Here is a 288,358-nt window from a genome sequence, read left to right as displayed (position 1 = left end):
TATGGAAATTTAGCATCAATTAACTATCACTTGGCGTGTTTCACATGCCAAATTGAGTGAGAGGCTCGCTAATGTCAATGGCAATCTGGAAGTCCTTTTAATAGTGTTAATAGCTGAGAACAGCCAATTGTCCCCAGCACAAGCTGCAGGGGGAGAAGAGACCCTTGGCGGACGATCCAGCAGTAATTTGAAGGCTGGGAGAGCGTAAACAAGAGTGAGAGAATGTCCTGAGGGAGTTCTCTGTATATATCCATTGGCCACCTGAATTTAGACTGACAGATACACTGAAACCTATGTCTGGGACTGCCACACCCATCCCACCAGTGTTTTCACTCCATTTCACTCCATCACTCCAGTTAATTTGAAGTTTAAGATGATTGCGCCAGTGATGTGTGTTACTCATGTTTAGCTTAGCTTTTTAATCTGGAGCCATCTAGGTAAAATCAAGCAGAGGTTGGTTCCATGTTTAAAAATGCATGAAAGCTGGTGGGATGGGTGTGGATAAGCCCCAGACATAGCTTTCATTGTACCTGTCAGTCTAAAAACAGGTGATCAATGGATATTGAAGGTGATCTCCTCCTAGCCCCACCCACCAGTGTCAAAACTGTGCCACAACTCAGTCAAAAATCAAGCAGAAGCAACAGAGAGAGTCCAAAAGCTGGATCCACAAAAACAAAACTGAAAGCATCACAATCTCCAGGTTCATGTACAAATAGTACATACATAATTAAAGATTGTACCTTCTTTTCTCATTTAGGTGGGTCTTACATTGTACAGTGTACATTGAAATCACACAAACAAACTGACCAGTTATAAGTACGTATAACTGTGTATGTATGTATGTATGTATTTGTGGATATTTGAGTATGTGCAACTTTTAAATTTTTATCTGTTTTATGTACTTTATACTCAAAAGCTAGTTAATGTTTGTAAGTTATTAGTACGCAGTTGTGACGCACACGGTATTTACAGAATGAAATGCGAGTGGCTGAATTTTAATTCCAGCTGAAATATTTAGGACTCATGCTGCATCTGTTTTTGCTTCATATTTTCTATTCGTTTTAGAATTGATCAGATGTCAGATATTCAAAAGGTTCAGAGACAATCTGGCTTTTTCAAGATACTTCTAACATCTGTTTGAGTGTGTTTCTACATAATGCATCGCCCAATCCAGAGGGACTCTCCTCCCCTCTCTTTTCTCCGGCTCGTTCGAGCTGTCAGACATGCGAGAATGAATCAGTGCGGGTTTATTTGAAGACAGAGGAAAGTATGCGAGAATAGCCACTTAGCTGCACTATTTGCATATATTGCTTTGTGTGCCTGTCCATCTGCTTGAGTGGCTGTGTCCCGTTGTTTATTCGCCGCTTTGGCTTTCCGGTGTCACCGCGCTCTCGTTGTTTTTCCTCGCCATCCGTTGGAATTCTGCAATGTAAATATAATGGATACCCGCAATTTGAAAAGCACATTCTCCGAGCCATTTTGTGTCATGTCGTGCTCATGTAAGCCTATTTAAAAACAACCTTCACACGCTCCCCCTTCTGATAATGCAGTGGCTAATGACGAACGGCTAAATGCTTGTATGAATCATCTGCAGTGGGTGCATATTACAGCATTACCTTCCTCCATCTTACCGACTCTGGGGTGTAATTATGTCAATCACAGGGCCGCTAACGAACATGAGGCTCATCTCTGTGTGGCTCACCCCACTGCTGATGATGCCTGTTTTCAAAGCACATCCATTTGCCTGTTTTGTATACTCAGTGGGAGCAGGAATATGGGCTCATTAGCATGTTTATGATGAGAGAGGCTGCCTTGCCGGGGGGGAGGAGGGGATCAAATGTGAGATGCATTAGCAGATGGCACACTGAAGCAATGAGTGATGGAAGCATAGGAATTTGTGCTGGATATTGTGGCAACAGCAGCGCAACAGAGTTCCATGTGAAAACATGATATATTCAAATGTTTATGTTTAATTGCTTTATGAGAAAATAAATTATAAAGTATGTCATATAACATCTTTAGACATTCAACTCTGTTGTAAACAACAGTAATTTAGCAAAACTGTTATGATTTTGTATAAAATAAAAAGAATACAAACAAAAACAAAATAAATAATATAACATAAAAATGATGTAATGTAGTTCTACCACAATACTAAATTGCAACATATTTAGTACAGGCATATAAACAATAATGCAGTTATACACACAATTATACAATACTGCATACGGCTATAATCATGATGTAGCTGTTTATTATTTCTAAAATCTTAATAATATTATAATGTACAATACAATCCATAATCAGAGCTGTAATTCTGTGAAAGTGCAGTCCTTTTGTTACAATTACAAATCCTACTGTATATTTTCACAATCATCAGACTCTTCAGAACAACTTATGCACTACTTTTAAAAATCACAGCTCGTACTGCCAGAACACAAGCCTGCAGATCCAGCATGTTTACACAAGCAGCTCACATTCTGAAGGGTGCAAACAATCTTATTTAGTTAAAGGAGCTTTAGATAGAATAGAGTTCTGCAAGTTACGACTATAAACTGTCAAAACATACATATGCCACAATTTGGTGATCTGCAAAACATTAAAGTGAGACGTAAACTGGAAGCTAAATGTGTGAATAATGAAATGGCACATATTTTAGCCATTAAGTCAAGTTACAGATTTTGAAATCTGGAGCTGTATCACAGAAAGATCCTAGCTTTAGTCCAAAATTAAGATGAAGGGACAGTGCCATAAAAAAAAACATTTGCTCCCCTACAGATTTCTTTTGTTTTTGCTTTTTATTATACTTACATTTTTCAGATTAACAAACACATTTTACACAATTCTAACCTGAGTAAATATAAAAAGCAGTTTTTAAATGATAATTTCGTTTATTAAGGGAAAACATATACAGTGGTGTAAAAAAGTGTTTGCCCTTTCATGATTTCTTATTTTTATGCATGTTTTTTATTCTTAAACGTTTCAGATCATCAAACAAACTTAATATTAGACAAAGACAACACAAGTACACTCAAAATGCAGTTTTCAAATGAAGGTTTTTTTATTACCAAGGGCAAAAAACCTCTACATGGTCCTCTGTGAAAATAACTGAGTGGGCCACTCTTAGCAGCAATAACTGCAATCAAGTGTTTGCAGTAACTTTCACAGCGCTTTGGAGGAATTTGGGCTCCACTCATCTTTACAGAATTGTTGTAATTCAACCACATTGGAGGGTTTTTGAGCATAGACCGCCTTTTTAAGATCATGCCACAGCAGCTTAGTAGGTTTCAGATCAGGACTAGACCACTCCAAAGTCTTAGGTTTGGATTCTTTTCTCCCTTAATAATGTAAACCCTCATTTAAAAACTAAACTGCATTTTGTGTTTACTTGTGTTGTCTTTGACTAATATTTCTATTTGTTTGATGATCTTAAACATTTAAGAGTAAGTATGCAAAGGGTGCATTTTAACCAATCCTGTGTGAAAAATTATTTGCCACCAAAACCTAACAACTTGGTTGTGCCCCCCTTGGTGCCAATTTTTGGCTCACTCTTCCGTGCAGAATTGTTTAAATCCAGCCACAATGAAGGAGTGTTGAGCACAAACAGCCTATTTAATGTCATGCCACAGGATCTCAAATAGATTTTAACTAGGCCACTCTAAAACTTTTACTTTGTTTACTTTTTGAGCTATTCAGAGGTGGACTTGCTGGTGTGCTTCAGATCATTGTCCTGCTGCAGAACCCGATCATTAATATTAATAATCATTAATGTAATTAAGACTAAAGTATTAACAAACCAAAAAAAAACATATAAACCTAGTAAGCAAGACAAAGGCAACAATGGCAAGAAAATCCTCACTGGAGCGTATCCTCCCTGGCTGCAGGAAGGAACTGTGGGAGGAACTCATTCTCCTATGGTTAAAATTGCTTTTAAATTATTGGTAAAAAAAAATAAGATCTGCCCACTAAGCAAGGAGATCTATAACAGGGCTTCTTAACGCGGGGTCATGACCTGTAAGGTCCTACAGGGTCGGAAGAGTAATGCTATTAGAGATTTCCTACAAAAAATGTGCAGTGAGCGCTGCCACTATGATCTGAGGGTCTCCGGTTCGAGTCCCGGATAATGCTGCTTGACTTTAGGACCCGGATCCTCAGAGAGCACAGCTCTCTCCCCCTTGCAGATGTCTGTTAGCTGAGGTATCAGAGCTGGGATGCTGCGCTTTTCTCTGAGCACACTGGCTACTCTGTGATACTGCATCAGTGGCAGTGGTAGTGACATAGAGTCGTAATGAGTGGGTTAGGTGAATGGCCTTCTAACGTGGGGAGAAAAAGGGATAGAATTAGAAATAAAAATGTAAAAGAAAATTTGTAGAGAGTCATTTTTGATCATTAACCAGCATTTCTTTGTGTCAGATTCATTCAGCGTTCTACTTGATTCTTCCACTAAACGTGTTTCAGTTTCCCACATGCGTCATGGGACTGCAACTCCAAGGTTAGCTTAAAATAGTACATTTTTAGAATGTAGAACTGGAAGCAGAGATATGAAAGATAAACCATTTTCTGACTCTTTCTGACTTTAAAGCAGAATACAAATTATTAGTATATGAAAAATTGCTTTAACAATCCAAAAGTTGATAAAAAGCACTCACACACACACACACACACACACACACACAGGACGTGTGCCTTACTCACTAGATAGTGCACTCCTACATCATTGTTGGTTTCAGAATGAACACAGCTTCTCAGGGGAACAACAGAGTTTATGCAATGCTGTCACTCAGCAGTGAGCTCTCTGTGGTTAGAGTTGTGTCAGGAAAATTGGGAAAAGTCAGTGGGCAAGAGTCAGATACCCAGTTTGTTTATAATCTTCCACAACTTTAAAAGTCGTGTAGTTTACCCAAGGCTTTAGCCAACTACTCATGTGTGTGAGTAGCACATTGACACATTTACGGCAGTGTCAATGAACTCAAGGAAGTTTCATTACTGCTGGTATTGTGTTAGTTGCTGATAGGACACAGTATTACAGGGTGTTAAATAGGCATTGAAACCTGTGAAGGCACAATGCTCCATCTCGAGAGATATACTGCTCCTCTCATAAACTGTCATGGTGCCTCACTTGTTTTAGGACGGTTGGATAACTCTGTTGCAATGTTAGGAACATTAGCCCACACAGGTCCATGTAAGCTGATGTAACAGATCCGACTGTTAGCGTTAAACTGGCTGGTGGCGTTGCATTAGCAGCAGTTAGACACTCTAGGGTTGTTAGCCGGCTTCCTGACGTTCCTCAGAGGAAGCACAGTTTTCACTCTCCCAGTGTTTGTGACATTGTGTAATAACGGAAGATCTACTATTATAACTCACTCTCACTGTTCTGCAGGTTCTCCTCGACATTAACACTCACAGGTGAGAGATGGAACAGGAGAGAATGTGTTTACAGTTTTGCTGTACTTTTGGAAAAACACAAAAACACATCATTTTCACAAGTGAAGAAGTGCTGTGACAATTTCAGAGATGAAAAATAAAAAGCAGCATATTATGGCTGATAACACTAGAAAACAGCTGCCTGTCACAGCTCCCTAAAAATGGATACCTTCTGCTGTCAGTAGCAGTACTCACAGTATACTGAAAAAAATAGCGCTTCTGCAGTCTTTAGGTTCATGTGACAAATTATTTTTATTTGCCAACACCTGGCACATTTCAGGCATTCAGATTAAAAGTGCAAGTAATTTTCAGTGAAGAAACAGACACTTAAAACATAAGTTTAAGACACTGCTGGGATCATCCATTAGTACAGTGTCAATGTTTTATCTGCACTTATATTCTTAAGTGGTCATGTAAACAGCATACATTGTCATACGGCATAAAATATATGGACAAACATTTGATAATGCCATAATTGAAACAGGATCAAATTTTTGGATTATTAAATGCATGTGAGTTCACTTGCATGTAGCGAAATGATTTATACAGTAATTGGATGATATTTAGAATTTTCGAATAAAATATTCTAAAGAATAGAATAAAAGCAGCCATTAAAGTCATTAGACTTTATCCAGAAAGAGATTCTCTTCTCAGTTCAGTCCTGACTAAGCAGATAAACAGTTAGGATGTGTGTTTGTACACAGGCCCAGATTTACAGTTCATACACAATTATCATTTCAGCATTGCCTCCACACATGAATCCTTCAGACAGGAAATTATTTCCATATCCTGTTTGGTTACTTTGAAACAAATAAAAGCTTGACTGTAACATCAAATATTTAGCAGTGTTTACAACCTAAATGCCACATGATCTCTTCTTTAATGCTGGTGTTTATTTGATGTTACAGTCAATTAGACTAACAAATGCACTGCATTCTGAGATGCTTTTCGAAGGTGTCACAGAAAATTGTGGTAAAAGCCTAAAAATTGTCATTTACAATGTATATTAAATTGAGTTTGGGTCCCTTTTCATTGATGATGCTTGTATACGGGCTGTGCTCCAGAATGCACTAGGATTCTATACAGTGCACTGTCTGTTTCACACTAATGTGGAGATAGTAGCCTAGCAACAACATAGTAGGAGTTGCAAATGTAACATAGCACCTTTTTCTTCACTCTGCGTTCCTCTGTCTCCCACTTCCTACTCTTACTCTACAGCATGTGTCATCTCTCTCTCCCTCTCTCCCGTTCTCTCTCTCTCTCTCTCTCTCTCTCTCTCTCTCTCTCTCTCAGCACCCAAGGTTCAAATATTTCTGTCCCTCATCTTGTTTTGGCATGTCACCTCCTTACTCCTCACACTCTGCATCTGCCTTCCAGCAAGCCCTTCTGCCCTCAGCGGCCCTATCTGAGCGCATCCACAAAAGCCTCCTCCAGGGCCCCACATTACCTTTAATCTAGCACTTGGCCTAAGGATAAAGTCCAGGTCAGAGAATCAATCACGTTTTGCCCTCTCATTCTTTTTCCATCTTTCTGAATTTCTTGCCATTGGCTCGGGTGTACCTTCAGGCCACACTGCCCCCAACCCCCACAGCACATCCCCGCAGCCTCTCTCATGCCTGAGGTTAGCTTATTTTTAAAATCTCCCAGGCTCTGATTCTAAAGAGCTCAATCAATGTTTTAAACACTACTTTTTAGCAATAAGCCTAATTACCTGCAATTTTAGGATGTTTTACCTTGCACCAAAGGGATGGCATTTGCTTACTAATGTAATTGACCGGTATTAAGCCAAATAATATGCTGCTTCATAATGGCTGAATGATAATGAAACCCTAAAAGAAAATAACAATGATTGGTGAAAAGAATGTTCTGTTTTTGCCAAGTCAGTAGATTAAAAACTCTTTTTTCTAAGACTGTCCATTGGTGTCACTCTACACAGAACAATGATTAATCACTGTCAGTAAAAAAGTCTCGCTTACATTGAGTGCTCACAGCATCTGTTCTGCTTGTTCACAGCCTATCCTATGCTTGTAAAAAATCAAATGGTCCACATGCTGTTGTTAGACTGGCTTTGCTTCATTTACTGACCAGAATGAGTCATTTAACTCCTTACTGCCCAGTCTGTTATACAACATGCTATAGTCTCTATATATGTACTATATATAAATAAGAGACCATGATAAGTTTCTTTCATTTTAACAAATTGAAAACCTTTGGAGTAAAATCAAGAGGAAGATTGATGATCACAAGCCATAAAACCAAGCTGAACTGCTTGAATTTTTGCACCAGGAAGGGGCATAAAGTTATCCAAAAGCAGTGTGGGAGACTGGTGGAGGAGAACATGCCAAGGTGCATGAAAACTGTGATAAAAAAACAGGGTTATTACACCAAATATTAAATAATTAACTCTTTCTTTGTTTTATTTGCATTATTTGAGGTCTGAAAGCTCTGCATCGTTTTTGTTATTTCAGCCATTTATGATTTTTGCAAATAAATGCTTTAAATGACAATAATTTTATTTGGAAATTAGAAGAAATGTTGTCTGTAGTTTATAGAATAAATGTTCATTTTACTCAAACATATACCTATAAATAGCATAATCAGAAACTGATTCAGATACTGAAGTGGTCTCTTAATTTTTTTCTCTAGAGCTGTATATACACATGCACACAACATGACATCCAAAAACTGTATAGTTAGATAGATTCATTTCTATAACCCTGGTCAGATTCAGTGCATGCAAACAATAAATATCATTCTATTTTACTTATATTGCCATGCTTATAGTATGATTTATTTAAAAATCCCTGTTAAAAATGTGATCTAGTCTAACTCTAAACTTAACCTAAAGCTTGCAAAAATCATGCTGCATGATGTTAATCACTTCCTTACTTTATTATTATTGTAAAAGTAGTGTAAAAAATTTGTCTTTATTGCAGAAAGTTAGATCTGAATCAGTGAAACGTTGGATTGGGAGGAGGAGGGGCTTCATGCATGTTCCATCCAAATAATTTGTTATTTTATAACTCCAGTGTTTTTCCTGTTTTTCTGTTTGCACGCTTTGCTGTGAAGAGCAATAACTGCAATTAGACACATTCATATTGAAATTCTGTCAGTAATTAAATAACCTTTTGGCATAATTTGACTATTTTGGCTGCATTTAATATGATTACATAACTAGGTGGCCAATCGTGTTATGTTAATGTGCAGTGGATGTGCCATCGCAGTGTTTATTTGTTGACGTAGTGAAGATGTGTGGCTTCACGTGTGGCTGAATGCCGAGCGTGCTTGCTTCGGGCTGTGGGACTTATGTTGAAAAACATTGCTGCAGATGTCCCCCACTGGCTGATGTGATGAGGCCTAAAAGCGTTCCACCAAACTACCAGTGTGCTGTCCTCTCACACATGAGCTGGCGCTTCAGAGGAGGTCAGGCATTACAGATCCGCTGCAGATTCCTTGGAGGCAAACAGTGAGTGAACTCGCTCTTGGGAACCCCTGGAGCAAAAAAGAGATAGAGAGACAGGGGAAAAAAATGGACTTGGTTCTTCACATTTACCACAGAGCTTCATGGTTCTCTGAGCTGCTGTGAGGGTGAGGCATGAGGCTCCGTGGCCCTGTGGCCGAAAGCATGGATGGGCATTCGGCAGCACTGGCCTTTTAGAGGGAGGCAAATGAAAAAAAACACAGACATGATAGGAGAACTTTGCCATGAGCAATTAGAAGGCTGTGAGTCAGAGCACACTATTTATAAAAGCTCTCTGCCATGCATATAAATCACCTCGTATGTGTGTGTGTGCTTATGGCAGGCAGACCAAGTTTTTTTCACATTTAACACTCCTAGCTCTGTGCAGACTCTGTCAGTCAGAGAGATGGACATCATGGCCACTCATTAAAGCAGGGATTTCTCTCTCACTTCACAGATCTGGTGGCTGCCTAATGCCCTCACGCTCACTAAGCTGTCTTGTCGTATTTCTCCTCACTCAACACCAGGACATTTTTAGCCACAACACATGCTTTCCAAGATGTAGTTGAAGGTGCCAACTAAGTGTCTGTCTTTAAAGTGTAATCACTTTTCCATTAGTGTTACATTAACTGTATAAAAAGTATTAGCTTTTATTTTCTTTCTCAAGCCCTCCATAGCCACTGTCTTGACTGAGTGCTCTGTTTAACATCGTGATTTGAATATATCTGCCTGAAAATTAATTCCATATCACTGTTGTGCTCATCCAGAGTGAAGCAGGTTTGTTGTAGATAAAAATAAAATCTCGATAAAAAAGGCAATATACAATGATGCTGACTATTTATCATTCTAGAAGATCATTTCATTTCATTTTGTAGCTGCAAGGAGAAAGCTAAAACATGCAGCCAATCTGAACCCTTCACTGTCTGTTTTAGCACTGGTTTTACTGTCAGAGAGAATAAATGAATAGTATAGGTGCACTTTCATTATGTCTGCACCGTGCCTCTGCCTCAGGGGCAGAATTTTCCTCTAGTTTCGACCTCGTCACACTCACCGTTTCCACAAGCAAACGTTCTTGTGTGAATATACTTTATCTCTACCAATCCTGTTTTTATATATGTATAGTATATTGTAATCTTTTTTTTTTTACGTAATTTGGATATTTTAGTTAATACTCCAAATCCTATGATGAATGGGTCAATAGAAATGCTCCAAAATTACTTTCTTTACATTGAGGTGAAATGGACTTGAAAATCTGATAATTAAAGAAAATTAGATTTTTTCAGCAATCCATTCTAAGCCCTCTTTACAAGCACGTTGTACTACACACATTACACACGACTGTATGGGACCCCCCAACCACTCTACACACACTCTCAACACACAGAGACTGGAACTGTCTCTATACCATTCAGCAATATTTGCTGCTAAATCTTATTCTACTATATACTATATTCTCTACCGAAGTTGTTGCTGTGATCATGTATGTTCTACAGTTTATATATCTAAGTATGTTACATAAATCTGCACCATATCCTCACCACACACAGTTTGTTTGTACCATACCTGTTCCATTAATTACACTGTCCTGTCTGTTAAATTGTCTCATGTCTGTTGTATATATTGTATTTATTGTAGTGTTCTAGTTCTATGTTGCACATTTTTTGCACTTTTGTACTGGTTGTTTCATGTTGCTCCATGGTTCAGGAGGAAGGTAATTTCGTTGCACTGTGTACCTGTACTCAGATGTAATGACAATAAAAGCTTCATGACTTCACTTGACTTTATTTTATGAACAGGTTTCTGTCTTCCTGTTGATGTGTGAACTGATGAAAAATGAAAGAAAACAGAGTAAGTGTAAAATGCAGCTCTTTATTGAAATTATTTTGAATTTTTTTGCCCTTAGACTAATCTAAGAATCTAAGAAATCAGAATGTGCTGTTTATATAAACACTTCAATTAGACAACTGCAGAAATCTGGTTATGATAACATTATTGAGTGCAAATTAAAGCAATCAAACCCAGCTTAATCCTACACTACTAATGATGTTCTGTCAGATTTGACCAGTGATTTAATTCTAGTCTGGTATTGATTAATGTAATAAAGATAATGATCCACCATTTAAAATAGCCTGAGTGTAAAAACACAGAGGTTGTTTTAATGAAGTGTTCCGTTGGTGTATATATAAACTGTATGAGAAAAAAAGGTCCCATTCTTTACATACACACTTCTTTCCATTCTAGAGCATACTTGCTGTTTATGTGCTTAATTTAATGACCAATGCATAAAACGTGGCATGTACAAAAGTAATGGAGTCAATATGCTTCTTTTTTCCAGTATGTATGATTCTGTAAGATGAAGAGAAATTGTGCTCTATAATGTGCAGAAATGGTTACTGTAAATGATTTAATGTGTCATTTGACCAGGGGTGCCAGAACTTTTGCATGCCACTGTATAAAAAAATCATGCATAAGTGTGTGTGTGTGTGTGTGTGTGTGTGTGTGTGTGTCCTTAACATTTGCGACCAGGAGGGAAATGTGATTTGCCTATAAGTAAGTTCTGTGATGTGCAAATGAGTTGTGTGTGACATGCGAGCAGGCATTGCAGTGATAAAGATTAATGGAAGACGGGTAGCAGAAAAGTGCCTGGCTGGTCATTTGTGGCCATGTTCCTCTGGCCTGAATGTAATCCAGCACAGCACAGCCCACACAGCCCCTCTGCCTTATCTACTGCATGGCTGCCATGAAGCAGCTGCACGCTGTAGCTCAGAGAGAGGGAAATAAGGTGCCAGCTCAGCAATACATCAAACACCCAAAGGCATGCGGCCCAGCTTCAAGGAAGCTCTAACAGCCAGGTAAAGGAGGACTCATAACTTCCTATTTGTGGATGGAATATTCTGGGCTTTATTGTAGCTAGGAAATTAATTAAAATGTGACTTTTTTTCATTGCAATTCCTATTAGAATATTTCTAATTACATTTACTTTAATGTTTATATTTTCATCAGTTTACACATGTTAATTCCCACCCACAAGAAGCACTAGGGTGCAGTTTCTTAAACAGGTATTTATCCTAGTATTGGACCGTACAGCATTTTCAATGCAAATGAAAGGACTGTATAGTCTAGGACTAGGCTTAATCCCTGTCCAGGAAACTGACCCTGAAATAAACAAAAGTACTGGGACAACTACTTATTCATTATTTCTCCAAATCTATCATTGAGCTTCACCTGCTACTGGTTGTTGCTCGTATTAATTTAAAGCTCTTACAATTGCCTACAAGGTGATGCCAGAGCAGCTCCCTCCTGCCTGCACTCACTCCTATAGGCTTATGTTCCCTCCCGGCCGCTGCGCTTCTCCGGTGAACGTCCTCTAACTTTCCTGAACATTCACACAAAGCCATCCTGACTGTTCTCATACAGAGTTCTCACAATAGTGGAATAACCTACGTTTCACTACCAGATCAAAAGCGTCCATCGCTACCTTTAAGAAACTCATGAAAACAAAGCTCTTCAAAGAGCACTTACTCTCCTAACACCTCTAACAAACTAACTACTTCTACTTTTTCCCCTCTTTTTCTCCTCTATCCCACTATTTCCCTCTGACCTCCTTTGGGCCTTGTCTAAAAAAGTCGCTTTGGATAAAAGCGTCTGCCAAATGTAATGCAATGTAATGTATTTAAGAGTGTTGATTATGGCATTGTTGGAATAACTGTCTGCATGGCTGCATCTTGGGGAAAACTTTCTACAGCATTTTGGAGCAGTGCTCTGAAGATTTGATTGCAATACACCAGTAAGTTCAGACTGTTGATGATGTGTTTAGAATTTTAAGGTGCATTTATGTGAGGAAGTCTACTGGTCCAGAAGCATTTAAATTTGCTTTGGCATGTGATCTTCTTGCATTCTATAGATAAGTACGCTTTATAATACACATTATTTTTCAAATATTAAATATATCATTCATTACACCAATCTTTAAGAAATCATGTCCTAAAGAGACTCCCTATAATATGTTTTTATTTGTCTGATTGTTTGTCTGTATTGTATTGTAAAATATCCTAATTTTCAGAAGAATGAAGTCTAGCACTGTAACATCATTGGAGTAGGGGAGAAATCTAACTGTCCAGTTCTGTGATGTTAGCAATGATGGTACTATATGGGGAGATTATTCTATCTTCTCAGAGAGAGTGAGAGAGAGAAAGAGAAGCAAACATGACCTGATCATTAATATCTCACTGAAGCTTTAAAGACCCTCTAAAAATTAGGCTTCTTCATTGTTGTTTGATGAATATAAATATATGTAAAGCTTGTTAACACACCACAAATGTCACATTTATCCATTGAGAAAACATTCCTCAATGATTAAACCTGTCCCTTTCCTCGTCCAATATGCTACAATATGCAAATGAGAGGATTACGCCATGTTGACAGGAAACTTTTAGATACAGAACATGACTGCGCTAACATAGATAATGTTTGGCATGTTTGCACAGGCAAGTAGCATTGAGTTAACACAGATTAGCTAAATAATGAGGCGCATTTATTGATGCGAAAGTCCTCTCTTGCCTAATGAGCGTAGAGTTAGAGATGCTTATGTACCATTTTAGCATTTTAGGGACGTTTCAAGTGTAGTTAATAAATTGATCCATGAGGGCCTGGGCTTGAGGGGTTAACTAGTTGAAAATCAATAAACCGATACAATTTGTATTTGTGTCTGAATGAAAAATGGACAGTCAAGAGTATACAAACATAAATGATCTTAAATCAAATATAATCAATCAGAAAGTGACATGTGGAGATTGAAGTCAGGACCTATCCCATTTCTCATGACCTGCACTTCACAGATCATCTTTAAAAGTGCTGAATTAGTGAATGGTGGGATACTGCTTCTTAGAATAGAGCCAGGTAGATGGTGGACTCTGCTCATTTATTTCTCTCCTGGCCCTCAGCACCATGTTATTGTGGGAAAAGCTTTTCATTGGAGGTTGCTGGTGGGTGACTGGTGCGGATCGATTTAGTGCCTCGGTCAAAAAGGACAAGAGGCCGTTTTTTTTTTTTTCTAGGCCAAACAGATACAACTATTTCCCTGTACCACCATCTCTGTTTTTGATTAATTACCTTTTTATTTACTCTCTCTCCTTGTGACTACACTAATTTGCTGGCCTCTGTTGTTTGCAGTAATTTGATTTTGAAGCATATGTTGACCATGACTCAACAGAGAGCAGACAAGGAGTTATTGAAAGACAAAAGGCTCATCTAGCCCATTTACTATACCTCGCAGCAATTAAGGCTTGCTGAATACATCATCAGTGACCTCCCACCTCAGTCAGCGCAATTTACTGACCGAGTACATAATCAGTTTTCGTGGTAAATGCAAATCTTAACAAAGTTTTTTTATGAAAATAATAGGAAAGTACAAGGAAACTTGACATTATTTCTTATGCTAAAATGTTTCCCCTGATTTTCTTTAAGAGAACTTCCATGCAATGCTATGTTTCCATTCCAAATACGGTTCCCCATCTTTATCTATACCTAAAACACTTACTGACAAATAAATTATTAATACACATCCAAAATTTCTTCAAAACTCAACATGCAGTTAGTCTCAGGTAGATACTGTATGTAAATTATTACAAGTGATTACAGTCTGATTAGACACTGTGCCTTGCCACATTAGGATGTAAAAATGCTTCCCCCAATGCCCTACAACAAGACTCTCAGAGGTGTTCCTCTTAGTGAGAGATTGTTGATTGTTAGACATGCCTCTGTGACACACTCAAAGACATCGCCAGTCAGCTACCAATGTCTTTGTTTGCAGTGGTGTCGTGAATGAGAAACCTGGACTGATGTGGACTTGAACTGTATAGTCTTATAAACAAATCCGGGTTCGGTTTGGGACCCAAAGCATGGTTTGGAATGGTTGTCTCAAAGTGCATGAAAAACGACACACTGCCCTTTACTGCTGGTGTGATATTCTCCTATTCTCGATGATAGTCATTGCATAGAACACTCGTTTATCTCTAGTACTGCTAAAAGGGACTCTAACAGCCCAGCTATATGTGTGGGAAATTCTGTGACCATGTTTTGCCTCTAATGGTATCACTCACTTATAAACATTACATTCAGACATACAAAGTTTCCAACAACCCCTTTTTGGGTTTGTGTAACCAAATGTATTGTATTGTGCCCATAAAATTAAAGGGGGCTAAGTAAGTCCAGAGTCCATCTTTCTTTTAGCTGGGTAACAGTATATTACTCGCTTGTGGGATATTTGAGACCGAATGCTCGGGACAGAAAAAAATCCATATGTTCACAGTTGTGCTTATGGAAATACTGTAACGAGTAGCAACTAGGTTTATTTTTAACCCACATATCCTCCCACAATCGTTGGTAGGGAATATTGAAAACGGATTTGTCGAGCTGACAATGCGTAAGTAGAGGAACAGATTTTCTTCCCTTTAGCCTCAGAAGTGTTTGTAGATATTTCATTAGCTCAGAATGCTGTTTCTCCTGCTTGAGCATCAGCAGTACAGAACGCAGAGATGAAAGAATGGGCTAATATGTTGAGAAACAGCCAGGAATGCATTTTAGAAGCACGTTTCTCTAATCATGTTCCTAGTACATGAAACATGTTTTTAAAAATCCTATAAACCTGCTCCACCTTCCTAATGAAAATCATTGACGTTTGTGCCAAGAAAGTGAAAATATGTACAGAAACATTTCAATTAGCCCTGAAGTGGTATGTTCTCTCTCTTCAGTGAAAATGCGACAAGATGAATTATTGGTTTGATGCCATGTCAGCTTGTCCACGTTGTCCGACTGACCTTGTAGCTGTAGTCTGATCCTTCTTCGTTCTGCCTCCATAGGAAGTTGGAGCATAGAGTACATCATTGATTTTTCAGCCTTTGCAGTGAAAATCCCTCTGATGAATCATAATTGCATAACTGAGGGAGCTGGACTCCTCCCTGGCTTATTTAAGCCTGCTGCTTGACACATTTGCGTTGACAATTGATTTAGTCACGCAATAATCTCCCTCACTCTATTCCTTCCTTTATATACTCTCTGTCTTTCTGCCACCCCGCTGCTTTTCTATTTTAATGATTTAAGGGCACACTGCTAGCCCTGACCGCATTTGATTGCCTGGAATAAACAGCAAGCAGAGTGTTTTGCTCTATTTATGAAAATAAATCCATATTTGTCAAGTTGTAAACCATAATCCTGTTAAACATTTCACCACACTTACTGTCTGCTTCCTGTTTATAACTGTCTCAGTCCTAGTAGAAGTGAGGAGCCTTGCAGATCAGGAGGTGAGGAGGGAGACTAGGATTGCAAATGCTACTTTAATATTATCAGCAGTGTTAAAAAACTCACTTCTTTCTTTAACCCTCTACTGCACACATGTTGATGGTACATGATAAAAAATATTTCATATCATTTCTAGGTTCACTTCGACACATTTTATTGATAAAAGCTTTTTTATTTTTTTTATCACCCCCCCATTCAATCTTTCTTTTTTGTTGCTTAAGGGCAACATTGTGCAACAATGGTACAAAATTGAAGAGAAAATTATGAATTCACTTATCATAGAGCAGTGCTCAAAGAGCAGTATAAGAGCACAACAACTTTAAACAAAAAATAACATTTCATTAAGTAAAAAGGAAAACATACCGGATGTGATATAGACATATGTTTGTATTAAGTAGTGTTTCTTTTAATATCATGTCATATGAGGGCAAATCACATATTGTATAACAAGAAACACTACAAGTTTTTGTGCTTTTATATTGCTCTCTGAGCACTGTTATATCATGTACTTTAGCTTGGTAAGAATGTGTTCTGGGTGAGGCCAAATGTTGTGTCTTTTGTGGGCTGACCACTGTTGTCGCTGAAATGGAGAATTTTTTTTTGATGGTCTCCCACCATGCAAGTGGCATCAGGTTAGTAACATATGAAATGCAGTTACCTTGGCTTCAATAGATGCTGGTGGCTGGTAGGACAAATAGTGACATGTAGAGCACTGAGTCAATGAACTGTTCAAGTTCTTCTGCAGTAAATTTAAGCAGTTTTGGTACAATTGCACTGGATGTTATAAAGTTTTGACACCTTAACAATAAGCTCAAAGAGATCATCAGAGAAACGACTTTTGAAGCGTTGAGTCAGGAGTCAGAATTTCATCAGCTGATGGAGAGATGTGTAACCAGTCAGGGTTTACTGGAGAGGCAGTGGTGTGACACATTTTTCATCAAGGTGTCTGGGAAAACCTACTGTCTTCCTCAAAAAGACTATCATCTACACCTTTGTCTTCATCTTCATCCCCAATAGTATCTTATCAAAAATAGGTTTCCAGTTCCAACAAAAACACAACAAAGATATTTTCAGCATGATATCTGACCCACAATTTTGTATTTTGTATAATCTATGAAATTAAAACTCTATTAATTTACTTCTGTTAAAACCTTGTTCTCCATTTCACGCATCCTCATTGTCATACTGCAGTCTATCTTACTATCCTCACTGTCAGATGGAAGTTGTCTAACATGCTGATTTTGCTCATTTTTTTCTATAGAACAATCTTGTGTCCATTTTCCTGGCAAAATGTGTTAAAATATGTACAGTTGTACATATATACATATATACAAATATGTACAAATTTACATACATGTAATAACATCCAAACGCATTGTTAGCTAAACCTGCCTGAAAAATGCCCATTATTGCACAACGTTGCCCTGAGGCAACGAAAAGATAAACTTAATTTCTGTACATGAAAAATAAAAATAACTTCATAAAACCTGACAAATTGCTTGTTGACATCTTAATACACATGCATATTTTTTTTATTTAGAGTTAATTTAATTTTAAAAAGATTACTAAAGCACATAATCTTACGTTCTTCTCACACCATGTGCTCCTGTGACCATGGTTCAAAAAAGGAAGTCCCGCCTTCAAATGGTGCTTGATAGTGACTCCCACACCTTATTGGTTTGATCTTTAAGATTATTTTGACCATTCTAATTGATTGCAATCATTTAAAGAAACATGTACTAGAAAATGGGCTTAAACAAACTTTCTGTTGCCTAAGGGCAACGCTGTGCTGTAGAGGGTTAATGGCCTTTTTTTGCTTATTAAATAGTTTAGTTTAGTTCGTTTAGCTCAATGACTGTAGAAATGCATGCATAATGGATAGCACTAGGTCTAGTTCTTATGCTGACTGGTAGCAGTATGATGTAAAACTCTGCACATCCACATATTTTTCAATAAAAAAACAGCCTTTTCCATCTTTTTTTGTCCAAACTGAAAACTGTTTTACCATCTCCATTGGCTAATTCCAATTAATGTTCCATCGATTGAACGCTGTTCTGAATAGTTAGTGTAATGTTAGTGTAAAATGTCCAGTGTCATCTAAATTGTAGTTACCATGCCAGCTAACATTAGCATAGTTACACAAGCTGGGCTAGGTAGTATTTTGACTCTGTCTTTGTCTGTGCTCTTGTCAACCCAAATTTATCAGAGCCCCATTTTTATAATTTTTTTTTTCTTTTATTCATTACTGATTCATGCTTTCCCAAACTGGATCATTATAGCTTTGGTTCATTTCATTGGCAAACAGAGCTTAGTTCTGGCATTGTACTTTGATGAAAATGTAAAACATTTCATAGTAAAACAAATGACATACACTTTTAATATTGAAATGTTGCTTAATTAACTGGACAACCTGTGTATCCAGTTAAAAATCTGCTTGTCTCTTAGTATTTTATGCTGTGTTATAAAATGAATGAAGGTTGTCTAACACATGCTTGTTCTGTAAGAGGGTCTGGTGCGGGTCTACCAAATGAGTAGGCGAGTCTAGCTCTGCTTTTATGTTACTGCCCACACTCTGACTGCAAATTTGACAACAAGGCATAGTTTTGGCTTCATATCTATAGATTGTAAGATGAACTCTGCAGTCATTTAGTTAGCTCATTTTCAATGGGTACAGACTAGTGATAGTAACAGCTGAACTCGCTGCCTTCTGGGTGGATTTTCTTTTACAGCAGTAACCTTTGCAAGGAGGAGATAGAGGCATTGATAGTTAAAAATATATGACTCTTTTATTTCCCAAACCTCAAAAAAATAAAGCACTAAAACATTTCAAGGATAACATTTTTGTAATACTGGAAGGCCTCAGTCAATTCTGTCAGAGCTGCACTGAAAACAGCATTCTTTTAAAGCAACTCTTTCAAGGTTGAAAAAGCTTTGAGGGATACTGGCAAAAATCTCATTTAACCTGATGAGGAACTGTAGAGAAAATAGTTTTTGTCGAGTTCGCTTTCAAACGAGATTTTTGTTAGCAGTATGCAAATTCATCATGAAGTTCTAAGAATACCCACACCTGTATAAGTTATGAGGTGTTATCTTGTGAGTGAGGCTGAACACTGGGCAAGCTGGTGGCAGAAGGATGAGACACCCCATTTCTAAAGTTGTTTAGGGATTTGACATATCTTGATCCACAGTGTCACACATGTACTGGGAATGCGTTGTAGAAGGCAAGATCAGTTCAATGTTATTTAGCTTCCCTGCGACATAGCAATTTCAGTTAATGTGACATGTCAGTTTATATTGCATTTATGTAAATATTCATGCTGTTAGAACAGATACTGTTTTTGTTGTAATTGAGTATTATGAATTCAGTATTAGCTTGGTATATTTTTTTTTTTTGATGTTTCTTACTTGAAAGCTTTAGATTAGCTACAACAACACTGTCCTGCATTATAGCATAATGTTTTAGCTGAATCTACCATAGTAAATATAAACTCCAATCCACTCAATTCTTTTCAGTTAAGTCTTCCCTATCATATGATGCCACTAAGCCAACCTACCACACAGCAAAACAAGGCTAATTATGTTTTTTGGAGTATTAGAAAACTGTGACATCACTGGTCACTTTGGAATAAAAAAAAAAACTGTGAAGATCTGCAGCTGTAGAAGTCAGTTCATCTTGGCAATTCTGTAGTGTTGGCAACCATAAAACCTTGCTGCATGTCTGCTATATTTTGACCTGAGTGGAGGTGAAAGTCTTATCACTTTCCACGATTCCAGAACAGCGCTGGCTCTGTATCTGAGTAGTTGACATTCACTTTCCACCTCTATCATGTCGCTCTCCAAGCTCGCACTGATCTGCCCAGAATTGGCAACACACTATGAACTGTCACAAGTTTAGGGCAGCAGAGATCTTTTTCTTTTCTCTTTGCTGCCCCGCCCTTCACAACCACATGACGTAAATTGGCTGTAATGTGATTTGGTGGCTGAAATGATTTTTTTTTGGGCAGCGGGGATGGAAAATAAAATAAAGCGTGTAATTGCATAGTCATCCCCCCTCTCTTATCTCTGGCCTCCCTCTTTCTGAGCAAAGAAAAAGAGCTCCCCTGATTGACGGACACAGAATAGCTCCTATTTTGAGGCAATCCACTGATAAGGACTAGCAGTGTTTCTGCCAAATGAAAACATGGTGGTGATTTAATGAAATTCCACACGAGTAGGCTTCCGCTATCTCCTCCTCATCACTGCACTCTCCAAGTTGAATTCACAGCATAGCAGAGAGAATTGGCAAATCAAAGACAACTAACTGAAGCAAGTTCAACAGCTCTGGAGGTATGCCGGTATGTAATTCGACTGCTCAAAGTGTGCCCTGCAGTGAAAACCTCTTGAGGTTTCAAGAAAAAGCTGCAAAACCAAAAAGATCCTTCAATTCTCTGTATCCAGACGATCCGACGCAAGTTATCAGCAGCAGCAGCCACTGGCAGATGCATCCATGTTTTCCATTAAGGTTTCCTTCTTCACTCGGGGTGGAATCAGACTGTAGTGATAAAATTGGCCTTGACAGAAACAGGATGGTCATTTCAACAAATTTTCCGTCATCTTGGTTCTTCTTTAGCTAGTCAGGATCCAACAAATTCTAAGGTTGAGTATGGAGGCCTCGGGGTGAGCGCTGCAATTCTGCTTTTTCTGAAGTGATGATCTGAGGAGCTTCTGCACATGGGCGTGGTAGTGGGGGGAAAAGTGGACCTGACTACCCAGGGCCCGAGTAGGGAGAGGGGCCCATGAAAATCCTGATTTTTTTTTCGCTCACTTTCCTTTGTTTACTGGCATGGATAGGGGCCCATTAACATAGAAGGGTGTACAGGGCCCAGAATTTGCTGCTACGCCCCTGCTTCTGCATACAATAACTGGTCACCTAGTACCAATTTAATCTAATTTAACAGCTTAGCGATGAGTGCAGTACATTTTGTGGCCATATGTTTCCTCTCATGGCAGGGTTTTAGCTGGCATTTTTCAGCAGGATAATTACCCATACATAGCAAGAGTTGAGGAACTTCTCTGCCAGATTACAACACTTCAGTTGACTCCCCACTCTCCAGATTTATCACCAATCAGTCATTTATGAGACCACCTGGAACACCAGCTTTAGCAAGGTCAAACAGGTCCAGTAGGATCTAAAGGTCCAGCTGTAAAATCTGTAGGACAATGTGCTGCAGGAAGCCAAATGGATGTGTGCATCTTTGCACAACCTTATCTCATCTGATGTCCAGACTAGAGGTGGCCCAACATGGCACTAGAGCCTCTTTCATTGTATAGTTTTCCCCAATAAATGTATGCTTTTGCTCTAACATTGTAAGCACTTACATATAGCATCATTACATTCACACACACAAAGTTTCATTCCATTGTGTTTTATATTTTGTCAATAAGTGCATATCTATGTATGAGTATTGGTTGTGATAACTGCAAATGCCGTGTTATTCCAAGACAGGATGAAGGGTCATTACTGACTCAGTGTCCTTTTGACTGTGAGGAGGGAATGACAGTCTGGCTCATATGTAGGAAGATGCACAGATGATAGACACTACTTCCTATTGACTGTTTGATTGAAGGCAGGATCAAAGGCACTGGAGAAAAGCCATCTGCGTCTGTCAAAAACCCTGTGATGTTTGTGGATATTTCGATTCCCATAAAGGAGATATCGCACCTGCATTCTGACAAGTCCACCTGGGCCTTGCACATATAGCTGTAGTCACCGGAGTCTAAATAAACGCTTTAATTTAATCTACATTGGAGTCTCAGCAGCTTGTGCATTCTATCAAAATGCCTCACCCTCTTGAATATAAATAGGGCTTTTAACTCACGCTCAAAAAACAAATATATCGCTTTGGGTGTTATCTTCATGCTGCGGTAGATATCAATTAGGCGAACCAGGCATGTAATTGATTTTCACCCTGTTAACTTTGCAGCGGTAACCTTTGACGCTGTGCCACTAGTGCCCTAGCCTGGGCTGTTTTTAGGCCTGGCCTGTCTCCTCGCATGTCTGAAGTCACCATAACTTCCCCCTCTTGCCTGGAGGAGCAGGATACGTGTATTTTATGAGTCTGCTCTATGGAGTCAGAGTAGAGGCCAGGGGGTACACTCTTCATGCCTGGCTAAAGCATGAGAGATTTGGTGAGGTGAGTGGTCATAAGGCATGGGTCAGTAGAGCTAGTTCAAGATGCATATGTGGAGGTGAGATAAGAGCTGGAGTTTTCCAGAGCCGCGGGCGGGTGAGGAGGTGAAGAGCAGCCCCAGCAGGGGTCACTCAGCCCAGCCCAGAGACATCACGCATAATGCAGACACAGATATGCCAACTACTGACATTTACAATGGGTCGCCGCTGTGTTATTTCACGCCATGTTATTTCACACGGGCACTTCTCACCTAAACTGACTGAAAATATAACAATATAACACAGATTTATTTTAATCAATTTAAGAAGTGCTCACACAATTTCAAATTTTCAAAAGCTTAAAAATTGGCAATTATATTAGGGGAATGACCATCAGCTGTAGCTGCAGCAGAATATTATGTACCTGATTATCATGCACTAAAGGACAGTGAATTAGAATGTAAAATAACCCATCATTATAAAGCTTTAGAGGCCAGAGCTGTTTCTAAACATTAGAGCTCTATGTGAATTTGTCCTGACCCATATCCATCATATTTTTATATATATTATTTATAATGAGTATTTAAAAATGTTCATTTGTAAAATGTTTCACTAACTCTTGGGATAAACAAAATGCTAATCCAGGATCAGTTAATGTTTACTGAGTTCTATTACACAGCTGAGATGATCTTAGATCAGCACTTTTAGAGAGGCTTGATAAATTATGCCCAATGATTGTATAAAACATTCTACAATCCATTCTACAGAAATTAATAAAATTGACTGTCCTGTTGATTCAAACTGCTACCAGAATGTGTTTAAAGGCAGCATTAGACTTGCTTACTTATTAGATAGAACTGCCCAAGTGTATCTCAGACTGCCATTACTGAGCATATAGTGCAGAAGTAAAGTGTATGATGGAAGAGTAACCTTTTACTGATAATAATTGTTTTTTTATTTGTATCGTTAATCTTTTCTCTTATAACTAAAACTGAATGTTAACTTGCAACAGCATAAATTGTAAAAATCAGTACACAAATGAATTAATTTTTATTTGATTTACAGCTATGAGCAAGAATAGCCTTGTTGAGTCAATCATAGAATAATTAAAATGATTCACAGAAAAAGAGCAATTTCTGAATTGAGACATACATGCTTTAAAATGCCCCCTGTGTTGTCATTATTCTATATAGAGTCGTGCCCATACACAAAATACCCTAAAGAATAGTAAAGCAACACATTTATGAGGTTTATTGCACTTGTGTTGAACATGTACAGAATGTAATGAACCAGTTGCACGTTTGCTGTATTCCTAGCACCAAAGCCCTCATTGCAGTAAAGAACAGGTCATGTATAAGGTCATCCCGGAGGCTAAAGTTTGCTAGGACTGGGAATGCTATATCTAAAGGCCTGGCAAGGGCAGTATTTCAGCTTGGTTGGTTTTAATGTGTTTTTTCAGCCTTTGGGAAGCTGTTTATCAACTCTATTTTCCCCACGCTGCTCTAAAAAAATGCAGAAAATTAGATTTTTCTCAAGTTCACACAGCGCTGCTTCCTGGCGTGCTCTACCGCAGCACGTGTAAAAGGGATTCAGAGATAAGTGTGTTGCTCTTCTCCACTGATAAGTGTGACAGTCTCTCATGGCCTTATCTGATGGAATCACATCTCTGTAAGAGAAGAGAGGCGAGACACATAAAAACATAAACATATCTTATCTGTGGGGGTTCTGTAAAAAACAGTGTTTCTTTATTAACCTGAATACATACCTGATATGGGGGGATTGTGTGAAACGTAGAGAAGGTGTATGAATGGATAGAAAAGATAGGCAAGATAAATATGCCCCCCCCCCCCACATTTGTTCTCTTTCCCTCCACCTTAATTTGCTGTCATTATAACCTATTGGGAGTTAGCTCTTGGCAATAAAGAGAGAGAGAGAAGGGAGACAATTTCACTGTCAGCCCCCCGGCACAATAATTTGATTTGTGGCTGTGGCAGGTTGGAGTGTGCAGACTGACTCAGCCGTGCTCTGTGTTTCAAGGTTACAGTGGGAGGACTGCTTCATCTCCTGCAGAGAAGCTTCCATCTTCCCCCTCTCCACCTCTCCTCCCCACACACATGCTTGGCGTTACATCCCTACAAAAGGACCATCCTACGTGATCTTATTACCGCTCCACCTCAACCCTTCACAGCATGCACATACATGCTGCACCAACCAGGCTGCACTGGGCCCTGAGCCGGTGCCCCTTTGCCCTTCATATCTTACCACGAAATATTCACTGCAGATGTTCCAGGCTGTCAGATGTTATATATTATGATGATGTGTACAATGTAGACAATATGGTAGCTGAAATACTATGTTCCCAGTGTAGCTATATATAAGCTGGCAATACATTGTTTGCTATGTTATTGCATAACATTCTTTATAGAAGAAAACAAATAAAGCTTTCTGTGGCAGAACAATATTGGCTATATAGATCTTTTTAACTGTCTACAGTAATGTGAAAAAAAAAAGATTAGGACACCCCATGAAAACCTTTGTTTATACTAAAAAGCAAGATTGTTTTTTAAAAATCATTTGTAAAATGTAATTGTTAGAAGAAAAAAATGTGAACAATTAAAAATCAGTCTGGAAAATTATTTACATGTGTGTGTATGGGTTTTATCTGTAGTTAAATATGTATTAAATATGGTATATTGAATAAAATAATAAAAAAAAACATTAATAGTCGTTTTCTAAATTGACATCTGCCAATACATGCAGGCTATTTTTGGAGCCTTCCAAACCCTTGGTTATGTATATAAAATGTATACATTTTAAACATTTAATGTATACATTTATAATTTCTGTAAATTGAATTAGCAGAGGCACAATGCAACAGGCCCCCTTTTCTGCCCCAAGTTCCCTTACATGTTTGTGCCTTAATTGCTAAAAGATGATTTCACTGTTCAGCTTCATTAGACTGTTCTATATGTTTGACCAATAGTCTACCAAGAAGAATCTTAATAGGACAGGAGTTAAATAAAAATATATTATGCCATTTGGAGGTATTTATTTTGGTCCACTCATCATGATATTTTAAAACACTTACTAGATTTACCTTATCCCAAAGAGTACAGAAAAGTTCAAAAATGGAGATAAAAGTTTGTTTGCATGGCAGTGACAATATCTTGGGATATGAAATCTTCTGATGTTCTAATGTTGTTCGTTGTATTAGTCAGTCAAGAGAATATGTAAGTAAAAAAAAAAAGCTTTGTTTGCACAAAATCCAGAAATAATGAGGTTGGAAAGGGTCAAGAGAGGCGTAACATTCAGAATCGACTACATGGTGCTATTTTTGAACTCGCACTGGTCCAAAATTGCACAACTGCCTCCTGGCATTCAATTACTAACTGGAAACAACTGACTGAATGATTTTAAATATAGCAAATAATGACAATCAACCCATCCCTAACCTTATCATAGCTACTAAACTCATTATCATTTTCCACATCATATAATTCTGAGTTAGTAAAATATCTAGCATAAAATAATTGCACCAAGTGATTTTTTTATAGATTTATAGATGTTCCTGATGTTGTATAATTATAAGTAAAAAGTGTTAAAGGAGAAAAATATTTTGACAATAAAAATAAAATAAAAAGGCTAACTAAAAAAAAATATTCCCTCAAAATAAAACGTTCCCTCAATTCAAATTTAACTGAAGGATTAGATTGTTAAATATGTTTAATACAAATATAAAGGTTCATTCAATCAAGGGAAAGATTTAGGTCCAATAAATTTAATGTTTCTTATTTTGGTTATTTTAGTGGATTTGTATGTACTCACATTAAAAATACCTGATTTGTTTTTTATTTATTTATTTGTGCTTATTTTTTTCTCTGTTTTTCACTTTTTCACCCAGAATTACTGTTAAATAAGTGAGTGAAATAAGCTTCTGATTTATTTCAGTTAATTTATCTCTCAGGTCATCTCACACACACACACACACACACAGACACACACACTCACACCTGCGCGAGCACTGGCTCAGTGTCCGCGTGCACTTTAAGATTTAAAGTGGACAAAAAGGAGAGCTGGAGGAGCCAGATTTAAGGTAAATAGTTAAGGGTTTTTGTGTTGTAGTGTAGGTATTTGCATAATTTAGATATAGGTGTAAAAGAAAAACGACGGTGAGTTTTGTATAATTGCAGGCAACGCCGTGTTTGTGGTAGTTTATTTACTCAACTAATGAGCTGTTTAGTTAGTTGGTTAACGTTAACGTTAGTTTACTAGGTTAACTAGCTCCAACGTTGACGCTTTAAGTAGCCTAAACTGACCAGGGGTGAAAACGTATCGCTAAAAACACAATTTTGGACTTTTACTACAGTTACTGTTTAACTTTTAAAGGAAAAACAGTATTTATTAACTACTTGTAGGCCTCAAGTCGAAATTGTCCAATTCCACCTTAAACGGCGCGGCGTTTACGGCCATTTAAGGTGGAATAAAATATCCTATTTCTAAATAGACGCTGGTAAGCGACCAATATCAGAACAAAAGTACTGGTACAGAACTTATAATTATTAAATACAGGTTTTAATTCAGTCATGTGTACAGAAGTAATATAACTAGTTACGTTATCTAGTGTCTAAAGTGTTGTTTTAATCAGTTTGTGTCAAGCGTTTCCCTGTTAAATGCTGTTTAGTTAATTTAACCACATTGAAGTGCGACCTGCTATCTATACTGATATGTCCAGAAAAAAACAAAACAAATACCCAGTGGGGGTAAAAAGCTTTGTGTTTACTTATTTTTCTGCTTCCAAACGTATATGTATACACTTACTGCTGTAAACAAAGTAACTTATAATCAATAGATAAGTGCTATGTTTATCCAGTGTGAATTATCAGTAGCATATATTTGTATTTTTTCCCCTGTCGATGAGAGTAAACAGTTAAAAAATAAACTTCAGTGTTTTGTGTTGCTAAATACTAACTAATACATAACAGATTACTAGAATACTAGCATTATTTATTTATCATCTCCACTGGTAAATATGGTGGCGTTCGTGTGCACTCATAAGCACATGGGTTAAAATTATATTTTTTATAGGATTGAAAGCAGCATAAGCTTTAGTTGTGTCACGACCCTTTAACTGCTACATGCATTTTTGTTGTGCAGCATGAATGATTCCCATTTTGTCCTGAGCTGACTTAGGTGGTTACTATGGTATTCCAGGTGTTTTTTATGACAATGCTTACTGGTTGCTATTCCGAGTAGTTGCTTTGATGATGCTAAGTGCTTGCTAAATGGGTTTTACATGGTATCAAGACGATTGCAGTAGCAATGCTATATGGTGGTTGCTATGGTGTCTTAGGTGGCTGCTTTGCGATGTGCAGCCATAATAATGATTTTATTTTAGATTTATAGCCCTGTTTTTTTTGAGTATTTTAAAGAAGTTGGTAGTAGTAGTATGAGTAGTAGTAATAGTAGTAGTAGAAGGGGTGAGTGGGGAAAAGTAAAGATATTGGGCTGATATGAAGTTATTATCCCAGTCTTACCTTAGCATCTAGCATGTCAGCCCGATATGGCATAGAAAAACACTGCTGGATGAACACCCAGGGCATTTAAAACAGACGCCCCACCCTAGAGAACTCCATTTTTAGGTAGGGGTAAATAAACACAAACAGTAATCACAGTACTATATTATTTGGATATATTAACTTGGGTTACTTTGAACAGCTATTAAGTGGATGGAGAAAAGTTTCAGGTGGGATTTGTGACAAAAGGGTGGCAGCAAAAATCAAAGAAAATATTACAAGATAGTGGTGAGACCAGCTATGTTGTATGGTTTGGAGACTGTGGCATTGACAAAAAAGACAGGAGAAAAAAATGGAAGTGGCAGAGATGAAGATGTTAAGGTTCTCCTTGGGAGTTACAAGGATGGATAAGATTAGGAATAACATTATCAGAGACACGGCACAGGTTAACCAACTGGGAGGTAAAGTTAGAGAGGTCAGACTGAGATGGTTTGGACATGTCCAGAGGAGGGACAGTGGGTATATTGGTAGAAAAATTTTAGACATGCAGCTGCCAGGAAAAAGACAGAAGAAGACCAAAGAGGAGAAAGATGGATGCAGTTAAAGAGGACATGGAGGTAGCTGGTGTGAGGACAGAGGAAATAGAAGACAGAGGAAGATGACTCGCTATGGCAATTCCTGAAAAGGGAAAATCCGGAAGAAAAAGACTTTGAACAGCTATTCTCTATAATCTAAACGTGTATATTTCTTTTACCTTTTACAGGTTCCCTTAAGAAGAGTGAGCCCCTTTCCCTCCTCAATCGTGACTCTTCCTGGTGGGGTAAAAACGGGCACAACCCCACCCTTTTTAAAGAAAGGAACAAGAGGTAAGTTTACACAAATACACTCCCACTCACTTATGTACCATGGGTTATGGTGATAAGGTCAACTATCTTTACCACACCACATCACATCACAGAACTGGACTTGAAAAAAAAAGAAAGAGCCAAAGAGTTACAGGAAGATAATTGTTCATTAACTTGCCATATGTTTTTTATGTTACTTTTGTAAATTAATAGTGGTTACAGTCTATTATTGTATAAGGATCTCTAAAATATTGAAGCAGTACATTTTACATGGCAGATTTAGTGGCAGATTTGCCTATTTCTTTCAGTTTTAAATAACATTGATGCAAATTCTTCTCAAAGGTAGAATAGTTTACCAAGAAGTGTCTGACCCAACTGTGTGTATGTGTATGTGTGTGTTTGGGGTGGCTTCCCTCTTAATAATAGCTATGATTCTGTTCCTTTGTTTGACATTAATATACCCACTCTTCATACAAAACATTGTGGTAGATAATGTGTGTATCATGTTAAAATACACTGCACTCTAATGTAGGCAGGAGGTCTTATATTGAAACCGGATAGTCAGAGCTAGAACATGTGCCTGGGCCACCCAGTCTGTGCACTGTACAGATATAGCAGTGCTGAGAAGCACATTGATATTAATCGGAGCCTTCCTCTGAGTCATCTCACTGAGGCCATCGGACTGATGCTCAGCATTCGTAGGCTCTACTATTATGTGAAATGTCAAGGTGTAGGAGGGTTTGACGAATGCACAATGCTATGCAGACATATATACATGGAAATCACCTTATATTCAATGTGCTTTACTAAGACTCTGCACATCGAAGCCGGAACACTTACAAACAGGTGGCTGTTCAGGGCCAGTACTGACGACAAAGGTGACATCACCTGACCTAGCTCACAGCCGGCTGTACAGAATTCCCACTACAGGAAATATCAACTTGTTTAGCATGAAATGTTTTGTGTTTATTTAATACAAAGAAATAATGTCCAGCACGATTTAGTGTCTGCGACCCAAGCTGTGTCCTTTTGCTCATGCTTTTGCTAAACAAAGTGGCATACGTGGCTCACATGATGCTTTTCCTAGCTGTTTTGTGATGTCCTTAATAATTACTTAGCCTTCTTTTCTCCCTATGTAATATAATACAGGAAATTGACAAATCCTGCACCTAACAGCTGGGGTTATGCATAGGGCTCAGCCAGGATCTACTACTCACTCAACTAACAACAATAGCAAAACCACCACAATCTGATACTGGCTCGACAAGAATCCAGAAGCACAGCCTAACACTATGTTCATGGTCCATTGCCTCAACTGCCAAGTAACAGACCTACCAAAAAATAACCTATGAACAAACAGAATCCCTCCTTAATCTAAGCTCACTTCCTTTAACTATGGCAACAACACATTTACCTATGCACAATCACACACAATAAATCACATTATAAGTTGCGTGAGCAGAACACAGCAACCACTACCATCTGATACTGGCTCGACAAGAATCCAGAAGCATAGCGAACTATGTTCATGGTCCGTGCCTCAACTGCCAAGTACTCAGACGTCTACAAAAACTCATGAGACAAATTATTACAAGAGCAGGACCACACCAATCCCCTTCATCCAAACTCTAACACAAACTTCAGTGCAAGCTCTTCTCAGGGGTCATCAGGCAGGCACCTTCCTTCGTCAGTGTTTCACTGAATTAGGCCCAAGTCTAAGTACGTTTTAAGTTTTAAGAAATGATTGAATGCATTCAATTTCTTGCAATACAGGAAAGAGCAGGGCACAAATTAACAACAAGTAACGACTAATGGCTGATCAGTGACAAGTCCATTATGATATACTAATATCATACAAACCATAAATGCTTCAGTTAGTATCATTCATTTGCTTTTTGTGGCCAACATATTAAAATAAATAATAACTGTTAAAGTCTCTTTCACTAATCATTATTATTTGGATGCAGACCTAGTAATGTAGTACATGGACAGTTTTTTGGTTTAAATGCAGTTAATTGCGCTTCTATCAATTTACTACACCTTTCAAATGATCATGACTCCTCCATCTGTTAAGATGAACCCTATCAGTTAACACTGCCTGGATACAGGAAACAAAGTTACATAGAGGTTTTATAAAAATGTCCTGTTTGCTTGAGTAAAAAAAAAAACCTGAATAGTGGTTGAAGGTTCTTTGTAGTCTGAAGGCCTGTAGGAACATAACAATTATATAACGATGATTTTTAAAGAATTATGTAAGTTATATGTGACAGTAGCTCAGTGGTAAACTACTTCCTTAAATCTCAAATTTAAATCCCTTCATGGCACTAGGATTAAATAGGAGAGAGCTGCAGGGATGAATGTCCCTGACCATCCAGTGCAATTTCTTTTCACATCCCTGAAGAAGACAGTTCACCAAATTGTGATGAAAATGTCACTTGACATGACGGTGGCCAATTTTGGGTTAGGATTTAGGAACCCCTTTAGATTTAGGTATAATCATTCATTTTTTAACTATATTAGACATGTGTACATGTATGACAAAGCCAAATGCTTCTGGCAGTTGTTCTGCTATTATGCAATAGCTGAACAGTCAGCTCTTAATGTTTTGAAGTTTAATTTGGCAGGGAGGTCATTGAGATGTCTAGATAACTGGGTCAGAGAATTTCCTTAAAAGCAGTCTGTGGGGTGTTACCAGTATGCTGTGGTTAGAAGGGGTGGGCAATATGGCCCTAAAATAATGTCCTGATATTTTTCAAAGTGTTTCTGCAATAACAATAGCTAAATTACTGAATATTTCAGTAATTTCAATAATATATTACTGCAACACAATGGATGTTAATATTTTATTTAGTTTAACAGTTTTAAACAATAAACACTTTTTAGTTTGAATCAGTTACATTTCTAAAATGTAATTTAAGTTCTGTATTTTTATGGTTACTTAGCTATTGTTTTGATAATTATTTTAATAATTTATTGTTATCTTTTATTAAAGCAATGGTATTATCAAAATCATGCTAACATCAATATACTTAAAGCAACAGTGCAGTATATAGTGAGATATAGTGAGACAAATAAGGTAGTATAAACTGCTATTCCAGTACTGACAAAAAGGGTTAGGTTTGGAAAAAGTGTTTGAGTTTTCTCGTTTGCTAGCTAATCTGTTACTCGTTTGTGCTGAAGTTAATATTAATTTGCACATGAAGAAGCTTAACACAGTTAATGTTCATTGCCCCTTTGTTTAATTAAATTAATAGTACCGTGTGTTAAATGCAACAACCGCTGTATTAATTATGTAGGTTTGAAAGGTCAGGGTTATGTGTTCGATTCATTAAAATATAATTTGTTACAAATAATTTCTCCGTTTGTCAGTTTTTTACATTTTTGTTTAGTTTTTATCTGTGGATGAAAAGTTTAATGGATTTTGTCAGTTTTCAATTGTTGTTTTCAAATATTACTGTTTTTGTTTTTGTTGAGGAAAGAAGTCAGTAAATATTTGTCTTTATAGACGAAATTAACACTGGTACCAAAACCAATACCTAGAAAGGATAATCACTAACAAGTGACAGGGACATGGGTGCCCACTGGCTATTGTTGTAATCAATATAGCTCCCAAATTGCAGCTTATGTGACTTCAGTAAGCTGCTGCATTTTAGTTCCTTGGTGCCAGAGCCATAGAACCTGATCCTTGTGTAAATCAGACACATTCATGTTTAAAATGAACATATAATTGTCATTGACATTTTGTGCCTTGGAGCAAAGCAGACCCTATGAAAATATATATTTGTTCTAAATAATGTCATTTATTTTGTTCGGTCTCACACAAAAGCAGTGGGGTGTTTGCTAATATTCCTATAGTTTAAATCATTTAAACCTTTTCTGAGTTAAATTTGGACTTCAAATTTAATGTAATTAATTTAACGGATTAGTAAAACTTTTTGCAAGTTCTCATTTGAACCAAAGACTTTTACGTTTTATAATTTATCTGTGTACTTGTGAGAGGGTTTTTGTAAGACTGATAGACCATGTCTAGGCTGAAGTTGCTGGTGCAGCAATTGCACTGCTTCTTATTCTGATTACTGTACTGGTGCCAGAATGCAACTGCCCTGCCATTTAAAGTGGAACAGATTCAAAATTCCAATTGGCAGAGGAGAAGCCAGTTTTAGCTTCAGTATTTATTGGCCAGTTTGTGTGAAGGGTTTGGTATTAATATTGTGTAAATACATCATAGTCATTTTCACTACTTTGTCTCCAAATAGAGCTATGTAATGTATTTTTGATAAAAAGAAAACCAGACTTTTCACCAAGCTATCCCTTTAAACACAGGGCCCATCATTATTGCTTTTTTTCTAGTGTTCTCGCCTTTTCTAGTGTTCTTAAAGTGTCCTCTTCCATCTTTCCTCCTTCACTTATTAATCTCTCTTGCTGCTCACTCCACTTATCGTTTTCCCCTCCTTTAGTACTTCTAGTGCCTCACTCTTCTGTCCATTCATGACAGCCTTCTTTTGTGTCAGGTTAACCCCATAACCATTATTGTATGTAACGGGGGTACTTGGACATACTATATGGACTCTAAATGTAGTGGAATGCCCAGCCCTATAGGTTGCACAGTAACCGTACAAGCTCCAATGAGAGGATCTACAATCTACTCTTAAGAGAGTGATTAGTTTGTCATAACCATTGGTTAGAAGCTGCAGCAGATAGAAAGAAAGGCTTTTTCCTCCTCCGTGTTTTAGAATTGCCAGACTGGATTGTTCTATGCGGCCTGAGTGAAAGCTGAATGCAGCTAGGGCTCAGGTGAAGGTTGATGCTGCTGGGCTGAGGGCAGCTGGACTGAGGTGGCTGGTTAAACGGCTAAGTGCGGCAGTGGGAGGCTCAGATGAAGTGGTTGAGAGAGAGAGAGATCGTCTGCTGGCAAGGCCACTAATGTGAGTCATTTAGTGCCAGTCTGCTCCTCGTCTTCACTTCTTTTCAGGGAAAATGACTGCATTTGGGATTAGATTGCACCAAGAGGCAAAAAGGGACACAATGAAAAACAATGCCATTTTTGGGTGTATAAAAGTGGAAAATTAATTTTGCACCCCATGCAAATAGAATTAGGGCTAATTCCATAACTTGATGTGAAAGAGGTGCTTAAAGTAATCATTTAATAATGTTTCTGAAAGTGTAAACGGAGGTCAGGGCGATGTGCTTGTCTGATCAGAGTGAAAATCAATTACTTTTTCATTCTCCCTCTAAACGTATCAAACTGAATAGTGTGAACCAGTGCAGAACTCTTATTTATCCAAGGACATGTCCTTTTGTCCCTATTGCAGCGTGTGTATGTGTGTGAGTGCATGTGTGTTCCTTTGTGCTAAACTGATTTATTTATTTTTTTATTTTTTTTATGCAGTTCAGTAATTCAACATATCATCGCTTTTGGAATAAAACTATTTTGTCAAAATCATGCCATTACAGGAAAAAGAGAAAATGTTTGAGTGCAAGTTAATGGAGAAAGTTTTTTTCCATTGTAATTTTGGACCATTTTCATCAGCCATTTGTCATGCAGTCTTCACACAAGCTAAAGGGCAGTTGGAACTTTAAAACGGTGTCAAACATTTCCAAAATGGAGGTAGAAGCTTTTGTTCTGACAATTCTGATCTGCAGCTGATTTTGTAGAGTTAAAGAAGACACAGGGGATGGTTATAGCTGGCAGATACATAAACCTTTAGATTGTGTTTGAGCAGCTAGGTCAAAACCATATTGAGCAGTAAGTAAAACATTAGTGATAGTCTATACAAAAGCAGCCGAGGGTAGATACCAAACAAGCAATTTAAAAAATCAACTAGGGCAAAAGAGCAAGTGATGGGCTGATCCAGATTTTATCAGCCAATCTGATTCCTATACACGTTATTCTGATACATGTGCTTTTTTCTAAATAATACTCTTTTATTTATTTAACATTTTTTAAACTATGTAATCATTCTTATTGGTGGTGTTGTGCTGAAGATTACATCAGGATGCTGAAACGGATCACAGCCTAAATATGGAAAAACATGCTAATACACCAGGTGTAATAAATAACAGGGCAAAATATTATTATTTCTACAGCCTGTAGCCTTCAAGTTGGGGGTGGGAAATTAATTAAATAAATATAATGAATCAGTTTTCTGTTTTAATTTTTGGAATGGGATAACCTAGATTTTACTTATAGAAGCTGCCAGAGGGAAAAAAAAAACTTGTGGCAGTAATTTTTCATATTTTACTCTCTCCTTAACTGAAATACAAGGATGTTATGTTTGCACCATGTTTAACAAAAAAAATGCTTGTAAGGTTAAAGAGGGCTTCTTACTGTTCTTAAAACAAAAGAAAAACAAACTAAACAAAACTGTTGTAGCTGTTTGTTTACAAATAAAAACAACTGAAGTTACGAAAAATTCTACATATTAATTTAAAATCGCTCATGTATTCGAAAAACATCAAGATTTTTATTTTTTGACAGTATCGCTTAGCCATACTTAAAGTATTTAAAACAAGCAATGCTGTTCCCGAACTTACTCAACCACGCACATCATGAGGCATCCAGCCATTAAATGGGTGAACATGGTGATCAGAACAAGAGGACCAATAATCTCAAGTTCATCATTGATATATAACCATAAAGGATAATTAAGACATTAACTTCATTGTATAAACAGTTCATGGTGTTTTGACCGCTGAACTGACCTGTGCTCTAGCTTAGTTGGTGGAACTCTCTGTAGGTAATCTGGCCGGTCAGATAACCAGAGCTTCTAAAGGGCTGCAGTACACAGAGCCGAATTACTACCAAACAAACTAATGTTTGGCTTTCACTGTCACGGTAACATTTAAAGTTCTGACTGAGCCTGGAGGTCTGTCTCTATACTAAGATGAAGTTTGTGCGTCTTCCAGTTAAACCGTAACAGCGTGCTGGCTTTGACCACATTGGAACTCAATGTCTTGCTTTTTTTGCAGTTTTGACACTAAAATATTCAAAACAAACAGCATTTTCTTGAAACAACCACACAGGTTTGTGTACTGAGACTGGTGCAGCTGTGGGTTTGCAGTAAACTGTGTTTACAGAATCTGGATGGTTGATATGGCATATGTTAGCATTATGGCCCATCTCAAGCTGTGAAATGGACTCTGTATTGGTAAATAGTGTCCAATATCTAATACGTTAATATTGGACTCCTAATGGCAGGTCAAAAGCAAAAAAAAACAGTATCAGGCTAATGTAAGGATTGTATTGCAGGCAGTGGCAAGATAATTGTTGGTGTGTGGATGTTGTGTAATCCTCTCCCTGAATGTCCTATTCTATTCGTAATATGTTTCTACATGGACTAGACTGTCTGTTTCAATGGGTGCAACTTGAAGTAGCTGAATGCATTATTTAGAAAGTGTCTAAAACGCTTGGACATGTAGTGTCCTGTTCATTAACCCTTCGCTGTTTAAAACAGAATTATTTTTTTTCCCCAGTGAACTGGTTGTTGTAATGTCTAATTATTGTAGTGTCTTATATTATTGTTGTTATCTTATTTTGGTGATATGGGCTTTCAGTGAGAAATTATCTCTATGTTCAATTTTAATGGATACTGCAAAATGGCTGATTTACTGAAAAAAAAAAATATATATATATGGTGCTGTGCTGTTTTGGGCAGTTTTGGTAAATTTTCTATCAGTTGTTTCTTAAGCACATGAATTAAAATTGAATATCAAGATTGAGATTTTATTTTTTTATAATAATACCCAACCCTACCTAGAACTGTAAAATGCTATGCAATTAAATAAAGGCTGTACAAAATAAGAATTTTGTACAGCAAAATATGCTAGACATTTAATGGTATAGTAGGCCTACACAATTAGCGATCTCTTGGAGCAAATAGCTGCTGCAACGATTCATAGCAGAAGACGATGTCACCGTGATTTACTATTAGCGGAGGAGTATCAATCACTACTAAGGTTTCATTTTCAAAGCTGTGACAAGCTTCTGAATTAGTCAGCCAAGAGCGCGCGCATGTGTGTGTGTGTCATCATACTAGGGTCATCTTCTCTGATTAGTCCAGTTTTCGGCTTTGCCCAACACCTGGTCATCTAATGGTTAGACGGGGACCTGGAGAGGTGTACAAGCCCCAGTGTCTTGCACCACTGTGAAATTTCGTGGAAGATCGGTGATGATCTGGGGATGCTTCAGCAAGGCTGGATTTGTCTAGGTTAATCTCTGCGAAGGACATATGAATCAAGCCACATACAACATTATCCTGGAAGAAAACTGCTTTGATTTCCCCAAATCTGACTGATGGAAAGCATGCCAAAAATGCATAAAAGCTGTGATTAAAATCATGGTTATTCCAATATATATAGATTTCTAAAAGCTCTGCATCTTTTTCGTTATTTTAACCATTTTTCATTTTCTGCAAATAAATGCTAAAATTTTGTTTGGAATTTCAAAGACATGTTGTCAGTGGCTTATAGAATAAAAGAACAATGTTCATTTTACTCAAACATAAACCTATAAAGAGTAAAATCAGACAAAAAAAAAATATTTTGCAGTGATATCTTAAATTTTTCCCTTACAGATTTCTTTTGTTTATGCTTTTTTGTTATACTGTTATTTTCCCAATTATCAATTAAACTTTAATATGAGACAAAGATAACCTAAGTAAATATAAAAAAAGCACTTTTTAAATAATTTTATTTACTATTCTAACCTTTATTTACTATTCTAACCTATCTAGCCCTGTGTAAAAAAATATATTTTTATTTTTAACTGCCAGAGTTCATCTTTATGTGGAGGAATTTTTGCCACATTGGAGGGTTTTCAAACATGAAGGGCCTGTTTAAGATTATGCCACAGCATCTTAATCAGATTTTGACTAGGCCAGTCCAAAACCTTTATTTTGTTTATTTTAAGCCATTCTGAGGTGGACTTGTTTGTCTGCTTTGGATCATTATCCTGCTACAGATACATGGCAGTGATCCATGAATTCTCTATTTGTGATTATTAGATCTCACTTGGTTCGCTGGAGTCCCAAAGCCTTAGAAATAACTTTAACCTTTTCCAGCCTTGCAGAACTTAATAACTTTTTCTCATCTGTTTTTTTACTAAGAGTTTCTTTCCCTTAATAAATGTAAATCATCATTTAAGTGCTTTTTATATTTACTCAGGTTATATGTGTTTTGATTTTAATTTTTTTATTTAACAATCTAAAAAAAACAAACAAACAAAAACAAATGAACAAAAAAAAAAAGTTTTTTTTTTTTCACGCAACTGTATATATGTTGGCGGATTAAAATACAAAGTGAATGTTTCTGGATCCACCTCTTGTGCTGAATGTGATATGATGATAAGAAGGCCAGTTTATTTTTTGTTTCACTATACAAACAATAAAATGTAAATGTTTTACCATTTAAGGAGCTGGGCCAACAAAATAAACAGTACTAATAAAAATGGACTAAATAGTTAGATGTTTAATATACCACAATCTACAGTACATAGTATCTTTAAAAGATTCAGAGAATCTGGAGAAATCTGTGTCTAGCGGTCAGTATTGGATGCTGGTGATCTTTGGGCCCTTAGGTGGCATTGCATTAACACAGGCATGATTCTGTACTGGAAATCGCTACATGGGCTCACTTTGAGAAACAAATTGAATTAATCTGACCATAAAACATTTTTCCATTTTGCTCCATGTGTGCATGCAAAAAAATTACATTATTTTTTAGAATTGATGCAGTATTTCAAACCTAATATTATGATCATCTGGCCTAAAGTGTATTAATATTTTATTACAACGTTAATGCATAGTGACTTAGTACTGAAAGGCATGTTTTTAAAGTTGTACCTGCTAGGCAGTGGGAGATTCATTGCAAGTTAATTTTCGTATAGACGCTGAAGCAGAATAATTCACCCTTGAAAGTGTTCACAATAAGTGAAGTCAATCAGATCCACATGAGCAGGAAAGCTGCATCGACTGAGCTCTGTGTTAAATCCAATGAGCGTCTGAAGGATATAGCATCTTCCTCAGGGATTTGGTGAAAGCGGGCTTTTACATTTTGGGGAAAGGGACTGGAATTGATTTAGTCACTTGTTCTGCGGCATTGACCAGCACCCCGCTGGCATTTTACTGAAGCTTGATCAATTCTAGCATACGTAAGGAAGTGCCTGAAACACAGATAGTTTATATTCTCCCTTTAAGGAAAGCAAGAGCTGTCACAGTGACGAGATGAGTGCAGAGAACAAAGGAATGAAAGTTTGCACAATCACGCTAGAAAACATTAGAAAACAAACACACACAGGCACACACACACAGTGCACTTTGCAAACCGTTACCCCCCTCTCCCCCACCAAGAGCTAGTAATCGGTTTACTGAAGCTGCATAAATCTGTCAACATCAAACACTGTTTCTTTAACCACTTGGGTGACAATCTTTTTGTTTTTAACCACAGGACTCATGCAGTTACATTACATTACATTACATTACATTACATTTGGCAGACGCTTTTGTCCAAAGCGACTTACAATATTGAAGTGCAAATAATAGAAGAGGTTAAGTACAAAAATAATAGAAGTTAAAAATAAAGCATCTATAGATAGGGCATTAAGGAGGTCAGAGGGAAATAATGGGATAGAGGAGTAGAGAAGAGGAAGAAGGAGATGAGGTTAGAATTAGTTAGTTTGTTAGAGGTGTTAGGAGAGTAAGTGCTCTTTGAAGAGCTCTGTCTTCAGGAGTTTCTTAAAGATAGCGAGAGATTCTCCTGATCTGGTAGTGGAAGGTAGTTTGTTCCACCATTGGGGAACTCTGTATGAGAACAGTCTGGATTGCTTTGTGTGAGTGTTTGGCAAAGCGAGGCGACGTTCATTGGAGGAGCGCAGCGGCCGGGAGGTAGCGTAAGCCTTCAGGAGCGAGTGCAGGTAGGAAGGAGCCTGTACTGTCATCACCTTGTAGGCGATTGTAAGCACTTTGAATTTGATGCGAGCAGCAACCGGTAGCCAGTGGAGCTCAATGAGCAGCGGAGTGACATGTGCCCGTTTTGGTTGGTTGAAGACCAAACGTGCTGCTGCATTCTGAACCAGCACACACAGTTACACACTCAGATGAGCAGCACTACACTAATGAAATGCTCTAAATCCAAAACACAGTTGTCTGAAGCTTATTTATTTTTTGTAATAGTATGGCTCCAGGGGAAAAAAATTGTTTAGATACACTCCCTTCCCTTTCCTAGCAGAAATATGTGCTCCAAAACAACCAATATTGTCCTATAATAGGGAAGCGGGAGTGCATTTTATTTGCTGTCCATTTACTAGCCACTCCACTCTCACATATAGCATGCTGTTTTTGTTTGCCAGATAATAGCAGCTGGAGTACAAGTTCTTATCATCTGATTGTATTGGATGATTTTTACCGTCAAGGTGTCAAACATGATGTACGCATCCTGGATTTTTACTACGTTGGACAATAAATTGAGATCTGTTTATTAAGTGCATCTTTCTGAAAAATAATGTACAGGTACAATTCTTGACTTTACTACCACCACAACCACCAGAGCAGACCGTAGCTGCTTTACTTGGTAGACCATTCTCAGCAGAGGAATGAAAACACTGTTTTAATAGCATTGAGAGGGTTAAGAATGGTCTTTCAATTGTAAATTAAAAACACATGGAAAAGATCAGCTAAAGCAGCACATGATGCTCTACTACTATATTCTAAGCTCTTTATGAGAGACTAGCTAATACGATTTTTCCAAGAATATTGATTCAAAGTAAAAAGTTAGTATTAATATTATTTTTATTACATTTGTTTTGGGAATGCAGCTATTTTAACTAGTGAGCCGATCCACATTTTCTCAGGTACAATCCAATTATGATACAAAACTGCTGATATTCATACACATTCTGATACAAGTGCTCTTATCTAAATAAAACTTATTGCTGGTATTGTGCCAAATGTTACATTATGATGCTGAATGCATGTCTTATTAGAAAAGCTAAAAAAATACACTATGCTTTCAACCCTTGGCGCACTGGCATTACTCACATTACAACTAGCTGTTTTGTTATTAAACGTTTCCACACAAAAAATATTTTATTCAAAACAGCTGCTAATGTTAATTAGAGACCGGTTCAGCGGCAGGTTTATGGTCTGATGTAGAACTGCTAATGGTAAGACAGGTTTATGATCCAGCTGTGGACTGGGGTTTGGTCCGATAAGCAGGTTGGCGTTGTTCATCTGATATCTAAAACTTTAATAACGTTAATATTGCACCCAATACCTATATTTGATTACACCTCTGTGTACACAGTCATCAAAGTTAATGCTAGCATACCATTGTCAAACATATAACTGGGAACAATTTATTTTAAGACTGAGTACAACTGTACTATCTCACAGTCAAGGTTTCAAAATTAACCACTTCCACAGATTTTGTATGTAAATTAACAATTCCAAATCGATATTGCATTTTTAAAAATCTATACAGAATTAAAAGGTTATTAATTTTTAGGTTAGAATCTGCAGTGTAAAACTAATTTAAAGAAAATCCTGAAAACATTTATATCATCATTCCTTATAAACTAGAGCAAGCAAATCTGGAATAGGTTAATGATAATCTCTTGCAGAGACCTACCCTCTGGAGAGCAGAATGCCATTATGCTAACTAAACTAATGACTAGGAATGTCCCTGATCCGATCACATGTTCGTAAATCGTAATCGAGTGGAAAAAATCTGGATCACTGATTTATCAAAAATGTAATGTTATCCTCTTTAATAGGGCATAATATTTTGAGATGGTATGACAAAAAAAGGATTCAGTTCAATCCTGCATGACAGTCTTCTAATAAATACAACCAATCAGTACAGCAAATGAAATCTGACATGACATGGTTATGTCATTCTTATATGGATTTAATGTAGGAGGGTTCATGTAAATGCGTTGTGTGTGATATATATTGAACATGAAACATTTATTCAGTGTCAAAAGTAACGCTGCAAAAACAATAGATTTAGCCCTGAAATAATGTTTTGTCACATTCAGCGACCTGATTAAGAGTCTTATTACTGGTAGAATGTGCATTCATTTAGTATGTTTCCCTTTTCCCTTTAGTTGTCATGCTTAACCCCACAAGCCACTCACACAAAGTAAACACACAAAAGGAAAACTGGAAATAGTTTTCTGTTATTTTATTATATTTTTTATTGCATTATTGACTGAAAGGTCACATAAATGTTGGGAAGTGATGTTAGAAGGTGTAACATTCTTTAGAGTATGTGGCAGCCAGTGTAGCCTGAAATATTCTACGCTGTCACATTGCCTTCTGTCACTTGGAGTGTGATTGGATTGGACTTTTCAGTGTTTTTTGGCACAGAAATATAAAATGCTTAGTGTGGTGTGAAAATGTGGTTTGTTGTAGGAGGAATCTGTAGTTTGTCGCTGCCGGAACCAAACCTTGTATCTTCAATGTTATTTTTTGGAATCCACAGTTTCCATTTACCAGTCAACATTCCAAAATGAAGAGCAAAATACATTTATAGGCAATAAAAAGGGCAATTTAAAAAAAATAATAATTTTACATTAAAAAATGTTTTGGTTCTGACAGTGATGATTTGAAAAAATACATGTTTTTGTCATTTTATGAAACAACCCTCCCATGGTCATATGAGTGTGTAATATAGGATGATATATATATATATTTTTTTTTTTTATCATCGTTAGTGTGTTTTTGTGAGTATGGGAGTTGATTTGATTGTTGGTAATCGAGGCAGAAGTGTGACGCGCACAGGTGAAGGCCACTCCTGCGGCTATAGCACAGGCCTGCAGGGATGCATGTGTGAAACGCCACTTTGAATCACATTCTAATCACCACAGCAGCAGCACGTCCACTCACTGCAATGCCTGCAGAAGAAAACAAGTCGACATCTGGAGAGGGAGGAGAGGTATTGAGAAAATAAGAGAGCAAGAAAATGAGAGAAAAACAAGGGATTGTTAGGGTTGTTTTTATCCTGGAATATAGGATGTGTGTTTATTTTTGTGTTTGTGTGTGTTTGTGTGTGTTTGTGTTTGTGTGTTTGTGTGTTTGTGTGTGTGTGTGTGTGTGTGTGTGTGTGTGTGTGTGTGTGTTTTTGTGTGTGTGTGTGTGTGTGTGTGTGTGTGTGTGTGTGTGTGTGTGTGTGTGTGTGTGTGTGTGTGTGTGTGTGTGTGTGTGTGTGTTTTAGTGTGCATGTGCGCCTATGTACTCTGTGTACTTGTCGCCATTGAGATTTCTCCTCTGTGTCTGTGCCAAACAGAATGAGTCTGGACTCCCAAATGTCCACAACATTGCAGCATGGTCTGGCCATATAGCTCAAATATTGACCTACTAAACCACAGCAGTCCAGACATGTACAATCTACTATGTCGAGAACAACACTAGGGCTATCTTGATTTGCTTAATTAAACTGTGTTATTTGTGATCTTTCTTTTGGGAAGACACATTTATGTGTGTAGCAATAGGAACAAAATTGGTATTGCTATGTATTTCTTAATTTCGATCGATACGATATAATTTTGATAACGATAAAAATACTTTGAAGGCCTCAGAAAAACTTCTAAGAATCTCTGCAATAGAAATCTGTACCTACTACTGTCTGAAAATTTTATTTAAGTCTTTAAAACCTCCTCTCACAAAGAGCTATATACTACTTTAGAAATAAAAATGGTTAAAAGAAATCAACCCTCACTTTTATTTGCATATAGCAAAATAAAAACATGACATCCCTGTCAAACATAAACCTACTATATATATATATATATATATATATATATATATATATATATATATATATACACACACATATATATATATATATATATATATATATATATATATATATATATATATATATATATATACACACATATATACACATATATACACATATTACCAACATAAATAACTTTTAATTATAACAGAGACAGAGCTTCTTATTCTTTTGTAAACAAATTTAACAGATTAAAACTACAGTTCTTCAGCCAGGATAAAGAAAACAAGAAGTCTTCATATACACATAAAAGGAACATGATATCCCCATCAAATAAGCAAACCTATAGGCTTTATTAACTATGAATAACTCAATTACAACATAAGCATCAAAAGTGCTTCAGCCAGAATAAGAAAAATATTATATGTAGTGGAATTGCTTGAGGCGGTGGAACAGATTATATGTATTACCGTTGCTAGTTGGCTCCATTCTGCATTCTACAGCAAGCTGAAGTCTGAAGTTTGTCCGACCTTCGAAAGCCGAACCACTTCCACACCACTGTCCTCCCTCCCTTAACTATCTCTTCTGCTTAATCACTTGTGGAAGCTTGTGTATTGCTGTCAGGGGCACTCATTTTGCATCTAAAATGTCACTGGAGCCGAGCTGAGCCTAGCCGAGCGAAGCCTAGTCTAGCCGAACAGGCTGTGTGCCTGTGTGATTACGTCATCACTCAACACTGGTGTAGCCCGTCTCTGCTTGCTTTAGTGCAGCAAACTGATGTCAGTTAAAAAAAAAAAAAACACCTGTAAGTGACAGATTCTGTAAATAATACGTATCGAAATACCGCAAAAATTATATTGCGATAAATTCACGATTTCTAATTATTGTCTATGTAATAAAAAATAACATTATGTAAGTACTCTAATTATATTGTTTTACTGTGTAATCGTACGATGATCTGTGAGCATGTGTAACAGTATGTGTATTTCTACCAAACTGTCACAGATCAGGGGTCAAGGTTTGGTGCACACAGTTGCATGAAAATTACAGATTATGTGCTATTGGAGTAAATTAGGTAATTTCACAAGCCTGTATACCTTAAGATATGAACAGTTGGATGAGCCTAGTACAGTGGGAACTGGAGTGATTCAGAAGTATTGCTATGACAACTGTAATTTCCAGGTTTAGTCAATATAGTGTTAGACTTTTGGTCTGTCACGTATTTGTCATGCTGGTTGTTGCTGTGGTAGGAAACAACTGAGGCCTGTTTTTTCTAAGAGCAGTTCATGTTAGCATGTTGCAACAATGGCCGTGATGGGCAGCAGTAGTCTGGATCACTTTACCTATCTTATCTGTTTTGGATAACGCACACAGGCCACAGAGTGTGAACGTCAACTATTGAATGTTTACTAGCTAAGGTTTTGTAGCTCACACCTTACCTGTTCAGGAGGATATTAGCCAGTTTGGCATCAGTGTTGTCCTTCTGGGCTTGAAGATGTTTCAGTCTATCAAATGCATTGCTAATATTTACTAGTTTTTTTTAGATCTCTGTAAATGGAGATATTTTAGAACGAGGCTAGGTTAGGTAGCATCTAATTTTCTTCTGCTGATCCAGTTCACATGTTGGTGTTTAAGTGTGTAGCATGCTATGTTTGCCAGGTATGATGTGTTCCATACACGGCAACCTGGGAAATGGGCATGGAGACATTGATTTGATTTGTTGGTATAAAAAGATGTGTCCAATGAAACAAACATGCATAACTTGCATAAAAAATAGCAGCAAAAACAAATTATTTAAATATAACAGAATGAACATACTAGCTGAAGCGTTGCTCTTAAGAGATGCCAGTGCTTAAACCTAGCATGTTTTCTTAATATCCAAGCACTCGTGCGGATAATTTTGAGTTATATAATATATATAACTCTATAATATATATGCATATTGGTTCTTTTATTTTACAAGCCAAAGTAACATGTTTTAGCTGTGCAACTGCTATTACCATTGGCAGTCAGCTCATGAGATCCTGCACAGTGTGAGTAAAATGATGCATTGAGTGAAGGCATGCGAGACATGCTATTGATCCACACACTTTTGAGAGTTTGGAGGTTGTTTGTGGACTATGCAGCAAAATCTGTAACAGATTTTAAATGAATGTTTCAATTCTGGAATAGTTAATGATGATTTTTACCTTTTGGGGTTTTGTTTTTGCTCCTAGCGATGCACTGTTTCCATTTTTCATTTTCATTTCTCAAACTCATTTAGAGATCTGGGCTGAAGATTAATTGCAGATTACTCGACTACTAATGTAATCAATAATGACAGCCCTAAATAACACACTGCAGGAGTGGATCAACAACATCGCTTCATCACAACCTCAATAAAACATCAACGGTTTAGCTGAGAGTTGACAGAAGCAGACACTGGAGCATATTTCTCATTTCAGCAAGCCTGTCGGTGCATGGCTGCGGTGTCAGTATTGCTGCCTGCCCTTCGTCAGACACGGCTGCTTCTCCAGGCTGGGTCGGAGTGCTGTTTTGCATGCAGAGAGATGTGTGTGAATGTGTATATGTGTGCTGCTGACACACTCCTGTGTGGCATCGTCTCTTGCCTCTGCCAAATCACTTCAGAAACGAGAGAGGGAGAGAGAGAGAGTGCAACAGAACCCTCTGTTTGATTTAGCTTTGATAGAGCAGGATCGTTGTATCTCCCCGTGCTTGTGTTTACTTAGTGTGTGTGTGTGGGTGTGGGTGCGTGTGTGTGAGAACGAAAGAGAGAGTTGGAGAAGAGAGATTCTTTCCCTCAGTGTGTTCTTTCACCTCAGAGGTTCTCTCCTGCTTCCTGGAATCCAATGCCGGATCTCATTCCAGGAACAGTGGGCAGACTCCATATCATCATTGTTTATTGTTGACCACACCTGGTGACCCAGCTGTTACTGGAGTAAATGTTTGAAGCTGGTAGAATAAGATCAGGACCCAGCAGGTAATATTTTGCATACTGTTTCCGCCAGAATCCTCCACCACGCCTCTGCGACAAGCTGATTGGCACAGGTGGGACATAGAAATTTATGCATTCAGAAGCCTATTAGTTATCAAAATGGTCTATTTACTTGAGGCTCTAGTCCAGGTTGGGGTCCTGTGCAGAGGAGGGAAAAGCAATAATGGGAACACTCCAACTTAGAGTGCTTCATTAAGGCAGTAACATCACTGATGGCCTTTCTATCAAGAAATTACTCGTCTTTTGTGGCTGTAATATTAAAGTGCATTATGGTTAGTATTAGAGTGCAGTTATATACTGATGTTCATAAAGGATCAATTTAGCCCTAATAAAGAACAATTTACCTGAGGAAGGACAGAGTAGTGTGCGCTGCATATTTGAAAGGGGGGCAGTAAAGGTCTGACTATGCTTCTTGCAGAGAGCGTGTTCGCTTGGGTTCCGCGAACAGCATGACGTAATTGTGAAGAAAAGGAGCCATCTTAGAACTTTGCATTAGGTAGTTGAGTCAAAGCCAGTGATTAGATGGTGATGAAAATATGCTTGCCATAAAAAATAAATACTACATAAAAGACAAACCAGAAACAATAGTTGCAATAATCTTCTTTGGGAAATATACAAATTGCACCTCTCTGCTATGGGTGTGCCATATTGTAGTTTACACAGTAATATCAGCAACATTATGAATATCGTTATTGCAAAAATACACTGGAATATAGTGATATTTTTAAGGACCACATTGGGCAGTCAGGGTCCACCTTTTTTTACTGTTTACAGTAAATTAAGTCACATTTCCCATTAATATATACTAGAGACAGAGTGTAACCTATCTGTGCAATATCATTTATTATTGTACTTCAATCCTGGTTACATGGAGTGCATTATTAGTATTATGCCATTTTTGGATTGACTTCTCTTTCAGTCTGGTGAAAATCTCAATTGGGTATGCAAAATCATATTGCATGCAATAATATTGGCAAATAAACTTTAATATTTTGTTTGTTGCAGTACTTTTTTCTTGTTTTTATTTATTGTATGTAATATTGTTAATGCAAGCAAATACCATTAAATATCTCAGTATTATTTTAGGGCTACAGTGAGTCCAAGAAGTATTTGATCCCTTGCTGATTTTCTTTGTTTGCCCACTAATAAAGACACTATCCTTCTGCACTTTTAATGGTAGATATATTCTAACATGGAGAGACAGAATATCAAGACAAAAATCCAGAATATAATTTTAAAGAATATATTTTAATTAATTTGTATTTCAATGAGGAAAATAAGTATTTGATCCCTCTTGCCAAACACACTCAATACTTAGTGGCAAAGCCTTTGTTTGCAAGCACAGCAGTGAGACGTTTGTTGTAGTTAACCACAAGTTTAGCACACACACCAGGGGGAATTTTGGCCCACTCTTCTTTGCAGATCCTCTCTAAATCATGAAGGTTGGTGGGCTGTCGCTTGGCAACTCTGACCTTCAGCTCCCTCCATAGATTTTCGATCGGATTGAGGTCTGGCGACTGGCTGGGCCACTCCATGACCTTAATGTGATTTTTCTTGAGCCAATCCTTTGTTGCCTTTGCTGTATGTTTAGGGTCGTTATCATGTTGGAAGACCCAACCACGGCCCATTTTCAGATCACTGGCAGAGGGGAGGAGGTTGTCCCTCAGGATTGTGCGGTACATGGCTCCATCCATCTTCCCAGTGATGCGGTGAAGTAGCCCTGTACCCTTGGCAGAGAAACACCCCCAAAACATTATGCTTCCACCTCCATGCTTGACGGTGGGCACAGTGTTCTTGGGGTCATAGGCAGCATTTTTCTTCCTCCACACATGGCGGGTGGAGTTGAGGCCAAAAAGTTCAATTTTGGTCTCGTCTGACCACAAAACCTTCTCCCAATAACTTGGTTCATCTTTCAAATGATCATTGGCATACTTGAGGCGCGCCTCCACATGTGCTCTCTTCAGCAGGGGTACCTTTCGGGCACTGCAGGATGTGAATCCATTGTTGCGCAAAGTGTTGCCAATTGTTTCCTTGCAAACTGTGGTCCCAGCTGCCTTCAGGTCATTTGCTAACTCCTGCCGAGTGGTTGCAGGACGATTTCTGACCGTTCTCAGCATCATTGCCACCCCACGAGGCGAAATCTTCTTTGGAGCACTGGGCCGAGGTCTGTTGATTGTCATGTTATACTCTTTAAACTTTCTGATAATTGCACCAATAGTTGTTACTTTCACATCCAACACCTTACTAATCTTTTTGTAGCCCATTCCAGCTTTGTGAAGGTCAACAATTCTGACTCTGAGGTCCTGTGACAGCTCTTTGGTTTTACCGATGTTGGAGACTTGAAATCTGTGTGATCTGTCTGATTCTGTGGACAGGTGTTTTTCACACAAGTAATTAGTGAGAACAGGTGGCTTCAGGTCAGGTAACAAGTTGATTGGGAGTGTCTAACTGGTCTGTAAAAGCCAGAACTGCTAATGAATACTAAGGGATCAAATACTTATTTCACTCCATGAAATACAAATCAATTAATATATATTCCTTAGATTTATTTCCTGGATTTTCTTTTTAATATTCTGTCTCTCCATGTAAGAATACATCTACCATTAAAATTATAGAATGATCATGTCTTTATCAGTGGGCCAACGAAGAAAATCAGCAAGGGATCAAATACTTCTTGGACTCACTGTATATAGTCCATCTCTACTCTAGACCATTTTAGCAAACCTGCTGAAATACTGTGAAGGGTTTGAGGTTGCCTTGTCCTGAAATAACTGTTATGTACTAGTATTAATATGGTAGTAAAATGATGGTATTTTGTGTGGTATGTGTTTGGTGATTTAGATGTAAAACGTTATTCAGCCACGTCAGTTATATTTTCTCAATAGCACCAATATCATTTCAGTCACTGGTATCATTAGGTGGCTAGCTTGTCTGTATAATTTTCATTTAAAGCAAACACAATATTTCCATCAAAAAGTGATCTTATTTAACATATTAACATAGTCTGAATTTTAATAACCCATAGAACAAACAAGATACATGGATAAAGTGCTAAATAATTTATGCAATTTAAGTATAATACACAACTGCATGCACTTTTGCTGTTGCATGTTTTTTTTATTATATCAGCAGACCTGATTAAATGTAATGAAGGACTGATTAGATAAATTAGGTACTAGAGACTTATTAGAAATTCTGAGTTTCATTAAGAAGAACTTTCAGTTAAGTGGGTCCACATATTATAAATTTGGTCAAACTAATGACTCAAATCTTACTTTACTTGTTGTTGATTTGTCATTAGCTTCATTTAACTGGATGAATATGAATTTAGTGGCAACCTTGCATACAATTCTTGGGAATTTCGTACCGTAGAAAATATGCTAAGGCCTAAAAAGTCCAGACATGTAAAGCTGTTGTTGGTGGTGCTGAAACGATTTCCTCCAGCATCTCATGAATACATTTCTTCCTTCCTGATGCTCTTAAGGAGTTGTATTATACCATTGCTTGCACATATCTGTCTCTGTTATCACAAAATAATGGTGTGTGTGTGTTTGTGTGTGTGTGTGTGTGTGTTTTTGTGTGTGTGTGTGTGTGTTTTTGTGTGTGTGTGTGTGTGTGTGTGTGTGGTCTGCCTCTAGTTGCCAATACAGTGTTTGTAAGGAAAGGAAGTCTCAAAACCCCGGAAATGATACACAATTGTTACTGTATCATTCCATTTATGTGCATTGGAATAGGAGCCGTCACATTTTGCTCCATTTCCTTTAGTCTCCTGCCACAGCAGCTTGCCTGCCACTCCGATGAATGTGACTGCTCTCTTTGAGAACATTAAAGACATTAAGCATTGTCATTACATGCGTGAAATTCACTTGCAGATATTGGGCTTTTCCAGGTATGGAAATGTGAGCTAGTTTAAGAGACTCGGGCAGTTGCTGTTGGCCTGGGATATGATTTTAGCTGCAGCGGGCCTGTTGCAGCCTGCCTTGTTAAAGCAGAAAGCACAAAAAGGTCAGGACACTTTTCCCCTTGTACACATGGCCTCAGTGTGGAACATTTGCATTTCATAAAGCTTGCATCTGAACCTCTATTCATTATACATTTCACAGATAGCATTGCCAGGGTGTGAGCAGCATCATCAGCCTTCTCTAAAATCTCCTAAATTCTGCTACTGGACTCTTATTTATTTATTTATTTATTTATCTGCTTATTCATTTAAAAAAATATTTTCTTCTTAAATCAGAAGGCCAAACATAAGCTATGCCAGGCACTGTTGGAAAGAAAACCATTTCATGAAAGCTTTGAAATTTTCAAACATGCTTTTCCAGTCGCTTTCTTTCCCATGGAGATAGAGCAAAGGTTACAATCCTTCTTACATCTGGGATCTATCAAACATGAAACAAAATTTCAATACCTGAGCTTTTGACATGGCACAATAATAAAAAGCAACTGCAAAGGGCTCAAAGTCAAACACTAAAATTTACAAGAGCTGAAGGTAAGAGTGTCAGAGATAAATCAAAGCGCTCACCCAGAGAATATGGCCAGCAAATGAAAATCAGCATCAAAATAGACCAGCCGAGATGGAGAGAGAGAGAGACAGACAAATAAACTCTTACCACTTGAGAAATTGAGATTGAGCCTTTCACTTTAAGTTGGTTTTACAGGTCAGTGAACATGTTCCCAAGGGATAGACCACCGCTGGATATCTGTGCCTGTGGAGCCGTGTGTCAGCTGTGCATCAATAACTCAGTGGGATTGGAGCTTTGTTTATGGCTGCATACCTGGAGGTTGATCAAATAGGGAGCAGTTCTGCTGTTAAGAGATCCACTGCACTTGCCTTATACAGAACTGCACAGATTCCCCAAAGTTTTAGGCCAACCTGTGTTATGATGAAAATTTCAAGGCCTGCAATACTCCGATAAAGTGCCACTAGGTAAAAACTCATACATTGCCAATAAAGGTATGTTTAAGATGAAAAACTGTTTTCTATCCTTAATCTGACGAAAAAAAAAAAGTGTTTTAGCAAAACATAAATTCATTAATTAGTAAGTTAGGATGAACCTTCTATACCTGCTTAACTTTAAACTGTACATGATACTACACCAAAATGGTAGTAGACATACTGGATTATGGTAAATCTGGATGGATACGTCACATTTGATCATTGCTGGAGCAGATTATTTTATTTAGTGGTAAATAAGAATGATACAAACTGAAGCAAAACTGTTTTATTTAAAACCTGCCAAGCACAGTAGGGGTCCAGTGCTTTCAGGAGTGTAGATATACCCCATCCAAAGAGTCAAATGAGCTGCAAATCTGCCTGTGCATGCAATTATGTATTTGTCAGTGAGTACCACATAACACTGATGATGATGGTTAAGTCGTGTTGAATGTAGTACACTAATGCCAAATGTACTGCTGTATTTAGTACTCTAATGCCAAATGTAATGCCATATAAAATAGATGAGGTTTAGGTTTCAGTGTTTCCTGGGTTTTTTTTAGCTTCCATAAATAGAGCTGCTTTAGTGCTGAGTTTATTACATAAATACATACAGTGACATGAAGAGCATTTATTTTGACAAAATGTGAATTTTGGAAGGTACAAACTGTCTCAGCTTTTTATTTTCTCAAAACACACTGGAAATGTTTTGCTTGTACAATATCTTGTGTAAATAACTCTCAAGTAGCTCTCATGATTGATGCAGATTGAATGCAGAATGTGGTAATAATGCAGCACTAACAGTGCTTCACATCACTGACTGTGAATAGACAATTCACTAAAACAGTTTTTAGGATAGTCTAATGTTTCAGAATCATAAAGGTAAACAATATTGTTGTTTTATAAGGTCATGTTTTGGCACTTACATAATTATAATATAGTAGTACAGTAATAATTACACATTACGTTGATTGCAGTTAGATTTTCTTTTCCACATTCTCTTTTACCAAGTTTTGACATTTGTGTTTGGAACTGAAGGCTTAGTTCTAACAGTCTCAACTTAACCCTGTTAAATACTTGCATGTTTTTTTTTTTTTGCCTTTTTGTTAACAGCTCAATTAGTAGCTAACTAACCTTCTGGGTCTCATCTAAAACTGGTGTGCATTTCACTGTGAGGAAGGTTAAGCTTTTTATTTATTTGTTTTTTTAATATTAATTGTCTGTTTTCACATGAACAGGGTTTTTGTTACAAAGAGATGTTTAGTGATGACTTTCAAAGACAGGATGTTGCTTCTTAAGCAGGTATTTCTGGCAAGAGGCAGCAGCACCTATGTCAATCGCAATGAAGGTGATCTGGAATTGCCTTTTAAAAATGTTCAACTCATTAACACTGGAACATAAGCACCGATCAAGCATAACATTGTGACCACCTACACAGTTTTTACACAGGAGATTCTTAGCATATAGGGGCACTTTTTTGTATTTATATAATTACAGACTCTAGTCCTTCTGTTTTTCTGCAAAAATTAATTTCCTTCGACCCTGTTATGGAATGGTCTGGACTAGGGCTGGGCTATATAGCCTTAAAGTAATATTACAATATTTAAAAGTATTTTTCTAATTACGATATTCTTGGCTATATTAAACATTTCTTTTTTCCAATTAATTTCAAGGAAATACTACTGCTACAAAATAAATATTAAAGTTTCATAAACAGTAGCTTAGAAAGACTCTGATTTTGTATAAAACAATAAGTCTAGCTGTTAAAGTAACAAAAATCTTCCAAAGCAATTACGTGCAGCATATTTTTTGCATGCATTAAAATAACAAACAAAAAAGTAGATATAATGAGTGGCAAAACAAGTACAAACAGACTGCTTTCAATAATTTTTTTCATCAACATTTTTGTGATCTTATTGAGTACAATATGACATGGCAAACCCCCTTGTCTGGACCCTGCTTTGGGCACTGCTGTGTCTGATCCACTCATACCATTGAACCACACACTTAACTCATCACCATTATTTCAGTGTCACTGTACTGTTGAGAGTAACTAACTAGCCAAATTATAGCTGCTCTTTGGTGATCCTGTGGCATCTAGATCATTACAGAACTGTGAAATATAGGTATTAAAGTATACAGAGCTACAGTCTGTAATTACAGAACTACAAAGTTTTGATCAGTGATCAGCTGTTAAAATGTAGGTGTAATGGTGTAGAAACAAGGAAGTGTTCATAATGTTATGCCTACTTGGTGTATAAGTGAATAAAATATCATCAGCCTCCTCATCTCTTCTTCTCTTTCATTGCCTTTGAAAAACCAACAACAATTTCTTGTTGCCATGGAGTCACACACACATTAATTTCATTGTTTACTTATTTTATTTAGTCACCACATGTCTAATTTTCCTGGTATTGTGGGATTAATTATTCAGTTTTTAATTACATTTCATGTTTTATATCTTTTCACTTTTAACAGAACAAGCCTTAAACCACTGGAGAACCTGTGCCACACAATGCAGCGCTGGATTCCCTTTCTTAGTGCGATGCTGGTAGGTGGCATTATTGTTTTCCCTTAGGCTAAAATAAAAAATCGTGAGTTCTACTGTTTTATTTATTTCTTTTTTTCTTTCTTTTTTTTAATACTGTTGTTACTTTTTGCTCAGGGAAAACATTAAACAAATCTCTGATTTTTACCTCACAAAAACAATCAGCTGTAAAAATTGTTGCACAAAATATAATCCACTACTCGCAGTAAATTAATGAATCATCTTACATCCAGCTGTCACAGAAGGCCTTTAAACCACAACATTATTGTTTTTGCTTTCCAAACAGAAGCATTAACAGTGCAAGAGCACTTAACTCTCTGTGATCATTTACTTTTCCTTTCAATGTTTATTTTTACTGCAGGTTAAAATGAAAAATATATAATTTGTCTACAGTGCCTATAAAAAGTTTCACTCCTTTTTGCTTTTATAATTGAATCATAGAATGGAATAATAGAAAAGTAAAATCACTGGATCGAATATTAGAAATACAAAACAGTGTAATTAGATGTGATAGTCACTGGTCAACTACAAAGTAAGATTCATCGTAATTTGCTTCTATGCTGGGCTTCGTATCTAGGAAGGAATGAGTATTTTTTGTTGTTTTACTGAGAGGTAAATGTTCGTAATGTTTTTTTTTTGTTTGTTTAATTCATGGGCATTGGCACTGTCTATTATTTCTATATTATTTGTTAATTGATTAGTATTCGATTCCTTAGTATTAATATTCCCCTTTTTTAGTCCACTTTTATGTTTATCGTGGCCGCCAAAAAGCCACCTTAGATATTGGACCAGTTTAAGCTTCTGACAGGGCAATTTTTAGACTTTGAGCAGGATTTTTTTTGCTGGACCTGGCAACTGCCTGAAATTCGCAGTAACTTGCTGTCTGCTTTCTCTCCATCATTCCAAAGACAACAGGAAGCACTATATGTGTGATTTAAATGCTGAGAATATATTTCAACATATAATGAGCTGATCCAGAGTGAGTATGGGTGTTGTCTTGTCCCTTATTTGGTATGTTTACGTTTTTGGAGACTGTGTGTGTGAGTGTAGTCTGCTCCATCACACATTAAGGACACGTCAACACATTTTTACAGTCGACATTGTTGATAATTGATAAATGGTTTAGCACTAGGAGGAACATGGAGGAGAACTTAAATACTGAGTCAACTGGACAAGTCGAGTAGCTTATACTTTACAAAGAATCCATAAGAGAAGAAATTTTCCAGCTGTGCACATTGAGTTTGTTCTTGACGTGTGCATGAGTTTTCTTCTGCTTTGGAGATCTGGAACATTATTTCAGTTATGTTTATTTTCATTTAATATATTAATAGAATAATTAGATTTAAAAATATGTACAATAAAATTATTTATGTTAATTTAATTCATTTCTTTTTATATATTTTAAATTATATATTTGTTTCCTTATCTCAATAAGTGCCTTCTTGAGATGTATCATATGTATTTTTTTCATGTACTGAAAAAGAATATGGTAGTAAATACTTTAACGAAAGCATATTAATATTTTAGCATTCATATTTTCCCGAAGTATTCTGCCCAGCTGCGTGTTATCGTGCCAGTGACATTGAACAGAATTGAAGTGGATTAAAACTACATAGATCTGAAAAGACAGTAATGCATGTTGTTGTTGCTCTGCAGCCCTGCAGACAGGATGGGGAAATGCTGTCTAACTTAAGCAACATTTTAATGAGTCCCATAATAAATAGAAGATGAAAAAGCCTGCCCCCCGCTGGCAGACAATGGCAAGTGCCTGCTGATGCTGTGTAGCAGATTGTGTGCCCCTGTCCCCGGCGTCCTTCTTTTTTCTGGACATCTCTGCTTCACACAGTTCATGCCAGCACCAGCTGGGCCTCTCACACTCTCCAAAGTCCCGCAGTCTGAGCGGACCTGCCTCTGTTTGTTTCTCCGAGTGGGCCCGAGTGCTTGTGCGGTCTTCAAATGTGTACATTTTTTTGTGTGTCTGTGTTTATTTTGGAACATGGGACACTCAGTGGGAACAGCCAGAAGGCTTTTCAAATCTGAGCCAGGGTTTCAACCTGCTCCAGGGTGTGGGTTCTCGTTTTGCCTGCTGCGTAATGCCGTCTCCTGTCTCCCACTCTCTCTTGCTCTCTCTCTCTCTCTCTCTCTCTCTCTCTCACTCTCTCACTGTCTTTCTGTCTGTCTGTCTACCTCTCTCCCCCTCCCTCTCTCTCTCTGACTGTCTTCATCTTTCTTGATGAGAGGAGCTGCACTTTCTCTCTGTGTTTCATAATTCAGTAGCCCGGGTTAGCCTTAGTGACGGGCCTGTGGTAGTGCTGCTGTGGCAACCTGCCACTCAGAGCCACCATGCTGCCATGTTAACTGCTCCTCGTCTCACGTCGTACATTAGAGCTCCTCGGAGGAATGCGCTGGCTCTGTGTGACATCTTTGACTGAGAGGGCTCTTTGAATCCACGCTCTTTGATTAAGAGATTTACAAGGAAAAGTGGCACAGTGAACTCATGGGAGAGAGAAAGAGAGAGAGAGAGAGACAGAGAGAGAGAGAGAGATAGAGAGAGAGAGAGAGAGAGAGAGAGAGAGAGAGAGAGAGAGAGAGAGAGAGAGAGAGAGAGAGAGAGAGACAGAGAGAGAGAGAGACAGAGACAGAGACAGAGACAGAGACAGAGACAGAGACAGAGACAGAGAGAGAGAGAGAGAGAGATAGAGAAAAAGAAAAACTCCAATGTGAGGGTCCCTGAAAATGAAAGATGTCCTTAAACATCCTTTCCAGCCTGCCTACAAACAAATAAGGCAATCTTGGGCAACTGTTCTACTGAAATGCCACTAATGAAAAGCAATCATCATATATATGACAAAACGAGGCTCCCCTGTGCTCCTGGCTTGTTCTGGTGTTTTTCATTGTTATTCTGCCTGTGCTAGCTCCATTTACATTACACAGACGAGGAGAAAACACTGTTTCTTCAGGATTGTTTTAACTGTTTTACAGAGGATAAGGACAAAGATAATAATAGGACACTATAGGCCAGTTACACCAACTGATTATAGGTTAGGGCCTACAGTCTATCTTAAACCAAATGTTTAAAATAGTTAAAACTAGCAGTGGCATGATTGTGATTGCATCATACAGGCTGCACAGAGTTGTGTCTTATCTAGGGCTTGGCTTGTTATGATTAACTATTTTTGTGGACAGTAAATTGTCCCAGAAAGCATTGCAATGAATATCAGCATTCTAAAACTGATTTGTAACAGTGATATTTTCATAAAATTATAAAAGCAATGCTTTTTGCCTTTACAAAGAGCAATACACTTTTAATTTATTATAGTTTAGTAAATGTATGTCTTTTTGACAGTTTATATTTCCTGCAAAAAAATTACAGTGAGTTTTTTTTTTTCTATGTGTATGGAGGTGCCATGGGCAATATTGAATCTGAGCAAAATTATTGAGGTCATGTCCATAAACTGTACAAACTAGTACTGTGACTGTAGAGCCAATCATTGTTGCATCTATTAAGGTTTTTAACTCTTTGTGGCCAATCAGGTACATTCTGCACCATTTTTTCTTTTCTTTTTTCGATTGTCCAACCTATTTACTAGGGGTGTCACGATTTCGATATTTTTATCGAAATCAATCGAAATTATGTCATGGTCTCGAGCCTCGAAGTCAAAAAGAGGATCGACGATCCCTCCTTCTAAGGCCGCCGTCGCGAATATTGTGACTGCTCTAGAGTTGCACGGTGTACCGAAGGTTCGATTCTTTTTCGATACTACGTCATCACAAACGATTCGGTTCTTTAGCGTTCGATGCTTTCGATACTGTATATAGCCCAGTCACTAGCTTCAAATGAGTCAAATTAGTAGGCGCGATTTGATTCAGTTCATAAGAAAACTGATTCACACCGCAGCAGTCGGTGTGGCAGGATTCAGATAAACTTAGTGTTCTGAACAAATGAATCGATTCACGCGCAAGCCAGCAGAGCAGCAGCAAGTGTAGAATGGCGACGGCTAAAATAACAGATGTCTCTCGTCCGCGACTTGTGGACAAAACGGGCGTGAGGAGTGAAGTGTGGGAAAATAGTCTGAGATGTAGGCATCTGTTTTTTATTTATATTTTTATTTGTAAATAAAATAACGAAAATAACGAAAACTGAAAGTGAAACTAAACTACTTTATTTATTAGCGCTGTTTTCACTCCCGCAGTTGTACAGCGGGGGGTGTTGTGCCGATTCTGTCCGCGAAGCGGGAGTCGGATTCAGTAGCGGATTCGGCACAAGCGCGGCGGCACCTCGTGGCGGTTAAGCGCTCGCGCTAGCCGCAAAATACGACAGAAAACACTGAGGGAGCTGCAGACTTATGTGTGGGACTAGAATATGAGCACGAGGAGATAAAAGAGAACCTTTACCTGTGAGTAGCTCACATCAGAACACGCAAATCTCTTTCTCTCTCACTCTCGCTGTGTCTCTTTCTCTGTGTCTCTCTCTGCCTCTGTCTCTCGCCTCCGCGTTTGACCTGCAGCACTGTGTTTAGCTGTTCTTAAAAATCATTTTAATTAAATAATAGTTCTATGCTTCTATGTTACAGTGTTATTTAACATAATTCTGATCATATTTCGCTCATGCATTTAGCAGACAAGCACCCTGATCTCTACAAAGAGCTGAGAAGTCGACAGGTTTGTGGAGTTAGTCAAGATACACACTGTCTGTAGCTTTACTAAGATTTACTAGCGACTGCCAATAAATCACGTTAACACGGAGAGGAGTGTGCAGGAGTTTTGTTTTGGACCCGTGGTTTTCTCTATTTCTCCATTATCCCATTGGCTGTGAAACATGAACTTAAGATGTTCACGTTTTCACGTTTCCATCGCAAATCTGTGGTCAGGCACGTAGCCTGCTTGATCGTTACACTGAACATGGGCTTATTAAAAACGGTAAACGGTTGATTAATAAAACGGAGCAGTGAGTGTTAAAATGAACATAACATTGTAATGTTCTTCTGTCTCTTTATTTTCCTTATTCAGAACTTAACTTCTGCCCGCCCGTCAGGTTCACATAGTCAGGCTACCATTACCTCTGGTTTTAGTTTTAGTTTTTAGGAAGTGTTTAGATAATTATGTTATAGTTAAGGTTATAATAACGAAACTTGTTTTTTGTTCAGATGTTTCATTTTAGAATAAAAACGTTTGCACCGATTGTTCAGTGTTCAATCCAGTTCAGTCAAAAATAAACATTTTATGTTCAGATATTTTTATCGTTTTTTTTTTTTCTTCCAAGTATCGTTTTGGTATCGAGAATCGTGATACTACAGTTGGTATCGGTATCGAAGTCAAAATTTTGGTATCGTGACAACCCTAGACTGCTCAAAGAGCAGCTCTTTCTCCAGAGAATGTGGACATTCTCATTTTCTTAAAGAAAAACCTGAAAATATAAAAATTGTTTTGTCTATCCTTAAATATGTTAATAGTTTTGGTACCTTAAGGAGCATCTTTCTCTCAGATAAAGTTAATGATATATCTTTGTTAAAGAAAAAAATTGTCATTCTCAGGGACCGAGTCTTATTGTTCATGTTTAACTGTTATATTAGGATGGAGTTCAGTTTGTTAAGGCTCTAATTGTTCTATTATTTTGTACATGACTGTTCCTGTATTTTTTTATTATTTATTTTATGTTGCACATTGCTGTTTTAATAGTGCACACTGCTGCTACCAAAAAAAGCCACTAGATGGCATTACATATGTCTTAATTAAATTATTTAAATTTGACCATTAGTGCCTAATGTGGTGTATTACAGATCACTTGTATCACTTCTCGTCACTTATTTTAAGCCCACCTTTTGAAATAAGATATTGTAAATTTGATGAATCAAACCAATGATTGACCATAGACTAATCTAAAACTCTGCTGTAAAAAAAAAAGAAAATCGTCAATCGAATCGTGACCCTAAAATCGGAAATAAAATTGAACCGAGGATTTAGAGAATCGTGACATCCCTACTATTTACTAGTTCTCCCCTTATCACTCTCTAATGCTCCCACCACGTGTCTCTTCTGATAGGTCATTACCTCTATTTGAACTGCCCCCCAGTTTTTTTTTATTTTTGTTGAACTTTACAGATGTCCTTCTGGATAAACAATTAACAGCAAAAGAATAAGATCACAGGGCCACTGTGTAGTTTTGGTGGATGTTGTTTCCAATTAATCATTATTCTTCTTATTCATTTATGCATATGATGTTATGTTTTTTACACTATGACCATTTTATTAAAAGTTGATTTAAGCTTGTGTCTTAAAACATATTTAATTACCAGGTTTTTTCTTATACACGACTCCTGCTTGTAGAGATTGTAAGAGCTCTGTTTCTATCTGTGTTGTGCTTTAAATCTGTTGTTATTAAGTTTGTGATCTCAAACATTTTTTTTTGATGATTGATGTTATACTTTTTGTAGGTGTAAAGGTGGGTTATATGATCATATTTTATCAGATCATGATGAATTTTCCTATCAGATGGACAATGTACTTATTCAAACATATTAAATATCTTAGTTCTTAAATAACAATGATGCAGCTAAAATTTTGTTTATTGCGATAAATCTTTTCTATGAAAATGTTTCAAACGTTGTGATATAGTATTTTATCATATCGCCTAGCTCTAGGTTGGTGTATGGTTAATTTACTTGTTGAATGATATCTTAAGGAAAATGTTCAGATACTTAGAAATGCTCTGAAACTAGTTTGCTTGTTGCAACCAATTAAATTTGAGTAGCACGTAAACTCATCATAGTGGTGCTTACTTTTTAACTAGGCTATAATCAGCCTCCGTTCAGCTTGTGCAACTACTGATTTCTTTTTGCACTAGGGAGGGAAATAGATCTCATGGGTGGTACAAAATATAGAGGAAATTCCCAATTGATGTCAGTTGTTTGAGGTGTGCTGTTTGAAACAGGCCTACTATTGGATAATGGTGGCTGTTATGTAAGCTGAGGTTTTTGCATTTTAGATATGAACGAGAATTACATAATGGCAGTGAAAATGTGCCACCGTTGTTCACACCTACAGCCCACTTTACACTTCCCTCATGTGCTTCGGCTTACCTGGCATACTTTCTTACATACGCCCAATGGGTTCCCCGTCTATTAACGGCAGAAATCACTAGGAGGTGTCACCCTGTGTCCTAATTACCCTTTAAAGCTCGAGGCTGTTCTTGCAGATCCTGCCTCTGTGGGTCAGAATTCAGCAGTCACCTCCCCAGTTTCCTAGTTTGCGCTATTGGAGTAGTGTGTATGTGCGTGTGTGGTGAGGTGTCGTAATTTAAACACCTTCTTCTGAAATCAGTTTTTAAGAGTCTGCATGTGTGCTGCATTCTCAGCAGGACATCACCTTTCCCACTTTGCCACTTTTTTTTTTTTTTGGCCTACCCGTCTCTGTCTGGGTGATGGCAGAAGGGCTGTTTGTGTGTGTGTGTCTGTGGCTAATAGCTTGCTTTGGTTAACTCTGCATATGCTTTGAGCTGCTGCCTCAATTAATACTGCAGACCTAATTCTCTTTCTCCTTCACTTTCTCTGTCTTTCACCATCGCTTTTGCTTGTAGTATATAGACCAAATTAGTTGAAGAGATGGTATTTATCTTTCTCTTTTGGTGTCACTCTCTGTTAAGCCACGCCTGGCCCATATGCATGCAGACACTCATACACACTGGACAGACACTGTTTGTTGTCCAGCAGACAGACGAGGCTGAAGAAACAGGAGAGGGGCTGCTCAGGAAGTATTAAGGCAGCATCACTCACAGTCCACCCACCGGAACACACACACGCACATGCGCGCACACACACACACACACACACACACACACACACACACACACACACACACACACACTGCAGCCTCTAAGAAAAGCAGCCGCATCAGTTTTCAGAGCAGGGCTCCCTCCTCCTCCTCCCATCGTTCCCCTCTCTCTCCCCCTCTCTCTCCCTTACTCTATCACTGTATTACCGCCAGTGTGTGTCTCTCAGTGTGGGAATGTAGCATATAGACTTGATGGCTGCACTTCTTTTTCCTTTCCAGCACTAATGCACTGAAGGACCTTGCACTGACAGTTGGACACGCGTTGTGGTTAGAAGGGGGGCGTTTAAGGGCACAGATAGGAGGGGGAAAAACAGGATCAAACGGATTTAACCCTGCTGATTCCCGCGCATCTTTGTGCTGTCCGCTGCTCGGGCTGCTTTCTCTCGGGGTGGGAGATTACGGCTGACTGTGTCTGTGTGTGTGCGCATGTGTGTATGCTGGAGCGCCGCTGGAAAGAGAGAGAGAGAGGAAGCGAAAAGAGACCGCAGCTACGGCTGTGTCTAGGGAAAGCAAGGGGCAAGCTGCAAGCTGCTGCTGCTACCTGAGCTGCTTTTGCCCACTGCACATACACACAGACACGCACACACACACACTCGCGCAGAGGCAGGGGCTGCGCCAGCCACCACGGTTACTGCGTTAGTGCAGTTGCGAGAGGAGAGGAGCTGCAGCAGGGAGTGTTCTCTGCGCACACATGGATTTTACGGCACGATTCTTCTACCGGCTCCGACTGCCAGCCTTGTGTTTCATGGATTGTTATTTTTTTCCATTCCCGGCGTTTTCTTCTTCTTGGAGCATCTTGGGAATTATCTTCATCTCTCCGGACGCTGAACTAGATAGAGGCACGTCCCTTGATTTCCCCCACCCTCTCCTCCACTTCCCTTCCTTTCCTTTACTTACCTCTGCTGTCTGAGTGTGGGTTTGTGCAAGAGTGCGTGTTTGTGCACATGATTATTCTTATCTTGTGCTTGCTATTGCATTGTATTGTGATTATTGCATAGGGTCTGTATTAATCAGTTCACATATGGGCTAATGCTGAGTGTTATAATGGTTTTTCAGAGTTTGCATGTTTCTTCGTGGTTGTGAACGACTGTGCGTATGTGTGTGTGTGAGCAAGTGTATGTGTGTGCGTGAATGTTAATGAGATGCCCAGCCCTGCTTCCCTCCCCGGCCCCCTCCCCTGCCCGCTCTGCCGCCGCTGCTGCTCCTTAGCCGGGCCCTGAACTCCGATAGCATGAGCGAGAGAACGGCACTAGGGGCCACCATGGAGACCATGACCCTGGAGGAGCCTGGGGGTGAACAAGCCTCTCCCCGGGTCCCGGGGCCCCTCCGCTGTGGCCCCTGTGCAGTGTGGCCCCGCCAGCAACAGACGTGGCTGTGTGTGGTGCCCTTGCTGATGGGCTTTGTGGGCCTGGGTCTCAGCCTGATGCTACTCAAGTGGATTGTGGTGGGCTCAGTCCAGGACTACGTCCCCACCGACCTGGTGGACGCCAAAGGCATTGGGCAGGACCCCATCTTCCTCTCAAAACCCAGCGCCTTGCCAAAGGGCCCAGATGTCCCCTCGGCATCCACAGCAGCTCCAGCCAATACAATGGGCCCTGGCTCTGCTGCAGATGGGACCGGTGCAGTGCAGAGGACTCAAGCTGGACCTCCTTCTAACCACTCAATCGTCGTCAGCAGCAGCAGCAGCAGCAGCAGTGGAGGGAGGGCAGCCGGGGCAGTTGGAGGAGGATCAGGGAACAGAGTCCCTCACCTCCATAACAGGGTAGGCACAAGAGCCAATGGCACTGCCTCCACTCGCCCTGCAGCACCTGGAGGCAAGGAAGTGACCCCACGCAGCACAACGGTCAGAAAGCCTGGCGGCGCAGCCGGAGGCCGAAATGCTCAGCCGTCCTCCAGAGCAGGCCCACCAAGCCCGACCTCAGTCAACACAACTACAGCTACTTCTGCCACTAGTACTACTGCAAAAAGCACAACTTCTACTCGAATGGCCCTACCCACCACCTCTACCCCTACCGCTCCAGCCAGGCCCACTCAGCGCTTGAACCATGGACGCTCTTCTAAGGGCCCATCCACCAAGCCCACACGTCCTCACCACCGCTTCAGAACCCGTAAGTGGAATCTTCTACCACTTATATGTAATTGCGTGCATACGTTTTTGCGTATGTATCTCCAAGCAGCCTGCATTTGCATGGAACTGTGATTTCCCTCCCCCAACTTATTCCACTGTCTTGCTTTCACTTACATAATATGATTGATCTAATTGTTATACGAGTGTGTTTGTTTTGCTGTGCAGTCAGCCACACAGTAGCTGTGTTATTCCTCAGCTTGCTTATGTAAATTTCCCTGAAAAGGAAGCCTTAGTATGTAAAACAGTGGATATACTCACATAGGCACTGCCTTCTCTGCTCAGCCTTACAAAAGAGCCAGTCAAGCAGGCTTAATGGCACTGGTGCTGGTGTGCTCATTAGCTGTGCATGGTAATGAGAGCACACATTAGTCCTCTTTTTCATCTTTAGCTGTTTACTCGGATGTGGATTAGCTTGATAGAGATCTTCCGTACCAGATTGGATACCTTTTTCATATCAGTCTTTTGGAATAATGTGCTGTAATATTTGTTCTGGTTTCCCTAGCTGTCTTTTTTTGCATTTGAGTCGGTGTGATCTGTTTCAGTGCTGATCAGGCATACAGCGGTGGAGATACTTGCCCTTATCCAGAACAACAAGAGGGAGAAAGCAGACTTGGAGAGACGGGGCACTGCTCCCTCCTGTCAGTAGGGATCAGGTTCAGGGAAGAGATCCCATTTAGATAAGTGCATATATGACTACTGCACCATGGATGGCAGGTAGACTTGGAGGCGTTGCCCTCAAACTAGTCTGAGAGCTTTCACAATAGGAAAATGAGGGCGGGAATAAAGGCGCCAACTTTTGTGAGGTCTTTTTCATTATAGATATAAAAAAAGAGAACAATATTTATGTTGCTTAGCGTGAGTCTCTGTAGATCTGCCTGTGCCCAAAATCTGTCTCTTATACATTCATTCATGTATTCTGAGAGCACCACCTCTTCTCTTTTATCGAAATAAAATGTAACTGACACCAGGGTGAAAATAAAAGCACTTGGTGTGTTCTGCAAAGGGCAGGGAGGCAGAAAAAAATCTCCCTCGAAATGTTAATGACACCAGTATGAGCTGTAGCCAGAGGATGAGGCACACAGTGGGGAATTAGCACTAGTCTGTGTGCTAATTAAATCTACTTCTCTAATCAGATCCAGAAGGTTGTTTATTTAGAAAGCAAGGTGCTAAAAACAGACAATCAATTGTGTGTGTCACTAGCAATTAACCAACTTTTGAATCTGAATGTCATGCAGCACCACAGTCTTTGAACAGCCTCTAATAACAAAGGAATTGTGTTATTTCACAGTGCCATTGTTGCCCTGGTGCATTTCTTTTTGATTATTTCCTCCAAGCAAGACGGTATAGGGTTTAGGACTGCTGCACGTCTATGCCATTAACTCCTCACAATGTGGTTTATGAGGGGAATCAATCCAAGGCCTTGCTGTCTGTGCCTCAGGGTCCATCTCAGCAAACAATATTGAATATTGGCCTTTTTTACATTTATGAAATGTGAATATGTATGCTGTGTCAAATACCCCTGACAGTAGTACAAGCTCAGCTAAATTACATAATCAAGCTTGTGTACAGATAAAACCTGGGGGGATTGAGCCCCTGCTCTTTTACCCTCAGACTGTACAAGTACCTCTTGACCAGTATGTATTATAATTGTGTTTTATACAGCCATTGTTCAAGATGTGTCACAGCGAGGTCAGACTCAGATCAGCCTCCTCTCTAGAGTAGAGCTCGTAGGTCGACTCAGGCTTCACAAGCTTCCTTGTTCCTGGGTGCCCCCACTGGTGCTGTTCTGATTGCGTGGGGATATGTCTCGTCGTGGTAGTTTTAATCCTAGAGGGATGCATACGTCATCATATTGCATGACATGTAAGGATAAAACTCTTAAAGACAACGTCACATTCCATGACGTGGGTATTTTAAACAAAAAAGAAAAAAAATTGTAAGGTGTAGCTAATACTTGTATGCTAGACCAAGTTTTTTTGTACCCAAAACAATCATGATAATCATGAAAACATGTAAAGGCAGCTAAATCCACACACTATCATCACTACACGATGTCCCATTGTGATAAGTGATCCACAGTGGCCAATATGTTGCTGTAACTAAGCTGAATAATTACTGGGAAAGCTGTGGTTTTCCTGGTTGTGTAATTAACTGTTACTTTATGATGTTTTGAATATACACTGTGTGAGTTCTCACGGCCCAAGGCTCCAGATGATCTTTTTTCTCCAAACTACTTGTTTTCTAATCCGCTTCTTTCTGGTCAGGGTCCCTTAGTGAATTCCAGCATGGTACCATGTGAGGATGACAACTGTCCAGTTGTGAAATGTCCTCACTACTAAATATTCCACAGTCAAATGTGATATTATAACATGGTGAAAGAGACTGGGAATAAAATCAACTCACTCTCTCAACATAAAATAACAGCAATTTCAGTGGATGTTGAGGTGCATAGTGAGCAAAGGTCACCAATTATTACAGACCTCCAAACTTCCTTAGCTGAGGAACAGCACAGGGTAGAGAGCTGGATGGGATAGGTTTCAATGGCCGAGTAGCTCCATTTAAGCCTTACATCACCAAATGCAATGAAGGCAAGCAGATTCTTTTGTCAATATAGTGGTTGTATATACACATATATATGTATGTCTTAACATTATTGTTGAAATTATATGTGAATTTTATTTATTAACCAAAAGTAATCATTTTATTTTAAATGTGTGATTTGTTAGTGACAAGTATTGGTACGAGAAATGCAATTGCACAGTTATACCATATTTTTAATAAAAACTGAAATTACAGCCTGCTTCTTATATCTGTTGTACAAAGCAGCTATTTTCTTTTAGGTGTACATTCACAGATATACACTATTTTATATAGCAGGGCCTAATGGGTAAATCAAGTAGCAAAATTCTGAACTTTCTTCTTAAATCCTGTTGTTAAAATCTCTGTCAGTTTTTAACATGCACATGATGCAACACTCAACTGACACCATTTTGTGAAAGATGTTTTATTGAACTACTGCACAACATGTAGCCTGCACCTCTCTCCTGGTTCTTAATAAGCTACACTCAAAGTAACATTCAGTATTAAACAACATACTTAAACACACTGACGTAGTATAGCAGTTGACTTTAAATTTACCAAATGTAGTTAACTTTTGTTCATGTTTACTTGCCGGCACAATGTTATCCATGTCTGCTCGTTTTAAAGATAACAGCTCAGTCATTAACCAGTGAGTGCAGCAGTTATTCCTTTTAACTGTTTAAGTAGAGCATTACTTTTGGATGACCACAATTGACTGACATTTAGATGCACCAAATATGGCTTTCCACACTAGCGAAGCAAAATATGGTTGATTTGCCTCTGCTTGAGCCATAACCAGCAACTGATTGTCTCTTTTTGTTGAAGGTGGAGACTTCATACGTGAACAGACACCATGATGAGTGTTATAAGAACTCTCATTTATATGTCAGCCAGTTACCAGTCTCCTTATTTATTGGTGACAATGTACAGTAACACTGTTGGATATCCTAATATTTCTCTCTCCATTTTTTCTCTCTCATTTGTGTTCACTTTGGAACTCTGCCTCATTCTGCCCCTAGCCTGGTTGTGTTAAGTGAGCACAGTCTATAACATGAAGAGCTTGCTGTGTTGCTGATAATTCAGTCTTTTTGTATACTTATTGTGAACTCTAATTCTAGAAATCTGCATGCAATACTGTTGTCCTGAAAGTGCCCAAAAGAACTCTTATCTCATTGTGTTATATTTTTATAGATAATGGGGCAGCATCAGTCTGGATTCCTGTTGGATGAAAGCCCATGTTTTTAAACAAATCAACATTTGGTTTCTGCCATTGCTGTGGCTGCCGTAAGCATTTGGGCTTAGGGAAAACTGAACTCTTGACAGGACGTTCCACTGACCGCTTTTGTGCCCCGCTGCTGTTGCAGCTGGTTTGCTTGTCTGTTGATCTTAAAATATCCTGGCCTGCTGTCATCTGTCGACTCTCATAATATAAATGCAGCATTATGGTAAAACTCAATAGTTAACAGTGTAAATTCCATTCCATGTTCTTGGCATGGGGAAAAGATCTTACTACACATTTATTTTATTTTATTTCGTTTTTTTTTTTTAACAAGATTAGACTCTCTCTGCTGATTAGAGTGTTTGCAGTATGCTAAAAATTAAATTAACTTTATATGTCTAATTTATGCACCCACCCCCCCAATCTGCTGCCCTCCAAATTGTCTTTGCACTCTGCCTAATGACACGTGCAAAATAAGAAATTAATAATACACTCTAAACAGCAGTAAATATGAAAAATGTACTTGCAGGGATAGCATGGCTAGGTTAACTAGGTTATATTACACCACATATCTACTACATATCATTTGAAACATCCCTGTGCTGCAGATTTGCCCTCATGTTGGAAGCACCCAGGGGCAAGGGCTAATGCATAGAGCAGGAGAGGGCCATGAATCAAGGCTGGGAGGAAGAGCGAGCATTGCTTAGGGTTTAGTCCCTATAGACCTCATGGCTGTCCTCTCATTTAGTTATGTGTTGGCAGCATTCTCAGTCACATCCCCTGGCCTGATGGAGAGAGAAGAGTGGCTGTTAGAGAGCTGAGGTTTTTATGACTCCAGCTTAATGTGTTTGCTAGGCTGGGAGTCACCCCCCAGGGCCACTGATAGTGTGAGCACACACTCCACATGGCCTTTGCATCATATGATGGGTGTTACTATTCGAACTTTGCAATTTTTTACACTGGCCCTCGGTGGCAACAAATGGAGGCAATCGGGTGGTTTGTAAAATAGACTTCAATTGCGTTCTGCAATATTGTGGAAGGTAATCTATCACCATGTAATGTAACCTATTCCAGTCCAGCCAGAGCCTTCCTACAGAGTGTCTTCTGGGCAAGCGCATGATGATGAAAAGGGCTGCAGTGGCCACACACAACCATCTTGTCTATGGTTAAGTGATCTCATGTTTAGGCAGGATTTGTATGATAATGCATCGGGAGAGGCTGTGCTTGTATACAAGCGAAGCTAAATTGGTTCAGAGAGACACTAACAACATTTTAATGTCACTCAGACATATCCCACCGCAGCTCCTGCACATCTGTATTAATCTCAGTTTTGTTCTGGAACAAGACAAGCAGCCCGTCTATTAGAAATCAAACTGAAACCCAAGAACTTCTTTCCCTTTCTCTTCTCTTTTATTTCCACATATTTATTTTTTTTATTTCAATAGCTTCCTTGACTTAATGTCTGTTTTCTGGTCTATTGTTTTTCTCTCAATATAGTTTTTCCTGTTTCTGCATTTGCTTTTCATTCACTCTCTAATTCTTTATATTCCTCTTCTTTGATTTCTATTTTACTCTTCTCTCTTTCTCTCTCAGGTTATTTTCTCTCTCATATTTCTTTTCACGTTTTTCTCTTCATCTTTTTTTGCTTCTTCCTCACAGTACTTTTCTTATTTACATCCTTATTTTCTCACTCTTTGTTCCTTTTGTTTCTTCATTCACTCTCATTCTTTTCCTTCCTCTTTTTTATTTTTCCTTTACTGCTCTCCATTTCTCCCTAATCCCTCCCTCTTACTCTTGTTCGTTCTTCTCTCGTTTCCTCTTTCTCATTTTTCCTTACTTTTTTACATCTCTCTCTGCCTCTCTCTCTCTCTCTCAATGCCTGTTCTACTTTGTGTGTGTGTGTGTGTGTGTGTGTGTGTGTGTGTGTGTGTGTGTGTGAATATCTCCCTGTATGCTGTCTCTGTGTCTGTTTGGTGGTGGACTTGCTCTGGGCACAGCCTCATTGCTTCCTGTATGAGGAGGCGGAAGGCGGCTGGCGCTGTGAATTCTGAAGAGCAAAAGAGGGAAAGAGACACTGTGGGTCTGTGATTGTATGAGAGAGAGAGAGAATGTGAGAGATAAAGAGAGGGATTGTGGGTCTGTGGCTCTAAATGCAGTTGGCTGGGTGCCTGTTTGGGAGGGGGGAGGTATAGGATCATCCCAACTGACACATCATTGTGATTCCACGCACAGCTTCTATGGCAGAGTCAGAAGGCAGCGTGCTAGAGTGGGTTTTGTCAGGTATGAAAGCGCAGTGTTTGCGGAGGAAGAAACACTGGAAAAGGGGAGGGAGCGAACACAGAGGGCTGGAGCTTCTGCAAAATAAACAGCCAGAAAATCGCTGCTGAGCGGATCAGACAGAAGGCTTTTTGGATGGAGGGAGTAAAAAGCATATACGATGCTGTGATGTCATCTCCCTCTTTTTTTTTGACTTGCTAACCTGCAGTCTGCACACACACTCACACACACAAAAAGCTTCCACTGTCTCTCTCATCAGTCAGCTCCAGCGACTCCAGCAGGGACAGTGTACCAAGCGCACGAGCATGGGGATTAAAGACGAAAAAACAGAAATCCATTTAGCGTCGTCCCGGGGGAGGTCATCTGGGCTTTAGCCCGGCCGAATTACAGCGTTCCTCCAGCTGCCATCACCACTGCTGCCACACTGCTCTCCCCAGATACCAGCAACAGGACAGTCACATGACCCTCATCTACCAATCACAAATTAAGCAACAGGGAAAGCCAGAGACAGACTCTGAATGAATATCGTCTTGTTTTAACCTCTGAACCCGCAAGAACCTGCAATGAATTATTCACTTATATTAGTTTACTCATGAAAATCTAGATGACAGGAATTGTTTAAAACACTACAAGTTTCCTGAAGAAGCTTTTATCCAGTGTTTGTTTCTGTAATTTAAAGTTTAATTTCAAAGGACATTTGTAGTTTTGCACATAAATTCTATTTAAAACCTTGAAATAATTAAAAACACATTTATTTATCTATTAAAGACAGATAAGTTAATCAGGAAATGTTCATGTCTGATAATAACAAGTTGGTAGTTTTTCCCTACTTTTTTAAATATTTAAACCATTGATTATTGCCAAGTGTTGGATGGATCTTTATTCAGCTTTTAAGAAGTGTTTTTCCTGTAATTTTATATTATTTTAAAGGACAAAAGTTCAACATTAAAATTGTAAACATATAAGAAAATGTCATTTTTAGAAAATAAACTTTTATAGTTACTGTTTATTAAACAACAAAATGCAAGCGGAAATTGATGGCCAGTTGTGTCCCATGTGGTTGCTAAGGTGTGTCAGGTGGTTGCTTAGAAGTTGCTAAGTAATTGTTCTGATTGGTTAAATGCTACTATTTAATGTATTTGGATGATATGCTCACAGAAGGAATCTTAATAGCTCACTAATCTCACTAACCTCACTAAACAATCTGGATAATGTACTCATTGTAGTGTCAGTCATTCATTTCTAATGGCTTGCCCTTGTTTACTATTATGTTTTACAAGAAAACACAAAGGTCTATAAAAGAGTTAAGGGGTCAGCTGGCATTGTGATAATATCACAAAGGTGACTGTGAATCAAAATGTATGTACCTTCACTCTCACATTGGAGATTTGATGACATTTGGCTGTGCATATTATGTCCATTTTCTTTTACCATCACTGCCTTGTCCATGTCCCGAACTCTGCACAGTGATTCCTTTCAGGACTGGCCTTGTTTATCGGTGACATTTGAGTGTGCTGTATGCCTGACCCTCTGCTGTCTAGTGGGAGACGGCTAGATTGATGTGGCCTGGTGTTTGGCTGCAGTAAGTGGCACTGAAGGCCACCTTAGGCTTCTTTAATGCCACTGTGTGATTTATGTGGCCAAAAATTCCATGAAATGCAAAGAGTTTAGGAAACAGGGATGGGGTTGGTGGCGGTGATGTGACAGAGGTTAAAATATTAATGCACAGGAAGAGAAACATGTAAAATGTGTGTGGCAGCAGACATGAATCATTGATAAAACCTCTTTTTAAAGAGAGATAGGGATTCCCCAGTCAGATGCACACTGGGAGCTTGACTCTACAGAGCAGATTGCACACAACATGCTCTTAAAATGTTTTAGAAATTAAAACATCTCATTGGTTGTTTTGTAATCATGTGTGTTTTAAAAGCAGGAATGCTATTAACTTTTGTCTTTTAACCCTGATGAAGGTCTGAGCGCCAAAACGCGTTGGTTATTTTTGTATTGTCAATAAATCTGAAATTCTCCAGTCAACAAGTGCTGCTGGTTTTTTTTTTTTTTTACTATTTTTGATCAATGATTTTATTACCAGGCACCTTGTTGCACAGTGAAGTTGCACCAGATCCATCTGCTTCTAGAAATTAAAACATAAAAAACTTTACCAAGATGGCACAAGACATATAGTGTGATAAAATTATTTTGTGCAGCTTTAAATGCTGTGTTAACAGAGATGTGCTAAGGCTGAACTAACTGAGTTTTGGTTGATTTTACTTGCTGGACTGGCTCTGTATAAAAAGAAATACATGTTTAATTCTGGTTGTTACATTTTAACCTGATGTAATGTTTTTTTATCATCAACATCTTCACATCAACATTACATTTTTAAACAAAATATATTTTTAAGTTTTTTTTCTATACTATTACTCAAATCAGTCCCCTTTTAGCTTTATTTATTCATTTATTTATATGAAAAATATTTGGCTTTCTATTGTAGACCTAGCTAAATATGTATTTATTTATTTATTTATTTTGATTGTAAACATTTAATTATGTATGAATAATAAGACATGTATTGCACTGATAATTTAATAAAAAAATGTTCTGACAACAGAAATCATATATAATCATATATAATCATGTTCCGTTTGTAAATTGACCATGTCAACCCCACTTTTAGTTCCAAAAGTTGTAGATAGACGCTCCATTGTTATCATAGAAAATAATATAATATAGACTCATGGCCAATAATGGGTAAGAAAAGGAGCACCACTATCACCAGATATCCAGATTGGGGTTTCTAAATAATACATGTTCAGGTCTAATGAGTTTTGTCTGCTTTTTCTGGTCTGGATTTATGTAACAGGAAATTCTATCAATCCTGACTGTAATGCCATAACCTTAAGACTTTCTCTGTTGTTCACTACATTTGAGAATAAGTTCAGCTTGTACACTTACCTTACCCCACTCATAATAATTGCCTACTTAAGGCTGGATTGATGTATCTGTCGTGGGCTGAAACTGGAGCCATGATGTAGAACAGTCTCAGTGTTACAGCTTTGACAGGCTTGCATGGCTGCTCTGGTGGGTTTGAATATGATCAGTGAGAGCACTCCCATTTGTCTACATTATGGGCATGTAATGCACAGAAGGCCAGATGACTGGCCATTCATGGGGCTGTGGAGCTCCTGTTGATTAGGCTTCTGATTGGCTCCCGCCCCTTCCATTCAGAAGGCTCCTAATGCAGCTCACGTCTTCCTCTGTTACAAGCTGTAGCATGGCCTTATTGCACATGGCTGCGGCAGCATCGGGGGGGATTACAGTTCATCATATGTGATCTCAGCTACTTAGATCCCCTCTATCGAATTCCGCACCCACGGGACCCTTAGGTTCCGGTATCGTTTTACCCAACAACGGAAGGGATGGAAGGTTAGATGGATGGAAGTGAAATTTGCAGATTCTCTGTGAGCTGCCGCCATGTTGTAGGCTGGTGTAATGAGAGAGAGAGAGAGAGAGAAAGAATGTGTGTAGATGAGATGTGTGCAGGCCCATCACTGACAGCACTCTCCTGCTCCAGTCAGTGGAAGCACTCAGCAGGCCTACAGGGAGTCTAGGTGCTGTCAGGCAGCTGCGTTCGGCCTGAGCTATGGCCGCTTGCGTTGGAGCCCTGCCATGCCGCCTGGATTGGAGGAAAAGCACCGGGCTGTTGTCGAGAAGACACACTCCCCTCCTGCGCTCATGTTCTCACTGCTGCAGAGGGCTGAAGGCTCTGACTTCCTAAAGCTTCTGCCTGTTATCCTGTGAAAAGCTGCAAAAGACTGTGCTGTCTCTACAGATCAGAAGAATACTGCCTCAGAGTGCCTAATCCTGTATAATTCACTGCTCTGCACTGGAGTGTTAAGATCCTTTAGCACTGCTTTAAGAATATTTTGGATCTAAATTTAAACTGTGTGAATTTTACATTAAGATAACAGAAGAGAATTTCAAAGATTTTCTAAGTTAATCTTTGCATATTTAAAAAAGGATTTAAAAATGTTGCTGGTTTTATCTTACTATAGTACCTGCTGCTGTTTTAGCTTGAAGGCCTGACAGTGAGAGAGAATTTTTTTAAATATTTCTCATCCTGTTATTTCAGTAAAGTCTTTGTTGTTTTAGCATGAATGGCAATAATTAATACATTTCATGCCACTGATATAAGGAAAAATAAAAACGTAACATAATGACATTGAAGGTTTTACTATATTGTACATAAAACATGTTAATGTTTTCTAACAAATATTAAAACATGTAGCTTGGCCTGATTGACTAATTCCCCCCCCCCCCCCCCCCCCCTCAAAAAAAATCTATTAATGGCCGTGGCGCTGTGGTTTTAAATTTACTCCACATATCCAATGACATCAGTGGTACGTATTTATTTCATATTTATTGACAATGTCCAAAGCCAGATCAACACCAAAAGCTCTTAGAGCTTCCAGTACAGCTCGGCTCGACCCTCATCACTTAACCCACAGAAAAGAAACATCCCGACTCTTCTCTGTCCTAGGACCATGGTGTGGTGGCTCAAACTTCCACTGGCTGTCAGAACAGCAGTCACCAAACACAGTCTTCAAATAGCAACTTTTTTTGTTTGTTTGTTTTTTAAAGAGTTTCTTACTAACCTAAAAAAAATGTCCTAGGGTTGTAAACATTCTCAAAGCTTGGCTGTCTCTTAATCTTAGTATAGTCTAGCTAAGGATATTTTTGAAGTAAACAATGAATCACTTTTGTGTCGCTCTGAAGTCACTCTGAAAATGGCATCTGTCAGTTACCCTAAATGTAAATTTAAAGTCACTTTATCTCTTCAGTCTCTTTAAGAAACATGTATTTTAATCCATGTAGGTATTGAATGGTACAAAAATGAGACAGTTTGGTTTAGACTGGGGTTTGGAGCTCAGTGTTTGGTTCAAAATGGGTACAATTGAAAACAGAGCAAACTATTTTAAAATATTTCTGTGTAATGTTTTACATCATGGTTTAAACCCCACTGTTCGTTATAAATTTGGTATAATGAAAAAAAGCTACATTTGTTTTTCACAATGGAACTACAATGACGAGTACCATACAATACAAAACAATACATGCAAATCTACTTCAGTGCCACAATATTGTGAGATTCTGGCATACTGTTGGAACTTTGGTAATGCTTTCCTTACTGTATGCAAGTGTTCATGTACTGTCCTCCTAAAAACATGCTACCACATGTGTAGTCTGTAGTCTATATTGTGCAATATTAGGCCTTTATCTTTCGTGATTAACACTTTCTAGTCTTTGTTACTGAATCCTTTGAACTCTGACACATACAGTATTCCACTTGGTTTGTTTATAATTAATATTCGAAGTTTGTGTATCTGTTTATCTATTTTTGCACAGTGAGTTCAGCATGAGCTGAGAATGCATGTAGATGTGTACGCGCATACATGAATTGTGGGACTGATGTAACTATGTGAATGTGTCTAGAGCAGCAGGTATACAATGAAATGAGAATTTAGGGCCAATGCTGATATCTGATATTGTGTGAATCTGCCAGTATACACATTTATAACTATAAAACAAAAGATTTGTTTGTAAAGTTATACTGGTATGTGTAGTCTGCCTGTAACAATACATTTATTTAGTTAACTGATCTTAACATAGACTGGTCACAGTTTCAAACCATCTGTTTTAAATTAACAGGCTAAATACAACGGGAGATCTAGTAGAACTATAAAAAAGAAATATAAATTAGCTTATATTAAAGTTTTAAATATTAAAGTAGCATGGCCAGTGTCAGCTAATTGTGGTAGTGCAGGCAGCATCGCTGGGTCCTTTTCCAGCATGCAATAAATACGTTAGCAAATATCGGTTTGAAACATTGGCCAAATCAGTCTATATTTATGATTTAGAAAAAGCTATTTTCAGCTGATGCCAATATAATTCCGATATCCTTGAACATCCCTAGCTTTAGGGATTTGTTTTGCGGTCTGTGTACAATATGGAGTGTGTATACATACGTGTCAGGGTGAGCGAGAGGTCCAGACTTCTTCTTATTCCAGAAGTGTCTGGCTCACTGTGTAATCCCTGTGTGTAAAGCCTAATCCAGAAGGATGATGTAAACTCACCCCTGGAGAAAGAGAACCCAGTGGACATTAGAGTATATCCCCTCCTCCAGGGTGTGCTCTTTCTCCAATTTCACATTCTTCCATGACACTCTCATTTTCTCTCTCCCTCACACTCTCCTTTATCATCTCACTCTCCTCTTAAAATACAACTGTAATCTAGGCACACTTTTTTCCACAGCTCTTTTCTCTGTGCCTTTGTGTAATGAGGAGGGAGGAAGTGAGTTCTAGAGATGGGGAGAACATAGACTTAGACTTGGCGGAGAGCATGTGCAGCTTCTCAGTGTGTCAGACAAGTCTGTGAATTATATATCAAATGTTCTGCCGAGGAGCTTGCCTCAACATCTTTCTCTTTCCATTTGATGCGGGGCATTAAATCATTGATAGTACATCCTGAACAATAGCACTCGGCTCATGAAACACCTGTCACAGGCAGGCCGAGAGGAACACACAGGCACAGTCAGAGAGAGGGTTTGATCTACTTAGTACGCAAAAATATTAACAAAAATACTGAAATATTACTGTAAAACAATGCCAGAGTGCACACGTACCCATATTACTTACCCTGAGTCACCCACTTACTGCAGCATACAGTAGAGCTGTTCAGAGAATGCACTTTAAATAATGTTGTGTAATTTTGGTAGTTAATAGTAGAAGTGGGTCGTTCTGTATTTTTTCAGGCTCATGCCACTCTTCTTTCAGTAAGATTAGCCGATTGCCAATTCAGATTAAGGATGGGGCTGGATGCCACAATAATCTTTCCAGGCAAACTTAGTTTGGGCTAGGGTTGCAGCGGTAACCGGTTTCACGGTATACCGTGGTATTAAAATGCACGGTTATCATACCGTGTGTGTTTGCTTATTACCGGTAAAACGCAAGCCAGCGGTGAAACTCACCCGCGCATGCGCAACTCTGCTCCGCTTCAGCTACTCAGCACACAGCGGTGAGAACGGCAGAAAGTGCTAGACTAGAGCTTCATTAACAATTATTATTGTTAATGAAAACGAACCAAATAACGAAAACTGAAAGTGAAACTTAACCAACTTATTTATAAGCGCTGTTTTCACTCCCGCAGTTCTACAGCGGGAGGTGTTGTGCTGATTCTGTCCGCGAAGCGGGAGTCGGATTGAGCAGGGAGTCGGATTCGGCACAACAGCGGCAGCACGGCTGCACCTCGCGGTCCGCGGTGTTAGTTGTAAGCGCTCGCGCTAGCCGCAAAATACGACAGAAAACACTGAGAAACTGCAGAATTATGTATTGGACTAAAATGAGCACGAGGAGATAAAAGAGAATCTTTACCTGTGAGTAGCTCATATCAGAACACGCAAATCTCTCTCTCTCTCTGTGTCTCTCTCTCTCGCACGTGAACTTCTCCGCACTGTGTTTAGCTGTTCTTAAAAATCATTTTAATTAAATAATAGTTCTATGCTTCTATGTTAGTGTTAATTAACATAATTCTGATCATATTTCGCTCATTCAAACAGCCTGAAAACAGACTTGTAATCTTGTAATCAACAAGCTTGTAATCAATGTGGCCGTAAAGTCACAGCTAAAGGAGGAAATACATAAAACCTGTTCTCCCATCTTCGAGAACACCACCCCGCTGTGCAGCGGAAAGTATGTGTTCAGTTTATAATTTTAATCTGAACATAAATAAAAACCTCTTTGTAGTCGTGCACAACCCATGCGGTAAGCGCCCCCAAAAGCGCTGAGTTATCCGAAATTTGGGCACGCAGGTACAGGCGTGAAGTGCGTGCTACGATGGATTCACGTGTCCGTGTAAAGGTCCTGGCCGGACTGGACGTGAAAGACGCCATTCATTTACATGCGTTCATTTTCAAATTCTGACGTGCCTGTTTTTCATAAGTTGAAGGTTTTAAGGTATGAAAGCCTTAAAATAGAAATCTCTATTGTGAGGATCATGTCAGAAATAAATCCCCTCTTTCTGCAGTATCTGGTTATATACCAACTTTTTTATATATATACACTCTTAATGCCCTTAAGAGTAGTGGAAAAACATGGTTTCCTTCACCTGATGGTGTAGTTTCTACAATAAATCGTTAATTGAACAAAAAACCTTTGTTGTAATTTCTTTAAGGGTCAGTTTAATAATATATGTAACAAACTGTGATACCGTGATAACCGTGATACCGCGGTATTTTCCAAGACGGTTATCATACCGTGAAAATCTCATACCGTTGCAACCCTAGTTTGGGCTATGTGTAATGTTCTGTATATTGTGTTTTCAAAATGTAGTTAGCAGTGTTTGCTAGCTTCGCCGTGTCTGATGCTCACTGTACGGGGCTGAGTGACATACTCTTGAGTAGGGGTGTGCCATATCGTATCGTACGCAATAATATCGACTACGTTTTTGAATATCGTTGTCTTATCGCTGTTTTTAGCAAAAAATTCACACTCTTCTCATTTCCCAATATATATCTACTAGAGACAGATTATATCTGTCCAGTCATTTATTTTACTTTAATCCTTGATATGTGGAGATATTTTGAGTGCATTATTAGTATCGGGACAATCTGGATCATTGACTTCTGTTACAAATCTAATAAAATTCTATTATTTTTTAATATATCAGTTAGGGCTGTGCCATATTATATCATATGCAAAAATAACATTTTAAATTTTATTTTGTTGCAGTAGTGTATTCTTGAAGAAGAAAAAACAAAAAAAAAACAGTGTATATTGCCAAGAGTATCGTTATTGTGAAAATACAATGCAGTCACCAACCCCTACTCATGAGTGATGTTAAAAGAAAAACTAATTTTGGTGGACAATGTGACCAAAAACTTTTATCGCAATATCTATTTTAATTTCAGTCGATACAATGTAATTTTAATATTGGTATGAACAGTATAAGCGCCAACATTTGTTGTGTCCATTTGTTTATTGTTTGTGTAGATAATCACACTTTAAGGCTGTGGAAGCCTAAAGTGTTTTGCTGTTTCTGCTTTTCTTAAATTTAGGCAACTATAACAGTGGAATCTAAAGACCGAGCAGAACACTGCTATCTAGCGGGCAGGGTTTAAAAACACAACATATCTAACCTCTGTCTGACAACGTTCTTTTTATCTTAAACCAAATATTTAAAATTGATACTGTGTTTTTTGAAAATTGGACCTCTCACTGACAGAATTGTATTAACCTGAAAAAAAAATTATTGATATTGGGAAGATCTAAGTTTAAGTCCCCAGTAAGCAAACCAAAGGCAACCAAGTGCTCTCAGAGCAAGATGACGAACCCTTTAGAAGAATCAAGACTTAAAACAGGAACAGTTTGTCCGAGACTAGTGAAATTAAAGAATGAAAAAACTGAGGAAATGACTAATGGATAATGAATAATGAACAAAAAAATGAGATTTATCATTACACAGAAGTGTTCCAGGTAATCCGTGAAGAAAAAAAAAAGAAAAGAAAGAATAATACAGAAATCTGAATGACCAGTAAATCTGTGACTGCTGTGAGAATATGTTAGTATTAAAATGTATTGTTTCCAGTGTAAGGTAGGTGAACAGTGTTGAGGAATGAATTGTTCCAGATAGAGTAATTGTTCTTGTAAGTAGTCCATGCAAGAATCAGCCTCATCACTAGGATGAAAAGGGGCATGCAGGAGAGGCTTTCTGGCACTTAGTGATGAGTGAGAAATAATTAATATCGCATTACAACATTCCTCTGTTATTACTTGTGATAACAGCAACTTCTGAGTGCTGATTTTGACTTCTTAATCACACAGACAAACATCCATAATTGTTACAGTTGTTTACCACACACTTTTGATTCTGCAGTATATGGACTCAATGAATGATTGCAGCCATTATTGTTCGTTCAGAGTGCTAGTCCAGTGCTTTACACTGGCCTGTATTCAGAGGGAATATTTGTCTTGGTTGTTATGAAACTGGAATGTTTGGGCACAATGGTCTGGCATTGAGTCTCTCCAGCAATGCTCAGTTCACTCAGTTCATGTAATAACCCTTCCTGGACACTGCTGCAAAATCTGTTATTGCACACTATTTCTCTTTATGGCCTCTAAGCCAGATGTCATTACTTAAGTATTTCAGGCAGGTAGATTTATTGAGTTACTACGAGTTTCCCGTGGTGTTTTTGTGTCTGTGTCCGGATCCCAAGGTTTTAACCATGTCCCATGAAAGCTAAAGAAAACTGCACTTTCCTGTGGAAAATCTGTGTGATCTTGTGCGCTGATTCTTGGTGAGATTTTTGCCAGTCACTTGTCTGTTCTGACTATTTTAGCCAGATACCGACGGTCACAATTATCACCTACTGCACTAATTTATGTATTCCTGGTATAAACATGACACGGTGCATAGACATGGGTTAAATGTATCTTTTGTATGTATCTATGTATCTAGAGTTTCTAGATCTAATATGTATCTGATTTATGAGCAACATAATGTGAATGGGTAGTTGGGAATCATGTTATTTTGCCACATGTAATCAGTGCGCTTGCTAAAGGAAGCCAGTATACTCTTGTCTTGGCAGTATTTTTTTTCCAATGCCTCCAAGTAGTTATATCTAGTCACAAAAGACCAGGCCTGATCTCGCAAACTGAAGATCAAATTACTATTTCGGAAATGGTCCTTTACAAATTAACCCACAATAGAGGTTAATTAGAGCTGGGCGATATGGGAAAAAATCTTATCACGATATAGTTTTCCATATCAGTCGATATCGATATGTATCACGATATAAATCAAATCACTTTGTGTCACACTTAAAGGTTTGTTTTTATTAGTGAGAGAATAAGGGAGTGATGGAAGTTTTATCACAATATTTTTTTCTGTATCTCCATAATTATTAGGGCTGGCCCGAATAGCATTTTTTGAGCTCCGGATATTTGGCAGTAATTGGTAGCGAATATTCCAATATTAGTTTTTAAAAAAAACAAATTAATCATGAACGCGAGCCAGAACCCGAGCTTGAACGTCAGCCTGACTCAGGCGCTGCATGAACTCGGGCTTTTTTCCAATTTTTTCCAATTTTCCATGACTGAAAAAAAAACTTGGGCTATAAGCTCAATATTAAATATTTCGTTTGTTTAGAAATTATTTTATATTCTTAAACCATGTTAAATTATATTAGATTAGTAGGGCTGGCCCGAATAGCGTTTTTTGAGCTCAGAATATTGGGCACTGATTGGCAGCCAATATTGGAATATTTGTTTTTAAAAAGACGGATTAAAAACTGATTAAAGTAAAACAAAAATTGCAACTCGGCCCCTTTAATTCACCACAAAGTTTTCCAAGACCCAGCCGGAAAAAAAAAGATTTCCCACCTTTTCCTCAGCTGGGTCGGGCTCAAAAAATGATTTGTGATAGGCTGTTTTTTGGTTTGTTTGTTTAAGCACTTTTGTACTGCTGCAGTGCAATATTTAGATTTTATATTCTGAAATTCGTTAGGTTTTATTTCTTTTAGCATTTTGAACTTTTTTTCCAATTTCAAATTTATTTTTTTCTGTTCGTTATGTTCTATCAGTCCTTGCGTTTTTTGTAGTTGAAGTTGAATTTAATATTGAAGTTCAATATTTCTAATTTATATTTTGAAATTCGTTAGATTATATTTATTATTGTATTTTGAGCTCACTTTAGTTGGTTATTTTCCAAATTCATATCTATTTTTCTGTTATTATTAAATGTTATTAGCTTATTAGCTTAGCTTGTCATTTAGCATACAGAACTTCTCACGGATTTTTAATGAATGTTGATTTATTAATTTAAAAGCTGTACCTTATTAAAAGTATTTTAAGCCAGACAGACACTGTGTGATTTTTTAATGAGTTTATCTGCACTTTTAAATGGTTTGTCCTGTAGGAAACGCACACGATTTGTATGCTGACACTGTTGTCTGACTGAGGAGCTGCTTTCCGTCAAATGCAGCCTGTAGGCAGGAAAAAATCCAGCCAGAACCGACCATATCATGAGCCAGTTTTAAAGCCAGTAATTTAGTAGAGCATTAAACTACAAATCTGAGATGTACCTGCTGTACTTCTTAATCTCTGCCCCCAAAACGGTCCATTAACTTGCTTGACAGACGCGTCAAATCCCCCGCGAGCACGCGCGGCGCACAGCGCACCGATTAATTCATGCGTTGAGCTTTAAACGCGCAGCTGAGCTGTAATTGGGGAAATATCACAAAAATCACAGTGTGATTTGTTACATTAAAAAAAAGACCATTTTCTTCCGCCTAATCTGAGAGGAAAGCGGTGTTCTCGACCGGCCCGAGTTCATGCAGCGCCTGAGTCAGGCTGGCGTTCAAGCTCGGGTTCGGGCTCGCGTTCAGGCAGATAATCTAAATGATAAATGATTTTGTGTTTTTGCACTTGGGCCATAAGCTCAATATTAAAAAGTTCGTTTGTTTAGAAATTATTTTATATCCTTAAACCATGTTAAATTATATTAGATTAGAGGAAAGTCATTTAGACATCATTCTTAAGGTGTTTTTGTCCTGTTACCGCTCCGCAAAAAAACCTCTTCCTTTAATCCGCGCCCCACATACACATTTTTGCAGCACCTGCCCCGAGGTCCTAATATAAATTGAATTAATTACATTTAGTGCTTAAAATTTACTTAAAATTTATTTAAAACGTGCTGAACAGTGCGGCCGTTTATTCCCAAAGTACAAACACTATGGTTGTTTGCGTGTGTCGGGCCATACTCCACTATTCTTTAGGGTTTTTTGTTGCATGCATGAGAATAACTATTACAATTTTCTTAACCATTTATTAATTTGCTCCAGCGTCTTCTGGATTGATTACACGTTGTGTTTTCGTTGTTTGCCGCGCCACTTAGACGGAAATGGAAATGAATGTTTATCGAATTCTATTGCACAGGCTTATCATCGTCATCGAGGGAAAAATTATCGCGAAACAAATCGATATCGTTATATCGCCCAGCACTAAGGTTAATTGGTATAAGACAAGGGTGTCCAATCCTGGTCCTGGTTATCTACACCATCGAGTTTGGATCCAAATTGAATTGATAGTGCCTGATTCAGGTCAGGAAGGTCTTCAGGAGTCAAATGGGTTGAATCTGACCTCTCCAGGATGGTGGGTCTCCAGGATCATGATTAATTGCAAAATATTTTTAGAGATCCAAAAGTGGATATTTTGTGAATAATCAAGGAAAAGAAACATTTTTTCCCATCTTTATTTTGCTTGCACAAATTTAACCACCAACCAAACACTCATTTATGTGCACTAACGTGGCTCACCTTCTCTTTATTATAGTTCAAACACCTCCCCTCCTCATCCAGCAGTGAAAATGCACCAGACTTCCCCGTCTATCCACAAAGGCCTCTGATGCCATGCGGTGCACACACACCCTCTAACGATAGACATCTTTTGCTTTGATCCCAGCGTGCTCTGCGCCTCTGTAGGGATATGATAAGATGTGCTTGAGCATGCACTATGAAGTTATGGTGAGACTGGCTGCCGCTCTCAGCTATAACTGTTTTAAATGTGTGCACGTGTGTGAGTGTGTATCTCATTTTCCAGCTCTTATTAAGCCATCTGGATGGGAGGATTGTTGGTGTGTCCTTTGTGTCCCTCTCCATGCTTGTGCCAAGCCAACCAGCCAGTGGAGTGAGTGAGCTCGGGGTGGAATAATGAAGATTAAGTAGAGATAGAGGAATGGAGATTTGAGGGTCACAGAGAGATGGATGGATTTCCCCTCCTCGTCTGTACTCTACCATCTCCGAGCTGGATCTATTTTGATTAAAACAGGCTCGCTCTATTTCCTCTCCCAGAGCCTCGTCTGCTTCTTCCAGGTGAGGCAGAGGGAACGAGGCAGACAGAGATGTATTTGGTGTGGAGCTGGAGTGTTCTGGGCGTCTGGCGTGCAGTCATTTCTCTCACAGTCAGAGTGCAGAGAGTAAAGGAACTGGTGTGACAGTGGATATGGCGATGGATGATTTTGTATTGCAGAACTGCTCAGCTTGGTTTATAAAGTTCGAAGCCTCAGTAGAAGCCGTGGAATGGCCTAAAGCGAGCTGGCTTATTACAGTGCAGAGGGTTACTCAAAATGAGGCAACAGGAGCAAATCTCCAACTCGCTGTGTGGTCAGGCTCAAGTGGTGCGAGTTGAGAACGTGTTTGGTGAGATTGATGAGCTGGTTTCACTACTCTGGTTGTGTGTACATGTGCATGTATTTGACTCTGGTGTATATAATCCCCGAACAGCTACTTATTTTTGCAATTATCTGATCCGCCAATCATATGGCAGCAGTGCAGTGAATTAAGTTATTCAGCTACAGGTCAACAGCCCTTAGGTAATATTCCCATTAAACATTAGATGTACTAGTTTGAGATTTTCAGCACAACAGTCTCTATAATTTAGTCAGAATAGTGTAATAAAGAAAAAACATCAAGTGAGCGGAAGCCTTACAGATGAAAACAAAAGCATCAACCAAACCAAGATAACTTGCATTATTTTAATAACCTCATAGTCTGTTCTAGAGCACATGTGGAATTATATAAGTAATATATGTTAAATAAATAAAATACATTTAAAGAGTTCGTAGGTTTTGGAGATTTAGTCTTTGAGGAAGAAAATGGGGTTAGCCCTATCTGTACAGATTGCAGAGGGTGTTGGAGGTATGTGCGAAGCAGATGTTAGCTTCTTATTAGTTCTGTTCCACCTTAAATAGTGTTGTGGTATTAGAAGTGTACTTGCACGAGTTCCATTGTTGACAAGACCAGTTGAGTTTCTGACCAGTATACAGTACAAGATTGTTAAGAGTGGGGTAAAAAAAAATTCTGTGCTACTTACATGTTTCTCAACTGTTCACACTGACTGATGAAAAATGATCAGACTAGAACTGAACAGGCACAGACACAGCCAGACTGAGAATCTAAAATAATTGCATAGTGTAACCCAACATGTGTTGTGGTGTGTTTAAAGTTGTTGTGTTCTGGTGCGGTTCCTGTTTTTGGATGGATTTACCTGATCGTTGCAACGTTTCATTCATTCATTCAGTCAGTGGACTATTCACTTAAAAAAGCTCAGTAAAAGCATGGTAAAGACATTGTGAATGTCTTTAGAGGTTTAGGAGTAAGAGAATTACATGGCATGCAGAAAGTCATGGGACACTAGAAACTAGGACTTTTGCCATGTCCCATGGAACCTAAAGAATGCTAAAGAGCTAAAGAGCACACAGTCTTTAAATTACAATATGCTTTTTTTATTGTACAGAAGAATGATCTTTTCAGAAAACTGGACCCACATACCAAAATGCTAAAAACATACTGATTAGGGTCCTGCCCTCCTTTTCAGGTGGAAATTTAAAATGAAATCAGTTCTAAAGCTTTTTTTGTATAGCTTTTGTCTAAAGTTTCTTAACTGGTATAGCTAACCATGCTAAAATGCCTAAGATTTGTCATAAAACACTGGTAAAATAACTATCAAACCAGTTGTTGTACAGTCTTTACATAACCGTGTTTTGGAAATAGTTTTGAAACAGTATACACTTACCTAAATGTACCTGGAATGACTTCAGCTTGGATGTGATGTAATTCTCAGCCTTCACATCCAAGGTAAATGGAGTGCAGCACTGTTCTTTGTCTGCCTCTGTGTATATAACACAATACTGCTTTTACACAGTCTCAGGTAAAAAATTCCCCTCATGATTTGTTTTACTAATTGCCTAAGGGTTTTCTAGGTGCATGGTTAGATTGTGGTACCTCTGTTAACACTAAACTTGGTATCCCTCCAGGTTATACCCTGCAGGCAACCCCTTCAAAGGCTGGGGTAAAATTGGTTTCCACTTGAGTCTTTTGAAATCCACAACAGCTGGGGTGTGTATGCAAAAGAATGCATGCATATGTGTAAGTATTTGTGTGTGTGTAGAAGGGCAATGTCTGCTGGTCCAGATGGGGGCAGCTGTGGCTACGGTGGCCTAGATAAGCGGGTTACCGCTGCAGCCCTCGAGGCCCGTTCCAGTGTGCATTGTTTTGGGTGAGGGCTTTGGGCTCATGGGGGTCAGCTCTCATTACACATCCAAGGCTGATTCCATTAATCAGCTCGTGTGCATTTACAGTACACAAGGGGGACAGAAGCATATCTGCTGTTTATTAATCAGACAAACAGCAGCGTGCCGGCAAACAGCAGAGAGTCTGTGATTAACAAACAGATCATTGTTCATCCCTGTACCCCCCGCACTCAATCACTGCACTAATGGGCGGTGGGGCTGCCCCAGAGAGGTCCTCGTCCTCTACGGAAATGCTGGCGGCAGAAGGCAGGTAAGGCTTTAGCTTTTTGTCCTCTGTCAGGACTGTGTGGGCGCCAGAGGGAGAGGCAGATTAATGCAGGGGGCTTGAATATTTTATACGCAAACGTATTAAAGTCCTCTCACTGCCTCACTCTCTCTTTCAGTGTCTGGCCCTCCTCCCACACCACCCCTACACCCCTCTCCTCCACCTCACGTCCTCTCGTTCTGTCTCCCTGGCTATCTCTCAGAAGGGATGGGGTGGTGGGGGTGACACTGGCTGTGGCTGAAGCTGGAAGCTAGATGAGCCAGTGCCCCCCCTCCTTTGTACTCCCAGCTTGAGTGTCTGTCTGTACATCACCCCCTCTCTCTTGTCACGACATTCTTTCTAGGTCTTCCTCCTCCTTTGTTCCTGTTCTTTTGTTTTTCGCACACTTTTTAATGTGGATGTCTTGTCACAACATTCGTTCTCCACAAGCACCCTTTTTTCCTTCTCTCTGGCTGATCTGCAGCCGTTTGGAGAATCCCTGACAGGATATTTATCTGTTTTTGTTTCCATTTCAGTTCTATCTGTTCTCTCATGTCATTTATTTCAGGAGCTTAAGTCCCGGTAACACTCTGGGCATGTGTGGAGTTTTGTGATATATGATACATGTGCATCAGGCCTGACAGCTTGTAAATCTACTTTAAGAGGATTAGTCTTGACAGCACCCTCCACATGCCTGTCTTTGTGTGGTCTGCACATCTGTGGAGGACGGTCACACAAAACATGTATGAAGCTATGGAGCGATCTGTGTGTTTCGTCTTCTCTTCCTCGCCCCCTGCTGGTGTGGAGGAGCCTTTGAGCCGTGCAAACCAAAAAGGGTCTTTTAAGTCTACTCAACTCAAAATCTTAAGTTAAATTGTGATTTAACATGTATGATTTTGGGGATTTGATGATTTACTGGACATGGCAGTGTTGGTAAGGAGAAAAAAACTTAAACCTCCAAATGTCCAGATGGTCACATATATTATCATATTTAAGAACATAATCATTATTATAATTTTTTTTTAAACAGAATGGGATAAATTACTTTATGCACATACTCCTGTACAATCAACAACTTCAGAACTGCAATAAGAGCAACCATAGTAAGATTCCACCTTCATTCCGCTAACATGTACAATTTAAACAGAGGTCTAAGAAACTTACTGAAACCATAATGCTTTTGTTACTGTCATGTAATGTGCATTCTTTTTTCTCACTCATCTCTAACTACACTAATGAGTCCATTTTATTGACGTCTGTGGTGACTATGACATAACTAGAGCTGTTAGGTACATTAGTGTAATTAGTAACAATTTGGCCTTGCAGTGAAAGAGTGTCAAAAGTGAATGTGTTTGAAAATTGGCAAAATTCAGTGAAAGCTAATGTAAAAAGAATTAATTCCCAAACACTTCATAGCTCTACTATTGGTCCATTCCTCATGCAGTTCCTTACAATACAAATTATAATGGTCAGCTACTGTATTCAATAGATATAGTTAAAAAAATGTTAATGAGTATGCTTTTCTTACTATATTAAACAGCTGATTTTAGCAAGTAATTTTGAGAAAAGCATTATTAACTGCAACATATCTTACTAATACTAAAGATTAGCAGATATTGCCTTGGTCAGTTGTTGTAAGTGCCTTCTCTTAATCATATCTAAGCCCCTGCAGAGACACGGAAACTCCATAGCCAAAGCACTCGATGCCCATGCGTTAACTAATCTGTAGTGTGGATCAGAAAATTGTGAGCATGTGAGCTTTGAATTTGTGACTTTTTTTTTGTTTAGACTGCATTCTTACTTTAGTTTAGAGAACTGTTTGAAAGTTTTTTTACAGTGAGCTGCTTTGCCTGTCAGTTGTCAGATCAGTCAGAGAGGTGAACAGAATCAAAGAGAAGTACAGATCAAAAGGTGCGATTTCTAGGAGCACTTCCTGTAAGTAGGGCTGTAGATAGCTTGTGTGAGCACACCTCGGCTTTGACCCACACTTTGCTCACAGTGTGGAGCAATGCAATGGTCTGCAGGCTTCTCGGCTCAGAGATCAAAGTAATAGCCACACTCTAACATGTCCCATTAAATCTCCCAGCACATTTGGCGGGACAGTCATTGCCCACGCTGGAGATGAGTTTAAGTCTGGCCGTGCACACATTTGCTCTGTGCCTAAGATGGCAGTGGAAGAGCTATTCCTCAGTAGTGTTTTTCTCATTGCTGGCCCTTATTCATTATGCATACTGTTTAAAATGTCACTCTCCATTTACTGCTGGTCCTAAAGCCCTGAGGCTTTGTGCTGAGTAGAGTGGATCCGCTCACTTTCTTTGTCTGTGCAGTCCTTCTCTCTCACACGAATCCCCCCCACCCTTAACCGAAGGAGAACTCCCAGCTCTCCTCCTCTTCTCCTCCTCATGCACTCCTTCTCCACTCACTGTCTGCAGTTCCCTCTCTGCCCATGTGTCTCCCTTTCTTTTCTTCTCCCTCCTGACTGGCTCGCCGTCTGTCTCAGTGTCACTCTTATCCCTCAGCCCATCTTGTTTGAATAGCAGTACACAGCAATTTGTCTCGTCTGATTGCCATCCCTCTCATCCCTAAATTCCCCCTCTCTCATTCTCATTCCCCTCCTCTCCCACATATATATACACACACACATACACAAACACTTGAGGATGGCTCAGGATGGTTGCAAATAGTCTGATAGATAGAGCTGAACCACCCGAGCAAAATCTGCTGGCTGTAGCTCAACAGCAGCAGCAGCCGCACAAGCACTAGTACTGCCGTAATGAACCCTCTGTTTTGGCATGGCTTCTAATAGCACAGAGAGCACGCATGAAGGTAAAGCTCAGCTTTCGGAACATAATGAAAACAATAATTAAACAATTTTACATCATTACATTTTATATCATTGCTTAGTGGAATAGTGGATAATGAGGATCACTTCACTAAAAAAGAGAGAGTGAGAGAGAGAGGCAGCGATGAGTAGCTTAGATGATCTACGTAAATGTGCAGCAAGAGCCAAGAGAATTACTTTAGCAGATAACAGGCTTCTCTGCTGCAGAATCCTGTCAAAAAAAAGCACACAACACAAACAAGCACAATCTGATGCCAGTGCCAAGGCCCTGTTTTCTATTTGTCCCATTCAAAGGCTGCCACTGCATTTGAAAACTATAAAAAGGCCTTAACATGTCGTAAATGGTCTTAAAAATACCAGTTAATGTCATTTTGGTTTTATTTTTGCCCAATGCATTTTGCAATGTCCAAATTTAGCGTATTGATTTAATTGGCAGATTAAACTGATTGGAACCCACAATAGAATGTATGGCTCACAGAGGCTTTTTTTTTTTTAGGTCTTTCATTGTTTGCTTTTAGCTAGCAACTAACATTTTGTTGGCATGGGTCAAGTGTACATGTGATGAAAATAATTTAACCCAAGTTTTGCAGTGCATTGCTTTGTCAGAAAATGCAGAAATCACAAACCTGATTCAACATCTATAAAATTAATATTTGTGTGCTTTTCGCAATTTTGTTATTACAAAAGTTATTTTAAGTCTAAAAACAAGTCTAAAACAACACATTTACATCCCTAAATAAAATATAAATGCATTTTTTACATTTACTTTGACTTTTAGTTCAGAGTAAACTGTATTATGTACATATTATCAAAAGTCCTGTGTGCAAGGTACAAGGCTGACAGTTAGCATTTGATGCTGGTGATCTTCCGGCCCTCAGGCCGCATTGGAAATTACTGCATGTGCTCAGGAACACACAATTCACTGTACAATTCATAAATTCTTGTTAAAGCTATGCCATGTAAAGAAGAATCCAGAGGTCGGCACCAGGCCAAAGCATTTTCATTTTATTTGCATTTTCTATACAGTCAGAACATATTCTGTTATTTCTCCATAGCTTCCTGTGCAATGTTATTTATTGTTTTTTTTTTTGTTTCTTTTTTTAAGTATTAACTGACCTGCTCTCACTAACCACTGTATGTAAACATTAAGCCCGTCAGCTTCGGCAGGCAAAGAGGAAAAGCTTTTCCTTGCCAATGGCTGTAAACACAAGGAGAGCTGTCTAATGACAACGGTGCTGAAACAATGGAACACTGGAGTGCTTTGGCAGACGTGAAGCTGTCCGGTGCTGAAATCTGAGGATTAGAGCGGAACAGAATGGAGGCAGCAGCCGCTGCGTTTGTGTGTGCCTGTATGTGTCTGCCGGAAAAAAAGAGGGAGGGAGCGGGAAAGAGAAAGAGAGGAAGGCAGAGAAAGACAGGCGGGAGCAGAAGAAGGGTCAATTGAAGTTGCATTGTTTCACATGGTAGAGCACTGCTTTTGAGGCCAATTAGGGAGTAATTCTGTAGGCTGTATAGGCGATTTCTCCTGCCTGGGCTCTGTGATAGCAGCACTGAGCAGGCAGTCCAGTGTGAACAGTTTTGATAACCACCCTACCATTCTATCAGAATGAGACGGAGCCAGAGGATTGATGCCAAGTGCTCTGTTTCTCTCATTCTCTCCTCGCCCCCCCCCCCCCCCCCCCCCCCATTCTCTATCAGACACATACTCAAACAATAGTGCCACTGCTTCCAATCTATTCACCTCTGATTGTGTGCAAGCGTTGGTGTTCATGTGCACATAAACCCTGCATAATACCACGTGACCCTTTGCTCTTGAGATTTTTGTCTGGCACATAATCAAGTGCGTGCCCTGAAACACATACAGAGCAGTGCCGTGGACAGAATGCAACAATTCTCTCTTTTTTTTTTTTTTTTTTTGCATATGAAATGTAAAATATCTTGAATGACTGATAAGGAAAGGTTGATGCATTCCTAAAGAACAGAAAAAGTCACCCTTACCCAGCTACTGATTCCAAACTGAACACAATATATTCTTGTGAAATGTTTCCAAAAGTGATTCTCTAGACATCTATTCAGCTTACTAACATCATTACATGTAAATAATATGAAAATGTGCAGTCTGTGATCTTTCAGGAGACTGGATTTGCTTTGGGAAGTATGGGAGATGATTTGTGTTGAGTAGTACTCTGTTGAGAGGGTGGAGTTGTGGGTAGTGGTCACGATTCAAGAAAATGAAACAAACTGTCGTATTAGACAGAGGCAACATATAAAACCAGAGGTGTCTCTGTTATGAAAGCAGAATATGTGATTAGATTTCACACCTCAGCGGATCCGTAACAGTGCTGTGTACTCTAGACGTCTGAACTCCAGGATTTTCCACTAATAAAGGCCACAGGATTCTGCATGCGGTCTGCTGATAGGGACATGTCTTTGCATAATGCACAACTTTTGCTGCACATATTACTTTTCTATATGAAATGAGGAGCCAGACACCTTTTTTAATGTGAAAAATTATTTGCTTTATCTGCAAAGGTGTACGAGCAAGCACTTGGTCTTCACAGCAGTGTCCAATCTAATGAGGCAGAAACGGAAGCTTTGATGCTGTATTTGGTTGGTCGCTAAGGCTTTGATGCGTAGTTGATTGACAGCTGAGGTGAAGGCCAGGAAAACATTATTATTGGATAAGGTTAGTACGTGCTTCTTGCCTGAAGCAGAGCTCTTGATAGGAATCAAGTGTTCCTGACCACAGACCTTATCTAAACGCTCAATCACAGTGTCACAGGTCACCATGACTAACTTCAAAGCTTTAAAGGCTCCCTGTAGGCTCACAGTGGTTGCAGGACTTTAATGTAGAAGGTGGACCTAGGCTGGGGACTCTTGTAGACATGTGGCAAGGAACTCCATTTTTCAGAGAATAGAAGAGTACTGACTCTTCTTTAGAGCCTCTCTAGGATGCAGAGAACTAGAGTTGTTCCACAAAGCTAATGGCTTTCCATGAATCTTTAAACACTCGAAAGGATCTGAGTTGTAATAAGTGCGTGACATCATTCCTGGCTTCATGGGGGTCAGCTTTTTCCTTTAGTCAGGTCTAATACTTCCTGAGTGAAGCTGTTCTGATGCTGTGCTCTGAAGCACTGAAGTCTGAATGTGGGAAGTTAAAGGGTAAGTTGAAGTAAATGTTAGTGCCTTAACAGGAGAAAGGTTATGTTTTTAGGTGCAGAAGCTTTAAACTGATTCAGAGGAGTAGTTTGACATTTTCTTTATCAAGAAGCATGTATTCCTCCACAATAAAATGTTTTTTCATAAGTGCATGCAGTTAAAATAAGATGCATTGTAAAATGTGCTCCTATACGCTGCCACGGTGTATTAAATAAGAAATTGCTTATAGACACTGCAGTAAACTGTTAACGTACAACCTTAATTTTGAAACTGCATAGAAAATATGATTAAAAAATTATAGACCAAAATGATGATGTGATTGTACTGTAAGTGTGATTTGGTACAAATGCAGAATCCATGAAAGCCTTCATTTTTTAGGAAAGAAGTTTAGCAGAATAACTCAATTAGTCAAGGGTTAAAGCCACCTGCATTTAACTAAGCATATGATCTGGGGTTGCTGCAGTTGATCGGGTCTAGGTTCAGCAACAGTATGTGCTGAAAGAATGAGGTCAGGTGACTACCTGAATATATACTGAATATAGACCAGGTTATTCCATTAATGGATTTTCTTCCCTGATGACACGGGCATATTCCAAGATGACAATGCCAGGATTCATTGGGCTGGAATAGTGAAAGAGTGATTGAGGGAGCATGAGATCATCATTTTCACACATGGATTGTTCACCACAGAGTCCAGACCTTAACCCCATTGAGAATCTTTGGGATGTGCTGGATGGAGAAGGCTTTGTGCAGGGGTCAGACTTTACCATCATCAATGCTGCAAGACCTTGGTGAAACATTATTGCAACACTGAATTGAAAAAAATCTTATGACATTGCAGAAGCTTATGGAAACAATGCCACAGTGAATACAATGACATATTAGTGTGTGACATTTTTTTGGCCAGGCAGTGTATTAACCAGTTTAAAAAGTGTGAGGAATTGCAGTGTGTTAAGGGGAAGGGCACAAGTTAACACCAGTAATGTCACATCGCAATGCCACATGGGCAAGGAAGTACTTTGGCAAACCTTTGTTACGTTACATAAAATTACAATCACAAATCCCACTTAAACCTTTTCTGTTCAAAGAAGAAGCCTTATGATTTTGAAACTCTGTACAGTTGCACATCTTAAGGCATGTTTGCAGGAAGATTGTAATAAAATAAAGCCTGAAACCCTTCCTTGCTTGGTATTCTTGGTGCCATTCGTTAGTGTGTGAAAGAATGGCAACATTGCTAAGAGGTAAATGGTTAACGGTGGTTTAAATGCAGGACTGGATGTACTCAAACAAATAAAATGTAGTTGACCAAAAAAAAGTACTTTCAAAAATATTTTGGGACCATACTGTCTGAACTTTTTTCAGATTGGTAGTTAATGATTTATGTGTTGCTGTGCCTTATTATTACCTTCTCTCTTAGATGCTTATTCTCAGGTTGATTAATTTAATACAGCCAGAACATTTAATACCATTAATATTAATATTGAGGTAAGATATTTGAGGTGCATAGCAGACTAAATATTTTAGTACATACATTAAAATCCTTGTTCATTAGTCACACATTATCCCAGGACGTGGTTGTGGTTGTAGTTATACGAGACCTTTTAAATCCCATACTAGAAAATGTCTTGGAGGGGTCAGACAGCTTTTTGAAGGAAGTATATTAGACTCCTTCTTTTAAGCAAAATAGGTTGCGCTCTACACCCAGTGTATAGCAGAATGAGCAAAAAACAGACTCAGACTGTTCAGAGACAGTTTTACTGCAAGAAAAAATGAGAGAATAGGTAAATCAGCAAATATTTGCAATGGTGTCTGTGTTCATTATTCTGTGTGTACGTGTGTGTGTTTGTGTACGCGTATCTGTGTATTTAGTGGTTGCTGTGCTGCTGAGTAGTGATACATTACCTTGCTGTGTTATCAGTCCTCCACCTAAAGCTGTCAGTGACAGGTGAAGGCTCCCGCTGCCGTTTCTGCTGTAGAAGCAAAGTAAGCAAAGGCCTTAAAGGGGCAGTGCCTGTACACCACATCAGCAAGCAGGAGCTTACAGTAAATGGTGAAAAAAAAAGGAAAATGCTTTAAGATTGCTGCTGCTGCTTCTTATTTATAATCTCTAATGCCAGACTGTTGGAGTGTTATTTGTGTGAAACGGGTAGAACTCTTAGTTGAGTAGTAGTACAGCACTGTGGTAAAGTGAGGTAGAAAAGACTTCTGGAGACAGCTCATTGTAGTGGGGGCTGATGTCTAAGGTGGGGCACAGCTTTTAAAGTAACAACTTTAAAAGCACCAGTTAGAAGTCTGTGAGGGAGTGGGGTGGCATCGCACTTTTCTCAGAATGCTGAGAAACCCATGCTCTTTTGATCAGCTAAGAGTGAATGATATTCTCTTCACTTGCAGCAAATGCAAAACAAATGATTTCAATTTGAGTGGTGAGATTGGGTGCCCTTGTTGGCTGTAAATTGAAGCTCTCCTTCTGAGAGTCCCTGGCTAGTTCCTTGCTCGGTAAACAAACATGGCCAACCGTTTCATCTAATCCTGGATTAGACCCATCTGCCCAGTCTGATTGTGTGGGGGTGGGCGGGAGTGGATGGGAGGGCACTAGCTACTAAAATTGCTTCACAATGAGAAGGTGCATTGTAGTAGACTGGTCAACCTGAGAGCTGAGTGAAAACTGGCAATGAAGATGGGCTGCATTTTAAATCTGGCCGCAGTGTAATCCAAACCAAATACGTATACTAATATCCAAATGCGAAAGTGTGGAGTGTTCATTTTACTGAAAGGTGTGCAGTGCTGTAAATGACCAGAGGGAATTACCTCAGGGGACTTTAGGTGGAACAAAAGAAAAAAAGAATGAGAAGAGAGACAGAGAGAATGGGAATAGTCACTGATGCTGTGTCGCTGCAATGAAGGAGGTGCTAATGATAATCGGTGTGCTATTAATACAGCATGTGCTTGTGGTGGTTATGAGCCCATTGCAGCCACTGCAGTAAAGGCAGCTTAAGCTCCTGGGCTGCAGTCGGAGACAGAAGAGAACAGAGCCTTTTGATATGGACCAATAACACACACACACACACACACACACACACACACACACACAGGTGCCTTAAAGATATATTTGCCTTGAAGTAGTGCTGGGCAGTATGACCAAAAATATATATCACAGTGTTTTTCAAGATTCTAGTGTAATAAATAAATATTTTAAAATAAAAAAATAAATTTAAAATAAATATATATTTTTTGCATGACTGGGCTTAAATATAGGTTTATGACTTACTCTAGTGTTAAGAATACATAAAAAAATAATAATTGGGTTTTACTAAATATTGGGTTTACTATCCCACAAAATAACACAATATATAAAGGAATCAGACATCATTAGCAGAAAAACAGCTGAGTAATGTAAACAATAGATCTTAAAAAGAGATACAGCAACAACTTTAACAAGGTTTCCTTTACAAATAGTTCCATAAACTCTATAAATTGACCTAAAGTACTCAGTGTTTGAGAATTTAAAATAACTTTCTCAAAAGCTATATTGCACAAGTAAGATGTAAGTTTACTATCAATTTACAATGTTATTCTTGAAGCCATTAAAGACATTAAAGTATTTAATTAGCTGTTTATCAGTTTATCACACCTTCCTTGATTCTCCAGTTAACAAATAGATTCAGTTAAGTGTGCATTCATATTATGCTTCAAGCTACAGTGTTATTATATTTAAAAGCGCTTTAGTTACTCATATTGTAAGGAGTTATGTTCTTATGTTTCTCCAGGCAGGACAGAGCATTTGACTCCGCAGAGCTGATCATTACTTTAGTGTGTTAGCTTGTAATGCTAACTGGCTATCATTAGCTAGTAAGCTCTGCTAGTGTGCTTGAAAAATGCATACAGGTTCTAATTTTTCCTCCGGTATAGCAGTAAACCTGTTCACCCCCAGCACTTCCTTGAAGATACAGTTGTTATATCATGGCCAGCCATATTGCCTGACTTTAGAAAGCTCAATTGGGCATTGGGAGTCAAGCTGAGTGGGTAGAGTAACTAAGTTAAGGAGAAAAACTGGATTTAAAAAAAGTGCAATGGATTATTATTATTATTATTATTATTATTATTATTATTATTATTATTATTATTATTGATGATGATATTAATAATATTACTGTTTGGAACCTCTGTAACTCCGGCCATGTTGCTTTGTATATGAAGCTCAATAAATATTGCCCATATCAGTCACTTATCCTTAACCTTTATCTTCTTGCCCAATAGCATTGAAATTTCAACACCACTATATTTAGCTTCTTGTGTGTTGTATAGCCATACACATATATAGCTATATGAAACACACACACACACACACACACACACACACACAGTTGCACTCACATTCACAGCCCCATTTACATACACATGTACAAACCCAGTGCCAGAAATGATGAATGCCACAAATGCCACGACCATTATGATTCCCATCACATTATCACATCTAGCATCGTCTCTGCTGCTGCGACTGAACCGTTCAAATAGTGCAGCCATAGCAAAGCTCACTAAATCAAAGTCATTCGTTCCTATGACTGATAATACCTGCTATTGTGCAGCAGTAATGTGTGAGCATAATGGGTGCTTTGCGCCGGTTGATTGCAGCATGACTCTGTGCTGCAGTGGCCCGGTGCAGGGGAAGGTCCGGCAGATCATCCTACAAATCACATCACTCATGGCTCATTTCCATCCTGGAGTGGCCAGAGCCCAGAGAGCGTGGGGAGCAAACACGCTAATTTATCCTCTCTACCCCAGGGAAAGAGTACACATTATCTTAACGCTGGGTCACCCTTGATTTCACAGCATCGTCACGGCACGGTGGCAATTCCCAAACCCAGACACAATTACGGTCTTTGATCTAGTGTTGGAGAGCTTTTGAGATAGAAACTACATAATTGTCCCGAACCCCAAAGCTGCAATTCATTTGCAGACGTGGGGGAATAAACGGTACGATTCAGGCAGTCGGCAGTGTGTGTTTTGATCTCTTGATTTACTAGTTAATATCTCTCTCAGTCAGTTCTGTCAAATACGACTGTTTTCTCTTAACACATGTCGTTTCGCTGCTCCCTGCTGGGGGATCTCAGTTCTCCTGACAACAAAACAGTGTTGTGGAAACAAGAATTTCTTAAAAAAAAAAAAAAAATGTCATTGTGCTGACTGTTTGACGACGCAAACACTTCAAGCTGATTTCCCATATGCGTGTACTGTACATATGCAATGTGTAGCGCTGTAAATGTTTGAGTTTTAATGAGCTTTAGTTGTAATGAGTAGTTATGAATAGAACGTGTGCTTTATGATGGTCTAATTGCTCTGTACCCTCCACTAATTGTAATTATTTCTTAAGTCTATGTTTATGCAGTATGTACTGTACTTCACAGGCACCTGCTGAGAGAGAGTCCTTTGGTGACAGTGTGGAGAACAGCCATCAGGGGAATAATTAATGCCAGAGAGATGGGTGGGGGTGTAGTGGAGAAGTGGGGTGGTGGGAAAATGAGTAGTAGCAGGAGGCATATTTGGTGGCTCTCATTAATCAGTCATATTAAAAGCCTTTACCTCACAATATTCTATTCATGAGAAGGACTCTGACAGTAACAGCTATATTTAGATGACAGGTTTACTCTACTGCAGCCTACTGCATTTTTGACTGTAGAGGAAGGTTGTAGAGTCTGTAAAACTGAAACACTCATCAGCAGTGATAATGTTATTTAATATGTAACCTTTGATGTCCTTTTTATAAGCAAATTGAGACTACACACTTAAAAATTTGTCATTTTTGAGACTCTTTTTCAGCTGTGCACTTTTTATATACATTTACAATAACATTCATGGCACTTACCAGATGCTTTCACCCAGAGTGACTCTTAAAAGTGCCTAAGCTAGTGTAAATAGTATATAATACTGTGAATAATTTGGGTGGTTATCTTAAAGGTCTCATTCCGTCGTTTTGTCATTCATTTTTAAATGTCTAGTTGTGGTCTCTGGAATAAATAAATGCCCTGTTGGTTGGTTTTTGTGAGAAAAAAAGTGCTCCGTTGATCCGGTATAATGCTGCTTTAGTCTGGTGGAGGAGTGGGTGGGAAAAATGATAGGATTTCAGCTCTTGCTCATTAATATTTGTACATACAAACATATTGTCTCTGATTGGCTAACAGCACTGCGAGGTAATGAGACAGACACAGTTAGGAATGTTTTAAAAATAAAGATATTTTTACAATAATATCAATGTTTTGCAATTTGCCCTGCTAAGTGCAGTTCAGCCTAGTCTTAAAGCCTCTGTAAAATGTGAAATCCACCAAAGATCCCATGTAAACATTTAGTTACACACAGAGGTGTGTAGTCCAGGTCCAGAAAGTAAAAAGCCACCTTGGGGTTTTGTTGGCTGAGCTGCAGCAGTGGCATTTTTACTTTTAATTAGTGTAAACAGAACTGTTCTAAACATACAACCACCTATGTCAATTGTACTTTGCTGGTAGTGTTCCATAGAAAAATTCTAATTATTTGTTCCTAAGTCCTTTATTACTGGGCAAAGCATAAATCTCTGATGTGTTATTTGCACAAATAACACAGGAACGGACTTCTGGACTTCCATGTTGGCCCTAGCGCTCTCAGCTGCTATCTGACGAGACAGTGTCGCTGCCTGGTTTCAGCTCTGCCTGCGGGCGGTCGCAAGCCAAGGTGGGTGAGGCCATGAATACTTAATCACAGGTTGACATAGACACGGCTGCTTTTCCTGATCGACTCAGTTTTCTGAATATTTCCTTTATTAGCTACTGCAGACATTGGAGGTTGAGAAACAGTTTCATGTGCAGCATCATATACAACTTAGAGGGACCTATTGTATTTCACAAGGAACAAGAAAATAGATTTTAGCTCAAGGATACATTTAAGGTCTATTCACACAATGTGTGATTTATTTATTTATTAATTTTTTTTCCAGATGGAAAAAATATGGAAAAAACGTGTGTGTTTCAGTGTAGTTCTCATCAATTGTTGTGTGTTTGTTCTGTAAACAGTGTTAGAAATACTGTAGCGCTTTCCACTCTTTCATTTTCTTTGCTTGCTGTCTGCTCTTGTTCTCTCTAATTTCCTTTTTCTGTACGAGTAACTGTTTGCAAAGGAACCTATAGTTTTCGGGGGTTTTTGAAGTAGCCCTGATTGCTCAGCCTTTTTATTGCAGCTGTACAACACACTAAATGGAGCAGATTTTAAATGAAGGTGGGCCGTTACCAGTAAGATGTTGACCTCTTCTGCTTGTGCTGTAAACAGCAAGCTTACCAACCAGTGGGTGGTCTCTTCAATTATAACTCTGCAGAAGCTAATTTGTTCATATTACAAACAGATACACGTCAGTTACACGTATGAATTTAAACCATTATAATAGCAAAATCTACTCTGAACAAAAAACACATTGATAACCCTTTACTAAAGTAGGTTTAAATTCATATTCAGTGTTATTCTGTAAGCTTAACACTTATTATACATGGCTTCTTTGACCCAAAACTGACAGGTTTCTTTGCCCAGCTGTGCAGTAATCTAGACACTTGGTAGAGGACACTGGATACTAAGGGTTTTTTTCTTTTTTCCTTTTTTTTAAACCAGTGATGACCTGCCCTTTCTCCTTTTCTCCAAGAATCCATAACGGCTGTCACACAGAGGCCAAAGGGGCATTTCAGATCAGCCCTGTTGCCATTTCTGCCACACAAAGATCTTCTATAATGACATTTCCTGGTGACAAGTCATCGACATTTTGGTTTTTCTCACTTTGACAAGAGTCTTTACAAAGAGCTACTACGCATTGCTTCCTCAGAGGAGATGAAAGAAGACTCCATAATGAACCTATAGACCCACAGCCAGTAAATTTCCTTCATGCTTCAACCCTTATTTGATTTTCATGGATTTCTCTTGTCATATAAACGAGTGAGAAAATATTATCAATCTCCCATTTCGATGACATCTGTACCAAATGCTGTTAGTACACAGACCAACTGAGTGAAGGCTGTTACAGAGATGACAAAAGTCAGAGTTTTTTTTTAATCTCTTTTATCTTTATCAGTGCAGTGTAATTTTGAGTCTCTAGGACTTTATTCAGTGCGTTACTGAAACATCAGATTTCACATTGAGTAGAGAATTTTTTCTAGTAGAGTAATATAAACAATAAAGGATGACAACAAAGAGCAATAGTTTTGGATCCTGCATAGTCAGGACGCTTCATTCACAGTCTAACTAATTATAAGCAGAGACTGACCTGATGTAGAGCAGTCAGTCATAGCAGAAGTCATCTACCCTTCATCAGGTTTTAACCCTTTCACAGGTAGGATCTGTAATAGTCTGCTCACTATAAATTATTTTTCTGTAACATTTGCACCATTTAAGGAGTATTGAATAATTTTTGCAATGCATTCTGTTATAGGAAGCGTAATTGACCCTTCCAAAAAAAAAAAAAATCCAATTTTGGGGCAAAACAGCTGTTCACTTTAAGTTATTTAAGTGCCTTAATAAGTGAAGAACTATATTTTCAAATAAAACACGTTAGTTTTTTTACATTTAAAAAAGCTTATGTGTGAATGAAAACAGATTTCTCTCAATAGAGAAACAACACTGAGTTTGAGTCACTCCTTCAGATCAATGCAACACAGAACATTGTGCTGCATTTTTACACCCCTACTGATGACACAGTATGCTTGGCACATGATGAAAGCTGTCTAAGAGCACTAGTTTTCAGCAGCATGGCCATGCTAGGTAAGCTGAGGGCAGTCTGTGATTTAGAGTGAATCTTGTGATTTTCTCTTTTGCTCAAAAAAAGCACTGTCCCTGGTGGAGATACATGGATAAACTGTGATGCAACACATGCACACACACAGACTGTTTTCTGGCTGTTGCTTCTGCTGGTGGTGGTGGTGCTGGTTGTCCTCCATAAACTCTGATGGAATAAAAGCTGTTAGAGTGAACCCAGACTCGTGTGCACTACTTTAAGTGCGGGGTTGCACAGCAGGATTGCAGATAAGAGGGGTTTTGGGGGAAAAAAAACCCTACAGAATGCATATTTCATTAAGGATAAACCCACCTCTGTTAACAATGAAACAAGTTAGCGAACAGAATTATTCATAGAGCCACTTTGCCCCTGCTGACTGGGCCATGCCTGCGATTGACCCGGCTTGTGTGGGAGGTTCGTAGGGTTACGATAGACCCTGAAGTGCTTTTCCATGTACAGTCTCTCAGGTGTGAGAACCAGTATTGCTGCTGAAGGGCGACCTTCCACACCTAAGGGTAGAGAGAGAGATGGGGTGAGGGAGATAAAGAAGACATGGACGTTCCTCCTGCAGCTGAGGCGGCTTCTCGAGGGATTGACCTCACTTCAGCAAGCAGCCTCCATGCTCAGACTGGTGAGTTTGCGTGTGTTGGAGCAGAATGACTCACAGCGTTCCTCAGGAAAGGCTGCAGTCTTCCCTCCCATGCTCTCCTATCATTCCTTTCTTCACCAGGCTGATTGTGGCTAGAGAGCTGGAGAGGAGCAGTGAAAGTACATCAACCTCAAACACTCTCGCACACACCTCTTCAAAGCCAAAAAGCCCCAAACGTCAACACAAATCACAGGATGCGGCAGTGGAAATGTATTAAAGGGGCTTTTTTTTTCCAAGGGTGAAGTTAATGCTACATCTGCAATTCATGACATTCTGAGGGAAGAAATTATATTTGACGTCCTCAAAAAAGCAAGAGAGGTCGAAGCGCGTGAGTCAAGCGAATTTATTCATTTAGCCTGGAGTGAACCCGTCTATCATCATCTGCATAGCTAATCACAATACGCTACTTATGTTAAATACACTAATAAATCCCATTTTACACTGTCTATTTTGAAATGTTAAAACCAAGATTGGCAATGTTAATATAAAGAGCATTTACATTTGACGTCAGCAATAAAACTAAATGTTAGACATGTTACATATGAACAGACACGTTCAAATGTATGTTTATTTAATACGTTTAGCTGCTTTAAGTTGCATCTGTTACGGACACACTCTGACACAGCTTGTCTAGTAAACTTACTTGACAATGTTGTTCATTTCTGGATTTTGAACTCTTTAATCACCAGTCTTTTGTAATTTGAAAAGTGGACGTGTTGGATATATATATTTAAGTGCCTCTGTTTTAAAGTTTTCACTTCTGACGCTTTTTAATTTGTTTTCCTCATTAAATGCAAGTTTTCTTCTTTTTTACTGAAGTATATTTTAGTAATTGTTGTAAAATATATAAAATGCATATTTAAATTTTTCATTTGGGGGTTTTCACATTCAAATTAAAAGAAGGGTTTGAGTTTCAGCTCCTTAACCTTTACCACCCTCTTTTAAGCGACAAAAAAACATGGCCGTTGGCCAATAAATAAATATGTATATGCTTGTTCTATTGTTTTAATATTCAAAAAACATTCTCATAACATTTGGCCAGTGTTTATTCTCACTCACAAGATAACACCTTACAAATTGTATGGAATGTAAGTATACCCAAAGCATTCCCTGAGGTAACACTAAATTTTGAATTTGCATACCGCTTCCCATGAGTTTTTGCACGCCAGTGAAATGTAAAAGGTGTATTTGTCTTAAGTGTTTGTGTAAGATTTTATTAGGACATTTTTGATCATGCTTTAATATTCACTGCATGGTAAAATGGCTTAATTACATCCAGCTGCAACCTGAACATGGGGGTGGAAAAGTGTATTAGGGATGGTCTGTGTTTGTGAAATAGTGTAAAAACGATGATATTTTGGGCCTTTGTGTTGGTTTGGCACCCAGTTAGAAGAGAACAGCTAAGTACATAATAATGCAGCCATCTACAGTAAGTTATCCTAATTAAAAACCTTTCATTTCATGGCTGGAAACACATTTCATCTCATAGAGACAGCCAATTAAAAGCTTTTTAGGCTGCCAGAATAGTTGCCTGTGAGAATACTGGGTTTTACTAGCCAAATCCTCTCGTCAATCCTATCAGTGCTGTAACCTGCTCTGTGGAACATCATGTTTAGAGGGGAACAGACTGGGGCACGGGCTTCCGAAGTAACATTACATCAGAGGCACTGTGGTGCCCTCCACGCACACTCAATCCCACTCTCTCTGCTCTGGCAGGGGGATCTCAGTGGAAGCTCTGGTGTTCGTGCTGGAGGTGAGTGTAAAGCCATTAGAAAGGTTACATAATGGCAAAGTTTTAGAGTGGGATGGATTCTCTGTGGGAAATGTGTTCTCTGCTTACTCAATAGTCCTCAGGCAAACCAAAGAGGTAATCCGTATGACAGGCCAGTCGTCTATTTTAAGTGTGTGTGTGTGGACAAATGGACAAGTAGAAAGCATTATCCCTGATAGTACATTGATGGATGTAGTAGTAGGCCATGTCCTAGAAATACGTTCCATTTTTATTTTAAAGGGCTCATGTCATCGGGAGTGCAATTGCAGCTTAGTGCAAATATGTTATGACCCCTGAAGCTTGTGTAGGGTATTGTGGTGAGGTTTTCAGTTTTGCAATGTGAGGTCAGTGTAAGTGTTTAGATGATCCAGTGATGTTATGATCCAGTGATGGCAAGTTAACTGTCAAGGTAAGTTGGCTGTGATGGTTAATTAGTAGTGTATTGTCATCAGCGTTACCTTTTAATTCAAGTCAGATGTTAGCTAGGTGCTGGTTTGATGGAACTGTATTATGATAAGTACCACATCGATGACAAATGGATTTTTTTTTTTGTATATAATATTTTATAGTTGGCTGATACTTTTTTGTGTATATCACTGCGTTAGCCATTTCCTACTTTCTCTTTATTGAAGTATTGGTATTATATGTAGCTATTTGTAGCAGATACTTCCTATCTGCTATTAAAATTGATACAATAGGGTATGATATGGTGGATTTGAAAAAAGCTCTTCTGTGGCTGAAAAAAAAACTGCTATGCACTGTGTTTATGTATATGCATGTAACTTGCATTGACGTATGTATGAATATTTCTTACTATGAAAGGTTCAGTTAAGCTCTGCTCTCATCAAATGATAGTCTTTCAGCCTACATCAGTGTTTTGCAGTTTAAAAAGAATTATCATTGCATAGGGTGCTTTCACACCCACATTGTTTGGACCTTCAGACTTGAAACACTTCTTTGGGTGGTTCAGACTTTTAGGCCAATTAAAGGCTATCATCCCCATTAAACTACTGAAGAAGAACATTTTGGTGTTCAACTCAACTCAAGGCAAGGCAAGTTTATTTAAATAGCACCTTTCATACACAACGGTCATTTAAATTGCTTTACAAATTAGAAAACACAAAGAGAAGTCTAATTAAAAAATCTAAAATAAGAATAAAGCATAAATAATTCAAACAATAAAACAAAGAAGTAAAAATAAAAACATGTAAAAGAACAACAATGAATTGGAAATAAAAATAAAATAAGAATAAAGGATGAATAAAACATGATGCAAAAGTGCCATTACAGAATAAAAGTGGTCGGAGCTGCAGTGTTTTAAGATGAGCCTAAGGCCTGATCATACATTAAGTTTTTCAGTCTGTATTTAAATGTGTTTAACTTACGTGTTTGTGTGTGCAGTGCTATGGATGCAATTGTTAATGCTCCGAATACAGTGATCTGCTGTAACTGGGATTAACCCTTATTTATAAACAGATATTAAAATCTAATCACTTGCTCTCATTCTGCTCAGTGATCTGCATGAACAGCAGGTGAGTTGCTAGTGATACAGGTGATACTAGTAGCTGGCCAGAATTTAGCACAACACCGGGAATTGCAGCTACCTATGTCCGATGCCCACCACCCTACGAGCCGATCACTGTCAAGCAAGGGTAGATGCAGGCTAGAAGGAAAAAAAATACAAAAATGCAGTTTCTCTAAAAGTGAAAAAGACATTTACAGCTAGAGCACCTAGGTTGAGCTACATTTATGAGAGGAGGAATTATATGGTGTTTGCTGCTGGGTGTAGTATTTGTAAATAAGCAGTTGTTGTGGTTTAAGTATCTGTGAGGGTAGTTATGGCTTTATATTATATTATGTCCCTGAGGACTATGAAGCAGCTGAGTCCAAATTCCTACCTACTCCATAAAGCACAGTGCAGCTCTTCAATATGGAGTGTAGTAACTAGAAACAGCCCTAAGAGACACACACACCCATACCCACACTCTTTCTCTCTCTCTCTCACTCTCTCTCTTCCTCCTTCTCTCTCTCTCTTTCTCTCTCTCTTAACTCTCTTTAGTTAGTTAAATATTCTTACTCACACATACCCAGTTTGGTCCTGTTCAATCCTGGGGCCTGGCATGGTGGCATGTCCTCATGCACCCATATTCAGGCTCATCTTTAATGAATCGCCTCGCTCAGGTACACGTGTCCTGCTGTATGTTCTTCAGTGGAAGAGCAATTACTGTCAGCGTAAAGAGCAGAGACTCCCTCACTCCCTGTCTGCAGCATGTGATCTATAATTTAATATCTTAGAGAAAGAGAGAGAGACATAGGAAAATAGAGAAAGGTTGGTAGAGGTAAGTAGATATGGTATTCAAAAATAAACAAATTATAACCTCATCTTAAATAAACTGCAGTGGCATAGTGGCATCCAGAATAAATCAAATATCAGCAATGAAACTTGGTGGGTGTCTTTTGGCATTGAGACATGTCAATGTTTTAAGTCTCATGCTTTGCTGTGTATGTATTGTAAGCAAGAAGGGGCCTCATCGCTGTATCTGACTGACTCTATAAGTTTGTTTGGTTTTACAAGATGCTAGGGTCCTTTGCAAGTAAAGTATGTCCTGGAAACTTGTGGATCGATGAAAGGATATGCTTTTAATTACACACAAACCTCACCCAAAAATTTAAGGACTGTTGTGGAGTGACTTGGCAGCCAGTCATCTTCAGTTATCTTCCCCCTTTTATCAAGATGAACAATTTGATGAACCTTACCACACCCATCTGCCTGAGCTGCATGGGATAGATTATCATAGGACACCGTTAGGATCATCTTCGACTCCATGCAAAGACATTTTGTATTTTGCTTCGTTCGGAGAGACACTATGTTCTGTATTTGTAGCTCAATAAATATTGTAAATTGTAATCTGACAATTGCAACTATCTTTTTTGGGATCACTTCAGAACTAGCTATGTAGAGTCCAAAACCTCTACCCCAAACCGTCACTCTTCATTTAGAATTTAGTTTAGAGATGATCAAGCAGCTGCTATTTTATGAGTTGAGAGGCTCATTCAAGCATGCTTCCCCACTTTTCCAGGCTGTTTTCCTCACATGAGACCAAAGAATGAAAATTTGACGACCTGAATTTTTGCTTCAAAGCTAAATCCAGCGCCTCTGATGTTGTTTTTTCACTTATTTTTTCATGCATGTTCGTAAAACTCCTAGAAATGAGGGTCCTCTGAGCCTGCACTTTCCTCTTTCTGGCGCTTGCTAGACGAACTGCATGTACTTCACTTTCTCAAGCTGCTCAAATATGAAGTCAATATGAAATAATCAGAAAGTGTCACTGGGTGTGTGTTCTGTGCATTGGTTTTAATGGCTCTTGTCCTAAGCGAGGAAGAGGAGACTTTGTCCATGCTTGCAAAAAGGTTGAGCAAGGACATGGGAAGCCCCCAGGGGCTGGGGCAATCTCTTGCTCAAAGCTTTGAAGTAAATCTGCCTTCTAATTTTTATATTTGTCCGTGCAAAACTGAATGGTATGCTCTGCGCTGAGCCCTGGCCTGGCTGCGGCGAGGACACGCTGGCCCACGCTCTTGATGCTTTCTCTTCATTACACGCTGATGGAGTGGCTCTGTGGAAGCCCACCTGGCTGAGGGAGAACACAGCTGGGCACATCTACCTCCCAACACAAGGAGGGGCAGGATGGAGCCCCTGTGAACAGAGAGAGGGTGGTAGGAGGACCAGGCATGGTTGAGTAGATCAGATGGGCTCCTGCCCACCCCATTAGCTGGGTAGTGATGAATGCATCATTAAATAAGGTACCTAATAGAACACAGTGGCATGAATAAAATTCCATATTGCAATTACACTGATATGTCAGAAGTCATGGAACATAAATTAGAATTGTGTTTCTGGAATTTTTCCATGTTACATGGAAGCTAAAAACTCTGCACTGGCATGTGGAATATGTGTGTGTAGACTCCTGCATTAATTGTGGTGTGTTTTTGATTGACACTGTGGATTAAGGAATGATTAATGAAATGTTTCATTAAGCTTTTACCCTCTATCAAGCCTGGGGGAGGTGGACCATGCTTAATGCACCTCCTCATTCAATACAAGACAATATAAGGGGCTAAACAAAATTATTTACACTTGTTTCATCATATAAAATCCTGAATTCTAAATGGTACAATATTTGCTGATTTAACCCAATAACACACACTGTGTTATAAGAAACTTTTTAAGTTAAATTCCATTTTAGTTCATTTCTATCAATTTCTGATTATTTGTGAGTCTTTCTATCTTAATTGATGCTTTCAGTAGGTTAGTTCCCTTTTTGCAATGCTGCACAAACTGTATCTTTGTTTAAATATTTATGACCCAACTATACATGTGTTTGAATGATTTATTCATAAGCCTGTTTAAACTAGAAAAATTAAATCATGCTAATATCATAGGCAGCAAGGATTGGTCAAGTAGCTTCATGTGGCATTGCCAAAAAGGTTTGTCAAAAATATGATTTATACACCCCCAAAAAAACCTTAGTTTGAGGATGTAATTAGTTACACGTGTTTAAATGCAATAATAATCACTCACGTTCAGTGTGCCTTTAATCTGGAGCATTTGAGTTAGGTCAGGATGTTCACAGCACATAATAAAATATTTAGTTACTGGTTGGAGGGCTCATTTGCATATGGCAGTTTTCTGCTATGTCAGCACTGGAAAGGCCAATATCATGATAATTAATAAAGTAGATATTGTACAGTGTAACTAGTTAACCCCGTATAGCAGGTTCCATAAATTATTTATGTTCACAAAGGCCATTATGCCTGACTGAGCATGGCTGTACGTGCATTAGTAATGATGACTAATTCACCACAAGTGAGTCAGTGTCCATCCCACACACCCGCATATACACACGTATGCATGTGTGCCAACAGCAAACATATATCATGTTTATACTCACCCGCCTTCATTTGCGGGGAAAGGTTGGCTACACCAGCTAAGCGCAGGTGGTTTGAGAGAGAATGAGGCGATAGTGTGCGACAGTGGCTTGCTTCTGCTTGGGTAAGCAGATTCTTTCAGTATAACTGTGATCTTCTACAGAGCCTGAGGATGAGGTCAACCGCACTGGTGCTACCACAGAGATAACAAATATCTGTCCATGTGAGTCACCTGTGTTCACTTACTGCTGCATTGACTCTTAAAAGATGTGCTCAACCTGCTATGTGACAGCAGACAGTGAGACATTCTGCACCTGCTTTTCATATGACAGTACAGGAACCAGCGGCAGACTTCAAAACAGTCCACTAGGCTCAGTTACACTCACATGTGCAGTATAGAGCGGTAAAGGAACTGTGTAAAATACAGTAGAACACTGTATTCTTAAAAATAAAAGCTACAAATGGTTTCTTAAATGATTGGTAACATTAAGAACTGTGTATTGGCTGTGACAAATGGATCATTTCAGTGTCTGAATTGTAAAGTGGAATTGATTTGATATTTTGTGGACACTGTAATCTCCTACAAGGCAGTTAAATGCATCTATAGTAAACCTTAAATCTTGCCTCGCTTTTTAAGATGAATTTCAAAATGCAGTCACTACACTAAGCAACAGACACTATTCACAGGATTATGTGAATTTCCCCATGTACTTTGTTAATATGAGGCTTATGTTTATATTTAAGAACTTTAATTCAGAAATGAGCTTATAGTAAATATGTAAGCTGGTTATGAAGTGTTACCTCAGGGTGTCAGTTCATTCGATCGAGGCCTAATTGTGGGTGTCAGGTGAATGGGACATTTAATTTCTGAAGTTGTACAGGCAAATAACGTTCCTCGATTCAGTAACATTTCTGCAATACACATTGTCATGTGTAGTACTAAAGTCTGGCTACAATTGTTTATGAATATACAAGTGACTTTGGCAGAAATTACATCCAGAATCAATGCAGGAGGCCTTACACATGTTCTGCAGGTCAGGGCTGCATTCTTTAGCTTCTATGACACATGACGGCAAAAGTCATGGAAAATTATCCTCTTTCTTTTCCCATAACTTTTGGTATGTCAGTAAATAGCACAAGAGTAATTAAAGTATAGGTCACTATCTTTAAAAAAGTGCAAAGTAATCTTATTAATTAAATTGAGAAATTGAGAATATCACTGTATATATATATATATATATATACACACACACACACTTATCTGTGAAGTAAGTGTTTATTAGCCCAGTAAAACACTAGCATTACAATGATTACAAACAGCAATTTTATGAAAAACAGTGCTTTTACAGCGCTGTTTTCCCTAAAACATCTCCTAATCTCTCCTCATCTGAGTTTATCTGAGTAAATTTGGTGAATCTGGTGATCTGCTGACAGAATTGAACATATACACACGCTGGCTTGCATGCACTTGAGTAGCTCAAGTTGTGCATATATTCTAATTTTCTTTAAAAATATTACATTTCATCACAGTGCAAACATCAGAGACCACCCTACGTTTATTTAATTTCCAGTGAAAACGTCCATTAAGTAGGAGTTATTAATTTTTCAGGAGATGTTTCTCAGTAAGATTGGATATACTTAGAAATCTGTTTGAATAAGGACAGGAAAAGTCAAAGAGTTTTCCCATTTCTGGATCAAAGGCAAAACAGTATGTTATCAGATTTCATTTCAGGTTCTATTAGATTTCAAACATATTTGACATAAGATAAAATATTTATGAAGTTAAAAGACACACACGTTATAGCTCACTGTTTTCACTGTAGAAGTGTATTTCTAATGTACACTACAGTTAGGGTTGCTGGTGCTTCAAACTCTTTCTAATATATAAAAATGTAACCTAATCTCTCTGTTAGACACATTCAGTGATGTGCTCTCTGACATCAGAGAACAGTGAACACATGAAAGCCTGCCGAGACCAAACAGTACAATATAACTGACTACAATAGCAGACTGCCCCCAAGCTTAGTACATGACATCAATAGGTACATGCATTCAGACACAATACAAGTGCTGTACGCTGCAGATGCCAACACACAAATACACACACTGACCTACATGTTTACAGTACAAACTAAAGCTCATGAATGTTTGAAATGAATTTCAAAGATTACACTACAAGACAGCAAATACAAGCTCTAGTGTGCCTTATTTTATTACATTTAGCTTGGAAGCTTTCCCCTCATGTTGTGTTGATGTAGCATAGTGGGTAACAGCACTGCACTTTCCCAGTGGCAGACTAGGATTTAATCCTTCAACAGAATAACACACTGTCCATTATACACCACTACGTGTACCTTGTGCCTGACTTCTAATGCAGTAGTCACCTACTTTTTGTAACGTCATTTAAATGTATATAAATGCATATATTTATTTTCAGTTTAACACATATTAGAAATAGCAATATAATTTTCATAGCCGTGTTAATTGTCTGATTAATAAACCAGGTTAAAATAAAAACAAACTTGTTTAGAGTAGTGTTTTTATTAACCTTTTAATAGTTATCTAATTGTATACATGGTAGTTGATTATTCTAAATACTGTATTCACACCTGCCCAAACAAATCGCATCAAGGACGAAAAAAATTCAGAATAGCTCTGACTGGTGTTTTCCACATATGCATGCATGTATGTGAGAAGGCATTTATGTTTATCATGCATGGCACATACATTGTGTTGTTCAAATCTGTGCATGTGCTTTGGCTTCTCAGTTATCATTTTTAAAGGTGACAGTATTGCGTAAATCAAGTAGCCGCAACTGTCTGAGATTTCTGTTTAAATCGATTATACATTTTACATACTGTAAAACTTAAGAGCACAAGCAAAATCAAAAACATTTATTTTTTAGGAGAGTTTGTTAGTTATTTGACTCCCTGATTATATGAATTCTTTTTCCACCAAACATCTCAGAATTTAAGCATTTTAACACAAAAAAACATAAAAAATTATAGCGAATCTGAAATCTGCTCTCATAGTGAAACCGTGCTCCCAGTTAGAAGCTGGGACTCTGCCACCTGATAAATTGTTAAGCTAGCTTGAGGGGAGTAAATTTGTGAGTAGACTCATTACCTGCTGTGTAAAGTAGCCTGGAGCAGGAACTGTAAACATTGCTCACACGTGCTCATGTCCTTGCATGCAAAGATGAGAAAAGGATAATATATACTAATGACTATTTTTTTATTTTATGAAACTATGATAAATTATACTTTACCTGCTGGTTTTTCCATAAGTGTGGAGTGGAGTGTATATATTTTTTTATATGCAAAGCATATCTATATGTGTGTATTCATATTCCAGAGAGCAAGAGACAGAGGGAGCAGAGAGAGAGAAAGGGAGAGACATTTTTTTTTATCTTTTGGGTCCCTTAGTGTCTGTAGCTCTGTCAGAGCATTTCAAATGACAGTATCATTAATTAGTGTTCAAGGTTTCATTACTTTATTCATGAGAATCAATCTTTATTCTACCCTTACATAATGGTTATTAGTGACAGAACATTCTGGCGAGTTCCATCTGTTGGAGGTTTAGTTCTTTCTTTCTTCTCTCTTTTTTTTTTTCTAGCTGTGCAGCCAGCAAGCTTCAGCTCATTAAGGCACGGCTAGCCAATCAAGCATAAACTCCAGATTTCCCACGCAATCAATTTGTTTTGTCCTTTATCAAAGAAAGGCCTTTAAAGGCCTCAGCTTTGTGGCACCTTTACCTGAGACTGGCAGGGATCAGTCTTAGAGGTGGCACAAATGTCACACAGATCTAGCAGTTTCCTATCTGGGCAGATTGTGTCAGATTGACAGTGAGAGGAATCATACTCACTTTGTCAAAGAGCAGCTACCACCCATAATGGCCACCTTCATATCAGAAAAAGTGGGGGAGGGGGGGAGATGAGAACTAGTGGCCCTGATAAAGAGGCCATATGTGTGTGTGTGTGTGTGGGGGGGGGGGGGGGGGGCGCGGATAATGGTTGCAGGATCACAGTGTGTTATTTTCCTGCGAGTGCTGTAGTTCTGGAGAATGACTGTGTTTGCACCCAGTACAGATAATAAGCTCCATTGGTGGGAGGTTGGCGAGAGCTCAAAGGCTCTGAGTTCACACGGAGATAGCAACAAGAGATCTGCTCGGTGGAGCTGACCCGCGGGTCAAGGCTATTAAATTATACAGCTGTGCTGCGAATTAGGCTACCATCACCGCGCTGTCTCACACAATAGTAATTAGCCCGAGCTGATTAGATCTGTATTAAAAAGCAATAAGCATAAGCACGGACGTTCGAAAAAGCCGTCTTTGTACTTTATTAAAGTGTGAGAGGTGATTCTGTGATGCGCGTCCAATCAAACACGCTCCCACATGACAAGGTCATAACTTTAGACACAAAGACTCTCTTACTCTAAGACGTATGGTACACACAGAAATGCACTCCCACACAATGACCTTCCTCTTTATCGATGCAGCACCACTCACACACACATACAATGCATTCAACTGCATGCTTTCACTGCTTTATTTATTTGGCCGTTTCAGCCCCTGGTGTAAAACAGCCCTCACACGTGCTGGATATTTGATTTAAGCCGACACTGGCCAACCACGACACTCTTATTAGATTGGGGCTTGGCTATCTCTACATACAGCTGATCTCCTGGCAGTGCGGAGACTGAAATTCAGATCCACTGCTTTGGTATTCTAAGTAGGCCCATTCCAGAGGCAACTAATTCAGCTGACAAATGAGACAGCATTAGATTTTCATGGCTTTTGGGTAATGGCATGCAGGGCCCCAGCTTTTGAAGAGGCCCGGGTCCAATCTCGGAGTGTGGCTGAATGTTATTTTTGTGAATACTTATATGTATAATTGAGCAGCGTTAATATTTCACCGTTTCTCTGAATATTCTCTAGTGGAGGCTGCCCTGTCTATGACTGCCTCCCTAAATAAAAAAAATAAAAAAATTCCCATTTTTTAAAAAGCAAGGCGTCTCATTGGTGGACAGTGATTTGATGGCACATTCCTTCTTCTCCAGACAAGGCCAGCCATGTGGTGTCAGGCACTGTTGCCATGCAGAGGCTGTTTGTCGTCAGGCAGCAGCATGCAGAGGCACCGGCACATGCTAAATGGTATGACAGCAGAGGAAATTAAGTCTCATTTTACCCAAATGATATCCCCCCCTATTAATCACACCAGTCATTTCCCAAAGTGCGGCAAGAATTTCAGATGATTACAGCATTTCTGTGCAAACAAAGACATGAAAGGGAAATAGGTCTGATTGCAGCATCAGATTGCATTAGATAATGATGGTGTTATTAGATAATGGTGACTATGATAAAGGTTTGGAGTAGCGATCAACAGTGATGGAATGTAGATGTCCAGAAATATTAGCATTCATTCCTTTTATGGAACTGCTGTTACATGACACGCATCATAAGAAAATAATACATAATGTGTTATTATTATGTCATCCTTTTTTTTATGTTCAACAGACACCTGGCAACAGAAATAAGCATTTAATCTTTATGAATATGAGTGTATGAGCACAGGAAGTGGAGACATCGTGTCAAACTAATGTGTTGATGGCTTACTGCATATAAAAACCTTGTGTTTCTTCGTAATGCTGATTCATAGCTTAATTGGCATCATGTGGTGTTTCTCTCTCTCTTTCTCTCTGTCTATCTTTCATACACACACTTGCTGTTGAGCACAGCTCTGAAAAAGGGGTCATGATATAATTAATTTCATCCTAATTTGTAAAACGTCTTTTCTATCAAACCTTGAGGTAGTTGTATTTGGCTGCTACAGAATCATGAGGACTCCAAAGGCCCATTTAACCTAATGAGAAGTTGAATTTGCTTTGTTTAGAGCTGCTGCATCACATTTAATGTTTCAGTTTTAAACCATACATCACCAAGCTGCATTATATTGTGGTAGCTAAATCATGGTCATTCTGACACTAAATTTGTGCAAGTTCACACTTGTGGTTTGTGTTGTTTAAGTGCCTACTAACAAGATGTGTTTATGAAATTGTTTTATGTTTATCTTATATTTCTTTGAATGTTAAAGTTCAGCTCTTCCTCTAGGATTTTGGTATCTATTTATCACATTTATCACACTCCCTGCAGATAAATGTGAAAAGGTTCTAAAATGAGGAAAAATTACATACAAGGAAAAACACAGTGAAACTGTACAAACATTTAAACTATATATTTAGATCAGTTTATGCTACCATTCACATACTGCTTATATATTGCCAGACTTCAGCACTATATTTGCCTTAAAATTAAATTTCAATGTGGGTTTTTTGTTGTTGTTTTTTTAAAGCTCTTTGACACTCATAGGAAAAAGTTACATTCATATTAGGTTGGGCCACTCTGTAACACTATTATCAGTAATATAAAAGAAGTGCATCTGCCTCTAAACATAAACATAACATAGCATAGCTCTGTGTGTTAGAGCACTGTTTACATAGTTTACTAACTCTACACAAACTTGCTGTTATCCATCGGAAATATACAAGCTGTACAGGGCTAGGACAGTAGTGCTAGGGTAATAGTGTTCACTGACCTCAATAACACACTTGTTGCTGAATGCAGTAAAATCTTAAGAGCAATGCCCTGATTTTTTATTTTTTTTTTGGATATAGTTTGACAATTTTTGATTTCATTTTATGTGTCCTTACTCAAGATTATTTAACTGAACTGAGTTTTATATAGTTATATATGTAGCCACGCTCTGACTAGTCAAGGCACAGCGCATTTTGCCTCAATCTTGGTCAAACAGCAATATAACATTTTAGTAAATATGGTGGTTATAGTGTGTTTTATACCATTGCTTTGCTCTTTGAACTACATTTGATCTTGATTGATCGATGTTAATTATTATAATGGTATGGGGTGGGGTCCATTTTGCTTGGCCCTGGAAACAGTTACAAAAGCATGATAAGCATGTTTTTTTTATGCACTTAATTTGGAAGAAAAGATGAAAGAGCAGGTTTCTTACAATGTTTCAATGTATTTTAGAATACATCTGCTGAAGAAACCAAGGGTCTGACCTGAAATGTTTGCTAAGGACCTCAGTAACATCTTGTATTCTGCCGTGAAATGTTCTTCTTTGCTGGGGTTTTGTTCCCCAACAGGATTGCAGATTAATATTTTACTTCTCCAGCTGTTACAGACTGGTGTTCTAACCCTGATGTCACTTTAGCTGGTTTGTCCTTGAATTCCTGGATATCCTTAACAGGCTTCCCTAGACAAGGTCAGCACAGAGACAAAGAAGGGGTCTGACTCCCCTGACTGGCTTTCTCAACGTCCTCTCTGACTTTGTCATCAAGTTTCAGCAGTTACCTGCTGCACTCCCCACTGAAAATGCAAATGAATAGGAATGCATTATTAGAAACAGATATTGCATTTTAAACCAATATAAATATGGATATACATATCTAATGTGTTATTTTTGTATTGTTATTTGTAACTGCACAAAAAACACTGCATACTAAATGTAAAAATGGGTTTTGCATAATCCTTAAAAAAATGATGAAATGGTATAATAAAAGTTTTTAGAGAGATTTTTATGATACTAATACACAATCAGCACCCTTGCAGTCATAAAGGTGACTCAAGCAAATAGAGAGTGCAGACACCTTGAGTTGCACAGCATCCACCTCGCAAACGTCCTGGCCACAATCATATATTGCATAGCAATTAGGTAGCAGCACCCTGCCAACCATTTAATAAGAACCTAGGAACATACCTAAGAATGACTTGGGACAAATTGGCATCATCATTGCAACTACTTTATAAGCCATTAGAAACAGCCATGTTACATCAGTCTTGGAATTGCTTCCACCGTGCCATGACATTGATTTGTATTTTTTTAATACATTGATAGACACCAACTGCTGGTTCTGAGCAAATTAAACTCAGATTCTGATATATACTTAAATATTTTGAGCAATAAACCAATGCTGATAAAAAAGGGAAATTGTGCTACGCTCCATGCATCCAAGGCTATTATAGAGACAAAGGAAGAACCTCACCACCAGTTAGGCCAGCCAGTTAGCTATTTTGTCAGTAAGATGTGTGGCTCGGTTGCACACTCTTTACTGCATTTTTCATGCACATAATTTACACAGTTCCTAGGAGGTTTTGAAGCCCATTATGCCTTTGTCCCTAATGTTATGAGTAATTCTTCTCTGCTTTAGCGCTTCAGGCATCATTATTCCTCTGCCTTGTTTGTACAATTTGTATTTAGCACACGTGATGTGGACATATGCGGATAGAGCTGCGCTGGTAGTAGCGGATCTGCTTGCTTCACCGGACCAGTTAAAAGTTTTAATTTTGGAACTCATTCATGCTCGCTCTACTGGGAGTCAGTCCACCTCATGGTCATTATTCCGATATGTCTCTATTGAGGACATCTGCACAGCTGCTAGTTGGGCTTCTTCTCACACATTTGTGAGCTCATGCTGTCTGGATGGAACTGGACAGTCTCTGGCGCGTGAAGTGCCACAGTTCGGGAACGGAGGCTGCGAGCCGTTACTCATAGTCCGGCGCTTTCTGGCATGATGGCATAGCAGTTTACTGCTGACACATGCCAAGGCCTTTTTTTTTACATTGCCATCTGTTTTTCAGAGTTGCACTTGACCAAGTTATGAGTGAATGAGAATGAATGAACAGTTCCACATGGTAGGGGCTTACTCAGAGGAAGATGGATAGATAGCACAGCACAGGTGAGTTCTGCCACAAATTAAATAGTTTTTTTTTCAGTGTTTGTCTCGACTGTTTCTATTGCATGTCAGACCTTACCAACTTGCTCTGGTACTGAAATATTATAACTGACTGAAGGAAATCTGTGGTTTCTGGTTTGTAACTGGCTGTTTTCAATCTGAAAGATACAAGCTATACTGGGCTAGGGTAGGTATGTTAGCTGAGGTAATTTGACATTTACATTTGTTTGTTTCCCAAAAGACTGACTGCCTTTCTGTAAATTTCACAAGTCACAAGTGATCTACTGTGGCTCTTGTCTCAATATGGCTTTAATTGATTTAATACAGTCATAAAGTGCCTACCTTGATGCTGTAGTGCTGGTTCCAGTGTGCGTTCCTCCGTTCTAAGCAATAATTTTAAAATTAGGAACAATGTTTAGATTCCTCATATTCTTCTGAACATTTATTTTGTTAACTTGAATTTCTTGCAATTATATGTAAACTGTACTGTGGAATGTCACCCTCTTATCACGGTCATGTCACTGTCATGCAAAAACTTTGTGTCTTCAAAATGACTTTTTTAGTAGAAAAAAAAAATCAAACTTTTAATGGACATCAGAGTACTGTAAAAAGATGTAAATAATATTTAAAAAAAAATACCTGCAGCACACTTACTTAAGTGCTGGAATAGCAGACTTCCACTCCTGCCCGCATTATCAATACAATAAACAGGAATTTCTCCAGAGCAATTTATTGTTGGGCAGTCAGGGCTGGGGACACAGCAGTTACCTGGCTTGTAACAGGAGATTTTTCATTTTGCCAAGGACAGAACTCTCAGCACGGTCTGTCATGCTTGTTTTGTTCTGGGTTCTTGGTTGCATTCTATGTGACTTCAGTAAGAGATGAAGGTAATTATATGTGTCATTACTTTGAATAGATGTGAGAGGGTAATTACTGTGTCCTTTTCGCCCAAATTGAGAGGGAGAGTAGTTGGTTGGATGTTGGGGAGCATTTTTCTTATACTTGAGTGAGCAGAGTTAAAACCATATATTTGTGAGGTGTAACTGTGGGAGGATAATTGTGTGCTTGCATCATGTGAGGGAGGCTAGAACAAAATTCGCAATTGATTGCAACATATCTTGCTCTTTATATTCTACATTGAGTGAAGTGTGTGTATGTGTTAATGAACTGTTCCTTTCCGTGCATGGTGAAGAGGCTTTTTCCACTTCTATAGCTCCTATACTGAGTTAATCTTGGGCTAAATTGTGGGACTGCTGCTTCTTAAAATGAACATGACAGACAATAGTTCTAATTCACATTCATAAAGACACCCCACACACTTCAGCAAGATAATGAGAAGGACTGACAGTAATGGTGTGTCGAGCTGTAACAAGAGGTCCTTCTTCCTGTCCTTCTCTCTCCCTTCCTCTCCTTTACTTCCTCCCACTCTTCATCTTCGAGCTCATTCTTTCCGTCTGGGAGAGCTGCACTCCAGCGTAATTCTCTCCAGCGACAGGCCCGGCTCTTCTCGCCGGCCTCCAGATTGAGCCGTGACAGGTTATGAAAAGCGGCCTGTTGAAAGATGTCAGTTTGAATGCAAGGCGGTGTGGTCCTATGAATAGAAGCAGGGGGACACATGCTTTGTAGCTTTGCTCCCACATGCCACACCTCTCTGTGTTTCTCCGAAGCTTTTGGTGGAACATCTTGGTCCACCATGTCCTTTCTTTTTTGCAAGCTAAAGTTTAGTCACCGGTAGCAAAGAGTTGTCTGCTCTGCTGACAGCAGTAAGCCTTTTTTGGGTTAGTTGAGTGAACTTCACTCACTGTAGTCTCTGTAGCCCCATGCAGATCTTAAGTTTTAAGCTTTCAGTTAAAATACCCAGATAGCATGAGAAATCGTCCCGAGCTCGACTGATGTATGGCAGCATCAGCTGAGACACTGCATGCTGAGTTGGGCCGAATGTAGTTTATATATGGTTGGTAACCAGAGAGGGACAATTCAGTAACCAAGGTGTTGTCAAAAGTGATGTGGGAAGTTTCCCATATTATACTCAGCTGCCACAGTTTTGGCACATGTAGCTAAAACAGAGCTTGTGAATAGCTTTGTGTGTATCTGGCATATCACAAAGCCCACACTGTGTTTACCAATTGTCACCAAGCAACCACTTTATGACCGTGTTGGTGTGTGTTTCTTTAGTGCTACTTACAGCTTAACTCCTGCCACTATGAGTCAAAACACGTGTACAACATATCTGGCTTGAGGGACAGCAAATATATAGCTGCTTTTAAACAAATTCTACAGACGTTTTCTGTTATCTTTCGTTATTTTCTGTTATTTTTCCTTAATAAAAAGAACATTTTAATTTTTTTTATTTAATTTGCTGAAATGTTTCTCTTTCTTTTTATGTTTTGATCCCTGCAGCACTTTGGTGCAGTTCACCCTGGTGTTGTTGTTTCTGGTCTGGACAGTCCTGAAGCACTTTTGCGCCAAACTTGAAAAGCTATTTTCATTACCTTTTTATAAAAAATGTCATCATCTCAGATTTTGACTCGATAAATATGGGAAATTTACTTAAAACACCCCACCCAAAGCCCACCACAAAGCACCAAAATACTGTGCAAAACTTCATATATGTTGCACATACTGTACACATACTAAAGTTTCCATTTGAACATTTGCAGATATACACTTCACACACAAATACACTTCAAAATTGTGCACAGTAAATATTAGTTACTATTAGTGATATTTTTTGTACACAGACTTACTTACTAGTAGTATAACATAGCGGATACACATTCTGCTGTTTAACAGATGCACTTTTTGTACTTTGAACTTAATTATTATTTTTTTTCAATTCACTATTATTTAACTGAAATTTGCTTTTATATTTTTATATTTGAAAAACATCACAGCACAATGCCACCACGCTCTCTCGCCTCTTCTATGGCTGCAATGCCTGTGAGTTCTCTAATACAACTCCTGGTAAAATGAGCGGTATAATACACTGATCTTTAAAAGGTGTATGCTAGCATTTGTTTCTCATCACCAGATACTATTTTAAAAAAGTAAAAATATATTAATTCATTACTAGTTTTGTCCAGTACTCTAAAATGCTGCTCGCTGCTGGAGACGCTGGAGCTGCTGGAGACGCACGGTCACAGGGGAGCATTGTGCCTCTGCCTTTGTTAAAAATGTTATAAAGTTATAATAAATAACATAAAATCAAGTGTAGTTCAAACAGCAAAGTAGTGGTATAAAACACACCATCTTTACTGAAATGTTTTGTTGGTTGACCAAGACCAAAATGCGCTGCACCTCGACTCTTTCGCAGCATGCAGAACTGAGCTTAGACAGAGCGCCGCTACAAACATACCCATATAAAACTCACTTCAATTAAATAAACTTAAGATGAGTAAGGACATGTAAAGTTAATCAAATATTGTCAAACATAAAGGATAGGTTTATCTGTTCTAGTGTTAAAGACAATAAAGGATACTGCTGAACATGTTCCAGTCTGGTTATATGCTACTGTCAGAAACTAGTGGGAGGGCACCCCTTGAGGGGGATTCTAATAAGTGTTGTAATTTCCTGCATTGACTGTCACAGAATTTAAATGGCCTCTCACACAGTTTGTTGTTGCATTCAATTCTTAACCAATCATTGTCTGGGGGTCCCAGGTCAGCTTGGGGCCCCAAGCAATTGCCTGGTTAGCCTGTCCTGTTGCAGTGGGCCTGCAGGCCAGTGTTCAGCCTCACTGTAATATCTCTAATACAAGTGCAGGGGTTCCCAAGCTGTTCCATGAGTTAATACTTTATGATCAGTTTACATGCTGCTTTTTTATAACTTTTGCCATTTTGTCATAGTATTGTGTTATTTGAAAAATAATTCTTTATTATTTACTCGTAAAACAGCTGATTTATGGTGAAATTTGAGATTCCATGATGCATTGAATAGCTTCCTAAAGAGTCTTAATGAAATCATCAGGAGGCCAGAGATTTAGCCCCTCTGTTGTATGCATGGGAGAGGGAGATACAGTTGAAGAAGAGAGAAAAAGGGGATGGTGGGCAGTGAGAGCGAGAGAATGAGTGATAGAACGAGCTCCGGGGATCAAAGATTAAGCCTGTGGCCTTGGAGCGAAGGCCAGGGTAAGCCCTGCCAGCTGCCACAAATACAGGCACAGAGGGAGGAAACCATTTTCACGACAGCAAGAGGCAGGGCCAGATGCTCCATTTCCCCTGCGTTTGTCAGAGGAGTAGCTATGCCACTGTGAAAAATAGTCCCACGTGGGGGTCCAGGCAAGGTCCAGTTCAGCCTCCTGGGGGGAAAAAAATCCTTCTCCTTTGCGGAATGTAGCAAGACCCAGATATACCCTTTCATCTCATTCAGGAAGGGGACGCGGGGCCAGATGTGTGGGGGCATTGCTTAGCAATGACGCAGAGATGTAGTAATCTGGTTAAGCGTCTCAGCACCGTGCTCCATCCTGCATGACATCATTCAGCACACGATGACGCTGGCCGCCGAAACGCTTAGCTGGTTGACGGGAGGAGGGTGGAGAGACAGATCAGCACTCATCCAGAGGATTAACATGGTTTGTGTGCGAGGAGACATGTTTTAGTCACATTTGCGGCGCTTTATGTCAGCCTGCGTGGCTGCCTGCCCTCTGCTGATGGCACGCTCAACACTATGCGTTCTCTCACCTTCTCACCTGTGCTAAATTAAGGCTGCTACTCAGACTGCATGTTTATTAATGACTCCTCCTGTTCCCTTTGGAATCCTTGTCTCTCCCTCTCTTGGGTTTATGCTTTCTTTCATCTGTCCCAGTTTGCTCTGAAGGAGTGTTTAGAGACGCTGTTATTTGGGACTGTACTCTTTCCACTGACAAAATGCCTTCTTCACTATGTAGTTTATCCTTCTTCTTATCATGGATAATATTCTCTTGACGTCATCTTTCACTGTCTATGTTGTGCTTAGAATGATTAAAATGCTAGACAATAGTCTTGATCTGCCCTTAATGATGATGTTGATGCATTGGTTGGAGACTTGCCAGTCAGTCAAATCTTCAATCTTGCCAGTGCAAATCTTTAACACATTAGAGGATAAGGTTCAAGTTAAGAGCTTCAAGTTCCAATTACAGTTTGTCTTATTTAATGTAGAATCACATCTGAATTTGTTTTAAGAAGTGTGTACAGTTAGCATTCTACTCCAAGCATATTCAGTTGTCCAATAACATTGTGTTAGCAGGTGTGATTTACGTGTTTTTTCTGCATCCAGAAGTGCATCCCCAAAAGTTACCGTTTTTTCCTATTGATCCTCCTCCTCTTCATAACCCTGAAACGTCTTGTTGCTTTTCCAAATACCGAAGGAAACAAAAGGAGCCACTCAAAATCCTCCTCCAAGTGGCTTCCAGCAGAGAGTGCATCCTACCCAGGAGTGACATCACTGTGTCCACGCCCACAGAGCACACAAACACTTATTTGTTTATGAATACATTTTTTGTAAATCTTGTACTTACTGAATTGAGATTAGCTCAGTTAATCAGTAGTCATCATTCCATGAATAGATCAGCTGTCCCATTTCCCAATTAAAACTCCTTCTCTCCACTTCTATTTCATTGTTGCCAAGTTCATGCGCACCTTTTCAGGGTTATTTGGTCACATTACAGACAGGCACAGCTAACTAACACTTACACCTACACTTACAATACGAAAATATCATTAATTTTTGGCTAAAAATAATATAATATGCAACATTGCAAGTACATAAGTAACTGTAAACACAGTTGGGTATTTTACACTGAGTCTGTTAATTTGGTCTTATTTAACTTTAATTGCATTTCAATTTGAGTGTCTTTTAATGTGTGTTTAAAGCAAGCAAAGCATATATCTTGACCTAAGATACCGTTTCTCTCTACAGGCAGCTTGTTTATGTGGAATCTGATTGAAACCGAAAGGTTCCTTCAGCTTCAATCATATACTTACCTATCCGATCCTTAAACTAACATTACCTGTCAGACATCCCATCAGATGTTCTTGCAGAACTCGAGACTACATGCAGGCTTTTACATCCTGTCACTGTCACACAAAAAACACATCTCTACAAATTCACAGTTTACAGGAAAGAGGAAAAGCATACAGAAACATTGGCATGTAAAATCCCAGAGTTTACATTCAGAATTGTTCAATCTTTAATAAACTGCAGTCTTATTTATTAAATTATGGAGTTGTCCACAATAATGGCACCACCTATTGCTTAATTGGAGTTAGACACTGATGTCCTACAAAGAATTGTGTTTAACAAATCTACTAAGTTTCATTGGAATCAAGTCCAATCTTTATCTATATCCATGTGAACTAAGCTCCACCACAGGATGACTAATTTACAGTGATGTAATACATACACACAACAATATGTTTAGTGAATCTTGATCAGGGGGTTCTGCTGAACATTGTGATATCTATATTGTTGGGATATATAAAAGAAATAAAAATCAAAAATAGTACAAAATTTGTGATGAGTCTGGGCAGAGCTAAAAACATAAAATGACTATGTAATGCAGAAAACTTGCCAGAACAAGATACAAAAAGAATTTTCATTCCAGATGGCACAGCTGCTGAAATGCAAAACCTTGTTTTATAGCGCCACCAACAAGCCAGTTGTTTTTTGTGGTACAGTGACAATAAATATCTGTATTTGTCCTCTTTTATTTTGTGTCTGAGCTCAATCATTTCACTACTCCATCACTACCTAGTGGCAACCTGCTGAATCTCAGCGAACCTTGTAAAGCAAACAAAATAGTATTGGGAGGGGAAAAATATTAGGACCTTACCCATTATTTGTGCCTCTCAGAAGAAAGAATTTGTATTTATTTGTATTCTGGGACACTGGTTCTGCTGTGATGTAGAATTAGCTGTATGATAAGCTAGTGATTTAGCAGAAGTAGTGCACAATAAGAATTTGGTGAGCTACAGAAGTGGTGTCAGCGGTGTAGCTGCACAGATTTGTAGGAAGCTGTTCCGCTTTCTGAGGTGTGATCACACAAGCAAACATTGGTCTGCTGAGTTCTGCTGAGTTTAGTACCAGCTTGCTCGCTGCTGTTTGCTTGTCTGACTCCCGACCCGAGGTGGGGATCCACACCTCTCCTTCTGGCTGTGGCGAAAAGGGGGCGTACAGGGTGGCTTCGCACATTTCACATACACCTAAAAACAAGGCTTTCTGACTCATGTGGTTTCTGAAAACAGAACTCCTGCAACCTAATTTTGCCATCGTGGTACAACTGCACCACCGCCGCTCAATTATAGACTTTAAGCGGAGCAGCGTCATTTTAGAACTGATTGTGCAAGTGAAGTGATGCACCTTAGAGACCGGGGACAAATGCTCCATTATGGAGGCTGGCTGGTTTGTTTCCCCCTTGGTTCATTTGTTTGGCAGACGAGTTTATTCAGCGCTACTGGTCTAATTACTCTCTTGTTAAGGCTGAATGCAGCGGGCGGCTGCATCCCTCGCAGCTGAATGCAGACTGCCTTTTGTCTGGGTCTTTCTGACGCGCTTTCCAGGAAGTGCCTCGCAGACAGAGGTTCATATCTGCACACTTGTGGCCTGTGTGCGTGCTTGTGTTTTCCTCTTTCTGTCTCTGTCGGTCTGTATGTATGTATGTATCTATTTGTTTAGTGAGAACAGACAAGCTGTGAAAGTGCTTTTGGCCTGACTGAAGATAAAGCGCACTTGAAAAGTGGGTGTATGTGTGTGTGGGTGAAAGAGATACTTTTCAGGGGCATTTGAAAACTGGTTGTACTAGAGGGCTTACAGTAAAGGGGGGAACAGCCTGTCCTCCTTGCTGGTCAGTTGAAAGGGCAGGACGGTCAGTAATAAAAAGAGAAAGCTGCATTCTTTCGACTGGATGCACTAAACCAGGTGAAGTCATCCAAGTAACTGCTCTTCTTTGTGCCAAAGTACTTGACTGAAACCTTCTTATTCGCTTTGGCCAAGAAGCACTCCTTTCCCCCGTTCTCACTCTACATTGACTTTTTCTTACAGCTTACAGCTCCTTATTCTGACTGTCCTTTCACACGTTTCATGTAATGCTGCAATACTGTGATTGCATGCGTGCACACACATCAATGAAATCATTTACTGTAGAGAAAAGCACCATGTGGCAATTATGTTTTTTCACATCATCAGGTTGTACTAGCTGTATCACAAGTTGTTGTTAAAACCAATATACTCCTTTGATTTAAACATGAAATACATTTTTTTTGGTGTTAGAACACAATAACAATCACTTACTTAACTGGTGCCATTTATTTAGTAGTCTAATATGTAATTTTGATTAAGTAGAAGCCTGCGCATCTTAAGCTAGAAGCAATCGCATAGACCACAAAGACAGTTATTCTTTCTGGGGTGTGTGACATGATGTGTGCATGATGCCCATACTGCAAATCCCCTTTCAGTCCAATTGACAATAATAATTGAGGAAGTGTCTGAAAGCCATGTTAACCTTTCCAAGTAAACTTGTTGATGCATCGTTGTGCAGGGCTTCTGTAATGTTCTGTGCATTGTCTTTTCAGAACCAACCACATTTAAAATGCTGTTACGTCTGTTTATCCTTATCCAACGAACACTTCAAGAAATGACTTTTGTAAAGTCGTTCACTGACAAATCTGTACATTCCATACTTTAACAGATGATATTGTCACAAGATAATCAGTGTTATTTACTCCACCTGTCAGTTATTTCAATGTTATGGCTGATAGCATTAGTCTATGCTGTTCACATATTTGTGCCTGCCTGTCCATGTTCACCTATTGTTTGCACTTTATTGCAAGCAGATGGCTAATTGGAAACTGAAGGTATCATCATGTCTGAAAAGATGAATACTGGGGCATTATGGCATATGTAGTAGTATGTTATGAATTTGCAATCATAATGTTTGTTGTGAAGTTCAGCTCAACAGTCAAGGTTAAAACAGTTTAGCTTTATAGCTTCCTTGATGACCTGTGCAAATAGAGTAGCACATGGTTTATTAACGCACCTGATACACACTAACACACAGTGACACACTTACTGACACATCTGACATACACTGTGGGATACACACTCACACACCCACATAAATGCACAAAGCACAAGGAAAAATGTGTGTGTGTGTTTGTGTGTGTGTGTGAGATAAAAATCCTCTCCTGCTTCCTTTCATGTGTAGCCCTGGTGCAGGTTGTGGCACGCTGTTCCTGCTTAGTTTTCAGAAGAACACCAAATCCCTGCAGTCTGTCACCACGTCTCAATCTCACCATCTCTCCTCTCCAAATAGCTTTCTAAGCACTTTCTTTTTTCATTTTTGCTGGGAGCAAGGTAAAAACCCTCATATTATTTCCTGCCGGCTTTATTTCATATCACATCCCGGTTTACTTGCCGATGCCGGGCATTGTGTCAGCGATGTTATCTTCCCGACAATAGTCTAAGGTCATCTGAACCGTCTCTGGTTCTGCCGCGTGGCACTCTCCCTGCAGTTACTGGACCCCCTGGCCCATGGACGTCTCATTGAAATGCACAGAGTCGAGCGCTGCTGTGCTCGCCTGTATCGCTGATAAATTTTCCCTCTGACGCTCGCTGCAATCTGCCATCGATCTCGGTGTCAATCCACAGTATCTATCAGCCTTAGGGCACGATGTGCCTTCATCCTCCCCCCATCACTCACACATGGGGCGCATTACTATCTATCTCCACAACCAGCCAACCAGAGACTTTTATTTTTCCCATTATGTGTTCAGTGGAAATGGGATATTTAAGTTTGTTTTACCCAGCCAAGGCCCTCTTATAGTCTTTAACAGTAACTTGCTGTATTTATGAAATAATACAAAAAAATATTAGTTATAAAAGTAAATTATGTACAATTAAGATACTGTAATATAGCAGAGAAAATACTAAAATGCAGACTATTTAGTGCATGCATTTAAAATGTGAACATAGTTATACAAACAATACCCTTAAAGCTTCACATACTGCTCATAAGTAATATAACCACTAGTATCATAAGATTTATTTTTTACAAATATTTTTGGATGTATAGTTTTTGTTTAACTATACATTCAAACAAATCCAATACAAATCAAAACTTTTGTTTTTTTTATGTATATTAAAGAAACCATGTCTTGCAGTTTTTTTTCTTATCTGTACAGATACGTAACGTAAACGTACATTACCTGTATGACTTCATTCAAATGTAAATTGCCCTGGACAACAGCATTAGTCAGAAGGCTTTTTTGTAAATGTACCACATGATCCTAAGAATAAATTAAATCAGAAACTATAAGCTTTAAAGTGCTTTTTTTGTAGATTTATTTTAGTGTATTTTTAATATCAGTATATGTAATTGATCTCTGTTCTGATTGGCTTCCATTATTATGCATGAATAGTTGGGGCTGTAAGCTGAGCCTGTGCATAGAATGCACACAGTGTGTTGGTTGTTTCACCAAAAAAAAAAAACTTTAAACAGAATTATTTCTATGAACAAACTGAACTGTATAAGAGTGAGATTGTGTTTTGACACTGTATGATGTATAAATACTTCATCTAAAGCAATACATAGTTATAAGGACTTATAAGGAGAAATTATGTAAAATGTTAATGTTAAATTATTGCCCACACAAACCATATACATGGACATTTTGGATGAAAACATTGGGAACTTGTAGTGGCAACTGAGACAGGATGTGGGTTGGAGAAAACAGGATGTGAAGCATATTTTGTATCGCTGACAACCGAGGGAAAGTGTCATAGTAATCAATGACCCAAAACACTCAAGCAAGCATACACTCCCACTCAGCCTTCTTTCATTTCACACTGTCTGTGCGCCTCTGTCACTCACAAACACCCGAAGTGCCCGAATGTTATAGAAAACTCAAACACACACACACACACACACACACACAGACCCAGACCCTGCCTGAGTGGCACTTTTGCCTCCAGAACAATGCCAGCATGTCTCGCAGACAGTAATATTCTCCAAAGAGGCTCTCTCATGGCTTTTCTATTCGGTCATTGAACTTGAGCAAAAAAGAAATTGCTTTGAGAGCGAAACACCCAAGGGGGGAGAGTGGGCGGGGGACTGTGCCAAACGAGCCACAACACTGGCAACATATAATGAGATATATAATGGAAAATATATGGGTGGCATCCTTCACATTTTGTGTTCTGCAGAGAGAAGAGAGAAAGGTTTGTGAAATTGCTTGTCATATAATGCATTCTGTCTTAGGAAGAGTCTGACATTCTTTTTTGAAATTCAAAGTGCTGAATGAAGTGTGAGCTGTGTGACACACTGACGGTCCGCTAGCACTGACGTGAGAGCAAACGGAAACAACGGAGTAGTCCAAGTGAGCTGCTGCGCAAACAACAAACACTCTAAATATGACATTTGTGTCGAGAGTCTCTTAAACGTGTTTGGCAGCAGGTGAAGCGGCAATGACAAGTCCGGTTCAAACAGGCCACTTCACCCCGCTGGATGATTTCGCTGCTAGGGAGCTCATGCTAGTAGGTGAATGATATGGGTTGTCCTGAGTGAGAGTGTGTTTGTGTGCTTGCACTCCAGCATTGCTGTTGACTGGGGCTGCAGATTATGGATAGAACTTCATTTTGGGATTTACATTGTTAGTGATACTGTTGTAGATATGATAGAGACTTTTTAAATGACAAACTTGTTAACCTCTTATGCTCCCTGCCTTTTATTACACCCTAAGGATTACAATTCAGGTACCACAGGTAGGGTTGTGTATTGCCAATTAGCTGACAGTACAGTACAGCAGTTATGAGACTTTATCCATAATATACATAAAACCTGAGTAAAAAAAAAGTGTTTTTTCCAATAAGAACAATAGGGTCAGAAATCAAATCACAACACTTTTTTCTAGTTGTCAGAGTTTAAATACAGCACAAAATGAACACTTGAACACAGCAGTTTTTAAAGCCCCCACACACAAAATAACAGCTTATTTTACGCTTTTTTTTCCACATTTTTACTATTGTTTATGAAAACAAATCCATTTACAGACACTCACTAAGGAAATTATTAGATCTGTACACCTACGCATTCATTCAATTATCTGACCAGCAAATCACGTGGCAGCAGTGAAGTGCAAAACATCATGCAGATATGGACCAACAGCTTCATTTATTTTTCATGTTAACCATCAAAATAAGGAGGGGGGATGTGCTCTCAATGATTTTGAGCATAGTATGATTGTTTATGCCAGATGGGCTGCTTTTAGTATTTCTATAACTGCTGATCTCCAGGGAATTTTAGCAAAACTGTCCCTAGAGTTTTCTCAAAATGTTGTGATAAAATAAAACATGCAGTGAATGAAATTAGTAAGAAAACAAACAACTTATTTAGAGGCTGTCTCCGTAAAATGACCAGACTGATTTCATCTAACATGAATCTACACTTTTATCTCATATAACCACTCTGTACAGGTGTGGTGAGCAGAAAAGCAGCTCAGAATGCACAACACATCCAAGAGTTCTGGATTATCAATGATAACCACCCCAGCTTAACAAGACAAGCTGTGTGCAACTTGAAGTAGCTGCTTTCACTCATCAGAAGTTGTATTCTCAAATTTGGACCTTTTGGACTAGAGGTGGGCATCACAGAGCACCTCATGATAAGATATTATCATAATATATTGCCCATGATTACAATAGTATCACAATACTGTGATTCTATGATGCTCCATATTTCACGAGACAATTCTCTACAATACTTAAGGGATCTGTGTTAATGAAGAAGATAAAATACTGCTAAATAAGGAAATTGCCAGGAATTATGTATTTGTTGTCAGTTTCAGTTCAACCAATATTCTTTCCCTATTCATTTAATTAGCGCCAACCAACTGCATTAATGAAACAGTAACTGAAGTAAGTCAGTTGTAATTTGCTGTAGGAGACCTTTAGATTGCATTAGAACATTTAAAAAATAATTTGAGAACTTACATCACGTGTTAAATCGTTTCTGCTCTACTATCAACCAGTCAATAAAATATAAGGCACTGTTAGCATGAAGTCTAATCTGTAAACTACCTATGGAACCATCCGCAACTTTTCTCAATGTTTAATTTTTCATAACACAGTCACTCACTGTTGAGTTTAGAAACTCTCTCTCCCTCTCTCTCTAGCACTCTCACTCACTCACTCTCTCTCTCTCTCTCTCTCTCTTTCACACACACACACACACACACACACACACACACACACACACACACACACACACTCACTCCCTCTCTCTCTCTTTTACACTCGCACAGAGCTGATGGCACATTTTCTCTTTCCTTAACTCAGCACATTTACCAATTCAAGTTTAAAAAGCATCAAAACTAGCCTGAGATATTATAATACAGTAAAAAAGGCTCTAGTCTGCCAGGCACAGCAAACTCAAAACTCCAAAATTATTACAGGACAAATACTAGCATTTAACAGAACTGAATCATGATTTTAATCATGATTAATCACATTATACTGAGGTGAGTAATACAGTTTATTTTGAACAAGTGACACCACTAATATAAAAATAATTCGATTTTGCTAGATTTTTGTTAGATTTAACATTGATTCTTTTTTTCACATTTAAAAATCAATTTTTAAAAGCTGAAGACAATATGGTAGGACACACAGTTTACACATACATGCAATGTTTGATATTTGCACAGGTGATTTCAATATTTTTGTTTTAATTAAAATAAAAAAAATAGGTAAAATAAAAATTACTTTAAATATAGTTTTTCATAAACGATTAATATACTTTAAGAAGTGCAGAGTAATACAATGTAAGACTACAAACAGATTTTTGAATAATAATAATATACTTTATTGTTATCGACAAAATGATCAATGTGTCGAAGACTACACTATGGATTGTAAAGAAATTACCTGAACACTGGAACACGGGTGTGAGCACTGACTGTGCCAAATGAGTCTTAACACTGACAACAAGTAATGAGATATATAATGGAAAATATATGGATGGAGTCCTTCCTATTTATATTCTGTGGAAGGCAGGGGAAGAGGTTTGTAAGATTGCTTGACAACACATAACAAAATATTTAATGAGTTTTTAGAGGCTGTTTTGTATAAAGCTGCCCTGTATGATGTAAATACTGCAAAAGCCAATATGGTGATAACAGTTAATAAACAGTATATTGTGCAGCCCTACTAAAAGAGCTGTGTGTTTGTGTGTCTGAGTGTTTACTCTTTGACATGCTACTTTCCCATTCGTATCTTCAGGGTACACGTGTTTGAAGCTTCAGTTGGCAGCACTGTAAATGTATTTTAATGTTTCTGAGTTGTGTGTGTGTGTATCTGGGATGTAAGTTTGTGACTCTTGACATGAGTTCTAGTGGATGTCAAGTAGTCAAATGGCCAGATGTAGCTTAAAGCACTCTGAGCCCTCAACACACTCTGCACCCTGCATCCCTCCGTTTCTTCCTCTAACTGCACCATTAACCCCTGCACTCAACCACTTTTCATCCCAGATCTTCCTTCTGCTCTGATTCCTGGAATGAGTCTGTTCCAAGAAACTTTAAACTAACTTTCTAATATAGTTTCATTTAACTAAGGCTTATATTAAAGGGACAGTAACTTTAAATTTAGGCATACCATTAATTGACTCTATACAACAAATAAATATACAAAGACAATTTTATAATATCATGTATCTATCTATAGTATCCCAATACTATTCTAACCAGATGCTGCCTTTCGGTACTCTGCTGCTAACCCCAGATAGCACTGCAGGAGCAGCGTTGGCATTAGTCGCTACAGTGCTAGCTCTTTTGCTGTTCAGAGGTGAGTTTTTCAGACTGCAGCCTGCACGTTTACCATGTTAAAACAAGCTACGTGGGACGAACCACTAGCCAATATCACCCTAGCTTACTATAACACTCAGGTGTCCTCGGTATAGCTCTGTCGAGTGGCATTAGCCGGTAACTACTAGCAGTTAAACGCTAATGCTAATACTCCAGTCTTAGAGGAAATCTGTAAATCTAAGCTTTCTCTAAATGAGAACAAGTGCTTTACTCACCCAAATAAACAGTTTTCAGAAGAGAAATCTGTGTAGATTTACATCCAGCACTTGTTTGACTTGTCTGACTCAAGCATTACAGTTTTGTTTACTCAAATTATCTTATCAGCTTTACAAGCTTTACCCAGTGGAAAACTTGGTGACACTCCTGTTCCTACTACTAGTTACTATTGTCGCATAAAATGTGCCTAATAACCCAATGCGCCTTATGTATAAAAAAAAATGTCTAGAAAATAGACCTTTATTGATAGTGTTAACAATTTTTACATTTTCCCTAACATTCATTTAATTTAAGAAATTTGATCTTATGCCCTTTAAATGCATTCTTTAACAGAAAAGTTTCTAAATTTAAAAGATTATACTGATAACCTTAACACATTCTTATAACCCACACAAATGGACTATGAGCCAGTTTTCTGTTCATGCATTATATTTATTTATTTTACATTTCTTTTTAGTTTTTTTTTTTTTTTTTTGTAGGGAAATTTGCATGCTAATGCTGTTGCACCGCAAGGGTCTGCTTTTTTTCAAAGGCAGAAATGAAAAAGCCAAAGCCTAAATCTGTCTTTATTATTCGCATTATGCCAAACTCATTTCGTCACCGCTAGGATCTTTCTCATGATCATTACATAAATCATCTCATAAAGCATCTAGCCCAGGGTGCTCTTCATCACTGGCTTCAGACCAGACTCTTCACTCATGAATGCTCCTCGTCTCAGCAAGGCAGAGAAACAAAGCACACCTGCGTGAAAGCTCACCACTGCTCTTCTCCATGGCAACAGCTCCCTGCTATCCAAGGCCCGAAAATCATATTCATTATGATAATAAATCTAAATAATTCAACCACATTGGAATGGCTTTTCGCAGTATTATCTTGTTAGAGGAAATGCTGCCTTTCTCCAGCGTGTGATCATGTGTTGTAATTCGGCACTGTATAATCATCAGTATCACATGGCGTCTATTTACATAAGCTAACAATAAAGCTAGAGCGAGATAAGGTGTAGAAGCTGACGGCCATCAGATGGCCCTAAATCTCTGTTCATTGTGTATACGTCTCTGATGCCGTTAACTCCTGCAGCTACGCCCGTGCCTCCATCATCCAGCTCCATCAGCAACAGTAGCTCCAGGACAGACAGGACAGTAGGGGCGCTAATAATCCTTTCTGTCAAGAGAGATAGTGAAGCTTTGTCTAAGGCAAATTGATGCGACTGTAAAGGCTATGCCATTCATGTCAGTGTCAGAGTTTACATTAGGTGAGATAATAGTGCGAATACAGCTGAGGCCTGGGTCTCAATGGTGAGCTCGTCTGCTCACATACAGATATGGTCACACAAAGAGCGACTTCATCCAGAACGCTGGCTGGACTGCAGCTCTCCACGACCCACCATTCACCGCAGAGCCGAGCCAGTGCGGCACCTCATGCTGACAGAGATTTAGCTTAGAAAATCTTTGTTTGCTTTGCGTTGCCTTCGCTCTTTACCAGGGTCTCAATAACACTTACTCACAGGCTGCCACAAAGCCTGGTCCCTACCAGTCTTCATAAAGGGTTCTGCTCAATTGCAGTTTATTTCAAATGGATTAGACAGTCATGAATGTTTATGGTTTATTATGAGTGATAATACATAGTTTTATGATGCATCAGGAATGGATTTTATTAGATACTTGTTAAATCCCGCAACGTCTGCGTCTAGTTTTTTCATCACTGGTTGTCGTTGACGAGGGGTTTCATAGCACGTTACTGCAACATTAATTTTATCAACCAAAAAAATGAATGAGAATGATTCTGAGATGTTATGAAGCATCCCTCGTAAAGCCGCTCGCTTCTGTCTGCAGTCGCCCATCCAGCACCCATAGTCAATAAATGCAAATGCTGTTTTGTAACCAGATATGGCCCGAGGTGGTATATATGTGTGAATGAAAAGACAAACATGGCATGCTGGGGTATTGGTGGTGTGAAAAGCAGCTCCCAGATGCTAATTGGAAATCCAGCCCAAGCCAGCAGAGCTGTGATTAATGATGATTATTTCTGTATTCAGCAGAATCCCCTGATCGAGCTGGAGTTTCACACGAGTAACCCCAAGCACTGGAGAGAGAGTGCCAGGTTGCCAAATCTGACTATAAGCCATCACCAATCATTGCCATATGTGTGTATGTGTGTGTGTGTGTGTGTGTATACATAAGTTTTTTTTTATTATTGGTTTGGGAAATTTGTTTTTGTAGCAATTCATACTGGCAGTTTGAGGTGTAGTTGTAAATGCAAGTTCATTTTTAACCCCATGTTTGCTTTAAGTATGGTTTTTCTCAAAAAAAGCACACAAACAGTTTATAGATGTTGTGTCAATATATTGTGCGATCAGTCAATAATTTAATTATTGCGAGAGGCCTAGTTTCATCAGTGAGTAGACGTAGAGTAGAAGTGTTTCTAATAAAGTGCTTGGTGAGTGTATATTTATCCCTCCATATATCTGATACTCAGATTGGCTTGGCTTGTTTCTAACCCTGAGAGACCTGAGGGAGGAGGAATAGGGGGTAGCTGTGGGGGGGATAGACCCGATTAGCCTCTTCCACTACCCCTCTCTTGCTCACAGCCTGTCACCTTCCATTTTCAAGCCTAGTGTACAGAGCACAAGGGCAGGCAGAGGTGGCACAGGAAATAGATTGAGAGCCTCTCACCTTCCAACTCTGGCTCCGGCGGCTTGGTGAGATTCATTTTCACTTTTGTTCCTAAGCCCCCCTCCTCCCCCATTGTAACACACCCTGCTCTCTCTCGCTCTCTGCACGCCTTAACCCACAACAGACTTCCCCTCTGAACACCATGTTTTAACCTCAGGACAGGAGTAGGCCACTTAACTAGAAATGCTTACAAGACCAGAGGTTTCCTGCATGTGAATAAATTGTCAGGTTCCCACCTACAGTCTGTAGGCTAGGAGATGAAGCTCAGAATGGCTTGGCCCTGCTAGTTTATCTTCATATTTTCATTCTGCGTTGACTTCTTTAATATTTATTATGGATGCGGGTGCTACCAAACTTGACCGGGGCAGCATTGGTTTCTGCATCCAGTCTAAGAGAGACACAGAAAATAGATTTTTTGTCTGTGGGCCAGACGTTGCAAGAAGAGCTTTTTTACATTCCAGGGAACCAAACTAATGGATACTAAAATAATACAGTGGTCTGACTGCGGTACTTTCCACTCCTCTTCACTTTTCATTTTCTTCTCCGTATTCTGTATTCTGCACCATTTTCTAGTATTACTATGCTCTGACACGGTTTAGCTCTACAAAAAGAGGCTGGCTGGCTGCTAGCTCTGCTTCATCAAGGCTGGCTCATGCTCGTCTTGTTTCCATCTCGAACCAAAACCAGCTCCCAGAGGTGAGGCCTCTCAATATCCTGTGTATCGCCTCAGGCTGGGCTAGACTGGCCCATGGCATGGTCAGGCTTCTGAACAGATGCACACATAAGCCTATGTGATAAACCGAAGTCCAGGATGTGGCTCCTTCACAGCTGTCCTCAAATCTGCCCAGTGTCTTCATCTGCTTTGGCAAATGTTTAAGTGTTGTGAGAGTGGATAATGCATGGATTAGAGCTTTAATCTGAATTTTTGATTCAGAAATTGAACGTGGTCTGAAACCGTTCTGTTAGAGAGCGACCCAGCCCGACTTACTGCAAGTTTTACGTCAAAACCCATCTGTAGGCTAGGCTTTAATGTGTGTAGACTACTGCTATGAAAAATTGTTAATATTGTTATATACAGTATAAGATATAAAAGCTACAGAGGTTTTCATTGTGTGATTTAATTCCAAAAAGTATGCTTCATTTGTGTGAAAATGGTTTGTCTGTTTAATCCAACAAAAAATATATAATCTTTATAAGCATCATACAAAATGTGTGTACTATATTGTACATGTTTTTTTTTTCAAAAATTTATATCAAAATATAAGTTAATAACATGGACAAACCCTGCCACACATACACCCCTTTAATGCTGAGAGAGCTAATATGTTTGCAGAAAGAATTATATGTAAATAATATTCATTTGGAACCTTCAGCTATATTCATTTATGCTTAGTGTTAAGTACAGATACTGATATAGACAGAATGTTCTGTCTGTACTTTTTAAAACTTTTAATTTAACCAGACAAATCTTTAACAGCAAGAGCAGGTACTTTCCAATGCAGTTCTTAAACTTTGAGATCAGGATAAAAGCCTTTAATTTCTGAAATGTATTCCTCTTCGCATCTTTCGCAGTAAAATGAACAGAACCCAATTTTTGTTTTTTTAAGGATAAGGATAAGCAACACTGTTTATACCACACTGCAATAAGCAACACTGTCTGGCAGATACCTATACATTTGCACCTGTAAACTATTCCGAAATAGCTTTCTTTATGGACAAGACAGATCGTTTTTTATACAACTCACAGCTGTTAATACCACTGCTTATGTTTTTTGTAATAAGCAGTTTTTCATTTACTGTTGCTGTTTGTTGTTGTCAAACATTCAACTTCTTTGAATTGCCTCTAGTGGTGGATATATGGCTTAACATCCATGTCAACATAAAGGACTAATGTAAGTATGTGGAAGATTACTGTGTTAATTTATATAAGTAAATAGAGTAATGTAAATCAATCTTGACTGTAGATAATGATATTTTTGGTAAAAAAAAAAAAACACCTTTTTCTATGCTTTAAAATGTATTTATTATTTTAATTACTATTACTCTTTGTTCTCAAAGTAAAACAAAAATGTTTCAGGTAAAACAAAACTCCACATCCTTGAATGTTTCCTTGGTTACAAGATCATTGATGAAGAAAAATAACCAATAACTTACTTTTTGACAGTTTAAAATGGTAACTGGGTATGAGTATATTAATTAGTACATTTGTATTATTATAATCGTTTAATTCTTATCTGTTTTTTTTTTTCACTGATTTTCTCATACTCTAATTTCTAATGCTTGTTACCTTGGTGACATGGATACCCATACATGGATGATGAACTAAAATCAGTAGCTTGCTTGCTTGTGGAAATGAAAGATCAGTTGAATAACAAGCATTTGTCTACCACTGGCTTCAGGGATATCTACACCAGGTTCTGCCAACAGCAGGAGTGACTTCAGAGCTGCAGATTAAAGATTGTGTAAGGCAGTGTTTCTTAATCCTCCTCCTAGGGGGAGGTTTCAGCTATCCCCTACTTTACCGTACCTGATCCAGCTCATAAACTGAGCTCATGTGTTTAAAGTGAAAGTGCTATGAGAAACCTTAATATCAAATTGGAGCCTGAGAATAGGATATTTTAGTCTGACCTGAAGTGATTGGTATTATTTTGGATACACGCTCTGGATAGTTTTAGTACAGGTAATTCTAAGCTTGTCACAAAAAACTTTTAAAACAACATTAAACTTTAAATTAATAATAGCTTAATTTTCATATGTTGCATATTTTTCATTTTTTAGAAACACAAAATAGCCTCAAATAATGCATATTCACCTTTTTTTTATTATTTACTCTGGGTGTATGAAGGCACTGATACTAATGCATTTGTCTTAGCATGACTAAAGCTTACTGATTTTTCACTTAATCTGGTAAGACCGTTGTAACAGCAAGTGAGAAAAAAAACAGCCCTGCAAGGGTGATTATAGGTTTCCACTGAATAATGTGTCTGGATAGGTCATGAGCAGCCGGCTCACATGTAGTCTTGAGTCTAATTGACAGTCTGTCTGGCTGAGCAATCACGGTCCTCCAATTTATTAAAGTGGTTAGGAAGTCACTTGTGCCCTACGGAGACTGATAGTCATTTTTCACCTACTGGTCTGCTACCAGCAACAGCAGCACACTCTTCTTTCCCTCTTGTTCTCTCTCTCTCTCTCTCATTCTCTCTCTTTCTCTCTCTCATTCTCTCTCTGTCAGACAAGGGTACTTTTTGATTCTGCTTTACTCCCTGACCTCTCCCCCAACCTTATTCATTCACCCTCATCTCCATTCTTTCGTTCTCTACATTTTCTCTCACTGTCTCATACTCTTACTCCTGCTCCTTCACTCAGTCGTGTATACATACACACACTGGTCTCTTCCTCGCACCGTATCTTATCACAGCCCACACAATGAAATGTTCTATCAGCTATATTTTTCCCAAGCCCCAAAAATAGCTCCTCTGCAGTAAGTGCAGTTTTCTCGTTTTTCTTGGAACGACTGTGTACCAAACATCACGTAAACTGATTGGTTGAGACAGGCTCTTGTAGCAGGCTGGAAGTGCTTGGCTTGATTGGCGCATAGCCAGGGGCAATAAACACACTCTGCTGTGACATTAAAGCCCAGAGTACTCTCATATCAGGGCTTGAATATCAGCTGTCATGCAACTAAGTACACAGCGACAAAGGAAACATCTCATACAACAGGTAAAATAAATAAGTAAATAAATAAAATAAAACCCTTCCAGACAAAACTTCCTGATCCAGTCTGAGCTGAGTTGCAGATCGGATGGTTGTAATGGGTACTGACCCTCCGACAAAGTGGAAAAAACGCTGTCATAGCAGAAGTTTATGTGTTGTATCTGCTTATTTTTGAAGCTGTGCATGCTGTCAGCACATTGTCAGATGCCTGTCATGAAATCCATCGCTCATCAGAGGACGTGTGTATTACAGAGAGAAAGAGGGCGAGAGAGAGAGAGAGAAAGTTGGGATGTGAATGCCTTGGTAATGGCTGTGTTTGGCAGGTGTGTGAGGATTGCTGCCGGATGCTAATAATTTTGCACCCCCTGCCGAGTCTTAAGAAAGCACTCTAAAATGCACCTTCGGGTCTAGAGTCTAATGACACAATAACACATTCTCGCAGCGGTAGCATGCATACACTCCCACGGATATGTCTGTTTATTTAAAGCATGCTATAAAAGACACCTACTCTATAGGTTTCCATACTCCAGCGGGACAATACAGTGCTTAACTGTCGTCATTAAATCCGCATTAGTGTTAGCAATAGAGTTAGCATATGCAAGTTTCGTAGCAAAAGGATAATAGATTACCTAAGATTTAAACATGCCAGTGAAAATGTGATTGCATGTTTGAATCCCAATAAGCAGCTACTAAAGCTAATTTCAACATTTGTGAAAGCATAGTTGGGAGAGGAATGTTCAGCGGGGGCCAATTCTAGGTTAATGAAATTTTCATGCCTAGACCACTGATGCATAGAGTTTCCCTGATGGATGAAGAGCACATTTGATGAGCAGTTATGGGAGAGAAAGAAAGGAAATGAGCTCTGTCTTTGTGTATATGAATGTGTGTGTGCTGTGTGTGTGTGTGTGTGTGTGTGTGTGTGTGTTAGGAAGATGAATGTTAAGATAGAGGCCCTCTTATTTCCTGTCAGTTCTTTTTTATGTTTGCAGTGAGTTTTGTTCAGAACTCAAGGTGAACTTGAGTATATGGTATTGTGTTGTGTTGAAGTTCTCAGAAGGAGCTGGTAACTTCAGCTCTTAACCCTTAAAAGTTTTTTTTTTTCTCTACACTTTTCTTTTAGTCTTCATTCAGTCTGGTGTCCTAACACTGTGGCAAGGTCACATGTAAATTAAGATTTTCCATTAAGGCAAAAATATTGTCAACAAACAGGAGAAATACCTGTCAGGGAAACTGCTCCTGTAACTCTTTAACTTAATGACTTTATTTGATAAAATGCTAGCTAAAAGATTTGCATTAAATGCAATATTGCATAGCCTGACAGTAGTTGACCACTGCACCCACTTATTAGTGATAGGTGAAAGCATAAGTGGTAAAGAGTTATTAGCTTTTTTTCTTTCAAAAATCTAAAGCACCTCTGGGGGTTAAGCATGTTTTCAGCTTGTGTCACAAATGTCACACATGTGCTGAGAGGTTGATATGAACCTCAAGTAGAGATGGAATTATTGCAGGTAACTTCTTATTTATTTATTAATTATTGCAAGTTCCTTCTCTCATCTCTCTACCTTTCAGTGAGTGACCCATTCACTTGTTTTGTATCTCGTTTTTATTCTTCATCTCTCACTGTTCTCACCTTTGGAATTGAAACAGCCCTGAAAGTGTTCTTACTTTAAGCATCTCACTTTAACTCATTGAGAATTGAATAAGGATGATGTACTGGCGTGTGTGGGAACATTTTGCTACTTAAATAACTATAGAGTTAATGAATGCACCTGCTTGTCCAGTTCAGCGTCTGCCTCTTATTTGTAATTCATAGATTCAAGTGTCCTTCTGTGTTATGTGTGAAACTGACCAATGAAAAATCATCCTCCCAATTAAACATGTTTTTTTCAGTAAGGTGTCAGCCTTTTATAGCTTTGTAATCTTATAATAAGATGCAACCAGAATGGCAGACTGTACAGATTTTGGAAATGTTTTAACTGTATTTCTGCATTTTATTACAAATATTTTAATAGAATTATATGAAAATATTTATTCTGATGCACTGGCATTTCTGTTTTATTTAAACACTGTTTTACTGTTAAAATAGGAAACCGGTATCTCCAAATCGCAGCGTGAACCACACCAGGACAATTGTTAACTATTACACCCCTATTATATACTTTATATTTGCTTCTTTTGTAATGGGAGGTAAAAATTAATACCCAAAACTCTGCAGATCACACTACTTTATTATTTATTATATATATACTTTATACTTTATTATTATTGATTTCTTTTTTGTATTCAGAGCTGCTTAACAAAACAGGACAAAACTGCCTTAAGCTGTTTTTAAGTAAGACAGTATTAGCTGTTTAATTTCCTGAACTTTTCCCACAGGTTTAGATAGCCTTAAGTGTTTCAAGGGAGATACAGGAGGCTTAATATTTTGTGACTTCATATTTAAAAGCTGGGAAAGGAATCATATTTAAACATTTTAAAGCAGCACTATATTTTAGTTCATAAGCAGAAAATGACATATTTTGCAACTTAAAAAAGTCTTCTTAGGCTTAAAACTAATAATAAAAAGATGTCTGTCTGGAATCTTCTTTTGGTCTAGGACAAAAGAAATGTGGAGGTCAGAAGGATATGAATCTTCACCTACGTGTCCTCGTGGAGCTGTGTTTCATTTTCAGCATGGCTGCTGGGGGAGGAGGGCTTCAGTGGGCTTTTTTAGATGTGATTCAGGAGCTACCCAGGCTGGCATTATAGCAGGCCATTTCTTCCGCTCGAAAGGAATTTACGACTTGGGGACAAAGATGAGCGCACACTGCATTGTCCTGAAAATCCGGTGAGGATTTGGTGTGTTTTCAATACAAAGCCTCAAATCCAGACCGGTGGTATGGGCAGTAATCCAGCCCAGTAAGCAGTGCTGCTGCCTGCCTCGTTCCAGACCATTCCCACTGAGCTAGGGCCAGCAGCACACAGGCACACACAAGACCCATTCCCTCCAGCTTGTTGATACATAAACTGTGTGAAAGAAATATGCTCTAATTATAGTGGTGTTAGCATTGCAAACATATGGTGGTGTTCAAAAATATTGTGTGCTAATTTAAACTTTGTCAAGACATATTTTTTTCCTGAACTGATTCCACCTTATTCTTACTTAGACAGAACGTCTGACGAAGCGCCGACCAACAATTTATGTTGTTAACTATGGCGCTATGTTCACACTTGATGTAAGCTAAGTTAACTAATTTAAACACAGACTGAAGAGTTATAAAGTTACCATATTATGTATTTTAAGTTTTTTAAGTTTTTATAAGTTGCAGCATTACTATATTGGATTTGTTAATTTTTTATTATTGGAGTTGCCTGTTGCCATATTTCTAACCTGCTTAGCTTTCTTTACTGAGGGTATAAAATATCAATTTACAGCCAATATAAAGGACAAACCAGCTGAAGAGAGTCTGCTACAGCAAACAATAATGTTCAGCTGGCAATTCTTCACCTGATGTTATGGGTGAGGTGTTCAGCAGTAATAGCCTTATCTTTTTCAAGCCGCATTCCTATATCCTCTAAAGCTCTGCACTTTCTTGAGAGTTTTATACTTATAACGTTTAGCTACCATACTTTCAGCTCCGCTCGGTGGGAGTGACAGGCGGTAACTGCACATTTTTCTAGGATGCTTCAAAGACATGCTGTAAAGATTTTAAGGCCAGGCAAATGTAAAGTGAATAATCTGATGATAATTGACTTTTTTTTTTCTTCAAGTTGGTTCAACTTAGTTTAGTCCTATATTGTTAGTTCTGCAATTCAGTTAGGTCAACAGTTGACAGTGCTTAAATGTTTTCATTTTGTATGTATGTTGTTGTTTCCCCTCCAACTCCATCAATCACATGGGGGTTGCCTGTGTGTTTTTATTAAGCATATCTTGGAGTTAGCTTGTCATTTCTAAAATCAAAAAATAAAGGAGTATTGTTTTGCTTATTTCTTGGTCTCGCTTTGCTGATACCTGTGTATAAGCCAGGCAGATTCAACCAGTTTCTTTTTTCTTTTAGGCTGAGTTGTATGCGGATACAGATATGTGCATGCGCCCCAGCAGAATGTGTAGTCTCCTTCCGATCTGGGGTCTGTCTCTGCCTCGGCACATTAGTATTACCCACACTCCAGTCTCAGATCTGTCCGGTCCAGACCCCGAAGGTGAAGTGTGACTGGGAGCACATGTGCAGCTATTGTCTGCTTCTCTGTAGTCCAGAGTCAGTCTTCTATGACTGCAGGCATGTGTCTGTCAGTGCAACTGTGACTTTGTCCCTGTTCTGGGGTTAGTGCTTTCGGCCCTGTCAATGCTGAAGTGGCTGCCTGTGAGAGCCCCTGTCACAGGCCATAGCTGCTCTGTCATACCTTTGGGCCGAGTTTGGCGCAAATAATGTAAGGCTAAGTGCTGACCTAACAACACACACACAGACAACAGTGTGTGCACAGTGGTATGAACAACAAACAGAGCGTTATCCGGCTCTCTCCTGTGCTGCAAATCTGTCTGAGTGAAGGTCTGCTTTTCTAGCTGTGAGATGGGAATAAAACTTCAGGCCACACACATAAACACACAAACATAAAAACACAGCACAGACACTGTTGCTTGTACAGTCTTCAGTTTGTAGCATCATTTGGAACAGATTGCTGCATTGACTCACTGGAAAAAGGGCAAAGAGTAATGGAAGAGGGGAGCTGTCCATAGAAGAGGTGCTGAAATGTGTTTAAATGAGGCAGAGGAAGAAGAATGTGCTCGTGTGTGGGTATGTGTTTGTATATTCGTACATGTTCAGGACAAAATGTTCTCACTTTGTAGAAAAGCAGAAATTGAACTAAATGACTTTAAATATGAATGTGAAATATGAAATTTAAATGTTAAGCTTTTAAACTAGTTTTCTAGAGGTTTAGATCAGGGTTATTCTTAGGGTTATGCCAGATTTGTATTCATTTGCGTATATTTAGATTGCAAACGGTGATTGTGCAAAACTGGACAGTAGTGAAGCTGTGCTTTTATTACTAAATAAATCCACTAATACATCACCAGGCTCTGTAAACTTGGTAAGATGATTAATTTGTGTTTTAAAAAATGAATGTGTTTACAGATAATTTCATGCAGTCATGTGTTAATATTAAACACGCTAATAGATGCTCTAAACAACACTAGTTATGACATTTCCATGTTACTGTCATTGCACTGTTTTTTTAAGTTATATATATTTTACTATTAAAAGTATTTAAAAATCTGACCAGATGTCATAAGAAATCAATTCTTAGTGATGGTATTTATGCTAAGAACTCCATTAAATCTTCAAACTCTCTGAAAAACTTAATGTATCCAAGATTGCAGTAAAACAAATTCTAAATGTAAGAGATATATATTTAAGTAATAATATAAATTATATAAGGCAAATAAAATGTGCATCTAATGCGTATAAATGTCCTTGTATGTATCAGGCAGCAGGAAAGTAGCATTTAATTATATTTTCCAAAGTTTTAATATTGCATATGTGTGCACTGCAGTGGTATTGCTGGAATGAAATATTGTGCAGCATATATATGTTTTATGGCGAATGTATGTCCTGACAGTGTACAAAAAAACAAAACATATGTGTACGTGTGAGAGAGAGAGATAAGAAAAGAAAGATAGACAGATAAACAGGCTAAAGAATGATTTTGTGTCTGGAGCTGGATGTAGGAATTTTTTCAGAGTGGGGAATGATCGTCACTGAGGTTAACCAAACTCCCAGTGGATGTAATTAAACACATATTCCCCCCCGCCAGCCCCAAAGGCTAGACTAATCATAAGAGTAATGATGATGAGGAGGAGGAGAGCAAGCGCCTCCAGTTCAGTGTTTGTGTTTAGAGCTTACACCCAATCAACAGCTCACTGATGAGCGCAGCCTGCAGAGACTACACAATAAAAACCAATCAGTACTAGAACAGAACTGTGTGGTATGTGCTTATGAGGGTAAATATGTCTATGTAAGCATGCTTTAAGAGGGTGAGCTGTAGTGGGATTATATATATATATATATATATATATACACACACACACACACACACACACACACACAAAATCCCACTACAGCTCACCCTCTTGAAGTATAATAATATAAAAATGAGGCTAATATAATCTTACATTTTTATGAAATTAATTCAGTTAATTTTATTGATAATGACATTTAAAATAACATTTTAATGTAAAAAAAATGTTTTTTTAAATTATTTAACCTTTTTTTTTATACTTCCATTAAAGAAGCTCAGTATTATTTGTAGTGCAAAAACAGTTCAGTTCAAGCTAGGTTACATCAGGTGTGCTCCAGCCGTTGTTGGATGTTTACAATATCATTCATTGCCTCAGGGGCTGAGGACAAAACCTGAACTGAATCTGCAGTCTTCTATCCAGCGGATACAGTATCAGCTAGATATGTTTGGTCCCTTTTTAGTGCATTCCTGTTTGTTACATTTATTCGTTACGTTTGTTACATTTATTATTTATTGTTACATTTATTTGATAGAGCTGCTCTGGAATTCTAGGCCGATATTAAATATTAAACATGTAAATATCTGGTGTGTATATATATATATATATATATATATATACATATGTGTGTGTATACCAAATTATAACAAAATATACCAAAATATACTCTTGTGCATAGTCATGGGATAGCAGTAAGTTAAGTGAGCATTAAGGATGGCTCAGGGGATGGCTTTGGAATACCCACAATTGTATATGTTGTGCGGCGTTACTCTTGTGAGTGTAAGTGAACACTGGCCGGCATGCTCATGGCAAGGCGTTGTGAGATTTCAGTATTTGAGTGATGCCTGTCAGTGAGACATTCCACTTCCGAAGTTTTGTAAGCATTTACCATTTTCCAAGCTGCAGTCTGTTTTTTTTTAAACACATCTCTTTTACAAATATTGTTCTTAATGGGAACAAAAATATTCCTCTGAGACATTGCTTAAAGAACGTTTTGTAGCACCTTTTATTTATACTATATATGTATGACGTTTAAAATATCAGTAAAAGATGAATATGTTGTGACATACCAGAGGTAATCAATAGATGGATTCTAGATTACTTTGGTTCTGATCTGAAATTTTCTGAAAGACTTTTATTGGGGACCGTGTATAAAAGATGCAAAAATATGCACATTTAAGCACAGCTTAAATCACCCTATGGAGCCACAGCAGCACCACAGACCACTCAGTAATCAACAGTTACAGCATTGTCTAGATCTGACTATTGTTTTGCACATGCACTCTAAGTACAGACATGAATGGACACCAAACCTAATAAATGCATTTACCTACATTAAGTTTTACCCACTGCTCCTTAATCTAGTAGAAAGACTTCCCTGGACAGTAGAGAACGTTACTCCAACAATAACAGCAAGATAAACTAATTTTTAATACTCTTGTCTTCCCAAAACTTTTGTCCATATGAATGTTTAGAATTTTTGGAGCACTATACTTTGGTCATCAGCCTTATTGTATACATTGTGGGATGCATGGGATTTATGTTGTTGATTTGTCCTGTATGGATCTTCAGTCCAGTAGAAATGTGATAAGTGGCCCTTTAAGGTATATATTTGACTGCCCCTGATATACATATAGAGTACACCTATGTATATACACCCTTATACACTGTGTAAATGTGGGTGTATATGTATGTGTGTGTAAGTCTACCCGTGCTTCTTTATCATACCTATCTCATTAGTAGGAAAGCATCATGTACATTGCGGAGTGCTGACTGAAACTCAATGGGGATTTCTTCTCATGACTATCCCCTGTCAGAATAAACACGCATGCCAAGCAAACGCATTTCCGCAGTGTCCCTACAGATGGCTCATTCCTCCTCTCCCTGTCTGTCTGTTGGCTTCTCCTTCCATCCATCCACCCACCCACCCACCCATCCTCTGGAGGCCTGCCGCCTCATGACTGTTAGAGGAACTAGGCTGAAGAGCACTTCCATTTACTGAGAGAGAGAGAGAGAGAGAGAGAAAGAGAGAGTGAGGAGAGGCTCCTTCATGCCTCATTGGTTCTGTTTTCACTCACTAATTTCCCTCCTCTGTTGGCTGTCCCACGTGCGTCTGGGCTGTGTTATTTCCCCTGACGCCTGTCACTCGCCGCCACTGCTGTGCCAGTGTGTGTGGCTTTAGCACAATGCCATCTCATACTCACACTCGTACTCTCATACGCGCCACGGTGCACCATCGCCATTAAACATGCCCATGCCTCAGACACATAGGCAATTCCAATTTTCAAAAGCTATATCCAACATTTTCTTTCCTGAGGTTCACATATAGCATTTCTGTGGGTTTATGTACCAGAAACAATCATAATATTCCGTTTTATAGTGCAATTTCTCAGCTTTTCCTTGTCCTTTAGAATTAAATACGCTGCTGCTATCATCATGCCTAAAAGAAAACTTGCCTATAAGAACAGATCTCCATTTACCGTTCATCACTTTTGGACATAATGAGTCTCCTACCAACAGTTGTTGGTAAATTAAATTGGAATAATGGTCACAACTCATTGGATTTTATGATGTGCAACAATTTAACAATAATACATGAGGCCGACTTGAAGTGAAATCACTGTAGCACATGTCCAATATGAAATGGCCACAGAGTACAATTTGCTTCAATACACCAATTATTTACAACCACACAAAAAAATATTTCCCAAATGAATGTGCAGAATTAAATATTGACATGCACTTAGTAATGATAAGTGATGAGTGCAGAAAATAAGATTTTGTTATTAATACCATTAACATGTTTACATGCTCTTGAGTAATCAGATAATAGGAAAATGGGTTTATGTGAGTCAGCCAATAATCTGATTTGAGATCAGTGATGTGTCTCATGTTTTGTTACGTTACATCACAGCATGTTAGGGTAAGATGTGGAGTGGAATCTGGATCAGTAATATATACATTATATTAAGTTATTGTATTAAGGATTGTATTTGGGATTGGAGACGTTTAAAGTTATATTTCACTATGTTACAGTGAGTCTCATTATGTTATGTTACATAACAGTGGTTTCATGAAAAGATATGGAATAGAATTTAAGAAAGTGTCTCGTTACATTAGGTTGAGCTACAATGAGTTGATGGTCCATCACAAGGTGCAGACTTGAATATAGTTTGGTAAGCGGATCGGGCAGTCAGGTCTGATAGATGAGGGACATCAACATCAGACCCAAATAATATATAAAATTGGGATTAAAACCATTGTTTATAATGTGCAGTAAGTTAGTGCATCTAAATATAAGAAATGACAGATATGTGCTGGTAAAAGTGGTTTGATGGGTTATTGTGTGTGTAGTTTTTATTATAAGCTAATTATAATAAACTAATTTGTGTTCCAATTTAACTTCAAACTAATTGTCTCTAATGTAGAGTCCACTAGGCTCAGAAAGTCAATATCCTCTAACTGCACTAACAGCATTCTTATCCGAGTTTGATTTCATCGAACCAAACCTGCCAAGTGAACTAGTCAATCTTTATATTGACCTAAGAAACAGTAGAGAGTAGTGAGGAAAATTTTGTATTCCTCCCTGAAACAGCTTGCCTTTTTATCTATGGAGAAAAGCAACCATGTGCTGAAGTGTGACCTGTAAGGTCCCATGAGAGCGCAGTAGTGAATAGCTAAACCCGCTGGGACGGATATGGTGAGTGTGTTTAACCAGTGAGGACAGAGCCGGGCCAAAGAGAGTGGATTATTGGATCTTCCACAGAGCCAGGAGTTCACACACACATGCGACCTGGAGCGAGAGCAAGGTTAGCATAGTTTATGGAATGAAAATGTCCGGCTGTGCTTGGATGAAGCTGTGAAGATATTTGGGCTGGGTATTAAATTGGACAGGAAAGCCCAGCTCAGGTTGAGCCTGTTGACAGGTTAATTATATGAACTGGCTGCAGCAGAGCGTAACCTATCAGATAGAGGCAGGAATTAAAGCAGGAGCAGGAGGAGATACTGCAGCCAGTTCTGCTGGAAAAAAAGAATGGCTGCAGTAAAGCCTGCTCACACACTCCTCTGTCGCTGTGTGTGCGTGCGTTTGCGTGGGAGGGTAGGTGCCTGGAGAAACACAGAGACAGAAAGAATGTGTGAAAAATAGTGTGTGTGTGTGTGACAGAGAAACAAGGAGGGATGGGTGACAAAAAGAAGAGAGGAAGGGCAAGAAGAAGGGAAATGAGAAGACAGAAATGGAAAGAAAGGGAAGACCGAAAGAAAGAAAAAAGGGTGACAAGGACTCAAGTAGAAAGGAGAAAGAAAGACAGTTTGCGAAGGAAGAGAAGAGGAGGAGAAAAACTTGAGAAATTAGGACAGGGAAAAAAAGGAAAGCGAGATGAAGAGAGAACGAAGAGAAGACGGAGAGAAAGAAAAGAGGTGTAGAGAGATAAAGAGACCGTAGGGGAAACAAAAAAGAGGGAGTAAGGGAGGAAAGAAGGGAGTGAAATAAAAGGAGGGGAAGGTAAATAAAGAGAAAAAGTGATGGAAGGACTAGACAGAAATAGAGAAAAGGTAGAAAATTATAGTTCTAGCAAGAGAAAGAAGATGAGAGAGCAGTACAGAGGGAGACGGTAAAATGAAGGGAGGAAGTGAAAGCGATGGACACAAAAAAGAAAATAGGTGAAAGGTGAAGACAGAGTGAATGAAATGACATGACAAAGAAGAAGAGGGAAGGGGGAAAGCAATGGCATTGAGAGTAAGGGAGAGGGATAAAGAGAGAAGGATGAGCAGAGAGAGCAGAGGAAGGAAAAGAAAATGAAGAGAGAAGGGAGGAAAGGACAAAGAAATTAAAATATTTAGGGACAAGAAATAAAAGGAATGACAGAAAAGAGTGAGAGAGAAAGAACAAAGAGCAAAAGAGAGAGGGGAAAAGAGGATAGGACTGAAAGGAAAGAAAAGTGGAAATAGGAGGCAGAATAGAGTGGGTGGGAAAGAAAGAGAGAAGACAGAAGCAAAAGAAGGGTGTGGTGGGAGAGAATAAGACAACCAGTAGGACACAAAGGGGAAAAGACTGGGGGCTTGAGGAGAGATTAAAGGAAAAAGAGATGGAGGGAAATTAGATAGCGAGGAAGTGGTGGAAGGAAAAGAGGGAAGCGTGCAAAGCGAAAAAGTGTAAAGAAAAAGAGAAGGTGCAGCAATAGAAGATACAGAAAGAACTATAGAGAAAGAAATGGTGCGTAAGACAGAGAGGACAAAAGGGAGGAGGGATGTAGGGAGTGACAAAAAAGGGAGTGCAATGTGAGGGAACGAAAAACTGAGAGAGGTATAGAGGGAGGGAAGTGATCGCGACAGAGGGAAATAAAGGGACAGGGAGAGAAATGGAGGGAAATAAAGAGAGAGAGAGCGGCTGTGTGAGGAGTCAAATGAAAAAAGGAGAATGAGAGTGGATTTTGCTGCTTCTATGATTATCACCTCTCATCTGCTGATAAATGAGGGACGAGCATCAAATTGCACTCTGAAGAAATAACATCCCACTGTTTTAACCCACACAGAACGAGCCCAGTGATTCAAACCCTGCACCACTAAAGCTTCCATAAAAACCGAAGCCATGACTCAATCCAGCGCTGGATATTTACTGGGAGTTCTAGGGGATGTTCCACTCTGTTCCTACAGGCAAACCAGCGTAATGGAAAGGTTAGGCCTGGCTGCACACTAAACCAACTGGGTTTAGCTTTACGAGGAGAGAGAAAGCAGGCGAGATGCCTTAAGCTTAACCATATGAAGAAAAACAATTGAGACAGTAAAGCATTTACCACTTTATGTTGCTATTAGTTCTCACAACATTTAAAAGATGTTTTGGCACAGAGGATGACAAGCAATTAAGTGTTTCAGGTGTTTTGTCCCATTCTTCCTGCAAACTCCTTTTAAGGTGTCGTTATGGCATTTTTTGATTTCAACATTCTCCACAAATTCTCTATTGGGGACAGGCCAGGACTTCAGGCTGGCCCTCCTCTTCCACAGTCATGCCTTTGTTAATGTGTGCAGCATGTGGTTTTGAACCATCTTGTTGAAAACTGGATGGACGTACCTGTAAAAGATGTGCTTCTAAACAAAGGCAGCATGAGCGTGGACGTTCCACTCTTTTTCTACAGGCAAACCAGCGTAATGAAAAGGTAAAGTCTGGCTGCACACTAAACCAACAAGGTTTACATTTTTTACGAGGAGTGGAAGCAGCAGAGATGCCTTAAGCTCCACCATATGACTGTTGCCATGGATTCCGAAAGCATTAGGCTCGTCCCCAACTCTCGGCTTCGACTTATTCCACGGACAGAGAATAGCAATCACTGACGACGGCAGATGGAACAGGGTGTAAGAGGTGTAATTGTAAAACAGATTTCAGTGTGAGAAGCATTTGTTCCATCCACACACTCATCCTTCCGCTGATGCTCATTGTTGTTAGTCTCCCGTCAAGGTACAGGCTTCAGCGAGTGAAAACCTGTTATTCCTGGCAGGCCTCATTTTAATAACCTTACTCCCACTCGTGTATGAGTTCAGAGCACATGATTTCCATCTAATTTTGTTCCTTTTGCATTTTGTTCTTTCATATTATTTGAAAGAATGCAAACAGATTCATGGATTGTGTAGGGAGAACCATATCAGTTCAGTGTTCAGTTAGTGTAAATAGTGTTTAATACTTAATAACTACAGTATTCTACAGAGTAGGACACACACTACCCTGACACTGATGTATTTTTGTCACCACTATGGTTACAATGTAGCCACAAATAATACGTGCTGAGTGGTGGTCCAGTGTCACTGATGGATGAAGTTGTGGGGGATGATATATATTGTGCCGCAATAGATGAGCCACAGTCAGGCCTATTTATAATGTTGTTGTTGTTCTTGTTTAACACTTTACATACTCAGGTCCAGGCTTCCATTGTGCACAAACATCATTGGAAATAGGACAGGAATAATATTGTACATGGTATTGGACAGGAATAATACATGTGCAAGAGCTACTTCTTCCTTAAATTAATGTATAGGTGTACAGTTCCGCTGTTCCTTTTTAACCCCAACTTTTCTATGAATGTTTTTATTCATATATAAATAAAATATATAAAGCTCTGGAAAAAAATAAGATACCCCTTAATAATGTTTTTCCATGATTTTACCTAAATGAAAACCTCTGGAAGAGAAAGATCAAAAACATCAAACCAAACTGAATTTTTGCACAAGGAGTGGCATAAAGTTATCCAAAAGCAGTGTGTAGGACTGGTGGAGGAGAACATGCCAAGAAGCATAAAAACTGGAAAAAAACAGAGTTCTTCCACCAAAGATTGATTTCTCAACTCTAAATGACAATATTTTATTTAGAATTTGGAAGAAATGTTGTACATAGTTTATATAATAAAACAACAATGTTTATTTTACTCAAACATATGTATGTATATATGTATATGTAGTATTCTATGTTTCTAAAATAATCACCTCCACCAAAAGTTAAATATGCCTATTCAAAAATGAGCAATGGTTTAAGTGGGTGGTTTATCACACAGTGATGTATTTGATTCAAAAGACAGAAAACTGTTAACATTTTAGCAGCCTCATATTGTAGCTAGCTTCATGGCCTTTTTTTTATTATTTTGCTGACTAAATTGCAGACTAAAAAAACTAAATAATTCGACAATATTTATAGCCTAAAGCCTTTATTAATAAGAACTAAACTTTATATAATAGTGAAAATCTCATCACTCACCAATTGGGGACAAGCCTATTAAAAACAGAGCATATAGTAGATGTACCTGAGAGCTGATATATATTTTCTTTTTTTTTCTTTGTTTATTAATCCATTTATCTTCCCCCTCCTGGTCAGGGTTGTGGTAAGTCCAGTGCCTACCAGAATTTACTAGGCACAAAGCAGGAATACCCTCTGAACTGGCCACAAATTAACACCTAAATGATGATTTAGCTTGTCAGGTGTTTTTTGGATGTTTGGAGGAAATCCACAGTGAACAAAACGTGCAATAATCAGCCTTAAAAACTAATTGGTATCAGTCAAATACTTTTTGCCATTGCTAGCCTAGTTTTTTTTGGCAGTTGTTTGATTATTGCTTTGAAAAGGGAAACAGAAATTCTCTCAGAAAGCTCTATATAAATATATTTATACTTTTATGTAAACATGTTTGTTTATATTTATGCTTCCTACGTTTCAGAATTGTCTGCGACTCTCTCCTGACAGATCTTTAATATCACATAAGAGTGGATTTTATTTTGTGCTCTCCTGGAGTGAGTGAGGGATCACCATGACTACGACATCAAGCGTATAGCTTCTCCCTCAGTGAAAACAAGCGACAGACAGAGCTTCAAAGACTAATTTGAGTTCTTGCCAGGTAAAAAGTAAAAGTTTGCTGCTGCTGGAATCCCACTGAGGTGTAAACACATGACTGCTCAGTGTTGTTACATTCCTGCTATTCAACTGAGATTCACAGAAAGAACAAAAAACATGGAGTGAAGGAAATGAAGAGCATTTAATAAGAGATGAGTGGAGCAGGAATCGCTTGAGGTCGCCAGGTTATTCCTCATCCTCATCTGCATCATTAACACTGAAAGGTGGGGTTCTGCTCCAGGTACCTGACATCTAGCAGAAGATTCATGAACGCTATGAACTGAAGCATGAACACAAACACGCTCTCACACACATCTGTTTACGTCATCCAACAGCCCAGCAAGCCTGAAAGCTTGTTTTGCAGAAGAGGATAGACAGCGTTGTGGAAATTACAATATGCCTCAGAGCAGAACATACCTGATTAAAGTTTTTTTTCTTCTTCTTTTCCAGTCACTTACACACATTTCATTACAGAAAACCAGAGTTCCAAAGCGCTAAACAACATCCCTAAAACTGTTTATATTTTTGCGTATTTACTGATTTGATTATTTATACAAATTGAACCATTGTGTTTTGGAAACTGCCTTGAATCGTTCCATCACTTTGCAGTGTTAAAAACATAAATAACCATGCTTTTTAAATGGGCTGTAGGAAGGAAAACTGCATTTTCCCTGTATTTGATTATTTGAGAGTTTGGACAAGCAGACAGAATTATGTGTTGCTACATAAACTTAGTGAGCAAAGAAATTAAAATGTGTATATGTGCATAGCTGAAAGCTAACACTAGCTTGCCAGCTTTTACTATGTCTTCTGTTTAATGTCCGCTTCCACAAAAAGCAAACTGGCAAAACAAACCTCAAAATACAGGAAACCACACATTATAAAGTAAACTAAAAAGTGCCCCAGACTCATTGTTCATGTTGGGCTTACATGGGTGGAACATAGTTTAGGTGGATCCAGGTGGGCATGCATTTCTTCTAGCTACTACCTATGACACATTAGGGCCCTATGATTTCTGCAATGCATAAAACACTGACAGAATTGAGGAATAAAACCAGAACTCATATATAAACATGGAAAATGTAAGCTAATGTTTATTTGTGATGGTGTTTTGTAATGTACAGACATCATAAATATATAAAACAGCAGACCAGACCATATCTAGCCAGCACAGTAACATCATTCTAATTTGAAAAATCGTCAAGAAATTAATCTCAGAAAACAGTTTACATCCAAGCACCCTCCAATCCTTACTGCTGAGACCGGCTGTTAGCTAGCATTGAGGTGCAAACTGCGTTCCGCAAAATAAAAGAAAAGATGTTTACAAAACTCAGCGACTGTATTGACTAAAATAATAAATCTATTTTTTAGTTTAGTAAGTAAACTTTTTAAAATATGGTCAAATATTTGAAATCTGTTAATATTGGAATCTAATTTTAAGCATATTAAGCATGGCTGGTATATTTTACTATTACAGAGCAAACATATTTTAGCTATTAATGTTAAACAATCTTGTGTAGTTACTTTAAAACATATTTTTAAAGGCAGTACAGCTATAAAAAAAATATGTAATTGTGCAGCATGAAATACTTTGGTGATGAAGGCGATTGAATGCAATTAATTTAACTGAGATCATGTATTTATGTAGATTATTTAGATTTAGTTTTAGTGCATAGTTTCATTTATTTTATTTCCATTTCCACATGTGTACTTTTTATTCGATTTTGCTGGTCCACAATCTGCCCAACGGCAATTTGCCAGGGTCTAATTGTTTGATCAACATGCTCTCACAGTTTGAGAAGTTATTTAAAATTCAGTGTGTGACCTTTATAATGTCTTGGGCTCATTCCAGAACTTACACTGTTGTATAATACATGGCAATAAGATGTGGACTGATGGTTTACCTAACACTCTCTGAGGCCCTGCTTATCACACAGAGGTGCTAAAATGCCATAACACAGGCTGAGCAAAAAGCAGAGGTACATAGCAACCAGTTACATTTAGACTGTGTCGTGTAGTGTGGGGAAATCGCTTGGGTTGGTGCGTCCTTTCAAAACGGCAACATTTTTAGTACTTGAGTATATTTGTAAGGGAAGGATTCGACTTTTCCCGATGAGATGTCAGTGAGTGGTGAATGGTCCATTATCACTTCCTTTTCTATGGGCTGTGTGGGCTGGTGTTGTCTGACCTCCTTGTGGAGTCTGGCACTATGCTGCGTATTTTACCTGTCCATATCAGTGTCTGAGATGAATTTCTTGTTTCTCATTCTACTTACGTCTTGTCTGCTAGACTTTTGTATTGTAAAGCCAGACAGAATGCATCACTGTAGTATATCTATAAATCAAAAGAGTGCAGTTGATTCAAGGTGTCTCTAGTGGCAGCCATCCACCAAAGCTTAGCCTGCACCTCCTAGGTGGTTGCCAGTTCAATCTCCTGAACTGATATGAAGTGCCCTAATCTTCCCTAATCACTACTAAAATGTGTGTTCACTAGCATGGATGGGTTAAATCATTTAAATTCCAGTGTACAGTGTGTTTTACAGTAATGTCTTAATGTCTTAAATCTGTTCAAGTGAAGAACAGCATTACTTCTCCTAAAGATGAAAATAAATGCTAAAATAATAAATACAGTTCATGTTTAGCTTACTTTTTTAACAGCAGTCCAAATTAAGTGTGAGTTTAATTTAATTATTTGCACTGCTATTTTCAGTGTATAAACAGTTTCTGTTGTTGTTTCTGTAAAACAGTTAATTTATGTTTGTCAGAAAAGCTTAAGCTTAGTGTAAGTCTGTGAAGTTAATATAGGTAGTGTGTGCTTGTTGTCCATTTGTTATTGTGAAATAAATTAGATTAGATACCCTGCAACACATCATGCAGTCGAAGCCACTAAAAACAGTAGAGTACACAATGACTGTAGCTGATAAAATGTCCTGCCTACATGCCAAATGACACCAGAGGGGATTACAACACTGCTAAAACCATTATTAGAACACAGTGCAGGTACAACATTTGACATAAAGGCTTACTGGCTTGGCCACTAACCAGAGTTCTCATGTGTCTGTGGTCTATATAATTATACCCCTTAACAAATGGAGGATACCACAATATCATCATTACTGTTATGGAATGTTCCAGTGGGTGTACCTAGGATATATGTCACCTTTATACCTAATACCTAATGGTAGTGGTGGGGTCAGGCTAACATTAAGCCTATAATAGATGTTTGTGTTGTTCCTGGCTTTCTGACTCACCCTGTGATCTGCTATGTGAGTATATTTTACAGTGTGTCCTCAAACTTAGAGCTATGAATGTATTTTTTTGCCTAAAAAGCCTGGAAGCCTACTGCACCAGCTCATTCGCTCCTGACTTATTTATTGGGTCTATAGCTCTTCTTCGAAATGGTCTAAAATTACACTGTCCCACAATCCTTACTGCCATAGCTGTAATATCGGAAGAGTTGCCATAGTGCTGTATTTACTTTGGGAGAGCCCCACTGTCAATAAGCTGTGTTGAAATATTGTGAGCGTGATGACTAATGCCATGTGTTTTCGCAGGATGGCTGCCCCCAACATCCTCCTTTTGAATGATTGCTCTCTGCTGTGGAATTGTGCTGTGCTGCAATATGTTTGGGTTGTGTCTCTATATAGAAGTTGAGAAGATTATAGTGAACGAGTTGCAATGTTCTGACATAATATAATATTTATTAGCATTATTATTTTAAGTTATTTATTGCTTTCATATTGTTTTTTTATATCTCCCACCTAAACAGTACTAGAATTTGTCCATGCAAACAAACAAGTGACTCTAGCAGAAATCACATCCACATTCAATACAGAAGGCTGCATATCATATGTATATTCCACAGGTCATTCCTACATTTTCTTAACGTCCATGACACATGACAAAAGTCATGAAGCACAATGAGATCTTGTCCCATGACATTTGGTATGTCAGTGTAATAGAAAACATAATAGAACTGTAGAGTTTTACATTAACTGCCTGATCAAAGTTTGTAGAGAGTGTATTTTTACACTTTTTTCAGAGCTTGCAAATTACTCAGCTTAATCACTGAAGAGGCTAAAAGTGCTTAGACACCCACTGACAGTCCAGCATGAATTGGGAAAAGAAGAGTTTACACTTTCCCGTTGTTTTTAGGTGAGACCTTCCGTGTGTCACGTTGGACAGTGTAGCCTGTTCAGCCAGCTGCCTTGCCTAGCTAGCTCGAGTGCCACCTACTACTGTACATGAATCAGTTCAGCCTTCCTAGCCAAATCAGCCCCAATGCAGTGAGTCACCAGTGCCTCAGCATGCACTAATCTGGCATTTCCATTCATGCCTGCTTTTGGCCACGGCCTATCAACTTCATTCAAACTTCACAATACTCTAGACACAGAGCCAAAGCTAAGAGAAATGTAGCATAAATGTATTCCTAAATGCTGGATATCCAAGCAATAAATAAAAAAAGCTTTGACTGAACATGTGACGTATAATCCACTCATCATATAAATGAATATTCCACCACTGTCAGTACAAAACCTTTTTATTTCAGAAACAATGATTTAACAGAGGAAATAATAGTTCTGTTGCTTATATAGGTTGATGTAATCTTATTGTACATGTAGATGTTTTGGGTTTAAACGCTTTTTTAGCATAGTTTTCCCAAAATGTGAATAAATTAATTTAAATTGTTTACAAGTCATGTTGGACCACTTGTGTTGGTCCATGTTTCATAAAATCTTCACCCTAATTAAACACCCTAAAAAAACATTAAGTTACAGAGTTCGACGTGTAACAGTGTAACATATTTATTTTTACAAAGTATTATTCAGTTCACTTTAGAATCCTCCATATTTTGCTCCATGCAGAACACTTGTCTTTACATCTCTAGAGATCTTTAAAGTACTTTGTGGTCTATCACTTTAAAAAAGGTTTTTAACTTTCTAATTTGTCTGCACAGAAAGGTTAAAATGTACTCTCAGCATTTCAGAGAATAGAAATAAAATTAAATTTGGTGCCGGGGCTGAGATCTATAACAGAAAATAACTTTTTCACTCAAAATCTAGAATGTTAAACATAGTTCCTTGTTGTACTAAATAATCCTTGTTGAACTAAATAAACTGTTTTAATGTGCACAGATCACATTTTTTCAGGGCTTTGTGGACAAATTTGGTCACTTTCATGTGTTCCTAAGTTTAATACGTTTGCCTGTGCACATGTGCTTAGTGCTGTCATCCTCGACCTGCTTTGTATACTTCTGCTCAAGTTTTATTTGGAAAGCTACTTTTACTTGGGTATGATTTTAAGCCACTCTGCCAATGTAAAAGAACTATCCACATATTTAAAACATTTAATGATTGATATAATAATTACATTTGCATACTAGACCAGTGGGTATACCTATGATATATGTTTAATTCTCCCAATGGTTCTGATCTTTCATTTCAGCTCCATGTGGGAGACACATGCTCCTCATTATGTCTCTGCAGATTTTTAAAGTGAGTAGCTTGTGTTTTCAATAGTGTTAAAATACATCAATAAAAACACTAATTTGCAAGGTTTTGACATAGAACTAACTATCAGCATTATAGTATGAATCAGAAAAGCCTGATTACTTCTTGTTGTGTTTTCATTTAGTAACAACTCATGTTTTTTGCTAAATGTTGTTCAGTTCTCCTTAGGCTCCTCAATATTCAGCACCATGTGGGACACAGATACTCCACTTAAATCTCTGGAGATCTTTAAAGTACTTTAAATTCCAGTGTAGTGTCTAGAAACGAGTTTGTAATTTTGTCATTTGAGTGCACTGAAGGGTTAGAATTTACTCAGAAGTGGACTCTCCCATTTCAGAGAAAAGATAATCAAAAGCATCCTTCAACATAATGTTTTTTATATGTATATATATACATATTTTTACACAAATGTGTAATACATCATTCCTTACTGTGAATTGAAGAGGTTTAGCCAACATTCTCAAGGTGCAGTGTAGCTCAATAGATTCAGATTAAAGTGGCTTGCATTCACCCTTGTGCTTTAAGCACAGCTCTTTCATATCTCTCATTCCAGGCTACTCAGAGATTTTGCTTTCTACTACAAGCAGAAACCACCTAAACACAAAGTTTACTGAATTCTGTCCCCTTCCTTCAGTCTTCTCCTGAACAATCACATTGCATGTTTTAAACTGCCGAATTGTACCATATTGCATTAAGGATAAGTCACCCTGGTAGTATTCCAGCTTTCTATATCTGTATATTCATACTGTATTTTTTAGCTGATATGAGTTTCTACTAATTCTGGCTTGTATGGTGTGATTTTGTGTATAAATACCTTTCTATAAGGGTGGAAGCCTTAACGCTTGTGATCTTAAATCCTTTAGATGGCACTGCATCAATAATCTCCTTTAATTAACAGTTGATAGAAGTATGTATTCAGTGGATTACTCTGGGAAATTTTTATCAAGCACTACAATACAGAGTTACATTCGCTCACATTTCTCAGTGTAAATGTGTCGTTACTGCTGTGGTGAGTTGTGTAATATAGTATGATGCAGTTTCTCAAAGCTTTGGATGTTGAGAATGTCGTTTGTCAAGTATTATTTTGATCTGTGAGACTGCATTGAAATGGTGCTTTTTGGATGACAGTTCTTGTCTTGTGAGCCGAATAGATATGAAAGGAGTGTCAAATAGGGAATGACTGGGTGCAGGAGAAGAGCTCGGCTGTTAGCTGACTTTTGGAAATGGTGTGTCTGAATGTTTGTGCACCACTAGAGTGTAAACATTTAGGGGAGAACAATATGTACAACATGCCATTATGCTCTGGAAAACACCTCATTGGACGGAAAAAAGCAGGCCGTTGGTTTACAACAAGGTTTTTGTTAGCTGAGGCCAAAAGCTCTCCATCTGCCTAGCTGAGAAACTCTCTCAACTGATCGCGCTGCCTCTAAAAATGCCAGAAACAGCTTCTTTTCCATAAGTGTGCCCTTAGAGACGTGCAAAAAATGTGCAAAGTGCTGTTGGCCGATGCGGAAAAATTTACATAACAACGCGAGGTGTGCTTCACAAGCAGTACATACGAATGTAATTTGCTCTCCAGCTGAATTAATTACGGTGTAAATTTATGTGGAATGAGTCACTTATGAAGAGATAGCTCCTGCAAATAAATACTTTCAATTCGAGATTAAATCAAGCCAACAAGAAAGAGATGTAAAATATCTCTTTCATTTCCAGCTGCAAAAGTGGGATTTCATAAGCATTATTAAATCTGTGTTTGGAGACTATTCTCTACTGTGTGTGAGTGTGTGATTGTGGTGTGTGAGAGAGAATATAAATGTATGTGCAGCAGTACATATGCACACAGCAGCCTTTCCCTCATAACACCCCCCCCACCTACCCCCATCCTCTAGACTACAGCTGGACTTGACTCATAAATCACAGGGCTGTTGGGTAATGAAAATATCAGGCAAGGTGGAGAGAGAGAGAGAGAGAAGCAAAAGAGAGGAACAGTAAGAGACTGTATGTGAGAGAGGAAAGGGGGAAAAGTGTGAAAGAGGAGGGGAGAGAGTGAGAAAGTATGTGTTTGTTGAGGATGGGAGGGTGTAGATGTACCTATTTGTGTGAGACATGCAGTGAGTGATAATTGTGTATGACCAGGAAAACAGGAAAATAAGAGCGTGGCTGGTGAATGCAGGAGAAAAAGAAAGGAAGAGAGAGTTGTAGAGAGAGACGGACACCCTTTACACCTGGTCACTTAATGTGACTTGTATCTGGATTTTATCCTGGCAAGATTTTGACTACATGCAATTACATTGGTAGCCAAACGTATTAGGTTAGTGTGTCCATACAAACTTCTGCTAGCATACCACATGAGAAGGAGTTTTAGCTGTACTAGCGTAAGTGTCTGTTGTTAAATGTGTCTTGGAAAGATAAGTGTTTACACTTCTATTATGTGGCTCAAATACATTTCAAGAACATCTCCTGAAGTGGTTTGAGTGATCAGATTTGTGTCTGTGGTAAATTTGTATTGCAATCCTGATACTCAAGATGCATGAATTGAAAAGAGATAAAACATATTAATTTAGTAGATAATTGTATATTTCTGTGTATGAATAAAGGGAAATACTGTTCTATTAGAAATACATTCTGCTTTGTTTAGATGTAAATTATAATGTTGTGACTTGCATTGCGCACTACATAGGGAATAATGAATCATTAAGGATTTAACAACTGTTTTTTCTTTCTTCTTCATGTTGATGTTGCCCTTTATGAGGTACTATCAACCCATGCAGGACTAGCATTATCCTGCATATTCCAACATTTCTGTCCCTGTGTAGATGAAAAAATATTTTGAAAGGAAAGGGAACAGGTATGTGTGGATGTATCCTCAGTGGTACATGTTTGTGGGGGATTGGGGGTGGATGCAAAAGGGAGGGACAGAGTGTTATTATAGAACATGGGAAAGGAAAAAAAGAGCCTGAGAGTATGATAAATAAAGACGGATATTTATCAAGGGAAGCAGGAGAAAAAAGAAAGAGAATGACGGAAAGAAAAAAGAGAGATTGAGTGCTAAAAAGAGAGAGGGAGTTCTGCAGTAAGGTCAGCAGTCCCCTGCATTCTTTCTCTTCTCTCTTGGTAATTTAGAGCTCCCTCACTCTTTCTTTCCCTCTTTCCTGCTAAGATGAGTGGCACTGGTCTGCATGCTAAGCAGGCATGACCCCGACGCTCTGCGGGTGCCCGGGTTAAACACGATCACACACATTCAGCTCCAGCGTCACGCAGAGGCGCCAGGACCCAGGGGCGAGCAACAGTCACTGCGGGAGGGGCCTAGCGTGACCCCTCTCTTGTTCCGAGTGTGTCAGGATGATTGGATCTGCTGTGCTTGTGAGGGGGGGATAGCTTGTAATCCGTTTGCTGGAGTCCCAAGACCTCCTGCCCCTTATGTTTGTTTGAATAAATTTGTTGGGCAAAGCTGAGCGCTGCGGCGAGTATTAACGAGCAGATTAGATGCGGCGAACATCCAAATATTTCTCCTGTCTCGGGAAGCACAACATCACACGGCATTTCATAAACACAGCATTTGCATGTTCACGCAAAGAGGTTGGGTCGGATGAATGTTATTAAAGGCTGATATTGTATGTTGTTTTGGGTTTGTTTTTATATACCCTGTGGTCTGTTTTACACTTGTGCACATTTATGTAGTACGTATGTTTTATTTATTTATTTATTTTTTGTCTTAAAGAGCAAGACACTACTTCCTGTCCTTTGACTTTTGGCATGTCCATGCATGTTTGGCATAGTGATTAGTTGGGCAAATATTATTTTGGCAAGGATTTTCATGCTGTCTGGGTGTTGTTCCAGAATAATTGTCCTCAGGAAAGCCAGCAGCCCACTTTTGCAAATAGCGTCTGCGATAATCTATTGATCTGGTCTGAATAAAGGAAAAGTGAAGGTCGAACCTCATGCTCCTTTTTTCTGCCCTCTGCATTTCGAAGCAACTCTCTATGATCAAAAACTCCCAATGACTCTCCCACACAAACAAGCCCTGCTGACCAGCTCACACACACCAGACCAAATTACACACAAACATCTGGAGCGCACAGGAGGTCAGCATGGTCAGTCTTGTGCCAGGCCTCTGGCATGTGTGTCAGTGGGTCCTAATGGGTGCCCTCGGCGTGCCCAGCCTTGAGCCATATGCTGGGAGCTGTGCCAGGGGACAGAGTTAGAGATAGAGACGAAGAGGCTGTGACTGGCATACAAATGCCCAGGGATGACCATACGCTCAGGGATACTACAGCCAGCCTGTCAGCCATCGCTACCAGCTAGCATTAGTAGCATTTGTAATAGGCACACAACAACCACAAATACACATGCGCGCACACACTGTGCTCCTTTTCGGCCCACTACTGATTCACTATTCCCCTGTCATCTTCAGTGAGAGCTACAAGAAGGGAAAAAAAACATCATTTGATTTGTCTGAGCATTTGAAGAAAAATGGAAAGACTCCAGGAATGAAAATAAATAACCATATCTGCTCTCTAAACTTGGGACACGCTGGCCTGTTATCTTTTCTTCTCGAGTTTCTCACGCTCCCTCCAGCTTGCTTTTCTTTTACTGGCAGAGGAGTGTCGCCGGTTTCCAGAGCCCATGCTGAGAGGCCTACCTTCCACCAGCAGTGAGGAGAGCCAGAGCCAGAAGCCAAAGCCTGCATAATGCATAAAGTGCAGCTGCGTCATTTACAAATAATGGATTTAGGTGCAGTATATCTCTCTGCAGAGCGAGAAGATGTAGGCCGTTATGTTTGTTTATATAGAGTAGAGCATACATTACTCATCTGATATGCAATTTCCTGTGTTTCATCTCCTGTTCAGACCTAGAGTGAATGAGAGAGAGAGAGAGAGAGACTCTGAGTTGACTGTTCAAAACGAGTCGTGATTAATTTAGGTGCTGGAAAAAAGGCATCAGAAAGCATAGGCTCTTCTTGAAAGATGAATCTGAATTTAAAATCATTTTACATCTTTTATTGCTCTTGTGAATTAATAATAGAACATATTTACCAGTTTGCATTTGTAGCATGCCAAGAAAACAGAAGAAAAACTGGGTGAATAAAACGACAAAATAAACATTTGTCCAAGCACATCGCTCTGCTTTGTGCATGCAGATCTACACAATGTGAGTGCTTTGTGTTCAGGCAATCTGTACCCCTTCTTCTGTTCGAGCTTTCACTCATTCACTCTCTCTCTATCTTGCGCACTCTCTCTCTCTCTCTCTCCCTGGCTCATTCTCTGTGTTTATGCTGGCTCTGCACATCCTCCCCTGTCTCAGCCTGTGGATAAATATTTCATTGGGTTAAATATAGCCGTGCTCTCACTGAGACTCAGCCGGGCCTTCTGTCCGGGACAGGCAGTAAGAGGGGAGGGAATGAGGAGCAGGGAGAAAGAGCAGAAAGAGGAGGAGGAGAGCAAGCGAGCAAGCAACCAGGAAGGAAGGGAAAGAGCTAAAGGAGAGCCCTCTGCCCTCATAAGCTCTACCACTGCGCTCAATCTTAGACAAGGTTACTCTGGTCAAACCCCTACTGTGCTGCATGGGCGAGAGAGCGAGAGTGTGTAGGCCTGTCTGTGGAAATATGAGCCTGTGCATCATCTGGAGCTGTCGTGATTACTCTCTTAGCCTCGATTACATGATTAACCCTTAGACTCTGTACCTCTACTAACTGCATAAGTGACATATTAGTTTCATAGCAACTACCCAATCGTCATAATTAACCTGCTTGCTGGAAAATGTGGATATATGCTTTGAGGTTGCACAGTTCTTGCAGTCTTATTCACAGTAGGCTTAGCAGTTAGGACACAGTATACAATGACTTTTTTTTAAAACTAAGATTCGGAAATAATCGTAGAATTTAATCAAATGTATACTGAATTATTTTGGCTCTATAACTGATCTGAGTGTTTTAACATTAAGTATCAGCTAATATCCAATATGATAAATCTTTGTGTTTAACTTGTTTTGAGTCATTGCAACACCCTGAGAGTTACAGCCAGCTTAGAGTAAAACTATTATAAAAAAAACCTAGTTAGTGTTATCTTCTCTGTGACAGGAACAATTTTAATTAGAGCAATTTTAATTCAGAGAGTATACATCAATGAAGAGAAATGAACAGCAGAATAAATAGAGCACAAACTAAGACAGATGATATTAATTTTATCTGATTGTAAAAGCTAGGACTAGACATTTCTATTTAATAAATTATTTAAATAAATAATTAAATATTTTAAAACATTTTATGACCGTACATTTATTTAAATCCTTAAGATGTCTCAAAGACCAGTTTATTCAGTTGTTAAAAGTGTATTGATTAAAATACACTCTCCCCATAAATCAACAGTGTTTAGTTGGCAGTTTTGATGTTGAGAAATCATATTTTGCACTCTTTCTCTTGTCTCTGTTGCAGTGAAAAACAGATTCCAATGGAAACAAGGTGCATCTTAAAAAATTAATATCAGTGAAAAGATTCTTTATTTTAGTAATTCAGCTTTTATGGAGATGGAATTTCATTTTCCAGCAGGACTTGGCACACTGCAAAAGTACCAGTTGTTCTTATATAATATTTTAAGTGTCTAAGATACTGATTTTTTGGTTTTAATTAGCTGTAAGCCATAATCATCAACAATAAAAGAAATAAACACTTGATATTTATTTTTTTTATGATGCACCTTATGTATTTACACTTTTTTTGCCACATTAGTTTGATTTATTCATTAATTATTTGTAAAGCTTTCTTGCTTTGGTTTTGTTTTATTTAATTATTTGATCTTGACCTGTCAGTGCTAATACTGATTGTTTGTGCTTGTAATAATAAAACAATTGTTAGTATAAATGAGCTGGGACAGCTAAACCCTCCCTCTCTTCTTAAGAATAAACATTTAAAAGTCTAGAAGCTGATCATCTTCACTTTACCTGGACACCGGCACCACACACACTACAAGAATAATAAACTGTTGCCTAAAGCTGGTTTTCAGTTGGTTATAATTGTGCATACTGTATCACATCACTTATAGTTTAAAAGCTTCTGTGTATAGGTTTTCCACCAATGTGATAAAACCTAACCATTTTTTTATGCAAATAAAGATTAAGGATATTTATGACCATTAAAAATACAGCCAAATCTTTTCAATTATGTATGTATCAAATCAAAACATAGCATGTCCAAAATGGCAGTTTTACAAAACAGTTATAAATGAAAGTCAGTGTAGAAAGATTTTTTAATAAGGGATTTGTCTTTGGGTCCATTCATCATGACATTCTGGCACAATGAAAAAGAGCACTGAAGCTCTCAAATCAAGAGGAAAACGATATTTATTATAAAACATTACACAGTATTTCTGTACAAAATCTGGATCTGATAGTAGATAAATAGCAATTTCCTGGGGTTTCTGTAGACTGTGCGTGATGCACATATTTTTCATAAACCGGATTATAGAAGGCCACATTTATAGGATCTTATAAAACAAGATGGCCTTCGGTGACGGAACATAAAAAAAAGGTTACCAAACCAAGCCTGATTCTGTGTGATAAGATCATTATATTATTATATATCAGCGATGACCTGTAATAATTCACCATCTCAGTTACAGGCGCAATTAAGAATATGAAGTATATTTGAGAGTTTATGCATGTCAGGGAAAGTGTGTGTATGTGTGTGAGAATGTTAGCGAGCGTAGTTTAGTGTAAATGTTCTGGTAGCACAGTGATATGAATTAGTTTGATGTTTGGAAAGAGTAGGCGGCTCTGCAGTTTAAGCAGATCAGATGATAAGAAACTGGCCAAATCTGCTGTCCACCAGGAGACTGGGGAAGGCTAAAAGGTTCAGGCTTGGTTGGCTGTTGCAGAGAAGCCTCATAAACAGAGAATAGCGTGTAATTTGAAACTCTACTGGAGCACATTTTACTGGCTTTATTTGTGCTTCAGAAAATCAGAACACTGCGAGCATATCAGTACACAGTGAGGATAATGTGCTATGAAACATCAATTAATGTCTTTATTGGGCACATTTACAGGATTTTATTGTGCACATTTCTCTGATATTAGCACAGTAGATCTGTTCAAGCAAACACAGTGCATTTAAAAAAAAAAAAAAAAAAAAGCTTACAGCCCATTTTAGTGACCTAAGTATCTTACTTTCATTTTTTCTTCAAAAGCAGGGCACAGTCATTAACTATACATTTGCATTCAACCTATCCATATTTGATACATTAAGAGCCATTTACAGCTATTGTCACGTGCTCTTCAGATAATGAAGGTAATGGCTTTTAGAGACTGCAGCATGTTGTCAGGGACTCAGATATCCAGCCTGACAAGCTTTTAAAGCTTGTTCTTTGAGCTAATCTTTAAAACAAAATGTTACTCTCAGCCAAGCCAGACAAGGGCTCTTTCCTAGGCATTAAGACTGCATTCAGATATTCATTTAGGTCACTTATCTTATGTGCTATTAAACAAGACCTAGACAGATATATGCAATTAAGCTGACTTTTGTGGCATCAAGAATAATAAGAACAATACTTTAGGCACATGCGCTGAGCAGGCTGTGGTGTGTGTGGTACATTTTAAACTTTATAATAAAGCTTGCATATCAAATACAAATTTGGTGGCTTTTATTATGGTGGCCATGTTCCAGATATAATCTAAAACATGGGCCCCTCATCCGTTATTAGCTGGGATATTCAATATCTTTTCCCTTTTTGTTTAGTTTCCAATTTTTTCTAAAATAAGAGGGTGTCCTGTGACATTTGACTCACCCTGTATGTTTATTCCTGCAGTGCAAAAAACGTTGAGTTGCTAATGCATTTATCATTTAATAATATTGCTGTTCCCTCTCACAACACTTATACAACATTTTGACACCAATAATAGCAAGTAATATGTTTTGGGTATTATTTTGGATCAGATATTCTCCATGGACATCCAAGGCAGTACATTGCTTTAAGATCTTAAAGTATCATCTCTTTGCATTAATGCTGCCATTATAGGAGTGTATTAACACACATTTGTTGAGTCTGGAGTCAAGTTGAGTCTGACAGAGTATTTTGTGTGCAAGGTAAAATAAGGTAAGAAAATATATATATATATATATATATATATATATATATATATATATATATATATATATATATATACAGTGTTGTCCTCCCTAGATAATGTAACTGGATTGATAGCTTAATTAGGTTCTAAGATCTTGAGAGCTTCATTGCCTTTATTTGGGATAACCTTTTCAAATCTATATTTAACTTTGGGCCTGAAATTGGTCCACAGGTTGTAGAAGGCACATTATGTCACAGAGGAGAGTGATTCCTGTAGTTCTCAGTAAAGGTGGACATTTTAAGGCTGTAGGACTCCATCGAGCTACAATCAGAGTCATTCTGTTCAAACTGAGAAAGTTTGGAACAGTGGCCAGTCTTCCCAAAAATCTATCTGAGAGGACACAGTTAATTATGTCAGGAACTGACAAAGAACCCATAGGATGCATCTAAGGAACTGCAGGTCTCTCTTGCGTCAGCTATGGACAGCTAATCACTCACCCTGTAGCAAATCACTTGGCAAGAATGGGTTCTGTATCAGAATAGGACAGTGGAAACCAATGCTAACTGAGAAAAATATAATGACTTACCAGACAAATGATTAAATGTCTAAATTTACTTTGGGGTTGTTTGGGGTTATACCAGGGCTACTATTAAGGGAATTCTTTAAGAGATTGATGAAGAACAGTTGGGTCAGTCAACCATACAACGATCCAAAGCACATAAACAAATTTACCTTACAGAGATTAAATAATATGAAATCCACAACCTTTAGAATGTCCTTATCAAAGTCCCAACAAACAATTAAACTGCACGGGTCATGCTCACAGTTCTACAAGGTGTTGTGGACCTTAATCCATCCGTTAAGCATCTATCCCACGCGACACTTGCATTAGGCCTGTTGAGTCTGAAGTCAAGTCACTTGCATTAGGCTTGGCCAGAAATCCAGTCAACTCCTAAAACAGCTGCACATGCCCACACACAATTTTCAGTAGGTTCAATTTGCATTTGTGATCTAGGACTAATCATCCAAAACCATGACCTAACCTCAATAATGCTGTTGTGATTGATTAAAAGCAATGACATCCTCGCAACAAGATTCCAACACCTACTGCAGTGTTGCCAGAAAAATGGAGGCTTTTCCTGCAGAAAAAAATATTTCTTTAGAGTAAATATAAAGGAATGTCTATGCACAGTTTATTATAGTTTTCATTTAACACATGGAATTTTCCTTCAATTTAGAACGTAATACTGAGAGAAAAATAGGCTTAATTGCGGTGGTTCAGCGTGAGTGAATAAGCACAGGCCAGTCATAACCTTGTAGGTGCAGAAATCCTGTAGAGCCGAGAAATTGAATGTCTTAATAATGTATTACATCTTAGTACATTATAACATATTTTAATTTACATCGCTTAAGGTCGAGTTATGGTTTTAAGGTCACGAAAGGATATTATTCCTCTTATTTGAGATCTGTTAACGCTCACCAGACATGCTGCTTAATTAAGGACGTTTGCTGGTGGCAAGCCACTAAGATCCTTTCTGCGCTCCCTAGATGGTGATCTTTTGTTTTGATTACATGCCAGTGGGGTGGCGTATAGCAGCTGAAATCTTTCTTAAGTTCTCTGGAGTGCTAGCCTTTGTCTTAACTGTCACTTCAAGTTAGTCAGGCACACTTTGCCCATGCGGAGCTGTCATCTTCTCCAGAGGAGCCAGTTCAGAGTGCTGAGAGGATTCAATTTACCTTCCCTTGCAATGCCCCTTCCTTTCTATCTCATCCTCCCTGATTCTGTTCGGCTCGGTAATGGCTCCGGTGGCTGGCATTTGTCTGAAGTTTCCTCGGTCTCAGACTTGCTGTTGGATTTAATGAGTTCTTTCATTTCCAGGGGAGGGCATCTAGACACTTTCAAATATTCTTAACAGGGTAACCAATTCCCTTCCCTCTGCACTCGGTGCTTAGTTACAGAGATGTTTCCGGGTCGTAATGCATTACATTATACCCCTTTAAAGCAGGTTTACTCAGTGAAATCCTATACCTTACATTCGCTAGGCCTCTGTTGCCTCCTGTAACTCTTCAGATTTGCTAAAATTATAAGATGTAAACGATCCTCTGGGGTTCTGAATTAGCATAACGCGAGCTTTAGCCACGTTAGCAATGAAGAAAGAACAAAAAGCATTTTGTTCCATTCACTTTTCACCTGCTCTCATCATTCTCCCTGGTGAGAGCACTTTAAACCTCTCCCAAGGCCAAGCCAAGAGGCCTGTATTGATGAACTTGATTCTGGCAGAGCTCTAAAAATCGCTGTTTACTTCAAAACTCCAATTATCCCATAAGTGGCTGTGTCTGCACAGCAGATCTTTTTATGTGGTCTAAAGTGTTGTTCTTTCAGCTGTGTCATGCATGCTGTCATTTGAACCACAGGAAGGTTGTATAAATAATCTTTAGAATTTTGTGCGGAGTTTAGATGGGAAAAAAAGGAAACGACAACTTTTGGCTTCTTGTTTAGCACAGTGAAAATGTGCACCGTTCCACAACACTATACTTCAAATGGTTCTTTACTAGAATTGCTTATTATATTGTGGCGGCTCTGGGTTGTGTGTGTGGCCGCCTGCAGGCATGTTTCTGTTCTCCTCTGTGCGAGGATGGCAGGGGTGGGGCATCTCCCTTGGGAGGGGTTATGCAGAGAGGGTGGGCACCACTCTGGATCTGCCATCTGGAAGACACACAGCTGGGTTGGTGGCCTTTGGGCTATTTTAGCTCTGTGGGTATGGTTTTAGCTCTCCTAGTCTTGTTAAAGACTATAAGTGAGTGGCAAGCCGGTTCAATAAAGGAGCTGTTGAGCATTCAGCATGAGTCTCACGGGTCTTCCTTCCTCTTCCACGCCACAATATTGTTTTAACATTGTCATTGCGAGGTATGCACACGCAATTTTGTATAAGGCATTGAATTAAATACATTGTGCAACAACTTTATTGCTGCTTGATAAAAAGAAACACTTCCACTGTTTTCATTTTGTGTGACATATAAAAAGCTAATTTGTTTGTTTTGGTTGGAGTAATAGTTTCTGCTCTATTTAGGAGCATTGCTGTGAGGAACTGATTGCATTCCGCATCAGTAGCGTTAGTGAGGTCAGTGTTCACAACAATGTGAAGTTAGAGGTAGCTAATTAGCTTATTTTCATTTCTATATTGAATCATTACAAGTACATTCAAAAAGATTTGAATGCAAAAAATATTGTATGCAAATAAAAAGATTATTATACTAGGGTCCTCACAGAACCTTATCATAATGTTTTTTGTGTTCTATTAAGCACTAGTACTACTGTTTTGTTCACTTTGTATACACTAACACACTTGTGCTATAATGGACTAATTTGTTTTACCATATGAGAGAGAGATGCACCAAAATAAAACTTTCTGGTCAAAACTGAAACCGAACAAAATTAAACACTTGGCTGTAGCTTGGATATCAAAAAGTGAATGTTTTTTGCAGGTTTTCAATAAATTTGCTTCTTATCTCACCATTGCCAAATTAAGTAACACACTTACTTATACACACACAATGTATTTTTTGTCTTGCTTTTCAAAACAAAAACAATTATCTAAAAAAACAACACAATTAAAATATTTGACACTTAACATTTTAAATATTCCATCTGACATACCAAAAAAATCATAATACATTCACCACAGCAGTGCTATTTTAATTATGAATTTGTCACCTCTGATACTTTAAAACATGCTAACATAACAGGACTTTAATATGGCTTAAAATAAATGAGTCTTTGTTCAGTGTGAATTATTTGATTTTTTCAATCATTTGACTGAAAGCACTGCAATTTTCAGCTGAATATTTCTTACTTGCCAAATATTTTGTAGCATATCTATTACAAAAATACCCTTTTTGTTCATTCAAGTAGCATTTCTAAATTCATTCCTCCGGGATCCACTTTCTGTATGTTCCATTTCTGTGTGTTGGGCTGGAGAAGAAATTTAAAAACATAGTTTGAAGGACTTTGGTATACAGACGTTTCATAGAACAGCATGTCCAAACCAAGAACCACTTAAGAACCTTTATTCTTTCTTTTTATGTCTATAAGAGGAATCTTATACTGTGTTTTGATGTCAGAGCAGATCCACAGAAATGAATGTGTCTTGTTTTCGGTGATGGAAAGCCAGAAGTGCTCTCTTCAACTTATTTGCTCCCATGTGTGCAGGTCTGTGGAGGTTTCTCTGAGGGAGATGGGAGCATGTGGTGTGTTCTGAGTGCAGGCATGTCTCTGGAGAGTGCCCCCAGGGGCCTGTCAGTCTGATTGGTGAAGGACAAGGCAGACTGTTACTGTGTGACAGATGTTTGTGTCTACAGCTATCCCAAGCTGTCAGTGCGGCGGAGCCCTCGCAGCCCACCGCCCCGCTGACAGGAAGCACACTCGCTTTTAAGCACCTGTTCCCTCACTAACCTCCATTTGTCTCTGACAGAGACCGCAGCATTGAGTGTTGGGAGAGGTTTGGAGGAAGGTGTTGTTGCCTGTGACCTCTTGAGTCTGATGCAGCTTCCTTCAGATCAGAGAATTTGCTGGAAGGGAAAACAGAAAGGTCAGAAAGTGTATGATACAATCTCAGGGCCATATGTTATGTTATGTGAAATAGTAGAGGTTATGCACTTTTATACTCTACTTTTCCGAGCTCAGATTCGTTTCATATTTTGTTACATTTGGTATTTATGTATACTATAAATTATATCCAAATGTTTGTGGATGCCCTTTCCAAAGAATGCATTCGGCTTCTTTAAGTTGCGCTTAATGCAAAAACAGATGGGCAGTGTACACACAAAACAAATACAGCTCGTCTAGTCTCTGTAGAGAGGAATTTGCTGTAGAAAAGGACTCTCTAATGATAAACCAAAAATGTTTCCATAGACAGTAGGGACAGGTACTCCAACAAAAGCAGGATGCACTAATGTTTAATATCCCTTGATTTTAATAAATTGTCTATATATTGTATGTTTATATACATTACGCAGAAAGAATCTTAAATGGTACTGTGAAATGTTATTTGCCTCATAGTGGACCCTTTTAGGTATGTAGAATATTTTTAAAGGATCAACAAAGAAAGAGACCTTTTATAGATAACAAAATGCATGTATTCAGTATTTTGTTGTATAATGACTAGTGTTGTGTTTGGGGTGTAAAATGCTAAGCTGTGGTTTTATAAGCCTATTTACAAACCTTATTACCTTAAACCTTGTTATTTTGCCTTAGATTTAAACACACGCTTGTAAATACTTTGATAAGCTCTTATCTGATTGGCAGAGTCTACATAGCACAACATAGACTTGTTTTTAGTACTTTGTCCTACATTACAAACTTTAGGGGGAAACATTTGTAAATATCCCTGAATAGCTGTGTAATTGTGCTGCTTTATTTCATGAAGTGCACAGTTAGTTGGCTAGCTGAACAGATTCTAAAGCTCAGTTGTCTATGGTTAGATTTAGATTTGAGCCTAATACAGACATCTGTTCACTTCCCCAACTTCATTGCGTTCTGCTTATAAGCTGTTCTTCTACAGGTTCTGGCACAGTAAAATCTGCAGTTATGAGACCTGATTCCTGTCGCAGCTACAGGAGTTTTATAGTAGGGCAAGAATAAATTAGCATTATAATGAATGTTGGTATTTTTTTTCTTTTTGTGACAATTGTGGCCTGGACCCTAATTGACCCTAAAGTCACCACTGAGTTACACAGTTTTAAAACAGTGATGGAAAAAGTCTTGAAATATTATAATATATCATTCCATCACTGTTTATAACAACCAAAGTCTCAATGTTGATACTGATGGTTTGTTTGGTTGGCTTAGTACTAGATCAAAAAGAAGGACAATGGTATCACCTAGTCCTACTTGCTGTATTCCAGAACCTGCATACCAGTAGACTGGGCTTGTCAGTCACGCTGTGGCTCCCACTAAGCTGCATTGCCAGTCAGTCAGTTGGCAGGACCAAGAAGCTCAACCTCACTGTGCTCAGTGCTGAATTGAGGAGAGTAGATGAGACATGGGCTGGGAGAGTAGAAGGTGTGGTGGGGTGGTCTGCAGGCAGTGGTGTATGATGGGTAATGTAAAGGCAGTATTCTCTGCAGGCTTTGCAGCTCTCCTCTTTGTGTGTGCAGTGTTTGATGTGTTCTGCTGTAAACAGTGTGAGAGAACTCTCCCCGGAGATCAGCCACAGCCTGAGCACACTAATGAGCAGGGTGATTATGGGGAAGGCATTTAAATAAAATGTTACAAATGTAAATGTACATCTCTGCCTCTGTGGTGATTGAGTGTTTGCGTGCGGGTGCGTGCAAAAGGGGGCTCATAATGCACATGTCCTTATCGCATTTAAATGCCTTTTGCTTTGATCCCTTTTTTTAGTCCACAGAGTTTATGGCTTCGAAACAGGCCGAAAGGGAACCCAGGGAATCTTAAATTAGGGGCGTGTGGTTCTTAATTCATAATAAATTCTTAATTGTTGATGGTTTCCATTGTTAAACTATTGAATTAAACATAATACATTTTATAAAATGATCACAGAAACTTGCAGGGGGAGAACAGACTCATAGTATCTTTATTCATTTTGCACCCAATCAATATTCTGCGCAAATTCGCTTGTATTCTAATCGGTCTAATCTTTAAATTCGGGAGGCAATCTGCCTGTTTTGCTTGCTCTTTTTTACACACTTACTTGCACAGAATATTAACTTTCTCTTTCAACACTAGAAAGAGAGGATGCATATTCTGCTCTGGCCAGAATCTCAAAACTGTGTCTATTTCAGGTGGAATAACCTGAGGGAATATGGTTTCAATTTTCTGTTGCTCTGAGGCTATTTTATAGCATTTATCATGGGAGTTTGTATGAATTGAATGATGTAGATTGCCTTGAAGAATGAAGAGTGTAGAAAAAAAAAAAAAAACGTAAGCACTAATTTAAAAGAAACCAGGATTATTCTTATGTTGCAAGAAAGTATTTAGGGAATAACTGCAGGGATGATTCTGCCAGTGAGTGGAGGCTAAGTAATTATCTCATCATCACCTGGGCCATTACTGAAGCTGTTTTTTTTTTTCCTTGCTTTTTATGTGATTGGGCCATGAATTCATTAGCACATGTCTTTCAAAATAGCCTCACATAGTCTAATAATGCTCATTCATATATTCATGGCTTAATAATTTCTTTTTAAGATAGCCTTTTTTGAGTGTTTGAGTGTCTTTGCATTTTAGGCTGGCAACATTAATGCTGAAGAAAATCAAATTCTGCAGGCTCAATCAGGATCAGGTAGATGGTAGGGTTGGCCTCCACAGATTTTCAGTTTCTTTTTCGGTTCACTTCACTCTGAATAATCTGTCAATAAGCAGGCAGACTGGGGTTGCTGAACAGGAACTGAGAGTGCTACGCTTCAGAGAAATCCTCACAACCCCTCAGCCCTTTTTTGATTTGCTATTTTTCAATTGATTCATTTCACGTTCTCGAAACAATTAGTGCAGCCCATTGTTAGCACAATTTCCACTTTGTAAAACCTTACAAATAAGACCTACTTAATAATATGTATCAATAGAAACGCTTGCACATGTTCCATGTCCTAGAGGAAACATTCTTCAATATTGATTTAGCCCTCCGTTTCAGAATTACTCTGTGCAATCATGTTGTGTTTGGTAGAAGAACACTAGCCATTTGTAACCTGCATTTTGAGCTAATTGCTTTGCCAATCCATTTTCTGACATCTGCGTAGTGAAAATGGAGGATGTGATATCCGGTGAGATTACACAGGGAGCGCTGTCACGCCTTGGTACTTAATTCCATGCTCTAATAGAACCATATATGTGTTTTTTTGACTGAAAGACCTCCCCCAGATGTTATTGTAATGTGTAATGTATGATGGATATCAGAGTGAACATCTGTACATAGCTAAAATGAAATAGCTTGTCTGACCTCAGCATCATGCAAACCAGCACCTAGCATATGGGCTAATTGTGGTTTTGTTCCAAGTGTTTCACAAAAAGACACTGAAAACCTGAAGACAGCCACACTAACTGTTTTGCGAGCAGAATATACCTTACCTTGCAAAAAAAATGCAATCAATTTAGAAAAGCAATAATAAACTTATCAGTGATCCATCATAAAAGGACGTTGATTACTAATGGCTACTCAGAATCCCTGAGCATCAATTGCAATGTTCATTAATTCATTGAACACCTCCCCTAGCCTCTCAAGAGCACCCTTATTCATGCAATTACTATGGATGGTTCATAATTTTAATTCGGTGCTTAGTGATGTTTATTGCATGTTCCTGCACTCTGGGCCCACAGATGGGGACAAGCTGACCCCTTTTATGAGCACCATAATCAAAGCCGTGGCGGTGAAAGATCAGGCCCATAAGTGGCCGCTAGGTCGCACAGTAAACACTGTTGATTGCTGATCGACTGGCTTGTCCGTGGTACTACACTGGCCTAGTTTGGAACAGCACTCTAGGGGGGGAAATGACAGTAATAATCTACTAGAGTTTCAATTTTCTGTTTTTACAATGAAACATTGGATTCAAAGGCTGCCTGATCAATATCGTCCAGATGATTTATATCACATCATAACCCCTAGAAGGTTAATGTAGAGCTAAAAAAAGATGATAAAACCTCCCTGATGCCCTCTAATGGATTAGATGTTGAATTATGTATTATTATAGACCTGTTTTTTGTGCTATAAGTGCAGTTTATAATCTTTATAATCTATATTTTCTAGTTCAGTAGAATTTAAGTAAAATGGACAGTTATCATTTTTGTGTTGTCTTAATCTGAAAAAGAATTAAATAATATGTCTTATTTATACCATCAGATATGTGCACAGTAAAGATAAGTAAACTGTCAAAGTTAGGGGTAATGTGCTTTGTTTTAGACTATGTGAATTCAGGTATCTTTTTGCACAGCTTACATAACATCCTTGGACAATTTAACTGAAGGTTGTGTCAGCTAACATATGTCCACTTGCCTAGTGTTGTACTGTGTGATTTGGGGAGACAAAGGCAGCAAATCCAGAAGCTGGTTATGGTCTTTTCAGCCTCTGAAGACTGAGATTTGCCCTGAATTAAACCTAAAGTCTTCTGATGATGGGGTCAGTTCTTAGGTCAGTACCAGTAGATAGCACCAGTTAGAATATGTCAGAAGCTAAATGAAATCAAAAAATAGAAAATTGTATAATTGAAGGTGACTAGAATAGGTTTATAATGAAAGGATTGTGGCTTGGATCTGTGTTGTTAGTCTTCATTTTTGGAACTCTGAGTTTAGCTGAATTTATCAGTGAATCACAAGGTTGTGAGGGAGTCAAAATACTGTTGCTACAGTCAGACTAAACATGCTTGTCCAAATGTCTATATGAAATTTGATAGTTTGGTAGTAGTAGACTACAATTGTATAGCTTTAGTTTATTAGTCCAGTTTTTGCTAACCTCAGGATGCAGTAAAATGGAGAAATTGAGCATAGATTCAAGTTTAAAGCTCAATTCAATTCAATGTGTTTCAGTGTTGCAAAAACATTTGAGACATTCAGTATTTTTTTTTTTTATACAGGCGGTAGTGCATTCTCTCTCGACACTTTTATACCCATATTCACAAAGATTGTCAGAGTAGGAGCACTGATCTAGGATTTGTCACTGTCAGTAAAGTGGTATATAGTAAATAAGAGAGTCAGTACTCTTACCCGAGGTCAGTGCTCAAAAGTTGTTTAAAACAGCAACAAGTCTTAGCACGTTTCCAAAGGCCTTTTCATACCTGCCATTGTAATCATAGCTGTATTAATTATCTGGGCAATACACGACATGGAAATGGAAGCTGAGCCATTTATCTCCAATTGACAGAGTATGCCTCATAATTGGGTCAGATTGAGTGTTTTTTTCTCATCAAAAAACTTCTGAAGGGTTTCTGTGCCGTTGTTGTGGTCTTAGTCAGAGTATGATTACTGTATTCACACCTGCCTGAATGAATCACACAGAAGGTGAAAATTAACCCGATCAGTCTGATTTAACTGGGCTAAAAGTACAGATGTAAAAACATAATTAGAAGTGTTTTCTTAATGTGCAATACAGTTATATTCTTTTCTACAGAGCTTAACAAATTTGGCCTTCTATGCGTCATTCTCGCTGGTTAAGTATAACACCTGGTTGGAGACCTGGCTTTTGCTGCTGCTTGTGAACAATTTAATGTTCTCATTTTTATATCATGTTTATTGTATTATTTTTGTATATTTTATATATGTGCAGCCTGTATGGGTAGTCCAACTGGGCCCAAGAAAGTGAATCCATGGATTCTGTCTTATCCCCACATGTAGATGTCAGCGATGGGACCAGGAGGGTTTAAACATGGACACCATCTGGGTTTCATACTGCATTCAAGAAACCCATGTGAGATTATGGTGGACTGTAATGTTTGTTGTTATGTGGGAAGCGTAACTGGGTAAAAAACAGTACTAATGGTTAACAATCGGTAAAAGAAGAAAAAAAAAACACTCTAACTCTGGTGACTCCCCCACTTTAGAATGTTGGGAGGGTAGGTATCTCAGTAAGCATGTATGTCCTGGTAGATAAAATGTCATTGTTTATTTAACTGAGAAACATTACTCAAAATATGAGCCATTTTATACTTAGATAAGTCCCATAGTTCTTCCCTGTTACACAAGATAAAGGCTAACCTGCTTCTTTTAATACTTTGTGGAGTCAGCCAGCTCTTCTCTGTCAGCCATCATTTCATTCTGCTTCTAACATAACATCACTGGACAACTGAACTCAACAACAGACTCCCTCCTCGGCTAGTATTGGTGATGTGGGGAGACTTGGAGCAGCCCACCCAGAAACCAATTATGGTCTTTTCAGTCTCTCAGCCACCGATGAGGCTGAGATTGGCCTGGATTGGCCTTAAAATCTCTCAACTCTTAGATAACAGGACCACTTGGGAGCGCCAGTTAGGAGAATTCTGACTAGGTGTCCTTGAATGAATGAGCTCAAAAAAGTGCATGCATTGAGCTGTGGAGCAGTGGAACTCCATTGGAGTGTTCTCCGTGATTATGGTGCTCTCTCCAGTATTTTTTGGACGAGTTGGGGAGGAGGTGGGCTTGTTCTTGATGATCATCCAACCACGAGTTCTGACCTTACAAGTGCACTTGTCACTGAATGCAATCAAATCCTTACAGCAGTGCTCCAAAATGTAGTGCACAACCTTTTCTGGAGAGTAGATAGACAGTTACTCCACAGTACACAGGATAGAAAAATCTTTTTGTTTTAATTCCATTGATTTCAGAAGAGACAATAAATGTGGTGTTCCAGTATTTTTGCCTGTATTAAATATGTTCCACAGTTTTATTTCTGTTTCGCTGCACAGAATTTGTCACCCTGTTCTCGTCTCAACACCCTTCTGATTTATCATCGCCTTTCAGGACCTACTCTAACTGACCTGAGATTCATCCATCAATACTCGAGAACAACAGATTGATTTGACCTTTCCCATGCTATTGCAGACTCTTCGTCCTTATTCGGGGCTGCTGCTTTTTCTCACCTTGCGCTCGGTGGCAGGGACATGCTTGGCACGGTCTGGCAGCACACACTTGTGTGAAACCCTCTCGCTTGCTGTAAAAAGCTGTGCTGTAAAAGCACAGAACTTCATGGCCATCCTGCTGAACACTACGACTGCGACAGACATCTTTTGACAGATGTCTGGAGGATTATTATTGCTCGGTGTGTGTGCGTGTGTGTGCATTCACGAATGCACTGTGTGCTTGTGTCCTTACGGCTGGGGTAAGCAGCTGCACAGCTGTGTAAACACACCCAGGCATTGCTGTAGGGCCTGCCTGCCTGCCTGCCTGCCTGTCTGTCTGTCTGTTGAGACTGCAGTGCAGTAGATGCACGCGACAGGCATGCTAGACTCAGGCGAGCACAGCTGGATCGATGCATCGAGCCACAGCTCTGCAAGAGGACAAACACCTCACGCACATCCACAATAGCCTCTGTCTGTATGACTCACAGCTGCTATTAGCATATAGGAAAAGAGACATAATAGCTAGTACAGACAATTTCTGTGGTGCTCCCCATATTGATTCATTGTGATTCAAGCCCCAGGAATGGAGTTAGTCTGCCATACATTGCGCTAATTAAATGATAATAAGCAGCCAATACGTTGTGCCCTCATCGTGTCTACGCCGTATGCCAGTTGAGGTACTTGGTGGTCACGTGGTGGCGGTGTGTATTTAGCTACCCACAGATTGCTTCTCATTAAGCGCGCTCCCTCCGGTCTATTGTCTGTGTTCCGCTGTATTATCAACCCTGGCACCCCATAATACGCGCTGAGAAATCTTGTCTGTTCAAGGGCTCATTTGTAATCACAGGACTTATTGTGAAATTCATTGTACTTGAACCTGTGATTCAATTAACATCATTAATGCCTTCTCATTGCGTAGAAATGAAATGTAATTTTCCCCCCGTGTGAATGGACCGTCTGGAAATAGCAGCTATTTTTTTTTTCCTTTTGGATTAACTCGATTCCTTTTGATTAATCTTCCCTCTCTCCCTCTTTTCCTGTCTCCTTACTCACATCTAGTTGCACCTACAACCCCGACGGTCCGTTCCGAGTTCTTCAAGCCCTGCCAAGACAGCCAAGAGCTCGCCTTCTGTCTGAACGAGGGAGAGTGCTTCATTATCGAGACAGTGGCAGGAGTGCATAGACACTGCAGGTAAGACTCTCTCGTGCTCTTTTTTCTTTTTGCTTTTTATAGGACCTGCTTTAGTGTGGGAATGTGTGTGTGTTTGTATCAGACACTGGCAGAAGAAAAGTGTGTGAACATTCCCCTTGCATTTTAAAGCATTTCTCCCCTCCCTTCCATCGTATCACTCTTTACCCAAGTCGATGCCACTCGTCCCTTGCTGTGCGTCAGTGATGAATTTAGTTATTTTTCACTAATCCATAGCCATAAGCATAGAAAAACAAAAAAGCTCTGCCTGACTAGCTGGGCTGGCAGTGCTCTGCATGGTGGAGGGGGCCTTACTTACAAAAGCGCAGTGTCCTAATTGCCAACATGAGAGAGAAAGAGAGAAAGTGTGTGTTTGTGTGTGTCTGTGAGGGGGGGGGGGGGGGATGGGTGGTGGGGGGGGTTGAGGAGTGTTGGCCGACTTGTTAGCTTCTCCATGTTGATTGGTGTTTTCTTTTTTTCCCCCATTTTTTGTCGTCCTGCGCAAGTGTTGGTTATTTGAAAAGCCAGAATTTCTGCTGGGGTACTCAAGGGTGTAATTAAGAGCAGATCTTTCCACACTGGAGGGACTGTAGTATATAACCGGAGGAGTGTGATGCAGCCAGCTCTTTCAGAGATGAGTAGCTTGGATCTGAAAAGAATAATTGCAGGTTCCTTTGACTGCCCTGAAATGCTCTTGCGTCACTCTCTGGGCAGAAGACATCAGTTATTCACAGTAGGTCAATGTAGTTAGTTCTACATAGTTGGTCAGTAAGTAATATTGAACATTGAATACAAAATTCTCTTACACACTGCAAACATAATAGCCCCAAAAAATCTGTAGTTTTTATTATTCCCCCACCCCCTTTTTCCTCCATAGATTTTTTCTTATTAATTACTGTAATTACTATTTACCATAATCAACAATATCACAACTGCATTAAAGAAAAAAAAAACACTGCAGTTATTGAAATATATTTTGGTTAGTAAAATGTATCAAAGTATTTTCAAGTCCATCAAGAAGTTCTCAAAATATTTAATTACCTTTTTTGTCTGAGTACAGACCAATTTTGTATCAGTGAAAAAGTAAAAAGTTTCAGTTTCAAAAAGTATTATGTTTCTACTTTGTTTGTATAAATTTTATTTTGATCCAGTCAGTTTTTTTAGTTAGTGACATTTATTTTATTATTCATTTCATATGACAAACCACTGCTTAGTCTGTGGGTTTTTACTGCAGCACTGAAAAAATACCATCTATTCCTATATTACTGTGGTTGAATATTAGACGTGAATCAGTTCACCTGAACCGTGGATCTAACTAAATGTGATATTTGGGCACAAACACAGAAACATATCAGCATGTGCGAGGTGCTGAATCTGATGTGCTAAAGGAATAAATTCAGTATTTGAATAACACAGAAAGGACAGTGCTTTTAGTTTTGTCATGGAAATCACCCTGAAATACCCTAAAACGCCTGTCCTAATCATCACACCATGTTATACAAGTGAAGGCTGAGGTTCAGAACAGCAAAACATCCAACACTGAGCGTGTGCTTCAGGCCTGCTCTTTCAGAAGGTTCACCTGCTGAGATGCTGTGGGAGATGCAGTGTGTTTTATTAAAGCTGATCACGCATAACAGTCATGCTCGTGTTCAAGGTGAGCTGGGTTTTACACAATTTATAGGAAAATGTCTTTTTAGATAATGTTATTCCGAAGTTCTGGTATGTATAATATATATATTTGGTGCACAGCTCTGCACTGCAGTATGTTCACCTGTACTGCATTGTTTTTTCATGTAATAATAAGGGATTGTTATATACAATGTTAATTATTTGTTTTACATTTACATTATGGTGATGTTTCCTCGACATGGATTAAATAGAGATTTTTATTGAAACGAAAATTTAGTCCACAACTAGGCTAAATCCTTGTCCAAATGGTTGTGGACATACGTTGATTAAGCATAACATTAAGACCACCTCCTTGTATCTACACCCGTTATGCATTTTTTCAGCTCCACTGATCATATAGAAGCACATTGTAGTTCACACTGTAGTCTATCTGTTTCTTTATATACTTTATTATTCTCCATTCACTCTGTTCTTCAAGGTTCAGCACCAGTGATGTCAGTACTTAGTAACGCGTTACTCTAATCTGACCCTTTTTTTCAGTAACGAGTAATCTAACGCGTTACTATTTCCAATCCAGTAATCAGATTAAAGTTACTTATTTAAGTCACTGTGCGTTACTCTCTCTCTCTCTCTCTCTCCACCTCATCTCCTCCACACACACACACACACACACACCGCTCCCTTACCCATTCCCCCTCCGCTCTTCCCCAATCACATGCGTCTCGCTTTCTTCCCGTGTCTCTCTGCGCTCAGCGTGTCTTTAGTTTCCGCCCGTTTTCCGCTCCATATCTCTTTATAAAGGCGTTTTTTTGCGGCCGCGTCCCAATTCACTAGCCAGGGCAGCGATCTGCCACAAATTTGATTGGCAGAGGAGAGCATTTAAAGATTTTACACCACACGTGATTGGAAGTTCACTGTGGCGCAGAGCGCACACACCGTAAAGACAAGAAAAGTTCTTGTTTAAAAAGTTCAGTTTAAATGAACACTGTCAGAATTAAATCCTTCTCAGTAGTTGAGTCCGGTATGGGTCCGTATTGGACAACGTCTGGGTCCGGACCCGGACCGCAGTCTGCAAATATGTGATCCCTGGTCTAGACCATATACACGGTTCTGTTTTATAAAACCACTCCTTGCGTCCCTGCAGAGAACCACAAGTTCAATGTTCAGTTTTACAGTGTTAAATATGTCAGGTCAAGAAAGACTTTCTTTATTTTATATATTTTTTATAAAAACAAGTATTTATGTTAAGTAAAATCAAGAAAGACCATATTTTATTTTTTATAAAAAAAACTTATTTTTTTAGGAAATAGTTCAACTTAATAGAGATAAATTGTTGCTGTTAAAAATGCATTTTCCAATAAAGGGAGTATTGGTAAAACTGGTTATAATGTTTATGTTAAGGCGGCGGGAGGTGGTGTCTGCAGCTGCTGAAAGTAACTAATAAAGTAACTTGTAAAGTTACACTTTATTTCTGAACGCCTTCCAGTACAATGAATTTCAGGTAGTATATTTGCATATGTAATGCTAAAATCTGTGCTCAAATTAAAACAAAAAAAGAATAAATATTTCTAAGCTTGTGAAAGACATTGTATGTTGTATTTAAGACTGTAACACACATTAAGACATTTTAAACGTTTTATTAGTAGTTTAATACTCTAGTTTAATTTTCTCTTCCAGGAAAAGAACTGTAGCTGGTGTACATTTTCATCTTTACCTGTGCACATTCAGGCCAGTAACGTATCCATTTCTAGGACTTTCAAAAAGTGTAGTGACATTTTTTTTATCATACATAGCCATTGTAAATGTGTCTGGGTAATTTCTCTGTCAGTTTCCAGTTATTGTAGTGGGTATTTTGAAACATTTGACCAAACCTATAGAAGAGCTCAATTTTGTGTAACAACGTAGATACCAGTGAAGAAATAGCATAATTCATCATTCTGCCATTTAAAGCTAGATATTAATTTTCACTGTCATGTAAACATTGTATGAAACCTAGTAACTACATTATGGCATTATTTTATTTTTTGACTGAAATTTGAACAGTCTGGCAGTTGTTCTTTATAAATGGGCATATCAATATTATTTAGAATAAGTTCAAAAAAATCTTCCCAATGGGTTTCATTCAAAGTTAGGAAAGTTTTTCCTTCTCCTGTAGAACACAGCAATGATTGAACTGGTGATGCTGTAAAATCCTCTGTTGGAACTGGAGTAGCAACCTACTTTTCTAATGATGTCTTCTCTGATGAAGGCTGCCTAATTACACCCTACTACCTTGAAGCTGTTGAGCTACCAGAGCAGATGACAGAATCAGCAGAGGTTGTAGTTTTGCAGTGTGATAGACATATGGCTGCATCCCCCAGGATTCACTGCTCTTCAGGAGTTGTGTTGTGTTGTATAGGAGGTAAAGCAAAGTGATATCTTCACACGTCTTTATCAAACAAAAAAACTGAACTGTAAAGATTAGCTTTTTTCAGACATGGGGAATCATTGGTTTAGATTTTTTGTCAGTCTGAACCTGCATTTGCTATTCTCACAGCTCCAGTTATGCTGATAGACCTGTGTATTGCTTCTCATCAGTCAAAATGAATGAAGCTTTTTGAGGGCTTTCAAGCTAACCGCTGCTACCTTAGGCCCTTAAGTACACGACTCAACAGTCTGCTATCCTGTTTAGCCCTACGGTTTAAGCTTTCAATCAGATCCATCCATGCCTTTTTTATCTGTTCGCCTTTTTTATGTTACACTAACATTCTACTGAGCGTCGGACCTCATCATTGCCATGGTAACAGCTCTTTCCAATTCATTAGGGCTATATGGCTTCTATATGGATGCTGCGTGGAGCTTCTTGTGAAATAAAAGCCATTTAGAATACAATATTTAGTCTTAAGAGAATGAGTGTGGCTTTTTGCAGCTTTTGTGCAGATGAGGAAGAGTTTTTACTCACCTTTGCTGCTTAGATGAGAGGATGATGAAGGCAATTTGAAAGCACTCTTCAGCTTATTAGTTCAAGTTACTATTTTTGTTTTTGCCTACCTGGGTTCATAATAGGGTACGTCTTGTTATATTCGTGAAAGCTGGTGTTTAAATGAATGTCATGCTTTTTAAAAGGCAATCACCTTGCCTTCTTTTAATGTTGTAACATTTCCTGGAAATGTGTGGATGTGTCGAGGGAGGAGGAGAACAGATATGTGGGAAGAGATAAAAGATGAAACAGACAGACAGAGGAAGAGAGAGTAGGAGAGAGTGCAGTATTTAATGAATAAATACTTCTCTGTTGCACACTGCAGAAAATCTGACAAGGAGGGATTGTCCAACGTACAGAGGCAGTGAAGACAAATGATAGAGGAATAGGTGTAAAACGCGCAGGCAGGATCTGCACGACCAAGCCCTGGGTATTAACAGGATCTGATATGACAAAATAAATCACGTTAATGATGACGACATCCACTTTTTTATTTATTTATTTATTTATTTTTATAACTTTTCCTCCCCGCTCCTTCTCCACTCCTGGAGAAGCAGGCAGTGATTAAATTGTCAGTAGGCTGTCAGATCTCGACAGGCTGCGTTAATCCCGGCTGCTGTCTCCTCTCATCTCATTTGTTCTGAAGGGAGGAGCTAGTCTCCACCACGTCCTGTGGGCCACCGACGAATCCACAAAGGCAACCGTACGCATTTTAAATTTGCATGGCGATAAAGCCTGGAACAGGCCTTTAAAATACTACACTGGAATTGCCAGTCATAGGCAGTGCATGTTAATACGATCAGTTCTTTGCAATGAATATTAATGGTGGTGGTTCACAATTAAGAATGCAGAGGTCTTAAGCGACGTGGCTGAATATGATCTTGCTTGTCAGGAGCAGTTCACACGACAAGCGAGGCGCAAGACAGCATGAATCATTTCAGTCTTTAATTGGTATAGAACTTTGACATAATGGGGAGGTTTTTTAAACTTTTAAGAGGTTCTTTGCTCATTCTTGGAAAACTCTTTCGGTGAAATACTCATCAGGGAAGAAGAACTCTCAGAAGAACCTTTTGCTGTATTTTATCACATGTATTTTTAAGAGTGTACAGAAATCTTTAGCAGTGCGGCTGCATGGGAACCTCCTGCCTGACAGAACTGGTTCACATGACATAATATGCATCACAACATGACCTGACACAATCCCAAGCTCTGCATTAGACAGAGTGACTCAGAATAATCTGACATACAATACAATGCATAAGAAACCAACTCACTTTCACCAGTAATAAGTATAAATCAGAGCACACAGTTTTTAAATATGTTAAATACTGCATTTTTTTTCCTGCATATGCATTTATTTTATTTTAATATATCTGTTACAGTTTTTCTAAACTGCTTTGTAACAATAAAATAATTAGTGGTGTCTCAAACTAAATGTTCTATTCAATCATTATCAACTTTTAAAGCCTTACCCCATTCCGAACTTCAGTTTTAGGCACCAATTACAGATATGATTTTTAACTACCACAGTGAAGAGCTTCTCAGAAGGTAGCAAAACAGTTTAGAATCTGCAGTGTGGAACTATTTTACAGATGAACATAAAGGTTTATAAAGTTATTTTTTCTTATGGTGGAATCGTAAAATAAAATGTACCTTAAAATATTTGTTGAAACCTGACATCCACAGCTCATTTGCTGTTAGCTCTGTGTAAATTTCTTGTTTTAGCACATTTTTCAAATACTTAGTAAATTTGCCTTCAGTTGGCCTGGAGATGCAGTTAAGTAGACCTTGAAGATTTCTTCTGAAGTTTTATGTGCCACTCATAGATTTATCATGAATCTGCTTATTGCGTAAGTCAGACATATATTTTCTGAGTGCTTTATCAGAAATTACATTTGCTTTTAAAGGACTTGAGTAGTTCAAGGGCATGATATTCTACAATAAGCTAGAAACATTATTTTGAGATTATTTATTTCTTTTAGATTTTTCAGAACCACATCTATTCTTTAAATCTTTTCAGTAACTGAAAAGACCACTGTAGTTTTAGAATTCAAGTGATGATTTGTATTAAAGCAACATTATATTGCATTGTACTATGAAAAGCATGTTGATGCTTCACTGAACATTAGCAGAATAGCATCTTTTCTTTTGAACTCTAGGCTCAGCATTCCAGAAACTGCAGTGTGTAACCTGGGTAAACTCTAACTCACCGGTTCACATGCTCATTTGACATGCTGGCTCTGTTTCACTTAGTTTGTAAAATGCATGTGAAAAGCATGTTCGTTGCCCACACAATTACACCACCTCCACCAGTCCCTTCGACTCTAATTCTGACCCAAGCTTATGTGTCCCTTAACAGTAAACCAGATAAATCAGCCTTTCAGTCAACTTAAACCAATCTGGCCTCTTTACATTGACCCTGTCACTCACTATTATTATTATTATTATTATTATTAGTGCACCATACCATTCTGAGTAAACTGTAGAGACTGTTGTGCAGAAATTCTAGGAGAGCAAATTAAGAAAATTCAAATCATCCCATCGGTCACCAACAATCATGCCACACTCTAGATCACATTCTTTCTTCATTTTGATGGTTGATGTGAACAGTACCTGAATCTGTTGGCTCATATCTGCCTGGTTCTATGCAATACATTTCTGCCACACCATGCATTGAATAGATAATTATGTAAATTGGCAGGTATACATTATGTATATGTTTATTATGCTGTAATGGTGAACAGAATAGTGAGAGATAAATTGATATTTACTGAAGCAATTACATTTTTTAAGCGGCCAATTACACATTCTGTCAGATTCATTGTACAGTCCATGAGGTTTTTTTTTTTTTCCAGACTGTCAGGGGTGAGAAATGTTTTACCAAAAGATGCAACAGTCCTCATTTTAGTCCACATTTTAACATAGAAGTGGAAGAACGTTCAACACACTCACTGCTAGTGAGGAATACTCAGCAGAAACATGTAGGGCATGACTGTCTTGCAAAAAATATTTTCTCACTTTTTTATAACAAGACAGAATATTATATGAATCATAATAGATAGACTTTAGTGAGTGTATGAGCTGTGTGAAAGTGAAGCAAGTTTGTCTGTAATATGAACAAAAAAATTGCTGAAAGGAGGACTTGCATCAGAACATTAATACACTTGCATATCAGCTCCACAGAGACATTATAAATGAGGGGGACCAGTCGCTAGTTAAAATGTGACTAGGAGTGTTGATAATGCTCAACATGATGCCTGTTTACAGATAAAGGCCCGTCTTCAACAAAAAGAGCCAATCAGCGTGCTGGTTATACCACAAGCGGAAGAATTACATTTATATTCAATACCAATGACTTGACTCTGATTAGCAGAGATCAACTTTGATGTTACAATACAATCCTGAGAATTAAGGGGAAAAAATCGGATTATCTGATCACCTGTAAACTCGCCTGGTAATTTGAACATGGCCATTTTTAACTTACTGTGGTGTAGTATTGTAATAAGAAAAGAGGTAAAGACTCATTCAGGGACTGTTGGGTTTCCCCAGTTTAACAATTTAAATATCTGCAGATAATTTACAGGCATATGATCAATCTTAAAGAAAACAAAAAATGCAGGAATTGTTCATACCTCCTAACACTTCCAAAATTACACATAAGAGAGCGAGACTCATGACAGTTTAGACCTTTAATTTGTATTGTATTCATACATAATGAGGTGGTTCTTTAAACTTTAAAAAAGGTTCTTTAGGGAGCCAGAGGTGGTACAGAAGTCTTAAGCAACACTGCTGAAAGTGATGCTGCTTGACAGAAACAGACCATATGATGTAATGCGTAACACAGTTTCACCTGACACAGTCGTAGCAAGGTGCTAGACAGCAGATTAATACATCATGAAATAAAATGCATGGAAAAACGTCTATTGTAAAAAAGGAACTTTAAATAATTTTGAACCTTTACATCATGTAGAGGTTTTTTAGACATTCTTCACACTTGTAAATCTCATTTATAAAAGTAGCTACTGAAAGATAAATTCACCAGGAGCCGAAAGTGTTACCTCTATGGCATCAGTCTGAAGACCCTTTATTTTGGCATCTTTTTGGCACGTTAGCTGAAAGTGACCTTGGTTGACAGAAATGGGCCACACAACATAATACGCAATGCAACCTGACAGAAGGTAATGCACTAGACAGTGTGACTCTCTTGGGGGGAAAAAAAAACCTTTATAGGATTGATGTTTTTTTTTTCTCAGATGTTCTTCACTCTTCTCTAATTTGTAGAATGGTTATTGACAGATTCATTTATTTAAAACTTTAAAACCAAAAGTGTTTACTTCTGTGGAGTCACGCTAAAGACCTCCACACATGCAGTAAAACACATTATGAACTAATTCTGTCAGCTGTTTAAAAATAAACCCAATATAAAAAATAAATGTTCTGCCAGATGACTCTAGAAACAAGGTATATGGACTAAGTTTAACAATTTGTTAGAAACAATATTTCTATGCCAAAGTCTCATCAGATCCTGCTGTGCGTTGGAGGCAGGGGCGGAGCCAACTCCTTGGGTGACTGGTCAAAACCAAACTGGTGCCAATGGGGAGGAAGAAGGAAAAATGTAAAATGTCAGCAACTGAAAGCAGCATAGTTGGCATATGAGTTGAGGTCATTTAAAGACAGGTGGATGCTGGTGATGGAGTCCTCTAAAACCACTTTAATTTCTTGAAATAAAAAATAAGTCATTCATCTTTAAAAGGCTTTATAAACTACATCTTTAATTGGTTAGAACATTTGTTGTGGACTTTTTCATTTACATATACATACAGTTATTAAAAATTAAATCATGAAAAAAATGTTACTTCTATAGCGTCTTTATTTTGTCGTCTTCCTGACACCTTAGCTGAGAGAATTGTAACTTTGCTTGGCGGAAACGGGCCATACGATATAATCCGCAACACAGCAAAACCCGACACAAGGTAAGGCGAGGCAGCAGACAGCATGACTCAGAATAATACGACATGCAGTAGAACACACGAGGAACAAATTCTATCAGCTGGCGAACATCATGTCAGGCAGCTGTAGCTTTGGATGCTAAATGTGAATGCAAACAGTGTGTGCCTGCAGGTCCTGTCCTTGCTTTTGGCTGCTCAGCTGGTGTGGGGGATGAACATCTGTGGGTGTTTCATTCTGGGTGTGTAAGTGGATTACTTACACAGTGGACACACAGCACAGGCCTGTGTAATTGAAGCATGGATGTTTAAACCCAGACACATGTCTCTCTCTCTCTGTTTGGATAAACGGGCCATTCCGTGTCAAGTGCGGCGTGCTGCAGATGAGTGGGCGGAGTGAGAGGGTGAGTGGTCGTCCAGTGAATTGATACCGCTCCAAATGTCAGGCCAGTGCAGGGAAAGACGGTGAGAGGGAACGGTGAGGGAACAGAGGGAGGATATGCTATGCATGCGCTGGGAGTCAAAGCAAGGTTTATGAGACTGCTTTACCTTACTGAACTCAGCCCACTGCTGCAGCCCACAACCTGTCAGACTGATAGGCCATACTTGATCTATCTTCTTTCCTCTAATGGTTCCTAACCGGTTTTTGGCTTGTCTTTAATTAGTGTACAGCCTCTGCAGTGTGCATTATGTAGAGGTTCTCTTTTTCTTGTATTTTACAAAGCCAGATTAATTCAGATTCATTTAATTCTATTCCATGAGGTCCTTTTATGACATTTGTGTGGGTTTATGCTCTGAAAACAGTGGTAATTAATTTGTACATGACCACTTTGTAATTTCTGTATAAGCCCTTTACTTAAACAATCTGTGTTTGTGTTGTGCTTTAAAATTAGTATGTACATTGTTTATGTTCTGATTGGCTGCCTTGTAATGTTGCTCCAAAGGCAAGTCTGGCTCAGTTACAAGATGAATAAGGGGGCTAACTTAGTGTACACAGAACAGAAGGTTTGGGTACCTGTTGGTCATAATGTCTGTAACTAAAATTTGTTAAGTGAGTAGAAGATTAACTATTTTCCAAAAGACATAATGATTCCAAAGATTAGAATATAATTTTTGTTTTGTGCAGGTGTAGAGAGGAAATGAATGAGAAGATCACCATGCTAAAGTTTAGCCACCCCAAGAAATTTAAGACCTCATATAATTTATACCAAAATCAGGCATTGCCTGGCATCAGAATTAAACAAAAAAAATCTAAACAGGCATGATGCATTTTGTAAACAAGTTAATGGTTGATAGATTTTGTTAAAATAACGCTTTTTAAGTGTTAAGTTCAAGGGTGCTTCAATAATGCTTTGGGACTGTGTTGCAGCCAGTGGCACTAGGAATATTTAGTGGTAAAAAGAAGAAAGAATTCTACATTTTCTGGAAGCAAACATTATACTGCTTGTAAAACAGCTGAACAAGTTGAAAAATCACAGAAGAATAATATTAAATAAACTCAATCAATCTTCACAAAATCCACAATAAAACTGTTGCAATCAGTGATAAAAGAAAATATTGCTACACTTGAGTTTTGCTTTGAATTGTTTTTGTAATACTCTGATGATTGTTTAAATCTTGACTGCACTGTTGTACTCCGTTTGCAATCAGAACTTTATGATCTAAAAAAAATAAATAAAAGTACAGTTTTGTTTTTCTTGTATAATATGAATATGATATGATTTTGTACAGTGACAGGTTTTCCCTTTTTCCCCCTTTTTTTCACAGTACGTGTTGAATTGAATTCCATGTATTGTGAAATGTATTGTGTCACCAGGTTCTGGCTAATTCACAGACTTACTTAAGACACACAAGTTGAAGGTTTGGCCATGGCTCTCACAGTTTCCTTACCTTAATATCAGTAAAACCCTGTGTATAAAGCTTCAGAGCTCAGTGAGTGGAACACTGCCTGAAAATAAGATAGAACTTAAAGACTTATAGATGAAAATTCTCTAGAATTGAAAGACCTTTGGTAATTATCACAGCTTGTAAATGTTCATTGTAGACAGCAAGGCCTTTTTAAAAGGCAGAAATCAGTAGTTTTTTGTTAAATTCTAGAAAAAGAATGCATTTAAAATTCCCTGTAGTTTCTGTCTAAGCTATATGGATGGATGGATGGATGGATGATTGATGATGCATTGTAAAAATCAATTTTTCATACATGCTCATCTCATTTACACAAATAATACATCAAAGAGCCATCCATTGAAAGGTTCCTTGGATAACCACATGTGGTTCTTCTGCGTCAGCACTGTGTAGAACCCTTTTCAACACCATTATTTTTGATGTATTCCTATGTTTCATGTATGTCGTTTTATTTATGTGTGTCTGTTTTTACTGTTGCCATTGCTGCTGCTGCTGCTGTTGTTGTTGTTGCGCAGCAGCCATGATGGCAGATGGAGTGCTCCCTGAATTGAATTTGAATTGACTGGAGAGGAGTGAGCGCGAGAATGATAGAAAGAGACAGAGCGAAGGAGGAGGGGGTGCGGGTATTTCTCCCTTGAGTGAGGCGAGTTGTCAGTGAGAGAGCTTGACGTAATTAATCATACTAAGTGCGCTAACAATGAAAGAAAAGGAGAATAAATGTCCAGTAATCACATCAGCTCTGCACTCTGGAGCGAGGCCTTTAAGAGCTGCAGGCGCAGGAGGTCAGCCTTTCTTTGTGAAGTGGAGAACTGAGATCGCAGCCCAGCACCTCCACAAGATCAGCCAAGGACGACTCCCGCGCCACAGCCCATATTTTACAACCCGCTAAAGTCAAACTGGAGGCCCGCGAGATATCTGAATTCAGCTCAGAGTCTTGCTTTATGATGATGAACTTGAAAGGCTGGTTATCAGTAAAAATATTGAGTGAATTTATGTGATGAATTTCATCCAGGGTGTGTGAAGCATACAACACTGATGCATTTAGATTTGACAGCAGTGACTGTATTTTGTCAGTATATTATATTTTAGATATTTTTAATTTCTTTCTTAAGTTATCATTACATTATCATTACAACAATTTTATATGATTTTACAATTTAAGCAAATGTAACGTGTCAAGGATAGCTGAATATGTTTGAGCAAGTTGAGGCTGGGTAATATTACAGTGTCTTGTCACTAGTGAGACTTATTACATATAAAGATTATTTTGCATTAAGAATATTTGTGGCAATTGTCAGTTGTAGGGCTACATTTCATGGGAAAGGGAGTCCCTTGTGTCCCATGATTTATGCCATGACTCATTACTTATGCCATGTCCCATGGAAGCTAAAGAACACTGCACTGACCAGCGGGATATGCATTTGAGGTCTCTTGCAGTAAATGTGGATGTGATTTAAGTGAGAATTGCTTGTCTTCACATATGATATCGCCCGTTACAATTAATGATTAATTTACAATTAGTAAGTAAAAGATGACAGATAGGTTGCAGGTGACATATTTCTTTAATATTAGTATACAAAAAAATACTTCAATAAAGTAATTATACCTTGGTGTTTTCTGAAAGTTTTAAAATAACGAAAAAGACAAAGAATCCAAAGCAAGCGTTTGGGGACAAGGCATGGTCAGTATATAGTAACATACTTTTTACCAAGAACCACATCTTGTAAAGATACTAGCTGGCCAACCTCATTTAAGAGTTTGCCCATTTGCCCCTGCAAAAGGTATGTGAGAGATTATTATTGTTTGCTTTCATAATATGCTTGTAAATAATTGTATTCGTTCCCCTATTACCCTAACTTGGAAGATTTTTTTTATGATGTAATGATTGTGAAAAAAAATACACGGAGATATTTCCTAAAGGGTATAATCACTAACTAGAACACTAAACAACTTTATCATAAAAGAGACAGATGTAGAGCAAGTACAGAGAGCCTGTATACAACAGCAACCAGTGTGCAATAACTGCATAATCTGCATAGTAACAAGCTTCTGAATGGATGTCAGCCTGTTATGCTGTTACTGTGATATAAAAGATCATGTTGATTAACTGTAGGCACTGTATTTTTCAATTTTGCTTTCCTATAGATTGTCTGTCTTTTTTTATTGTTTTCTACATTGTAGGTTAATATTGACAACATCAAAATGTAGTGTAGACACATAGTACCAGTCAAAACTTTGGACAACCCTTCTCATTTATCAGTTCAGTTTTTAATTAAGACTGTTATTATTTTATTTGAGGATTAAAAATCTCTTTTAATTATTACCTTATTATGCCAAGAGTGTATAAAGTTGTCATCAGGTGTGACTAAGGGTGTACTCACACTAGGCAATCCGTGCCATGCCTGGGTATGGTTATTTCCCAAAGCATGGCTCAATTGACTAGTGTGATCGCTCTGAACCGTGGCGTTATAGAGATGGATCAGGGCACAGTTTACTTGGACTTGGACATGGTACCCAAGCAGTGTGAGTGCGATCAGAGCACGACACAAGATGATGTCACATTTCTGTAAACGAACATGGCAGTGTTGTGAGAGAGTTGGTGAGAGAGGGTGCTTTTCATGGCGGGGGAGCTGAATTCAGTACAACACCAGCAAGCCCACCAAGCAGTGAGTGACGTAACCGTGCTCAGGCACAGATTGTTTAAACACAGTGTGATTGCAGGCCAGTGGGAGATGGGGGAGGGGGCAGAACCATGCTTCAGCACGATTCAACCAAGCCGTGCATAGTGTGAGTAAACCAGTAGAATAACCAAGAGGATAACACACAGAGTATTCCTTTATAGGTTTGATGTCTTTAGTATTAGTCCAAATGTAGAAAATAATACAAATAAAGAAAAACTATTGATATCTACATTTGACTGGTACTGAATATTTTTGCCTACCATTACTTAAGGTCCTGGGTAAAGAGGCGACCGTGATATCCTTCCTTATTTTTAAATTATTCTGTTTGTGCTACTAGTGGCAGAGAAATTGAGTATGAAAGTGAACCTTCATAAGACTTATAAGAAGTGCAGAACTAATCCTTCATTTGTGCACCCATCCTTTCATTAGTATCTGAGCCAACCAAGAATAGTGTCCTTCGCAGTCACGCAGTAAGAATACAGTCTGATATCTGTATTCCTCTGAGACACTTTTTAGGCATGGACCCCTGCTTCAGGTCATGGTTCATGTTGACTAAGGCTTTTAATTACGAGTTGGCTAATTGTTTGGGCACTTGCTTTATGGCTGAGTGGAAGTTTTGCTGGAAACTGAAAGCCTTGACGGATGTGTGTTGACATCATTGTTAACTCTAATTAAGGCAATTCAATGAGTCAATCACAGTATCTCATCATCTCAGTGACTCTGATAATTAGTAAAAAATCTACAATTAGCACATACAACTGCGGCAGAGCAGAATGAAGTCATCGAGCACGTAAACTGTCTCCCTTTTCTACCGACTTACACACACACACACACACACACACACGCGCACAGACAACTCGGAGGATTACCGGCCGCCACATATAGTCACATACCCAGACAGCGAAACTCCATTCTGTTATAATTCCTCTCTTGTGAGGGGTTCAACTTTATCTAATTGTTCTTCTAATCAGACATCCATAACAGAGACTGGGATTGAGAAGGCAAGAGAACGCCTGAGAGAGAAAGAGAGAGGGAGAGAGAGAGAGAGGAGAGGAGAGATGCAAAGTACTTTTTGACATGGCGTCCCTTTCAAGTCAGAAGGTTTGATGTGCTAATTACATGCAAATGCATGCAAACGAGCTTGCCTCGTGCCCAGACTCTGGCAGAACGTGTGAGTTGCAATCTGAGGAGGAGAGGGTGTATGTTTGCTATAAATAATCAAAGTTAAGGGGAAGTTGTGATTTTGCATTAAGCCGCATGCATAAAAAGTCATGTGCTGGCAGATGGATAGTAGTAGGCCAGGACTGGAGGGACACCGTCTAAAATAAAGGCTCTTAAACAGTTCTTAGCGTAGTGAACAACTGTGGGAGAACACTTATATTATACATATTATAAAAGTCACAATGTTCCAAAACTATTTCCAGTTTCATTTTATCCATCAGACTTAATCATCATATTTAATCATCATAGTTTCTTTAACACTGATATGTAGATGATCCTGTTTAGATGGATGGAGCTTCAGTTTACCTACTAAAACCTAAATTGTAAGATATAGATCATTTTCACTCCTGGACTTTTTATTTTATTTAAATCAGAATCTCTGTAATCTCTATGCTCTGCAAGTTTGAGTTTAATTGCCTGGTATGCTTTCAGATAATTACTACATTGCTCCATGTTCAATTGCACGTAAATATGCACTAGTCCAGAACACAGGACCTTCTTTCAGTATTTACTTTTCTTTTTTTTTCTTCTTTTTTTTGCTCTGTCTCCAGATAGCTCTGTCCAGTGAAGAAAGAGAAGGTTGTTGTGGTTTGTTCTGTCACATTTTGGATATTTTCTTATGTGAAAACAAATAAGCCAAGCAAACAATTAGAAACTTATTAAGTGATTCATCTTTCTGTCCATGATTATTTACTTTCTTTGCCCTAATATTGTCAGGTAAGGTTTATACCAATTTCATTGAGATCTGACTTCGTTTCTGTTTTTATCCACTTTGTCATGACCTGGCTGCACATATCAGTTGGATGTGTGCCTATTTCTGCAGTTCACTGCTGATTTAGATTGAGCACTGTGATTGAGACCTGGTGATTTTTTTAATGGCCAGCTGAGATCCCAAGGCCAAACTGAGTTCCAGTGATTCACAGCGATTGAACATCAGACATTTTGGATCTTGATCTATGTATCATATGGTTTTTACTAAAATGTGCGCATCTCAGTGTACTGCTTGGACATAAAGCCATTGGGGGACACTGCCTACCCATGAAATTCAATTTCTGCTCACTTATCTAGGAGATCGTACTTCAGTGCAGACATCAGCTGAGCAAAACAAACCCACAGCTTGGTTATTATTTATTTATTTATTTATTTTTAACTTCATGAATTTCTTGTAGTGGTCATTTCATGTGCAGCCTATTTTTCAAGAAGCTTAACATCAATGTAATCATAAGAACAGACCATTTGAATCAAAACCCAATTTATATATCTGATAGTAAAGGGTAGCTATTTTTTCAGTGGCCTCTAGAGATCCTTATTAAACACTTTGGTTATATCGTTGTGTATGTAACTAGTGAAAGAGTATAATTATTTTCTTTATTGTCTTGACTTTGGTACAAACTTGGCAAATTTTAGTCCCTTCCTCTAACCCCTGTTTTTCATGAATTTGTCGTTTCTGTTTTTTTTCTCAATCAAAAAAAATATTTACTTGCTGAAAGTGGGTAAATGAATTATGAATATTACTTCAGGAGATGGCTTATGAGTGAGTATGAGCGCAACAAGTGACAATGTTTGTGTCCAGTGTGGTCTGGCTGAAATTGCATTTCAGTTCTCTGTTCTTTAGCTTCCTTGGGACTAGGGCTGGGTATTGTTTTAACATTTTTGATTCCAGTACCGATACAATACTTTTTCCAATACTTTTTTTCGATACCTTTTTTTTTAAATTGCAACCAAAAAATAATAAATGAGAATAATTATTCTCATACAATGGATTTATTCAACTGCAGACATGAGTAATCTCATTCTCATACTGTCATCATGAGAGACTACCATACTTTTGGATCTTATTGGAACATAAACAATGAGCATGATTGTGATTGTGGCATTTTATTAAGAACAAAAATATTACCTTAACTACTTAAACTAAAAATATTTTCCCTAAACATATTACTGGATGCATTTCAGTGTTTTGAGTTCTTTTTAAGGAATATCAGCATGAGATTGACAAATTTAAATTACATTAGTGGTGTCAATCATTTAAAAATGAATTGAAACCATGAATATTTTTATGCTGGTATTGTCCAGTATTATTGTGAGGGGACAGTAATACAAGTGTAGTGGGGACTAAATCATTTTGTACTGTATTATAATATCTTAGAGTAGAGAGAGACGAAGACTGTGAGAGATAGAGAGAGAGCAAGTGGTTGAGGGCTTTTAGACCTTTTGGTACTCTGTAGAGCTGGGAAATTGGAAGCGACGGTTGCACATATAATCTGGTAGTGTTAGAGTAGCAAGGAATCAAACCTAATCCTTCTGATAAAGCTTCCAACCTGATTTGTGGCCCTCTGATATTTTCTGACCTGTTGGATTTCTTTACAGCTGAAGCCACCTCTTCTAGTTTGAGATGATCTGCAACAAAATCTGTGAGTGGATGTGCTTCAGCCTTAATGAAAAGAAAAAAAGCAAACCCTTGCCATGTCTCATGAACATAGAGCTTTGGGAAACATGGGTGTATTTACAATATGTTAAACAAAAACAGCCTAATAAAGAAAGAAGCTGGGTAGTAATTGGCGCTGCTAATCATTCAGGTGAACAATGCAAGCAAGTTGTTGCAAGTGTTGACAACATTATTTGCAGGAAATTCTCATGAGATTAGGAATGTGTTTTTTTTTTATGTGAGTTATTCAGATGTAAGACGGGTAGTCATTAAATTTGAGATGTGCTGCTATTGTCAAAGTCCCTAAGTGTGCACCAGGTTTTAAACATTGCTTTTTATGGCTGTGCAGGTGAAGAGAATGGAACTGCTTCATTTTTGAGGGTGAACAGAAGCTTTGAATAAGAATCAGAAAAATAAGAAGCCAAATTCAGCTTCATTACACGCTTTGTGTGCACTTAATATGTGACAGAGTGTGGAACATTCTGTCCCTGTGTGCTAAAATAGGTGCAGAGTTCTGTTAGCTATTCATTCATGTTCACATAGAAAAGAAAGAAACGGAAAAGGCCTTCATCTTGTTTTCTGGGTCATTTTTGATAATTACACACATTAGGACTTTTGCGTTCCCTAAAATTGCCTTAGTCCCCTATCTCACTTAAACAGTGCCAAAATTACCACTGTATGATGAAAAAAGTCAGAGGTAGCCTGGGCTAAAATGGACAGGATTTCTCAGAAGACGTCTTACTATTACATCTTACCTGATAGTATTGATGCTGAGATAAAGGCAGTGAGTGGTATTCAACTATTACAGAATAAACAACAAGGAGAGTATTTTTACATGTGGACTGAATTGTATTAAATGTGTTGCCAGTAAAAATTTTGACTACCTACTTTTAACTTTTTTTTTTTCGTATTCCAGAAAGTAAGGATATAAGCTCCTCTTGAAATGTTCTGAAACGTTCTTTAGGGAACCGCAGTAGATCTACCTTGTCCCTTAACTTTACTTGTAACTCGCAGCTGTCTTTTTTTATTGTCGTCCACTTACCACTTATGTTGGTAATTTAATTTGAGCACATGTCAGTCCTTGTGACTGCAACCATACTGCACTCTTTGGGCAGTGAACTGTGCAAGCTTCCTCCATGTCAGTGGTCACGGGTATGGGTCACTTGTGTTACTCGTTCTATCACACTCCGTATCAATGTCCAAGTCTGACTAAGACTCATCCCCTGACTTTACCCAGTGTGCACCCATCTATGTGCTAACTCATACAGTCATGTCCCGCCTTGCTCAGGGAAGGGAAGCCTCAGTGCCCTGATTAGTCTCCGTCAATACAGCTCAGAAGCGTATAGCCCTTGTTTAGGGTTTTAAAGCATGCTCAGGTATGAGACTGCACAGTGAGCCTCGCTGCTCCTCATCTCTCATATTAGACTTGTTTGCTCATCTCCTTTCACAAAGCATCAAATCAAAAACCCTGAAAGCAGGAGAGACAAGATGGAGGGCACTACTTGTTCTGTTGTTATCGCGTGTGATTGTTACGCCATCGTTCTCATAAAGAGCCGCTGCACTCTTATGACGCCGCCGCCTTCCACAACGCCTGCTTTCACTCAGCCTACAGAGTGTCAAGCTTCTAGCTGCGGTGTGAAGAAAATAAATTCCTTAAACAAATGAGATTGCTCATGCTACTGCAGCAGGCCATATGTTTTATATTCTTTTCAATCACCCCCCAACACCACCCCCCCCCCTTCAATCTCTCTCTCTCTCTCTCTCTCTCTCTCTCTCTCTCTCACTTACTCTTTCTTTTTTCCGTCAACAACAAAAAGAAAAAAGCCAGAATGTGATCTCCTCATTTTCTCTTGAAAGCCCCGCTGCAAGTGGCAGAGGCGGCATTAATTTCCGCTTGGTAATGAACTGTTCAGCTTAATGAGGGGCCAGGCAATGGCCCAGGAGTGCGCTGCTCTCCGGCTCAGATGACTGGAGAGCGAGGGAGCAAAGAGGGTGCAAATGGCAGCTGAGGAGCTCAGTGAGACGTGGCGGTGAGGTGAGAGAAATGAGACATTACAAGCGCGCTGCTGTGCTGGTTGCACTCGCAGACAAAAAAGAAAATCCCCTCAGGATGGCATGAAATATGTTGCTTTACTTTGTTCTACACCCAAACAAATATTGCACATTTTCCCAGTTGCAAATGAAGGTGGCTGAGAAAACCAATGCAGTTGTGTCTGATTTATTCCACACAATTACCCGCGTTACTGCAAGCCAGACTGGCTCAGCAAGCAGAGAACTTGACCATAGCCGTGACTTCGATCCCAAATGATAACATCCTGTTAGTGGCTATGTCCCCTTCAACAAGGTACTTAAGACCGGATGAACATGTCCAGTTGTTGCCCGTGTCCTGTAACAGAGGTCAAATTGCCGCAGGAACATTGCTCCTTTATAAAGATCTGCTTTTTTGCTAAATATTTCTTGCCTTGAGCAAAAATGTCAGGAACTGCTGCATCAACATCAATATTTTTTATCTTACCATTATGTTCGTACCTGATTCTTGGCTTAGGTAATAGTTTCAGGAAAAAAAAATAATTAAAGGAGATCAGGTGAAGTGGAGCATATAAGAGGTTTGAGCTTGATATTCTGCTTTTAAATGCTTGTCTTAAGCGAAGTGCTTCAGTTTAATATAGTTTGTTATCGTTTTTTGGTGCTTTAAAAGAAGTGATATCAGACCACTACTAGTGCTGGCAGTGGCAAAACATGTTTATTAGAACAAGGCCTTCATTTTGGATTTTTGCATAAATGTTTAAGCCAGTCAAAAAACACAAAACCATCTATTGAGTAATTATTTCTGAAAGAGTTTCTCCTATGCTGTCAGTGCAACAGTTTTTGGTACCTGTATTTATTTCTAGGAGTGTAACAGTTTTCCTGCTGCTGTTGTAATAAGGGATGTTCTAAAGAAGCGGAATCAATAAATCAGCCAAACAGACAAAAAATACAAAATGGATGGTATGAGATTGCAGGTAGTTATCCACGTGTATTAGTGCTTTAGTGTCTGGAGGGGAGGAGAAACTTCTGCAAACATGTAGTGTTTGCGGTACAAAAAGCATAGCCCTTGGTGCTGAGAGACAACACTTGTGTATTCCATTAATCTAGACTGAGAAAAGGTTATAGATAGCGAGAAAAAATGCTAATTATTTTTTTTTCTTTAGTCATCTACCAAAAATTCCCTGGGGACAAAGTAAACAAACAAAAGCTGAGATTTTTCTTCTCTGCTTTTTTTTCCAAGGCTGCTGAATATTTAACACTTTAAGAAAAGACAAAGCACAGCTCGCCCTTCAGTACAAATCTCAGCCTGCGGGTGCAGGGGGGGCAGAAAACAGTACAGAAAATCAACAATCGCACATTTTTGCTCACTTGGGTAAAGTTAATAGGCTGCCACCCATAGAAGATGTGGTTGTAAAATGACTGTTTCATATTTATGCCATTCCATAAATTTAGAGGCCCCTGTTTGTGCAGGTCTTGCTCTAGAGAAGGCCATTAGAGCTGAACAGTGCAGCATCCCAGAGTCGACAGAGACTGAATGGCTAGGTTTTAGAAGGAGCACAAAGTTACTTTATCACTCCCTATTAGCACAAGTGTTCTCCATTATGGAAATGTAAGGCTGGAATCAATACTAGGTAGGGGGGCAAAGAGGAGAACACAGAGGCCTGTGATCCTTCCTATAAATCTGCATGGGCCTGTGAGCTCCGTAAATGGTTATAGGTGCATTCTCCAACCGACAATAATCACAGTGGTAATATTTTACACAGTTCCCCAGTTCTGCGCCGTGTGGAGTCCCTGCAAAGATCCCAGCCCACATAAAAATGTCACCAGCAGCAAGCAGTAGGTGTGTTTGTGGAAATGTCTAGTTGACTCTATTGATCTCTGCTAAAGGCTGCTCCGCTATCATAGCTTTGATTCACTATTTCAGCTGATACCTGTAATTTCCTTCCTGGATTGCTGTCTCTCAAAGCAGCGAGGACTATGCTTCCTTTTTTATAGATCACTTTTAAAACTCAGCCTCTGTCTGTCACACGAGTGTAGTGAGACTTATAGTCCATATTCATAAAACCTTGAACACAATTATCATCACTTAGATTCAAGCAGGTAAGAGGTAAAATTGCTCCTTTGTGGTAAAACTGAAAGCAGTCACTCTGTATGCTTTGAATTGAATTGCAGATGTTTGTTTCTGGAGCTGAGTATAAATATAGGATTGCATGAAGGTTTATTACACATAGAATGTGTAGGTATTATGATGAAGGACGATATAAATGCAGAGAATCTTGTTCATGCTAAACAAGCTACTTAAGTTACACAAGCAAAGCGTCTAACCATTATGCCACAATGTTTTTATTGTCTGTTGATGCACTCAGAGTCAATATATTTGTTGAAATCTCCTGATCTTTACTATATAGCTTTTTGACCAATTTCCTTTGAACAGTTTAAAGAACTGTCATACCGACCAGCATAATGACTTGTTTTGAACCTTGAGTATTTGAGTGTATGAGCTGTTTAGCAACTCTTTAGGGTGAGTAGATGAGCTGCACCGTGGAGCAGATCTTGTGAGCTCCAAGGGCCTGAGGTTTCGGGTTTGTTCCTTGCTCTGGTCACTTTCTGTGAAGTTTTTTTTTTTCTCCCAGTGTCTGCATAAATTCCCACCCACCTCCCAAAAACTCCCCTTTTGAGAGGACTGGCTATGCTTAATTGCCCCAGGGTGTGAGGTAATCTATGGAGAACTGATACTTTTTTGAGAGGTTATTCTTGCCTTGCACTCAGTAATTCCAGCAAAATTCCCTATGTGTGAGAATGTAATTGAATGGTTGTGTGTGTAGTACCATGCAAAGGAGAATGTGGCAATGGTGGCTCAGCAACATGCCATCAGTTCGATACCGCACTTGGCAAGCTGTCATTGTTTGGGCCTTGACACTCACGGCTTCCCTGGCGGCACAGCGATGGCCGTTGACCATTCCGGGCATGTGTGCTCACTATGGTATAGATTGTTTCTGTTCACTGGTATGTATATGTATGTTTGCCACTAAGGTTATCTTGTCTTGGTTATTCCTGCCATACCTCCAATATTTCAGTCTTACCATAATCATCAGCAAGAAGAAATACAGATGACAGATGAATGAATAAATTGCCCCTTGGTGTGAATGTGTGAGTGATTGGGTGTGTGTGGTATCCTGTAATGGACTTGTTTTCGGATGATTCCAGGTATGTTCTGAACCATCTTAAAACCTGACCTGGAAAATTGACATAGGAAGACGAATAAATGGAAAACGAGATAATGTGGTTTAAATCCAGTCTAACCCTAACTGAAAACAACCTGCATGTTCTATATATTATATTCTGCTTCTTTGTCCTTTATAAGTGTTGAGGATTTGGATCTCTGAGCTCACAGCCTAAAAGAGGTTTACGGTATTACCTAATATAAGTTCAGCAGCCGGCTGCACATGGTAATGAACATTTTGTTGTGTTGAAACAATCAAACCATTGTACGAGAATTGTCTTAATTCTTTTCTAATCCGAAGTGTGAAAGGGGGACCGAATTTGCCTCACTTCACGGATTTTCCGGGAGTTAGAAGCGATTTTCCACTCTGAGACACCTTCCGAATACCAACCCAAGGCAGTGTTTTTTTTTTAAAGGAGGAATAGAGACAGAGAAGTGATATTGAGAAAGTACTAGCTGGACTCTCCATTGAATTTTAATGATGGGATAAGGTTGAAGCTGTCTTTCGGCACTACTATGGAAACATGCAGGTGCAAAGCTTTATGGCTGAGCAAACTGAAAAAGGATAGATAGACAGACAGACAGCCATATGAGTGAATTAATTAAAGTGTTGATGAATTAATAACTGACAAATTAACATGGGTGGACAGATGAAATGGCAATTTGACAGAAAAATGCATGACAGACGGAGAGTCAATAGATGGATGGTTAGATGGACTAAAGAATAGATGTATAAATTCAATAAATAGATGTGTAAATAGACAGATTGACATGAATGGATGTCTGGCAAATAGTTAGATAGTAGATGATGGATTAATGGATGAATAATCGAATTTAATGAAAGGATGGAATAGATAGCCTGGCAGATGGATGGATGACAGGCTGATTGACAAGCAGAAGAATACTTTTTTGGATAAATAAACTAATTTAATAAATGGATGGTTGAATGAATGAAAGCTGGGAGAACACAGTGTACAGCTCCATATCTGCCATCTAAGTTGGGTCAGTGTGGGGCATCGTAGCTTTGAGAAACCCAAGCACACAGCTTCAGAGTAAATCATAGGCCAACTAGTAAAACATGGACAACTTTGCTCTAAGGCCTACTTCTTCTATACGATCTTACTGTACTTAGATTGCTCCACAAAATTAAAAAACTAAGGAGTGTTTAAAAATAAATAAATACATCAGTGAAGAAGCATTTAGGAATCTTGATTTTGAAAAGTCTGGTAAAGTGGAGTGAATGGTGTGAGAAATTGAATGAGATGGAGAAATAGCACAGAGAGAGCATGCCTCTGTGGCCTGTCACAATAGCAGGACATGCTCGGCTTCTCATGGCTAAGCTCAGGCTAAATCTCCTTCATCCTGTATCCATCAGATTATATAAAGACTTGTCTTTGCCTGTCATCCATGCTTATGCAATAAAGTGCCTTAGTTGGCATCGCCTCAAGCTGTCCCTTGAAGCAAGGCGACGTGTGTAATACGTTCATGATGCATGATGATGTAAGGACCCTGCTAACCCAAGCAGACGTGACAAGGCAATCAGTTATTAGGTTACTGGGAGTCTCCAAACCTATTAAAATTATCTGCAAGGCAATTCAAATCAACAAGCATGATGCACTGCAAAGACAAACGTGCAATCACTTCCATTCTGATTATCATATTTATTGCTGCTGTCGATCAGCATGTTTTTACCTCTGATTAGAGATGCAACAGCAGATATTTTGGATTGTTGTTATGTTTTGAAGACCAACTTCTCTATTTTGTCCTGAATGAACCTGTTTTTTTTTTTCAGGGCTACAATCAGAACTCTAAATTTGCTTATTCGTGATATTACCAGTAGAAAAAAAACTTGAGGAAGGTTCTGTTCTATGTGAATAAACAAAGTGATGTAAATTCATGACACAGATGTGCAAATGCACATTCACAACTTGTTTTGTCCCTGTAGAGAAGTATTGCCAATAGAACAGTACTATCTGAATCAGATAAACAAGAACCTGTTGGCTTGTTTGGGTTTGGCATGTTTACTTGAGACTTGTATAGGGTCGTCTCTCTTGCTTGCTGACTGCCAGGCCACAGTGGCCATGCTTCTTTCCCCAAGATTGTGTCACACGGGATAAACTCTAATAATACCTCTATTTTAGGAGAACAAGTTAAAGAATGAGTGCTTTTGAAATTGTAGATAAGGCTGTTTATTGCATATAGCTTGCATTAAATAAACAGCACCAAAGTGCAATGATGTAAAGTATGTAGTAGATGGTGTGGATTAGATTGCCACACAGTTTATTGGCTAAAGAAATTGCACTCCAGTTTTTTGTGGTTAAAAAAAAGAGAAAAGCTAGGTCCATGTTTTTCATGGAACCCTGAGGTTGTGTTTTGTGTTGTGTCTAGCAAGATATCCAAAAAAGTGAGCAAATCTTTATATAATACCAGTTTTCGGTTCTGATCACACAAAATTCCTCCCTGCTCCTTAGGGAAATTGTTAGCATTTGCTTACTTGTATTATTTGGTTGCAAAGTAAATTATGCAAATTATTCTCTGTTAGCATAAAACAAGAGCAAAACCACAGAATGTTTATTTTCGGTAAGCTTAATACAGCTATTTCTGTAGCCTGTGTTTGCGTCCCTAAACCAGACTTCTATACTTCATATACTGTACTAATGAATGCAATTGTAGCTCTGTGTTTTGCATTCTTTTTACTGTGGTAGTGTGTGGTTTTGGGTCAAGCCTACAAAAATGCTATTCATTAATTCGGCAGTGTCCTTCTTCTCAAGCACTGGGCTGGTTAATCGTTCCTGCTCATGATACAGAAAAGTAGACACAGGGGTTGGTCCCGACATTCCCACTATGTTTCCCATGGGAGCACAGACCTCTAACTCAAAGTGTCTATTTTTAAGGTGGTTTTAAAAGCAATTTTATTGCGGTGTTGCATTTATGCTATAAGCTATAAATTAGAATAACGCTTCTGATTTTGCACAGAGAGAACACACCCCTGAAATGGTGGGAAACCACCTCAGCACCTGGGAAACAGTTGGAGGTTAGATGCTTTCTCTAGCTGTCCTTCACCAACCTCACTTACCTCCCAGCTTCCTGCTAGTCAAGGAGATCAAACCAGCAACATTTTAATCAAAAGCCAACTTATTTAACCATTAATATATATATATATATATATATATATATATATATATATATATATATATATATATATATATATATATATATATATATATAACACCAGCAACACAAAAATAGCCCACTGCCACTTAACTGCAATGTGTGACCAAACTTAAATGGAGTATTTGGAGAGGTTGTCTGTATTGAAATATCAAGATTGTTCATATAACCCCTGTATGGACAGAAATATTGGGACACCTACACTTTGCATCTAACAGGAGCTTGTATGACATCCCGCCCCCAGTCTCAGCAAGGGGGGCTCACTCAAACACAGAGCAGAGAAAGAGGCAGGGAGAAGCCCCCCTAAATCTAAAACTAACTGTGGGATTACTAAAGGTATCTACCCTATAAGAGAATGTGGGGTAACTGCTGATCTACATCAATCTACTATTCATTTAGTAAAATAATGTGCTCCCACTCCTCACATGAGCTCCCAAATACTGCAACCAAGCACACCAGAGCAGCTGGCAGGACAATAGCCTGCACTGGCCTCACAAGGTGGGCTGAGCCAAAACCTCACGACTGAACCAAACAGAGGCGGTATTCCTGCACACGCCTGTGTATTTCTCAATAAGTGTTTTCTTTTATACACAGATAAAACTGATGCCCTCTGTAAGGTGAGCTAACCCTGATATATTAGATATACAGACAATGTCTTGTTATAAATACGACAGACAATCAATCTTTAATATGTGCTAAGAACAAGCACATTAATTCATAATAAAGCCTAGATGAATACAGGTTACAGAGTGTTCCACCAAAATGATGATGATCATTTAATAATAGATTATAATAGGAATGTTTTTCTTCATTGAGGGTTTATTTGATGCTTTGATTTTAACTTGTTCTAACATAGTTTAGAACACATTTACTTATATTAAGGCTGTAACACTTTTTTATGTAACATTATATAGGTATACACCATTTTAATCATAGTTAAAATTCTGTTTATTATCATAATTTTGGTAATGGCTTTGGTAAGTGTGTGATACTGCAATAACTGTGATATTGTACCATGAAAATCTTATAGTGTTGCAACCCTTGTTAAAGTACATTTCCCAAATTCACTGAGCTCTTGATAACCACTCAGTCTTCCACAAATGAATGTAAAAGCAGCCTGAATGTCTAAGTATTTGATTTTATACACTTACATAGAACTAAATGAAAGACCTAATTTGACAGGTTCATACGTGTGTCAACATTGGGACAATATACACTGCCTGTCCAAAAGTGAGCAAAAGTATTGGAACAAATAAACATAAACAGACGAAATGTCCACCACATTGGTATTTTTTTGTCTCATCAGTTCCTTAATCATAGGCTTATTTTTGTTTTTCTTGACAAAATCATGTGAAGAAATCATACACCAGTGACAACTTTCTTATTTAGGACAACCTAACTGTTGTAATGGCTTATGGCCAATATCTGAGGAATGTCTGTGATTGATTTCTCATCTTCTCTTCTCTTCTCTTCTCTTCGGTTTTCACATCTATCTATAAATGCACAGTCTGCACAGGCAAAATCCAAATATGGAACATAGATATTCATCGCTGTTTGTTGTTTGTATAATCACTGTATCAAGACACATCTGGGAGACAAAACATAACTGACAATCACATGTTCCAATACTTTTGCTCACAAGAAAAACAGGTGGGTTCAGATAAATAGTGCCATTTCTTGTGTATCAGTTCCCAATATAATTACCTGGAAATAAAAGCTAAAATGGTGATCTTTTTTGTCTCGTCATCTTTATTGTCAAACCCAAATGTACAGTGCTTAAGACCATAATTTAAACCATGACAGTGACATGAAAGGGCCAAAATGCTACTCTGTTTTCTTGTACAATAAAATAGGAACTACAAATGCCAACCTGTTCTTTGCAGTATATCAGCGGCTTAACGTCTGCAGTGTTACACTGACGGGCCTAGAGTGGGCATTGTTAACTCCAAAGACATAACTCCTAGGGTGCTGCATTAATGACCAAGTCTACTCCTTTGCTAAAAGTGGACTCTGCCTTGTTCCTGTCTGGCATTTCACTAAGGCTCCTCGGTTGTGATGTCTGGACAGCTGTAATAGACTGAAACATAGCGGCTCATTATTTGCACTTTTTAGAGGACCTTCATGGACGTGGGACCAGAATGGGTCGATTAGACGAGATTAGATTACATGATGCAGAACGATAGGTGGAACTTTCCAGTGGGCCCTTTGATCGATAATGTGCTCAGTATTGCCTTGCTTTCATCAGCAACGGCATTGCATAAGTACACGTGAGCCCCTCTAGGCTATCTCATTAAGGTAATCTTGTGCTCCCACTGCCTGGGCTAGGAAGAAAAGCAAATGCACTGCAAAACCATGAATTACCGCTCACTGGGCCTTTTTTCTTTTCTTTTTTTCTCACTCTCTTTTGCATAAACACTTTCCATAACAATAGGGTAGAATCAGGTGAGAATGTATTTCTGCGTGTTTGTATGTGTGTACATGCGAGCGCTTGTTGTGTGTTTGCGTAGGACTGTGTGAATGTGCACGTCTGCTGCAAATACACAGAGGACTGTGGAAGGGAAAGCAGCTCAGCCAAACATGAAACAAAAATGGATTTGACCAACAGTGTTGAATAGAGGATCTAGATATTCAAGATAGCAGCTAGTAAAAACATGTGAACTGCAGAGTCTTCTTATCTCTCTCGAACACTTTCTTGTTTATTTTTTCATTCTTTGAAGCAATCCTGAAGACGTTAAGCTGCCATCCACAATAACGATGACCCTAGTCACTGAATAGCAATGTGTCCTGCAATATTTATACTGAATTTCATGCTGTTGTCCTAACCACAGTGACTTTAGATCTCTGCTCAAATTAGAGACCTAAGCAGCACTCCAGACACAAGAGTGGCATGTGTTTAAACATTCATGTGTTCTCCAACAATTTCTCTGTCTGATCTGAAACGGCTGCAGCCGTAAATAATTCAGCCCGACTGTCTGGCACTGAACCAGGGGTCAGAAACGGCAATGGAGGGACGGGCGTGATTGGCATGCCAGTCTTGCTCGGTACACTCTATCCTTCAGAGTCCTCAGCCTGATTCACAGAAACAGCCCGACACCCCTTAATGAGGCTCAATCTGCATGACTACATGTCCATTAATCAACAGTTACTGCAGCTCTGTGAGCACACATTGGACGCAGAGATGTTGCTGTTGGAGTGGGGTTGAGAGAGAGACTAGTGTTACAGTAAATATTACATAGCCATTACAGACAGCATTACTTCAGCACCAATTAACGTGGCACTGTGTGTTCTGTAATTGAGCTTTGTTGACCTACAGAAATTGCCCGTCATGCGTTTGCCGCAGTGTAGCTGAACCCTGCTTTGGATGTAAACAGTACAAGAAGTCTTTTGTTTTTGTTTGACTAGAGAAGATGCATGTTGGAGCTTAACCTTGTCTGAATAATAAAAAACACTGGAGACCCAGAATACCTACATAATCTGAGCAGATACAGAGAGCAGTGGCACCAGATTACTATCTTGACATTGTTTGTTTTTTTTGTTTGTTTAATGTAACTGTACTCAGTATGCGCTGGCCTACTTTAAGTCATTCACTGTATGTGCCTGTGGGCAGGATGTTTTGGGGCTGGCAGAATTAGCCGTAGCATAAGCTTTATTTGCTTGCATTACATTAAGCTGAGTTAGCCCATAAATAATCGCCTCTCTGCTTGATCAAGCTTTAATCTACTTTTATGCCACCAATCCCCAGGTCTCTAGCCATGCCACTAGGACACCCATTTTGCATCTGTTAATCAAATCATTAGCGAAGCCCTAAACTCAGTGCTGATAACTAATATAATGCTTATGGGTACAACGCATCACAATAATAAAATGGTGGATTACTCTCTCCTCTTACTGACCAACCTTCCGCCTGGTAGGAAGTGGTCCTCTGGAAGTGCACTCCTACATCATCTCTCTTAATTTTGTCTCTCCAGTGACTAATAGTCACTGGGAACCTGACCAGTTCATCTTAATTAACTGAGCCAGCGTAATCCAGTGAAAGTAATGTACTCTAAAACCCACCAGGTGTACAGTGGGGGCTTGTATGACATCATCGGGCATGTGATGAATGAAGTCCATCATTAGCATGCTAACTGTGGAAGTGGTTATCACACTGTTTCAGCTCTCTAGTCGATACAGGCAGTCGGCCTCTCTTCTGTGTAAGTGTGACTTCCTAGAATAGTTGGATGTGTTGGAGTGTTGGATCTAGATTTGGGTGTATCAGTAATGAGCAGATGTGTGCGCTAAAGCATCACAGCATGCATGCAGCAGGTCTCAGAGACAGTGTATGTGAAAGACACACCATTTGCAAGTCAGTAAGTATAAAGCCTTATTGAAGCCGGATTAGTTTTGCCTCAGTAGGTGCTATAATATGAGGGACTACTGATGAGATATTGACTGAAATTTGAACCTGTGATGTGCATATTTTAGACCTTTAACAGTAATAATTGTGACTTTCTGTAATACGCTAAACTCAGTTGCTCATTCAGTAATAGGAGTTATAGTAATTGCCTCATGCATGTTCATATAGGGCATAGGTCGGCAATAGGCGGCCCGCGGGCCAGATCACCAGACAGGGCAGCGGTAGTGTATTGGACCACGATCCTGACGTCTCTAGTTTTCCCTTACTTCCTGGGTTTACCTGCTTCGTTTTCCAAAAACTGATTTTTTTTTTTGTGGCCCGCCACATAATGGCTTGGAAAAATATCTGGCCCGCGGCCAAAACTAATTGCAGACCCCTGATATAGGGTATGAAATTTATGTAATCTGTGTTAATTTTGGGATTTTACTTAATGAGCCTGTTAGGTACTTGATCTTATATATTAGTCTACACTACAGAGTAGTGCTGTGCGATATGTCGATAAATATCGTGGGGACGATAGAAAAGTGTCTACCATTCTACTTACCTTCTATCGTCCCTATTGTTTCTGCAGTAATTTCATCAATTATTCATGCAAATATATAAAGTAGGCTACAATGAAATGTATTGGAGTGGTCACTTTTCATAAACTCTTTTTTTCCAAACTTTTTTTTCCAACTTTATTTTGTCATATTCTTTGAAGAATAACTGAAAACATACTCAAATGTGGTGCATCATGATTTATATCGTTATCGTGATATAAATAATTCCATATTGTGATATATGATTTTTCCCATATCGCCCAGCACTACTACAGAGCGTCTTGTTAAACTAGCAAACTGTATTTCATACTAACTAAGCATTGAGGGTTCTGTTGAATACCAGGCAGAGTTATTTGTCTAGATCTTGTTTTAGCTGAAAATGAACCCAACTGAAAAAGACAGTAAGGTCAAGCATAAAATTCAACTTGTGGATGTAGCACAGCCTTACCACAGATTTCCACTTTAATAGTTCAGAGAGGTCAATGAGCATATGTCAAAACTGTTAAGGAAAGGTGTGATCCAAGGAAATGGTAGGTTGTATGCTTCACTTGTAGCTAATTTAAGGGCTTTCTTGTGATACAGATACAGTTGTTTTCTGTGATTGAGGGTTGTGTTGTTGTGACTGTCGATGACCATTAAACATTTGGTTAGTGATTAACTTGGCATGCTGGTTTATCAGTATGTAATAGCCTTGCAAACCTTTAAAAGATAGCACAAGCTTTTTCAGATGGTAATGGCATTCTTTGGTCTACTTGCAAATACTTCAGGAACATTTATAAAGGCTGGACACAGTACTGAGATACCTCAGGGAGAATCTGGAAATGCAGAGGTAGGTTCATTTATAAAAAAAATGGAAAGTTATATAAAATCTTGGAAAAGGGACTTCAGAAATATGCCATAGAATGCATTTATTGGCCATTTTAATTGGTTCTACTATGTTTAAATTGTAAATATGTGGCTTAGGTTAGGGTAACAAAAAATGCTGGGGTTTTTTTGGTTAGCTGTTTCCAAGTCTTACTTGGTTTAATTGCTAAAAGCTAAATCAAGCTGATCAAGTCATCTTCATATTTATAAGTACAATAATAGGGCAACCATTATTTGTATCTTTCACAGCTGTTGGCAGTGCTTTGAACGCCACGTTTCCCTCCTTTGAGTTTAAACTTTAAAGACTTTGCTTATTTTTTAGTGTTTGTCATAAATATACAGTGAGTTTTTTTTTTCCCCTGACCGCGATTAATGTGTTTATAAGTCTGTATCTTAGTACTGGCAACACCTCTGGGACAAACCCTTTGCTTAGTGCAATGTGGTCTACAGAGTGTCAGCGCTCTTTTGATGCTTTGAAGGAAACGCTTACTAGTGCACCTGTTCTCAGATTTGCTGATTTCATGCATCTTTTTATTTTGAAGACAGATGCGTGTAGTTTAGTCTTGGGAGCTGTGCTTTATCAGCAGCATTGTGACAGGGAGAGAGTGATAGTATTCACCACAGGAGGCTAAGAAATGCAAAGGAGAATGACAAAAATCACAGTCTGAAATTCTTGCTTAGTACCAAAACCCCACCACAGGAAACACTGGGCCTGAAGGCTGAAGCTAAAAAAGGGGAAAACACCATTTTTTTTATGAACAATGGCATAAATTATATTAATTTCTGCATGACAGAAAAAGCAAGAATTCTGTAAAATGTTGTCAAACATGTAATACAGAGCACAAGCTGTACTACCTCAGTCGTAAGCAAATTATCTCTTATAAATCATTTGGAACCATTCATTAGCGCCTTTAGGATTTTTTCACCATAATATTAACAGTTTCTTTCTACCATATCTGCCTAATGAACACGATAATTTAATTAGAGCACAGGCAGTACTTGCACAAGTGCTATTTTTATTGTAGTCTAGCATAAGAGCTTGTTGAACTACATATGTGAATGACAAATTGCTTTTTTTGTAGTTGTATTGTAAAACCTTTGCTAATATTGGTATTAAAGGAATGCTCCTATTTAAACAGTTTGTTTATTAATTTTATTTTATTTTTGGCTAACATTTCAATGCATCTCAGATATCGCTTTTTCTAGATTTAAATTTGATAGTGCCTAATAAAACCCACTGTATCATCTCAAACATACTAAGTTAGCTTCCAGTGAAAAATGCTGAATGGATCTAGGTGACCATGTTTGGTTTTAAGCTGGTATTCAAAGCTGTATTCCTTCATACAGATAAAGAAACTGAACAAATCCTTAGATTTCCTCTTATCCCAGAGACTATAGGGAACAATGCACTTTAAGACCAGGTTACAGTGTGTTCAGAACCTTTTGGGAGCAAAAGTAGAAAGCAAAGGGTCAAGACAAGATAAGAGATAGGAGAGCCAGGTCTTTGCTAAAAAATTTGGGCTCAGATTAACACTCTGATTGAACTGTCTGATCGTTTGGGGTACCAGAGACACCACAGCTAAAAGTGTAAAAATGCAGCGTACAGAAACTAACAGAAGCCTAGATGATAGATGGCTGTGATAAATGAGAACTGAAGAATATTATGTATTAAATTTTCTATAGGGGACATATAAAATATTAAACCATGTTTTTTTCAGCAGTGCTCATAAAATAAAGGAATGTTATTGAGTTTTTAACCATATAAGCCAATGTTAAATATGTTTTCCTATGAAGATGATGTGCAGGATGGTATCGCTGCAAGTATGTTGTGTGGGTTCAATCACAGCTTTGGTCACTGTCTGTAAAGTAGATGTGTTCTTTCTGTGCCCATTCTGGTTTTATCTGGGTACTGTGGTTTGTCAGCAAGCCGTCAACAACACATGTTGATTATGATTCTGCATCCCAAAAAATTATCCAGCCAGGAAATCTTCATCACTGCTGAAGCTTGTGACTGATTTCACTGTTGGACCCTACATCTCATGGTAGTGTTTTGTCTGAAGCTATGCAATATATACTTTGTTTAGAAAGCTATAATATGTCCTGGCATCATGTCAACATATAGTGTACACGTATCACTAGAATTACTAAACTCACTATATATTTTTTAGTGAGCAAAGCCATCCACCTGCTCCTCTGCTGTGAAATATATTTTGCCCATTGTCTTGCTAATGACACACTGACCTCCAAAAGCTCCAAAAAGCTTCTGCAGTGCAATTCTGTAGTAAAGTTATTTTCTGTTGAGTGATTTGGAATTCAGCTCTTCTTTAACACTAATCAAAATGTATATTAGTCAGTGCTCCTTTTTTTTCCCTTATCTCCCTTTTTGTTAATTTGAACACACACACTGTCCCTTAAAATCTTTTTACATTTACTTTTTTTTCCTGTTTTTTTTTATTGGGCAGTGACAATTTGCAGTATTGTATTCAAGTGATGGAAAACAAAAAAGTACTGCTATTCTTTACAGAACTTCACTTTTATATTATTATATTTGACAATCAGATCTCATGTTGTGGCCCCTTTGGCAATGAGCCAGACTATTACGGTCTGTAGTACACTTTCTGGACAAAACAGGTCATTAATAAATCTGGATTTTTTTCAAATACTTATGGTGCATATCAACAGTGAAATATATCTATATATTTTACTGTTGGTTTGACATCATTAGGGCCACATTTTGAGAAGAACAAAAACACAAAACTGCACTTTAAAAGGTGCTTTAAGAGTTTCAGTCTGCACATACACAGTACTGAGCCTATAAAACAGAAGGACATTTAAATCATGTGATTAAATCCCTGTTGTAAAAGTTAATCTGTGAAGAACTCCTAATATTTGGATTGCAATTATTTCATCACCAAGAGAGAGAAATAGATGTTTGTCTTATTAGATTAGGTATACATAGAAATACTAACAATACTTATAGAAAAATATATTAACAGTATATTATAACTCTATTATATATGATGAAACACTAGTATAGGGAGAGATGGGTGGCTAGTACAGCTCTGTGGTTTGGATCTTACCTACAATCTATATGAAACATGTTCTGGTCATCGTGTTCTGGTCCTGATTAATAACATTAGTTTAAGCAGTAGTGGGGGTTAGGAAACTAATTTTTTTTAGATAAAAGTGATTGTTCAATGCATTTTCATTACTGGCTTCAGCTGCTTTCAGGCACGTTTAACAGACTGGTTCATCCAGGATTTGATTGCTCTCCTGTTTTTCAAGAAGTGTCTCAAGCTGTTTGCTGTACTCACAGCTACTGCTACCATTTTCACACCTCTTTTCAGTATAACAGTGTGACATTACCAATCAGTGAGCTCCTACAGTGCCCCCAGTCTGTGCCTCTCCTAAATGCACATGGATGAATGAGTTTATATGACCATGTACTTTATATACCATGTACATATACACACAGGGCAGAAATGTCATACATTAGACATGTAATATTGAAATTCCGTTCTTCCTGTTATTTTAAATACTGTGGTATAACCCGTTACTGTTATTCCGCCTAACCTTAGTGACAAATCTATTCAACCATCTGGTATTCAAGTATTCTGCCTATTACCCACTCATTGGCAGGGAGTCTCATTTTTCTGTTGATGCTCTAGCAGGGAGGCAGCATGTTGTACATCACAAGCATGATCTGTTGGCAGAAATCTCAATAAGAAAAAGCACCTGAGTGAATAATTTTCCATAATGCGGGTGTTCACTGTCTGCCTGTCGAAGTAAACCAGGTTGTGCATGAACAGTTGAGAAGAAACAAACCTGAGGAATTTCGGTTGGTTGCCCAGAAAATGTGTCTATAGTAAATTTACAACTGTAAGCTTTAAAATAAGAGTTTATCCTAGACCTTAGATCTTACTTTATCTGTTCAATCCTCCTGTAAGACTGTTTACGACTATGTGCCTATATTAGAGGCAATATTCATATATCATATATTCATGATTTGCAGAAAGGTACACCCTACAAACATAACATTATGATCACCTTCTTGTTTCTACACACAGTATCCATTTTTTCAGCTCCACTAAGCAGATATGAGCACTTTGTAGTTCTAGAATAATACAACTAAAAAAATCCAACAGAGGTAGCTACAAAATAAAAATGCTAACCTAAAGAAAGTAGAGCAAATTTCAGAACAACTTTGCAGTGCTACGTGAGAAGAGGTGTGCCATAATGTATTATGCACAATTATATCTCCAACATTTAAATATCGTGAACAGTATTATACCCTGAAATATCGTGCCATATCATCCACCACTAATTATCACATCAGGGTAATAATTAAAAAAATTCACACTGTTCTCATTTCCTATTATTTATCTACTATTTATCTACTAGAGACAGAGGTGCAGTTTTTTTTGCCTGTTTGAAATCCCAGGTCTCACAATCCAGCAACCTCTTATAAAATCTAGCTAAGAACTACAGGTAAATAGCTTAAAACCAACAGAAAGTAAAAACTCCACTAAGACTAAGTTAAGCAGTGTGAAGGTAAAATATCCTGACAGAGAAGAGATATAAAGGATGATGATTATAATGATGATTATTATTGTTGTTTTAGTTGTCCCCTGCTGTGGTTTTGTACTCATTTGTTCTACTACCACTTTACTTCTGTTTAGTTCAGTTATTTTTTTTTTATTTTGCATGATGACTGTTTTTTTTTCACTGATTATTTCAAAGTGCAAATTTGCAGAAAATAAGTCCTTTTATCCACACACAGAAACGACTGCGCGCTATATAAAACGGCTAATGCTCTCTGGTGAAATGTCAGAATTATGGAGCTATACATGTAGCACATTTTTTAAATGACAGTCATATTCAGTGTTATACATGTGTTTCGTTCACAGCTCAGCCCTGGTTCTGTGAATGTATAATGCTGTCAAAGACGCATTTAGCGGGAACATGTAAAGTGTACTCTATGTGAAATCACCCATCTCCCTCATAGTTTCTTTGATTTTTATGGTCTTGGCAGGTACCATTTAATATGGAAAAATGGCTTTTGGTTTGAAATGGAATTTAATCTCTAATGCCATGTTAACACCGTTTTTTTTTTTTTTTTTTCGAACAAAACATGACAAAAATGTCTTGATTGTTCCTATTGTCCCTGTTCACAATGTCCCTCTTACAATGTTTTGTTTTTGACAGTTAAAATGACTGACTTGCTTGTAATTTTCTTATTTATATTTAAATTGTTTAAGTTATTGAATCATACTTATTATATTTATTTTTATTATTTTTATTATTATTAAATTATTTATTATTTTTACATTTATTGCATACCCTTAAATGCATTATGTTGTTGACATTAGTTTTTGAAAAAAAAAAAAAAAAAAAAGGTTTGTTTAGCGTAAGGAGAATTAATCATTTAAAAAACATCAAAGAGAGATTCTAAAATTAGAACCTTGAGTTGTAATTTGTTTTGGTGTACGTTCTTGGGCATGTCAAAACAGCATGAACAAGGAAGAAAACATAAAAGTTTAATCTCAAAATACACACTTATCCATAAGTAGTGTAGTATGCAAGTTAAAAAATAATTAATTCTAATTCTAAGCAAAACATTATATATTCATAATAAAACAGTATTTATATTCATTTATTTATATTCAGGTGGAAATCTGAAATCTAGTGCTATCTTTATGTAGAGGTGTAGTTTAATACCTTATATAGTTTACTACAAAGGGAGTAAAGATGTATTTGAGATTCAGCCAAAAATATGCATGCTTTGTGATTTCAAGTCCTTCTTTATAGAAATCCCCACCTTGGAGAGAGTTTTTATTAGTAATGCACCAAAAAAACAGCATTTAAAAAAAGTTTTGGCCAAAAGCAAAAAATTGTGCTAAACACATTTCTTTTTAGATTTTCACTTATTTTGCCACTTTGTTCACCACTGATAAATAAAATAGCCTATATGTGTTTTGCTAATGAACACAGCCACCACCACATACAGTCAATTAGCCAGCCTTGGTTAGGCTGTAGCCTGATGCTAGCTGTTTCTTCACTTGCTGAGTTGATGACAGACCGAAGTCTCTGGGTGCTTCTTCACATTGCCCTGGGGCTATAGAGAGTCCCTATGTTTGTTGAATCTTAATGCTAATTCTTCTTTTTGGCTTTTTGTTTTGTGTTTGGAATTCAGGAATCCTGCTGAAAGAAAAGTAATCCAGTGTACTCTGCATCTCTGATATGAATGCATTTCTGTGTGACTCACCAGGCTTCAGTCAGAGGCCTGGGCCTTTGGCATATGAATAATGCTACCATGATGTTGACTGGCTACATACACTGTGTATGAGCAATGGCTCAATCTCTCTGTGTTGAACACAGAGTTAAGTAGGCCAGAGGATGCTGGAGTCCGACTGATTGGAGACATTCTGTCAATACTCAACATCCTGAAACACGACTTGGAAGCATATCACCTAGGTAACCAAGTAGAGGGTACATCAGCGTCTCAGTCATGCCTCAAGAAACTCTGAGGTTTCTGCTCACCTCGAGACGAATTACAATGAGAGACATGAAATGTATAGTGCATTTTGAAGGCAGGCTTTGGGGATGTTAACAAACTCAAAGAAAATTTTCAAACGAATGCAGGAAAGTCAATGTTTTTGCCTCAGAGGGATGCAAGAGGCTTTTTTTGCTGTGACTCGTACTTAAAAAAAAAAAAAAACAAGCTGATGGAATGAGATACAGGACCAATGTGTAAAAAAGAAAAAGGAAAAATTTGTCAGAACCTGGCCCAGTACAGTTGAGAATAGCTGGCATCAGTGGACCTGCGAATGTCAAACTCTCAGAACGACCAAAGCACCAGCTTAAAAAATCAATCAGTAGATCAGGGTGGAGTCTGGAGATTGCCCTCAGAACATGCAGGGTTTTTATATGTCCTTTTTATTTTTGTTAACTCTTTCTTTATTGAATTGGAAGCTTCTACCTAAAAAAACAGGCTGACAGACTGAATAAGCCTTTATGCTTTTACATGAAGCATAGTCTGCAGGTTCAGAACAGCACAAAACAAGAAAATCATTGGAGAATTTATCTTTATAATCATAAGAACTGGCTGGCAAGGTCATATTGCAGAAACTGAGAACTCGAAATACGCATAATGTCTGAAAGTGCAGCTCAGCGACTCTCGTTACATAAGCAAGAACTCGTGAAGAATGGAAAGAAGCAGACTGGAGAATTTCTATATGAGTCCCAATGAGTCCAGGACGAAGGAACAGGTGTGGGTGGTAATGAACAGGAGGTGCCTGGGCAGAGCCAATCAGAGAGCGAGAGAGAGGCTGCAGTGAAGAGGCTCCCTGACACAGCACTTCATGTGGCATATCGCAGAAACAGAAATATATTTTGGGTCAAATAGTAGTTAAATAGTTTTATGTTTATGATAATGGAGTTGAATATGTTTGAATCTCTCTGTAAACCGCTCACAGTGTCCCCTCACTCAGAAGCCTGATATAAACCTGTGCTACAGTCACTCATGCAAGCATTTTGGAGCCAGTATACAAGTCTATTGAGATAAAGTATGTACAGGCTTGTGGTATGAATTGATATTCTGTGTTTGTCCATCAAAGCTTCCCCAGTCCTACCACGCATGGATAGTCAATGATATGGAGGTGTACTGACTAAACACAGGAGAAATGTCCTATATGTGAGCCTGGTCTATTCAATTACTGTGTCTGTGTGTGTGTGTGGTTGTGTGTGTGGTTGTGTGTGTGGTTGTGTGTGTGGTTGTGTGTGTGGTTGTGTGTGTGGTTGTGTGTGTGGTTGTGTGTGTGGTTGTGTGTGCGTGCGTGTGGTTGTGTGCGTGTGCGTGTGCGTGTGTGTGTGTGCGCACATACATGCCCCAGTGTCTGCATGTGTGTGTGTATGTGTTTTTTCAATGGGAGGCCATTTGGATTTCAAAGCATCGATACATTTATTATTCCATTAAACCTGGCTGAGGTCAGAGCACCTCATTAGGCCTGGGCTCTGAGCTGAGACTCGCTGAGGAATTAATCTGCAGAGAGAGTCATGCTGAATTACAGCCTTTTCCCTGCTTTACACTTCCAACGTCTCCTACCCTTGCAACGCTGTGCAGCTGAAATCCGGGAACATAAGCATTCCATACTTGTCCTACCAGATATTATATTTTTTTCCCTGTAAAAGAAACCTCTTTAAGCAAACCCTAGAAAAAATATTAGTTTAAGAAATTAAAAATTTTATACAGTACTTTATATCAACAGTTTTTGTCCAATTTTCAAGCTGCTTACATGATCTGTCTACTCACTTCCTTTGAGTAGGCTTAATGCTACATTTAAATGTAGCTATGGTGATCTATTTTCAGGACAGGATATATATATATATATATATATATATATATATATATATATATATATATATATATATTTTAAGGCTGTCAACGTTAGTGTTAACACGTGATTAATTTGGAATCAGTATTGTGTATATTATTTAATGCAAGTTAATTACCCTGCCGCATCATGCTGCTGTGATGCTTTTTCTCAGCAAGGATTGACCATCTTGACAAACCAGAAGGACATACAGACAGTGCAGAATAAAGGACAACATTGCAGATTGCTTCAGTCTGCTTAAGAAAAAAGTAAAGCCTGCAATAAACTTTCAGTGAGTCTAAGGCATCAGAAAATTTTATGTTCTCCAATGGCTAATTGTGCTTGCTGCAACTGCATGGTGCCACCTCTACTCGCTTTTAAGTACCTGGTTGTTGGTTCATTTTCTACTACCTCCCACGGCTCCCTCTCACTAAAAATAGCTATTGACATTGCAAAACACTAAAACTTCCATCTGCAGAGTCATGACACAGTAATTATCGAGACTGCTTAATTGTTTTTTTTTTTCAGATGCATGCGTACAGACCATATAGTATGGCTTTTTTTTTGTTGGCTTTTTGCATGACTTTTCTCTCTGGCCAATCAGCTCTGCAAGGTTTATATATCCCATTTTAGTTCATTATCCACTTTATTGTAACAACAATCAAGCAGGTACTAAAGCATTCTGGGTACCAGGTACCAAATATACCTAATAGAAAAGCAGAGGAAAGTTGTGTTAAGTAGTATAGGATCATGCAGTGAAAAATCACCCATTAGTCCAGATATCAGTCCAATTCAGAATCTGTGACACTGTTTTAAATTGCGGGCCACAAGTGTCATCCTACCAGCCTAAATAACCTGCAGCAAATCTGATACAGACAGTGCTTGAAGCTGGTAGACATTTACCCTAATAAACCCAAAGCTATTATTGCAGCCAAACATTGTGCACTATCAACTGTGTATACAGAATGCTGTATATACAATATATAGGCATTTGCAATGGTATTAAATAACCTTCCGTTTAACTGACTATTTAGTGGGTTGACATATCTCCGTATATTTCCTACAAATTATCTGGTGGCTTTCTACTGGAGAAACTTTTTCTACACATTTGTTAATAAACAACATTTATTGTTACTTTCTCCACATAAAAGTCACATTCAGTTTAATGTTAAGATGCACATTCAGTTCACAGCCAAAAGCTTATTTTTCAAGTAAGCATCGGTACGTTAAAAGAAACATCAAGATTAGGAGTACTGACACTTTGAATCTCCTACAATTATACGCACACATACAGAAGGTACTAATAGAACTGACTTATAAACTACTTTACACTTTTATTAACCTCACCACACTGAGTAAGAGTAAGACAGCAGGTATACTGCAGGCTAAGTTAATCCAGACAAGTCATTAGTTTAGCTTGTAGTGTATCGCAATAACAAGTTAGCAAAGCTGTCTAGCTTTCAGGACTGCTTGAAGCCAAGCTCCGCCTCGCTGTGTGCTTGTTGGTTTTGAATCAATCGGTAGGATTCGCTGTAATGGCTATACTGAAACGTGACTTCCCCCTGCTTCAAACAAATGCCTGAAAGGATTTGCTAATGCGCTAAAGGAAAGTGGACAAATGAGCATTCATGGAGGGCATGTGTGTTAGATGGGGTCCATGTGAGGGCTGGCTGAGTCACAACCACCTCTGTGCCACTAATGAGCAGTAGCCTCTGCGTTGTTGTGTTGTATGCTGGTGTGTGTGTATGTGCGTGTGTGTGCAGTGAGGAGGCGGCAGTGCAAGTAAACAGGGCCCACACAGCGCTTGTTAAAGAGGAAGTCCAAACGGCTGGTCTCTCGCACTGCCTCAGTGGGTAATGGCTAATGCTATTCTCGTGTTTGTTTACCCCTGTTTACCTGCGCCGGGGAGTTTAGGCTGTGTCAGCAACTCAGGCCTCAGAGTGAGAGCCTATTAAAGTGGAGGAGAGAGGAAGAATTAAGACAAAACAGAGAGATAAAGAAGGGAAACAGACATAGAGACGGCGTGCTAATGTGCTGAGGAGAATGAGAATGGGCACCGCTATCTGGGAGGCAGAGAAAGCAGCAGAGAGAGCGGCAGAGATCTCATGAAGGAGATAGAGGTCTGGGTTATAATTGTAGTAAGCTGGGCGTGGCTTAAAGTGGTACACCGTGGCCCCATGCTGGGTTCTCGCTGTGATCTCTCTGAAATTTAATGTGCGCTCGCTCCCCAGTAATTACCTTTTAATATGTACTTTTTTGATTAGTTCTGAAGAAGGCATTTGGAGAGTGCGGGTAGAAGCTAAATCAGGCTGAGGCCATTGAGCTGACAGGCATCCCTCACTCTGCTTTGAAGAGAGAAAAGCGGGATGAGTTAATATCTTCCCTTGAGGGGGAAAAAAGCGAAAGAAAAGCATAGCCTTGGAGAGGGAGGAAAAAAGGTAGGTTCAGCCTGTGGGATTTTCCTTTGTCTTTGTTCACTGTTGTGGTCTGATCGTCGTCATCACTTGATGTGGAAATTGGATGGTGACAGGGAGAGGTTACCTGACTATCACATTACATTCCACCCAGCGCCGCTGCTAATTCCGAAATCACATGTGCAAACATGCCTGGAGCACCGAGGTCACGTATCATGGCTGATGTTGATTATGCCTCGTCTTCATGAAATGTATTTGTTTATTGAGTGCAATCAGACCTGATTTCACAGACTGGGTCTCATTTTCCAAGCACATCAGTGATTAGGATTCCATCACATGCACTTATCAGCTTTGTAAGTGAATGCTGATGGCAGAAAACCTGATTGGCAATGCATAATTGAGTAGTGTACGGGATCTATGAAAGAAAGTCATTAGGAAAACCAGCAGAAAAAACCTTCCCCACTCCTTTTCCACCCCCTCAAGTGTGCAGCAGTACCTGTGGCAGGGATTGGGATGTAAGGAAAAAAAAGAAGACATGTGCATGTCTCAGCTCACACCACCACACTTGCATATATGTCGCTGTCACTCATCCAAACCAGACAAACAAGCTAGTTGAAAAAGTGGTTCGGATAATGTAGCCATGGAAACCAGAGGGAATGAAGAACTTTTGAAGAACTTCTCATGTAAAGCAGTGGTTAAAGTGAAGGTTCTGCCATGCTTCCCAGCCTGCAGTTAGGATTAATAATAGAAACGCACGCCTCAAACTTAATATACTGGTCATCGGAATGAGGGCAAATGAACATAATGTTTTACTAAAACTTAAAAGGCTGTTTTAATTAGATTTTAATGAAACTTAAAAACGCGTGTCCGTCTGACGGCTGCTGGCCAGAGACTCTAATCAGCTGCAGTCCTCCCACCCTATCAGACTAGACAACAGGAGCGTGACCAAGCAGGGGAGAGAGAGAGAGAGACGTATCTGTGCCACTCTTTGCCTGCATCCGAGGCCCAGGCGAGAGGGAGCGCACGCATGTTAAACCTGTCAGTGTAGATAAGCAGCAGAATAAATCCAATTCTCCACCACTGTGGATTTCTAAGAACTCTTGTAATTAAACATACGGACTCGATGGCGGAGCGCTCATCTGTGGACTTTATCCCATTACTTAAGACCGGCGCAGAAACAAGACTTAAAAACGTAATTAATTACATTTTATTACAGATTAAAATGTCAAAACTTTTGATTTGATGCATTTCCAGACAATGCAAGCGCAGCCCCAGACACAAATCTTATTAGACCCACGGTTTGTTCCGTTTTTGTGAGTGAGATGGCTGCACTTGAAGGAGTCACATTGCTCCCTGTGGAGTTGTGCTGTTATGGGGTGTTTCTCTCTGTCATGTCAAGCACAGGAAATGCTGTGATAATGAACAATGACAAGGCGACATGGAGTCAGACCAGCCCACAAAGCGTGGTTAACAAATAGTGCAGCCAACCTCAGAGGATGGCGACGTAGGTGGAACGTATTTGATATTGCAAAGGGAAATTGCATTGAGACCTCGCCGAGACGAGGCTGAGAGGGAAAAACAGTGCTGAGGACCGATGCAGCGCAGACAAATAGGAAATTTAATAAGTATTACGACTACTTCATAAAAAACAATACAGCTCCAGAGATCTACTGCTTACATAATAAAATCTATATTGTAAAATGCCACTGGGTGGTTATTTTACTTGTTTACATGTTGCATCTATCAGAACGCTGTGTGTGGAGAGGGAGGAAACATATTGCTTCTCACTTCCTTTCCCTGTCAGTCATATATTTAAGCAGCGAGTTCTCTGAGGGATGTTTTGCAGGTGTCAAATTTGGGGAAAAATACAAACCAACTCTCTCCCCACCTTTCTCATTGTTTGCAATACCTGAAAATGTTTATTACAGGGAAATAAATACCAGATAGCATTTAGCACCATGACTACAGCCTGGAGCAGAGAACAGCTTGAAATCTTTGCCAGAATTTGCAGCGATTGGAGATTTAAAGCAGTATAAGTAAACAGCTTGTTGGCTGTGAGACAAAAGGCCCTGTATAATACTGAGATTTCATAAGATAATCAAGTAATTTAAGGAATAGTGGGTTCATTGTGAATAGAAATTTAATTAAAGCAAAATTGCACCCCCCCCTCGGTTTGTCAAGCTCATGCATTTATACTCATTTTATGTAAGTGGACAGTGATGTATATTTACCAGCTTTGCTGTTAATCCTGTAATATTTTCTGATTTATATATCAGGGTATTTTCAGAATAAAGGTTATTTGTAAAACTTGGGACAGCTGTGAATTGCTATTGATTGGCTTCTAATTTAATTCCCCCAGCTGTGCTGCTAAGGGCGGTCTGCCAATGAGTGTCCACAAAGAGGCATGAGCTCAAGCTCGCAGTGTTCTCTCTATATTTGAACCTTGATATTCCCTGCCCGCTTTCTCACAGAGAATTATGTCTGACAGAGCTTTAGCCACTCCTGAGCTCCTAGAATCCTCCGTCCCCCTCTCAGAAGAGCCTGTCCGCTCCACATGGATGTGTAGTTTCCGTGGAGGCCGTAAACAAGCCTCTCGGTTTGTGGCCCGAGGCAGCTGTTGCTGAGCCAAGTTGAAGATGGCCGTTGTTTGCTGTGTGGCCGAGAGAGAGCGAGAGAGAGAGAGAGAGACACACAGAAAGAGAGAGAGAGAGAGAGAGACCTGCACATCTGAGTGAAGGGATGGACCTTAATCCATCACCTCCAGCTGACTGTGCTGAAGAGTGCCCAAACCTGGCAAGCTTACAACTTACATCTAAGCTGGGCTTCTGCAGTGTGTGTGTGTGTGTGTGTGTGTGTGTGTGTGTGTGTGAATTAATCAGAACAAATAGATAAGCATTCTGTTCAGATAGTGTGGAAGATTATAAAATAACAAGATTAGCTTACAATAATCATGATAGCCAAAATCTTAACCTATGATTTCTTAAACTATGATTAAAACACATATAAGCCTTAACTATGATTAAAACACATATTATACAAATAGATCTATGAAAGCTATAAATCTATATTCTACTAATCATTAATCACTGAATCAAGAGTTAGTCACTAAAACCACACGTACACACACTTATTATTTGATTCATATTAACAGCAATGACCTTTACATGGGCCAACCGAGAAAAACACGCTTCCTCTTTTGCTGGTAAACATCTTAAGGTTACAGAGGCTAGCAGACTAAAAGAGTTCCTCTTTTACTCCTGGGCTCTAAGGAGTTCCTCTTTTACTCCTACGCTCTAGGAACATAGGAGAGTTAGATTAAAAGCCAGTAAAAAACATACATTTTCTAGCCTTGCACTTAAAGATTGCGTCTAACAAAATTATACATGCAGCTTCAAGCTATGTTAAAATATACTAACTAATTAATCTTACTGTAGGTCTAGTAGAACTAATTAATCTTACTGTAGAATGTAGCAAAATTATTATCAATAAAAGAGAGTATGAATTAAAGAGGAACCGTGCCTTGTTGACCTTAAGACATGTCGCAAAGGGGAGAATTGATTCTCCCTTGTCACCTTGGCAAGGGAAGTTGACCACCTACTATTTCTCAGAAGCAAAGGTCAAGACAGCTTTCGGGTTCCTGAAGAAAGTCTGGAAAACTGAAGTATACCATATTTGGAAGCATAAGCATAAAAATTAGAAGCCACCTAGCAACTAGGTACGTCACAAAAGGGTACACGTCACAAAAGGGTATAAAGGATGGAGTCAGAAATGCCGAGGTTCAGAAGAACTAGGATGCATGCCTGTAATGTTCTTCCCAGATCTGAAATGTTCTTCCCAGATCTGAAATAAATCATACTTGTTCACTCTCAATCTCCGTGTCGTCTGAATCCTTGGATCAACGAACATGCAACACAAAAAGCTAAGACAGCTTTTTCTACAATAGGCAGACAAAAAAACTATAATAGCAGGATGAAATAATGTGCAATAAATGTAAATTATAGTAATCATAATGTTTTAATCTGATTTAGAGGTCTGAATGAAAAAACTGAAACCTGTGACTTTGAGATCTGACCTGAGCAGGCCCGATTGCTGCTGCTAAATCTGGGAACCCATCCCAAACCTACACACACACACTGTCAGAGATGGATTATCACAGACACAGTGTTACAGTGCTTTGTTTTGCCATTCTGGGATAAACTGTAATACCCATCTGTAATACACTTGAAACAGTCTGGCCAGTTCAAACTTAGTCAAGCTGGTCAAGCTATTAAAAAAAAAAAAAAGGCTGACCCTCTCTGTGTGTTTTTGTTTGAGGTGGATAGTTTATCTGGTCTATGAGCATGATTAGCCATTTTGAATGTTTTCTAGGCACAGAAGTGATTTAAGAGCTGTAGTTTCTTTCTGCAAAGCTAGGTCTAGCCCTGCTAGCACTGATGTTCTTTGCAGCCCAGTATTTTGGCATTTTGTGTGCTTATTTGATAATATTTTAAGCGTATTAACCAAGATGTATAATGCCTAAACAATGAAAACCTCCAGTCTACTACTGTTAATAAATTTAAAGAACAAATGATCTACACCGCTTAAAAGTCTACAACACCTAATGCACAGGAGATTTCTCAGAAGAAATAAAACATTTTAGAAATTATTTGACTTGACCTTGCCCCAAAAAAAGTGTATCCATATGTGTAGTCCATATATACTCCTTTTCAGTTCTCACATTTTTTATATTTTTGAAAAACTCCAGAACTTTCTATTTTTTTGAACAGACAGTTGTTTTTTCTGCAATGTAAGAAGATGAATAAATAAATTAAGGAATGGACCGGAAAAAGACATGTCCCAATATATTTCTACGTATGGCATGTCCAGTATAGTGTGGGATAGCAGTATTAAAATCTCATTTACCTCAGAGGACAGCTTGGGAATTCCCAATCCTGTTAAAGTTGTAGGGTGTTATCTTGATACTGAGGCTGAACACTGGCTAGCTTACTTAATAATGCACAATGAACTTTATTACAATGTTCCAGAACCAAATGCAATTGTAAATAGTTCTGTGTACAACCGACATCATTGTTAACAGGTTCAATAAGCTACCTATTTATGTATACTTCTTTTATATCCTATGTCTTTGTGTCCATTGCTCTTTTACATATGGCTTTAGTTTTAATAACATATTTAGCTTAATATTTAGTCTTTAACTTGTCATATTTTTGGTGTTACTTGTCCCAGTAGCTTGTGTGTCAGTGGAAGACGAGCAAAGTTAGAATTACTTTGTACAGTGTAACTGCCTGGTTTACTGTGCAAATGACAAACTCTTGAATCTTGAATCATGACAAGGTGATGTGAATTATTAGAGCTTAAGCTCGACAGTGGGTGCCAAATAGATGGGACATTCCATTTCCACAGACGTGCTGGTTTTTAACATTTCTGGACCTATAGGAGTCATGAACGAAGGCATGAACCCCACAGTGGACAGCACAGTGAGTGGTAATGATCTTGGCAGGTGGTGTCTGGCAGAAGTCACATCCACATTTAGTGCAGGAGGTCACACACACATCTCACAGGAGTGCAGCACTCTTTAACAAAATTACATAAATTATTTGACAACAGTACTCGTCCCTTGTCCATTACACCTGGCATGTCAGTGTACAGGATAATAAAAACAATTCTTAGCTTTCTTTTTTTTTTGTATATATAAAAATAAGTCAGGAGTTTTTGCAATAATCATGCAGTATGATATAATGGGAAAAACAAGTCACAAATATGTCACAAAGGAAAATGCTGCAAATAGAGATACAAGATTTTTCCATGGCAGAAATATACTCCTTTATATTTACTCCTTGTCCAAAAATAGGTAGACACCCCTCCTTATTATTAAGCTCAATCATTTCAGCACAAACCTTTTTGCATTCCTAACAAGTGTATAAAATAGGAATAAAAAACTGACATCAGTAGAGCGCAGTGACGTTAAACATGCTTCTGTAATTGGATGCCACCTTTACCTCAAGCCAGATCAGGCAATTTCTTCCATGCTAGATGTGCCCCATTACACTCAAACTCACTTATCGAGGCAGCCAAGTGCTAAAGCACATAGTGCATAAAAACCATCTATGCTTTCTTGCATGAATTCTAAACTGCCTCTGGAAGCAATATCAGCACAAGAACCAAGTAGCTACTCCCACTTCCTAAGATCACCATGCACTAGTCAAGTACTGGCCAAAAGTTTGTAAAGCAAGCCACCACTGGACTTTGGAGTTGTGTAAGCTGAAGTGTTGGCTGGAGTGATGTGTAGTGTTGTAGCACTCAAGTCTCGAGATCAAAAACGAGCGGTCTTGTCTCGGACTCGACCTTGTTTGGAATCTGTTTGTCTGGGTCTTGGGGTAAGGTGGACTCGGAGACTGTGGATGAGACAGTCCAAGTCCTCTGTCCAAGGGCAAGTTCATTAGAAACTGAACCTTTTTTCTATCGTTACTTAACATCAACAATTCAGTCAAACAGACCAAGTCAGTCCTTTTTCTGTATGCCTAAAATCTGCACACAGATTGGCTAACAGCAAAAATACAAACAACTCCGTCTTGCGTTCAGTATCCAATCAATGCACTTTTCATTTTGAATAGTCCGATGTTAAATTAAATGTGCTCTTTTTTACTGGCAAGAGTTATACTCTTCGTAAATGATCATGAATTTGTTGCAGGACCTCCCAAATGAAGAAACTTAAAGCAGAATGTAAATTCTTCCACACTTCTATAACAGAGACCTCAGGGACCACTACTAATTTTTCCAGACATTTAGAAAAAAAAAAGGAGATATAAGTACAAACTAGTGAGATAACTAATGTTAGCAGCTAACTTGCTAACATACTAATGTTATAAGGGAGAGCACTGACCTTAGCGATGAGCTAGCAAACCTTAGCAACAAGCTAGCTAACACACTAATGTTACCAGGGAAAGAACTAAAGCTACTGATGAACTGTCTAAGCGATGAGCTAGCTAAAATACCAATGTTACCAGGTTCAGAACTAAAGCTAGTGATGAGCTAGCTAATCTTAGTGGCAAGCTAGCTTACTTTAGTGACGAGCTGTTTTAGGTCAAATTGTGATTGTTTTTTTTTTACATTTTATAATAAAAATGAGTAGAATTTGATTAAGTTGACTTCATGTGGTGACTTCTGAAAAGGTTTTAGAAGAGACACATTTTGAGCATAATTATATATATTTATATAAATGTTTCGGTCTTGACTCGGACTCAACTACTAAAAACTCTTGGTCTTGACTCATACTTGACATTTTCCAGTCTTGGTCTTGACTACAACACTAGTGATGTGTTTTGCTTTCTGCCAATCTGATGATCATGATCTAGGGCTGTTTTTATGTTCAGCCCTTTAGTTCTAGTGAAGGGTGGTGTCTGTAGTACAACACACAAATAACAAAACCAAGCAATTTTTCAAGTTTTCCAAAGTTGTGGAAACTGTTCTGGCAAAACCTTGCCCCTGTACATAACACAATGTTTATGATAATGTGGGCAGATGAGTTTGGTGTGCAGAAACTCTAGTGGTCTGCACAGTGTCCAGGAAAATGTTTGCAGACCAGGCCTTTTTTGTCCAACATCACATTATACTGTTGGTGGACTATTCTCTGATATTGAGCTGTTAGTAAACTCTAGCAGCACTGCTGTGTCTGATCCACTCATGCCACACACTAACACACCACCACCACGTCAGTGTTATTGCAGTAATAATGACCCACCACTTAAATAATAGCTACTCTGTGGTGGTCCTGTGGGGACCATTGAAGTGTGTGAATGGAAGAGAATAAAGTATGTAGAGAAACAGGGCATCAAGAAAACTGTCTGAAAATGGTGTAAAACTAAGCCACCATGCCAGAAATCATTTTTAGTGGTGTCAATCGATTATTAAAACATTTTATCTGATTAATCACGACCACATTCTGTGATTACCTGCGATGAATCTCACTTTTTCTTCTTAAGACGCACGTTTTTAGAGTAGATATTTAAATGTGAATAAAAGAATGAATGTGAGAAATGTAAAATGCAATTATATTTATATAAGTGCTGTCAATTCAAATATTAGTATATACTTGTATGCTTGAGGGGAGATAAAACCGCAGCAGGCCGCTAGAATAAAGAATCCATGACAAATTGGATAGAAGAAACTTTTTTTTTTACTTGTAAACATCTCAGTGTGGTTTTAAGGACGCACCGAGTCGTAGGTGTGGAGTTTGGACAGTGCGCATATACAGGCGAGTCCTTTGTGTAATATGGTGGCATAATTAACTTATAAATTTTAACATGTTTCTGATTCCAAATAATCACGTGCATTAATGCTTTAACGTTAACCACCCTAGTTATTTTAAAATGCTAGTTTTTATAACTAATTTACTGACATCTCCTTGTGACCAATGGGCTATTTAGCACAATGTTTAATGGACCAGCTAGGGCTGGGCAATATATGGTAAATGTTGTGTCATGCTGATTATTAAAAGATATATATTTCATTTGCATATACAGTTAGATATATATTATTTTAATATACAGAATTTAGTTTTTTGGTTTAACAAACAATATTTTACTTTGGTATGGTTTTCCTCATATCAGTTATGTATTATAATGCCTTTTTTTTTTGTTAATCAAATCTTTAGTCATATTACCCAGCCTTAGGACCCGCCATACCATGACAGCAGCCTAAGCTAGTTTGTGTCACTGTTTTAATGTGTCTGTATAGCACAGGTTTTGAAGGTAGCTTGGGTGTGCACAAACCGAGAGCGCTTAAATTCATGTTTAAGAGTGTGTGCTCTGCTGAATGACTGTCTGTTGTTTGTGCTTAGGCAAAAATGTGTTTGTGCCCCTTCAAGCACATTAGCATTTGCGATTATTTGAGCTCAATCATGCTGAATGTAGCTGACAGGATTAACATTGCGGAGGCAAATGTCAGAATCACACACGTTGCTTACAAAAGGCAACGACCTCCTTCTTTCATTTAAAATACCCGTGTGTGCCAGGTTTTAGGCGGTGAGGTCACATGGAAAAATAAAGCTTTTCAGTTGGCCAGATGAGTGGAGTAACAGGGCAGAAGCGTAAGGGCTGATGATGGGAATATGCGGACGGTTGGAGCAGGCAGAGATGTGTGGATACTAGTGGCTGCCAAGCTCCAGCACTCAGAATAGCTGTGGCTCTCTCTCGCTCTCTCTCTCTCGTGCAGCAGGTGGCAGAGTGCCTCTGAGAAACCGGTCTGTTAGCAGTGCAGGAACACTCTTTCTGATGTGACCCAAGCACCAAGTTTGTGCAGCAGATGATCAACTCAGTGTTAAATGCTGCTGAATGACATAAAAAAGGGATTCTGCTATCTTTGTTAAAAAAAAACAAATTGCTGATCCACTGTAAGGACAGAAGTATTTGGACATCACCTGATCATGCATTGTTTATTCTGAACTCAAGAGTATTAAAGAAGAGATTTTATCGTCCTTTTACTGAAGTAACTGTCTTTACTGTCCATGGAAAACTTTCTACTAGATTTTAGAGCGTAGCTGTGAGGATCTGATTGCATTCTGTGACCAGAGCTTGTGGTCAGGATGTTCGATAATAACTATCCCACCTCATTCCAAACTCTCCGTCTCATTCTAAACAATTTAGATGAAACACCATCAGTTAAGGGAACACAGTTCCATAATTTAAAAAAGCTTAAATTTATCCCTCTTCAGCTCAGCCGTGTGTTGTGTATTGATATCACGTTGTAGATGCATTCCTTTTTTCAGCTCTTCTGCCAGTTCCATCCACATGCTTTGTGGTTAGTAAAGTTTTATTTCTTATTTCTATTTTTGGTAATTGTTGCCAAAGACTTAGATTTTTACATCATCAGTCCACATCACTTTCTTTCAAACCTCCTCCGGCCTCTCTAGATTTTGTGTAGAATCCTTTAAACATTGAATTGGTCTTCTGGCCATGCCAGACAGTGGAAGAGTGCACCACCACCTTGACTCTTGTCTTAGGATGCATATAGGGGTTAATTTGTCTGTCTTACCAGCATATGTGCAGTTAATTCCAAGACTTTTCTTGTCTTATAGAGGCCTTCTTTGCCTTGTTGTTTTTTTATGTTTGATTAGTTAAAGAGGTGGTCTTTGTATTCTCAAGCTAAAAACAAACATGTCTAGACTTTTACAAAAAAACTGTACATAGAATACCAATAACTCAAGATGCAAAATGCATTAACATTATTAATGCAATTAAAATCGAATCTAATTCCATGGTATCCTGTTACATAGCTCTTTATTTAAAAACATCTTGATATGTGATTTTTATCAGTACCACCCAGCACTACTCAGACACTTCCAGAGCATCTGTAATAAATGCACCAGCAGCCTAATCTGGTGCTTCTGCATGTTTAATTGGCTAGCATGCTTTTCAGCCGACCACAGAGGGAGCGTCCATGGGTAAATTTCCAGGATAGCAGGGAAAGAAGAGAGAGAGGGAGCATGAAGAAATTCAGCTCCAATAGACAAGTATCCCTTGAGTAATTTCACATCTGCTCGTCTCGCTTCCACCACGCAGGCTTTATCAGTCGAGCAGAAGCGAGAGCAGCCACATGAAAGAGTAAAAGTGTTGCTATAGCATTAATATTCCTAACCGTAGCTTGCAGCCCTGGGACATTTTCTTCTGCTCTGCATATTCTGCACATCAGGGAGCTTTGGTGGGTGAGGCATCTGAGGATGGGGAGCAACCTCTTCAGCCTTTCGCCACCTTCTTGCCGCAGGTTAGCATGTCAGCATGTGTTTAGGCTCAGCGCTGGCACTTGTGCTAGTGCTTGTTTCACTGCGAGTCTCACTTAGGGGAGCTAGGGTGTGTTACCACAAGTGCCCCAATGTACAGGTCGCGCAGTCATGCCAAAGGGGTAGGAGGCTGTCAGGAAGAGTGTGGTGAAAGTTTATGAAGACTGTTTAAAGGCCAGCTGCACGCCGAATGTCCCCTCTGATTTGAATCTAGCTAAGGCTGCAAAAATGTCATAAACATGTCACAGGTTCTCACTGGGCCTGCAGAGCCACCAACAGCTACAGCCGACACGTCCCACAATTAATTAAAGGTTGCTGGTATAGGGGGTTGTGCAAAGCCTTTAGGTATCAAAACCACATAAACCAGCAAGTGAAAATATCTCAGTGCAGAGAAAAATGTCACCAAGCGCTGCCCTCCCTCGTCCGCGCAGCGCACACGCTGCCTTTATACGCAAATTGTGACGGCAATAAAATGCTGTTTCTGCGTTACATACCCAACTCCTGATATGGAGTCCATTCAAGGTCTCTTTGCATGTAAGCATTTTATCATCATTACGCAGTAAGATTAAACTCATTGAAAATCACAGAACATCCCCATAGTGATTTAAAAGTCCAGTTCCGCTCTGCTCTACAGTTGAAAGCAGCAGTGAAGAGAGAGGCGTAGAGAAAGGTCACTCCATAGATAAAGCTACTGCAGATAAGGTATGTGTATATGTGGGGAAAAGAAAGATAAGAAGTGCATTTAATTGGGTAGGCAACATGGTCAATACCCGTGCTTCCTACCTTTGAACATTCTAAGAAATCATGATGCACATCTGATAACAATCTTCACTTGATTAAAAAAAGCAGAAGAAGAAAAAGAGGGGAAAAAGCGTTCATATTCCGCTCCCATTCGCGAGCGAATTCAGACTACATGAAAGGCTTCAATTAATGGTGAAGGACAGGGATCGATCTGGAGTGGTGCACCTGCAGGCTTTGATACTGTGCAGAGATTTTGTCTTTAAATATTCTCTCAGTGTGTAGTGCTCCTGATTGACGCCGTGTGACTCTGGGTCCTGACGTGAGATCGGTCGTGTGTGTCTCGCACTGTCTGATGTGTTTTCTGTGTTCGTAAGGGACCAGGTGGGCACTGATCTGACTGATACACTCACATCAGAGCGCAGCACCTCTGAGCAGCGGGTTACTACCACATCCCACTCATGAGGTGATATCTAGATATCCATCTTTCTGAGTACTTCTCAGTCAGCGAGAGGATTTTTTCATGTTTGTCTGCTCTATTTGGATTATCCAGGTCACCCACATGGTAGATCAGATCACAGGTAAATCAGTCAGATCATTTTACAACATTTACAACATCACTGTGTGAGGGGAAAAATCAGATGCAAATGAATATTTGCTTAGTGGAAAATTGTTACTGTACATTGGAAATCAAGAGAATTATACACTTGTAGGACAGTATTTGTATTTATTCATATCTTAAATATATATGATTTGTACAGTTCGCTATAGGGAGTAAGAAGCATTTTGAGATGCAGCCAGAAACACTGGGAGAAGTGTTTGAAAGCATTTTGGAAAAGCTCAGGTTTTAGTGACCAAAAACTGTTTTGTTATGTTTGACAGACTAAAAAACAGATTAAAAGTAAAAAAATGAATCAGTAGAATAAATTGAGCAGCTCATTTGTGTAGTTTGTACCTAAATAGGTATGTTATGTAGTAACTAAATAGATTAAGATTCAAATCCTTATGTAACATAACAATTCAACACAAAAACAATTTCATTATTTGCAATTTGTTTTGTTTAAACATAAAATGTCCAAACATAAAATATTTTCTTAAAGCATTTGAATAGTTTGACTTAAAATGGTTGGAACAAACCTGAAGTGTAAGAACCGTACACTTTAAAAGGAGCTAGTTTTATCTCCAGCATTAACCCAGCACACATACATTCTGTAAATAAAGTCAGATGATCACACATACATCCCCCAGGGCTCTGTTGTGTTAGAATGACCACTTGCCAAATAACATTGTTACAGTGTATTTTATTAGCTGCAACAACATTGTGTAGCTCTCTATTATAGTATTGTTAACAGGAAGCTTCAGTTTAAAAGGATGGATAAGGTCAGGTTTGTGACCCTAATGGTGTTTTGCTGTATTTGTGTAAAGTTTGTCCAAATGTGCAACAGTGTCTATGAAAGAATGCATGTTACATGCAGAGCATGAAAAACTCACAAGGTTTTAACAGGAGTGAGCTTTAATGGAAAGGATTAAAACCTTTTTCAGTCTTTTCAGATAATGAAGAGAAAAGGGTTTATGAATGAGGAGAGTTTAAAGCAATCACTACTGTTGCACTTACTGCACAGACTGAAGGGCCATGTGAAGGATCTTTAAAAAGGATAAGATTTTAAACACATCTGAGACCGACTGCTGGGCTCACAGCCCTCGGCCTTGGATTATCTTACCACTGCCAGTGAGAGACTCTTTCTCTTAGACTGCATATATGCTGTAACTGAAAGCACTTCAGCTGTTTCTGTGTGCACAGAGAGAGTGAGTGTGAAAGGAGAGAACATTGGCACATGTGAAGAAGAATGAGAATGAATACTCTGGTACATTGATGCCTAAGAATATAGAATTCACTTAAATAAAAACCTTGTATATTTTATTTTAGTGATGAATAGACCAATAGAAATGGCCCAATAATAATTTTAAAGATTACTTTTTTATGTGAAACATGCAGAAAGGGTTCCTGGTCTATTGTTACTGTGTAGTAAGTATGAGCTGTTGTTGCATCAGCAGCTATATATTTCAGTGTGTTTGCAGGCCCGCATTAACACTCCTGAGGAAGTCTGCATTGTTCTTGACCTAAAAAAAAACACTGCTCTGCACAAGACAAGAGCTGGAGAACGTGTGACAATCTACAGCAGCTCTTCTTGGTGTGAAGAGTGTGAAAGTCAGCCTGGCCTTGTGTGATTGGCTCTCTGGGTTTAGCAGAGTGTTCCGTGTCTGAGTGAGGGGAAGAGAACCCCTCCTTCTTCTTGTCTTTATTTACAGCAGCTTGAATGCCTTGTTTTCCCTCTTATCTTAGTGGCTTTGAACAGCACCTGCGCCTTGAATCTGCACCATGGTAACATGGTGGTGAGTCAGAGGAAAGGCTGGGCTGCACACCTCTCTGTCTCTTTACCTTCATTGCTCTCCCTCCCTAACTCCCTCCATCTTTCACTCCCTCCATCCCTCACCCCCATCCTCCAAACAGCTGCTGATCCCCAGGCGAGCCGATAGACTCCACAGAAACAGTTCTTGCAGTGCAATGTCTGTGATTCATACGCCGGTCATGGCTGTAGTGTATTAGCATTAGAACCAGAGTCAGAACAGAGTTCTTAGTTTTATGTTTAAAAGAGAAATCTGCCAGTGTCTATGGAGCGACCAGTTTTTGATTCTCAAAAACAATCCTATTTAAAGCATGTAAGGACAGTGAAACAGAAATGAACAGAGGTTAAACAGTATTATCGGACAAGAGCACAGATTCTGTATACACTGTAAAAAAAAAAAAAAATCTAGATTATATTACTTGCAGGTGCTACTGGATGTTTATGTTGCTGATTGTGTTACTGGATGTTTGTTACTGGTAGGTATGTGTTACTGGTATGTATATTAATATATTTTACTGTTAGGTAGGTGTTATTGGAGGTTTATTTTAATGGCTGTGTTACTAGTAGGTGTAACTGGATATGTATGTAATTGGCTATGGTAGGTGGTAATGAATGTTTGTTACTTGTAGGTGCTACTGGATGTTCTTTACTGGCTATGTCACTGGAAGATGTTAATGGATGCTTATGTTACCAGCAGCATTACCAGTAGGTGTTACCAGTTGTTTGTTACTGGATATTGTTGTGATAATAGGTGTAACAGGACATTTATGTTACTGGCTATGTTACTGGTAGGTGTTAATGGATGTTTACAGACCCCTCAACAATTGTTGGAACAGGTAGGCGGATTCCTTTATTTGTGCTGTACACTGTAAACATTCAGATTTGATGTAAATAATTTGGCAAAGAATTGACATTTCATCTTTTATTTCCATGTATTTAAATCTGGATCTGATACACAGTTCAGAAGATAGCACCTTTTATCTGAACTCACCCATTTTTTTTTTGTGAGCAAAATTATTTGAACATGTGCCCCTGTACTTTTGTTCATGAAGTCTTCTGCAAACAGTAGACTGTATTACCTTACTCCTGCCCTCTGGGGTCTTTATTAACAGCACTTACAATGTTTATCAACTGCTGTGGTTTCCCATTGACTACCTGTTTGACATATGTTATGTAGTACACCAGTGACTATGTTCTTAATGACTACTTTTTTTTTTTTTTTTTTAACTTAGGACCATGGCAAATATTTGTATAATGGCTGAGTGGTTTTCCATCTTCTCTCAGCTTCACAGTTGCTTGTTTTTCACCCATAGACAACTCCTCTAACAATAATGCACAGTATGCCTGTACAGGAAAAATAAAATCCATATCTGAAACAAAATATATATATTGGATATAGATTATTTTGATAAACACATCTGGACAACACAATACACTTGACACTCACACGTTCCAATACTTACGCTCACAAGACAAATAGGTGGGTTCAGATTAAATATGCTGTCCTCCGATCTGTGTATCAGTTCCTGATGTAAATATCTAGAAATAAAAGCTAAAATTTTTGAAAAAGCTGAAATTTTATTGAACTTTTATTCACCTTTTAATGTCAAGAAAAAATGTTTTCAGTCTACAGCAGAAATAAGGGGACTGACCTCACTCTTCCAATTGTTATGGGGGGACTGTATGTTGCTTGTAATGTTTCTGACAGGTGTTACAGAATGTTTAATTCACTGAATGTTTGTGTTACTTATATGTTACAGGGGTAATCAAGCCTTTGACTACTGTATGGCATTGTACTGATTTACATACTGACTAAGAATTCTTGTTTATGTTTGTTTGTATATTTTAACCTGGCATGGGAACCTGTGTCCCTCCAGTTTGGTATTTTGAGAAAGGACCACATCCCAGCACACAGGGTCAAACCATTAACCCAGTCCAGCTGCGTCAAAACAATACATGCTGGGTTTTGTCAGTGTTTCATGCAGCACTGGGTTGCCAAATAGATCCCAAGCTTTTTTTTATTTGCTTGTTTTTAGCTCATCAAATTCCATGGTCTAATTGTTATTTTACAGTCAAATACATTTCTGAAAAACAGGCATCTTATAGTTTTAGTAAGCATTATCTTTGAGTGTATTACACATACAATACATTTATGCTATCAAAAGCAGGTGTATGATGGGTTTTGTGATGACATTTTTAGCACTGTTTTGTGGATCCTGTGGTTTGTTCTTGGACTGACCTGACCTGACTGTGGCGGCAGTTGTCAGTCACTATTTAGATTTGATTTCTTTTAGTCTCATAAGAAAATTACATTCATTTAATTTGACAGATTCTTGTTGAAAGGCATTTTTCAAAGATACCTTTTTTTCTTTTTATGTGTTTTTTGTATTATCCCCATCTCTCATACTGTTTAAACGAATGTCAAATGTCCATATGTTTAAACATATATAAATAAGACAAAGATGCTTATATGTTAGTCACTTGTCACAGACAATTCTAGCTAGATGTCGCCACGATTATTACCACCCACTGTGCTGTCCATTATAGTGGATAATGCTTCTATGATGTGTTCCTGGTACACACTTAACACTATTGAAGGTTAAATGCCTGCACAACTTTAGAATTCAAAATTCCATTCCACTGTCAGACCTTAATTAGATTGCGATAATTCATGTCATCTTCTCATAAGCACTTTGGCCAGTGTTCAGCCTCACTCACAAGATAACACCTCCCACATTATACAGTTGAACACGATCAGTTTCCATACTGCTATATATATATATATATATATATATATATATATATATATATATATATATATATATATATTTTTTTTTTTTTTTTTTTTTTTTTTTTTTTTTTGGGAACGTTAGTGTAAATCGTCTTGCGTGCTAAAGGGCCACCCTTTATGGAAAAATGCTGCTAGCATGTGTTAGCATTTAGTGTTTAGTGGGCTCGAATCTTCTACTAGAGAGAGGCAGACAGAAGAGGTGTATCACAAATGAGAACAGTGACTTGACAATAGCATTCTGCTGGGGGGAAACTTTGCAGTCAATGCTATTTTGCACTTCCTAAAGTAAAAAGCTTAAGGAGGGCTTATCTGCTCACTTGTGATTACCATTTTAATAGGTTTACTTTTAAGCTAGGCCCTTTGTCGTGTCAAAAAAAAAAAAGCGTGCAAAAGGTGGAAGGCATTGCGTTTGACATCAACACAGGACGAGTGTGTAGCTCCTGGAAGAGGACTCAATTATGCAGGCAGTGCATTATCGGTGTATGCTTTTTTTTCTTCACTTTTACAGACACGAAATCCGCTCAGAATGAGATTTGAAGAGCCTCTGTTTGTTTCCCAGCTGAATGTAAGGTGCACGATTACACTGCATAGCGCTCTAACATGCAAACAGCAGAGTGCTGCGGTGGACATCCGTCAATGTCATTCAGTAAATAAATCACCCTCTTCCCCCTCCTCTTAAACAGGGCTGCACTGGCAGATATGAATATGTATTGGCTGTGTGATAAGAGGATAGACAGGTTTTCTGAGGGAGCACAGTTTCCCGACAAAGAGAGAAAGGAGAGAGAGAGAAGAATGGCAGGAGATTGGTCTGGAGTCTGGGCTCATCACAACCTTTGAGCCCATCAATAACAGTGAGGAGATGTGTCAGGGCCGATCGGCCTGCAGTAATGGAAGGAGAGCTGGAGACGTGCGTGTGTTACAGTAGAGAGAGAGAGAGACCCTGAGAAGACCTCTGTTTATATTGGCTATGTGAGTATGTGTTTGTGAGTGCATCTGGGTTTGTGTGTGTGTGTGTATTTGTATGTGTAGAGATCTTTTGGTAACCAAATGACCCCATTGGTTGCTTCACTCAAGGATTCTGTTTCTCAAAGCACCTGTATCATGGAAATCAGATTTTTTCTCACATTTTTAAATGAAAGAGTTTGAGGTATGCCTTGTGCAAATATGTTTCTATTTATATAAAGCTTCAACAACAGTTCTTTAACTTGCTAGATCTATAAACCTCATCATTTACGTTTTACTGATGAACCCTTTAAGAGCCATTTTTTAAAATAATGTAATAAGCAGTGTTTCAAAATACACCATTCACTATGCAGTCTCCTTTATAGCCTATACACCAATCAGCCATAACATTAATACCACTGTCAAATAAAGTGAAATCAACAGTAATCTTCATCTATAGTAGATTCTGTCAGAAGTTGGGAGGTTTAGATATATTATATGTTTTTTTTTTTTTGGTATGCAGTGGTAAGTACATAAGTTAGAAACAACCTGTGAACCTGCAACAGGGTCATGAGCATAGAGCCTGCATGGGTAGCCCAACTGGAACATGTACTTTTAGCATACTTATATATACTTATAAAACTTAATCTGAACAGAGGTTATGTATATGTATTATTCAAAAATAGTATGTTTATTTCTAAGGAATAGAAAGGTTGAAAAGTGATCATAAATAATTAATTATGATTGTTTAGCACATAAACCCATGCAAGTGCTTTATGAAGTATGAAATGCAATAAACACTTTAAATTAAAGGAATAGCTGGGTGAAATAAAACCAAAATAATCAATATTCATCACTTACCTCAGTGCTAGGCCAACACTGCTGACAAACATTGGAGTGTCTAACATCATGTTAGCTCGTTTATTTTATATTTCTCTTTTGTGTCCTCTCCCTTTTGACGCATTTCTTGTATCTCGTTTCACATTTTTTATTGCACTTTTATGACTGTCTATAAAATTCTGAAGCTGCAATGGCAATAAGTTTGCAGTGGCAGGCCTCTGGTACAAAAAATATGTAACAACATTGGAGTCAGAAAATGTTAGGAAACAAAGTGTCAGAGTAAAACGAATGAAAAAAATGAATCCATTCAGCTTGGTGCACACCTTGCTGACATAGATATGCAAATACACACCCAGCTACCATACAGTCCCTGAATGGTAGCGAAGTACTGTTAATAAAACGTGATCCTCTGTAGCAGATAAACATAAGCCTATTGGCACTATTGCTAATACCATGCATGTTTTTAGTGCAGTTTCAGATGTAGTGCATCTCACTTGTTGAAAAAAAAAAATCCATGGCTGTGTCCCAAATGACACATTTCTATACTTATTATATGAATAAACACATTGCTAAGGGTGATGCACTATTTTTAAACACATTATTTAGTGTAGTAGTGTGTGTTTTAGGAGACAGAACATGTGTTTAGTGGATCTGGCTGTCTTTGCGACATGTTGACACACGTTAGGCAAATTGACGTATTTCTGTAATGAATGACGTTGGTTACGTTAATGAGTCTTACCAGCCCTAAAGTGTGATTTACACTACCTTGTTATTCCCTTATATAACGTGTGTGTGTGAACATGTATTTTCAGGAAGACTGTTTCTACCAATGATGGGATGCCTGACTAGTCTCCATTAGGAAAAACAAATGAGTAAAATGTTGTTTTCTAAGGCTGAGGTTAGAGGTTAGCTTTAGCTGTAACTTTATTCATCCTCACTATTAGATGAATCAATGGAAATAGCCAACAATTACAAGATTCTGTGTGTGGTTGTGTGTGGGGGCTGAGTGTGGATGGGTGATCAGCTGTGTTTTGTGTGTACAGCCTGGCATGTGGGTGCTATTAGTCAGTGAGGAGGAGTGTATTCTGCCAAACTCCCACCCCCAGCCCCCTGTACACACACACACACACACACCACTGTCTCCTACCAACCTCACGTCCATTTTCTCACCGTTAATTAAAGAGCTGAGTGTTAATTAAAGCCAGAGTCATGCTCACTGCCCCTGCCTTCCGCAGACAGGGGAAATATATCCATACACTCCTCCTCCTTTTTTTCTTTTCCCCTCCTCAATCTTTCAACACCTCTCGCTCTCCCTCCCTTTCTCCCTCGTCCTTTCACTCTCTGTCTCTATTTGTCTCTCTATGGAGCAAATGAACCAACAGGGGGCGCAATTAATGAGGCCAAAATTCACATTCATTTATGATAATAAAAACCTATGAAGGCACATGCACACACACCACACACAATTATAACCTTGTTTACTCTCTTGTACACTCTGATGACATAAACGCACTGAATGCTCAGAACTCTTTTTTCCGAGTAAAGGTTCTTGAAAGGTTTTCAGGCAAAAAAAAAATCCTACATGTATTTTGTGCATTGTCATGAACATTCTTCCTTTGCAAATGTTCTTGAATCTTTTGGTCCTTTATTATTTATAAGACGTAAAACTTAACAGATGTAATTTTCTCAGATTAGTCTCTGTTTTCCACTTTTTATTTGCTCTCATAAATGCATTTACCTGTCATGGCGAAATGGACAGTTTTATGGAGAATTGGCTTTAGATGGAAACATGCTTAACCTATAGTTGCTAACAGTCTGACAATTTGAATCATTTATGAGTACCTTGTTTAATTTCAAAGATACATTTAGATTTGTTAAAATTTTTAAATACATTAATATTTTACCACAATAGGGTGAACAGTTTAAGCTTTTCCTGAATGAAATATAATGAAAATAAAACAGTATGATTAAAGTTGTGATGTCACTTATAACAAAGGTTATCCCAATATGACAAAAGAGGGAATTGCTGGACATGCATAAGAACTTCATAGTTTCATGACAATAGCTAAATGATTAATTTAAATGCCTCAATTATTTTAAAAGGACATAAAACCTTTAAAGTCTTGAAAAATGTATTGTTACACAGTGTTATGAAATGTAAACAACTATGCTGTGGACACCAAAGATACATTATACTGACCCATGAAGCATCTGGATGAGCAACGCAAGGGCGTAGGAGCGGGTTTGATATTGGGGGGGACACATCTGCTTATTTGAATCAAAGCCCAACAACATTTGTGGAATTACCTTAAATCACAAATAAACCATTATTTTCTGTACTTCTGTTTATTATTAGTTACATCGGTACCACTTTAAAATAAGAATACCTTTATAAAGGGTTTATAAATGGTTTACAATTAGTTTAATAATGGTTACTAAACAGGTTGTAAATTACTTAAAATCATTAATAATCAGTTATAATACATACGTAGAAAGGGCAACAATGACCTGTTGTTTGCCAAATAGTGAACCCACAGCCATCTATATTGTTGCCCTTTCAACGTATGTGTTATAAATGATTATTAATGATTTTTAAGGCATTTACAACCTAATTAGTAACCATTAATAAACTAATTGTAAACTATTTATAAACCCTTTATAAAGGTAGTCTTATTTTTGGCGCTAAGAGATTTTCCATTTACACAGCATTCTGTCTACTCATAATACAGCTGAGCTGAGAGAAACGATTCGCTCCTGGCGACGCCCCTGATCTGCGGTATTATTTTTGGGGGGACAAATCCACCTGTTTCTGATATCTCCTGACATCCCCCCTCCCCCGGTTCCTACGCCTATGGAGCAACGGTTTCTCCAGAAAGTGGTTCTGGATGGAGAATCTTCTTTTCAGCAGAGGATAAGTTAAATATTTATATGTGTGAGGTTGTAGCACTGTGTTCTCATAGCAGATGGTGGGTTGTGGCACACCAGTGGGGGGCAAACTCACTGTTATTACCCTTCATTTCAAAAGAAACAGTGGATGACCCCGTTTCTACAAAAGAAAGATAGACAAACACACTGTTTGGAAGTATAGTGGAGCCTAATAGCAATCAGCAGAATAGATCCCCATCCAGCAGGAAATGCCTGGCCATTAGCACCTTCTTCTAGACCAGGGTTCTTCAACCAGGTCAGACCAGGATTGAAGAACACTGTTCTAGACCACTGTAAAAGAACAAGCCATTGGTTAAAGTGCTCCTGGATATTAATGTTCTATTTTAAGTCCTGAGTCAGTCCTGTGTTTGTGTTTGATTACTTGATAAGTTTATGGAGCTTCTTGGTGTCTGCTACAGTGACACTATCCACCCCCCTACAGATCACAGCATTGAAAAAAAAAAACCTCTGGTCACAGCAAACTGATGAGGCTTTTTCCCTCATTCAGTCCGTGTTTCCTTCTTCATGCACAGCAATTTGGGTTCATAAGGAAGAACATATAAGAACTTATTTTCTATTTATAAGCATTTTACGAAAAAACATGCTCTGAGGGTGAACATCTCTTGAATTCTCCAGATGGCTAAATGCACCTGATGCTCTGCTCACACAGACACAGACTGTAAGAAGTTTGACTTGTGAGACTAAACTTATCTCAGACAGGATGCCATTCCCAGTTTCAAATAAAAGTATTATTGAGAAAAATTGCATTTTTATGTGTAGTGAGCTAAATGCCAGTAAGAAACGTATTAATCTTGGTCAGGACTGGCAATTGTAGACTTACTACTTGAGCAAACGTTTATATATTTTTAAACATTAGCCTGAAATAAAAAAAAAATAAAAAAAAACTGCTGTTTTTTTTCCAATTAGTTAGTTGCTGGAAACCCAACATTTTTTTTGCTGAGATGTATTGAAAATGTATTGCTGAATGTATTACATAGTGAGCAAAGGCCCTTAATTGCATTTAAAGCATAGAGAGATTTGTCTAAGAATGTTATACATATACTAGCATATTTATGTATTAACATATTTAAAATATGTTAATACATTATTGTTTTCTATCTACTGCTTACAAATACATTTTGATCTCTATATATAATTACATTACTGTTAGGTTGACTTTAATGTTGTAATCTTCTTAAATACTTGATTTTAAATAGTCTTTTGTACTTATTTTGTAAGTGTATTAAAGCAGGAAGTATATTACAGTAATTTACTTAAAGCACATTTGAAACGTCAGATAAATGTATAGTAATATAGTGGAAATGTGTTGTGAAGTTTGTAGTATGGTGTAGTGTAATTTTAATCCTATGGCAGGAGCTAGTACTTTTACTGTTATATTTGTGTAAAAATATTTTGGTACATGGGTAATGTGTGTCTCTGGGCACCAGTGGCTGTAAGTTGAATCCTCGCTCCAGTCACTGTCAGCTTGATGTGTTCTCCGAGTGTCCGCGTGGGTTTCTGCTGGGTACTCTGTTTTCCTCCCACCTGCCAAAAATACACTCAGTAGGTGAATTGCTATATATTAACTATCCCTAGAAAGAAGTGCATGATACATGAAACATGAAGATGATAAATTAAAGAACAATATGCATAGACTTTATTTATAGTAGTGATGGTGTATTACAAGGTTAATGCAATCATTAAAAATATGTAAAACCAAGATTAAGAACCTGTAACCAAATTAAACTTGCTCATATATTTATATCTTTTTAATACTTTCCTGATGTGTGCATTCATGTACTATCCCCTTAAAACATACTTCTACTAGTATAGTCTCATAACTTCACCCCATCAAAACTGCGACATGAAAACAGCATGAAGCTAAACTCTATTTTACTCAAATTTGGACTTAACTAAGCAACTTAAGCAACTTGTACCAAAGAGAAATGTTGTCGTATTCTGTTGTACATTACAATAACCTTTCATTAATTTGAATCAGTTTGAATGTTTGATTAATAATAAAGCTGATTTAAAGTTATTACCTAGAACTATGTAGTACTTGTACATGTAAAATAAATGCATATGCAGTAGTATATTTACCATCTACCTAAGTATAATTAAAATACTTCTATATTAGCGTAGTTGAATATTTAATATTAGTTAATTTATACTTTTACTCAGTTATATTTGTGAGGTCAGAAATGTACTTTTATTTGGTTATATTTATCAGCGTTCCTCCATTTATATTTATATATTGTAAACCACATGTACCTTTGTTAGTAACAAGACATAACACTTATGAAATATAGATTAAATACATATGCAATATTGTTTGAATCTATTTATATATTAATACTTAAAATACCGCCACTGTAGTATAGTTAAATATTCATAAATATCATTAATAAAGTGCTCTGATCATTATCATGGCTAGAAGTGCACTGTAGCATGAGAAACTTTAGCATGCTTGAATCTACTTTTTTCGCTTGGGTTTAGAAGCTATTTAGAGGAGATAGCAAGTGCTGTTAAATCACTGCGATGATCATCTTCCTATGCTTGACAGTTAGGGTTTGATGGTGGAGCATATTTCAGTTATCAATGCCTGTCTCCTCCAGTCGGATAAAGTGGAGATCAAATCAAACTCAGGATGGAAATCGACTATCTCTTTTGGGAAGGAAAAATCTAAAACATGGCACAGCTTTTGCCTGTCATTCTAGTTTAAAATCACTCCATAATACATCTCTCCATAATCATCTGTTACACTCCTGTATATTTTTGCTGTATATGAGCAAAAATATACACTGTGACTGTGACTATAATGAGTTTACAGTATGCTGCACTAACCCTTGGCTAATCAGCATGTATGTGACTGGGAGCTCATAATCATGTGTGTTTAAATCCTGTCAACACCATTATGAAGTAGGCCAGTGTGTTTTGATTTATTAGTCACTATACAGTATATCAGCCCACAAGCTACACAAACCATTACTAGCTAAAATGGGCTTCACACACACTAATTAATTAGCACTTCCATTCACTGATATAATTACAACATTACAGATATCATTTGGGAACCCTTTAAAGGGCCTTTACATAGCCTTTCATATATGTAACTACGGTGGCACAGTTATAACGCAGTTGTAGAAGCCTGTGGTTCTGGGTTTAAGTCCTTGCTCTGGTCTAGGTGTGTTTTGTCTGTATAGGCTTTTTCCAGGTACTCTGGTTTCCTTCCACCTTGCAATAACACATGGCATGTGAAGAGGTAGTAAGAAAATATCAATACTGTATCAAATCAGTTTTTTACCAATACAGAGCCCTAGTATTGAGTTGGTTGTTTTGCCCCTAGGTGCGAGCAGAAGTGGGTTATACCTTTTAATTAATAGCTTTTTTTTGTTGAGCAAAAAAGAGGGTATTATTTATTCTTTACTCAATTATATTTGTGAGGTCAATTCTCCCCTTATATTTATGAACACGTTTTAGTTAAACACACATTTTGTGTACTTAATTCAAACACATCTTAGAAAACTTGGTTCACCAATCAAAAGCATCAGAGATCCTCACTGCAGTGCGCCAACATTTAATAGAACGCCTGAACAGTACAGTCCATTGGAAGTGGTATAGATTAATATCCTTGATTTCAGAAGAAACAGTACATGAGCAGATGTCAGTTATTTTGTTCAAATACCATTTGAATAGCTTATTTGCAAAACCAGATAGGTGCTATTCTTTAAACAAACTTTTAAAAAAACGTTTTTCTTACTGTTACATTTTAATTTTGTTGACAAGTTTGTGTTCATCCTAAAACCAGTATTCTCGCCTGTTATTTTAATAGGGCACTAAAATTGGTCTTTAGTTGAGGTGTAAATGGCTGTTTTGCATTTTGTTTAATTCATTGCAATTAATTTAAAGATAAATAGGTATATGCTAGATATATTTGGTTAGTTTTTTTGTGCTGTAGAACTACTGCCTGCATATTTTAAGATTCTGTTTTGATTATTAAATGATTTCACCATGTGAGTACTGTTACTTGGTACTTTCTTTCTTTTTCTTGAGTAAGTGAAATTACTGCTTTTACTTCTACTGGAATAAATATTAAAAAAATATATTTTAAAGGTACAATAATTGTACTTCATTTTAGAATTTGGCTGCTATACTCACATCTGTGTGTGAATAAATGAGTGTATGGTACAGTATCACAGATTGAAGCCTTTGGTGTCCACGTGTTACTTTTGAATTGTATTCATTGTGACTCTGGCCAGAATGTGTATACGAAGATAAAAGCATATTTCAGTATCATTAAAGGTTCAGTAGTAATAGAGGAATTTCAGCAACTTCTGGCCTCAGTTCATCACCCCTGCCATAAATAGTAATGTACATTGGCAAGAAATGTTCTAAGTATTGCATTGTCTTGCAAATCCTGAGAGTGGTTGAAACGTAAGTAAATATCCTCAAGCCTGTTTCTACCACGGTATGTCTTCATTTTCATATTTATAAAAGGGGTGTTACCTTGTCTAGTCATTAGCATGTGACTCAGATCGGGCTGCGGATGAAGGAGGAATGAGACAGAGCTTCATCAGACGCACCTGTTTCACGGATGCTGATGTAATGTCACGTTCTGTAACTGTAATTACAGAGCAGGATCATTTATTCCTAGGCTGGCTGTGTGCACCGGCTCTTTTCATTCATAGCCACCAGTCACGCTGCTCAAAGCCAGACGCCCAGACAGGCTTCTGCACAGTCGGCCGATTGCCTGTCAGCCGGCCTGCTCGGGAAATTACAAGAAATGAAGCCAGATGAAAGAGCATAAATTGTGTCATGGTGCTTTTCGGCTCCAACTCGCAAGTTCATTCTGCTGGGTCATATTTTTAGGCTTGACGTCTGTGAGCTTATTCTTTTGATCGTGGGTAAGCATTGTCACTAGCGTGCATTAGTGCTGTGCCAAAGAGGCCTCTGATCAGAGAGGTTTGTGGGTGATTTCATGCAACAGAGTGAATGTTTTAATGCTGATTTTAAGGAACAAAATGAGCTAATTTTCATGCAAACTGCGGTGACTGCACAGCCACAAAAATCAGGGAAACCAGTGTTTACAGACTGAAGTCCAACAGCTAGAAGGGCAAATGAGGATTGGTGGCACAGGAAAAGGGAAAGGAAGAGGGTTTGTGGGGATTTGAAAGAGCTAAACATCTTATGTGGGGCTGCAGAAGAATCCAAGTGTAGTCTCTGTAGTTAGTCCGCACCACCCCCCACCCTTCACTTATGCTCTTATAGTGTGCATTGCTGCAGTAGCACAAGTACTGCTGTCTCTCATGGATCTCTCAGTGCGAGCCCAATCAAACACCTCCCACTCCCATCCAGCCCTATAGCTCCTCAGGGAAGTGACATTAGTGTCGAGACTGTGTTATCTGTGCAAGTGCAGGCAACACAGAGCTCTGGCCAAACCCGCCTAGCTATCCTTCTTCTTCCTCTCCTCACTCGCTTTATTCTTATCCCCTCTCTTTTCACACATTTCCACATTCCGCCTAGTGTTTACCACCAGTAAAACCAAGTTCCTCACATTCAGCCTAACCTCGCTTCATTAGAAAGAAAACACTAGGGGGCATTGGCCAAAGTGTGCTAACAATGTTTTTTTTTTTTTTTTTTTTTTTTTCAAATTTAAGTAACAAATATTAATAAGGATGCATAAAGATTAAACTATAAAGAATTCAACATTTTAATTCAATTAATGAATACTGAACAGAAAACACATTTTTTTAAATGGTTTATATATGTTATTGCTTGCTTTTAAAAAAAAGGAATTATTGGCCTGTTCACTTAACAAGGATTGGACAATGAAACTGAAACACCTGTCATTTTAGTGTGGGAGGTTTCATGGCTAAATTGGAGCAGCCTGGTGGCCAATCTTCATTAATTGCATATTGCACCAAAAGAGCAGAGTGTGAAGGTTCAATTAGCAGAGTAAGAGCACAGTTTTTCTCAAAATATTGCAATGCACACAACATTGTGTGACACACCAGAGTTCAAAACAGAACAAATTGTTGGTGCACGTCTTGCTGGCACATCTGTGACCAAGACAGCAAGTCTTTGTGATTTATCAAGAGCCACGGTATCCAGGGTAATGTCAGCATAACCACCAAGAACGACGAACCACATCCAACAGGATTAACTGTGGACGCACAAGGAAGCTGTCTGAAAGGGATGTTCGGGTGCTAACCCGGATTGTACCAAAAAAATCTAAAACTACGGCTGCCCAAATTACGGCAGAATTTAATGTGCACCTCAACTCTCCTGTTTCCACCACAACTATCCGTCAGGACAATAAATTATTGTGGTCTAAAACCAGGAGTTTCAGTTTCACTGTCCAATCCCTGTATATTTTGTCTGAGCATCTCCTACATATTTAAATTGTTTGCAAAAACTAAGCATTATATTAAAGGGCAGGCTTATTAATAGATCTGGCATCATACAGCCATGCGATTTACAAAGCTAGCTGGTAGATTAGCAAGCTTTTTAAGTCAATATTATTGTGGGTATGAAATGTTTTTGTTGTAGTTTTACCCATTATGGATGAATATTTAAATACAGGGTCTTTCATAACACAAGCTTCTGAGGCAGTCTCAGCCTATAACTCAGTTTGGCTGAATTTATATTTGTGCTGTATTTGATTAGTAAAGTTTTTGTGTAGACCATAAACATTTTTGTGTAGTTTTAGGTGGGCTGTAAGTTGCAAAAGGTCGGAAAATACCTGAAGTATATATAAGCTTGTTATTCTTTTTTGTTGTTGTTGTTTTTGCTCTACTGATTCCATAATAATCTCTTTTTGTTCCTCGATAATGCAGCATGCTTTTTCCTTTCTTACAGGTGTAAAGAGGGTTACCGCGGGCTTCGCTGTGACCAGTTTGTGCCGAAGACGGACTCCATCCTATCTGATCCAAGTATGTTTGCTCATCCTCCTTCTTTGATTTTCTGAGAAGAAAGCTTTATTTTTTTACTCCAGGAAACCCAGCCGCCCCCACATTACTGAGGTTAGAGTAAATAGCACACTATTGAGCCTGAAACAGCTCAACGCCTTCATGCCTGCTCCACAAACTTTTCTGTCAATTATGAAAGAAAACTCTTTCTTTGAAAGTGCAATCGAACAATTTACCTGGTTTTAGTTTCTTTTTCTTCTTTTCTTTGAGTTTTAAGCTCTTCTACCCCAGAAATCATGGTGTTCCTTCCCAGTATCACAATTCAAATACATAAAAAAGCAGCTAATTAGGCCCCACTGTCAGTGCTAAAATTACCATTACTTACAATTACTTACAATACTGCAGAAGAAAACAACTCTAGTTTTAATCATGAGCATTGCGTGCTGCTTTGTCTGTAAGAGACAAGGCGTCTTGCTGTTTAAATGCATCTGTTTTGAATGTAGTCCGAATGCATTTAGCTTGTCTATAGAAGGCTGCTGTACTGGTGCAAATCTGATGATTCTGGATTTAGACTAACTTTAAGCATGTGAGCATTTTTAGACAGGATCGGTCTTCCTGTCACGTGAACAGAATACAAAGAAAGGCAGTAATTATCTTGCTAATTTGAGGTCGATGCAAAAATCATTAGTTTTTTTTTCTGGCGTTAGCTGAGCCTCCGTTGATTAGTAGGGAGGGCAGTTGGGAATAGATTAAGATGGACACTTGGTAGTGGACTTCGAATGAAGTTCATAGACAGATCACTGATCTATCTGTCCTTAGAGTCGTTGCTCTGCCAATGCGATTTAGCAAATAGCTAGCTGGCATCATTCAAGACCAGTTGAGTTGTTGTGTGACCCAAGACTGTGAGGGTTTATAAGCTTGTGCAAAACAGTAGCGTAAAGCTTAAACATCAGGTGTTGCTGAGGCAGGGATTTCTCTGAGCTATTGTGTTACTATAAAAGCACAGTGGGATGCAGAGAGGAAAAGAGCTAGCGAAGGGAGCAGAGACATCCAGCATGAATCTAAGAAGAGGCTCTTTTGGTGAGAGCCCTATGAATGGTTTTCCTCTTATGGAGTGATCTTTTACAGTGGGTGAGATAGAAACCTAAACTTCCATTTACGGCCGTTTGAAGTCGCCGACCCTGCTGAGTGGCTGGTAATAGAATCGCGCTGTAGCTCCTGCAGCAGGCCTCGGCACTGCGGCTCATATTCTGCTGTGCCGTATCTGATTTTTTTCAATGAGAACATTCACTGCCCTCTATCTATCATTACCAGAGGTGGAGTTTTCTCTGCTGGTAGTACCATCTTCTCTACAGCTACACCTCCATTATCTCCTCCTTAGTGCTTCCTCTGCCCCCCCCTGCCGACATTGTTTAGCAAATCCAGGCATGGTGATTCAGGTTCTCCTGCACTTTCGAAAGCGCCAGATATGGGTGCATCTTTCAGAATCTATTTTTTTTCTTTCATTCCGTGCAGTATTGATAGAGAAGAGCCAGTTAATCCAGATTATGTGCTTGATTTACAATCCTGCCATGAAAACAAATACAGTGTGCTGCAGAACGGTCCTCATAAAGAGAATTCTCAGGGCCCAATATATCATGTCAGATTACATGGTTTGCATTCTTCATATCCCATTATGTTTTCAATGCGTCTTTATTCCGCCCTGTTGAGGCCACTGTTTGTTTCTCTCTCGCTTCACTGGCACACCCAGTGTTTGTTTGTGGGTCAGTGCATCTTTATTCACTTAACCTACCAAATGAGCCAGGAACCACCCCCGGGGCCAGCCACCCATGCTCCTTTTGTGCTCTGAGCTTTTGCCAAAATCTCTCTGCATGCTGTACTGTTAAAATTCATCGGCTGCCCAATCTTTTTTGTTGCTGTATTGATTGTGAGTAAGGACATGATCCCGCAGTAAAGTTTTCTTGGCTGTCCCAGGCCAAGGCTTTTAGGTGCTGCTGCTACAAAAAAAAAACAATTGGAATTCCTTGCTGCAGCGCTGCTATGCCTAATCTACTCATAGCAGTCCAGCACAACACACAATAACACCACCAACATGGCAGTGTCACTGCAGTGCTGAGAATGACCCACCACCCAAATAAGACATGCTCTATAAGCTGATCAGCTGCAGAGGTAGTAAACAGCTGTCTGTGTAAGCCGGCCTACTCGTCTGTTGTGAATGAAATAGGTACATGTTAGCATGTTGTGGCATGACTACGTTAACCAGCGTAGTTAAGAACATCTGAGCTAGCTTTCTCACATAAAAGCTGCCTTGATATCCCAGCTGTACACAGATCAATGCTGCACTTAAAATGTCTGTCCCTACTATGTTAATGGTGGTAATAAATTACCCAGCTATGGTTGACACACCTTACTGAAGCTTAGTGATTACCTGTTCCGAGCTAAAACTCTGCTAACAAAAGATGACTGCTTAAACTTAACATGTTTCTTTAATATCTGATGATCATGTTATAAGTTACTAGACAAATTTAAATCCATAAGGATTCTTAAAGAAAAATAAAGAGGAATATTTTTAACTAATGTATAAAATTAACACATCTAAGTGACACAAGAAACTAACATGTCATTGTAAGGCACATGGGGGTATATATATATATATATATATATATATATATATATATATATATATATATATATATATATATCACAGAAAGCTAAAGAGTGTGCTGTTTACTGTGTGTGGTAATGCCTTCTATGATATATTAACCCATACATATGGGACATATGTTTAGGCTCCAACTTAATGTTAAGGCTTGCTTAGCCTTAGGATAACTCCTCAGAACTTATACAAGTGTGGGTATTCCCAAGCTGTCGCTTGAAGTGACACTTCATGATCAATTTACATACAGCAGTCCCATGACTTTCAGCAAGTCAATAGAATTAACACTGTTCCTGCTCTCACAGGTTTTTTCTTTCTAGTGAGGAAAAATATTTTATCACTTTTGGCCTAACAGACAACAGAATCTGGGACTGCTGGAATTTATTTAAAAAGCAAGCATCTGCGAAGAGTGAACTTCATGTTTCTTGCTCTCCAAGGAACCACAGCTGATGCTTCTGATCTAACACACTCTGCTCTCTGTTTTCTTGATTGAGTTTCAGCTTCTTATTTCCTACCAGTGGGATCCAAATGTTGGTACCTATAGACTATGTATTTAATTAACCTATTATTACACAACCAGAGCTGTTAAACATGGAGCGAATCGGAAGAGCTGCATGTCTGCAGAAAAGTTAATAGTATGTGCTGGAAAATTGGTATTGATTAAATGTGTGTACAAACAGGTGTACACAGTCAACATTAATATATCCTACCCTACTCTGCTCATACACAGCCAGGCATATTTATAAACCCTATAAGGTTATATACCGGTAAAGTCAACAGCTTCCTTTCAAACATTTCCAGTCACTGCAGCCAGTGAAGCATGTGACAAGTTGAACTAAAGTGATGAAAAATATTGCTTTTCTTCCGGTAGTATTTTCTTGCCTGCTTGTTATCACAGTGAGTATTCCTTAATGTTGAACTGATAAATTATTGCTGCACATGAACACAGTAGTCGTGAATCATTCCATTAATGATTTTGAAATGGCTGTCTTTTAATTAGTTTACCAGTGTTTCTACCACATGGGGTTTTTGCAAAAGCATGGTCAGGAGGTTCTAAAATAATTAATCCTGTTTCTTGCATAGAAATGTGCTTACATGTAATGTTCTGAATTTAAATAGGTCATAAACAACCATAATTGGAACTGAATATGGATACTTATACATATACTTAGGTGCATATATCAAAGTACACTGACATGCTAAAATAGCAGTATGTAAATTGAGCATAAAGTGTTAAACACTTGCCGATATGCTCAAGGCAAGGTGCCTTGAATCACCAGAGTTCTAGTAAGGACTGATAGTGGTTGCTAGATGAATGGGACATTCCATTTCCAAGTTGTTGCAGGAATTTAACATTTCTCAATCTATTTGGCAGAAATCACCTTCATATCACACCTTAGCTTCCACTGGACATAAAAATGTAATGGGACATAATTACTATCTCACAATTCTTATTAGACTTCGGCTGTATATCAGAATTCTAGTCAGATCTTGATGGAACATTTGAGTGGATGTATCAGCCAGCATTGCACTTCATGTTGGCCTCTGATCTACATCTATGTTTGTCAAAATATCAGCAAGAGTGTAAAAGGATCTAACTGTCTTTTTTCACCCAAAAAACTCCAAACCCCAAAAACGTGAAAATCTGCTCCCTGTGATGGCCTCCAAGAACCACATCTTGCTTGCAAAATGACTCAACACTAGTCGGGGGTCAGAAGTTGGAATACAGGCTTTGAGGGAGTTTTTAGAGCTTGAGCTTCACAACCTTCTGAGTGCAGATCAGGAGCTGTAGATTATGCTGGCCTCCTGCGTGGAGGAACTGCAATCTTGCAGGGGTCCAGCTGTGCAGCCAGTGACTCAGAAGAGACAGATTTCATGACTGGCTCGCTCAGGGGACAGCCTCTAATTTGGGTATTTATCTCTTGGGTATTAGGCTATGTAAGCTGCACTCAGGCAAGCTTTCATCTCTCGCTCAAACTAAAGGGAGGATTACGCAGGATTTGATTCACCGCTGCTATTGTTTCCCCACATGGCAGGTTTAATCCTCATGGCCCCCCAATAGACCGTCGTGTCATTGTCCTCACTGCGGTTACTGGAGCTTCCATTCTCTTTTGCGGCTTTTTCCCAAGAGTGACCCGAGATGCCAGAGCAGTGGACAGTACTGTGTGCTTTATGGCAGCTTCATGCCAGGCCTCACTGCAGAGACCAGAATAATGGATGTGCCACCCATGTTTAATGATGTCATGGGTGCAGCTGGTGACAGCATGGCGATTACAAGCGGATGAATGTGACTGTTATTGTGGGCAATCGCAGGCAGCAGCTGCTTTAGTGGTCATGCCGCACTAGCTGCGCCAATAAGAGACACCTCTTGGATCATCGCCTGTGCGTTTTGTCTCTCTCAGCGGTGCTGCGCTTTAAAAGGCATCCGTTTTTCTGTACATGCTGAGGATTAATGCCATTCTGAATGACTAGTGAGAAGAATACAGTAAAGTAGAGATGCCAACCTATCTGCATGAGTGTCGCTTCAGATTCCTTACATTCAGTCCACCCTAGTAATCACCAAAATCGCAACCAACGTTTAGAACCTCCAACTGACAAAATGTCACATAGTAAAAAAATAACCAACATATATTATTTAAATGTATAAAGTCTATTTTTGAAGTGTATAAAGTGTCTTTAATGGATGCATACACTGTATGGACAAAAGTTTCAGGACACCTACTAATTTGTTATTTCTTTCACTTTCATTATTTTGCTGGATTTAGCCATTAGAAGATGAGTCCAAATTTTGGCCATTAAGGGATGCACATGGTCAGCAGCAATACTCAAATAATTTGTAGAATTAAGTTTGTTGGTTGATTATAATTAACGGGCTGAAATGTGCCAAGAAAAACGCCTCACCACACCCCTACCCTACATCCACCAGTCTAGACTGTTGACACAAGGTCCTTGGATTTAAGCTGTTGATGCCATATTCTGACCCTACCATCTGTGTCCCTTAGCAAAAATCAAGATTCATCAGACCAGGCTACCTTTTTTTTTCAGTCTTCAACTGTCCAGTTTTGGTGAGCCTGTGCCCACTGAAGCCTCAGCTTTCTGTTTTTGACTGACAGAAGCGGAACCCGACATGGTCTTCTGCTGCTGAAGCCCATCCACCTCAAGGTTGGACGTGTTGTGCATCTTGAGATGCTTTTCTGCCCACCCTATTCAAAATCTTTAGTCATCACCTTCTTCCTGGCTGCCAGTGCAGGTCCAATTGTATTTAGCTTCTGACTTCTTTTTCTGACTTTTTTTTGTCCGACCTGAATATTATGATACACTCAAATATATGTTTAGGCATTGTAACCAAACAGTCTAGACCCAGTTTCTCTTTTTAAATAGTAAAGAGAGAGTGCTTGGCCTGATCAAGGCTTTAGGGTGCCTTTACAGCTGAGGGTGACTGAGCATCAGAAAAAACGCTCAATTTCAACCTTATGTTTTTTTTTAACCAATAGAAAGGAGGACAGGTGGGTACAGGCAGATAATGGATGAAAATACAAGATGAAGGAAAGGCCTAAACAGATTATTGGAATGAGCCCCCAATCATGATTGTTTGCCTTCATTATTATTCTCTGCTTGGCCCTGTAAATGGCCATTACCAGTAAAATGTTTTTTTAGATGATCCATATTTATATAAAATTATCCAAATGTATTATTGCCCACTGAATTTCAAACTGTGCAAACTTTGTCCCTGCTTCAGCTATTCACATGCTTTCTAGATAGAAAAGCTCTTCACGTGTTTGTGTTTTCCGCTCACAGTAAATTAAAATGACCTGTGTTTACAGAGAGAAAAGCAGTCAGTCTTGATCCTCTACTAGCCCTGTACAGCTTGACTCATTTAGTACATGGAGTAAACTGATCCCAAGCTACGTAACACCACTAATATAAATGTAATTTAATTTTGCCAATCTAATGCAGATTTTATACATTTACATCAAAATACCCATTGTTAAAAGCAAATAAAAAAAATATGGTAGGCCACATGGCTTGTAATATTTGTTTGTTTCAAGTAAATACAAAACACCCTAAATACATTGTTCTTATTAATATATTTACTAAGCAAGTATTATCCTTTAAAGAAGTAAAGATGGGTAGGGAGTTGATCATGTAAAATTTTGAAATAAAACACACAGAACTGTAGAGTACGAGTGCTTTACGGGCCGTCAGCATCCAGGTGCATTTCCCCTCAAAGCGATCAAACTTTATGCAGCAGTCAAGCGTGCAGTTGAGCATTACTGAAGGCAGGGTGTGGAACAGCTAGCATGTCAGCACTTCTGTTCTTTTCTAAAGCAACTGTTTACACTGTGAAAATATGGAGTAAAGAAGAGACTGGTTTGAAGTTATTTAGACACTTGGAAAACTCTGAAAAATATAGCTTTTGTCATCTGAAGTGTTAGCTTTGTCTTGTTTCATTTAACTGAAATAAGACCGTTTGCTTTTTGTTATATTAAGTGGATTGTTTTAAACTAAGCAACAAAAGTTTTTATTTCACAGGAAAGCTAGGAATGTTCCCCAAAAGGTTCATAAACACTATTAAAATCCAAGTTCGTCTGGCTACTGTCTACATAGTGTTTCTGTAGGTTTACAAGAGATGATCTTGGGAAAGGTCTTTTAAAAGCTGCTTTTAGAAACAAGACGAACGGCTCTGTTAAAGCAGCTCTGATAAATGTTGGTCAGTCACTTTTCTGCAATGGGACCAACCGCAGCCGTGGGTTATTAGCTCCAATGTATTTTAAAATCCTAAATGCTGCATGTTAATATCACCGAATCTACAGGAGGCTGTTATCTGGCCTACCGTTACCCCTGAGCAATGTGTCTACTTCATAGGCCACCACTGCTATCACCCCCATTACTGCACCTCAGACAGAGTTATTAGTTATTATTTTAATACTGATCGTGTTTTAACTACTGCATTAATATATTCAGATTCCCCCGGCGTTCACCATTTCCACCCGCCATGGTGACAATTCATCAGCTAACAGATGGTTTCCTGTCAGTGTGTTTGATTTCTCCTTTTCTATGCCAAGTGTGTACACCAAAAATGATCTTCCCCGGGCTCTGCGAAGCCAGAGCCTATTTAAAAACCTTAGACCACCTCTGTCAGAAAAGCAATTAAGTGTGAGGGTTTGGTTTTAATTTAAATGAGATTATATTACAGTGCTGAGAAAAAGGGGGGAACTGTTCGGATAAAAAGAATGCTCGCCTCTTTATCAGTCCCTGCAGTTCTGAGACAAGCAGAGAGAAAGATAGAGAGAAACAGAGGTGAGGAAAAGCACTGAAGGAGAAGAGAGAGTGAAAAAGGCAGGGGAAAGAGAGAAATTTAGAGAAGAGGAACTGAAAGAGAGCAATAAATGAAAGTAGAGAGACTGGAACAAAAAGAAAAGAAGGGAAAAAGGTAGGGAAAGAGAGAGCAGGGAAAGAGAGAGAGAGAACAGAGTGGGTATGAATGACAGTAAGAAAGCAAGCAAAACAGGCGAAAGATATGTGAGGAGAGAGAGAGAATGTGTGAAAGACAGGGGGATGGAAAGGGAGAGAGTGTGAGAAAATCCGAGAGGGGAAAGAGAGACAAAAAGAGACAGACTTGAAGAGAGAAAGAGTGGGCAGGAAAAAAGAGAGAGGAGGAAAACAGAGGGAGCGAGGGAGAGATGGAGACTACAAAAAAATTGAATTAGTGAAAAGAAAGAGAGTGAAGGACAGAGGTGTAGAAAAGGAAGAGAGAAAAAGGAAGATAAAAGGGGAGAGCAAAGAAAAGCAAAGGTAAAAGAGATGAATGCATTTAGAAACAGAGAAGAGGAAAGGAAAGGAAAAGGGAGAGAGCAGTATACTGCGCTGTGTAAAGAGAGAACGGTGGTGGAATTAATAAAAGTTGTGACCAGCAGAGACAATTATGAGCGTCTCCTGGGTGGCGGAGCCGCCTCTGAGGCTTCAGCAGAGTCTATCCCTCGGCCAGTCTGCTCAGAGCTCAGCTCCACTCTGGACTGCAGGGAGACGCCGCTTTATTTTATGCGAATTATTTCCCAATCCCTAATCTTCCTGCCTCGCTCCCTCCGGACTGATCTACACAAACCTGCTGGTGTTGTTGAGTCGCTGCTACAGGAAGCTGTTTCTTTGTCTTTTTCCAAATGAGGGATTCTGGCTGACAAGCAGCGCTTAGTTTTGTTGTGGTGCAAGTGCATGTTTTCCTCAATGGCCTTGATGAGAACAGAGTCAACCTAGCAGAACAGTCACAAGTATAAGTGTGTGTTGTGTGTCTAAACATATTTGAATCATTATTATTTTCAACATAATAAATCTGCTGTTTTCTTTCTCTTTTTTTCTCTGTTTCTCCCTTAAGCAGCAGACGAGCTGGGTATCGAGTTTATGGGTAAGTAACATTATTTTTTCATTATTATTACTGCAGTCTCACAAACACATTTTCATTCCATGTATTATATTATTTACTGCTTGTTTCACAAGCTCTTTCCATTCACACAGCAGCTTGCTCTGTAACACCTGCACTGTTTTCACTGCTCACTGCATGACTCTGCCTACCAGCTCAGTGTGTCCAGAGACCCTTAATAGAGGCTTGTGATGTGATCATTAGGGTTTAGCTCGACCTGCTGATGAAAACAATTTAGTCGACTGTTTGAAATTAGTTTTAATTTTATCAGATTTCATAACATGATAAAATTAGACTTTAAATGATCAGTGTTTAAGACTTTTTGATCTTAAGTAAAATGTGGCCCAGACTAGCTCTACACTAATTAAATCCACACGCCATTCTAAAGCAACAACTTCAGTAGGATGATGAGGCCGATTTTGTGAGTACGCCTTGACCAAGACAATAATGGTATTTTGAAATTTTAAATCATGTCAGCACTAGTGCTAGTGGTGAAAATCACTTCCCCCACACTGCGTCTAACTAAACACAGACATTAAGTACCAATATTAATGTTTTATGTTGCTGTATTACAGTCATTTCTTGAAGCCCCATATTATTGAAGGAAGGAACCTGTTAATTTACCCTACCGCCTCAAACAATAACACATCCCTGGGCAGCGGAAGTATAGCTGCTGACTTAAGGCTCATTCATGAAATGAATAACGAATACATTCAGAGCACTCTGTCTTTACACTGTGTTAATTTATCAGTATTTGTTCACGTTTTCTAAAAGCTAACAGGTAGAACTTTAATGGAGCACTAAAACCACGGGGCGGTGTAGTAAACAGTTCAAGCTAAACAAGACTGCTATTTGGACACGCTGAGGAAGAATCTCTGCGTAACTTTTTGAAGCGTTTATACTATTATTTATATGCTGCTTCTTTTATTATAATTTTGTAGCTAGCACAGTGTGTTATGTAACTCCAAAATGATGCTGAAAGAATAAAATATATTAGGTTCACCCAACATATCAATAAGAATATTAAGAATATGACAGTGGCTAGACAAAATGTTTAAAACATTTAATTCATGAATTACTAATATTTGAATCACAGACTAGAAAACGGAAAAATTTTTCACTTGCTAAAATGTGGTGTTTGCAGTGTCGGCAATCTGATGTGTAAGAGACAGACATCAGATGTTTCTGAAAAGACATTTTTCACCGAAAGTTAAAATTTAACTTTCCCTTTACTTTGTAACCACCAGCCCAGCGTCCCTCAATTCAACCACTGGCAGCAGGCATGTATTGGTGGGGTGTTACCACAGTACACATATGACTCAGCTGGGATTTATTCACACAGAATGAATGTACACAAAACACTAGTGGCTAAATACTAACACTTTTGATGTCTCCATGGAAACAGGTAGTAAATGTATTGTGAGGATACAGAATCCAACCTGCAGCAAACCACTATTTTATTCAAGTTACACATGTGCGTGTGAGTGTGAAAGCAGTTTTTCTTTTCTTCTATGCGCAATCAGAGAGAAACTGAGATAAAGCCAAATTGTGGGAACCAGTAATAATATAGCTTTAGGATTATGCATCCCCCATATGTCACTAAATTATTTTTACTTTACAATAAGGTTACAATAATTAAAAAACATATATATTATTTATTAACTCACACTAGTTAAGACATTAATCATATTTATTTTTATCTGTTTACCTTAAAGCAAGCTGTTTTTCCTTTTAGAGGGGGCACATGGGGGGGGGGGGTGAACTGGGCTGATTTGCGTACATAGTTCAGCTTCAAATTGCATCAAGAACTAACTCCAATTTACCCTTACTCGACACAATGTGAGATTAGCTAGATGAAGATGAATAGGTTCTGAGAGGGTGGTAGCCTAGCACTTACTCACATAACCTGCTTCCACACCATACTTATTTATGCAAGCAAGCCTTTGCTTGGATAAATGAAGGGTTTTAATGGTGCATCACCTAAACAGCTAGCATTAGCTCTTGGCCTTTTAGCCTTGTTACCATATATTCCTGAAATAGATTTTGCCTTTACTTTCAAATGGTTGGATGCATGTAAATATTGTAAACATTTTGCAGTTTCACCCCATTTCACAGCTCTGTTTTAATACTAGGTTTTGTTTTTAAAGAGGACATAACATTGTCCATAGTATGTGACAAACATGTACCAGGTCCTTATAGAACAAAAGTGTTCCAAGAGATTCACTGTTTTAATTCTGAAATAAGGGTATTATACAGCTTATCTTGCTTTTGGTGTAGTAAGTGCCTCTATTGTCCAGAAAAAGGTCTCTCTAAACGTTAAAGGATTGCTGTGAGAATCTGATTGCATTTAGTGACGAACGTGTTAGTTAGGTCAGGATGTTTGATGGTCTGCTCCACAGCTCAATGCTGGAGGGTTTTATTGTCCATGGCATAGGTTTATGTTTGTATGCTTCACAAAGCATTCTTTCAGTAATACCTATCTACAGGGTGTGTGTGTGTACATGCCCATCTGTATCAGCAATTCAGTTGAAGGAACTGAATGCATTCATTACAATCAATTAATCTATCAGCCTTCATTTTCATTGCAGCTGAGCATTTATAACAAAGGGACAGAAAAAGTTTAATTAAAATCACATATTTAATCAGGTTAGGTGCAAACACAGAACTGTATAGACAAAACAATACAAATTAAATGGCAAAGGCATTAGAAAAACAATAAATTCTGGTTTAAATTAAGAAGAGATAAAATAATTTAGAATAAAAAAAAGTGGACAGGCAAAAAAAATAAAGCAGGGAAATAAATAATTAGAATAATAATAATAACATAATAACATAAATAAAAACATCAAAAAAATAATAAAGAATGAAATAAATAAAATAGATAAAAAAATAGAAGGCCAAAAAATAACAGGAAATAAAATTAATTAAAAAATAAAAAATAATAATAAAATAAATTCATTAAAAAGTAAAACCCAAAAGGTTAAACAGAAAATAAAATCAATAAAAGGACAAAATAAATACAATTAATAAAAAAGAAAAACTCAACTAAAACAGTTCCAGGCTGTCTGAAGGTGATTAGAAATGACAAGTTTAAAATGATTTAGACAGCAGAAAGTTTCCTGTAGTGAATTTTAACTCGCTGGTGCACTGCCGCTAAAAACAGATTTTCCCAGTTTAGAAAAAACTCTAGGAACCTGACAGGTAATTCAGTCAGTAGAGCGGGTCTGATAATTACTGCTGTTTATAGCAATATGGATGAGCTATAAAATGGCATATGGCCAGAGAGTGAGTTATAAATAAGTGTTTCCTGTCGAGTGAGTGCTAGTGAGGACCAACCTACATTTTGGTACAGTCTGCAGTGGTGGGAGCCATAAGGGTCACCAGTAATGAACCTTAGAGCAGAATAATGAACTAAATCGAGTGGTTTGATTGCGCTGGCGAACGCCTGTCTATAAACGACGTGAGAGTAGCTCAAGACTGAGCAAGTACTGTAGCTTCTACAGTGCTTTTTCTGGCAAACATAGGCAAACAAGATTTATTTTCATAAAGGAATCCAAGCCTTTGTCTGCACTTGGGGACTAAATTATTAATACAAGTTTTAAAAGGGGTGTCCACAAACATTTGGCCATACAGTGTAAATATATGTTTGCATTCTAAACTATTTCATTTGTCACAAATGTTCACACAGTGTAAAAGGAAGCTTTAAATATGGTTAGAAATAAACACACACACAGTTATGATTGTATACAACTTGACATGGTGTTAAAATGCATGTGTGCGCGTGTGTGTGTGTACAGGCCTGCATGTGTGTCAGTGTGTGTCAGCATATGGCTCTGTTATTGTATGTGTCACACTTAATTACAGTTAAGCCTGAAGGTGTATTACTTGCTGAGGTTGCACATTGTGCAGAACGACTCCTGGGATCAGAAATATCACACAGCCAAAGGGATAAGTGGCTGCTTCTACCCTGACAAGCTGGAATAGCCACAGTGTCAACAACCGCGAGCCAAAATACTGCAGTAAAAGGGAACTTTTACAGAACCGGCCTTTTTTCCAGCTCTTTTCTCTCTGTCTCTGGCTATCTTTTTCTGTCCTTTGATATGTGACGCTTCCATTTTTTAGCACGACACGCCCCCTATCCACCCTCCCACCACCATTCTCTGTCATATGCCTGACAGCTGCAAATATGCTATGCGTGAATCCAGTGACGTTTTACCATTAGCCTGAGTTCACACACTTGCATCAGTAGCCCCACTTCAAACATCCCAAAAAGAGGAGGAGAGAGAAAGAGATAGAGGGAAGGAAAGAGACACACATTACCGTTCAGCTGAGTGATTTTAATCTGGATAGTAAATGAGTCTGGTCACAGACATTACTGTGTGTGTGTGTGTGTGTGTGTGTGGGTGGGTGTGTGTGTATGGAAAAAGAGAGATTGTGGGAAAAGAAAAACAAGCAAACAGGAGAAAGCTATTCAATGCATGATACCCTATCCATGGCCATGGTTCCTAACCAGTTCTTGGCTTGGACATACTGTTCTTTACTACCTTATTGTTAAAAAGGTTCTTCACACTCATTCAGCTCATTTGCAGTAGTAGGTTTCTATAAGGGCCACTTAAAGATCTTTATAGACTAAAATGGTTATTATAAGGCATCATTTAAAATAACCACTTCTGTTCTTCACAGTCATGAATTTCCAGTAGTGGTTCCTCAAGAGCCATCCATTGTAATGTCTTTAAGATTTCTTTTTTCACACATGCCTTGTTTGGGTCCAGACCTTTCAGTTTAATTTGAACAAAAATAGCAAGTATTAAAGGTGCAGCAGACTAAGGTCCAAACCAAAGGACCAACATTTGAACCACAGTTTGCAGTGTTAAAACACTTTTTTGTATAGTTAGAACTTTCAAAACAAATGCAGAAAGTTCGTGCAGATTATTGTTATCCAATAAACAATAGACCAAAAAAAAAAGAAAAAGAACCAGTGTTGTGATGAGATCCAGCTCCCTTTTATATTCTACGCAGCAGTATGGGCACATCAGATTATGCTGGCAATTTCTGTATCTGCTGTAAGAATAATACTTATATATATAGACAGAAATTAAGGGAATCTGAGGGTAATCCTGCTACAATCATTTTGCTGCTTGTTACATGTACACTGGAGGAGAGCACAACATCACGAAAAGCTACTCGTCAAATCAGTGAATCGAACACGCTAATGTCTGAGACACGCTCTTCTACAATCTAATGAATGTCAAGTATAGCAACACACACTGCCCATGTAGATGATGATGACAAAACAGAGCCAAATTAATTACTATACTTGTGAAACTGCAGTGAAAATCAGAACTAAATGGAACAGATGTATACAATAAAACAAACACATGGACTTCTGACTTTCAAGTCCCGCAAAATGTTTCTACTAGAGCACTGCTCCAAAGAACACTTTTGGCACCCTTACTGTATACAGTGGTCAAGACATTAGCTGCATTTTGTCCACAGGGTCCATCAGCAGTACTCTGATCCTCCTCAGACACAGAGCACAGTGTATGAGTGAAGGAAGCTGCAGCTGATTAAGTTCTTAATTTGATTCATCCCACAGCATCACCATCAAACACAAAGCCACACACGTACATTTTAGTAAGCCTTGCCTGACATGCAGGACTGATGGCTAACCTTTTCTGCACCTTCCTGCAAAGTGCTAAAGTGTTGTTCACTCTTCCCCCAGTTTGAAGATTCCTTTCATTTTGCAGAGTGACTCTAGGGATCAGAAATATCACACAGCCAAAGGGATAAGTGGCTGCCTCCTCCCTAACCAGCTGGAACAGCCTCAGATTGATCGAACTGATGCAACATGGTTTTTATACACAGTGTAAGACATTTAAACCTCAGAGAAACTAGAGATACATCTGTAAAAATCAAGCAAAAAGAACAAATGCATCTTTTATTTCTCACAAAGTTCTCTTAAATCACCAAAGTTGTTTTTAAAGTATAATAGCAAGAAGGGCATATAGTGTAGCTGCAGATTTGAATCCAGAAGATGTAACAAACAATGTAATGTAAATCTTGCTGAAATAGTCACGTGTTTGTGCATAACCACACCTTTAAAAAGGTCTCTAGATTTAAGAAAAGCAAAGAAAAAAAGTGGTTCTTACTCAGTATGGTTTAAAAAATGTCCCATAGTTATTCCCAGTGACATACAAACATTACTGTATCCTTTTTCAAAAGAAAATATGGCACAAGCACAACTGTCAAATAGGCTAATTCCAAACCCTCAAAACTGCTATCAGTATTGAATTGTTCTATTTACATCCCCAACGTTTTTAATACATGCAGACCACTAGTGATAGACTTTTGAATATCTCAGCAAGGCTGATCCATTATAATTGGATAAAGTGCAGCATTCTGAATATAACTCACTATGATAATTATTGTACAATATATAAAAATTGCAATACGCAATAAAATGATGTTTACTGAAAATGCCTTTAAACATCAAGATACAATATTGCTTACCAAAATACCTAAACTAAGTTTTATGTACAGAGTTTGGATTGTAGTTAATTCAGAAGATACACATTGTGTCTATGATAAAAATGCATAGCTCAGTTGGTTGTAAGTTGTTGAGATACTACCCACTACCTATTTGTATTGTTTTGGAAGCTTTTATCAAGTACACTGATAGACTGAATATGAGGGGTTTTAGTTCTCTTTTGTTTTGTTTTTTTGTTCTTTAAACATTTTTTTTAGTTCTACATCAGGAGGAAAATATGCTTTATTTTGCTAGAAAATGTTTGCGCACTGTACTGTTTTTTTTTTTTTTTTTTAGCTATTGGCAGAAATGTATTGTAACAAAGTAGAATTACTTCACTACTGTACCTACCCCAAATAGAGTATAGATACCTTTTTACTCCGATATTATTTTTTATGCACACAATACTGTACTGTTACTTTCAGTACTTGAGTAGTACATTTCTGAATAAAATATGTAGTTGTAAAATAAGTTTCAATACTTTGGTATTTCCACTTAGGTGTGGTGCTTAAAACACTAGCTTTAATCACTTTTTTTGATAGAGCACTTGTACTTTTATGTCTTTATGTCTCTTGGTGATGGAGTTGCTTGCTATTGTATGAGAAAGAGAGACAGACAGAAAGCATTCATCTGGGATTATCCCCCAGCCAGGGCTGCATGGGTTCATTGGGCTAATGTTTCTATCCCAGTGGCTATGCTGGCTTCCTCCAAAGATGAGAGAGAGAGAGAGAGAGAGAGAGAGAGAGCGGGGGGGGGGGGGATGAAAAGGAGATTGAGAGAGAGAAACAGAAGCTGGCTTTTCAGCGTAACGTTTGGCTTCCTCTATACAGATCATTAGCACACTTCAATTAACAAATGTCTCTGGAAACACACATCCAGAACGCTTGCATTATAACTCACATTAATGACCGAACACAGCCTTCCATCTTCCATGCATCACTGCCATGTCTGTCAGTATTAAACCTGGCAGATTTTTTTTTGTCCAAATGCAATTTCATGTTTACTCCTAAATCTCTAAGGGATGGTTTCTTGGACAGGGATTTCCTAGTTCCTAGTTCTGGACCGGGTTTTCCTCTTTTCAATGGAAAATCTACATCAAGTTTACAGCCAGGTTTTGTCCCTGCCCTATGTTTATTATTGAGTAGGCAATGCTATTACAATTACATTTTTTAATCAATATTTTATCGGTTCATTGTATTATGATACATACTGCAAATTGTAAATATTGTCAGTACCTACAGAACTGTCATTATTTCTCGAAATTTGGATGAAAACATTTTCATTAAAAACCACTGTATAAATATGATACAGAACTCCAGTTGTTTAGAATTTGCTGCTACTGCTGCATTTTGAGTCAAATGATAAGAAAATGTCTTTAAACAGTGGTTCAATTGATTAAGTATTCAAATTAATCACAGTATTCTGTGAATAATTACAATTATCCACACTTCTTAGAAGCATTTAATAAAAATATTTTAATGTAAATGTTAAATAAGATTGGCAAAACTAAATTACACTTAGTTTAGTGGTGGCAATTGTTTGTATAGTGTCGGCACGGCGTTAAACACCTACTCAATCAATCAATCAATTGTTTGTATAATATTAATTACAAAAATACTTAAGATTTACATTTTTAAAGTTTTTTTAAGGAGAGAGACAAAAAATAAGTAGTGTGGTTTGCCTATATATACACACACACACACACACACACACACACACACACACACATATATACATATATAGATATATATAGATATAGATATATATATATATATATATATATATATATATAGAGAGAGAGAGAGAGAGAGAGAGAGAGAGAGAGAGAGAAGCTTAGTACTGGTCATATTGAGTTTTAAAGTTCATTTTTTTTCCTGTTATGCAATGAGGCATGATACACAAGTGATGCTGATCTGTGTGCGCTTTGATGCTTTCAGGTAATTAACCCAATGTGTCAAGTGGCAGTGCTATTGTGATAATAATGTGCTATTTCACATTGTAAAACATTCACTATATAACCTTCATCTGCTTCATTTCCTACACCACTGACAGTCTATATTAGGTCTGCGTCTTGAAGTACCTGTCCAAACTATCTGATATTGAAGTTCCTCTCAGCCTGTAAGAAAACTAATAAGTGTGAAAATTTCTTTGTCCGGTTAGTATTGACTCGCAGAGAGTGAGGGAGAAAGACAGAGAGATATAAAGAACAGAAGAAATGTATACAGTAACTGTGGATCTTCCCCCATTCTGTTTTATTAGAGAGTGGAGAGACGTACCAGAGGCAGATCCTGTCAATCTTCACCATCGCCATGGGAATCAGCTTGCTGGGAGTGGCCTGCATGGCTCTTTACTGCAGAAACAAGTGAGTCATTACCAGATTCTTCCAAAACTGGAGATGAAGAGAGAAACTCATCTTCAGTAAGACTTTGATTAACACAGTGACAATCAAACATCATGCAGAATAACAAAGAGATTAATTTTATAGCATTAAAGCTTATCTGCAGTTTTCTTCTGCTGCTTTTTTCTGAGGGTTTGGAAGAAAGGTATCTCGTCTCACACCTGGAAAAAAGGGGAAAGATTTGTTCTCATTGCACTTGTTGAGATTTTGCTCTTTGGTACCTAATTAGGCAGACAGTAATGGAATTTTTGTGCCAACATGTCTGTCAGACGCACTCTTAGAGCCACTGTGGCAGTAAATATGCCAATCAGTGCAATATTGAGAAATGAAACTGCTTATTTTATTTCTCACCGTCACTGCAGTGTATCCCTCTCTCAGTGAAATAAGCACTTTCAAAGAAACATGTTGTAGCTCACATGTAATCTTTGTTGTCTCAGGAAACAGATTTGTGATCTTAACATTTTAATCACAGAGCAAATTTGTCACAGATGTTTCTCCTAAAATTTATTTAGAGTCTCGATTTACAGTGGCAAAAAATCTATGTAAACTCATAATAAATTTGCCAGAAAATGTGATCTGATCTATTAGCTTGAATAAAATGACCCATAAAAAGAGTATTAAATAGCATTCAAAGTGCAAACACAAGTGTTATTGTTTTTGGTAAATCTGAGCACAATGTGCGACATTTGCGATCTGTACTAAAACCCAACCGGAAAGACACAAGTGGAGAAACTATAGAGATTAAAGAGAGACTTTTTTGTTTTGTTTTTTCAGCACACCTAGTTCTTAGACCTAGACTTCAAAGTGCAATATTTCATATTGTAGAATATTTTTCACTTTCCCACTGTTCTAGGTGGTTCCTCAAAATTCATACTATTAAAAATATTCAACCTAATTCAGTCTGCTTAAAATGGTTGACCTGATTCCTACTGTAAAATGTTGTACCTTATTCACAATGCTTTAAAATGTTCTAGCTTATTCAGATTGTTTAAAGTGGTTGACCTGATTCCTACTGTTTAGAATGTTCATGTTGATTCAGATTTTTTAGCATGTTCTACCCAATTCAAACTGTTTTAATATGTTCTACCTCATTCACAATGTTTTGAATGCTATACTCATTTCAGATTGTTTAGAATGGTTTACCTGATGCTTACTTTTTAGAATGTTCTAGCTAATTCAATCTGCTCAGAATATTCTAGCTAATTAAGATTGTTTAGAGTAGCTGAACTGATTTCTACTGTCTTGAATGTTAGCTGTTTGAAGTCTGGAACCCATATACATCACCAAACACTTGGTTTTATCCTCTATGTTGCTTTTCCAGGCCTTTACTGCAGCTGTCTTCAGTTCCTGCTGATTTGTCCTTTGTTTCTGCCTTTTAGTTTTGCAAATTAAATGCTTAATTGAGTAAAGATCTGGTGATTGACTCTACCACTGCCAAATATTTCACTTAAAAACTGCTTTGTTGCTTTCACAGTACGTTCTGTCCATCTGTACTGTGTAGGGTTGTCCAGGCAGTTTGGCAAAACACAAATGTTGAATATTTTGCAGTGGCAGAGTCAGTCACCAGATCTTAACCTGATTGAGCATTTCACTCGCTTAAGACAAAACTAAAGGCAGAAAGACCCACAAACCAGCAGCAACCGAGGACAGCTGCAGTAGAGCCATGAATAAGCATCATAAAGAATGAATCCCAAAGTTTGGGGATTTCCATAGGTTCCACATGTTATTGCCTACAAAGGATTCTCAAAAAAGTATTAAAATTAACATTTTATTTATGGTGAATTTTGTCCAATGACTTTTGAAGCAATTAAATGAGGAGGCCTTGGTTGCAGTTTATAAGATATTTTGAATTTATTCAAAACTACTGTGGTGTCATGCACAGCCCAAATTATAAAGATTCTGTCACTGTTCAAATATTTACGGGCCTACCTGTTTATATTGTGAATTGAAAAATTGCTTCTCAGTAGCAGAAGCAATTACCCATATGTTGCAGATTGTGATTAAGGTGGCACAATTCAGGTACTAGTTTTAGTTTCAGGCTCTGTAACCAAAGATTAACAACTATGTAGTTCTGTCTGCTCTGACAGTAGCAGAGGACGTTATCTTATTAGCTTATTAATGTTTTGCAGGAGACAAAGGGAAAAACACAGAGTCCACCTGACAGAGATGCGCAATCTGAGGGACTGCAGTGTCAATGCCTTGCGGCTCATGTCCAAATCCAGCTCCGGTGCTGAATGTGGCCTCCAGCCTCAAAAGGTAAACCTTATCTAGGCTGCGCTTTCCTATATACTCTGCAGCCATGTTCTCTCATCCATGCACAGCAGTCGTATGTAGATGGCGGGAAATCGAACCACCCATGTGCAGCTGAAACAGTGTTCCAAATGCATTCCCTGTGCATAACAGTCCTGTGTAATGAATACAATTGGCCAGCAGGCAGCTCGGGGAATGATGCCCTCTGTAGCTTTACTGCTCTCCCACCTGCTGATGATCCCTCACCCTGACAGAAATAGCAGCGCATGTAGCTTACAGAGTAAACACCACATCCATTTGAGCAGCATTCAAAGCCGGTCCGCCACGTTCCTGCAGAACAGAGAGGGGAAAAAAACAGCGAATGGAATAGAAGAGTTGTGTTGAAATTGGTAGATCCATCACTTTCTGCCTCCAAAGACTTAAGCCACTCATTCTCATTCAGCAACAAGATGCAGACAGCTCACATTCATGTGCAGAGAGTTGGGTTTGAAAGGGATTACGTTCTTGTTTCTCTCGCCAGTTGGAAGTCTGGTGGCATTTTAATCATAAACATCTTCACCCATATGAATTGAGGACATTATATAATCTGCTCAAACACACAACTGCAGCGCAACAGTAATGAACAGGGAACGAAGCAAAAGATAAAGTCATACGGCAGGCCTGTCGCAGCGTGAGCTTTAATGTTGGGAGGAATCTGCATGTTTTCAAAAAAAAGAAAAAAGAAAAGAAAGGTCTCGCAATTATATCGGGATAGAGCAGCGGCTCCCTTCCCCGCAGAGCATTCTCACCCAGCTGAGGGTTGGAGAGGGTGGTCAGAAATGATCCAATTTTCCTGCTGGAGAGAAGAACAATGCTAACAGGTCCCCGCGGAGGCACAAGTGTTAGGAGGACACGCTTTATCAGCTGCTAGGCCCCAAACTAGTTTAAAGTCAAACCCAGTGGCTTTAATGATGTTCCACAGGCCAGGGGAGGCAGGCGGATTTCACTAACTGGAATAACTGCATTATCTGGTGACTTAGAACTCCGACGACTTTGGGGGGCATCTCGGGCTCGCTTTCGAATGGGCTCCAAGTTATGGCCCTTTGTAAGATAATGTTTTTTAATTTTGGGCTGTAAAAAAATGGAGGAAAGAAATTCTTTAGGAATCCATTAATGTAATCTTGTCTGGGATTAGTTCTCGACTCGTGCAGAAGGGCCGGGAGAGCCGGCAGGGAGTGTAATCAGAGTGTGTCTCTCTTAATCTGCTGTTTAAACGTAACGTCTAATTAAAGCGTCTCTCTCTCGCTGAGGGGCCGTATATCACTGAATGAACATCTACATTCTGTTTCACTGCTTAGTCTATAATCCACTATTTCATCTTTGCCACTGCACAGTCAAGGGCCTGCTAGGGCGCGCGTGTGTGTGTGTGTGTGTGTGTGTGTGTGTGTGTGTGTAAATGAGAAATAATAGCAAGAAGAGAGCGTGTTTATGTTTACAGAGAGAGAAGTGAGAGACAGTGTGTGTGTGAGTGAGAAAGAGAAGGTAGAGGGGGAGAAAAAGAGTGTCTGTTGAGGAGAGAGCAAGAAGAGTGAAAAAGGAGAAAGGAAATGAGATGAAAGGAAGAAGAGACATGAGAGAGATAAATAAATGGGAGAGTAGAAAGAGCAAGAAGGAGGACAGAAATAAAAGAGATGAGAGAAAAGGGAATATTAGAGATGAAAGAATAAGACAAAAAAAGAGAGAAAGAAGAGTGTTAAAAAAGAGATAAGGAAAAGAGTCAGAAGAAATGTAGATGAGGGACTGAGGTAACAAAAAGGGAGAGCAAAATGAGGAGAGGAAGAGATTGAGTGTTGGAAAGAGACAGGAAGATAAATGATAAAGACAGACAGACGAGGAGGGAGAGAAAGAGAGAGAAGTGTAGAGCAGAGTGTGGAGGTGCAGTCACACTAAGCCTAACACTGTTCTAGTTCTCACCTGAAACTCTGCTCTGCTCTCTCTCAGTGCTGTAAAGCCCACGGGTCCTCCCCTGCACCCGGCAGAGGTACAGTGCACAGCAGCTCCAAACCCAGCAGCAGCAGCCTGTCTACAGGGAAACGCCGCAGGTACCGCCTGTTGTTCCTTTTTTTACCTTTAGAACTCTCAGATCTTTTACCTGAGAGCAGCCAAAGAGGAAAATTAATCAGCTCACAATTTGGCACCATATGCTTGTGTCAAGAAAATAAACAGCACTAAAAGAATTATGGGTATTGTAATTGGTAATAACTGTGTTATATGTATTGCTGCATTATCTGCCAAAAATGATCCACAATGTTCATCTGTACTCTTAACTGCAGCCTCCTCTGGGCCACATGAGCTGGAATAAAACCCAGTATACTGCAAAATTTAGGATTGCAAATCATGTATAATGAAGGCTTGTGTGCTCCACTTGTGCTTTAGAAATAGATATTTCTAGAATGTAAAAGTATTGAAAATACATTTGTTTGATTTATTTTACAGTGGTCAGTGTTTTGACAGTTTTTACAGCATATAATTTGTTTTTTGATACACTATATGTGCATGTTAGTGAATTAATGCATTAAGCTACTTTAAGTTGCACACATTGCTGAAACAAATGTCTGGTCTCTGCAGAGAAGTATTTACAATACTCTAAAGCCCCAGCATTGAGCTGTGTAGCAGTGAAGAGAACTGTGTTCTCTGGAATGATGGTGCCCCACCCAGTACTTTTGGGATAAGAGTTAATTATCCAACATCCTAACCTCACTATTGCTCTTGTTGCTGAACGCAATCAAATCAAAATCTAATCAACAATTTATATGGTATAGTGTACAACATAAGAAATCCAAAGCATGTATGGACGTGTAATGAAACCTCCATTAAAAATAATTATATATATATATATATATATATATATATATATATATATATATATATATATATATATATATATATATTATATTATATTATATTATATTATATTATATTGTATTGTGTAACCAACTTTACTTTGTGTCTGATATTTTATTTCACATTTGTGCAATTTGCAGCTCTATAATTACAGTGTTTTTTTTTTTTAATTCATTAATTTTGTTTTTATCCCAAAGCTGTTCCTTCTCCACTAGTCCTGCTATAAAACAGAAGATACCCAGTCACAGATCTGCTGCACGATGGACTCCGCCCATCTCCAGAGCAGGACATCATCTGATTGGAGGATCAAAGGATTCTATTCACAGCTACAAACACCTCCAAGAGGTGGAGGCCACAGACATGACATCAGAATCCTTGAGAAGGTGAGATCTCAATACACTGCATTTGAACTGTGGTTTTTATGACACATATTGAACACAGTTGTATCATAACAAAATACAAATTATGCACAATATCAAGGGGATTATTTTCCTATGCTTTTCAGGTAGGATAGGACATATAAAAACACATTTCCAAAAATATGTACTGTATGTAAATGAAATTTGAATAAAACGAGTTAGGTTGGAGGAAAAAACTGTATTTTGCATTAATTTGAACTTCAGAAACACTAAATCAGGTTCTGTCCTGATCAGTGTTTTACACTGAAAACATTTAGAGAAAAAAGAAAATATATTTGCAATTAATACAGTGAAAATACAGTACAATAAAAAAAGCAGCAAAATGTGCTGGCAGGAAATTAGCTTCTTATAGCCATCATAGTAACTTATGCAGTTATAGTAGACTTGCTGTGTATAGGGGCTCTATAATTGGTTATACTTCTATGCATATTAGTAAGTTAAATAAATCTAATGAACATATACAAGCAAAACTACACTAACATGCCACGTCATACAACAGAAGCTAATATTGTGTCTCATGACTTTTGCTAAGTTAGGAATGCTTCACTGATCTGTGGGATATCTTTCCCTGCTGCAAATAAATTTGGATGTGATTGCTGCCAGAGTGGTACAATCCCACGGACAATTCTAGCAAGACACCACCGCTCACAATCATTACCACCCACTGTGGGTGATAATGCATTTTATGATGTATTCCCTGTACACAGGACACTGTAGATTACATAATGTTAAATAGCCCCAAAGCTTCAGAAATGGAATGCCTACCATCCGGCCCTGCTCAAACACTTTGTTCTGCCATGAGCATACTGGCCATGGCACAAGAAAACACCTCACATCTTAAACAGGTACAATTGTTCACAAGTCGTCCCCTGAGTTAACATGACTTTTCGAAGGTCAGACTGAATATGTAAGTACTTAATAACAGTTGTGAGAAATAGCAGATCATGCAGATATTGCATAACTTACCTGGTGGTAAATATGCACTTTATATGCAAAGAATGTACCAGGAAAGTGAGGAGGATGACCCATAGGTTAATCAGTGTTAAAAAGCAAAAAGATTGAAATATGAATGGAAATTCTTAGCATGGTGGTTACCTTATGGAAAGTCCTGCCCTTCAATTAAGACATTAGTTGTATTAATTAGTAAATTCAGACTAAGAACAGAAGTAAAATTTAGCTGTTAACTAAATATTATTTATTACCACTAGTGCTTGCTGCCAATGCCATCTTACTTAACACACGCCTAAACTTACTTTATCCCAGCAAACACATCACACGTTGTGACAAACTATTGTTTTGATGTCATGTTAAAATGAACTTTGTTGTAAAATATATAATGTGTTATTGTCATATAACGGATAATAGGAATTTTGAAAAGTGTCAAGGTCTTATGACCATGAGGCAATGTTACCTAATGATAAAGTTGTGATAGCATTATTGATCAACAAACAGTGCAACCTATAGATAGTGTTATAGCACCACTGTAAGAAAGCAGATGAGGTTGTGGCAACTTTGTGTGTTTGCTGGGATTCAGCCTAAATAATTAAATTAATATTCATAACTTCACAATACCAAAAGGAACATATGACACCACATATAAAATGTATAGTATTGCAGATATTTATGCAAACTTGATATGTTATTAGAATTGTGGAAATGGTATCCACAGATGCCCCAGGTCTCACATATATTACTTTTAATAACTACGTATTTATATAGTAAAAACTAGAACAGCAAAATTTGGCCAAAAGTTAAATTTTGCCATTTGTATAAATGTAATAGCCTAAACGTATTTTTTTTAAACAGACATTTTAACTCATGAGTAGAGTGTGAATAGACTCTAAAACAACTCGTATATGAAAGGTGAGGCATGGTTCAGTAAATGAGAACATGAGGTAAAGGCGACAAGTAAAACAGTGAGTAAAGTTGAAGCCTCAGAGTGTGAAATCTCTTACACAGGAGATTTTCAAGTGATGTTCTCATTACCATGCCAACTTGATCCAGCTTCTCAGTGACTCGTAAACTCTTTTCACAGCCAACTCTTTCTGTTTGACCTATTTCCATAATTTACATTCTTAAACAGTGCAGCTCAGAGTTTGGAGTTTCCTTCAAGGGTTCTGATGAGACATCCTCCCTACGTGCCCAGGCACACACGCATGTACGCACACATGCGCGCACACACACACAGAAGAAGACATTGATTCAGCTGCGTCTTAGCAGCAGGAATCTCTGTAGTTAATTAAAATAAACATGTGCCGGAAACCATGAGAAACCAGTGCTCTTCTCCTGTTAATGAATGGTAGTGACAGAATTGGCTATTATGATTGTTGGTGATTAATTAAGAATTGATAAGCCTCTCAGATTCTCTTGTATCTGGCCAGTTGTGAGTAGGGCTGGGGAGAGGGAGGCAGGCAGGCAGGCATGGACTGACCTATTTCTAGACTTAACAGCCTTAAAACATCAACACCACCCCCGAACCTCTCCCCTGTTGCCATGGAGACACCCTCCGGTCTCCAGGAACGTGGATTCAGGGAGAGGGAGGGGGAGCGAGAGAGAGAGAGGGATGCAGACAGCAAAAAAACTAAAGGTGGGCATATAAGCCTACACATTCGCTGTCAGTAAATCCCCCATAGAATGCTATATTTAGCCCTGTTTAGATGCAGCAGATTAACCTCCAGCTACAATACACTTTTAATTCCCAAACATTGCAAAATTGGAATCAATTATTGAAGCTTTGTTATTATTTAATAATCTTCTGTAGACAGGCAAGAGCAGCTCAGCGGGATGGCATTCAGGGCACAAACTCTGCTAAATATCTGTTTTTTTCGCGCTTTTTTTATAAGATGATGTTTCTGTCACACTGTTATACTTCACTGGAAGTGGGAACGCTTTTAAGACTCCTGCCGCTCTCTCTGTAAACGGCCACGGTCGAGACGAGTGGGTAATTGTAGCAGGGAGCCATAGTTTTGTAGCCTTATAAACCTTGACAGAAATAAGCATGCGGCAGTATCTGGGACTTCACCCGACGCAAACTTTGGATAACCTGCTTTGGTCTTTCGGTCACATCCCCGGATCGGCGCGCATTATTCCGGCACGCTGTCCCAGTTTAAAGCTGTATGATATCTGGGTTCCTCTCGCTGCCGTTGGACAAGGTGTGCTGGGCTCGATAAGAAGCCTAAGCGTGCAGATCAAAAAGCCATCAGTCAAATGAAGTCAGAATGTAGGATTCATCAGCTCACAGGCCTGGGTCAGGGACACGCGAGCTTTGATACTGCCAGCTTAAATCTCTGATAAGGCCGCCACAAGCGGGAGAGAGTTCAGAGTTAATGTTAATGCTGCCAAAAGCACTGAGCCCATGTTGTGGATTACGAACAATTACACAAAGATTTAAAATTTTAAATTTGCACTACCTCGAAATAATTTCCCTACCGCTGAGATGATTTGCAGGATAAAATTGCACACACTATGCTTTCACTGGCTGAGTGGCTTCTCCCATGGGGTGAGCTACAAAGAAAGGGGAAAAAAATATGTGGAAAAAAAATACCTTACATAATGCCACAAAGGTACTAATCCTCACTCTCCATTCTCTCTCGGGGGTTCTTCTAGGTGCCAGTCCCACACTGATGGCAATCAGCAGCACAGCCACTTGTATTTGAATATGCAAACTGTGTCCTCTGTGCCTACCAGAGGAAGACTGGCCTGCACTGACGTTCCCTGCACTCGACTGGATCAGGGAACGGCTTTTCCTCGCCCTTCTCACCGCACCTGCTCTGTTCCCATCATCCCCTCTGTCCAGGCGTCTAATGTGGGGGACAGGTCCGGCGACGAAGGCGGTGCCACGCTGCTTTACAGAAGTGGAGTTTCGGCCAGCTACACGCTAATCAATCCCGAGACTGAGGCGGAGTCACTGGCCAATTCCAGCCAATCACTGGCCACCCCCTCCACCGGGTCGCACGGACTGACATGCTCAGAGTCCGTGCTGGCGGTGGGCCCAACTAAACACAAAAGCCTTGTCACTTACACAACAGCCTTGGGAGCAGGTACAGACTCCAGTAGAGCAAAGACTGTCATCTCCATGACCGTATTAGCGTCGTCCAGCCTGTCCAAATCCACTGGAAAACTGGAACGCCGGCCCACGCGGTCAGCTCGCAGAGGGAGTCTAAGGGAAGATTCCGCTGTTGGTTTACAAACATCATTTTCCAAGGGAGAGAAAGACTTCTATCTGTCCAGTGAGCTTAGAGGTGTGCCCTGTCTCACACCTCCTAAAAGCTGATTGGATAAATCAATAGATCTTATGAATTGCATACACAAATGTTTATTGGGGGAGAGACAGGGTGGGACACGGCCTCCCCAAATCTCCACACCCTGGTGTTGACCAATCACAGGACTCTCTGAACTACATACACGGATTACAGAGAGAACCCTGCTAAAGTGACAGAATTTCAAACCACTGGATAACTAAGAACACAATGTGAATAAATTATGAAGAGGTTAAAGACTATCGTTGGGATGTTGATTTAAAGAGGTATGAAAGAAGATAAAAGATTTATATGCCACTATTTAACAAAAAAAAGCTTCTACTTAGAAACCAAATAGTGTCATCTCTATGTTGTTTCTCTATTGTAAAAAAATAAAAAAAATAAAATATAATAGATGTCATAACTACGTGTATGTCATATATATGTCATTATATAAATATATATATGACATACAAAGAGATTTAAAAAAATAAAGACGCAGAATATGGTAAAGAAGAAGCTTTTCATTTTAAACAGCTCTGCCATCCTATGATAACCCAGTCCAACTCTGTCTTTTGTCTGTTATGCTTGAGGACGTGAGGAGAGTTTGGTGGTTCATGAATAAAATCTGTATGTCACCTTGTCATTTGATCAGAGAGTGTCTCCACATACCAGCAGGTGCAACACCATGATCGATGCCGCGTTTCATGCCTCCTGCTCGCTGCATTTTTAGCAGTGGCATCGCAGACAGGTATCTGCAGCTATCGCTGGCACAAATCTACCGAACGTGCCGAACGCAAGATAAATAGTCAGAGTCACTAACGCTGTCTCCATGGCAACAGAAACCCACAGAGTCAGATATTCCTCCCGATCTGGAGCTGCCCTCCATCCGCTGTAGCAGACCGTCAGCGGATTTAATCATTTACTTGTTTATCATCTGCGAAAGTAGCTCCCCCTAATTAAGCCCAGACTCATTATTTTGCATCAGCTATTTTGAAACTGCAAAAAAGAGAGCAAAAAGTTCCTTAACTAGCTGATTTTTTTCAGGTGAGAAATGTTTTTCCAGTGGAATTAATCAGCAGAAAGATTAAAGCACGGTGTCATTGATGTCTCTGATCATGTTTAGCCTACCACAAACAAGGGCAACATGAGGGAATTGTTCCCGAAAAAAAAAAAAAAAAAACTGCGCAAATTATCGGGCTAATCCGCTCAAGCATGAATGCGGATGTTGAAACACACTGTAACCCAAATGAGGGCACTGTAACCGTAGGCTTTCAGTCACACCAAAGTGCTGAGTTTTTCCGTCTGTGCTTTGAGCAGGAAACACTGTAATAGGCTACCAGGTTTTTAATTAATTCACAGAAAGATAATTACTTGTCTCGTTTTGTTTGGTTGAATATGGCACCGCCGTTCTCACGCATGAAGCTACAGTAGCTTTGAAACGCAAGACTGTAGGATTAGTAATCCTAATGTTCCATAGCATTGACAATTTCTCAGCTCTGCCAGTAATGCTGGAATCTTTACTCTCCAGGGAACATGTCATGTAAAGCCTCTAATGTTCAAAGGGAGGCAGTGCTTTCTCTGTGAGGATACAGCTTTTGTTCAAATGGTGTGAAACTACGTTTTTTCCTCTCTCAATTACCGAAAGGCAGGCCTGTTTCTCACATGTATGTTTCTCCTATACTGCGCTGTTATTAATGAAAGTAGAATGCTTCCTCAGGCAAGACTATGACTACTAACAACACGAGGAGGGTTGTAGCGGCACTGCGCAGCAGGGGCCGTGCCAAGAGAGCAGTCGGAAATGAGCACAGCGCTGCCAGAGAGCAGTGCGAGCGCAGACACAATGAGGGCAGCAGAAGGAAGTGAGATGTACTGTATCTGTCACCTGGAATGAGCAGCAGTGTCTCTTCAAAATGGCGCTGCATGTCTAATGTGCTGCGTTAAATGGCTGACCCCATAGCGCTTTGTAGCAGCGGCTCTCAGCGAACCCCCTTCAAAAAGAGGTGCAAAAAGAATTTTGTATTTTTTTTTTATTTATTTCATAATTTTTTTGTGAAAAATAAACCAGAGTTCCCCAAGAATAAGTAATGGTACCTGTAAAACATGCAAGGTGCTTTGCTAAAGCCCACTGCATACACAGAAATCCCAGAGGAATCAGCCTCAGTGTGTACCTCCATCATCAAGCCCCATCAGTGTCAGCATCGGGAACCAGGTAATGTGTGTGTGACAAATTCACAATAGCTCTTCATTAGTCTTTCTCCAGGCAACAAACAAAGAATCCTCCATACATCTTCTAGATTGTTTTCTACTCAGACGATCACTATATCATTAAATCACGTGACTGAACATCCATCACTTGCAAAAGTAAACTGTACACACTTGTAAGACTAGAGTGGGTCTTGCTGTGTTGTAATAATAATAAAATAAATATTTTTATTATCAATCAGCAATGTGGACAAATAAAAATACATTTAGACTACAAATGCAGAACACATGCAGTAGTTGTGTGGTAAACAAAAAAGGGCATTTAAATCACCCAGCCTAAACCCATTAGTGATGTTTTAGGATGAGAAAAGGAAAAAGAAAGTTCCAGGCACCTCAGGGGGAAAAAAGCCAGTAGAAAAGTGCAAATCTGTCAACAGAGTGTAAAGTACAAACCACGTAGCTTAACCCATTTTTGTTTACTATACAATTACCCAAACCATGCGAGTTTTAGAAGATACACAAGGCAAAATGTTACTCCAGTAACATCCCCCCTTTAGTCCTTCAAGTAAAAATATAAAAGTATTTGCTCTTAAGTGTACTTTAAGAAAGTAAAATGTAAAAGTTTCATGGTTTATTATGGTTTAAATGTCCTATTATAATTTCTGGAACAAGATTTTTCCTTAATCAACTCATTAGTGGAAAACCAATCTTGTTTCCAGTCTTTTAATAGAATGTCACAAATTTGACTAATTTAAATAATCTTACACAAAACACTGAGGAGAAAAAAAAATCCATTATGCAGAACCAAGTTACTATAAACAACTTTGCACGAACAACAAAGATTTAAAATGATTCTACTTGAAAAACCTGTTTTACGCACAGCTTCCCAAATCATATTTGTCCAAGAAATTTTAGTCTAGTTAAAATAAGAAGTCAACCGAAAAAAAGAAACACTGCAGTCACAAATAACATTAACTTTGTTATTATCCACCACTGTTTTTTTTCAACATTGTAAAAAAAATATATATAACTATATAATATTGTGCGAGACAGGGTGTGTCCAAACTTCATTCTTAATTGAGTGAGTAAAAGAAAGACGGGCTGATCTGCCCTGCGCGGGGGCGGTGATTTTTTTCTTTTTTGAGAGAGAGAGAAAAAAAAGAGTTTGACCAAAAAGTAGATGTGTCTGAGAAATCAAATTTAAAAAATGACTAAGTTAGCAACACTGGCTGAACCCTGAACTTCACACACTGCAGTAAAATTCTTATTGTTCCCTCTTAGTTAAGTGAATCGTATAAAGGACTGTACACAACACATCTTTCCCTAGGTTTCATACTGCTCATAGTGGGCACAGGCCTGGAAGTATATGCAGTGATAATGCATTCATATATGTCTACAATTCTTATCCAGAGAATGATTTCACAGTTATGAGAACATGATGTGCTCTACAAGTTGAATGTTAACACAGCAGGTGAAAGGGGTTGAAATCTGAAAGCAAATCTGATGTTTATTTTAGACCATTTACACTCCCTGGAGTGTGACCCATGTCTGACCTTTGTCTGAACAGTTTGTACTGTGTAACTGATGTGTATACACAAAAAAGGAATTTTTCACATGAAGTTTCAGTTTCATCCTCTCCAGGATTACAAGAGCTAATCAGGAACTTCTAGAGACCACCAGCTGGGATTTTATTACAATCACAGTACAGTTACAACATGAGCCTTCTAATATTATTGAAACAGAGACATCACCTCAAATATAAAGCTCTAGATTACCTTACTATCCCACCGGTGAAATCCTTACTCACTAATGTTGTCAATTTTCCTTTTTCAACATGTTTTTTTCCTTTAGGATGTTCAATTAGTTGCAAAAGTCATGAATGGGATTTATATTGGATTTAAAAATCACGCATTGAGTTGGGCCAAATCAAAATGACAAATGTCAGATTCTAAGTGTTTGTTTCACCGTTCACGCTGCCAAAATGATGACATTTCTGTGTCATGTAAGATGAAAAAGATCAGATTTGGCTACTTTTGCCTGCTGTGTAGCCAACACACCACCACCAGTGCTGAAACGGTGAACGCTAACATGGGATTCCGATGAGAGGTGAAACCAGCCAACTGCATCTTTGCATACCACTAACACCATTTCCACACACTTGGAGGGGGACACTAACTGCAGATTTAATACATCAGAAAACACAGATAGAATTATTCTGAGTAATGAAGGAAAGCAAGGGAACAATAATTTTCATGCACACCCCCAAGAGCAAAGCCAGGTATGCTTACTAGAAGTCAGCTTAAAAAGATCAGTGCGTCTGATGCATCTGAAGTTGCTGTAAAATTTGGTGGGGTCCTGCATCTTTTCAAACTAACAACCTCACTGGACACAGTTTGAGGGCAACAGAAAATGCAGATTTAATACACCAGATAACACACAGATAGCATCATTCTGAGTAATGGAGGAAAGCAAGGGTGCAATAATTTACAGGTAGGGGCAATGCACACTTATGTCCTGCCAGCAGACTAAGGCTTTTTCAACAGGTTAATATGTTATTAGCAGCAAATTGTGACAACCATTTAGAAGGTTCTATTGATGGTGTATTTTTGTGAGACACGTTTTAATAGTCATGAAACTGTGCAAAGGATGTAATTAACCATACTGCCGTTTCCCTTGTCTACCTTTCCTTGACTAAAATCAGCTGGTTGACAATCAGATTCAAAAGCTGATGACATGGATCTAGGAGAAAGTGTTCAAAGAGTAAGATTTTATGGACAGAAGCTAAACTTTATTCTGATGAAGCAATCGGACTGCACTAAAGTTTGGGAGAGAAAAAGGTGAGAAAGGGAAAAGACTTCTGGATGAAATACCTTGAGAAGGAGTTGGTCAGAGAAATGAAAAAAGAGATGAGAGAAGAATACCTCAGAGAAAAAGAAAACCTGAGGATGGAGGAAGAAAAACAGGAGTGTATAGAGGAAGGTGGGTGGTACAGGAGAAGAACATGATATGCAAGATGCAGAAAGACAGTGAGAAGGAAAGAATAATTAAAGGTGTCCTTCCACTAAAATCTACTTTTTCTTGTTCTTTATAAAATATACAGTGGGTCTGCTGCACATAAAACTCTTCCTCAAACTCCATTGTCTGCAGTAGCAAGTAAAAGAAAATATTCAGGGAAACAAGTCGATCAGGAAACCACAAATCTACAGCTCAAATCAAACGACAAAAACCCTCCTCACCCACTGAAAATCAAGGGAAACCATCAATCAATGAAAAAAAGTCAGTCATAGAACACAGAAATGTGAACAATATCGACATCTATTAAAACTAGAACTAAAGAACCTTAAACCATCAGCTCTCACAAACACATCATTCACTCACCACTAACACAACCATTACACAACAGCAGCCATACGGATGTTCCCACACACACAACACAAGGCAGATACTTATTTGTATTTCTTCTCGTTTTCTATCTCTTTTCTCTCTCTCTTTATTCTCACACTCAAAACCAAACGTATTTGTGTATTTATTCCGCTGGTCTTTGTTGTGGTTCCTTAATATTTGTGTTTTTGTTTTGTCTGTTTGTCTAACTGCATCCTCCACTCACAGCCTTACACACGCGCACTGGCTGCGGTGATGCTACTAGTGGCGATGGCCGAGGCGTCAGCCGTTGTGAGAAGCTCCTTTCAGGTGAAGCCCCGCTCAGGTAAAGACCAACTCGGATAAAGACCTGTGAGTCTACTGCACAACCCCACTGAGCAAAGACACCAGTCCTTCTGCCTTCCTCCCAGTAAGCACTACCACTCCTCCGTCTCTCCAGCGAGACCCTGGAGATCTGGCTGCACCTCCACTGTGGATATGGAAATGATGTGTGCACCACATGGAGCTCTTGTTAAAAGAATTATTAATTAATTAATTATTAATTAATTTGTTAGGTTTTAATAAAAAGCTTGTAAAAATGTAACACTTTACTGTTTAATTAAGTGGCAAGACAGAAAAGGATAAAAGCATACTTTATTTAAACACATTGCGGGTATTCACGTCTAGAATAACCTCTAGAATCACTTTGAATGACCGTTGTGTATGAAAGGTGCTATGTAAATAAACTTGCCTTGCCTAGATGCATGTTTATAATTTAACTAAACTGGTAATGCACAACCTTTAAATTTCAAATGGACAAACTATTATTGTCTGTAAATGTACCAAAATACTTTACAATGCTTTTTACAATTTTAAATCAGCATAACAGTCTTTTTAAAGTCTTTTAAAAGAAGATAATCTTGGATTAGTCCCACAGCAGGGAAATTTGCTGAATTTAGAATTTTGCCACTAAGACAGTTCTTTACTGATGTTTCGGTGTACAGCCTTAAAACACATTTTCTTTCTACAAATTCTAAACAATATTATTTTACAAATACAGCTATATCCATGTTTTCCTGGTTCAGTTCAGGTGTGCTTCTGAGCACAAAGGCAGTTAATCGTGCTAATGCTTAATGATAGTGCAGCAAAACAATACTGAATTCAGTTACAACACTTTACATTGGTAATCTTTAGTTAGCAAATTATATTTATTGTACTGATGTACATACATTAGACTAAAGCAAACCCCACCCATTATTGCCTCTGTTGGGCTATAGAACTCCCAGTCAGCTTTTAATAAAGCTGATTTTCTCGCCTCTTACACAAAGAGCCTATTAAATAGCAGGATTCATTATGGATCAATACAGATAATTGACTTTACAAGTACCAAGTAGTCAGACAATGCGGAAAAATACATCCTGTATAGCAGAAAAAGAAGCATTAATAATCGCTTCTATAATCGCATTGCAGACCTCTGCAGCAGAAGGTAAAGTTTGTAAAGGCAGCTGCTATGGTGCAGGAGAAATCTGAAAAATCACTGAAAGAAATACAGAAACTATGGAGGAAGAGACAAGCAGATGAGAATGGAATATGCCTACGTAAACACAACCAGCGAATCAGAGCCGAGGATGGTTCAAGACACTGTTGAAGGAGACAACAAAAACTATCACTGTAATTCTGAGTATTCTTAAAAATGTTCAATTAAAAATAAAGTAAAAATGAGTTACCTGTACTTTAACATTTAATCATATATATACCGTGATATGAAAACTTTTCGGCAACTCTGAAGATTCATGATAATCCTATATAAATTATTGGTTGTTCAGATCAGCAATTTCAGTTAAATATATCATATAGCAGATGAACACAGTGATAGCTGACCATTTTTCTTTACAAAACATCTCCAGTTCAGTCAGGTTTAATCCTATCCTGATTTTTGGAACAGTGTCTAAAAACATTTGGCAAAATAGCAGAATGCGAATACACTGAGTACAGCTTTGCCCAAAAAACTTTTGCCTAAATACTTGAATGAAAATACTAAAGGCTAGTAGGGCTATATCCACAAACGTTTGCCTACATTAGGGTTGGGCGGTATGACAGTATTTCGTTATACCACAATATTTAAATATGGTGACGGTATTGTAAAATAGTGACGGTATATTAACCACGTGACGTGCCAAACCTGAACTTAAAAAAAAAAACAGGACGTTTAAGACATTCTGCGCATCCACAATGAAAGAGCAGTGGGAGGGGTAAGCAGTTGGAGCTCCCTGATTGGTTATGGGTTAGGGATTCTCACTGAGGAGATCATACAGCAAAATCTCAATAAACTCTACAGGTTTCACTAATTTTCACTGAAATTATCGCCCCAAATGGCCACATTTGTGCTGGAGTAGCAATAAAATCCCAACAACCAACCAACCAACCAACCACCGAAATGATCAGATTTATCAGTTTATCCTGCAGTGTGGGGTGTTCAGTGTGAGTTACTCACAGGTAAAGTTACAGCTGCTTCTCAAATATTCCTTATCTCCTGTTTTTTTTTTTTTATCTCCCTCGCACTCATATTCTAATACCATACAGAATTCTGCAGTTTCCTCAGGGTTTTCTGTCGTTATTTCATCGCTAGCTCGAGCGCTGTAAATATAAGTAATTCCGAGGACCGCGAGGTGCTCTGCATGCTGCCGAAATCTGACCCCCGCACAACACCGGCTCCCCTTCGCGAGCAGAAACGGCACAACACCACCCACTGTTAAACTGTTGTAGTTGAAACAGCACTAAATAAATTAACAAACACGAAAATGAGGGTATTCAATCTGTAATTTCAGTTAGTTTTACTTTCTTCTTTTAATTACTGTTTTTATTAGTTTCAGTAAAGGAGAACTTTCACTTTCATTTTTTGTTATTTCGTTCGTTTTCGTTAACAGTAATACTTTGTTACTTAGCTATATGGTGATTAGCATGCCATAGCTTTATATAAAATAAAACCGCTGCCAGTAATACCGCCCAACCCTAGCCTACATAGTAGGATGCAAATACGTTTGGATAACCGAGCGATGTCCACAAATCGTTGGCTTAATAGCATATCATAGGCTGGTTAGTGTACAGGCTCTTCCATACACAGACAGCACTGGGGAGCAATGGTGAGAATGAATGCCATGCATGTTATCAGCTGATGTGTGAAATGAAATATTTTAATTGTAATCCTTTGCCAAAAAAATATGATAACATTACAAAAAACAGATTGGTTAATAAATCCACTGAAACTTTCCTACAGGTTCTGTGTGTGTGAGTTTCGAGATTCTAACTAAAAATGTGACCTGCAGAGTTGTTTGAAATTCTTGACAAACGTATTTGGAAAGAATTGAAAAGATTGCTGTGCACAAACTGGTTCAAGTCCTACGATGCTGCAAAATTCCATAGTTCTACATCAAATACTGTGATTAGATTTTATTTTAATCTTGCTTTTAAATGATAAAAGCAAGATTAACTGAAAAGGCTTTTAAATGAGCTTTCTTTGAATAGTTTATTTTGTGGGTAGAATGAGTGTGCAGGACACGCAGGACTTTACAGTGATCATTCTATACTTTAATATTCAGCTCCCGGCATCACACCG

General features: G+C 38.6%; 1 protein-coding gene across 2 annotated transcripts; it reads left to right on the top strand.

The window, feature by feature from the left end:
* Positions 1-61,760: 61,760 nt before the first annotated feature.
* On the top strand, positions 61,761-279,826 carry nrg3b (neuregulin 3b). 2 transcript variants are annotated; one of them, XM_022668933.2, is made up of 9 exons: positions 61,761-63,836; positions 180,155-180,287; positions 251,340-251,413; positions 260,422-260,448; positions 269,249-269,351; positions 271,517-271,643; positions 273,618-273,718; positions 274,718-274,903; positions 278,546-279,826. In XM_022668933.2, exons 1-9 carry the CDS (start codon positions 62,960-62,962, stop codon positions 279,210-279,212), a joined length of 2,295 nt encoding a protein of 764 aa, XP_022524654.1. In that variant the 5' UTR covers positions 61,761-62,959; the 3' UTR covers positions 279,213-279,826. The 2 variants fall into 2 exon arrangements, with proteins under 2 accessions (XP_022524654.1, XP_022524653.1); XM_022668932.2 differs by having other exon boundaries at positions 260,419-260,448.
* Positions 279,827-288,358: the final 8,532 nt, after the last annotated feature.

The sequence above is a fragment of the Astyanax mexicanus genome, chromosome 15 (assembly GCF_023375975.1).
Source record: "Astyanax mexicanus isolate ESR-SI-001 chromosome 15, AstMex3_surface, whole genome shotgun sequence".
Taxonomy (NCBI): Eukaryota; Metazoa; Chordata; class Actinopteri; order Characiformes; family Acestrorhamphidae; genus Astyanax; species Astyanax mexicanus.
Note: the sequence above shows the minus strand (reverse complement) of the source record. Positions and strands in the feature narration are given on the sequence as shown.

What these genes read in the sequence shown, in the direction of transcription:
- nrg3b (XM_022668932.2), top strand. Translation starts at nt 62,960, where the DNA reads ATGAGCGAGAGAACGGCACTAGGGGCCACCATGGAGACCATGACCCTG. An exon ending in CTCCATCCTATCTGATCCAA is followed by an intron (nt 251,414 to 260,418) that starts GTATGTTTGCTC and finishes TTCTCCCTTAAG; the next exon opens with CAGCAGACGAGCTGGGTATC. An exon ending in ACATCAGAATCCTTGAGAAG is followed by an intron (nt 274,904 to 278,545) that starts GTGAGATCTCAA and finishes GGGTTCTTCTAG; the next exon opens with GTGCCAGTCCCACACTGATG.